This window comes from Tympanuchus pallidicinctus, unplaced genomic scaffold, assembly GCF_026119805.1.
Source record: "Tympanuchus pallidicinctus isolate F22 unplaced genomic scaffold, pur_lepc_1.0 scaffold3, whole genome shotgun sequence".
Lineage (NCBI taxonomy): Eukaryota > Metazoa > Chordata > Aves > Galliformes > Phasianidae > Tympanuchus > Tympanuchus pallidicinctus.
The window spans coordinates 8965092-9253449 of NW_026294747.1; the positions used below are offsets into that span (position 1 = coordinate 8965092).

Below are 288358 nucleotides of genomic sequence, written 5' to 3' on the forward strand. Positions count from 1 at the left end.
CTTTACTTCTTCAGATCAATTCCCCCTTTTTAATATCTAATGCAGAAACAACATTGCATTCCTACATTAGACAGCTGGGCGTGTGTACCCCTGTGACTTCCGCCATCTTAGAGGCAAAAAACCAACAACCCCAGCCATCTTCACCACCTTAAGTCACAAGGGGCATGATGTGGGAACCCCTGCTAGAACCAGCATAGGAGTACGGAGGGGAAAAGCATGGAAAGCTCCAGCACAGCTGCCAGAAGAGCTGTTCTGTTATCACTCCCCATGACAGCGCTGCCCTCCAGGTGCCTGATACTTTGCCAGACACGTCTGCCCATTGCACAGGCATGGGGGGCAGGTATGGGATAGACCAGGCTGGCTCACTTGCCCTGGGACACCATGTTGTTGTTGTTGTTTTTTAATGAAGACAAACTAAACCCCAAGTACTGTTGTGTATCCATCTGTGTTATCATGTGATGATGAAGTTCTGTGGTGCTTGTGAAAGCAGGGGCTGTGGGCAGACCTTGAGCACCCGCAGACACAGACGCCGTTACATTTACACTCCCATGGGACAGACGAGCACTGGGGGAGTGTTTATTCACGGTTTCAAACGAGATCCAGCTTCTCTTTCATACTTCTTTATTATCATTATTATTATTTTTTTTTACTAACGCGTTAAACTTTGTATGCTTCTTAACACTGGCTGTACTTCCTCTTAACAACAAGGCCGTTTATTTAACGCAACACCAATCCCTCTCCGCCCGGAACAAAGCGCCACTGCCGCAGCTTCCCGGGGGCCGCAATAATGGGAGGAAACGCCGGACGCGGACGGGCGGAAGGCGGAAGTGATGGCGGCGGCGCGGCGGCGCGGTTAGGCGGTGCGCAGCGGCGAGGAGCCCCGGGCCGACATGGCGGCCGGCCTCGGGGGCTGGCTGTGCCTCTGCGGGCTGCTGGCCGTGCTGGCGGGGCTGGGCGCTCAGGCTAAGGTGAGGAGCGGGTGTGGAGAGTTCTGTTTACTTATTCCGCTCATTGCGTTGAACTCTTGAAATAAATCTGAGAGGTGGTTTGCTGTCGGCTCTTCGTGTAGGTCGTACGCTCGGCGGTACGGGCTCAGCGTGTTGTTTGCTTTGCAGAATTCCGAGGACGTCCGATGTAAATGCATCTGCCCTCCTTACAAAGACCACTCGGGCCGTATCTACAATAAAAACGTTTCGCAGAAGGACTGGTGAGTTTATTATGGGGAAGTACAAAGAGCGGGGTTGTCTGTAAGTGTTCTGTAACGATGACAAAAGCATCTCTTGCACGACGTACTGGGCATTTCAGAATTCAGCTGTTGGAAGAGATGAGGCTCGAAACCCCTAACGTGTCTCCATCTTCTATTTTGGATTGCTTGTTCGTATGTTCTTCTGTTGCATAAGACTTAGAAGTAGTAGAAGGAAAAGGGGGGTTGTAATTTGAATTCAGGGACCAGAAATGGTATCGTGGTGAAGCAGCGTTGTCTGTTGAGCAGGACAGGGATCATTCTCTCCTCCTTCTCTGCTCTTGAAACCAGTCCTGATGTTTAGAGGTTGTTTTGGAGATCTGTTCCTCAAAAATCACAGTCAGAGAACGCAGTACATTCTCTCTCCTATATATATAAAAATCTTCTGTGTCTCAGCAGTGTGCTGTGTTTTGGGCTAGCCGTAGCATCTGTCAGGTTTCAGCTGAGTCGAGGACCTGTCTACATGAGCGGGGATGAGCAGCTGGGGAAGAAAGGGGAGATAGCAGTGATTTAAAACAGCATACTTTAGAGTTGCTCTGATATCCAAAGTGCTCAGGAATTCTTGGATCAACCTATAAAAATATGAAATACAATTTGATACATTGACTCTTATTCTTATATATCAAGAATTATTAGAAGACTTTTTAAGTCTGTTGAATAGCAGCCTGCTAGCTACTTGATTGTGAACATTCCATGCCCCTTAGCAGACCCACCAAAATAATTACAGGATTGAAGTTAGTGATACAGATATGTATTAAGAGCTACGCCTTGACTTACTTATTTGCAGAAGAACGGTGAGAAACAACAGTGTAAATTTCAACCTGTGTTAATGAACGTAGAACATACTGTCTAATCTAAATTACTGTTTTTGTCCCATGTGGTTAACTTAATGTTATTAGGCCTGCTATGACAAATCAGTCATAGTGCAGCAGTGAAACATACTGAGAGAGCTCCAGCTGCAGCTGGGATCTCAGAGCAACACTGTTAATAGCTGTGTTGCCCCTGCGAATGAAGTTGATTTTTTTCAGTGGATATTGCTTAGCATTTGCCTTACTGTCAGAAAAGACCTCGCTTTAAATCATATTGTCAGTGATTGAAGGAAAAGTTGACTTTGTGGACTTTGCGCTTTTCATGGTGACACATAAATGGTGCTTACAGAATCTCAAAAACCCGTTTTCCAATCTTAAATTTCATTGTGTTGAGATTGTTTCTTGTGAGACCACCTGGGAATGTTTCATGTCTTCTTGTTCCAGTTGCCTTCTTGCTACTTTATAAAGGCTTAATTCCTAGGTCATGTGCAACAAAGTAGACAATTCTAGTGTCACACCTGGGCTTCTGCATCTGTGTGGGTGGCTTGTTACTATATAGAACAAAGTGTCATGCTCTTTCCTTCAGGCATTTAGATCTTGTCTGAGGCAAGAGCTGGAACAATTTTTAGTGTCTTTATGACTTACATTCAGTATGGCCACTTACTGCCCCCTTATCTGGACGTAAAATGAAAATTTAATCTTTAATCTTGTAGCCTGCATTATGATACCCTTATTTAGGTGTATCACTTCTTTCACAGGATTGGTCCCTTTTTTTTCATCCTCACAGATTGTCAAACAATACCTTTAGTTAACATCAGTATGAGCTGACAGTACTCCAGCACCAATAAAAGTGTTCTCCATTTGAGAGTTTGGAGCTACTGCTGGCAATTCAGTCCTGACAAACAACACACAATGTTTGGATAGGCAAACATTGTGCTGTATAAGCCTAAGCACCTACATGGCATTCAGTTAAATAACCCACTGTGGAAGAAATGCATTGGTATTTCATGTCCAGAGGCTGACTGCTTTAATAGTCACAGACGTGGTGGGAAGGAAGATGCCCTGTCTGCTTTGGAAGCTGAGCAGAAACTGTACTTTTGACTTCCTAGATTCCCTAGGAAGGAAAGTTTCCTTGGTGAGTGCAAGGGAGAAAGGTGCTAATATGGGGGAAGTTGAGTGGCAGCACCCTTTAGGAAAGGATTAACCTTTTCCACGTATATCCTCTTAAATTGCCATGGAATCACAGTCCAAGGAAACATATAATCAAAACTGTAAGATTCTGAGAGCTTTTACCCTCTGTAGCAGCGTGAAACTAAACTAGAGAAAAAACTTGTTGATATTATTTGATATGTTTACAGTAACAGATGTCCTGCTGTAGCCAAGCAACATGCTGGCTTATTCTCTACTTGAGCAACATATTGACATAACCTTTACAGAAATTTCCTAGTTAATTACTTCTATGTATTTCTGATTTTGCATATTAAGTGTAGCACTCTTTTGCAGAGGAGTTTGTAATTCTCATGTCAAATAAATGGAAAAAATGATCCCTCCATGCCTCTCCAGAGATTGTGATGTGACACTCAACAGTTCTAGTTATAAAGGAGTAATACCAACAAAACAGAAGAGAGAAAAACTGATGCCTGGCCACGTGGCTTGGCGACATTTTCAGGTAGCCCAGTACAGAGTTGAATTGTTAGCTGCTGCTATCACGTCAGAGACTTTGTTTTGTTACCTGCTTCTGCCTCCATTAATGCTGAGTTGACAGGGATCAAAGTGAAATTTGTTCTATAAGTGCTCTGCAAGGAGCTTGGGATGTTAACTGAATAACCAAACTGAGTCAGCAAAAAACTCAAATTATTTAAGTTATTGGTGGAAGTAGTGGTGCAAGTTGTTATATCATGGCAGCTGGATTTTAGTACTGTGCTGTAGAGTGTTCATAGCATTGTCAACTACATTTGTTGGTATGGGAACCATCTAAGAGTTTGTGATCTTTCACAGAATCACCAGGGTTGGAAGGGACCTCAAGGATCATGTAGTTCCAACCCTCCTGCCTAGCAGGGCCACCAAACGTACACATTCAGATCAGGTTGCCCAGGACCCCGTCCAAAGACGGGGCATCCACAACCTCCCTGGGCAGCCCGTTCCAGGGCCTAACCACTCTCCTTGTAAAGAACTTCCCCCTAACATCCAACCTAAATCTTCCCTCCCTCAACTTGGATCCATTTCCCCTAGTCCTGCTGTTGTCAGCCCTTCTGAAGAGTTTACTCCCCTCCTGGGTGTAGGTTCCCTTCAGGTATTGATAGGCTGCAATGAGGTCACCCCGCAGCCTTCTCTTCTCCAGGCTGAACAAGCCCAACTCCCTCAGCCTGTCCTCATAGGGGAGGTGCTCCAACCCCCTGATCATCTTAGTCGCCCTCCTCTGGACCCTTTCCAAGATCTCTATGTCTTTCTTGTACTGAGCAAGAACTTTCAAGTACTTTCAAGTTGAAGTATGTTTTCCTTTCTTGTTCCAGTGCTTTGAAGTGAATGCTGTTTATTCATAATCTTGTTGCTTTAATAAACGACTCATCCAATGTCTGCTTTTTTTCCTTATGCCTATAAACATGTGATGGTAAGAAAAAACGAGCTATTGTTCACAAACACCAAAGAGAGGTTAATCTTCCTTCAGATACAGGAAAAAAAACAGAATAAAGCTCTTTAAGTATTAGGAGGAAAAGATATGTAATAGCTAGAATTGAGTTAGAGATGTCTAAAACCAGCTGCACCGTTTGAACTGGTCCTGTCTTTCTTCAGTGATTGTCTTCATGTGGTTGAGCCCATGCCTGTCCCTGGACCTGATGTAGAAGCATATTGTTTACGTTGTGAGTGCAAATATGAAGAGAGAAGCTCCGTCACAATTAAGGTAAACCATGGAATTCTGTTGTTATATATTAAATTCCTCAACTGAATAGTAAATGTAACTTTTTAGAGAAATACTCTTTTTAAAGGGAGAGCTCTTCTAAAGCAGTCTTAAGATTATTATTTTTTTTTTGTTAGTTGTTCATAACTTTTCTTGAATAGTAATAGTAGAATCATGTTATAACTGAAGGGGTGAGCTTAAGAAGTTTAAGTTCTCCTGTTTTGAGATTAAGCTTTATACTTGGCTGGGATTTTGAGTGTGCTGTGGTATTTTGTCAAGCTTTGAACTTCGTATTTTTCTCAGTGTTCTCCCATTATTCACTCTTGCTCTCTTGATGTAAATTTACTTTCTATCTTGCCAATCTAAGAAGAGCAAAATTGATCCTGTTTGCTTTATCTGATGATTCTTCATACTTATCCTGTAACCACCATTGAGCCCCTGGAGTGAATAGATTATATAGTGCATGTTTTCTTCTATTATACTGATTCCTTTTTTAGGAGGCTTTTCGGGATTTTGCGTTTTTCCCCTTCTCCTGTTTCATTGTGAGCTCTGTGACTGAATGTGGATCTATGCTAGAGAATGGAGACCATACAGGAACCCCAAAATTTGTGACCAGTTTAATTGCTGTGGATTAGTAGTCTTGATTAAGGTGAGAGAACACCAGGTTGTTTCAAGAAGGATAGCATAGGACTTCAGCAAGGCCTCACTAAGAGAGACTTTGTTTCAAGCTAATTTATCTGTCTGCCCTTAAACCTTGTAATACCAATTTAATAGGTGATGGCTTTTTGCTGTTCATGAATTTCAAGTCATAGTGACGCTACTGTGTCAGGCTCATCAAAAACTTTGACTGTACAGTTCTTTTGTTCATCACTGCCTGGTGAGAGGTGGCTGAGGTAATGTCATAACTCTGGGATAAATAATGTTTGTGTTGTGCAGGTTACAATCATCATATACCTGTCTATTTTGGGGCTACTTCTTCTGTACATGGTGTACCTTACACTAGTGGAACCCATTCTGAAGAGACGTCTCTTTGGACATTCACAGCTCATACAGAGTGATGAAGACATAGGGGTGAGTTCATCCAACCACTTGTATGCGTGGGTTAATTCTTAAGTGATTATTTGGGAAGATTTTTTTGCAAGGTAATTTAAATTCTTTTCCTGAAGGGAGAGGATGATCTTCGCTGTAGTCAGAAAACCACGTGATGATTCTGTGAAGCCATGCTTTCATTTTTCACTTGTCTAGAAAGTATTAAGATGAGGATTGCTTCTGTTAGTTGCTACAGTGTGCTTGCTTTTTCCTCTGCCTTTCCTCCGCCTTTCCTTTCCCACTGAAATTGAGGGTAGCTAGCTTGCCAGTACCATCCAACTTATCTTTGATGCTATCCCTTTCTCCATTTATTTTATGGAGGAAACATACTGCTATTGTGATTTTGCTTCTGTACAAATGAAGTGATTTGTGATCTTTGAACTTACTGTTCTAGATAAGTCCAACTGCATAATCTTTTATATAAGTTCATAGCCGTTTAGTCTGGGACTGTCTTGATTTTAGCATATTTCTTAGCTCAGTGATGCCCATATGTGCCATTGTAGACATCCCCTGAGATCTTTAATGTGAATCATTCTCCTGTTAAGAATCATCACTGAGCTATTCTGTACAGAATTATGTCACAGATACATATCAATGTCTTTTAAAAGCATTCAGGAACAACAGCAACAACACAAGTACTGTGAGGTGTATACATATAAAAGGGCAAATAACTATTTAATATGGGATGTAGTTATGTTATTTTTTTATTATGAAGTTTACACACGGTGCTTTCTGATGTAACTTTAGGAACGTGACTTTGTCCAAAACAATTTGACAGCCAAAGAAGAAGTTCAATTCCAACCCTTACTGTTTATAACCTGCTTTTATTTATTAGAAGAAAACAAAGCTTTGCGGGTATTGATGGAAAACAGGCAGAGTAAATATTAAATAAGCTCTCAGTTATTGTTGAGCTCTGTCACCTAAACAGCTGTATTTACACTTTACTTTCAGACAGCTTGGTACAATAGGTTTGGTTTGGTAAACAGTGGAGTGTGTTGGTTTTACATACAATCTTTATATGAACATCCTGAACTGCCATACAGTAACAGGCTGAGAGCTGGCAAAAAACTGACTAATTCACTCTTTAAGTGACATTAAACAAAGTACATTCATGACAATAACAGGAGGGTCCTGGCATCGTAGTCTGTCTTAGATTTGATTCCAGCAGCTACTAATGGATGCAAGTCTCGTTTGGGTAGTGAGGCACTGGAACAAGTTGTCCATGGAGGCTTGGATGTCCCGTCTCTGGAGACTTTCAAGGCTGGGTTGGACGGGGCCCTGGGCAACCTGATCCAGTGATTGGCGACCCTGGCTGTGTTAGAGAGTTGGAGCTCAGTGATCTCTAAGGTCCCTTCCAACCTAAGCTGTTCTATGAAATTGCAGTGATACAATTGGGTCTATTTGGGAAATATTTGGCAGTTACTTGGGATGAAAAGTATCGTTTTAACTATCTGAAAACTTGCTTTGTCGTTATGACTGACTAATTGGCTAAAATAGCTCATTTCACCTTAAAATCACCAACAAAATAAAACAGTTAATTCAATTGCTCGATGGAATTATTGAGTGTGTTCTTTGGATCTTTGCTGTTCCAGGATCACCAGCCATTTGCAAATGCTCATGACGTGCTAGCTCGATCTCGGAGCCGTGCCAACGTGCTGAACAAAGTGGAGTATGCCCAGCAGCGCTGGAAGTTGCAGGTCCAAGAGCAACGCAAGTCTGTTTTCGACCGTCACGTTGTGCTGAGTTAATTCTCTCAGCAGCAACTCCAAGAAGTAAAGCAGGCAAACCGAAAAAACTGACTTCTGTCTCCCTGAACCTATCGCTTCAAAAGGGTTTTCTGCAATTGTTCTTTTCTGATTTGAAAAAAAAAAAAAACAAACCACCAAACATATATATATGAAGTATTTAAAATTTGAAAGAATGTACTGAGCAGGAAGCAGATAAAAGAAATTAGTTAACCAAAAGCTAGAAATCTTTACATTTTCAGTTGTCTCTTACTAATAAAACTGAAAAGAAAACAAACCCTGAGATAGCTTGCTTTGTTTGCTACTGTGATACTTTATTTATAGTTGTGACTTAACGGTGATTTTTAACTATATATTTCTCTTTATTATTTATGTGGTTAAAAGTACCTGGGAACATAGTAACTACTTACAACTCACCACTCTCTTTATGTAAAGACCTTTTGTAAATATATTTGGATTTTTCTTCAGGCTGATGTCACATTGGAAATTGAAATCTTGCAGTGCAGATGTCATGTCAGAGAGCAGAATTTTGATTGGCTGTATTCATCATTTGGTTGCTTGCACTTGTATTTTCAAAGTGCTTGTATGTCAGGTGGTCTCAGAAATAAGGCTGAACTTAAATGGACACTGACTCTTTGAGCTGCACACTTGAACTACTGTGATGTAGATAAACTCAAATGCACTTCAAGGCAGTGTTGACATTTCGTTCTATTTTGCTTTAAAGCTTAATATATTGTATGTGTATGATATCTTTTAAAAGAGATCTTCCTTTCTTCTCATGGGTAAAGTCTCAGGAGTTAGTATATGATGAAATATTTATTATAAGAAATCTTTCTGCATTTGTTTGGATTGATGGTAGAAGGCACATAATTTCTTGAGCACCTGTCATCCTGGGAGTTAGGTGTATTTTTCTATCTGTGATTCTGTGTTCATCTCTCTTAAGAGGTATACAGTTGCTAGATGACTAACTTTCATATATTCTCTTTGGAATGTAACAATTAAAACTGATTTTTGAAAAACAGATGCACATTATCTAGATGTCATCATTTTCTCCCTCATTACACTTGCGTGCAAATTGCATTTATAAAAAGTTAACTGAAAATGCTTCTGAATGGAAATATGCAGTTGTTTAGTGCTTAGATAAGGGAAAGAATGGCACAACAAATTGCTGATTGAAGGAAGGTTTTAATCCCTGAAATTTGGCTAGGCATGTTTAGTTATATTACCATGTTGGAATGATTTTCATTTCCAGTGCTGAAGGAAATGGTACCATGGAACAGTATTGTATATTGGCAGGTACAGGTTTGGCTTTCATAATTGCCAGAGTGGGAGCAAAATAGTGTGGAAAATAACTGTTCCTGTATACTTATCTCTTCAGTACCTTGAGTGGAAACATAAGTTGTCCCATAACATTTGCAGTGACTACATGTTTTTGGCAGATGCAGGTCTTCATTGTCTTGTCAGTCCTGTAGGCTTCCGAAACCACAATTAATCTGAGTGTAATTATAACAGGCACCTAATTAGTGGAGATGTAGGGTTCTCCCTCTAAGTACAAAACAGCACAGGGTGTATTGACAGGATAAAAGCAAACAAACAAAAACACAGTTGTGTTTGGCATCTAACCCTGATGAGTCAATGATCGGTTATGACAGCGATGTACATAGGATGCCCTAAGGAAAAATAACTTGTTTGTTGCATTTGTGCCTACCTATCAGTTCTAATAGTGCCCTACATCTTGGCTGCATTTCTGATCGGGTCTGAAGCTGGAGTAGAAGGAAGATGCAGAACTTTGCTCCAGATGGGAGGAGGTTAGGTGGAAGGGAATTAGGGCTGATATTTGAGTGTAGTGTTGAGGCTTTGAGACAGCAAAGTGGAATAGAACTTAAAAGAACTTGAAACAAAGCAGATCTTGTGAGAGGACCATAAAATGTAATATTAATTTCATCCGTGCTCTTATTCAAATGTGTGTTCATTTTAACTAAGTTCTAGCTGATAATTAAATAGATGTTAGTGTATGAAGCTCCAGTAAAGGAAAATACTGCTTGAGTAAACTGTAACAGGGCATAAGCAAAGTATGTTCCTGATTTACTTTTTCAGGTGATCCAGTTGTGTTCAATACAGTTTTAAAATTTCTAGTCCTTAATGCCAAGTCTTGTTGCCATCATAGCTGTGGTGTGGGTGGAAAAGGCAAACCAGAAATGAGCAGATCTAACTGTAAGCTACTTTGCATGTTGTCAATTGGCTATAAATTGCAGGAGTCATTGACTCAGTCGAACAAAGTGCATTCAGGTAAGAGAACGGTGTATTGCTGTATCTAGCTACAGGTCTGCACTGAATATCCATGTTTCTCTAAACCACTTCTATCAGCCAGTCAGTAACAATGCTTCTGTAGCTTTTTAATTCGTTGTGTTTAATGTGATCAATTACTACATTACATAAGATGCAAGGAAACTGGAACATTAACTTTTTCTTCAATATCGTTTAGATATTTTCAGGTATTATTCAGCAGTCTTAAAATTAGCGCGTCTTGTTTCCTTGGATTTCACTTTGCTCTGAAGATTGGTGAGTCTCTGCTCTGATGGGAAGAGGATTCTAACATGTGCTCAGTGCAGACAGTAAGGCAGCAGACAAATGTTGTATGGAATGCTGTTATCCAGCAGAAGTGTCGGTGCAAAACAAACACTGCAAGTATCACAGGGGGCTGTGTTTTTTGGTTTCTTGCTGTATGTAGATACTTTACTATTCACTTTTTGCTATTCAGTGACTTTATTTCGTTCTGACAATTTTCTACTGTGACATCTTGAAAATATTTTTAGAATAACACAACTTGTGTTAAAAAAGAGAAAGATGATTATCTACTGCTTTTGTTTTATGAACGTATATATTCACTTCTAATCTTTCAGTATCTCTATTAATTCAAAATGAACGTGTCTGTGTGCCATCAGTGTGCCTATACAAAGATCCATTTAAGATGCATGTGACTGTCTCTCTTATCTAACAACATGCTATAAAGGAACTCTGAACTCCCAAGATTTCTGTACTGAGATCCATTTTGATAAGAAAATAACAAACAGCACTGAATACAGATGTATGTTGATGGAATATGTTAGATTGGGTTATTGAGTGAAAATTCTCTTACTGTTGAAAGTGGCAGGTGTGAAATGATTAGAAAACATTAAAATATCTCTATCCTTGTGAGGGATTAAGATAATCCAGTTTGCTATGGAACTGTGCTCTGTATATTTGAAACTTTTCAAGATTGTTGTGAGTAGTGCAGTCTAGATGTTTCTGGTAACCTAGTTTGTGTTGTGTGCTTTTTCTTTTGTAGAGGGTATAATCTAAGTATTTTAGAAAGCCAAGTATAGATGAGGAAGACGTTAAAGGAGCATTTTTGGATAGATTTTGTTGGGAAGTACTGCTTGCAATTGGTAAGGATGGATCTTAATTCTTTAAAAAATAACAATATGCTTTAGATACATTTTTAAGTAGCTATTATGTAAAATAATTTAAAATTGAAATTTAGTATTTCATCTCTGTGTTTCTCCACTCATCTGTGTATTAAACAACAGGACCCAAGATGATGTCGGGTTCAGCCCTAATTCATCCTATAGGCCTTTCCTAAAACTTAGATGAAGAATAAATTGAATACTTTGCAGACATAAATTTGACATCCCTTCTGGGATCCCTGCACAAGTTTTGCATTGAGTCAAAACAGTACAGTGAATGAGATATCAAATGAATAGAGAAATAATTTGTCCTTGAAGATTTTTTGGTACAAGTAGAGACTGTCACTGGAATTGTCAGTGGGCTGGAGAGAGTGCTTTCAGTGTTGGCCTGCTTTATGTTTTCTGTAAAGATGAAAGTTTAGAGCAAGCTAGATTTCTGTGGGGCTCATAAAGGTAGATCTTTCTCATTTCTAAAGCGGAAATGAAAGGAGAATGTTTGCTCTTTCCTTTAGAAAGTGTTAATAGTTTTCTTCAGATCTGTTGTGCATTTTTTAAAATCACTGTAGCCAATTTACATCCTCTTTTTTTTTTTTTTTTTTTTTTTTTTTTTCCAAAGAGGATGTTTTCTGCCATCTGTTGTTCTGAAATGTTGCAAATACATTAGAAGTCTCACCTGGCAAATGCGCAGGTGAATATTTTGTCCTGTCCAGTATGAGTTGTTTAAAGTGTTTTGTAATTATGCGTTTCCAGGTTAAATGCAGAACCTGATGGATGGGAAAAGCTACTGTAATCTCATGGACAAGTTGTCCATCACTGCTGACACTCAGTGCATACAGCTGCCCCGGCCTTTCTGTGCAGACCCACTGGTCATGTTTCACATGTACCCAGAAACACCAAACCAGGTCGCTTGCTCTGAAGATCTGTCATTCCTTCCTTTCATGTCTGAGCATTTCATCACAGAGAACTTCTACACTGAGCCCTGTGGCTTTTCCTACCAAATACCCCACTGCAATTACAACAGGAGTGAGTACTCCTATGGGCCGGCTTTCATCAGGAAGAGGAATGAGAGGGAAAGGCAGAGAGTTAAATGTGTCAATGAAGGCTATGCTAAATTGAGACATCACCTACCTAAGGAATACTTAGAGAAACGGCTCAGCAAAGTAGAGACTCTCCGTGCAGCAATAAAATACATCAGGTACCTACAGTCTGTTCTGTACAGTGATTCCATGGCAGCAGACAAAAATGTCATGGAGCCAAGCCAAGCACCTAAAGCAATTAACAAACAAAGCCAATTTTTGAAGGCTATCTAAACTGTTCCAAATCAAGGGAAAGATGTCCTGGATGGGAGCCTGGTAGCCACTGCTATGTTGTTTATGATGTGCACCTTCCTGAAACATCTAGGAGATCATAGTACGCATCGATACCAGCCCACAGAAAAGTATTTTAGTTTTGCAGGTAGTAACTGTGCTTACAGAAGCGTGACTGGAAAATCACATCTGAGTGGCCTCAGATAATTCATGGAAATTGGAAAGCACATCTAAAATAGTAACCGAACAAAAAATACAATACCTATAAGTGTGAATTAATTCTATGTGCCATCACATTCTTTGTGCTTTGAAATAAAATAAAGTCTTTCCAGTGGTGAGGCTAAAATTCCTTTATTGTTCTGTACTGTGACTGGTTTGCTCTCATGTGCCCTTTCACGGAAGTTTTTTTGTTCTTATTGCCAGTTTTTCTCTTGGAAAGCGAGGAGATCTTTATAAAGGTTCCCAGGAATGTTATTCAAAGACAACAAAATGGATAAGTTAGTTTAAAAGTGGAAGGAAAAGGGGAGCAGTTCTCTGAAACACTGTCACTGGGCGTAGGAAGAGCATGACATCTTGCAAATGCAGTTTTATTCCTATGAGTAAAAATGTTGATTCTTTTAAAACTGTTGATTCTGCCTAATTTCTATCCAAATTCTATGGAAATTTGTTTCCATCTCTCTGTGCACTTAAAAATTAGGACTGGTTGCACAATACAAAGAGGGTTGGCAAGATTCTGGCCTGGAAAGGATTGTGTCCTGTGAAAGAAATTCTTCTGGGACCCTCTTCCCCTTAGTCTGTTTCTCTGTGTTATCTGATGATTTCAGCTAATCAGTGTAGAACAGATTTATGCCAAGATGGTGAAGAGAGTTTTATCTTGTGATTAGCAAAATGTTCTTAACGTTTGCTGTGTGTCAGGATTGGCATTTAACAGCAATTCGGCTGGCAACATGAGAGCAGTTTGTCTCTGGTTACAGCAAAATGTAGAGAAAACAATTCCAGACTTTGTAAGAGCTGGCAGTCCTTAATTACAGTCATCCATCCCTCTGTTCTCATGTTTTAATAGTAGTGAATTGAAAAATGCCTACTAAACGCAATTAAGTATTTCCCTGCCTGCACTGCACAGACATATCACATATCGAGGTGTGTACATTTGTGAAGGAGGAAATGAAGAATAGGGAGCGCAGTAGAGATTAGCAGGAAGATTTCTATGTGATTCTCTGACATTTTGGAGCAGGTTGCCCGAGAAGGCTGTGGGTGCCCCATCCCTGGAGGCATTCTAGGCCAGGCTGGATGTGGCTCTGGGCAGCCTGGTCTGCTGGTTTGTGACCCTGCACATAGCAGGGGGGTTGAAACTCAATGGTCGTTGTGGTCCTTTTCAACCCAGGCCATTCTATGATTTTGGTTTTGTACATGCTTTGGAGGAAAGGGGGAGAATTCAGAAATTCTTCCCCTTTATTATGGAAAAGAGAAGTTTGCAAAGGGATTCGATCTCAGTTCCTCCCAGCATTGGCTCTCCTTGTTTGAACCAATATATTTGTGGTGGTGCTTTATGATCATAAATCTGAACTGCAGCTTTGAAGGATGATACATTTCTTTTACCTTATGTTACTATGCGAAGGGCTGGAGGATGCTTTGCCCTTTTGTAATCCTTTCTTTGCCCCCATGGTCTCCCAGTGCGATAGCTGGATGACCAGAGCTGCATTCAGCAGCAATTGGGCTGGTACATGGCAGGCAAAGGGTCGTCTCTGCAGCGGGGTCAGGTCAGCACGTCAATTCCTAGTGGTAGCCATGTTGCTGACCTCCTTAGCAACTAGAAAGTGCTGGCAACAAATGCTTCCTGCATCCAGCAGGGCAAAAGGACAAGGTTTCTATCTCAAGACTAAATACAAACGGTCAAGATTTAGTGTTATCAGTAGCTGGTAAGTTTGAAATACTTCTGGGTCCAAATGTGTGGAACTGTTCAGGAAATCTCATAGTGCTCCATAGTTGCCTTTGTCAGAGCCCTGCTTTGTACATCTATGCAATACTTGGCTCTTGGCAGGACAGCTCTGAGCAGCTTTACAGCGGGCTTTAACACGTACTGGAATTTGCATTCCTTTAGAAAACATAATGGATTACAGCTTTTTGTAATAGGGGAGCTTGTGTAGTATGAGTTTGATGTGTTGGTTTGCTCTTTATAAGACACGTTTTTCAGCAGTTATTTACTTGCCTTTGTTGTGTTTGAAATTACATACCGTTTGTAGATGATAGAATCACTAATTGTATCTTTTATGAGATGAAATAAAGGTAAATTAGGCACTTGATTGATATATTGCTCACTCTATCACAAATTTTACCCTCAGCATGCTGAATATTTCTAAACAAAATATATTTATGTAAGATTATCAGAGAGCATCACCTCATGAATCCTAATGTGACAACCTCTGAGTAGTTACTGCTCATCAAATCTTAGCATCTCATTCTTCTGGTGGCAAGCCATAGTCCTACTGTTGCAAAACATGACAGGGCAGTGGGAGACCAAAATATTTCCTCTTAATATATCATAGGCAATTCTGTTCTAGCACTACAGTCAGAAGCTGTCTGCTCAACTATGAACTTCAGCTGCAGTTTCTCTTTTAGCTTGTAGAGCGGGGAGGGTTGAGCTGTCTCTGTGTATAAGGAAGTTCTAAAGGAGAGTGTAGGTGTAAGAGAAGAGCTGCGTGTTACAGAGAGGAACAAAAGCTGCAGCTAATTAAGAACGTTGCTTTCCTTAGGATTTCCACAGCAAGAGTGTTTCCCTGGATGTTTATGTCCCTTTACTAGATATAGATTTATAGACTCACAGACTTGTTTGTATTGGAAGGGACCTCAAAGATCATCCATTTCCAACTCATTTGCTGTGGCTAGGGTTGCCAACCACAAATTTGAATCACTGGAAGTCACTGAAGTCAGTGATATGGGTTCACATGACAAAACACCAGTCTGGATACTTTGAATTCAGTCTTTATTTCATGAGAGCAATTAGTAAAAGTTACTGAGATCTTGAGGGTAATCTGGAAAACATTTGCTTGACTTGAAAAATGCCAGCATGTTGTCTCTTTCCAACTACTGATAGCTCGTGTTTTAGTCTTGCAGGAAGCTGCCTTTGCAAGAATGGCTCATTTGGAAAGATTCCTGCCCATGGACCACAGGTGCTGCAGCATGATGCCAGCTCTGGACAAGTTCCTGTGCTCCAGTGCCATCCCTGCTATCCACCCCTGCTGTAGGAGCTCCTTTGCCATGCATTCTGCCTGGAACACCAAGACCCTTGCTCCCCTGCGGTAAAATTAAATTCTTGTTGGATCTGTGATTTGTTCCTTTGCATGATATCTAATAGGATAAAAAAGTCTGGGATGTGTCAGGTTAATACATTAGCAGCTTGAATATCATTTGTGCTTTCCTCACCCTTGTGCTGGCAGTTCTTGGACTGCATTAACTAAAATGATTTGCTACCCTGGAGATTATGGAAAGCAAAGCCTGGGGTAAACTTGCTATCAAAAAAAGAAGTCCTTAATGTTACTTGGATAAATAAAAGCATTTTGCATGAGCAGTGATCTGTGAAATGGTTCTAATTCTATGTGACAGGGAATTATTTCCCTGTTTTGAGCTTATACTGTCAGCTACAGTGCTTGAGTACCTCTAAGCTGTGCTTTATGCTGGAGCATCTTTTTCTCTTGCCTGATCTTAAGGATTGTATTAACTTGCCATGTAGTCAGAAAAGGTGTTAATGCAAGTGATCCTGGCCAAGGTCTCCAGCATATTCTTAGCTTTCTTCCTCTTAATCCCAAACCAAAGAGAACTGGGTAAAAAGTGGGAGTTCTACAAAATGAGGTGCAGTAACCTTGTTCTTACATCTTAGAGGATACATATATACTTTTGCTTGACCTACAAAATCTGATTTCTCTCACCACTGACCAATTTTCTGTTATTCAAGGTGCCAGTGGATTGGACGCTGCTTCCCCTCTCTTGGCCCAGCATGGCAGAGGCTGAGCATGTCACAGAGATCAGCCATCTTAGCCAAAAATGTCCCTGTTCTGGTGAGAGGGGAGCATGATGGATTTTATTACCGTGGTACAGTAAAAGAGGAGGTGAAGGTGAGCAACAGTCTCTGTGCTGTAGTTATGTGGGTGTACGCTGTCAGTCAGATCTGTTCACCTGCGGGTGGGCCATCCACTGAACTCAGGTGAGGTGGGTGAAGTCAGCATGGCTGGAGGACACCCCTCTGCCTTTGGCAAAGACTGAATGTGGTGGATGCAGGCTGCAGCAGTCCTTGTGCACTGCCTGAGTTCTGTGTGCACAGCAGGGCCTCATCTCTGCTGGTGCTCGGCATCGTGCCAGGCCTGGATGGCATCAGAGCTGTTGTGAACAGTGTGCTGGCCACTGTTGTGTATAGACACATAGCCACCAGCGCAGGAAAAGTGTTTGGTGGTGTGTTATGTACACACTGCCAGCATGAGTCAGCTGCAGACCAATGGCACAGTGTCTTCAGAAATGTTAGTGAAAGCTGTAATTCGTCAGTTTGTTAGCACTTCAAACTTCAGGGGGAAAAAGAGTCTATTCTTTCTCAAGAACAGGGAAGTGTCTTGTTTCAGTGTTGATTGAAAGCCTCTCGACAAGCCTTAGCTTACAAGAAAATAAAAAATTGCAGCAGCTCCCCAGCAGTGAGTTCATGTTGTATAATGAGGAAGGACTTGGGCATGCCTAAAGAACAGCTTTAATGTGTCTGGTGCATGCAGTGTGCCTTGTGCCAGTGGGACTGTACCTAGTGATTATGTGACTTGATGCATAACTATGTGTTTTTCAGAGGTACTGTTTTTCTCTTGGTAACAGAATGAAAGGGGAATGTTCCTGGTAGAGTTTACCAGACCACTTCAGTTGCATGGAAGGCATTCGGTACATGTGCAAAAAACAGCAAAGGATGACATCCTGGAGTATGCCAATGGCATGAAGCATTCCTTGCTGCCAGGAGACAAAGTATTGGCACCTTGGGAACCAGATTTGGTGAGGTATGGCCCTGGAACAGTCCTCACGGGCATTGAGACAAGGGACCCTTTACGAGGTAAGAAGGATGCTGCCCTTGTCTTTCTTGCCTTGCTTGGGAACACAAGTGAGACTTTTGGGATGAACTCTGTTGTGCTATTGCCAGAGAGCTGTCGGTGAACTCACTGTAGCATTACTTAAAGCTTCCAGGAGCTGATGTGAATGATATGACCTTAGATGCATATCAGGTTGTAACCTTGCCTGTCTGACCCTAAGGAAGCTGTGACCCACAAAAACGTCACCTTCCATATCCACGGATCTGCAATTTCCTGTATGCTCAGGTGGGGCTGTGTCTGTTGCGTGAAGGACAATGGCCTTTTCCTGGTAGATCCAAATGTGGCAGCTCTCAGGAAGCATCCGTCTGTGCTAGAGTGCTCATGCTTTTACTGAAGGATGCATCCTGGGGGTGACCTTATCACCCAAGCGTGGTATTTCAGTGGCTCATTCATTTTCCTGTGTCTGACAGGCTCTGCTGACTGCTCAAATATGGGTAGCGTGCTCCCTGAGTGTTACTGCTAGCTTTGGCAGGAACAACAAAACTCAGCGAACATTGACTTGTTCACCTGATGAAAAACTGGGAAGAAAGATGCTGCCAGGTGTCACAGTGAGAGGTGATCACTGATGCTGCATCTGGCAGGACTAGAAAGCGTGTCCCAAGCTGCAGAGCCTGAGCTGTATGTGCTCCCTAAGCAGAATGGCTACTCACAGCTGCATGCCTTTTCTCCCAACAGCCTCAGAAGATGAAGAAATTATGGTTCAGTTCTGGAATGACAAGAAAGTGAACCTGCCACGAGGTGTAGCACTGTGGATCCCTCCTAGCCTTTGTGGGAGGATTGTGGAGATGATCCACATGCCTTTCTCCAGCAGGTTAAAGAGCAGAGAAAGTCCTGACACTAACTTGTGCATTTTTTCCTGCAGTCCTAAAACCACCTGGGTTCCTGTTTGTATTGCATGTAGAAACGCTAAGCACAGCTTGCTCTGCTCACCCTGCTGGCCACTTCTCCACTGTTGTTGTGGTGGTATGTGCTGTTCATCAGCCTGTGTCCACTCCTTCTGCTGCTGCCATGGCCGCTTTGATGTTTGGCGGCCTCTTCCACCCAAGTCTCAGGTCTTTCAGAGAGAAGCTGAAGAGGCAGAGCCCAGCAGCAAATCCTCTGCACACCTTCTAGAAGTGGAAGGTCCAAAACAAGAGGAGCTAGCAGCTTTGGCAGCACATTCCCCTTCTGACTCAGTAGGTGATCTAGAGGTGTTCCCCACTCAGAGTGCTGTAGTGGACGGTACTGTTAAAACAGACCCCAGTCATCCTGAGAAGCCCAGGCTGGAGGAATCTGCAGGACCCAAGTGGAAATACTGGAAAGGGAACCACTACAAGTCTCATGCCAGTAATTCAGGTACCTTGAAACACCCTAAAAAGGAAGGAGCAGCCAGAGGGAAATAGCCAGCATGTTCTGTGCCCCCCTTCATATGGGCTCTCACTTTACCTGTAGTTGATATAAATACCATACATTTGCCTGTCAGCTGCCAATGCTTTATTTCCTCCTCCCCAGCATTTCTGCCCCCTCGTCTTGCATGCTAACTCTTCTTCTGGCAACTCATCCAGTGGAAAACTATTAGAATCTCATGTGGAGGCAAGTGCCCCTTGCTGAGTTTCTTACTCATAATTTTCTGTGCATTTAATGATGCCAGCATCTTTATTAACCTTCATAGCTAGTCTAAGCAGAATCAATCACCCAAAAGAATTCCTTAGAGTGTTTAAAGTACATTTTTCTCTCTTAAGTGAACGCATCTGTTTCAATTCTGATTTCCCTATGCTTAAGGCTAAGATACAATTTTTTCCCCCAAGGAACTGGCAGACACAGCAGCATATGTGCAAAGGGCAAGTTAGAATCCAAAGCCAACTCTGTTGTAGGCATGTCCCATGTTGCACCACCTGAGCAGAGTGCAGTGTTGGAAACTACTGAGCAGCCTCCCAGAAGGCAATTCACAATGAGTGAAATAGTGAAATACCAGGATTTCAAGCTGTCATCAGGGGTAATTTGTATTAATATTGTAATTTGTATTTACTGACATGATCCGGTCTGTTTGAATGGAACAAGTATTCATGTTATTAGTTCAGAAATTGGCATTTCTATAGTAATTGCCTGCTATGGCCTTCCACCAATTTTATGATATGGAGGGGACTTTTCCACTAATCTAAAAAAAAATTATTAACTAAAATAAAAGTGAGGAGGGCCTGAAGCTCCTTGTTGGAATGGAAAAGGTTATGCCAGCAAACAGTGTGAGCAATCAGTAGAGACTCTACACTCAGAAACTAGCCACTTGTCCACTGACATTGACCCAATTAAGTCCTGCAGAAATAGAGACCAGTCATCTCTGGCCTTCAGTGTAAATAAAACCCAAGAAAAGACAGCTTATACAAAATTTTTATGCCAATATGCAACTCTAGACAGGTGTGCTCTGTGTTAGCCAAGTGTCATATCCATACACTGCTGACGTGCTTTGCCTTTTGGTAAAACTAGAAAGAAACCAGAGGAGCCTCATTCTAGCTCAAAACCAGCAGCATGAATCGTAGCAGTGGATACATGTGGTAACACAGAGCATTCATGGACTGCCAATGGATTTTTATCCTGTCTTCCAGGAGGAAGGTTCTGTAGCATCATGAAAGCAAAGATATAGACATACAAGAAAGAAAACAGAGTTGGACAATAAACATAAAACAATTTGCTTAGGAGAGGACAAACTTGGCAGTACAGACCGTAACAGCAGAGAACAGAGAGGGAAAGAACAGCAGAGCTCATGCTAAAGCAGGGAGAGATGTGATCCATCAGAATTCAGTAACTCTACAGCTGATGAAGTTCAAGAGCTGAAATTTCAGGTAAACTGCTTGTACTATTAGCAATATTACATTTATTAAGCAAATGAAGTTCTGATGTAGGCACTTCATAGGAGAGCTTTATGGATAACTGTACCGTTTTAATGACTGAGACGTGATTTCCAACCTGGTAACATTTCAGCATCCTCATTCTTTACTCTATGGTTAGTCTGCTGTTAAATTGAATTATTTGGGTGTGAGCTCTTTACATTTCTGAAGAGATCAGATAAACTAGTATTAGTGCTGAAAGCCTGAGCAGATGCAAAGCAAGGATCTAATAAACCTCCAATTTATCTGCTGTCCTCTGGTGCTAGCCAGAGGAATTCAGCTCACCAATTTCTCTGTGGGAAACCAGAAGAAACAGAGAAATTATACAACCTGACAACCCCAATTTTTATTATTATTATTTTTTTCAGTATTAAAGCAAACCAGAGAATAAGGAATATATAGCTTAACACAGTTCTGTGTGCAGTGTTCAAGCCATTGAATTTTATATTCCCCTCAACATTAACTGAAACCTTAATGCCATCAGCTACAACAGTATTGCAGACTATATAGAGCATGTCACTAATATTAACTGTGTTCTATTGAAAAAGGTAGCTAGGTGATTCTAAGCCTAGTTAAGAGCCTGCAGAGACAGGATTTGAAGTTTGTCTGTAGTTTAGAGTATCTCCATAGAAGGAGATTTCACAACCTCTGGGCAGCCTGTTCCAGTGCTCTGTCACCCTCACGGTAAAGCAGTTTTTCCTCATGTTCAGATGGAACTTCTGTGTGCCAGTTTGTGCCCATTGCTGGGCACCACTGAAGGGAGCCAGGTCCCACCCTCTTTATTCCTGTGCTGCAGATGCTTGTAAGCATTGGTAAGATCCTCTTTCAGTCTTCTCCCCTCCAGGCTGAACAGCCCCGGGTCTCTCAGCCTTTCCTCACACAGGAGATGCTCCAGGCCCCCCATCATCTTTGTGGCCCTGCGCTGGACTCTCTCTAGGAGATCCCTGCCTTTCTTGAACTGGGGAGCCCAGCTGTGGCCTCACCAGGGCAGAGTAGAGTGGGAAAGATCATCCATGCTGACCATTAAAAAATGCACCCCAAATGGCATTTTGTTTCTTTATCAGAATTATAAAAATGTGGACAAGGGAAATGTACTTGAAACGGATGGTCAGCTGCTCTAGAACTAGTGCCAGAGATGGTGTATGTGTCTGCATTCACACCACTGGGATCTCGTTCTCTATGGGTAAGAACATGACATGGACTTTCTGCCTGAGGGTAATACAAAAGAAGCAGGCATCACAAAGACCAAACTATGTATTTATTCCACTGATTGTATCTTTAATTGTTTCAAGCTTAAGAACCTGGAATTACATAGTCGCATGATTTGAATTAAGAGACACAATGTACAAACATTTATAAAATCAGTGTACAAAGTGGGTTGCACACAATTGCACTAAGTTAGCAAATAAATATACAGGCCATAAAAATGGACTCCCAAAGAAGAGGATTGTATTAAAATGCTAATAAGAAATAGTTACACACGATTCATTATATGCTTTAAAAAATCCTAGTATTTTATTCCCATGATTGCCAGCAAACGATAAATGTCATAGCACAAAAGTCAAATCAATGCTTTGTCCAGCACTGACATCCACCACGTGGGTTTGTTTCACCATGTCCTCAGAGGTTGCTGTGATAGAATAAATGCCAGGAGAGACTTCGATGTAGATGTCTTTGGAAGCTTTCTTGGTCTTTAGGGGACAGAGAAGGGGGAATAAATAGATTTCTTTACTATTTAGTCGTGTTAAATTTCCCACAAAAAGATAATGTTGGAATCTGAATTTAAAAAAAAGTCATTTAAACTGCTATCTAAATGTTCTATCTTTTGTTCAGAATATATGGGCAATATAGAGACAGAACTGTAAAGTGTTTATATTCACAAGTGTCACGTTCAAAGTATTTAATGATTTAATCCATGGAAATAATTAACAGGCTGTAATCTCTACTTGCAAAACTGAAAGCTGCCACCTTAAACTGTTTTGAACATAACAAAGGAAGTCATCCATACATCCAGTTAATCTCATCAATTCATACTATGGCACAGTTTCCATGGTTCTCATCTTTTGTGGCTTAGAAATTCCTGAAATTGATTTGGTGAGGTGTTTGGCTTTAAAAAACAATTAAGTTTTCTTTTCCTGGAGGAACAGCAGTCTTCAGAGAGGACTGTGTCAGGGCCAAGCATAACTGGCCGAGCAGCTGCTGCGTGCTTTGTTCAGCACAGGGAATGTGGCAGGAGCACAAATGAGGCAAGAGCAGAGGACTGATGGATTATTGCTGCTGGTGCAAATCACAGCAGTCCACGGATCATTCACAATGTTTTGACAGTCTGTATCAGCCCGAAATATGGGAGACTCTTGACTAGTTCTGCACTGGATGACCGGGGTCTGGTTTACAATTTCTTCTCAGAAAGAGTGGTCAGGCACTGGAATGTGCTGCCCAGGGAGGTGGTGGAGTCACCATCCCTGGAGATGCTCAAGAGATGTTCAGATGTTGTACTGAGGGACATGGTTCAGTGGGGAAATATTGGTAGTAGGTGGATGGTTGGACTGGACGATCTTGGAGGTCTTTTCCAATCTTGGTGATTCTATGATTCTATAATTAATTGTGTCAGTCTCTGCCTGTTCTACTCACCATCTATACTGTGGGATGGTGAACACACCATTCATTGATCTGTGCTGTCACAAGATCTCCACGTACATTTGAAAACAAATTATGCTGTAGACTTACACGTTGCTGGCAAGTTCTAGCTTGACTGGACGCTGCAGAAGCTGCACTTTTCTGGAAAGAAAAGGATAGTTTTCTGATTATAACCACACAAAGGTAAATTCAGGCCATCAGAGAGGGGATGCTCTGAGTCCATTTCAATTTCCCCTCTGCGACAGGACTGAAACCATGCTGTGGCTGTTGCCGCCAGCAATGGCCCTGCCCAACCAAAGGCTCAGACCAGTCCAAGTCTTCACCTGCCTCTGCTGTCAAACACACAAACGCGTGGCAAACCGGTGCCACAGACACCGCAGCTGTCCCACGCTGATGGAAGGAACAACCTTCCCAAGGACACCAAACCCTCCTCACCTTGTCTTCGGCGGACTGCAGCTCTTCCTCTCCCGCTTGCCGGCCGTGATACCTGCAGATGTGTCTCACTTCGTGCTCTCCGCACCTGCAGGCCGGCACAAGGCTGTAGTACTTCTGGACAACGGTGGGAACACAAAGCGTTACATAAGAGGCATCACAATCAGGTTCCCGCTGCCGCCCTGCCGCGCGGTGCTGCCACCTGCCGGCACACGGAGCGCCCCGCACCGCTCTGATCGGAAGGCGCAACGGCTCCCCAATACCAACGCCGTCTCGCTCGCCTTCGGTGTTACCGCGGTGCCGCCGGCTGAGCCGCAGGGCTTTTACCTCGCATTCCCGCGTGGCTTGGGCCATGAAACTCATGACGGAAGCGAACGCAGCGCTGAGCCGCTCCGAGTCTTCCTCCTGCCATTAAGCGCACGCTTAACGAAGCGCGGTGCGGCCGCGCGACAGAACGCGGTGACTGAGGTGGCTGCGCTCCCCGCCCCGCCCCACCCGCAGCACTGACCGGGGCCGAGGCCGCGCGCTCCCGCTCCCGCCGCCGCCGCGCCCGCTCCAGCACGGCGCGCGCCAACCCCGCCGTACGCCCCGCGCGCGCCCCGTCCATCCCGCCGCCGCCGCCGCGCGCCGTCACAGTGTGCGCATGCGCCGCAGTCCATCGTTCCGCCCTAACGCCGCGAGGGGGCGCACCGCCCCGCTCGGCGGAGAGGCCGGAGCGGGAGGTTCAAACGCAGCTCCCGGCTGAGATAAACGCGTCCGCAGCCGGCGGCGTGGGCAGATCGTGCTTATCGTGCTTGGAACCGCACCTTCGCACGAGGAGCCGGATGAGCTCCCCTCGTGCTCAGTCTCTTGAAATAGAATGGCGGCTTGCGAAACGCGGGGCGCTCGCACCAGGTTTCCTCGTTGTGGTGGGGGCGGCGGGTCAGCAGAGTTATCTTCGTTGCGTGCGGCGGCTCGGGGTGCGGGAAGGCTGATCGGCCCAAGGGGACAGTGAGCACGTGCTTAGCGCTGAAGCGCTGCTCCCGAACACTGTGCACACTCATCTCTGCGTGCGTGCAGCCCGCCGTGCAGGGCGCGCGTTGGAAGCACGTGGGCTGCCGGGCCCGGCAGGAGCTTTCCTTCCCCCGTCCTTCTAGGAGAGAGCCCGAGCGCTGTCAGTGTCTGAAAGACAAAACCGGCGCTCTCCTCAGGCAAGGCCGTCCCGCGGGCTCCCGGCTCTCCCCTCCTCCCGCTGCCCGCCGTGCCTCCCCTCAGCGCCGCTTCGCTCCGCTGCCTCCCGCCCGCTTTGGACGCGGCTCCCTGCCGCAGCCCCGCAGCCCCGCGCCGGGGCTCTTTGTTGGCGGCCGGCCGGCTGCTTCCCATTAATCTCCCGCACTGGCCGTGGCCGTCCCCACTTCCTGCCTTCGCATACTTCTCTCTCCCTCGATCTCAATCCCTTCCCTCCTCCTTCCCTTCCTCCCTGCCCCCTCCCCTTCTTTCCCTCTTCTCGGCTCCTCCAAAAAAGCTACAACAGCCCGTGCTGCGGAGCGAGGATTGCGGGCGTCGGGAGCTTTCCCCTGCGCGCCTCGGTAAGAGCCGGGAGCCGCGCCGCCGGCTCGGACGGGTCCCACGGAGCCGCGGGCAGGGGAGCGGGGCGGGGGGAGAAGCCGCCGCCCGGCGCCGAGCTCGGCGCGCCGACGGCCGCCCGCCTCCCGTTGCGGGGCGGGCCGGGATACGCGGCGGACCGGCTTGGGCTCCGGGAGCAGCCTGAGCTCTGCACCGTCGTGCCCCGGGGCCGGGTCCTCTCACGGCGGTGGGATCGAGCTGACAGAGAGGGCCGGCGAAGCAGCTCTCCGGGTCTGGGGCTCGGGAGTGAGTAGAGAAGGGGAGCCCGATGCTTCTCCCCTAGTGCCTGCTCGCGTCGGCCGTCCGGCTGGCTGTAATGTTTGCACGCTCGTTGAAAAGAGTCAGAGCCACCTGGACTCCATCGGAAGACTTTAGGATCCCAAGGCAGATGCAGCTGAAGAGCCAAGGGAGCTGCTTCAGCAGTTCACTTGGTGGGAAAATGAGATGTAGTGCTCTTGGCTTGCTACCAAACATTTGCTTTACCGAAGAGCAAGGGGTCACTGCAATCAAAGAGTAGTGGCTGCATATGAGAGAGCCTCTTATGTTTACTTCATTTTTATCGCTCCAGTGTATTTTCAGTCATAACAGTGAGCCAAATGAAGCCGGATGCATTCTGTAATAGCATGGAATAGGTCCATAGCAATGTTTGTTATCCCCCTTGTTTTAGCATTGTGCTGACTTTGGATAATAGATTTTCTTTCAGTTCATTGCGTGTAACCAGTCTTTAAGTTCAGCCAGATAAAGAGTGTTCCAGTAAGGGCCACCTAGAATGATCAAAACTTGTGGCAAACAAAGAACAAAAGTGTTAGCTGTAGTCTCATTGCTGGTAATGCAGAGTCAGAGCAGGGTGAACTGAAGTGAGACTGACTTGCCTTCAAGAATCAGCAATGTTTTGTTTATTCATGGTTTATACTCAGTAGATGAAAAAATCCATATAGTGAAAGCATAATGGAGTAGAAGCGTCTTATGTTTAAGACCAGATTTGAGAAAATCATGGATGGTTCAGAAATGTCAAAATACAACATTCATGTTCACGATCAGTTTGTACAGGTGGCATAATGCAAATCTCTTGCCAGTCTGAAGGATGAAGATAAGATTCATATCTTTGGCCATTAATTTCCTTCTTGCTTTAACACCAGTTATTTAAAGGAAAAGCAACACATTGAAGCAATCACGATTACTTTTAGCAAATTACCCAAGAGTATAATATCAAAAGCTTCTTTTGAAACTGCTTGCAGCCTGTGTACTCTTAAGAGTGAGTGGAGCTGCAGTTCTCCTCTTGAGATGGGACTGGTTCCTCTTGGAGAACAGAGGAGTGTGAGCAGAGCTCCCTGGATGTGTGTGGTGGGGTGAGTGGTGCTGGGCTTCGCTAGGGACCAGACGCTGTCAACCTTCCACATTTGTTTCTTGTATGCAGAAATGTGGGAATCCTGCCTGCTTTGGTTTAGAATGTTAAACTTCCAAAGCCAGCTTGCTCAGCATAGTCACTGTGTTTCCTAGTGCTGTGAAGAAGTACCTCCTGACCTTTCTTAGCCTGCATTTTTGTGCTGTTGCTTCCAGGACTTGCTCCAAGGAGCTCAGAACTGACTCTCATGATTTCCCTGTAATCAACTGACTTTTAACATATACTGTAGCACTTTAGAGGAGCATGTGACCCTTCATTATTTGTGACCCTGCAAGCCATTGTGTAATCTGTTGACTGTAATGTACCATGCCAGTTTATTCTCTGTTGGGAAGTCTTGCCAAGGACTTGATGGAATAGCATGATTTTATCCAGTTTATTGTTTTCATTGTGTTTCATAAACATCTAAGACCCTCTGGGAAGAATCACTGGGGCGGCTGGGCCTCCTTTTTTTAATTGCTGGTTAAATAAATGTTGCCAGTTTAAAAGAAAAAAAAAAAAAAGAAAAAAAAGAAGTGGTATGCAGGATTTCAGAATGCCTGGAACTGTTAAACATTCATGTTTAGGAAGCACAACTATTTTTAGTGTAGGGGCATTTAAAGGAATGGTACTTGCCCCTTGTGAAGAGGTCACTGCTAAGTGTGCTGAAGAGCCTGCTTTCAGCTGGTGAGCAAAACCGAGTTTCCCACAGCTCAGTAGAGCTGAAGAACCAGATTTGTGCTTTTCCCACTTAGATAAACAGGGAGGATGGACTTCTTGTTAGTTTACAGTAGTGGGAGTGAGGAGGCTTGGATTCTTACTTTGTACACATATAAAAAGATTCCTTGGTCTTGGGGAAATGCTTAGCTTTCTGCTTTTTTCAACCGATGTCTGTGGTGGAGGTGTGGGACTGAAAGGCTTTCTGAGGAGGTCTGGGAACTGGCAGCTGAGGGTACTGTGTATTAACCCTCAGGATGTGTCACAACTCTCTTGAATGCATTCCTGGCTACCATCTTCACCTACAGCTAAATGAGCTGGGGTTACAAAAAGTACGGATGCTTGAGAACTCGAGTCAATTTGGGATCCTCAGTCAATTCTGAGTATAGGACTGTGGTTGCCACACAGATTATTTTGGATGAGCTCCTCTGCCCGGAAAACAGAAGCATTTGCTTTTTATGGTTTAAGAGAGTGTGGTTTATGTCAAAGTTTCTATGTGTTCTAGACCCTTTGTGTCATGTATAGTGTGTTTTGAGCAACCTAGACAGGGTTAAGTGGTCTCTTCCAGGGTAGGGTAGTGGACCAAAATCTGCACTGTTCAACTTTCAAAATGTGCCAAATGATAGCTGAGTCAAATCAGATTTCAGTGCAGACTTCACCGATTTCTTGTTTAACATGGGTTCAATTCAGATTGCAAGTTGTTTGCTTGTTTGTTTCCCCTCCTTTAATGTTGAATGCCATGTGTGTCATTTTGCTGTCTATGAACAACTGCTGCTTTTCAGATTTTTTGGTCTGCAGTTGAGATTTAGTTGGCAGTGCAGATGGAGGCAAGTTTGGGGAACTGAATCCAAATATTTACATTCTTGATTTGGCCTAGTCTTTATACATGTAAACACTTATGGTCATACTGAACTTTGGTGAGGTTATAAGTGGCTTTGTCAGGCCTTAGGGAGTCATACCCTGCAAGACCTGAAATTTCCCCTTTTAGGAAGAGTTTTGGGTGAGTTTTTCAGGTGTATACTTCAGCTGAGAATTAGTGTTTGTCACTCTCGATCTGACTGCAGAATCTTTCCCTGCACCTTGCTTTCTTTTTTCTTCTTTGTTTCCCCTTCTCCCCCCCCCCCCCTTTTTTTTTTTTTTCCCCTAGTGAGATTCATCAAGTTCAAAATGTCACAGAAGAGCTGTTGTGCCAGCATAGAAGGTATGGCACAATCTTTGGAAATCCTGTCTGTTGCACTGCTCCGGAGCTCTGACCCAATGGAGTAGAGCCATAGTGAAGACCCTCTTCCCTCCATGGCTACCATTTTCCTGGTCCTTACTTCTTAGGTGGGCACAAAAAGAGATAGAGGCCTGATTTGAACAATGAGGATGTTTGCTTGTGGAAAACCAGACCTAAGCCCTCTTTTCATTCACGTAGGTTTTGGTGGCCCTGCCTATGATGGGAGGGGGTTGGAGATTCATGATCCTTGAGGTCCCTTCCAACCTAGGCCATTCTGTGATTCTGTGATAGGCTATAAATATGAACAGCTGTCACTTCAGTAGAAATTTCATAATCACCAACCCTTTAAGTTTTGTTCTGCATTAGCAATTGAACTTTTTGATCCACCTTACCACACACCCGAGAGATAAGGATCAAATGGGCAATGCTTCATGGCCAGCTCATCTTATTGCTTGGGAATGCCTTTCAACTTGGGTTTGAAATTTGAAATGATAGCTTTGTAGTGGAAAGCCTGAGACTATAGATGTGACTGAGTTGCACTGGGTTACTGTAAGAGTTCCTATTCATCAGTTGAGGTTCATAACTTCATATCCTTAGCCAACCTGGTTTTGAAGGAGGTTGCATTAGTTTAATCCACAGTGAATATGTTTAGAGCAATCTTATACCTGGAGCATGTGCACAGATCATTAGAACTGTTTAGGAAAATGGATGCTAAATCATATGATCAGTGGTTTTTATACACTCTGCAGTGAGCTTCTAACCTTGAAGATGCATTTGTTAGGGTTGAGGAAAATAGGGTAAGAGGAGATGTTCATTTTTAACACTACCTTTCTCCATTTTTTTGAAGCCATATCCTTCTGTTGAAAGTATGTCATCCGCAGCAGTGCAGTTGAGATTTCAGGGAGTTTGTGCAAATGGAAAAGTCCCTAAAGACACTGAAAGCACAGTGGTTTTTTTGTCAGAAATGCACCCTGTGTTCACACACATAGGAACAGGATGTAGCTTTGACTTAAGTGTATCAGTCTCCCAATTTCTCTTTAAAATGAAGCTGTGGAAATGCTTGATGTATGAACATTTAGAGTTAGTGCTGGTGCCAACACAGGAAACCAGGTCTTTGAGCTGAAACATTTAACGTTATTTCCTAACTCCCATGTCATTAAAAACACTCACTGTATAAAGTACTAATACTGTTATTCATTTAATTGTTTTGACAGGGTCATCACACTAAGTTAATGCTTTACATTCCACTCCTCCCCCTGAAAAAAAAAGGGGATTATTTGTCTTTATGCAACATCCAGTCTGAGTTGCAGGGGACAGATGCTAACTGACCAGCGTGATGCCAAGGGCCCTGCTTGGCCTGCTCTAAGGACTGGTGCAGAGACTAAAGTGCTTTAGGAGAGCTCCCCTGGCAGATCTCACAGCCTTTCTTCAGCAAGGAGCAGATGGTTCAGACATGGACTCTTATTGCTGTTCTGAGATGTCCTTCAAGTTGGGAGATAGATCTGCCCCCTGACATTCTTGCTTTCAGCACTGTTACTATTTGGAGGGAGTACAGACAGTTTTTGCATTCAAAAGGTTTGAATGATGCTGATGCTTTGTCCTGGTGGAAACTGTTATCGCTCAAGGTCACTGGAAGGGGAAACATATCCTGCCCGATGTCATGTTGCACTCTGAGTGGGCACAGTGTGCTGATGAGAATCTCAATGAGATTATTGACTCAGCGAGTAGGAAAGGGCTTCTCTCATTTGTGCTACAAGATCTCAATGGTCAGAGTTTTCAGTATGCCTCACCTCTTAATCCTCTCAAGGCTCACGAGCTCCCCTTAGCCAGTGTTGTTTAAATGAGCATTAACTGGGAATGCTGTTTTGAAGGTATGGCAGATCAGCGGAGTGTAAAAGCTTGCCAAAATCACCTGTGTGGTGGCAGGCTGTGAGCAGTTCCACATCGCTGCTTGTGTTTTGCTGCCTGCTGTATCCCTGCCAAATGGTTAACCTTAGTCTTTGAGCAGAAAATCCCCCATTTCACCAAGACTGTGTAAGAAATGGCTGGCTTGGGAAAGAAGTGAGGTCAGAGCAGGAAAGAAAAGAAGGGGATCAGAAAGAAAAGAGGCCTAAAACAGTCTGAAATACTCCACAGGCTGACTGCAAGTATTACATAACAATTTACAAAATTGTTAAATGGTGTTCAGTACTTGTGGATACAATTCATGCACCATTAGGTTTGAACGTGTGTTCCTCTGTTACTGGATGGATGTATCTTTTGCCAATCTAAAAATCCTGAACTATTTAATTGTGATGTTTTAAAAAAATAGTTCGTGCAAGCAGTAATTCCATGAATACTTCCATAGTATGTTGTGCTCTGATCTCTGGTTTCATGTTTAATTCCCAGTTACACCAGATTGAAAGGCACTAGCAAGATGGCTGCTCTGGCTTAGTGTGGGTGGCTGAAGAGAGCCATTACCCTGTTGCTTAGGAAATAAGGGACACCGAGTGATGGTTGAGTGCACACAAACTGTGCAGGTGCCTGTTCCCTGTTGCATGAAACCAGAGAGTTCTTTTGTTTGTTGCTGTGCATATAAGGAACCACTCATTTAATACTCATTTAATACTTGGGACAAGTACAAAGCATGCTGCTGTTTCAGCCTTTTGCTTCTGTTGAGACAGAACATTTCTCTGCTGTGAGTTTTTTTGCCTGCTTAGTAGCTCCTTGCTGTTTGTTTGTTGTAAATAATAGTCTGGCCTGCTTCTTTGGAAACTATCTTTCTGCTTAATTTGCAAGGTCTGGATAGCTTCTCTTGTTGCTCTGCTCTGAGAGAGCTGCTCCAAGTTCTGTTCCTCTATCCCCAGGACAAGTAGAAGTTAAGACCTCGCATGGACTGTTTGAATAGGAAGTCTGTGACTGCACCTGGGCTGCCATAGCTGCCCTTAGCTGGTATTGTTTGACAACGACTTGGAAGAAGGACCCTTTGAGGCTTTTGCTGCCATAGTAGCAAAGCAGCCCATAGAATAATTGCTCTTTCTCCCTGGAGACATCCCCAGGTCTGGGAAGCAAAGGGAGATATCATTGCCAGGTGACAGGGCTATCTTATCCAGTGCCACAGTGAGCTGGGGGCTCTGCATCGTTGGACTGTCCTGCTTCTCCTGTGGCCACAAGTTATGTCTTTGCATGCAACTTCAGCTTCATTTAAAGTCTTGTGCTTCAGGGAAGCTTGCCTGCCAACTCCCAGGAAAGCATTTGTTATTTCTTTCTCTTTTACTTTCTTAATGTGTTTCTTATTTTTCCTTCACGTTCTTATCCTCCCTCTCTAGTTGTGCTGCCACTGCATCTAGGCTGCGTGTGGTTGTGTGATCTAGATTTTGTGGATCACATTTTGACTTTTTGTTTGAGGTTCATTGGGACCTACAAAGAGGAGATATGGTAACAGGAGGTTACCATTCTTCAGTCTGCTATGAACATTGGGCTATCTCGTTCATCCTCAGTATTCCCTGGAATCAGATGTTTGTGCTGCAAGCCCTCAGTTGGTGACATAGTCCTCTGCTTGATTGGTTCTGATGTTCAGATTTGTATTTAGAAGAACACTAAGGGAGATGTCACTGTACTGTACTCTTTAACGCCAGCATCACATAAGATGTAATCAAGATTCAGCTTTAGTTCTGTCTTTGTTTGCTATTGAGTTCTCTCCCACTGAGGCAATTATCTTTGAGTTGAAGGAACTAAAAGAGAAGCTGATGGATGTGGAGTTAAGATGATATTTCCCAAATGAAACAGTGCCAATAACTTTTCAGAGAGAGAGTAACAGTGAAGGGTAAATATTATGAAAAAAAAAAAAAAATCAAAAGAAAAAAAAAATTGTTTTTCATCCATCCATTTCCATGAGAGTAGATTGTTCCCTGGCACAGAGACAGGAAGACAGAATATATGGGTGAGGGAAAATGACTGTCTCATCTTTTCAGTTAGGTGTATCACTATATATTGTGGTATATCTGCTAACAGAAATAGTGAAGAGGACGGTACCTAGCATCAAAGCATAGCATATAAGATAGAGGGGACTCTTTCTCTTTTTTTTTTTTTTTTTTTTAATCAATATTTCAATCCCTTGTCTTTTTTTTTTTTTACTGCAATTTTTGGCATACAAGTGTCTACTCAGAACTACTGTGGGTAGGCTGAGATGTGATGGAAAAAAGAATCTGGCCTGTTCTTAAATTTTGAGAGGTGATAGGGGTTTTAGCCCCCTAAAAGTGAATCTGAGCTTTCAAGTATGATGCATAAACACAATAATTAAATTCAGTGACATATTCATGTGAGAATTTAAAATACGTGATGAATTTCAAGGAGCCTACACATTAATGAGCCTATAGATAATGAATAAAACAGCAGGAATCCAGTCCTGGATAGTTTAATGCTTTGTCTTGGACCAAAATTTCCTTTTCCCTTTCCCTTATGCTATGCAGCAGAACAGGTTGGCAAACACATCTTTTTGTCCAGCCCAGATAAACATGTAGTCACAGGGTTAGCTGGGGTGGAGACCACACAAAGCAGTGTGATGTGGACTAGGTGAATTATCCCAGCATCTAGGCACTATCTACTCAACCCTTAATTGCCTGGCACATTATTTTTTTGCTATAACTTTTCAAATTGTTTCTGAGACCAGGTCTTTCCTCCCAGTCCCCTTCCTCTTTGTTAGCTGAAAAGTAAAAGGCAAGAATGTGTCAGTTGTTTTGAAGGAAATTTTTTATAGAAGCTTAGCATGACACTAAATGCCAGTATGACGCTTTTCTTTTTTATCCAAGACTCGTTGACATACATAGGATGGACATATTTTTAATACACAAGAAAGGGACTTACCTCCACAACTTCTAAAATCTGGATGCACACACCCAACACTCAGCACTAATGAGGATGTGTTATTTTAATCTCTAGGATTTAGCATGTGGATTTTAATTGGAGTTATAGGACTTCTGAAGCAAATGAAGATTAGTGGTTTCTGGTGTAGGACAAATGACTTACAAACAACAGCAAAACAACAATCGGAAGCTGAGTTCAGACACATTTGAAGTGGCAAAAAGATGATGAGATGGCACGTTTCATTCACGCAATGCATGCATCTTTTAAAGATGTAACGTAGCATCTTTACTTGTAAATCTTAAAGCACCTAACAGCGTTAATGAATAGAAGATTCCATCTAACTCTGGTGGGAAAGGGCAAATGCAGATGAGAAAGTTCAGGAAAGTAATCCTGGAAACTGATAAAACCTTTTAATTTTAATTGCAATTTAAGGAAATATACTGTGAGGTGAATTATTTTCTTTCATCATGAACTGTAAGTACCTACCCAGAACAGTTTAGCCTGCGATAGATCCTGCCCTTCAGTGCTTGAAAATACATGGATGCTTGTTTTCAGCCAGAAAGTATTGTGACAATTTCAAGATTTGTATGGTTAGGTGGTAAGATTAACATAATAGTTTACACTCTTAATATTTCTAAGTATTTTTTAACTACTAAATCTCAAATATATAGTAACGGGCTAAATTATATATAGAAATATATTAATAGTCCATTTTTTTCTTCAATGTGTGAGTTCTTCTGTATCTTTTTATGTTTGATATTTTGAGACTTAATTGTAGCCATTCTCTCTGGTAAAAAAATCAGCAGTTGTTTTGTATCTACTACTCTCACCTCCATTTATAAAATTATGCCAAGAAGTAAAGATGCACTTGTGGATGTCAGCATGCAGCCCAGGTTTACCTTCTATGTATCTTTATTATTATTCAAAAGATAATGTGTCCAAGCAGCATTTTCTGTACTAAATTAGGTGTAAGCTCCTTTTTATTGGTGTAAATACAGGTTAACTTTAATGCACAAGTTAACATGCAGGTGTTTCGGTTATCCCTATAATTCATTCTGACCAGGGAGTTGGGAGATAAAGATTCCATCTTCACACTCTCCTATCTTTAATTATGAATTCTCATCTCTCTGCGAAGCCTTAACTGGGCTGGATTCAAACAGATGAAAAAATGCTTGGGCTTTTTGTACAACCCTGCTGAGATTATCTAAGTCACTTATGAGAGTTATATGTTCATTTTCCATTAAAGTCAGCTTGAACCGGATACAGAAGTCCTCAGAGTGGCTTGGGCTTGATTAACAATAAAATATCCATGCGATTTTCTTAAAGAGAACTCAGGATCTTCACTTTAGGAATATGATCAAGCATTGCAAGCAAAACTCAGCAATATCGATGTTTTCCTTTCAGTGTTAGTTATCCATTTATACATACCTATGTATTCCTACTAAAAGAGAAAAATACCTCTTTCTTAGAAGAATTTTGATATACTTTGATATAATTTGATAACAAATGATGGAACAATTTTACTCCTAAACATCTGCTTTCCTTTTGTTCTCATACTCATTCAGAAAAGAACATCTTTATTCTGTATTGTCAGTGTTATACTCTTATCTCTTTGATTTTTATCCACTCTGGGAATAACCACCCATCCTTCCTCAGAAGAGAATCTGGATTCTGTCTTCTTTTCCAGATGCACCTACTATCAAGTACAATGTCTATAGAAAGATATAAACCCTGGTAAAGAGAACTAACTTGTGACTCTTGTGTTCTGTGACCCACTTTGTTACTGGCTCACTGGAGAGACATAGCGAGTCGATTACCTGTAACCTGAGGATGTCTGTGATTTTGAAGAGATAATTGATGTCTCTCCACACATTCCTGGGATCTGCACATGAAAGGAGCAAAAGTTCCCAAATGCTCATAGTAAGCTACCTTCTCTGAGATGTACCTTTTCAGTCTATTGCATTTCTTTCCTGACCTGAAAAAGGTGTGGTGGCCTGAAATAGCACTCCAAAGGCTGATGGCAGTTCTACTGTGAAGGTGCAGTCAGCAGAAGATTGAGCCTGAGGACTGCATGTGACTCAGGGAGCTCTGAACTTAGGAAGGCAGTACCTCATGTTTGGTCAGCGCTGACACCTCTAGCCAAGCAAAGAAAAGGTGTTGACATTGGAAAGAGCTGCAACCACGTGGCTCTGCCAAACATGAGGTGAAACCTTAAAGGAAAGGAATGGCAACAACATATGACCCAGCAAAGAGTACTGACAACTACTCCCTCAGAGTTTCTGGACCCTGCAATTCGCCTTCAATTCACTGACTGCCAGCTTGGCACTGTTGTTAGAGGCTCAAAGCCCATGGGCTTTATAGGCCTGTTAAAGCAACACTACACAAGGGCACTGTTATATTATTTTTGTGATGCAGCACAAGTTCTGACTTTTTCTCACCATGTTTCTTATTGCCTAGTAATTGTAGCTTCTATCAGGTTACGCTTTAATTTAAAGAAAAGAGTACAAATATGTTTATAGTTAATCACGCTGTGTGAGTACCTTATTTCACTTCTATATTAAATGTGAAACAAATCTGTTTGGCAGCTACCTAATAGGAAACGGTGCATTGGTCTCACATGCCCGTTTACTGTGCTCTCAAGGTTTCAGGTTAAATTAGGTTTTAGATAACAGTTTCTCTGGAAGAACCTTTCAAATTATGTTATTTCTTTGTCACTCCCTTGGATTCTGTTAGCTTTTTACGTATGCCTCCTGTTTGACTTTCTGGAGTGATGTTAGTGCCCTTGAGGAAATCTAGCCACAACATTTGCAAAATCCACTTTTTTATAGTGTAAATGGGTTTCACTTGGGTCAAATATTTTTACCCATGTGGATGAAATACAGACAGAAGAAGAAAAATGAGTAGGTAGCGGGAGCCTTATTTACATCCTCAGCCATGCTTTCATTTCTGCAATGGCTCTTCTATTTAGGGTCAGTAGCACAGCGTGTGAGCTGCCTCTCTGTTGTGAAGGGGATGTGGGTTGGCAAAGTAAGCTGCTGGTTTTCTCCCCCAGTAATTTTTCTGGGCCTTTTCTGCCTTCTTGTAGGCACTTCTACACAGCCTATCATGCAAGCGTTTTATTGTGCTTCTTTCAGCATCATACTAGATTTGTTGCTACTCTGGAAGTTCTCCTTTCTGTGTTAGCTGATGGTAGGCGATGGTTTAACCAAGAGGCCAGGCCTGGTGGCATTTCTTAATTCAAATGGAGGAAGAAGGTATACTAGAGGGAGAGAGAACTTTGAAAGAGGTCTCAACTTGTGAGTTGTGAGACTGAATGTGAATGGTTTTAGTGCACCACTTGTTTTCCTCAGAGCTGTTCTCTGACCTGGGGCAATTGCTCCTGAAAAGTCTCCTTAGTTTGGACGGTTTGTGACCTGCCCCTACCCCACAGCTGCTCCACCCTCAGGTGGTTTGTGCATGCCTTTACACCAAGCCAAATGCCAACTGCATATTTGGGACCAAAATCCCATCTATAATCCTGAAAATGTGACTTTCACTTATTTTTTATAGGGTTTGTTGTTCAAAATAGGAGAAATAGAAGTTTGAACCTTGAGCTCTATGAGTATTTGCATTATTTCAGCAAAATGCAAGTGCCTGCAAAGAGCATGATATTGTGTTTTTTAGACAAGAGTAATGAAGAAGTGGGGACAGAAAAAACCACCACAGCAAGACAGTGAAAGTGAAGTTAAATCTTCCGAGGGTCTCTGTCAACTATTTGGAAATCTGATCCACTGATAATTTTCTGCGCTTTGTTCAACAGTAACACCAAGTGAATTGAAAAACAGAGACGAATGTGCATTCTTGCACGGTTGCTACTTCGAAGGTTAGGGTTGATACATTCCTCTTTAAGGCTGAGTGATGCCCCCTTGCTGTTCAGCTGAGAGTGCAGTCCTAAGTACCCGTACTGATTTGGTTTCTGCTCCATTTGTGCTGCAGGCTGTTCCTGGGGAAATACGGGGAGTGTGGTCTTGGATGGAATTTGTGAATGACCACCTACAGTGCTCTTCCTTACCATCAGGTTGAACCTCTGTCTTTTTTGCTGTATTGTTTGTAAGACTGATAAAGGAAAGCACCCTTCTCACAAATTTTCTTACTTTGCAGTATATAAAAGAGCTAGAAAATTCCAGCATCGGAATGTTTTAACTTAAAAATGAAACGGTGTGAAATCTGGCTTTGAGTTAGGACTAGTGGGTTTGGCAAAGCAAAAGGTGTGATGTGAAACTAGTTTTTGTAAGGTCCTCTAAGACTTTCTGGCTAAACAGTTTTTCATGTGCTAAAAAGCACTGCGATAGGCTCCCTATGTGGTTAGGAGACCTCACAAGGGCATGTTCAGTTCTGTGTTTCATTGCATGGCACATGTACCCTAAATTAAGAAGATATCTATCAGCTGTCCAACAAGCAGCTAAAGGTGTAGCCCTGTTGGAGACCATGGTTTGCAGACAACGTAGATCAGGTCTGGACTTAGTGACTGAATACATGTGCCTTTCTGCATGTGGAGTTAGTGCACTTCCTAGATTTAAGCAATAATTCTTGCAACTCTGAGCTTAAGAAAATGTAATAGTGATTGCCCTGCTACGTTAAACGTCATCTAAAGACAATGTGATCTCAGGCCACCAATGCTACTAAGCAATTGTGAACAGTACAGATTAAGTTAGCTCATAAATTAAACCAAAAAAAACTTCCTTTCCATCCTTATCAGCCTGTATAGGGACTTGTTGGACACAACGCTTTTGGCTTATACTGGAAGATTACCAAATTTGGAAACATGGGATATTTCTGTCCAATTTGGCATTGAGCACAGGGTACTATTTAAATTCTGGTTTGGTTAACTACACTTTTGCCTCCACAAATTTCCCCTCTTGCTCTAAATGGCTACAATAATATTTTTTTCCCCTGCTCCCTCTGTACTTGTGTGGCTTTTTAATGTTAAATGGATATTTTTCTTTGCTCTGGAGACAGCTGTATTTCAAGCAGCAGATGAAGCAATTTGTGTCACAGCCCACTTTTCACTATTTGTTTTTCAAAGGTGTTGCAAGGCCCTTAGTTATTAATTGTAAAGACTTTGAAATATGAAGAATATCACATGACAGCAGTGGTCAAGTCAATGAAAGCTTTAGATGTTTCGTGTGTGTTCTGAAGTCTTCAGCTTGTTACGGTACAAGCAGTAACTCATAGTTTCACTACAGTGCTTTTTATCGCTCCGAAGTGCTTTACAAAGCTGATCAGAGCCATCGAAACTTTGTGGAATTAAGTTTATGCCAGAAAAGTTTCTGAAGTGATTGAAGCAGTAGAGAGGCCTAAATGAAGGAGAAACAAACTCAGCAACTGCTTTTTCTATGGATATATTGTTACCCTTATTGTGTAGTGGAAACGCTAAGTAATGGCTTGAAGCAGTGATTGAGCACCTGGTGGGAAGGCAGGGCCAACCTAAGGGAGCTCAGATGTTTGCAATGCAGTTGAGTGACTGGAAGGGGTGGAGCCAGGATGCAACCTTTCCAGATGTCATTTAAGGGTTGGCAATGGAGGGAAGGGTGTCTCTCTGGAGATTCCTGTGTACTTGGGGCCTTCTGCAGGTAAGCAGCTCTCTGTTTCTGCCCATGGCTGTTGCGTTTGAGCAAATCCTCACTTGCTGCAGCCAAGGACCTTGCTGCTCTGCTGTCATTGTTGCACTTTCCATTGCATTACATTGTGTAATGTGAAGATTTTTGTTTCATCCAAGCATCGGTTAAAAGCAAAGAATGAAGCTCTGAGTATTGTCTTGTCCTTGGATAACTTTAGTTACTATCTTCGTTTTGTAGATTAAGAAGTCAAAGCAGAAGGAAATCAAATAACTTGTATGAGTGAAGTTAGTTGCCTACGCCAAAGATGAAGCTGGATTTCTGAGTCTCTACCAGAGCTAACTCTGTGATACTTTTACTGTACTTTAATAAGGTCTTTGCTTTTCTACTTTTGCATAAGCACTATTATTTTCTTTCAGAAATTAAACTTGCAATTCTAAGCAAAGTCTGTGGGTAAATAGTAGTGAAATTCTCTAGCTTGAAGAAAAGGGAGAATAAGATAAAGGGTAGACCTACCTGTTACTGCGTAAATGAGAACAAAGCTTTAACCATTTCACTGCTGATGTACTGCAAAAGTTGGGCTTTCTAGGATTATAATAGGAGTTGAGGAGCAGAGGTCTAACTATGATAAGTTTCTTCAGATTATTAAAAAAAAACAAAAACAACAGAACAAACAACAGATTCCTGCTATTTCTAAACTAAAGTAAGAGTAGTATTTGCTGTGACACTACAGAATCATAGTCATGAAAATATTAAGATATACCTGTAGCTGGATGTATTTCCTTTTGAAGTTTTTGAAAGGAACTGATCCAACCAAGAAATGTTGTGCTGCTCCATTTTCTTCTTTTAGGTCATTCCAAAAGATGATACTTTGCATCGCTTTGCTGTTTGTTAAAGGGAAAGAAGTTGCTGCCTTCAAGTTAAAAAAAAAAAAAAAAAAAAAACCAACCAAAAAAACAAAAACAAAAAAACCCTTCCTCTAACAAATAGCAGAGCTCCTATGCTCCATTTATTGTCTTGACATTTTGTTTTATTGTTCCAGTTTGCAGAGCAGTCTCCAGAGGTTTGTGAAGTATGCATGAGTAAGAGAGAGAAATGCGCTCCTATTTTATTTCAGGAACTTTGGGGATTTTAGCTTGGAAACAGGCCTGGCTATATCTAGACCTATCGCCCTGCCCATTAGTGGCACTGGAAGGAGTCTAGATGACATGGCAAACCACATCATCGTCTGCTTTTCCTTGCATTTTGCTGCTGTGCCATGCTGTTTGTTAGCCAAGTCCACGGTCTCTATTGAAGTATTTTCCAATGGCTGACTTTTATTACCTTTATACATACTCCAGCATTGCCTACATGTACCAATTAGTATTTAGTGCCTGATTTCTTGGTCATTTTACACACATTAATAGTGCATGGGGGGAAGAAATAACAAAAGTACCTTTTCCTTTGGAAAAAGCCAGCTGTAAAAACTGAACAAGTGGGGGAGAAATACATGTTAACCCTCATTCATGCACAGTATGCTAGAAGGTGGTCAAAAATACAACCCCCTAGAAATTCTCAAAGGTCATGGAGTGATGGGACTTGAACATCATGGCACTGATCTTGGAAAAATTATATATGGGAATTCTCAACACGCATGGGAGACAACATTTTTTGTATCCCAGAATATAAACAAAATGCTAACTTCAATAGTTTTGTAGCATGGAATGTCTCTCTTTTTTTTTTTTTTTTTTTTTTTTTTTTTTTCCATAGCTTTACATAATTCAGTGCTTTCCCTTCATTTCCTCATGCCTGAAGAATGCAGACAAATAGCTGAAAAAGGTTTGTCTTTAGTGCTTTTAGGTCATTAAGGTTCTTGGCCGAAAAAGATCCCTGACCTTCTTGGTCAGAGGAAACCACATTAACAGCAATAGTTTTAAGGAGTTTATAGCTAGCGTGTCTCAGCTGCTGTGTGTGAGGTCTATGGGCACAGAACAAAACCTGCTTCAGCTTTCTTTTTTTTTTTTTTTTTTTTTTTTAAATAATTCTCATCGTTGTGCCCAGTGCAAACATTTATGTTTCGTTTTGTGGAAGGATGATATGTGCAGAAGATGCAAAAATGCGTTCTTCCTGCATCTGTGTTTTCATCTCCCGGCCTGCCATTCTAAATGCTGATGAAAATGTAGAATGAAAATTGTTCCCTGCTATGATTACTCTACAAAACTGGCCAAACTGAGGAGAGAATCGTGAAAGGAAAATACTGGGCGACATGAAGATTCATGGTAATCCAGTAATCCAGCTGCAAATGTTATCACCATGACAAATGAATATCTTTAAAGGAGTAATTCAAAGAAAGATAATGAACTATTTTTGCAAAAAAAAATTATCAAGGGCAAGAGGCAAATCCATACATGCTTGCAGGGGAAATGTATAAAGCAGACGAGGAATTTTACTAACTTTGGTATATGGCAAAGACAGTATTGTGTAGAATGGGTCCCCAAAACTTGACATCAGCAAAATGACCAGAAGAAAGATGAGAAGAATTTGAAGTGATTCTATTATTCAGAGCTGTAGTGATAGGTAGAATACTGCTGGTATCGTTATCTGAAGTGTGACTGTGAAAGGCTGTTGGGGTGTGTTATATAGAGCGGGAAGAAGAGAATTGTCATTAGTGAAATTGAATCTGATAGCTGATACTACAAGCAACGGCCAGAGGAGCTGGTAGCAAATCTATGGCATATAAAGGACATACTTCATTGTTCAGAACTAAGGAGAAAGGGAAAAAATAACAAAAAAAAGAGAGAAAAGGCTTAGGGCTTGTGCACTCCCAGCACCCAAGTGATTTTTCCAAGTGCAGCTGTGTTATTCTGACTGAAGCTGGAAATAACTGTACAGTGAGCTATATTTATTTTGTTCAAATTTTATCTTGGTGGGTATTTTGTAGTTGCTCTCCAGCAGCTGAAATACCTGTTCTGTAGTTGTCTCTGAGAAAATGTAGTGACGTTGAACAGGTTTGTGAGAGTTTTTTGGGAGCTTGCCTATCAGAATCCTGGCAATGGGAGATCTGTTGGCCTTTCCAACTGGAGAAATTCCACTCCCGGAAGGAGCTGGCCATTATTCCTTGAGTGGAGTTGGCTCTGAACTGATTGCATCGGAAGTTTTTACCTTTCAAATTTCAGTGCAAACTACTTTAAGCAACTTCATACAATGGTTTGGGTTAGAAGGGACCTTAAAATTCATCCAGTTTCAGTTCCCCTGCCATGGGCTTGCCAACCACTAGACGAGGCACGCATCCAGTCTGGCCTCCAAGAAAGGGTCATCCACAGCTTCTTTGGGAGTCTAATGGCATCCCTGTGTTCTTCCCAGGCTACACATGGTGCAATGACTTGGATGAATGGCATTTCACCCTTGTGGACTTGAAATACTTTCATTTTTTCTATTGGGAAGCAATCAGCACAGCTTTTGGCTATGCAGGTAATGCCTCCAGCAAAACTGCTCCGAATTGGAGCTGTCCTGTGGCTTTGCAGCACAAACTAACCTGTTAGAGATGTAACTTGAGAGAGAATGTGTTTAACAGACGCTGGGAATTCTGTCAGGGATGTATCAGAGAGCACCTGAAAAGCTAATACTTCAGTAAGAATTAGCATCAAGAGCAAAATCCCAAGATCCTGAGTTACAGCCAGCAAATCAGAATATCTGCAGGAAGCAATAGAGAATACTGTGGAATACTCTGAAGTGCAGCAGGCTGCTTTCAGCGTTGCTGAGTATTATTACATGCTCCCAAATCACAAGTTGTTTGAGAAGAAATTGGCATGTAAGAGTATGCCTTATCTCACAGTCTTATAGATACGGTTGTCTCTGCTCCTGTGTTTGTATTTTTTGTCATCTTTCTTTTTGCTTTTGACTTCACTCTCTTCTGAAGAACACTTTTGTCTTCACATCCTCCCATTTCAGTTGTTTCAAGTGCTTGCTCAAGGCGTGGTGTTTTTTAATACAGTGACTTAATGATTATTTTATGTAATTATTATTATTTTTAAATTAAGAGAGTACCTGAATCTTGCTGCTCCAATGGAGAAGCTCATAGCAAAGCACTTGATTTTGTTTCAGAATGGAAGGTGGACCATGCATGAACTGAATGTATGAAGAAAACGAGCCGAATACTCAAAGATGTCTTAAATCTTAATCGATGTGCCGCTCGCATCTGTTATTTGAGAGTACAGTGCTTTACCCTCTCTGGTAAAGAACCCATGTGTAGGAAGTTGATCTTTCTCAGATGGTTAGTACCTGATTAGTTTCAGATATACACTATCTCCTTGCATTTGTTTTTGTTGTTCCTAGTCCCAACATTTCCTGTGTTGTAAACCTTGTGAGAAAGTTTACTTGTGTGTGACAGGCCCTGGCTAATTTCTCTATGCCCAGAAATCTGAAGATTTAAACTTCTGGATTCCAATCCAAATCACCTACATTCCCATATGGCGTGTGTTCTTTGCTGAGCATTGCTTTTCTTTATTATGCTTTAGACTTTTTGAATGTGTTAAGTATTATGTACAAGTATTTGAAGGTCAGAATACCTTTTGGGAAACTGAGTTTAGGTTTTTGAAGGAAACAGGTAGTGTCAAACCTGATCAGTGTAGACAGAATTTGGAACCTGAAGGCTTCTTCATTAAGAAAACATACACGGTCTCTCTTCTTCCTTAATATTTCCTTACTCGAAACCAGGTCTATCTGTAGGACTCCCAGGGCACCTGTCTGTGATGTGTAGTTTTTCTTTTAATGAAATAGATTTCTTTGGCCTTTCATTTTGAAAAGCAAGGTTTGCTGTGCAGGCTATGAATCTCTGCAGAGGGACCAGTTCCTTTGTTTTTAAACGTGCTGCTGCTTCAATTGACTGAGCAAGTAAAAGATTACTGGCATAAGGTACTTAATGAGATAGAGTGCCCTCTGAAAAATTTATATTAAAAAAAAAAAACCTAAGTAAAAGGTAGAATTTGGACTCTATATGTACATGTTCTTGCCAAGCACAGGAAAAGTGGTGAGGCTGCACTTGTATACTTTAAGAGACATGAATTTCTCTGATACTTTGGGAGTTTCCCTATCTGAATTGGAAAACAGAAGATTCGCTTTGGGATGACATGCAATATATATTTCTTCTTGAAATATAAAATGGACTAATGTTTTTTTTTTTTAATCTTGAAATTAAACTGCAACTAAATTTCAAAGTACGGTTTCAGTTTTGAGATGAAATCTCAATACGTTTTATTTCATAAAATGTTGTAGAAAAATGTTCTTTATTATTTACAAGCAAAGTATTTCAGCAATGAACGAAATGTTGGAAGCAATACAACTTGCTCCACTATTCTTCTCCATTTTAACATCCATGGAAATATCTAGATCATCTATTCTCCATCTCCACTAGACATTGGTGGCACTGTTATTTTCTAGAAAATCTCTGATTTCTGAAAATTGAAACAAACAATGCTGTGAGTTATTTAGAAAACAAAGGGCTGTGTATAAGCTATCATCTCTCCCGAAACAGACTGATTTTTCTCTAGAAACAGTATCTTGGTTTTCTGATGTCTCATATAGTATATGCCAACTATATCATAGACTCATAGTTGGCCTTCTGGGCTTCAAGCACACACTGCCGGCTCATGTCCAGCTTCTCATCCACCAGGACCCCCAAGTCCTTCTCTGCAGAGCTGCTCTCAAGATCTTCCCCCAGTGTTTGTATAAATACCTGGGATTGCCCCAAACCATGTGCAGCACCCTGTACTTGGTCTTATTGAACCTCATTAAGTTTTCATGTGCTCACTTCTCCAGCCTGTCCAGGTCCCATCCTTCCAAGGTATCAACTGTACCACTCAGCTTGATGTCATCCACAAACTTGCTGAGGGTTCACTCGATGCCATCATCTATGTCATTGATGAAGATGTTCAAAAGCACCGGTCCCAAGACCGACCCCTGAGGGACACCAACCTCCATCCTGACACAAAGCCATTGATCACAACCCTTTGGCTGCGTCCATCCAGCCAATTCCTAATCAATCAAACAGTCCATCCTTCAAATCCACACCTCTCCAATTTAAAGGAAGGATGTGGTGAAGGACCATGTCAAAGACTTTGCAGAAGTCCAGGTAGATGACATTCACCACCCTTACCCCATCCACCCAAGCTGTCACTCCATCATAGAAGGCCATCAGATTCCTCAGGCACGATCTGCCATTGGTGAAACCATGTTGGCTGTCTCAAATCACCTCCTTGTCTCGTCTGTGCCTTAACATGGCTTCTAGGAGGATCTGCTCCATGTTCTTCCCAGGCACAGAGGTGAGGCTCACTGGCCGGTAGTTCCCTGGATCTTTCTTTCTCCCTTTCTTAAAAATGGGAGTAACGTTTCCCTTTTTCCAGTCACCAGAGACTTCACCAGACAGCCATGATTTTTCAGATATGATGGAAAGCAACTCAGCAACCACATCAGCCATCTCTTTCAGAACCCTAGGATGGATATCATCTGGCCCCATGGATTTATGTGTGTTCAGTTTCATGAGGAGGACTCGGACTTGTTCCACCGTGACAGTGGGACAGAAACCACTCTCCACACCGTTGCCTAGAGGCTCATGGTCCCGGCAGGCGCAGGAAGCCTGACCACCTGTGAAGACTGAGGCAAAACACTCACTGATTACCTTAGCTTTTTCTATGTCTGAGGAAGCCAGTTCCCCATTACCTTTATACAGCTGACTGTGAGTTTTATACCATTTTGAGAAACTGTATTTGGAAGTTGAACGCTTGATTTCAGTTTACTGTATGTCTCGCTTCTGGCTTGCAGTCTGGCTATATATATGTCTGGCTTCTGGCTTGTGCATCCATGTGTTAATCTGCAGAGTCTGCAATAACTTCTGAAACTTCATACAATGCGCCTGATTATTGGTGTCTCTCTTTAGCTGAAAGCAACTCCCAGAATTTCAATCTCTAGCTAAGAAGAGAAAAGAAAGAAAAAATGTATTTTTCTCCTGTTTGAAAAGATAGTTTATAAGAATGAAGAGTGAATTTCCAAAAAACAAAATAGAACATTTTCAAAACCGGACTCCAGTTTTGGCTGATATTTCTGGCTTTTGCCTCAGCAGGCAGAGTAACGTGAGGCTGAAGTGCTGCCAAGGATTGCTGTGCATGCATGTCCCTGCTGTGGGGAGGCTACATGCTTGCCCTTCACCACTGGTGCCCCAGATGCCAGCAACCCCAGGAGAGTCCTTTTGGGCCATTAGTGCCAAAGCTTGGGAGGTGAACGTATCCCTTACAAACTACACAGCACATAGCATTTTAAACCTGTGGTTCTGCCTGTTGGAAAGCTGTTCCAATTCTTTGCTGGTATGTTGGTTAGAAATATTCTAATTTCCAATCTAGGATTTACTCACAACTAGTTTCTGTCTAAATTGCTCTTGAGTCAATCAGGAGGAAATGAACACCGAGTGCAGTGAGTGAGATCTGCCTTGCCAGCGTGTGGAAAAAGCTGGCTGAGCAGTTTATTCTCCCAGTCATGCCATATTAGCCTGGTGGACTCTACATTTGAATAGAAATATTCAGTGTGGTTCTGGTGCTCTTTAAATGGAAGAATATGAGTCTGGCGAAGCCAATAGAAAAGCCCATGCTTGTTTTCAGTGGTCTTGAGAACTAAGCCTTATAACGTTTTCAGAGAGCTGGAGCCAGATGCGTCTCCCACCCACAGTTTGGGCAATGAACATGTGTGCACAAGGCTGTTGTAATTATGAGAGAATTCAAAGGGAGCTGTACATCCAACGAGAAATAATCACAGGCTGAGCTGTGCCTCAACAGTGTACTTTCACACAGCCACCATCTGTAGCTTGGGGCCTCTCCAGAGAAGGGAACATCAGATACACCCTTCTCTCTCAGGATTATGAGATGTACACAGATGTTCCCTGGGGACTGGGATGAAGCCGCTGCATTTGGGGGTTTTGTGTATTTATTTTGTAAGTGTCCTGATCAGACTGTTTAGGTCAAGAGCATACAGCAGCTTGTTTGCTTGCAGTTTGATCTGGAAGAAAGGCTTTTGGTAGCGTGTGCTTTTTGCAATTGAGGGATATTGTTAGGGAATGAAATATAGATAGCACGTGAAGATTTAGTTGGAAACTTATTGCAGGAATGGCTATGAAGTGGGTTGTAAGTAGAACTACTGAAAAGAAAGACTGTTCCCCAACACAGTAGCCTAGCGAGGGAAGACTGATGTGTAGACGAATGTGCTGATATTTGCTCTGAAATGGTAACAGTAAATTTTGGTAGTGTGAAACCTCATGTACTAAGTTGGTGGATCCCATCTAAATTATTGATATTCATCTCCAGGAATGATGGGAAGAGGAGAGGGAGTTGGGGTAAGTAGGTTGTGGTATCTGCAGAATGTGTCATATCCTGAATGCCCATTTCCCCTGGGAGACTACAGCTGCGTCATGCTCTCAGGATGGTGTCAGTAGCCTGCAAGAAGTCATTGCCAGCTTTCAGTCAGGAAGAGAAAGCTGTCATTGAAACCACAGTTAATAGAAGTCTCTCATTTGTGTCGTGAAGTATAGAAGTACAGACACTGGCATTGGAGTGTGCTGGTCTGGCCCTCTAGCATTCAAATTCCAAATAAATCAGGCTAGCTGATTTATTTTTTCACTCTTCATCCTTTAAGGACTGCCATGTTGTAGTCCCCTTGCTGCTGTGTTTTGCTGGCAAGTGAAGCAGTTCTTGTTTGCTCTGTATATAATTATCATGATTAAGAACATTTAAAGATAGAGCTAGGATTGTTTCGTCACAGTGTGCCCTTATAGTATGGTTTTGGGGGAGATGGTGAGTGATAAATGCAAAAAAAAATCTTTTTTACTCTTGCCAACTACACTGGTTTTATGGTGATTTTTTTTGTTCTGTAAGGCTTGTTTTCCTGAAGTTCAATCATTATTAGTGAACCTTGGCCTTGTCTGTCTTTCATACCAATACAGGAAAGCTTGGAAACATGAATCCCAAAGATTTGAAATGTAGAGAGCTAATAGGAGGAGGAGTTTTTCTTTACTCGTTTTTAAACTTCTGAGATTTGTTTAGGATATCTTGCAGTATGCCAAGGAACTGTCTCAAGGCATGGAAATGCTTAAACCCAGTAGTACAAGTTTCTTTTTCTTCTCTCTGTCCACTTCCTATTTTGTTGTTGGAGAGAAAATAGGAGATAAGACTCAGCCTCTCTCCCAGCTGTCTGATGGGCACTAGAGAAGAATAACTGCATCCATACAGTGTGGAGAAGCAGTGACATCCGCTGAATGACAAGCAACCTGCACCTTGTCTTCTGAGAGAGTGAGGTGTTCTCTTTCATTATTCTTAATATAGATGAGTATCTATAAGGGACAGTCAAACACACATTTATAACGTTAATAACATTATTTATTGCATAGTTCTTTTCCTACTGATGTCACTGGAAATATTTTAATATTGCTTGCCTCAATAAGACCAAAGATTCTACCAGAGGAGAGGATGGTTCAGAACTATAGTTCCATGTGAACAAATAAATACTTGAGAAAATCCCTGAGAATGGGAGCTGTGGGCCTTAGCATGACAAGTAAACCTTTCAAAAAAATTGATATTGTTTGTTTGTTTTGAGTTTGATTTTAGTAATAGGCAAAGTTTTCCAAGCGTATACTGTACACTCTTTGACTAAAAAATACTTTCACTAGAAGGAATACAAAAGAAGAGGAAGAAATAGGGATTCTCATACTGATTTCGTATTCCACTTGAAATGATCTGCTAACTCAAAAGCTGAAAGTTTTTTCCTGCATCAGAGTAATAAAACTTTATGACCGTGCTCTTTACTTTGCTCCTGTTCCAGTAAGAGCTCTGAGGTTTGTGATGAAGGTGAGCTGGATTGTGCATAGAGAGCTTCTTTTTTTAATGCCAGCCACTCATATGAGATTAGACCAATTTGCTTTCAGAGTTTTATAACTGGGGAGAGATTTTATGTTCTGACACATTAAGCTTTGATTATTCCTTGATACCTTTCAATGCCTACCCAGTTTTGTTTTATGGAATGTGAGCAGCTGGAGTTGAAATCACTGAACTTACCAAAGAAGTTCCACCCGAAAAGAAACAAAAACATCACCCAAAAAATTATTGCCCTGCAAAAAGCCAAGGCTTCTAGGATTTGGAGTTGAGGGAAAACTGCATGTTTAAATAATTAGACATAGAAGATCTTTTGCATCAGTGATAACCAAATAAGTTGAGTGTAGTTGGTCACTGCTGGTGGTTTTTGAATGTTCTGTTACTTATTTGACTGCTTCATTCCAGCTTTAAAACTGGGCAGGTTACCAGTGTGCTGTCTGTATTTACACTACTGAATGCTCTGTGGGTCAGCTTTGGAACCCAGCTGCTGGTATGTTGGTTGCATTTTTGTGGAACACACTAATAACAGGAACAATCTTTTGCCCTCAAGTGTCTAGGGCTTGGAAGGTCGTATCCTGGCCACCTGCTCATCAGTGGGCTGTAGGCTGTGCCTGTATGGATGTGATAAGTACAGGTGAGGGGTGTGAGTGGGGTGGAAATGCCCGGTCCTCAGCTCTGTGCTGGCCTGTAAGTCATCTTTCTTTCTAAGGATTTTTGCTAATTTTTTCTTCTGGTGTCTGCCTCTCAATCATTTAGAGGAACAGGTGCTGATGAGGCAGCAGATGAGTACAGTTAAAATAAGCTAAATGTTAGATTGTTGGGAATCAGAACAGCTTTGCTTTGCCACCTAAGAGTCATACTTCCTGTGTGAATGACCTTACTTTGACCAAGACTTAAACCACAAGGCTCAGGGAACAACCACTTATAGAACTGGTTGGTCTGTAATTCCCTTTGTGAATAACAGGAAGGGCCGAGAGAGAAAACAAAGATCTTTACTTCTCAGCAAAGGCACAGAATAAAGACAATCAAATTCTCTTGGGTTTTCTTGTTACTGGTATATCTTTTTTTTTCTTCTTGTGGAATAGAATTGGTGGGGTTTCAGAAATATGCTCAGTCAGTGTCAACCACTTCCTATTGTGGCTGGCAGCTGTTCTCAGTGTTTGCAGATGCAAGGCACAGAAACACTCCTTGTGAAACAATTGCTTGAGAAGAACAGAAGGGTTCTGGCGAAGAGAGCATTTGCCCCCATAAATTACTTCTGTAGCCTCTTATTGGAGCAACCATTGAGTGGGATTCTGCACCTCACACTTGAAAATGGTCCCAGGTCTCATCACTTCTCATTTAATGTTCCCCAGTGAAAGTGGACAGCAGTTTTTGTGTGTTTTCTGTGAAATAAAATGACCCATCCTCTTCCTCAGCAGTATGAATCTCTCTTTTGCAGTGCTATGAAATCATGCATTACGTAGCTGGATCACTGAGGATGTGTGTCTGTGGGGTGACACCCACTGATACCATAGAGAAGGAGTTGGCCTGGGTTCATGTTTGCTCCAAGTTCACTGGCTGTGTGTTACGGTGAGACTGTGTGCGTGGCACAGAGGACAAAGTTACCTTAATTAGCGTAACTGCCTCCCTCTTAAGGAAAAAGAACCAAATCAAAAGATATGAGGAAGATTATTCAGGATCAAATGACGCTCTTGATTTTCCAACAGCACCAAGTGAGACTTGTCACATGTGACCAGTCCAAAGCTTACTGGGCAGTCAGATGCAGTGATGGTCTGCCTTAGTCATGATGTCTCACCTGGAATGGGCTCAAGCGTGGTGTTGTTATCCTGATTATGGATCAAGTCTGTAAATCAGTTTGTTAACAAATCACTTGATAATTCTTTTAATTAACAACTGATTGACACCCTAGAAAGTCAGTTACTGTGACAAGCAGGAATGAAGTGATGGTTGGGGTCTGTAGAGTTGTAGACTGACTGTACCCTACTGAACATAAAAGCGTTGACTCCCGCTTTCACACAGAGTGCTGGGATTTCAGATTTGTGTTTGTTCCTTTTTCATTGAACAAGAGTGCTAGAGTGAAGACAGTCCAAAAGAGACAGAAGAGAGAAAATGAGGACAGAGAGTTTTTGTCTTTTTGACAAAAAAGTAAACAGTATAAAACAGTTTGTAGAGCTCTGCCTTTGTGCTCTGAGAGTACACCTGATTTACTGCATAATGTGTGCTTGGCATGGCGTAGATCCTGCTGAATCTACAAGCTACCTTCATCTGGGTCATGTAAAAGGCAGCTTGCTAGAAAACAAGCCAGCATTTCAAAAACATGAAAGAGAAACGTGCTGAAAACCCATCCCTTGTCCCCTGCATCCAGTGCGTGCTGGCACATCTGCCACAGTGGCACCCATGGGCATGGTGGTTCTTGGCTACCTTGCTTTGTAGGCTTTGGGCATTTTGTGTGTGTGAACTGGTGTGGGTCTTGGCCTTATTATTACGCTCCAAAACTCCCAAGTTGCTGACTTTTATGCTAAGTATAGCAGTTCAGACATGGCTCTCTGTTGTGTTTCACTTTGAAGGCTTAGGAGCATTTTGTTTATTCAGGGAGAGCAACAAATGCACTGTAGAAAAATGTTGCAAATTTTGCTGCTATTCAGCCCTGCTTATCCATGGTCTACAGTCTCAAACAAAGAAAAGTAGATAGAAAGCAGCTATGGTCAGGGGCTTGCCCTGACCAGCATTGCCTTTTACCACCTTCGGAGGTGGAGTTTGAGGTAGATGTGCTGCTGGCTTGACCCAGAAAGGCTTTTTCTGTGTTTTTAAAGTACATCCCTGCTCCAATGTCAGCACAAAAGTAGCCATGGATACAATATTTCTACATTCTTGGGTGTTCAGCAAATGTGCCTAGACTTTTGTTTATTTTTAAGGGGTTAATATAGAATGAGCACATTTTTCCTACCTTCTGGGAATTCAGAACATTAACGTACATTAGCTTCTACTTAATAACATTAAATAATGCTGAGAGATGGCTATCTCAGGGAGCTAAGCTGTAGATGCACCCAAGGGCAAAAAAAAACCCAAAAAAGTGAGAACAGAGGAGGGAAGATGGGATAAGGAAAGTGCTTGTTTGTGCAGGTTTCTTCAGTGGATAATGTGTGTGAAAGGTAGGGGGTGGAGATGCTCTACATAGCATTTTGAAATAACAAAATAGCCTGCTTTAGTTGAACAGAATGGATTGAGATGGCTGTCTACATATCCCTCCCTACACAGAAGGAAATGCTCTTTCCTTCTCTGTCACTTGTACAAAAGCCAGCAAGAGCTCAGGTCGCCGTGTCCATGCGTAGAGCAGGGCTGAAGGCAGCTCCTTGACTGTTTCATTGGGTTTTAAGATGAGACCATTTCCTCTGTAGAAATTACTTGATTCCTATCTTCAGTAGAAACTGCTTCTCACTCAAAAGAGCCACCTGACTTTGAGAGTTAACGTAGCAGAGCAGAGAAGCAAGCAGGGAGACCCATCTGCTGATGCAGCAGGTTCCAGTCTCCTCTCCAGCCCATCCCTTGGCAGGTTTTATTTCCTGTCACAAATAAGATCTTTAAAACCTTTTGTGTGGCTCACCCAATAGAAAAACCTCTATTCTATATTAATGGTTAAGAGGTCTTTCTACCAGATGTAAAATTCAGTGAAACATATACAATTTCTTTAGTTTCAACAGGAACAGATGATTTAATAAGCAGCTATAAATCTCCTGGGAATGTGCAGACATAGTCAAACAATACATTTCTGCCAGATTTTTCACTGACTAGACTTAAAGCATGAGTCATAGTGGTCTGCTCCGTTCTCCACCTCACATGCCTGCTGTTGATGTTGTCCTTGAGGTGCAGTGCTGCATATGGGGTGGCTGGGTGATCACCCTCTTTTGTTAATGGGCTTGCTCCTTCTTTCAGGAGATGGTGTTCAAGCAGTTGACTTTCATTCACTGTGTGTGCATGACATGTCTTTTCTGTTCCCTGACCCAAATTGAGGTTGTTAGAACTGTATAGTGAAAACATTAGGGAATTATGGCAATACATTCTCCTAAATGGGGTTAGTAGTAAGCATGTGGTTAAACAAAGAGATAAAATCAGCCTCTTTCTCAGAACAGCAATGCTTTCCTTCCAGCATTCTCTGGCCACTCTATGAAGTTTCATACATTTATATTAACAGTATTTCTAATAAACTTCATTTATTACCACATCTTTAGAGATGACAAAACCAAGGCGGATTCAGTTACCTGTGGCTTGTGGCAGCTTGCAGGGGAGGGCTACGTTTCCTAATATATTTTAGATGCCATTCCAAATGAATGTAAAATGGCATGGTGTTTTAAAAATAGTGTATATCTTGTTGGCCTTCTGGCTTTCCACGAGTTTCCTAGATGTCTGGGAATGGAGAAGGCAAACTCCTGATTTGAACAACTTACTGGTGGTTTGCAAGTTATGAGCGTTACACATGGAAGATGCTAAGATTTGCTCCAGGTCACAGTGCAGTAAATCAGAGATGACACTAGTGATAAAACACCAGTCTGTGTAGGAACTTTTTAACCACTGTGTAAGACAGGTGCAGTAGAGCTTATTCTGAATGCAGCTGGATGGAAGGGATTTTAAAAATCTGTACTGTGGATTTATTTTTTTTAATCTTGCAGTGTAACTATCTAATATTTTAGAGTGTGATCAGATACTTCTGTCTAAGAAAAATGGTGCAAATCTGTGATTTCATTTCATAAGCAAGCAGGAGAAAGCATGGTCTGAATCTTTCCCTCCGGATTACCTTTGCTTTTGTTTTGTGGGAATTGGGAGCAAAGTTTTGGATTTCGGTGGTAGGGATGATGAAGAAAACTATGTGCTTGACCCTTGGAGGGAATATAAAAAATAGATAGATGCAGAGTGGGTTAAGAAACTGGAAATAGCCTTGGAGGTTGGTTTATGTCCAGAATTGTATAACATGAGGAACTGTACGTATGGTTTGACATCCACGGTGAGATTGCAGCTTACTGTGTTGCTTCAGTAATGCTAGCTTGTCATTTGTCAGAGCTTCAGAAAAGCAAACATGTATTCTGTTACTAGGTAAAGAAAGTTGTCCAAGGTCATGTAACAGAATGGGGTTAAAATCAAGAACAGCGTTGGAGTCAGAGGAATCCAATTGGATTCTTCTGACTCCTTGTTGTGTCCCTGCTCTGCTTCCTTCAGTGTAGATTTCACCCATATGTAAACATGAAAATGGCCCTTTCAGATCTTTCTGGCAAACTGAGAGCACTGCTTTGTGCTTTCGGTAAGCATGCGGATCTCATATTTACTGATGGGACTTTCATACATCAGGAAATGAGAAAACTGGTGTCATAATCAGCATGTCTGTTCTTGAATGGGGAATTTTCCCCAAAGCAAGTGTTGATGCGTGCTATTAACATTTTCTGGTTCAGATTTTCCATAGGCTGCTTCCAGCATGGTAGGCGCTAGCCTGTGTTTGCAATGAGCTTACACATGCCCAGCTGTGAGTGTCACAGCTCATACTTACGTGTTTAAATCTTGGCACGACTGTGTGATGAATTGGGAGCAGTCATGTGCTCCATGTGCTCTTTGCCCACTGAATTACCACCTCTCAGCTGGCATTGCAAGATGTCACCATTTTCATAGTATCAGTTGCCAGGAGCAGTGGTTCCAGGGAGTTGTCTGTCCCCTTAAAGCAATGTATACAGCAATGGGGAACATCGTGTGACTACATTGACCCAATCCAGTGTTTTTAAAGAAGAATATCCATAACAGTGTCCTGGCTTATATAGGCTGTATAGTTTTCCCAGACTTGGAAGAAAAATACTGGTACTTTCCCAAGTTCCACCCTTTTCAGTCAGATGTTTAAAAAAAAAACAGCAGTTGATTCTTGCTTTTCTTTTGTCTTAAAATGGGAAGGGAAAGAATATAATTAAAATAAGAAATTATTCTGCTTAATGGCAGAAAGCAAAATCTTACTTCTGAACCTTCTGTGTTGATGAGAGTAAAGCAAAATGACTACTTCTAACTTTTTATTTTTTTCTTAAGCATTAACTTCTACTCTTAATGGTGAAAGAGGAGACTGGTGGGTGTGTAACTACTAGCAGGCTAACCCAGGGATTCAAGTGAGTCCTTCCTCGGATGTGAAGCTGTCTTCAGAGGCATCCCCCACCTCCTTTTGGAAGAGTTCACTGAGCTGGAGGAGGAAGAATGACCTTGCTTTTAAGGCATTCATCTGGAGCTCGAGCACTTGGAGCTGAATTCCCAATGATGGGACATATTTACTTCCTCTGTGGTCCGCAGCATTTTGCTCAGGGGATGTGTGTGCTGCACAATGGAACTTGTCACAGAGAGCCATGGAGCTGACTCTAGGAGGTCTGCACAGCCCCACAGTGTGAAGGGGCACTGTGTGGAGACACGGCCTCCTTTCTGAAAACAATTCAGCTGTGCTAGCTCAAGCCCCAGGCTGCTCTCGTGGTTGTGGCTCATTGGGATGTCTCTTCATTGCTTAACCCAAGAAGCACTGAGGTGCTTGGAAGATTCACCAAATGTTTTTGAACTGTGTATTCTGGTTTTGAAATTTTTTTTTTGATCTCAAGCTGGTCCTAGTCGCTCAGCTTTCGCTGACTTTCTTTTCTCGCATGGCACTGAAAATGAGGTAGAAGAAAGGCTTAAACTCAGCAGTTTCCCATGCCCAAGTAAAATGTTTTCCAGGAAGGAAAATGTTTCAGTGCCCCTTGGAATTGGGCTGATCCTGATTGCCTTGCAGGGCCTAAATACAATCTCATAGGAGGCAGTAGACCCTTGTGGGCATAGCTCAGTCATGCAGTCTTTCTTAGGGGATCAGTGTGCAGTCTCACACAGATCCTTAACTGGACAGCAGTGACATTTACCCAGCTCTGTAGAGCACACTGAGGGCCAAGAATGAAAGGAAGTGTATATATTCAAAGCAATATTTTGTTTATCTGTTCTATACAAAATAGAGAAGAAAATCGCTTTATCGTTTTTAGCTTGTAAAATCTGCATGCTGTTATGCTTATGGCAGTAAGCAAGACAAACTCATTATATGCCTATGAGAACATGTGCCATTGCTGGCTTTGGTTTCTGTGAAATGTAGGTGATTGGAGGAGTGAGTGCAGGGTAGTGCTCACAACTCCCTTCCTTCCCAACACTACGCAGCAGGGCTCACAGGCACCCCCCCAGCAAGTTGTCAGCATTTCATAGAGTCTCCAAGCCAACTTGACTGTTCAAGTCATGATTGAACTACAGAAGTTATCCCACAGCTAAGCCATTGCTTTTTGTCCAAAAGAATGTCAGGCTGACATTTTCTTCTTAGAGCCTCTTGGCTAATAGGCCTTAGAAGATAAGTCAGAGGGGGTTGCATAAACTTCCTGTGAACTGTGAATAGCTTATGATCAAAAGGAATCAGAAAACATGTTGCTGTTATTTGTCAGTTTGTTTATTTATTTTGAAGTTCTCTGACAGCACAGCAGTATTGATTGTGATTTTTCTAATATAAACAAGGTGAATTGCACTGGATGCTCAGTCAGTTGGCCCTCTTATTTCCTATTTTGAATTTAAATTAAAAGCTTTTTCACAGGGATTGGAAAAACACACACAAAAGCCACCCAGCACACGTTTGCTTCAGAAGCCAGCACTGCGCTGTTGAATGTATATGTTCTTATGTCCTTTGCTTACTTGGCTAAAGCTGAAAGATGCTCTGCACTTTACAAGCTTTGTAGAGCCAATGTAACAGAGATTGTTCCTAACAAGCTTCTTTGATCTTTGTGGCACTACTTGAGTGAAAGTCATTGGTACAGGAACACACAGCGGTTTGAAGAATGCCTCTTTGACTGGGGGGTAAGTTTAAAGGATCTATATTTTCCCATTGTTTGTGTGTTCTGAGAAGGATTTTGCCCCATTGGTTGCATTAAGTCAGAGTTGGTCATCTGTGCACACGGTTTAGCTCTTCCAATTTGTATTCTTGTGAGTCCTGCTTGCGTTGCAATTCCAAATGTGTGGGGATCTGTTTTTTCAGTTACCTTCTAGTCCCTTGCACAGCATGTTTTATTGCACCATGAACAAGGGCAGTAGAAACTTGGCCTTTGGCTTTTACTTAAAAGAGGCAATAGTGAAGACAAATTAAGGTATCTTGCATTCATGTAGGGTCAAGTCAGAATTTCATTGGAATTTCAAGCAACCCATTGACATCTCCTGATGTGACTTATTCCCAGGGGAATGTCTGCTTGTCTCATTTGTCCTTCTTGGGATATAAATCCGTGTTTGATGGGTATATATATGTAGTAAAAAGTGGTGCAGGAGGAAACTAACACCTACAAAGCGTAAATTTTTCTTGTGTCCAGATAGAACAAGTAGTCTCTCCTTGGGAGCTTCCTCCACCCATCAGTTTGTGTCCTACTGCTTCCTGCTTTCCCTTTTCAGGCATTCCTGGGATACGGCACAGCCTCACACAGGAAGGATGTTGGCTGGAGTGCATGAGTTGGAGACAGAGTTGGCTCAGGAGAATTAAGGAGAAGGGCTTACTTACATGAGCTTCCCACCTTTTGGCTATCCCTATGGCTTGGCCTGATGCCATCTGAAACAGTTTACAGTACTGTGATGTTGCGGGCTGGCTGAACTGGCTGGCTGGGCCTGGAGCCAGGTTGTATGGCTGGTTTGGCTTAGCACCACTTTCCTAGCAGGGTGAGCTGTAATATGTGTCTCCTGTCAAGAATCAGGTTGTAGGTATGGATAATTCTCAAACCAGGCTTTTACGTGAGTTAACTCTACACTGTTAATGTTGTTTTATTAAGGACTTATTCAGCTTGTTGCTCAGCAGTTTTTCAACCTCATCAGTACATATAGCATGGAGATCGTGTCCTGATTATGTAATCAATCAGCATCTTAAAGCTTTAATGGCAAAATAAAAACTATTTCCATCTGTCCTCTCTAGAATATACAAATAAAGCACTACTTTGGTAAAATATTGTAGCACGTGTTTGGCGTATTTTTAAGTCCTTTTGAAGTCAGTGTTTGAGTACTTTGCTGAATCAGGTCCTAAAGCAATAATAGCCATAATGTAAATATGCTGTAGTTCTGGATGAGTGTTCACACAGGAGTTAAGTGTGTGTCAGGTTCTTGTCATGACCTCCCAGGTACAGACATCATCTTAATTTCACTGAATCACTTAGAAACTTTGGCAAATTATCTGGCACCCAGATGAGAGGCCATAGTCAGACCAAAGTATGGCAGGCTTTCATATGCAGAAAGAGATCAAACTGAATTGGGATATGGAGCCATAAAGGGTTTGGCAACATCTCAAAGTGTGCTCAACTATGATTAGTCATTTCCTAGTTACATATGGTGTGTGTGTATGTCTATATATATATATACATATGTATGTTTTTTTCTCCTGGATCAGTGAAATCAGTACAGTGCTTCAAACAAGATCCTTGTTGGGCTGTTAAAGAAGTCATGGAAATTTTTAATTCTGCTTGGAGAGAGAGTTGTGGAAACACGATGAGTAATGGTTCTGACACTGAAATGGGGAAGAAAACCAAGTCCATAGCTCACTGATCTTAGACATATGCAGTCCCACAAAACCAAAGGGCCTTGTGTGTTGGGTCAAATCTGTTGTGTTATTGCTTGCAGGGGCATTGAATTCTCTTGTATTATTACTATGGTTGTAAGTACTATAGAGTACTAATAGGACTAGTTGCATCAATGCATGATTTAGTGAGGCCAAATTGATGGTAATGTGTCAGTGAAGTCAGGGGAAGCTGTATTCACTATGGAGACCCCCAGTAGGGACTCTAAGGTGTTACAGCTTTGCTGCCTACAAAAAGTGTTTCAACTTGCTTTGTTGCTGTGCTGTTATGTTGTTTTGTTGAAAGGCAAAGGCTAGTTGCAGACCTAATTTCTAGAACCTACTCTTTGGACAAGTCCCACTAAGTATGACTTGCTGCGCTGGGTGCTGTACTCTTGTCCTACCTGAGAATGCCTGAATGTCTTAAGAGAACGTATTGAGTGCTGTGCTCTAAATTGAGAGTAAAGGGCACAGTTTATCTTGTGCATTCATATTTGTATTATTAGACAGTTGGGGCCTTTTCCCTTATTTCCTTACCTTTGTAAGTCACTGCCAAATGATGAGGAAGTGCCACCTGGTTCCCTGCCTCTCCCTGTGAGGTCAGCAGGAGCTGCAAGCACTTGCCTTTCCATGGCATTGAGTAAAAACATACTGGGTCAGTGTACTTGTTCTTTGCTTTTTGCTGTTGTGTCTTGTGATTATTTAAGTTCAGTTTGATCCATTTTTTGTTATTAGTGGAGGTCACTGGAAAGATGGTGTAGAGCTGAGATATTCATCCTTCTGGAAGGTAGGAAGTTATGGTGAGAAGGGGGATAATTGTAAATCATTGTACACAAGCAATTTTATATGGAGTTTAGTTCTATTTAAAAAAATGAAAAGAAAAATATTCAGCGATGGATCTCTGGTTACACTTGTCAGAGATCTGAGCAGTTTTTGTAGGCAGCTTAATTTTTTTTGTCTTTTTAAACCTTGAATTTGTGACTTTATCTACTGACAGTGATAAAACTTCACGAGTCGTTTAGGAACAAAGCTGATGTTTATTTCCTCTCCTGTTGCTAATGATGACTGCTTGGTTTGAAAAGCATTTGATAAACTCAGGCCATGCAGCTTGCAGCTAGCCGCTCATATTTCCATTCCCAATCCTAAGGGCACAGACCTCAGTTGTGCCCTACTGAGGACTCTGGCTGTACACTCATCCTCTGTAGTGCATGTCTGCTCCTGCTGATGTCATGTGGCTCCCGCATCTTGTGCTTGCGACCATGGAGCGTACAAGGAGCATGTTCAACCAGTGAGAAATGGGAAGTGTATTGGAAATGAGAAACTAAACATCAGTCATATGTGAGTAATGGATTGTTTGTCTGCTGCAAGGGAGGGGGATGCATATTCTAACACTTTCCAATTATAGTGTAGCCATGACGTTGATTTCTTTATTTTGTAACTAACCTAGTACAAGCTGTTCATTATGTCCTCCATGACCCCAGATTTTGTTTTGGGATATTGATGCGTTCGTGGAAAGTCCAGCCAAAAAGAGGAAAAGGTTAAAAATGGTTGTTGTTTCACCTAGACCAACCTGAACAAAAACCTCTTCTTGGCAAGTGTATTCATGAGACGCAGAACAGAAAGTTGCTTGTCTGGGGTCTTTGGAGGAAGTTATCTTCCTAAGACCAAAGCTTAGACCATAGTTTTATTGCTGTGCTTTGTACTTGCATAGTTGTACATGCATAATATATTTTATATTTTAACTACTTTATTTAGTATGAAACTGTTGACTGTAACTGAGTGGATATGTAATGCTACAAGCATTTTAATTGTTTATAAGTGCTACTGCACATACTTCCCTTAGATACTTGCCATATATGCAGAGTGGTCTCACAATGAAGTGCTACAGAGCCTTGTGATAAATTCTGGAATAGGACATGATGTACATCATTGGTGGACACTCATGGGGTTACCATCAGTGGGCTTTATAGAAATTCTGAGATTGATGGACAAGACTCAATCATTTCACCTGCTCATTGGTCAATACATAGGTTGTTTTTGTTTTTTAAATTGCTTTCATGTCTTTGAGCAACGCCTTTGTATTAATGTGAAGTAAAACATTCATGTCTTGGGAGGAGTTACCTGCCTCCCCTTTTTCCCAGTTACACTGCTGAATCTTTGCCCGCTTGCAGTGTGCGGTGAGTTTAACTCAATCAAAAACCAAAGAAAACTTTCTAAGCCAAAAGTGTGTCATAATATTTCATATTTGATTCCTATGGTTCTGCTGAGCTTCACTGGTGTATTCATGAGGGAACTTAGCATGAACTTGCAAGCTTAGCCTATGCCGCTTTCATGACTAGAAAAACTACTTAATGTGATGTAATTTCAGCATCTTCTGGATTCTTGACTGTTTAAGCAGCTTTTTTTTTGTATTCATCTACCTGTGAATATGTCTGCATGCAGTTCTTAGGGTAAAATATGCCTCATGTAGCTTTTGTGTAGTGTTTCTGGTAGAAAGAGAGGTAGATTAAGTCTGCAATCCATTCATTCTGTCATTCATAAAATGTAGGGTTTTCAGAAGTGTAGTCAATGCTATGTTCCAGTCTACTTTATACTTTACAGTATGATATGTAGAGACAGGTGATCCTTTAAGACATCTTGACTATCTCAGGCTGTATGGAGTTTTTCTTATCCCACCTTGGGATAAAAGCACAAGCAGAACAGAAATACGTTGGAACTTTTTAGATCTCTGTGCATAAACCTAGGTGTGCTGGTATGTAATGTATGGATGAGTCTCCTTTTGTTGAGCCCCATCAATAACATTTAAATGGCTGCAAATGCTAGTTTTATTCTAAATATGTACTTTAGATGAAAAATAACAAAGCAGCAAAGAGAAGTAGTTGAGAGAGAATAAATATATTGAGTTCCTATTTTGTGCTGCAGTCAGCTTTACGTTTTTACGCCCACTAGAGGGACTGTTGTTTATACTACTCATTGCAGAAAGCAGTCCTGCAGTCCCTTGAGTACTTTTTAAGCAACTTTAAAGCTTTGAATGACTGATTCCAGTTAAATCCTCTAAAGAGTAAGTCTCCCCACTATTTGTCAGAGTGGAAAAACTTCGGGCACAGTGCTTTTCTTCTGAGCCCAAATAACTCTCCTGAATTTTCTTAATGTTCTTCTTCTTCCTTTTCTTTCTAAAGCTTTCTTTTTCTCTTTCAGCTAATCAGACCAGGCTTTTCTATATGACGTTGCTGGGGATTATTTTAGGATTCCTTTGTCAAAGTAAGAATGTTGCCTCTCTCTGTTTATGTGTGGAATTAGCTTTGTTTTTGCAACCACGGTGGCAATGAATTTGGTAAATTAATTAATTCTCAAATGTCATTGAAGTGGGTTTCTCCTTAAACTTGAAGTTAGTGAGTTTTAGTTAAGAGGCATGTGAACTTACAGTCAGTATGAGAAAATTTCCAGTGTGTCTGTTTTATCTTGTTTGGATGAGGGATTGTTTTCTGTTTGCTTTGTTAAAAAATAGTTGCGTGTTCCTGACCAGCAGAATTTTGTTCTTAATTACAGAAACATGAAAGGATGCAGGAAGTCCTGAGTGACCGCAATGAATACCTGTGCTAATTAAATCACTGGCTGGGTACTGGGTGAGAGCAAGGTAAGCAGTCAGGCAATGCCAGCAGCATTTCATGTAATTGCATGATTGTGCTTCAGCGAAGTCTTAGTGCTTTCAGATATCAAATTCATAGCAAGTTGGGTAAAGGCAAATAGCCTGCAGGTTCGAATGCAAGATTTGCTTTTAGTTCAAAGCTTTGAAAAGCAGAAATTCTCTCTTTTCCTTCCCAGGATAAAAACAAGTTCTGTGTTGTGATTTCTTTCTTTCTTTCTTTTCTTTCCCCCTAAATTATTATTTTCTTCCTAAAGGCGACATCTCTGATTTTCAGCAATCGATTCATGACCAAATCTCAGCTTCCTGGGCTGACTCAAGGGAGGGCTTGGAGGAGGGGTGGAATGCTTCACAAACTTAGCTGATGAAAAGGCATGCTGTTTTGTGGATGTCTCCCAGAATTGTTTAAATCTGTGTGCGCACGCGTGTGTATGAAAAAGGAGAGAGAGAGATCTCCATGACAACTGGCCTGGCCAGTCTGTGTTCTTTGCAATCATTTTAGCTGGAATCAGTGCTGCGAAAGGTCATATGAAGGAGTTCTGGGAAGCACAGCAGGTATTAGGCGTTCAGCGACCGGTTTTGCTGATTGCTTCACATAATAAGGCAGAGTTTTGTCTGGGAAATACAAATCTGAGAATGGAGTGGAAAGGGAAATGCTCCAAATTTCAGGTAACAAAAACTGCTTTTTTAATGTTACTTCCTTCAGTTTTAAAGTGCTTTTGTTTCCCCCTCTGTGGTGTTTACTCCCAGCCGAGTGTCTGTGCTAGCTTGGATTCCCTAACTCTGGGGAATGATGTCATGCAGCAACAGTTGGATTCTATTAGCCAGGAAAAGAGGAAACATCCTGCATTTTTTTGGGAGGGAAAAAAAAGAGAAGCTTTGGCTCTTTGTTGAATCTTATGCAAAGGCTGCAAGAAGCGTTCAAGAAAAAGTTTCTAACAAATTAATTCCCAGAAAATATTATCAGGACCTACAAAACACCAAAAAACCATTGCAACAAATTACAGATATATGCAAGAGAGTAATTATGGAAGTGTTACAGAATTCGGCATACTTTTTTTTTCTTGGATGATGCTATGTTCTTCTCTAATGAAAAAATTAATTGTATCTTAACTGAAAAGAGAATTTAGGATCTCTGCGCTCTTGGGATCCCCTAGCATTTGTTTTGAGAATGTGCTGCTTCTGGTTTGGGCTCTGTCTCAATCTGCTGCTTCTGAATAGATGATGCTGGCAGCATTGTTCTTAATAAGGTTTTCGGTCCTGGATTGTGTTTTTTGTGGTTTTCAACTAGTCCTTTTGGGAGTGGCTGGGGGTAAAGTAAAGTAGAAAACATTAATTAAAGTGCAACACTTGAAAGAAGCTTTTTCCTCCCTTTCCTCAGAGATGTTTGTTAAATGCTGTAGTCCTTGGCAAATATTAGAGCAGCATGCATAGTGTTTTAAGTGAAAAATAATGATTAATATATATGTGCCACTGCTATGTCCTAATGAAAAGACTTAGAAAATCAATAAAGTTCTACTTTCTTGAACATCACAAAAAATACACCATACCAATAACAGTGAAGAGGTTAGGTCACTCCTACATTATTTAAAACCCTCTCCTCTAGCAGATGTTTGGTTCTCCTTTTCTGTCGCTTTGCACCCTTCTGTGCACTTCAGATGTGATTCAAAGTGTGCTGGAGTCCATGGGAGTTTTCCCATCAACTTCAAAGGGCTTCAGATCAGCCTCTGCTTGAGAACTTCTCTGCCTCTGTTTCAGCCTTTTGACTGTAGGACCAAGCCACAGACTCTCCGTTTTCTTTCCTGAACTTTCCAAACAGAGAGTCTTTTGTATTCCACCAAACAATGCCGGACACTGCTGACTGGCTTCCGTGTGGCTGCTAACGCGCGCTGGAGATAACAATGATGCTTATTTCTGCCTTCTGCTGCCATCCTTCTAGAGGGGGGGAAAGTGCAATGAATGGACACCTATTCCACCTCTCCTCTCCTCTTCACCATTATTTCTGAGCGTGTGAGTGCAAAGAGCTCCTTTATTTAGGAGCCATCCTTTTTTAGGTATCAGCTGTGCTTCAAAGGAGGATTTCTGGGAAGGCATTAATGGGAAAACACTGCTATTACTGTGATCTCTCAGTAGAGTACACGTGAGGGAGAAGAAGGCAATCTTTCTACAGTGCAGATATAGAACTGGCAGCTGTCTTCTGTGAAATCATGGCTTGTTGGTATAGCTTAGCATTTTGGATCCTCTTTTCCCACCAGATTTGACCGTCATGATGCTGTAAATAAATACTGCTCTTAGTAAATATCAATTAATAGCCTGGTTAAACTATTGAAAAATTACTGATTTTTTTCATCTGTTTGAATGTTGAGAGTGCTTTAACAAAAAATTCTTGTGCCATTCTTGAATATAAATGTAATAGCTGATATATGAGAATTACTTAAATTTAAGGCTTGTTTGTGGAAAAAATATTATTAGTACCTGAAATTTCTGAGGCTGAACACTATTTTCAAAATCTAAACCACAGCTTTCAAGTGCTTGTGTTTTACAAATGAACAGTTTTGAAACACCTGAGAGATCTCTGCCTGGTGTTGCAAGTTGGGCATCCCATAGGCAGCAGCTGCTTTTTTGGAGTCTGCCTTTTCTGTTGAGTGATGCAGTGGGAAGCACAGTGAGTTTTGTCCCAATATTTCTGGCAGAGTGGTCTTTCTCATAATGGCCTGTGTTGCAGTATTTAGCTGTTACTTGGTATTTCTTACAAGGCATCATTTTCACGGCACTTTAATATAATTTTCATATGTCCTCATGTTCTGAGTGTTTCCAGATGAAATTTGCATGTATTAGAGTTGTATCCTGAAGAGAGATGTTTTATTCTGTGCTCTTGACATAGAACTCCTTGCTGGTGCCAAGCATCCACTGCTTTGCTGACAGTGGCTCCATGCCCACTGTGTCATTGGATAGTCAGTGGCCCAGGGTTGGTGTGTAATTTTTGATAAGATCAGCTGTATCTTGTCACTTTTGCATTTGGCTGGACAGTAGAAGGATGTGGTAGAAATGTTTTTTCCCCCCTCTCCTTGATTATCAATCTATCTAGTAATTTTTGTATTGTGATATATTTATATTGTAATGTTTGAACTGAATTTTCTTATCTTGCATAAGATCATCCTTTGTGCAACTGCTCATGCTCCCCCTATCCATAGGCTGACAGCAGACATTTGCCTGTTATCAGTCATAGTGGGCTCCAGGTGAATTGCTGTGTTGTCTTTATCAGCTGGAAACAAACTGATTCTGAATGAGGTAAAGCTAGCTGGAAGCCTAGGACTGACTCTCTGTATTTTCACTTTCTCGTCCTAGAGGAAGTCTAAGACACTAAGAAAACCAAAGTAATTGTCTTTGTTTCTGCTGTTTTCTTTGAAGGTTGGGCGAACTTCAGAAAGCCTGGTGTTACATTTGTGCACAAATGTACCTGTACATTCTTGAACACAAGATCAGTATTCTCTGTAACCTCATGATTGTAGTAGATAGAATTCACTGATTGAGAGCAATAGGGCTGCATATTTAGAAGGGCTGCTCCTAGGATGTTCTAATCTTTCCTTCATTTTCTGCAAGCTACTTTCAGTTCTCCCAGTGAGAACAACAGTTCTCGCTGTTTCCTCTCATTTGCTGTCTTCAGGTCATGGTGACATGAAGAGACTTTCTACGGCATAAAATGTGAAATGCAAAATGATGTATTCTGAGCAGCACACACTGGATGCAAGTATGATACCTTTAGTTGCAACAAGAACCTTGAAATGAATGCATTGTCATTCTGCAGCCCAGGGGCTCATTAGGGCTAATCACTGATCTCTGTTCTGCCTTTGCATCTTTGACCTAGTTGCTCTGCTGAACTTAACACAGTTGCTAGTGAGACACAAAGCAGACCCTTGGCGCAGCCCTGATCACAGAGCAGGGAGAGATCTGGCAACTTTCACACAAATCCTTCATAATTAAGGCTTCCGGTCTGGGATTTAAACTTCTTTCTCTTAAAAGCCTGAGAGGCGCTTTTTTTTATTTTTCAGGCTGAAAGTTAACCTTCTGCTGGTGGAGGCAGAGTCCCCTGATGGAAGGAGCTGCCAGCAGACCTGGGAGAGGCAGGTGCTCTTTTTGTTCCTGCTGTAGGATTTGCAAATGCGCTTCCCAGTTTTTCCTCAGTTTCACGTGACAACAACAGCAGCTAGTGGAGTGTTGCACAGATGGCTGTACTCCAGTGGCAGCTCTCATTCTGAGTTCAGTGTTCATAGCATTAATCCTCTCTGCCTGCTGGGAGATGAACTGCCGTACAAAAGGGCTGTTCAAAGGAGTCCCATTTCTCCATTCAGTCAGAGATAGAGTTCCCCTCCTGAAGAGCTTTTTTCATTTTGTTTTTGTCTTTCCCCCCATCCTGTTGCAGTTTGACAAGATGATGAATCAGAGGCGAAAACTTGTGCCAATGGCAAGAGCTCAATTTGGCATCCCTTGTTCAGCTGGCATCCAAAGGGTACAAGCCATCAAATTATCCCGAGCTCCTGGTCCAGCTGAGCCTGTTAGCATATGGCCAGAACACCCTTCCCTGCCTTGAAACATGCTTGAAAGCTGAAAGACATCACTAAACATTTACCACAGTAGGGACGTGCTGGGGACAGTTGGACATTTCTGACAGTAAAAAACGTGTTCCCTACAGTGCTCTTTCATACCTCCTTAGTAGAGGGCAAAAAGCAATTTGAAAGCTGCAGCAGTATGGAAACATTGTGCAGTTGCACAATTGATGTTCACATGTTTCGGTCTCACACAGGCTCATGTAGACCATCTATTATTAATTTTAGAAGGAGAATAGCTAACTGCTGATAAATTTGAATAGAGTATTCCAGAGAGAGCTGTTTTATGGATGAGTTATCAAGAGTGGCAAGCCAAGAAAACTGACTGAAGTTACACAGAAAATCTGATGTAGAACACAATCATGTTTATCCAAAAGATTTGTAGGCACAAAAACATCTTCAAATGGCCCTGCTGTCAACATATCCAAACTTGTGCTGGGTTAGGTGACAAGCTGCATAGCTCAGTCTCCTGTACTCTTCACCTAGCATTTCCTAAGGAGCTCCCTGGGGTGTCCTGGGATGTTGTCATTGCAAAGGGGATGTATCATCGCAATTTGGCCCTCAGAAGCTTGCCTCGAGGTATTTCCAGGTGACTTGTTATAGTGCTTGCTTTTGAAAAAAGTCTCGTTGGCTTCAGAGGGAAGAGTGGAAAAGCATTTTTGGATGCTGAATATGCTTTGTTTAATCAGCTGATTATCTGGATTAGAAATTCTGTTGTGCATCAGATTGGATTTCATCATTGCACTGACCCTCCTATGCTCTTGCTTGGGGCAGCAGATTGGCTTTTGGGAACATATGAAATCCAAAGGGCAAACACTGTTTTTTCAGTGCAACTCTTTTATTAGTAACAGCACATTACAGTAGGTTGCAAGAGGAGCGGTTTCACCCCCTGGACATGCACAAGCAGCTGTCTGGCCAACCCTTTAATTTCCTGTGGAAAGCACTGTCCTTGTAATGCTGCCTGTAAGCAAGACACTGCTCCCCAGCATGGGAAGCACAGCTCCTGCTAGAGGCTCTTTCCCTGACCTGAGGCTTAGGCAGGGAAAGAGAGTCACTCCTGTCCCTGGATCTGCTAGAGGTGATCTGTGCAGATCTTCCCTCTCCAACAGCAATGTGCCTCTGATCTGACACTGTCCTGGAACTGTTCTGTCTGCCTCTGCTCGTGATGCTCTGTGAGACGGGAATTGCAAAAGGTGAAAAGGTTGAACTGTTCTCCAAGTTGCTGTGGGCTGGGAGGAGACTGCGTGTTTTTCAGGGTAGAGAACTTGTGTCTGTGGGAGTGATCTGGTGATGCCCTGGGCAGAAACTCTTCTCCTGTGAGCTAGGCCAGAGCTGTCAGGGCATGGAGGTGCTCCTGAAATGGCTTTGCAGCTGATGTCCTTGCAGACCCTATCACTGTGTACTGACTCTGCCTTTCTCCTGATCACTTTGTTCCTTGGGATCATGGAAGTGTTTGAAAGGGTGACACTGACAGTGGGGCCTTTTAACTTTCTAGCCAGCAGTTGTGTCCAGGTTCCTCTTATAACTGAACTCCCCCTGAAAAAGAGATTTGTTGCATGCAGTGACTGTTTGGAGACAGATGCTGAAACCTAATGTGATTTGAATTGCTTTAAGTCTACACACTGGGAGCTGCGTGTTGTGAGGGGATTGCTCTACCAGCTGGTTGTGTACAGGACCCCATCAGCAAGTATAATCTCTTCTGTGCCAGGTGCAGTGAATAGTGTAATACACTGTCAAATTTGGCATTTGTATTAAAATTTGCTTTCCTCTGCTATGGAGGTATTATCCAGTTTTCTGCTCAGATGCATCAAGAGCCAGGGTTCCTGCTGTGTTTTATTTAGTATTGGCTGACATGCGTGGACAGTAGAAAACAAATGTAAACACAAATCAGTGCTATGCGGTACAAAAGCAGAGCACATTTTTCTGGGGATTTATGAGCATCTGGGAAGAACAGAGCGTCTGGGGGCATCCTGAGATTGCAATCTGCAGCACCTTGTTGGCAGAGCCCAGCACAGTTCTTGCGCAGCTGATAGCTCTGTTAGTGTGTGTGTGTGTATCTATTGGACAAGTAAGGCCAGATCTTCAGGGAGAGGAAGATGAAGTCAGTAGAGTTATGCTGAAGGCTTCCATAATTTTTCTGGCAAATCCATGCATCTTGTGTATGGCAGATGGATTATGAAGTGGTCAATTATCTGGAGAATTCAGGTGTTGTTGCTCTGGCCAGGCTGTGTGATGTCCTGAAATCCAGAACAAAAGGATAGATTCGTTGTTCTTCACCTGATGAAAATTTTTATGATCCCTCACTGCAAGAAAGACATTGAAGCCCTGGAGCATGCTCAGAGAAGGACAATGAAGCTGTGAGGGGTCTTGAGCATAAGTCTTATGAGGAGCACCTGAAAGAACTGGGATTGCTTAGTCTGGAGAAGAAGAGGCTCAGGGGAGAACTTATCTTTCTCTACAACAGCCTGAAAGGAGGTTGTGGTGAAGTGGTGGTCAGCCACTTCTCCCGTGTAGCTAGAAGTAGGATGAGAGGGAATGGCCTCAAATTGTGCCAGGGAAGATTCAGATTGGATGTTAGGAAATACTTGTCCTGGAGAGTGGCCAGGCATAGGAATGGGCTGCCCAGGGAGGTGGTGGAGTCACTGTCCTTGGAGGCATTCAAAAAACATTTAGATGTTGTACTGAGGGATGTGGTTTAGTGGGAAATATTGGTGATAGTACTAGATGATCTTGGAGGTCTTATTTGACTGTAGTCATTCTATAATTCTATGATTTCCACACTTGCTTACAATCTGATTTAAAAGCAAGAAAAACAATCACATCCTTGCAAACAGGGAATTCTGTAAAATATATATGTATATTTTTGGAAACACAGACACATGGTGTTCCCAAAATGAAGTGGTTCAGGACTGTTGCAGTGGCTGGGTGAAACTAAGAGCCTGCTTGACTGTTTAGCTGCTGCCACCAGAAAACAGGAGTGGCAAATTCATCAGCTTGGACAGATTGCCCTAATGACAGTGGCTTATTAATGTCTACCATATCAGTTATGTTTCTGTGGCAGCCTCAGGTCTGACAAATATGATAGAGCTGTCTTTTATCAGCAAATCCTCTAGCAAATCCCTTGCTGGCCCTACTCAGGAAACCATATGGATAAGAAAATTATTGTTCCTGATCTTTGTTATTGACTGGTTCTGTTCTTTGTGTATGAACCAGCCAGTTGGGACTGGTTGCATTCCTCTGTAATTTGCTGTGTGTGTGACTGAGCCAGTGATGAACAAATACCTTTCATCATTTGTTAAGAAGTTTTATTCATTGTTTTAGCAACCAAGGAAATGTTGAAGGTCAGACTGAGCCCTTGGGGAAAATGAGTGGAAGCCTTGGTTTCTGACGACAACAGGACACCTTTGAATTTAACTGACTTTTTGCAGAGGAGATGTGGAGTTTGCATAGGTATATTGGTCAGGGTTGAAACTTTTTCTGTTGCCGGTTGGTTTTTGTTTGTTTTGTAAGAGTGACTGCAGGAGAGTTTTATTTACATTTATCCTATGATCTTATCTCCCCCTTCCAAATTCCTCTCTGAATGCTACAAGATGAAGCGGTATGCAACTCTGTTGTCTGTAGGTCATCTATTAGTACGTGATATGACAAATCATATAAAAAGAATAGTAGACTTTAATAAATCTTTTTATAACCAATTTTGAAATCTAGAATGATTTCCAATATAAATGTTGGATATCCTTCAGCAGGGAAGAGAAAAGGAAGATATTAACTGAATAAATTAGATAATCTGATAAAAATAACAATAAAAAATAAAATAATAAGAAGGGCCTCAGAGAATGATTTGGATTGGAAGGGACATTAAACACCAATCAATTCCAACTTTCCTGCCGTGGACAGGGACATCTCCCACTAGATCAGGTTGTCTGAAGCCCCATCCAACCTGACCTTGAACATTTCTGGGAATGGAACATCCACAGCTTCTGTCAGCCTGATCCAGTACCTCACCACTCTCACGTTGAATAATTTCTTCCTTATGTCTACCTTAAACCTATCCTTTTGTAAATTCAAAGCTGTTCCCCCTTGTCCTGTCACTACACTCTCCAATAAAGAATCCCTTACCTGTAGGACTCCTTTAATTACTGTAAGGTTGCTGTGAGGTCTCTGTGGAGATTGCTCTTCCCTAGGTTTGACAGCCCCAACATTCTCAGCTTTTCTTCATAGAGGATATTCTCCAGACAATAGATCTATGATGTATGCAAAACAGCAGGTCAGGTGTAAGAAAACCGAGTCTCCATTTAAGTGGCTATACATACTTCTTTTTCTTTCTCTCTTGGTAAAAAAGAAGGTGGATATATCCAAGTGGATGTTCAGTATAGTGCATTCAGTTCTGTTCTGTATCGGAAAGCTGTTAGTACATGGGAAATAAATTGCCCTTATTTCCAGCTTTGGGAAATATGTGAAAACAAATGATCTGGAGGGAAATTGATGTGTGTGGCTATGACAAGATGAGAAAAGGAAAGGCTTGCCTTTAAAAATAATTGAGTAGTTTGATCTCGCTCAACTGATGATTCATAGAAATGAATTTTGGCTGTCTTGACAGAAGCTTTTGAAGAAGCAATAGGAAATAGGTGGCTGAAAATGCACAAAAGTTCTTTTGGCACATTGCTTTCTGAAATAGAGGGTAAAGCTCTTTCTGATGGCATTATAGTTGCCATGATCTTTAGTTAAGTTAAAAGCATTAAATTTATTTATTTATTTATGTATTTATGTAGACATTTATTTATTTACCTTAGAGACAAATAAAGCAGGGCAGAATTGTCAACCATCCTTTAAAACGGTTGTCCAGTGTCAACTAGGTAGAGTTGTGCAACTTGAAGGGATCTAGATTGATTTGCCCAACCTGGACAGATTGCCCAAGGAGGCTGTGGATGCCCCATCCCTGGAGGCATTCAAGGCCAGGCTGGATGTGGCTCTGGGCAGCCTGGTCTGCTGGTTGGCGACCTGCACAAAGCAGATGATCATTGTGGTCCTTTTCAACCCAGGCCATTCTATGATTTACTGTATGTATAATTGGATGACCAAGTCAGTAGAACATAACAACGCTATGTTAAGGAGATGTAGCCGTGGTGGTTTTACACTGGACAAAATGCATGCTTTTAAGTCATTAATGGAACAGGTTGAACTTCATGGGCTGAAACTATTACCAAGTTGGTTGATTTTAGAGGTTTTGGCCTCTTTCCTCCCTTCCTCCTCCCCCCCATCCTGGCATCATATACTTCTTCCAATCTTACTGAATGCAGAGACATATTGGTTAAAATATTGTCAGATCTCTTGCAATTTTTGGTGTTTTGTTTTTACTAGAGAAATATTTGAAGTCACCGTGTAGAAAAATGGAGACAAATACTGCAAAAAGCAGTGAATCTATAGGTTGAAACTATTATACCGACCAATGCAGTTGGATGCTGATTTCTCTTGAAGTTGGACATCAGAGTGGTCCTCCCAGAGGGTCTAAAAATTTCTCTTGTGTAAGTGATCTGGTATCTTTGTGGCATATCTCAGCTGCAAAACTTGATGGGGAGAGAGCACTGGTTATTTATTCTGGGTTTTGGAGTTGTCAGGGAGCATTACTGTCATACTACACAGGAGTAAGAGAGCTTGTGTGCTGCATAGACAGTCATGGTGAGCTACAAGCAGAGCTGAAGTACAGTTGAGATCCGATGCCCACTTATACTGTTGCTAGCAGAAGAACTTCTCTGATGCCTTTCCAGCTTAAATGGTTGGAACTGTGTACACACAGTAGGTTTCCTTTCATTTTAGTCCTGCGGTACATAACTGGACTTGCTTCTTTGTGTCTGTGCAGTTGGATTCTGCTGTGTATTTTCACTGTGGATGATCATGGCTGAGAAGCCTGCTAGTCTCCATTGGTCTTGACAGGGAAAAATTACTAGGGATATAACTTTGAAACTGAAAAGTGCTGCACTATAATAAATTGCGGCTCTCTGGTTGAACATGAGGATAAAATTTATTCCAGACCTGTGTTTGAGTGGAAGAGTTTATGAATGGAACTGCAGCCCCTGGGCTGTATTTCAGCATTAGTCTCTAGCTTGGATTTGTGCTATTTCCAACATCGACAAGGATACGTGTTTTAAAAGCTTTCATTCTTCCACTTTTAAGATTATTCAAATGTAAAGTCTGTTATGCTGCAGATGGCTGTAGAGTATATTCCATGAGAAAAGCATTTTGGTTTTGTAAAGAAGCAGGTTAATAACTGTTTCCTGAAACGTATGTATTAAAAATGGCTCGATATTTAGTTGAAGGAGAACTCGCTCATGCTCAGAGGAGTCACAGTAGTGTTTCTGCTTTACCTCCATTTCTCACTGTTCATGTCTTGTTCTGAGGTGATCAGCTGTGCCTCAGCTCTTTCACCTGTCAGACAGGTAGAACTCCACTAGGCAGCCTCATAGCCCTGTATGTTGCTTGTTATCATCGCATCAGAAGCTTAAATGGAAGACACAATCTGTAGTAAATACCAATTTTTATTGCTTCTATTCAGATGGCAAAGCTGGAATACAGTAATGTCTTAGTTATTCAAGAAACAAACAAAATAGAAGATGCTTAGGTAGCATGTGTTAGGAAACTGGGAGCCTTGGACTGATATGTGAACTTTCTAGCCCCTGAGCAGATAAATAGCAGCTGGGAAAAATAAATGCTTTAAGAAGAAGTAGCCAAAACCTGCTGTCAGTTACCATACCGTGGTTTCTCCTTCTGCCTACAACTGTTTATTCTCAGACAGATTGTGTTATAATATTGACAGAGACAAAAACAGCGTGCAAAACACCAAACAGAAGAGAAAAGCTTAGACAAAAATTTTGAGGTGTGATTTTTACGTCTGTTAACTGGGAAGTTTTTTGGTTTTTTTTCTTTCTCACAAACATTTAAAGATGAGGAACTACTGTAGCTGACTGGGAAAACATAAATTGTGTTTTTAAGGGTATTTTTGTCTGTCTTCATTCTTTCTGGTGGGTCGCAATCTTAAATCTAAAATTTATTCTTTGAATTAATGAACTTATTCTCTAAATAACAGCATACAGAGTTTGGACTAAAAGCTGAGGCAAGGTCTGGAGTTTCCAGAAGTTAGGGACTCTACAACCATCAGGAACTGATTCTTCAGAACCAACTCAGAATGATATCTCACTATAAAAAACCCTGAAGAAAATGAGAGTGACAAGAATCAGAAAACAAACAAACAACAATTTAGACTGAAAACAACGTTGCTGCAAGAACTAGGGATTCTCTGAAATGATGGAACAAGCTACATTTACTGCACTGGCAGATCCTTTGAGTCCCTTGTTTCCTATGAAGAAGGATCACTTACACCCTTCCCTTTCAACTTTTGACTGTGACAAATTTTGTGGGTTTTTTTCAACTTCAGTTCAAGTTCGCTTAATAGCCTTCACTGGTAAAGATATGTGCAGATAGCAATGAGGAAAAAGATGTTGCAAGTGTTTGTTTTTTTCACTCTGAATATTGCTACGCAATTTGGATAAATCATGAAAATCAACATGATTGGAAACTCTTCTCAAGAATGTTCTTTTAAAACAGAGATTAGGAATCTTGGTCAAATAAATTAGTTGTGGTATTTTAAAATTCTTTTACTTCCAAATCATTAGATGAAACAATTATCTGTCCATACATTTTGTTTTCTAGTTTCCTAAAGTATCAATGTAAATATTTCTATTTTATCCTGTTCTGTTCATAAACTCTGACTTTTGACTTAGACTCCTATTTTCCAAACAAAATGTTTAACCATACGTTGTCTTCTTCTGACACTTGTGCTTAGGAGTCTGTTTGCTTTCTGAGAAATGAGTGCCATAGGTTTTTTTTTTTTTTTTCTCCTGTTTTTAGTGCTCAAAGAGAACTTCAGTTTTTATCTCCTCAGCCCTAAAAATTCCCCATTTTGCACATGCTCTAATGGATTACTCGGGACTTTGATGAGAGGTACAACGTGAAGCAACTGAGACTCAAAGTGCTGATGAACTTTTGAAGATATCTGTGCAGGAAATTGGAGCTTGGTTTAGACTATCAGTGTAAAATTCTCTGTTATGTCCTTCAGACTGTAAACATGATGAGCTACCAGTCTATCTTTTACATCTACATGATGCAGACATGCTGATGTTTCTACAGCCAACTCTCTAATCCATTCACAATGTATCCTTAGCTAGACCCTAGCTCACCTTCCTTGCTTTCTTCATCTTTGCATGGAACTATTCATCTCTATGTGGCCCTGAATGAGGGTGTGCATTAAAATACCACTTATGGGCTAAGATAAAGTCGCAAATTGCTCGGTCAATTTGAAGAGAACCTTGGATCTCTTCATTCAGTGTTCAAGTTCTTCTCCAGCTCCTGTGATTTGTTGTTGTTGTTTGCAGTATATAGTAGCAGATAAAATAAATAAAAGTTTATAAACTTCTTTGTTTTATGTGAAATAAAGCTTCCTACTAAACTAGAACTGCATAAAGCTCTTTACCTTGGTTTGCCACTGACCTTACCACTGAAGTTTTCAGACAGATTGCTGTGTTAAATCTGCTGTTTGACCCACTGACACTAAAGAGATCTTGTCTAACAGCTGAATGAGTAATAGGGCTTGGCTGCAGCAGAGTAGCTTTGAAAGAAAAGATTTAGCTGGCAAATAGCTTTTATTTCTTCCATGAGAAGAAGAAAAGTTTTGATTGAAATAAATGTGCTGTCCTTAGCATGGGTAAAGTACCTTGTTGACAGTGCTTTGGAAGACTTTTCTATTACATTTTAAGAAGTTGCTTAGGTGTTTCCTCATGTGGACTTTTGCCTCCTCGTTTCCCATCTCTTCTCTTTGGACATTCAGTTGTGTGATTTTTCAGAAAAGATGCATGTATTAAATTACATGCATTAGAAGTAACCCTGTTGTTCCTTGTAAGAAGTGCATTTCCTTCTTGATGCCTGAAAACTTTCTGTGAGGTAGGAGTGAATGACAAATATTGAGAAGTGGGAAGCTGAGTGGATACTCCATCAAAGGTGCATGTACATCCTAGGCTTACTGCCTATTTTAATACTTCTACATTGAATGTATTGTCTGGTTAAAGCAGATAATTCACTAATTAAGCAGATTAAGCACTTTATATCAGCTGTACTGAGGGTGATTCATCTTTTGAAAAGCACCTAAATGATTCATGCGGTTGTGAACTATTGACTTTCAGTGATACTTAAGCTCTGAAGTACACAGACTCTTGGAGGGCATAGAGGATAAGACTTCTGTCATGTTTCTGAGAAATGTACAAAGATAGTGTTTGGGAGTTGCCTGGATGAGCCAAGTTTGGAAGTCAGTTTTGTTTTGACAGGAGATGTGCTATACACCAAAGCACAGGAGTGAGGAGGAGATCAAAGCAGGAGTGAAAGGCTGGAACAAGTAGGAACATGGCTCTGCTTCACCTGAAGGCAGTTATGTGCCTCTATGCATTCCCTTGATGCAGAGCTGCTTTACTTCTGGGTTGTTAATCTGCCCTTAGTGAGGTTCCTGACAACAAAGTCCATTTGGTGCTTTGCGAAACTGACTTTGAACAGTGAACACACAGATTCTGTGCTGTGTATATCAGCCAGTCAATGTCTTCAAAGGGCCATTTTTCTCTCTTTTCTATTGGGGAGCATCTTTGCACCTCTTACATAGCATTGAAAATGAGTGCTTGTTCTAGCACCTGCACAGCACTTAAGTACACGAAATGCAGAAAAAGCTCTCTTCTCTAAAAATTATATGTAGAGAAAGGGTGAGATGACTAATTTTAGCAAACCGAAATAGAAAACACTGAATACATTATTGTGCATAATTCTTCTCACTTGTAGGCTGAAGTACTGTCATGCAGAATTGTAGCCATAGTTAGTATCCAAAAGAACTCTTTGTCAACGGAGTCTGTTTTCAGCTACGTTATTCATAAGTTTCATTCCTCCTTCCAGCTGTTTCCACAAATTGAAAGACTTCATTTCAGTTTATGGATGCTATTTCTCCGTTGTTCATGCCCACAGCTATTTTCCATGCCCAAATATCTTTCCTGCATGTGCCCCTCCCCAAAGAAAAGAAATGCAGACCCTATGAAAGAAGCCAAGTAGAGTGATTCTTTGAGAAGAAAGTCCAAAATGACACAGTGTTGTAGCTGACATCTGGAGAAGTTCAACAGATTTTCTTTTTCTGCTGTGCCTCTGTGGCTGGGTGAGGATATTGGGCACAGAGCACAATGTGGGGTGGTTACATTACCAAAGGGTTCTCATTTTTGTATTGTGGCTTGAGTTTTCTCATTAAAACTGTAAGGACCAAAGCTTGCTTCTGAAAGAGCTGAAGGGAGCAGTTGCTTGATGTTCTGGTAGTACAGCTACAATTGGAGGAGAATTTGTTGCTCAGAGCAACTCCAACTGTACTGGCTTTTTAATAGGAAGACTGGTCAAATGGTTAAGAAAATACAGATGTCTGGATAATGCCTTGAAATTGTGCCATAAAATTAAGCTACAGTTTGAAAAAATACAAAGCCTTCCAACTTGAAACTGTCTTCACACGTGTATTTTCTTTAGAGCCCCAACTGAATGTGGAGATGTGAAGATTCAGCTAAACTGGATTCAGTGTTTTTCATACCTCTAAATTTTCCAAGATCAGAAAAAGTATCCACAGCAAAGCAGTTGCCTCCTAAAATGCAGGATAGAGAAAACCTCTTGAATATGGATGTCCAACTGTGAATTCTTCCTTCAGGTTAAACAGGAGAAGATTTGTCTGGATAGGAGTTCAGATTGTTGCAGATAGAAAAACCAGAAAATAGATGTAATTATTCTATGGAGAAACCATTAAAAAGTTCACAGGTTTTTATCTACCTTTTGGTGGATGAGGATTGAGTTTTGAGTAAATCCTGGCCAAGTCTGTGGTATCAACTGGAAGCCACATGGAATTTGGTAATACAGACATCATGCCAGATAAAACTCCTTCATTTCTGTTCTGAATGTTTAGATGTTTTTATTAATCAAACCCAGGGAAAAATGTGCTCACGTGAAGTTTTAACTAAAGAGTTTTTGCATAATGGACTTTATGAGGCCTTGTTTTTTTATTTTTATTTTTTATTTTTTATTTTTTTTTTAATAGCAGGCATTATTGATGCTTGCTTATGCTTTATTCTAGCTAATTCACTTACTGGAAGGCAGGTTTTGTTTGTGAAGGTTATTAAATTATGTCCTGCAGCATTGTGCATTGTGCATTAGTTGTACAAAACCAAACAAACCTTTGTATCTGTAAAAACTTGACCACGTGTAGGTGCACAGTTTGAGTTCTCTACTTACTGGTCTTAGACGTATATATGAGTGAAATGAAGGAGGAGCAGTGAAAGAATAGGAGACAGGAGGGAAGTATGAGATATGATTTCATTTCTGATATCATTCTCCATGAACACTAGCAGATGAGTCTGAAACTACAGTTTAGGTGATAACTACATGAACATAAATACTATGAAAAAAGATAATTTAGGTTCTCTAAGTTGTCTATAACAAAAATCTAGACATTTCTGTTTGTTGATGTGTTGGGAGTAGACTGTAATTCTGAAAGTTGGGTTGATGTACTTTTCTAGAACAACAACGCTTTCAAAGATGCAAGAAAATTATTCCTGTTTAGCGAGCAGATTCAAATTCGATATCTACACTTCTCAACTTAAATCCATAAGAAAGAAGAAATGGAACACAAACGACAGCCTCAGTGTCAGGCATGTATGAAGCTACCAGCTGAACGTTTATTCCAGTGTGTACTCCCATGAGATGGGGAAAGTTTGAGTCAATTTTTTCTATGGGTTTATTCCCTTATTGAATGAGAGTTTTCTTGTGTTCAGATAATTGTTTTTACACTATGAAGACCATAGAAAGATATATTTCCATATGGATGCTATGCCAAATTTACCCTGTGGCATGTGGAATGCTCTCTGTTTGGTGAGAAGCCAAAACATTCTCTGTAAAGGAAAAGAGGATGAAATTGTATCTGATCTGAGTGCTGATCTGGGTCCCTCAGGCTTATCCTGCGGCTGTTTCTATGTCAAAAAGGCAACACTGGATATGCCTTTTCAATGAGATCATTGCAAAATGAAATTGCTACTAAATTATATTTTACTCACAGTTTTGAGTTGAGTAAGTAGTATGAAAATTAGTGCTAAAACTTTAAATAGAAATACTGGTGCTGGACTGATGCTCCAGGTGCTGACTGGATAGAATTAATCATTTCATGCAAATATTTCAAGTTCACATTAAATGTTTTAATATTGTTAAGCAGAAGTGATTGCACATTACAGCACTGCAGCTGATTTGAAAACAAGAAAGGGGACCCTGCTCCTTAATGCACTGGCTATTTGTTCTTTCCAAACACGCTCAGCTGAGCGGAATGGAGAAGGGTTGTGCTTTCTTCTTTATATGTTTCTGAAGCTGTGTGCTACCTTGTGCTGATTGGCAGTAGAACTGTCTTCCTTTCCTATTGCAAGCAAAGAAGTGAGATTTGAGAAGTCGCAATCACCAGAGGAAGATGCAGTGTGGGAACAGTCTGTAAGAGGCTGTGTGAAGGGGTTTAGGTTGCAGGGATCATGGGCAGCAGTGCCTCTTGAACCACAGATGTGGGCTTTGATCTTCTCCAGCAACAGAATGAAATGGTTAAGTTTTGTAGCAGTTCTTTGCATTGAGTCGGTTCCTGCTCCGCAGTCTGTGAAGACAGACTTTTTCCTTAGCAGGATTCACCAATACAGTGGTCTATTCAAGCCTGCATCTGGGAAGATAGTTAGTGCCTTCATTTATGGAATTCCTGTCATAGAATTTAAGTACTTTAGAACAGCAACTGGTCTCTTGGGAGGTCTCTAACATTATGTACGCAGCAGTAGGTAAATAATTTTAATAAAGGGAATGAGAAATTCTTACAAATCACCAATTACTGTCTTGCAGCCTGGAAAGGCTTAAAAGATGTTGGAGATGGTTTATGGTTGGGTTGTGCATTTCTTTTTACTTTAAAATGCCTAAAATCTATAATAATCCCTTCCCTCTTCTCTGCCATTCTGCATGCAGTGTACATGAGGGCAGAGCTGGTGTGTCTGCATCTGCTGTTCAGTGTCCTTGCTCTGCTGGGAGCTCTTGTTACTGCAGGATGCTGTGATGAACTCTATGTTGGCAGGAGCCACTGGCCATAGCAGTGTTAGGTGCTGCAACCAACTCAGTATGTTAGATGGGTGATTTGTTGCCTCCTACTACAAGGAATATCAAAACAGGTTCAAATGCTTCCAGTTGTTTCACTGTCTAGCAGTTGGAGGCCTAGTGAATGGAGATTTATAACGCTTAGGGTATCTTGTTCAAGATTCCTTTTTGTGCAGGTGATAAAGGTCTGTACTGTGGGAGCTGGCTTTTGTCTAGAGAAAAGTGCCTCTTCTTCTGATGGCTGTTTACACCTGTGATAGATGGGAAGATGCTTTCTGCAGCTTGTAGGTTCTAAAGGAAGAAAACTCATTTACACAGTAGCTGTGACACCACTAAATATAACTGAAGACCGTGGCAAAATTTCATTTGCAATGGATTAAGTTCTTCATCCCTTTAGCTTATAAAAATGTCCCTCCCTAGCAAGAAAGAGCTCTTTCTCTATTGGATTTTACCTGGTATTTTTCACATTTGTGCAGGGCAACCCTTGAAATTCCTTGTATTTCTTCTAATGGCTTTTCAGTGTTGATTCACACTTTCCTTTTCTGTTTTAGTGTGGAAGAGTGAAATTCCAACAAGACTGACTTAGTGAAAACTGAATTAGTGCTGATGGCTGGAGAGGAACGTAACTTGATCTTCTTTCTACAGCGCTCGAATCAGGAACTGAAATAATTGTTCTAAGACCCTGGTCGAGATGCCAGAAAATGAAGCGATGCTTCTGCCAGATAGTCACCGCAGAAGTGCCAGACATTCCTTCCCTCTTTGGAGCTTAGGACTGTGTGTTTTGGAGAAGGAAAGTACACACAGGCAGCAGGGGATCACAGTGCTTTTCTCTCTGTGTGCTGAGCATGCAGTGCAGTACCACTGGCAGGCCCCTTAGAGATGTGTGTGAGTGCTGGCAGGGGGTACAGACACAAGGCTCAACTACAGGAGTGTTTTTTTTCTTTATTTTTCTTTTTTCGCTGTTGAACAGTGGCATTAGTCACTCTATCACAGGATTTAGCAGAGGATATGAGGTAAAGTCCCCAGAAAAAGGGCTGAAGGGCCCATCACACAGCATGAGAAGCTAGCTCGGTCCCTGAAGGGTTCGTGGCTCACTGGAGGAGATGGTGCTGGCTGCCAACCACTAAGCCCAGCTGCACTGGTTAGTGATTTGTGCTTTTAATTGAAACCATAGCACACTACTATAGCCCTGCCTTGTGGGAGCTGCTGGTGCAGTAAATCTTGATTTTTTTCATATTAGAAGGATGTGTACTTTGGGGATTTTAAAGTCTCGTGATTGTTTTATTTTTTTTTCTTTCCCCTTTTCTGTTGCTATAGCTACTATGATTTTTGTTAACAAAAGGGATGAGAAGTAGTTTGCTGCACATAGTTTACATTATTGTGATTCTGATATGACTGCCAGTATTCTCTCTGTCCCTTCCTATTTCCTGTCCCCCCCCCCCCCGCCTGAGTCAGTTCTCTAAACAAACTGCAGGACTCTGGAAACTGCTGGCCTCCTTCAGTCACCAGAGGGTTATATGTGCTTGGGGATTCAGCTTCTGCCCATGAATTAGAGGCTCAAAAAACTGAGCTTGAGCTTGTGTTTGCATATTTCACGAGCTGTTACCAGCATTTGGTAACTTCCCACATGAGTGGGATCGCGCCCTCTTTGAGGGACATTGGGAGTTCCTGGCTCTTTCAGTGAGGTCTCACATCAGGTTACCACAGTGCTCAGCAGAATATGGCAGATCCATTTTTCTTGAGGTATTTTTGGGAAAATAGAAAGTTTATTCTGTGAGGAAAATACTAGTGATGGAATGAAAGAACATCTCAGTGGGGAAAGATGAGTTTCTTTCTCTGATGAACATGGGTGCAGGCTCAAAGTAGAGGGGAAGAAGGGGCACATATTTCTCTTTCCTTCTTATTGCCTTTTTTTTCCTTCAAAATATCGCTTGATTTCCTTATTTTCCTTTGTTTTTTTTTCTTCTGATATCATGTTAGCTATCTTTCATCTCACCTTTATTCTACCAGTATTCGACTCTCTGACATTTGTTTGATCCTCGTCTCTCTTCCCATTTCTTTACAGTCATCTTCCTTGATTTCAGTGGCACAGCTAGGAGGAAAGTGGAGGTTCACTCTTTTTGCTGGCATCATACTCCTCTCCCATTTTTTCCTTTCTGTCTTCTCAGTCTTCTGAGATGAGAGCTGGAGCTCAGTCTGCCTGCTTACACCCTGCTGTGGTTCATCATCATGGGAGCACAGGGTTTTTGGGTTTGTTTGGTTTGGCTTAAAAATCTGTAGAGGTTGAAAGAGGTAGTCATTAGCCAGTGGGCTCATAAACACGAAGGGGATCTGAGTCAGAAAACCACTGTGAACAAAACAGGTGCTCATTGCCCCAAGACATGTCAGCTTGCTGGAACGCAGATGCAGCAGACAGAAAGGGATGGCTGTCAGTGACCACAGAACCTGGGGAGTCTTTGCTACTCATGTGTTTATGGTGAGACCTACATGTCTGGGCCCCACCATCTTTCTGAGCAGTTTGAATTTAAAATCTTTGCACCTATCCAGATTCCCTGGGTAACTGCCAAGTGCAAAAGAGGCAGACCCAAGGTTGTTCTCATTTCTTTGTACAAGCTAGAACAATTTTGTCAAATATTTTCTACTTACATCCATGCAATCTCCAGCCAGTTCCTCATCCTCCTGGGGTGCTCTTATATCAACACATTGAGACAGTCCATCCCACTGAATAGTTACTTCACTTGAAGTGTTAGCACTGACAGCTTAAGTGTCATGGACAGGACCTTCTTGTGGATACTGACTCAGAACAGTAACACAATTAGTAGGACATACTAATCTGAACAGAAGAGGCGCATAGTAATGCCACATATCAGTTCATGACCTTACTGAGGCACTATTAGCCAAGACCCTCCACTTCAAACTTAAAACAGTACCTTAAGATAATGTCAAATTGCTTTCTGCTTATGTCAGTGAGTTTGGTACTTTTTCACCGCATAGTATTAGAGATAAATCAAAGGACCTTGAGCTGGTTGGCATCAGTTGTTGTCATCACTTCTACTTAAGACCAGTGTTTTTCAATCCTCCTGACACTTGTGAAGCATCCATGCCACATTCTTCTCCAGATGCTCCTTGCCACCTTCCTCTGAACTAGTTCTCCTGGTGATATCTACACTGGCCAGGAGAGTTAATTATCTTCAGATTGACCTTTGCTGGAGGCTGTAAGCAGGGTCTGGGAGCAGACTCCTGTTCAGATCTCTGTAAAAACGTGGTCTGAGGTTTCCTTCTGTGCCTGTTAGCAACATTGCATATTCTCTTCTGTTTAGCAATGGGAGAGCATAGTTAACACATGCTGGATGTTGATCCAGGCCTCTTGCTTTACTGCTCTGGCTTAACAATGAAGTTGCTTTGTTCCTCTATTTATTTACAGTGTGGGCCGACATACCGAAGGTCACTACATCTCTTTGCAAAGCTTGCCTGAACCTGAATATTCAGTGTGATGAGCAGCCTAACCTGTCTCTCTGAATTTCAGGGTAATATCTTCATCAGTCCTTGTTTTATTTCTTTTTATCTTCTTTGTTTACTTTTCCACTTCTTTCCCTCCCCACATTAGCATTTTTGTCTTTCATTTTTCCTTTCTTTTTCAGACTGTTACCTTTTTCTTCTGCATACTTTGTCAGGAGAGGAGAGACAAGATGAGGTACAAATCTGTCTGTCCCTTTTCCCACCCTGTCATCACTGACAGGTGAAGGAAGTGTTGCTGTTGGCATGGTAGAGATAATGCTTGTCTGTGTAGGCACTGTAAGAAAAGCATTTCTGTATCCATCCTGGCCTTTGGTAGGTGTCTTTCTACCTCTTTGCTCTCAGGAAGGGCTCAGCAAAAGGAGTTTGAAGCAAGCAGACTAAAAGAAGTCCAATGGCCTTCTGAAAATGGATGAGCTTTTGAAAGAGTCATCTGGTGAGTGCCACCATTCGCAGTACTCAAGTTAAACTCTTTTGATCTCAGTGCTTTTCTTGTGGCAGTTTCCCAATTTGTCACAAGAAGTCTGTTGCAAAATGAAAGATCATTTCAGGGGGTTTCAAACTTTGTTTTCAAACTCTCTAAGTGTAAACTTTGCTGCTGCCTCACAGGGTATGGGAGAGGAAGCTCAAGGGTCCCTTTGCACAGACCCGTTATTCATTTGTAGCTCCTCCTGCTCAGATATAATTCACTGCTTATGTACTTACTCCTAAGTATGCCCTTGTACAAGGTGTTTTGGGAAGGTGTTACCTACTCTAAACATACTGAGAGCGTCTGCATGAAGAGTTACTGCTGAGTAATTAGTATACTATAAATTATCCACTGCGTACAGACAAGTTCTGATTTGTTTCTGCTTTACAGAGTAGGAATTGGGAAATGAAAATGAAGGGTATTTTTCTACACTGAAAAGTTAATTGTGGTTTAAAGTACTTAATAGTTCAGTATACTAGATCTTGCTGGAGCCACTCTTTGTGCATACTTCAGGCATTCCCAGGTAGCACAGCTCACTTTTAGAGAAGATGTCCATACACAGAGGCTGCCAGGAAACAGCCCAACTGACATAACTCAGGCAATTTACCCAGTGTCTCTGGGAAATCCATGGCAAAGTGAAGACTGAGTCCTTTCAAGTTTCTGTGTGACTGCATTAAGATACTCTTCCTCCCATCATATACATTATTCAAACCTTATGCAAGTAATACAACTGCTATTACTTTTGCAGTTTGCACTTCAGTTGTGCTCAGAGTGGGAGCCACATGAGTCTGGCAGGAAGGAAGGGAGGTGAGCTAATAGCACTGGAGACAGCAGCTTGCTCTGTTTTATAGCTGTGACCCATGTTTACCTGGCATAATGGTCTAATGAATCAAAATCTTGGAGCAGTTGCAAAGTTGGGATGCTTCTCAGTTGTCCAGCAGACTTCATTGGTCAGTCTTGGGTAAGGAAAGCTCAAAAGTGAAATGATATTCAAGTCTCTTGGTTCCTTCACTGGCAGTTTGTGCTGACCAGCTTTGAATTGTACTATGATGTTTTTAGGAAGTGGATACGCTTTGTGGAAATGCTGAAGAACGGCCTATTTTGAAAGAATATTTTTTGCAAACTGCTTTTCTCCATTTCTTTCATGTGGTCTTTATCATGCAAATGAAAAAGAACCTTTATGCCTTAAAGCTAATTTACTCTTGCTCCTTAGTACAATTATAATGTTTTTTGTGTCACGAGAACAATTTGCTATTGTGCAAATAATTTTTATTTTTCAATTAGAGGATTATGATTTCATTGAGGAATAAGCAACAGGAGCAGGTGAGCTTGTGAGACTTGAATGAGTATTTTCATGTAAATAACTCAAAGATGAAGAGGAAGGACAAAGGAAGAATAATAACGAGGAATGTTTGTCAGACACTATTTATAAGTAGGTTATTTTCATTCAGACAGACATTGCTGCTGCCATTGCTGAAGTGTTGGCGTTGCAGAAACCGAAGTATATATGCCTAGGATTATTTTGTACTAAACCTTTTCTTTCTACAAAATGTGATGACTGGGGGCTTTCAACAAAGAGGTGTTCATAAAGTCTACAATGGGACTTGTTGAAAGGAGTTAACCGATTATGATCGATGCTCAAGTAGAGCAGAAGAAAAAAGTCACTTTTCCCTACAAAAGCCTGATTCAGAACTGAGGCATGAATATATTTTACTTGCTGACGGTACGTGAGAGTAATGCAGATGCTTTGTGTCTAAAACCAGATTTAGTGTTTAAAATCCACATAGAGTTTTTGTTACATTATCTGCACAAATTTCTGCTGCATCCGTGTCTGAGAACAAAATACTTGGATGAATGGTTTTTATCTTTTTCGTCTCTCCTCCTTTTCAAAAAATTCAAAGCAAAAAAATGTAGCACATTTGCAAGGCCTAAATTTTATTTTCCTCCTATGCACACTGGGAATGTGTTTATAATGATTATAGTGCTGTTTATGAAGAGATTTCTGCCTTAAAGAGAAACTTGAAAATGTTGTATACAATACCACTATCTGTAAGTGCACGGGGACATACTAAATACCTTTGGCATTAGCATAAGAGCAGTTTGTTTGGGCTTCATCTTCTCAACTCAATATATTCTTTTTGTTAGATAACAATACAAACTGCCCTTGTGTCTTTCTATTGGTATTTAGTTTTAAGTAGCACATATTTGAAGACATTTTAAGGAACTTGAATGAATGACTGAAAATCAGCTTTAACAGAAGACAAAAAGCATGACTGGTTTGCAGATGAGTCAATTCTTTGCACCAGACGGCTGTATGACTGTGAGGGACTAAGAAAGTATGGCTAGCATGAGCTCTGAGGGACTAAGAAAGTATGGCTAGCAAGAGCATCAGAGAATAGGGCTGCAGCATTTCAGATTGAAACCAGTTTAAAGGTTAGTGAGAAGGTGTTTTATGGCTGACTAAGGCTGTGCAAGTTCACAGTGCTGCCTCAATTGCTCTGTCTTCTTACTGGAGCCACAAGGCCATGGCACATGCCTGCCATCAGCCCTGCTGCCCATGTTGCTGTGGAGTTATGTTTCCTCCGAGCTTATAATATTACCAGCTAACTGTGCTTTAAGTGTTTTAATTTTTTTCTACCTGATATTTCAAATTAAGATAAGCTTGAACCAGTCAATGTGCTTTTTAAAATACAGGACTTCTCTACTGTATTCAGTGAGAGCTCTTTGACGTACTCCTTTAGCACAAACAGATTGGTAGAGATCATGATGAATTTACTTCCCTGCTGGTATGGCAATAGTTATAATTTATCTAAATTGGAAGGAAGTCTTTACAGGCTATAGACTGGGCTAGATTGTAGCCCAATCTAGGTAGAAAGCAGCTATAGGGGGCTGCAATAGATGTGGCACATATCAATACATCTTTCACTTGTGTAGAAGGGAAGATTCAGTCCAAAAACTGGATTCAGTCCAGTTTCTTCGACTAAAATCTAATAATAAAACATTATTGGTTCTTTTTAATACTGAAGCAAGTAATATGAAACAAGAGCTCTAAGTTCCAGAGAGTTCTTGTAAATCAGTTCAGAAGTTCTTCAAATAGAATGTGTCCTTCACAGCCTGAGAAAGATGATCACCCTAGTATTAGAGAAAATTCCACCCTAAAAGGCTGGTGAACTTGCATTATGCATTGGACTCCTCTATTTTCTTGTCTTCATTCCATTTGGAAGCTGTGGTTGCCCAAGCAGTGTTGGTGGTATGAGGAGAGCTTAGCACTTAACTCTTAATTTGGACATAAGTTTTGGACCTCAATGTATGCATCTACAACTAGGTTGCATTAAGACCCATTGTTGGTTGTATCAGTAAATTTCTGTCAGAAGTGCAGTTGTCACCTAGCTGTGAAAGCCTAGCAGAGGGCTGTCAACTTGATTGGAAACAGGCTTTCATTGGGTTATCAGCAGGTAAACTTTGATGAGATTATGGGGTTAATGCTAGCTCAAATATGTGCCTTTTGCAGTGTCAAAATGGTGGGATATTTGAGAAACTCTTTTTCTTTGTGTTTGTTATTTGCAAGCATTATTCTCAGCTGGGACTGGGATACTGGCAGCTGTATGAATGGCCTGATATTGTTTATTTCCCATAGAAATTATGCTAGAACACAGTACAGCTCAGGCTTGTATGCTTTGCTGGGATGTTTCTGAAATCTTTAGGACCAGCCGTGAGGACAGTTTATTTTTTTGTCTTGCAAGAAACCAGTTGGTGTGATTACAGTTAGGTTGTCTTTGTGCTGTAAAAAGAAAACTTGGGATGAGATTGTTCCCCTGTATTCAGCACTCGTGAGGCCGCACCTCGAGTGCTGTGTCCAGTTTTGGGCCCCTCACTGCAAGAAAGATATTGAGGCTCTGGAACGTGTTCAAAGGAGGGCAACAAAGCTGGTGAGGGGTCTGGAACACAGGGCTGATGAGGAGAGGCTGAAGGAGCTGGGAATGTTCAGCCTGGAGAAGAGGAGGCTCAGGGGAGACCTCATTGCTCTCTATAACTTCCTGAAGGGAGGCTGTAGTGAGCTGGGGGTCGGCCTCTTCTCTCGTGTCATCAGTGATAGGACCAGGGGGAATGGCTTCAAGCTACGGAAGGGGAGATTCAGGCTGGACATGAGGAAGTATTACTTTTCAGAAAGGGTGGTCAGGCACTGGAATGGATGCCCAGGGAGGTGGTGGAGTCACCGAGCCTGGGGGTGTTCAAGGAAAGGCTGGATGTTGTGTTGAGGGACATGGTTTAGTGGGAGCTATTGGGAATAGGTGAACAATTGGACTGGGTGATCTTTTAGGTCTTTTCCAACCTTGGTGATTCTATGATTCTATGATTCTGTGAGATAGATGAATTAATTCTGAATCTCTTCACACCAGCTCTTGTTGAGCTGCTAATTTAGCTCTCTGTTAGGCTGTCCGGTACTGCACTGCTAAACTTACCGGCTCAGAGAACAGGTATGCCTGATGCAAGCACATAATCCTTGCAACAGCATTCTTTGGAGTCTCTGTAGAAGCCTATAAAGGCAGAAATCCTTTAACATTTAATTGGACTTTCCACTTCATCAAAGCTGACACGTTGTTCTGGGAGGACATAGTTGTTTTACTGGAAGAAAGTAGGCAAACTGTCACAAAGCTAAGTTGCATCTCTTAAATAGAAGTTCAGCTGTAGAACACCTCTTGAAATGGGGGCAAGATTTCCTAAAACGCTCAGAAAAGCAAGTTATCTATTTTAGCTGACTTCTTATGCCTACAGACATTCTGTTGTAGCTACAGCTAAAAAAAAATTAAGTAGACCAAATCAGTCATTATTAAAATGTATTTCTGAGATTTTGTCTTTATCACAAGGTGAGTTTTTGAAAAAATGTCTTGGTCTTCACAGCCTGCATCTCTCCTGTGGTGTTCTCTTGTCAGGTCTCTGCCTTGTGGGGCAGACCAAAACCCATATAACCCCTGATGACCCCACTCCTGATGAGTGGAATTTTGAGAAGAAAAGCAGTCTGTTTTAAAAAGCTGCAGAACATATGCAGATCTCAAGAACCCACGCTGTACTGATAGCATTATCTTGTTTGCAGTACAGATTGGTTTGGTCTGGGACAGTTAAATATAAGATAATCTTTGTAACATGTAAGACAACAAATATTTTGCATCCAGAGAACCATCACCCACAGACCTTGCTCAGAAGTAACAGCAGAAGGTCAAAGCACACTTGATGCCATTGCTGGACACACACATTTTATTTGTAGAATTTGCAACTGTGTTAATTACAGTGCAAAGAGAGAGAGCTTGGGAGCCTTCTCTCAAAGACTCCCTTCTCAAGTCATTAAGAGCTCTGCATACTCTGCTACTTCTTTGCCACTTTTCAAACCTCATCTGCTCTATGCTGCAGTTTGGATCACAGCAAATGCCTGGTGGGGAGATCTGTGTCTGCATGAGTGTTGTCTTCTCCTTGCACGAGTTCAGTGCTGGTCAGTAAGCAGCCAAATCTGGATTCTTCTTCATTAAGCTGCCACATAAACAATGCTGGTGTTCTCACCACTCCAAAACCTGACTTTGAAGGATTTCGTTGTACTCTAAGGACTACTTTATTGGAACTCTATATATTTAATGGAAAATATACCCTAGAAATGAGTGCAATAATTGGAGTGCAATGAATCTGTTCTAAGTAGGGAAAAGAACCATATGGATAGGAAGAACTACTGAGTAGAATATTAAAAAAAAACAAAGACACCAAGGAAACACAAAAAAAAGCATGCATGTTTGTTGAGCTGCAAAATTTCACACAGAAATTGCTTTTCTGCTCCCATTTTACTAACGGAATGGAAGATAGAGAATATGCATTCCTACTGAATTATTCCAAGACATCTATTTATCTAAGATGTGTGAGACATCTGAACCGAAATGTAAATAAGCAGGTTCAATGGGATCCACCTTACACAGGAGAGAACTGTTCTTACAGTGCAGGAACAGATGGCTGGATTGCGTGTAGGAAAATGGAAGAGTTTCTTGAGCCCTCATGGGTTCTCAGATGGTAAAAACAAATACATAAATTCTAGCACTTAAGCTCATAAGATCAGAATCACAGAATTATTTGTGTTGGAAAGGACCTTTAAGATCATCTAGTTCCAGCCCCTCTGCCACAGGCAGGGACACCTCTCAGTAGACCAGGTTGCTCAAAGCCCCATCCAGCCTGGCCTTGAGTGCTTCCAGGGAGGCTGCATCCACAGCCTCACCGGGCAACCTGTGCCAGTGTCTCACCATCCTCACAGTAAAGAATTTCTTCCTGATTTCTAGTCTAAATCCACCCTTTTCCTCTTACCACTAGAGGCTGAAATACAAGTTATGGCTAATTAAGGGTTTAACAGTCATTCTTTGGTTTCACAAATAAATCAAAATACTTGACTTTTTAGGCCAGTGTAGTTAGCTGGTACACTAGGCAGCGCAGAAGCCGTGTGACATGACTATTTTTGGATTTGTTTTTTAACAGTATGTCATAATTCTTGGGAGTGTTTTTTCATTGCTTCATGAAGAATAAAATATAAATATTATGATGGTGAATGCTCTCACATAAACCCAAGGGATGTGATTCTTACCAAAAAAGTGATTCATATAAACTTACAGGACTGTCAGACTCATTAAAAAGCCCTGAAAGAACATGATTGTTAAATGGTTTGGTTCCATTTTTTTTTCCCCTGCCTTTTGGCTTTGAGATTTTGTTGTTTATGTAAGTCTTTAAATTATTGAGTGCTTTTAGCTACACTTCTAAGTACTTCAGTAAATTATTGAAAAGTTTTCTGCCATGTTATTTGGATATTTGGATTTTCTCTGCTTATGCTGGAATAATACCAACATCACCTGCAGCAAAATGCTCATGAGAAATGAACATCAAAGGAAAATTACATAGAAAAATCTTTACTGTGTACAACAAACTCTCCACTGCATGGAGAGAAACATACATATCTCTAAATGGATGTATCTTGTGAAATGTTACTTTAGGATTCCCATTTTGCTGAAAACAAACCCGTTTGTCGTATTTAATATTCAAGTTATCTTTGAAATGTGGAGTTAACTTGATATTTTTGAATATATAGAATATTTATATATAAATATGTAGACCACAGTGATTTTATCAAGCTGCTGGAAAGCTGAAATTTGAGAAGTGCAAAGCTTCCATAAAAATCATACAATTTGATGTAAATATATGCTTGCTTTTTTTCCTTTTGATCTTGGGTGTGGGAAAAATGCAAGATGGATGACTTTTAGTGTGCTTTTATGCTGTTTCCTATCTTTTATGGGTGCCAGATCAGTATCCTAATTTTAGGGTCCTGTAAGCTTGTTTGGTCTTCGACAGAAAAGCAAGTCTTGCAAAATGACTGTAACATATGCCTGCTAACAGTCATTTACCTTATGCCACACTTGTATGTCTTATTTTTCTCACCTTGACTGCCAATAATTTCTTTAGATTTAATACAGTCAAAGCAATGAACATGGGAGTGGAAACATTAGAAAATCTCCCAGCTCCCTATAGAGTGTACAGTCCTAGAAAGTTTGACCAACATCAGAGGCTTTTCTTTCTTTTCCCAGGCAAGTCCTTTTCCAGCCAGAACAGGCAGTCCTTTACAGCCTTGCAAATCTTGATAATAAATCAGTAAAACTGCGACACTGGAGGAATTTGGGGAGTTTCAGTATAAAAAAAAAATTTAAAAAAATTGTTACCAACAGGAAAGAAAGTCTCCATGCACTCTGGGAACACCGAAACACACAAGAACACCAGAGATGGATAAGTAGATCTGGAATCTGTAGTCGGTGTACTTAACTCTGCATTTAGAACTGTAATCACCAGGAGATTTTCTGACCCAATCTGTGGCAGAACTGTTTGTAACGGAGTGGTTAAGAGAATGTCCTTCTAAGTGCAACGGCTGTGTTTGTACAAGGATTTTGTGTGTTGTCAATACCCAGCTTGCTTTTCAGCATCACATTGCAGTTGGCTTCTCAAGCTGTCTGGACTTACTGTGGGTTTGAGTAAACAAGATGTTTTGTAACACTCCTTATTTTTACATTAACTATATCATTAATGGTTGTAAAAATTGGTAGTTCTGGTCAGCCCCAGGAAGGCAGAACTTCAAATCGCAGTACGTATTTTAGCCTACAAGTGAAGGAGTATCTCAAGTCACTAGGAAAGTATGCCGGAGCCTAGAATCCTTGTAACATCAGGTGGAATAAGTTCTCTCTCATTTATTTCATGATAGACTCAAGACAAGTAAAGATGCTTTCATTTCTCTTTTTTTTGCAAAGTATTTAAGTGATTACAATGACAGAGGAGATTACTAAAAAGAGCAGCACTCTACAGAAGAGAAATGTGAGATACAGTTAGCAGTGAGGTATAGTGGCAAATGTTACTACTTTCACATCCTTGGGGCTATGTTCTAGCCCACATCCATAGCGTAACATTCTCCCTACCTTCCCTACCTGCTCAGCACAATATCTCTATTGAGGTAGTGGGGTTTGAGCGAAATGTATTTTGATCTTGAGCTGTTCCATAGCAAATTTGCAGCAGTGTTACAGCAGTAAGGCTTGTCATTTGGGAGCATAGTTCTTCACTCACTGCTCCTCCTTTCTTATGTATGTGAGGGACCTTGAGAAGGTAATGCCTTCTCTCTGCATTTATCTCGGAGATTTTTGTTCTAGATTTTTTTTCCCCTCAAGTTCTCCTTCCAAACCTCTTTACTAATAAGAATGAATCCTAACGTTCTGTTTACTGTTTTTATACCTTTTGTGTGAATTCACTCGCAAAGGCTTCTCTATATTGTCTGCCATCTGCGTCTTGGCTTTCTTCCATGCATCTGGTATTCCTTTTGCCTCTTAGTTGTACAGAAGAGCAAACAATATTTATGTGCTTCTGACAGCTTTTTAGTTTCTCTTTTTGAGATGACCATTAGTCAGGAGTTGGTGAAGTCAGGAAGACACTAATGCTCCCTTGTAATGGGAATTCTAGAATGCGTGACTGGTAATGTAGGGTCTTCGACATGACCAAAATTTAATTTAGAGCTTTTGATTTGTTACCAATTCTCGTGCCTTACTAGGGAAAAGTAGAATTTAGTAATGATTCTTTATATTATCTGAGGCCTTTAGCCAGTAGAAGGCAATTTTACTTAAACAGTCTTGTGGCTAATAGAAGGAATAAGCTAGAAACCTTCTGTAGACATTTTCATGTCACAAGCAGATCTGAAAACTATATTCAACCTTATTGCTATTGAATATATTTCAGTGTTTGAAATTATTTTTGTAATATTCATGCACCTATACTTTAGAATTATGAAAAAAAATTCCTCCTTCAATTTAGAAGCTTTTGTGTGACTGGAAGCCAGACATAACTATATTACTAGTAACTTGGATGAGGATGTGAAGCAACAGCAGTAGAGAGATAGGATGTTGTTTCTCAGGACCATAACAAGAATAATTGCATTTTATAGAATAAAAAGCATTCTGGAGTTGTGCTTTTACAGAGCGTAGTGCTTATAGCAATCTTGAAAAGTTAATTGTCACTGGGTCTTTACTGATGCTTAATTGACTTTTCTTCTCACAGATATCCAGATTTCTAGAAAGCAGAAATGACCATGACTGCCAACAAGAATGCCAATATCAACAGCAGAGCTGGAGGGAGTAAAGTGCCCCAGGACAGTCTGGATAGGTAAGTGAACTGAAGGCTCTGAAGTCTGTGAATTGTGGACTCTGAGGAATATTTGTCTTTTTGGAAGGAAGTCTTTGTTCAAAGGCAAGAAAACTCTACTCTGACAGAGAGCTTTGCTGGGTTGAGGGAAGTGTTTTGTAAATCAGAGGAACTTTGGTATGAGAAGTCCTGTTTTTGGCATGTTTCTGTTGCATTATTGTGGCTCACTGGCAGGTTATGATGATTGCAAGAAAGAACTTGTATGCAAGAAAGAACGGAGGCATTGTGTAGGCCTCAGCCAGCTAGGGCTAAATTTCTGGACCACGTATCTGTGTCTGCTTTTCTGGATTGCTAATCCACAGTTTGTATTTTGCATCAGGTTCTGTCACATTTTGTATGGCTTATCTGCTTTGGCAGATAGAGTGAAGTGGCTGCCTCGTGTTGCAGGTCTAGCAGCGAGTGTGAATGGGTTGAATGTAAAATACAGGGAGCATCTTCGTTGTTTTAGATAAGAATAAGAAATGCTTATTTCTGATCCTTTCTGTAGCATTAGGTCATTTGTGGAGCAAGTAGATCAACTATTTACCATTCACAGGTAGGGGGAACAAGTAGCCTGTCTCATTACTATGTAATGTGTTCCCCAGACTCAGAACTGTAGCCAAAGACACTTTAACTCCCCAGGCCTGGCAATCCTGAAGGAATCAGTCTGTTTAGACTAGGCCATGGAAGACAGTGGGCTTGCAAAATTGGCATGTTTATGTGTGGCTTGGGAATGCTATAGTGACAAAGTTGCAGTCCATCAGGAGGCTGTGATGTGATTGTGCACAGTGATGTAAAAGCCTGTAAATAACAGGTATCTTTCAATCACGATACAGCAGAAAGTATAGTGTCAGTAATTGCTTCCTTGTGCATTATTTTACAATGAAAAAAGACTGTTTAGAAGATGTTTCCCTTGGGCAACTCTTCTTTGGAATATTGCTTTGGAATGCAAATAAACAACTCATCTGCAGTCAACAAGCTCATACATCCCAGTCAGAAGGAGTCTTGTTCTTGGCCACAGTCTTCACAAAACTTCACAAAATGCTGATTAATTCAGCTTGTGGTCTTCACAGAGGACAGATCCACTGGCTCCTCCTCTTCTGTTGTTGACAATTGCAAAACCATTGCAGACATTTGCTGCTCTTGTAGAACAGTCTGTTTTGAATCTCTCTTCTACACTGCCTTGCTTAATAACATGTCAGTATCTTCACTTTTCTTTCCTTTGGATCAAAACATAACTCTGATATTAATGACATAGAAAAAGAATGCATAAATAACTTGCACAGACTTTGTGGAGTCTCTGTACTGTGGTAATACTGTTATGCTAGATATTAGACATAGTGTCTTCCTCATTTATCTACCATAGGAAGTTCAGAACCCTGAAAGACATTAAGCAGGGTGCAGTAGAATAGTTTTGCACCCAGAAATGAATGTGCTAGAGGGGAAAAATGATGGAATTCTCATTTATTCCTTGAACACTTTGGGAGCATGGTTGTACTAATGTAATTGACATGCTCCAGTCACTTTGAACAGGGAGGGCTGGATCAGTTTCAGCCATGCTTTCCTGAGGGTAGCACACCTGATAAGCTGTACCAAGGCAATTCCTAGCAGCCAGAAGTACAGTGTATGTATCAGAGGGTTATACTGGGAGATCTTTGTTGTTTCAAATGAATTTGTAAAGATTGTGATTCAAGTGAGTAGAACACAATTTAAAAAAGGGAAACAGGAGTTAATTTTTGAGATTTTTTAGAATGGAGGCAATGAAACCAATTTTTTTTCTTTTAGCTGTTTACTTTTTAATTTTTTTTTTTCTTTTATTTAAAGCAGAATCTCAGTTTGGTGTTTGAACTTTCTGGCTTTTTTTTTTTTTTTTTTTTTTTCCCAGTTTTGGTCATCCTTCCATATCTGATGCACATATGTTTGCCACTTCCTTGCCTTTTGTGTCTAATCATCCTTTTCTCTCGCTATACCTTCTCTCTTGTCCACATATCGTACTGAATCACAGTAGTTTCAGGAGATGTTCCTGAGTTGGATGGATGGTCATGTCCTGATTACCATGGGATAGGTTGACTACAAAGTAGAGGTGAATTAATAATCACCTTAATAATCTGCACTAGGCAGAACCCTGACCCTGGTCTGGCTTCTGCTAGTGACTTCCTCTGTGGTGTTGTCACACCTTTCCCTTGTCTAAATCTTTCATTATGTTGATTTGCCTTTCTTCCTCCAGGTAATGTTCTAGTTTCACTTTTTAAATCGGGCATCCGGCTGCATCCATCCCAGTGCCTTTTGTTGGTCATATTATGCAACAGTAGCTTTGTTAAGGCTCAGAAATTGACCTACTATCCTTATACAATTCCTGCTTCGTTAGTTTGTGCATTTGGGATCTCTTCAAATCTGTAGAAAACAGAATAGTGAGGGTGTAAGGAGAAGGAATGGATAAAGGAATCCCTCGAGACATACACACATGTGGTTATTAAAACTAAATCCTTAATAATATCTGGCATTCTCGTGTCATTAATCATCCTTTCATCAGTGCAGACAGATTGTTAAGTGCTGGGAACTTTGGTCTGGACTTGAGCAAACCTTGCACCTACTCTTCCATTTTAGAATCTTTTCCATTCTTAATATCTTTGAAAATTCTGTAAGATACTAATTTATTGGATAATAGCTGTCAAATAAACTGTCTTTCCTTGTCATTGCTATCTGTTTTGATTAGAATTTTTTAGAAAATGTTTTTATAAGTATAAGCATGAACCTGAAGCTGACGAAAACCTTTGAGTTGCACTTGCATGACAGGTGAGGAGATGAACAGGTTGTCATGCACCAGTTCTCCATCCATTATTTTGACTCAAGTAATCTTCTTCACCTGTATTTGTGAAACCTTGTAAGAGGATATCTGAGTCAGCAACGGGGATTCTTCATCTTAGTCAGACTGTAAATCAATGGAGTAAATGCTGGCATTATAAAACTCGAAGGCTTGCAGAGTTTATTGCAAACACGTTCAAAGATCCACTTAAACTAAACAGCTGTTGTCTCATTGTAGTACCTAATTTGAATGGAGATTTGGAAAGCTGCATGTATAATTTGTAGAGTATAGTTTCAGTAAGGGCTGATACTGGTGTAATACAGACGCATTTGTCTCTTGGTGTCTAAGAACTCTTTTTGGTGTTATTTCCTTGTCCTAGTTTTGTCACTGTTTATGCAGATGCAAGATATGATACAGTGATGTAGTGTTCCTGTCTCTTTCAGGTACAAATCACAGTGAAATCTATAATAGTCTTTCTGACAACTTTGTTTCCCAAGCAAATCATTGTAGACCATAGATTTGAATTTTAATCACAACTATCTTCAATGGAGAGAAAGTGCCTACATTGTCTATAGCATACCTATACAATGTCTTTCAGGCATCAAGATTCTTACAGTAACTCCTTGGTCCCATTGACATGAGTTACCCCTCATGCCACTTCTTCTCCACAGTTGTGCTAGTGGAAATTTAGGAAATAAGGAGGAGACAGAAGAAAATGATGACTTTTTAAGAGGAGGATAATCAGTTTCTCACCTGAGAAACTGAGATTCATTGATTTCTTCTATGAACACAGGAGAAAACCTTTTGATCTGAAGACAGTGAGGTGTTTTAAATAAACATACATACTGATTACTTTTGAAAATATCTGGAGTTCACTGATCATTTGTTAAAAGTGGACATTTATATGTGCCTTAGGTGGTATGAGTTTGACTGTGCTCTGAATAGAAAAAATATTGTAAAAAGATGACAAGGATGGTTAAAGTTATAGAACACTGTCTCTATGAGGCAAGAATAGATTGACCTACAGTCTTCAGCCTGGAGAGGAAAGGAGTGGAGAGTGGCATTAAGAGAAGTCTCTGGATTTATAGGTGGAAGAGTGACTGTGAATAAGGAAGAAAGCATTTATTTTCATTTTAAAACAAATAGGCTTCAATGTAAACTAGAAGGAGACAGTTTGAAAGGAAGATACTTCTATGCAACATGTCTTTAAGCAGTGGAACTTCGGCAGGAGGTTGCAGTTGACAAATTCATGGAAGAAAAATCTATAAAAGGCTTTTAACTACAGCAGCAAAATCTGTGAGGCAGCAAGTCTTAGGCCTTAGGCTCAGTAGCACTGCATGCACATCTTGTTCTTGCTTCCTTCTTTAGGCATCTGCCTAGGTCTTGGTCGATATCAGAGACAGGACTAGGGGTGCTTTTTGGCCCAGTGGGAACATACTGTTGTTGTTTCCTGGTATGTAGCTGATACATCTGCAAAATGATAGTTAAAGTTACGAAATGACACTGTAATTCTGGTTTACAGTGAACTTCAAGGACACAAATTTAATCCTATCTTGTGAGTCAATAATATGTAAGCCAAGGAGCAGAAGCTCAGGAAAGCACCTCATGTGTAGCTGATTGTTCTTAACAATTCTGTCAGGAAGAAGCTCTGCAATCTTGTTTACTCTCCAGTGGGAGAGCACAGCGATCAACTGGTGTGTGACTGTTCAGCAGCACATGTCTTCTTGGTTTGCATGCCCAAATCAATTGCAGCTCTCCCTACAATGGCTTGCTTTTCCTTAAAAAATAATATTGATTTGAAGTCATTTCATGTTTGTTGTCTTCATAATTTATGCAGAAATTTAGCTTGAATTAATGCATTAATTTATAGTGTTTGCGATTAATATTGTGATTTTTCCAGTGCAATTTTAAATGTAGAAATGACTCTACCCACTGACTTAAAAATTGCACCAAAACTGTATAGTACTAAAATAAGCCCGTAGTTATGTTTTTGAGGTTATGTTCTACCTAGCAAAATACAGTTTTCAAATTTATTGAATTTATTTGACCTAGCAAAAAAGGAGAAGAAATTAAAAAATAACTGGAAATAGAAGAACTGTGCTCCTGCTAGGTGATGTTGCCTTGAAACAAGCAGCAGTTTGGATGAGAAACGGAATAAATTTTGGAAGACGAATTTTTAATATAGAAAATATTAAAAAAAAATTATGCTGATTTTAGCAGCATGTACATAGAGAGACTGCCACAATAAACTGGAACAAACATCCTTTTAGTTTCATGTCACAGGGCTTGATTTGGGAGGTGGCCAAAGCAGAAGCCAGTCTTTGTTCCAGTTGTGCGAAAGGACTGTGGCTTTTAGTCTGGAAAAGTACGTCACTGTAATCTTGTTAGTTTCGGCACGGGTTGGGTTTGTGGTGTAGGCTGTTGTCTTTCCATCCAATCTACACAGAAGTGGTATCATTCTCACTGAATTGGAGAGTGCTCCCCAGCTGGGCAATCATGATTTAATAACCTGATAAACTGTGGCTGCTGATGTCAGTGGGTTATGGAGCAGAGCGTCTGAAATTTGCACCAGCAAAGAATTGCTTCTTCAAATTACTTTAGCACAGGGTTGCAAGTTGTTAAGATCTTGGTCTAATAACATCCGTAGATGTTTCTCTTTCTAAATACTTCTAGTTGGATCTTTGAATCAGATACAATCATGCATGATTTAAACTAAAATCTGGACTGATCTTATCCACGCAGCTTTGCGCTTTTGTTTTCAGTTCATTCCGTCTGCTTTAATTGACTGGTACCTTTGAAGCAGCGACTTCTGTGCACATTAGCAATCAGATTTCCACTAGGATATTTCTGATCTCTGAGATGCATCTCTCTTCTAGCCTGGAAACCTGCAAACCTCTAAGTATAGGTTTTGGTTTTCACCTCCCTGCAGTGAGTAAGGCCATTCCAGCTGTCACCAACCATTTGTCAGCTCCATTAGCCTGACACGCACCGAGATTTGTTTGTGCTGACTTTGTGGCTCAGGCCCTCAGAACTTATGTTAATGGGAGAGAATTTTAATTGGTAGGAACTGGCTTACTTCCAGCGTAGGTGAAGATGATGCACAATATAAATCAAATGACTCGTATCTCTTCAAAGATACCTACAGTATTCTTGCTTAATTATTTGTAATTCTTTACATGTAACATAAAATAATGACATATTTCCCAGCTAACTGAGCCCATGGAGTAAGTCTATGTCCAAGCTGATAATGAATCCTGGATTATTTGCTGTTATTATAGATAACATTGCTTGAAATTCAGAGGGAAGGGTCCTCAGGCTGATGCACCCTCTTGCTTCTAAACCAGAGATCAGGTCTGGGCTGGCTTTCCAGGGTCTTTGCTTAGCCCCTATCAATCCTGTGAAGGGGAGGCCTGATGCTCTGTCTCTCACGCAGCAGATCTTTGCACACGGTTGGTGCTTACTTCTTGTTTTGGGGTGTTACCGATAACTCAGTCCTAGTCAAGCCAAATTCATTGAATTTACAGCAAATACCTTTTTTGAGTAAAATTAATTCTTAATACTCATTAATAAACCTAGCTGCAATATTTTATTTCCTTTGAAGAAAGAATTTTGTGGCTGTGGCTTGGGCAGAGGATTTAGAAATATTTTGCCTTCGGAACTGAAACCTTGAGAATTGTTGAATAAAGGAATTTGCAGATGTATCTGGCATTAGGTTTAACTGATACTCTGAAAATGTCCACACTGTAATGTGAGCAACAGTGACAATTGTTCACTCTAAGACCAAACACATGATGAGTTTCATCTCCATGTTAAACAGTAGACACTGTCCAAATTTCTTGTCAAGATGCAATCCAGTCTGCCTGTACTCACAAATGATCTTCTGACTAGTGCAGAGGAGTTGTGTTCAGAGACAGACTCAGTGCTGTGGATGAACAGGTAAGGCAGGTCACTGCGAAGCAGCTCCCTTTTTGTTGCTGTGAGTATTGAAGGAGATACCTGGCTGTGTTCACCATGGTAGAGCTCTGGTCTCACCATGAGAAAAGTATTAATGAAACGGAAAGGTAAACACGGTGTAATTTTTAGCATATATTCATTTCATGTGAATATGAATTTAAGGATTTATGGTATTTATTACTTGCATAAGGTTTTCTGGATGGAGCTGCTATGAAGAAAGCAATAACTTGAAAATCAGAGGACTCATCTTCAGCTTCTGTGCGTGCCTCAAGATCTTGTGTGCATGCAGGAAGCCCGTGTCCTTCAACTATCCTAAAAATGTGCTGGTAGTGCATTTTCACTTCTATTTTTTCCTCTTTTAACATATTTCTGCTGCATGTTCTTCAAAGCATGAGGCTCTCCGTGCTCTAAAACAATGAGTCTTTGTTCTTCTTTGAAACTCATAAGTGTGCAGTTTTCCCAGTAATCACTGTGTGGTTCCCATCATTTTAGCATAATTATGATGTTCTCTTATCTCCTCTTTTTTTTTTTTTTTAATAAGTATGTGAATAGTGATAGAAAATCTGCTTCCTTCCCTTTTATGGATGGCTGCATTTCAGTTGTGGTTTTCACCCAAGTTCAAAACACCATGGGACAAAATCTCTCTACCTGGGCTCAAAATTTCATTGAATGGTTTAAAGGAGTCTCCATAAAATATCAGTTGCAGATATGCAGGGGGTCACCAAACCACTCTTCCTGTGTAAAAATGTCTTGAATGATGTGGCCATTTAAGCTTAAGAAAATTTAGTGGGATGGTTGGATGCCAACTGACACTGTGTTGTAATGATATACTGTGGGAAAATATGCTGGTGTGTTTGCTGCTGCCCCAACTCAGCATCAAAACAAGCAAACAAATGAAGAAGGAAACTTTTCTGTGCAGTGGACATGCAGGTGTAGATGCTAAAGTCAAGAGCAGAGAAGGCAACAGAGCTGGTAGTAGTTGGTGGTTTTGCACACCTTTAAGGAGATCTGATTCAGTGGCTTGGCAGTTGCTGTTTCATGCATAATTGCGTGTCCAGGCTCTTGTTTTCAAGGATTCTGGTGGGAGTGGAGTGAGACTTTGGCTTGGAAATGAGTGATCTGCGATTGCCTAAAGCCAGTCCTTGATTTTGTACCTTTCAAAAATCAAGCTTGTTTTTTCCATCAGTTGAGGGGTGGTGGAGGCTAAAATTGCTCCCAGTCTGAGCACCCTTTGCTGTCGGTGTTTAGAAAATGATACAAATAAGCTTCAGCCAGACCACTGTCTAAATGGAATAACTGGTGCGAAATCCATTGTACTCCTTTGAAGAGGAAACAGCTTGAACTGTGCCACTGACAGCATTTCAGAAGGCTGGTTCCCAGCAGCTCTATGGTATGCTTGGTTCAGAAAGAAATACAAAACTGCTATTTACGTGGCGAGGTTGGTGGAGCGTTTGGGACAGCTCAGCCCTGAACTCAGCCTGTGGGAGATAGGATGGTGCTTGCTGTTACCAGAAGCAAGTCAAAGCATTGGTTGAAATGACCCTGAAATTGAGAAAATCATGAATAGAGGCTTTGATTTAATAGCTGCCCTATATCTGTCAGAAGCATTGGTGGAATGCTGACTTTATGATGGCCTGAGGCACCATGTTCCTGTCCCTCGCCTTGGTCAGATGTGACCTTTGGGGAGGTGGATCAGGAGGTCCATGTTTGAAATCTCTTCAGAAGGGCTGCAGAAATGTTCTTTCAACCACAGTCTAAAGGTCTAAAAATGTGAGAGAAGAGCAGTTTGTGAGGAAGAAGTGAGAGCTGCTAATTAGATGAAGAGATGAAACTGGGAAAATGGACCTCGTTTTTGGCACTTCGTTAGACTGACACTGAAATCTATATTTATTTAGTCACGGATGGTTTCTATTTTTGCACAAGTGTAATCAGTAGTAGAAGGCCTTGAACTAAGCAGTTATATATTTTTGCAGCAAATTATTACAACAGCAGGGTTTTGGAAGTGTTTCTGATGTCTTTCTAGTGCTTTTACTGCACTGAAATGTAGTGAGTAAAAGCAATAAGCAAGATATTTGCTAAAGCATTCAGCGCTGCATTAGAAAATCAGAGCAGGAGTTCTGTGACTTTTTTTTTAATTTATTTTTTGGAATGGGGATAAGAGTTGGACAGAAGTCCACAGGGGTTACAGCACAGGAGTGGTGTGCAAAGCATTTTTACAGCGGACTGCCAAAATGTCATAGTTTCTGGGGGAAGTTGTTCTTAGGAATGAAAATCAGTTTCTGGATACACCGACAAAGATACAAGTCATGAGCTTTACTAATGATATTTCATATTCCATGAATATCTGTTAGGAGCTGCTCTATGAACCTCATCTCTTTACACTTAAGCTGTTGGAAAGCCAATGGTGTAGGGGAACAATTTCTGTTCTCTGCCATAATCAGTCCAGGTTTGAGCCAGAAGTTTACTGATAAAGACTGTGTTCTTTTAGCTGCTTAGTGTGCTATTTAGTTATCCTAAAATGTAATTTCCCACTTGAGCAGAACAGCAAATTCAAAGACACAAGGAGTAGAAAAGCTGTGTGTTTCTTCCCTAGTGGAAAAAAGCAGTTTGTCCAAAAAGGCAGAGCGAGAAGTGAACTGATGTAGCATTCTCATGTCCTTTTCACTGACTTTGTCCTCTAAGTAACTGTAATGACTATTCCACTATTCCCCAGGTAATATGGTGTATAGAAACTGTGAATTAGCCAAGTGCTTGATACAGTATCCACGCTGAGTATCATCCTTCTATTCACTCTAGGGGAACATTAACAGCAAACGGCCTTTAAAAGGAAATGAAACTTTAACTGTTTCCCTGCAAGGAGGAAAACAGGTGCTAATGGAAATACAGTTAGGTGCAACCCGTATTATTACAGTGCATACGTACAAAAGATGCTTATACTGCCTAGAATGCTTTGAGCAAGAGAATGTTTGAGCAGAGTGTCTCACAGTAATGCTCAGCCATCTGTAGAGGAGAATCCCATCTCATTTATTCCGCATAAAGCCAAGGAGTTGCAAATTTGTGCCTGCAGTCTTTAGTGACGTATAGGACTTTTGGGTCATCCATCTTTATGTTTTTCATTAGATGTGATTTTTTCTAAACTTCAGATGTTTCATAACGTTCACAGTGAGGTTAGTTGCATTTGGGCCAGCTCCAGTATATAGAACTATGCATTATAATTTCTCAGAAGTCGTCTTTTTTCCAGGTAACAGCACAACTATTTGAAAGAAACTACTGAAGTAGGATAGAAATGCTTTGTAATACAAATCTTGCTAGCAAAAAAAGACTTTTTTTTTTTTTTTGGGTGGATTCTGGCTGGCAGCAGGACTGCTCCTATGGGCACATCAGTGGAGTGGGACAAACTGGTATCGGTAATGCTCAGGTATGGGTAGTTTGGTTAACCTTCTTGTTGTCAGCAGGAGGTGCTTGCAGCTGACTCAGCCCTGTGTGTGTGCAAGGGAACACTTGCCAGGGACGCAGCTGTGCCTCGGGGCTGCAGTGGAGGCTTGGAGGAAGACTTGCCAGTGCCAACAGTTGAATAACTGCTCAACCATCAGATGGCTCTCGACTGAAACCTCTATCCCCTTGATTTGCTGCTGATTTAGAAAACCACTTTATGTCAACATAGGCAAATAGAGGAGATGGCAGATAGCCTGTGTCCTTTCCAAACTGAGTTGGCAGAGACTTGAAAGCATTTGCATGTAGATTTTTAACCTCTTCCTTTCCTTTCTGGACAGCAGTGTCATCCACGTGGTCTTCAGGTTGGGCAGGCTTGTTAGCCCTGTCTATCTGCATGTGATTTGGTGTGCCTGGTACAGCTCCACTTATTCTGTTGGCAGCAGGCAGCCGGGTCACCTCAGCTTAGAGGTTCAGAAACAAACTAAATGACTGGCCCCTGCAACTTCCAAACCAAAGAATAATAAAAACAAAACAACATAACTTTTTTCCCAAGCTGCAGGCAACCAGAAGGAAATGTTTGGCTTGCCAGATATCTCACACACCTGCCCTTTCAAAATCGGCACGTCAGAGAGCAGAGAAAGGCTTTGCTGGTGTTAGTCTTGTTAAACATTAATGCCAGTTTCCTCCCTTTAAGCACACAAAGGGACAGAGGTTTGACAAACGTCCTCAGACTGTGTGTCATTCGCTGCCTGGGAAGCGGAGCAGCAAGCTCTCAGGAAGCACAGAGGACAGAGCAGGCGCAGGGCTGGACGTGGAATTCCTCCCTTGCATTCTGCACCTTTCCCGGAGGGAAGAACTTGTGAGTAAGTCTGGCTGGGAGTGCTGAGTGACCACAGTGAGAGACAGCTGTATGCTTGCCAGAGGTGTGGGGGGAAGTGAGCAAAAACTGAAGTGAAAGAGCGCAAAGTGCTGTAGCAGTGAATTCCTTAGCTCTCTCCTGGTTTTGTAGTTACACGGCTGCTCACAGGCAGGAACTCAGCATCAGCTTTCTGCTTGCTAAAGATAGTGCTAGGAAGGTCTTTAATATCAACGTTTGCAGCTCTGCTGTAGGATAAAGGACACTGTGGAGCTAAAACCTGATTGTACACTACATCTCTTCCCTTTCTCCCCTATCTCTCGTGCTTTCAGACAAAACCTAATTTCTCTGCCTAGCTAAGTGCACATTTCTTGTCTAGTCTGATGAAAATCCACATTTCCCTTTAGCTGCTAAAAGTGTTTTTTAAGTCACAAACATGTACTTTTAACTATGCCTTCTGCCAGTGTTAATTGTAGTGCTGCTGGAGCACTTGTATGTGTTGGCTTTTATGCCTGATTTTTTTATTACTTAAGTTATTACTCATTGCACTGTAAGAAACTCACTTTCTAGGCTAAAGACATCTTGGATAATGTTTTCCACTGAATAAATAACAGGGATTTGTGCTTTTCAAGAAACAATAACAGTATCACAGGCTTAAGTCTATAGGGCTCTGAGGGAAGTAACTTAAGGTCAGAATGTAGACTTCAGTTTGTTGCTCCAAATATTCACGAGCTGAGAGCCCCTGGGTAATAGGGAGTTTGTTGTTCGTGTTCATAGTCTTTAAGAGAGCAAATACTTTTGGTGATGGACTTGTAATATTTATAAGTTGCTTTTTCTTTCTCCTTTTGTGCACACATGTTGGTTTTGCTGCATTTGCTCTGTATAATTTTCATTTCTTGCTGCTTTGCCTGATGCTATCTCTGTATCTTCCTGTAGGAACATGAGACTTTTTTTGGCTCTGTCCCAGATGGAAAGGATGAGAGAAAGAAAGATTGTGTGCTTGCTCTAAGTCACCCTAATGCGTCTTGTATTAAGTAACCTTGCAGTTCTTTATTGTTGTGTAATGTTCCTGTTGAATGTCAGTGGTAGCAAATGATTTTCATCCTCAGGACTATATGCAAATTCCCTTGTAAGTTATGAAAAATAATAGAGTATTGTCCAGCTTCTTGTAAAAGCAAATAGGCCAACAAAAGAGCAAAATCCACAGTTTTATATGAAGCCAAGGTCTTCTGAGAACAAAATCTTTATAAGGGGAATACAAATCGCCCAGATATTATTCTGACTCCAAATTAAAGCTTGAGATCCCACTGCTCTTGTAGGTGTGGTGATGAAATGTGGTCTGGGAGGCTCATTGCAGTGTGGTGAGTAATGTACATGCTTGTATTACCCTTGATTACAGCGAAGAGTGATTATGAGTGTCTCTGTCTGAGGGAAGTTTGTTCCTGTTGAGATTTGCACTGAAATCCCAGTAAACAAAGCAAAGAGAAGCTAATGTCTGAATCTCTAGGAAACTTTCCTCTAGATCATAGTTTTGACTATTGCTGTGCAGCAGTGATTGAGCACTGGCTGATCGTCATCTGTTGATATTCAGTGAAATTGTTCTGAATTAGGGCCAGGATGAAGTTATATTTAGCCTCGAATGGACTGTTATGTAGATAAGTACAATAGCAACAGGCCTTGCAAATTATAGGTTGGCTCTTTTTCTTAATCTTTCCTATTGTGTGTATATCTACCAACAGATTGAGGAAGAAATAGATCAAAGTATTTTTCAAAATTGTGCTCAGCTAAAAAAACAATGAAGCCCAACCACTCTTTTCTGGCAAAGTCTTTCATATGTCACTCAGTGATGGGTATACCAACATATTTCCTTATTTTCCTGGCTTATTTAACAACAGAAAATAGAACAAAGGATACAGCAACAAGTCAGATATAGAAACCTAACTTAATTTTCAGTGCAAATGTTATTTAGAGTTGAAACTTTTTTCAGATGTATGCGTTTGGTTTGGGTCAATGCATTAAGTCTTCCCATAATAATGAGTTTTGCATCAGTTTGCATCTGTAGCAATTTCTCTTTGTAGCTCTTGATCTGCGCTGACATAAGAAAATCAAGCTCCAGTTCAGAAATATTTGAAGAAATTGAATGAAGGAATACCATCACTGAAATGGATAGAAAATTCCCTCTCACAGTCAAGAGAAGCATTCCATTTTGCTTAATGTGCACAAATCTGTACACACTGTAGCACGTACCAAGGGTCATGTTTGTCTGTCATAGCTGGAATTTATTTTGCATTCCATGAGGTCAGAGCCACTGAGGAAAATTAAGATGATAAGAAAGGCCAGGGTTCTGAAGCCTCACATCACTCCTCCAGAGGCTGAATGCAGCCTCTGAACAGGAGACAAGCTAGTTCCCCTCATGACATGTACAGGGTCAATTCTTCATATGTATTTTGTTATTTTACCTGTAGCTGTGCTCCTTTGTTCCTTTTGTTGTATCCTCACTCCGCTGGGGGAAAGAAGATTTTGAGTGGATTTCTTCTGAACACATGAAGTGCTGCATTGCACTTGAGCACTTCTTTCTGGTATTTGAGGAAGGGCCAAGTGATCTTCCTTCCTTCTCCCACACTTTGGACCACCACTAGCAATATCTCAACTTACCAACTGCATCTGCTCTTTACTGCTTTTCCAAGTGCTGAATATATCTTTTAATTTTGTTCTTGCAGTTCATATAGTGATATAATCATCAAGGTTGGAAAAGACCTCCAAGATCATATAGTCCAACCATCTACTTACCGTCAGTATTTCTCCACTAAACCACATCCTTCAGTACAACATCTAAACGTTCACTGAACACCTCCAGGGATGGTGACTCCACCACCTCCCTGGGCGGCCCCATTTCAGTGCCTCACACTCGTTTGGAAAAGAGTAGAAAAGAAATTTTTCCTAGTACCTAGCCTGAACACCTCTCCTGGCACAACTTGAGGTCATTCCCTCTAGTCCTATTGCTAGTTACGTGGGAGAAGATGCCAATCTCTACCTCACCACAACTTCCTTTCAGGTAGTTACAGAGAGTTATAAGGTCTTATATAAAAGTTGTGATTTCTGAGGGATACTGTTGCTGTTCCCCACTACAGAGTCTGTTATGAATGTTGGCTCTTTAAAAAAATAAAGACAAAACAAAAAAAATGCAGGACTATTTAGATCGTCTTCAGGGCTTGAAGTGAATATGAATGCATTGGTAGGAGAGAGGACTCTCTGCATTTGATCCCAAAACTGACTGGACAGTTAATGGAAGAAAGTTAATGGAAAGAAATTCCCTTTATTGCATTGGAAAGAAACAGTCAGTTATAGGCATACAGACATATGGAACTCTGGGCAGATTGCAGTGCACTCTTCCAATAGAGGAAGGAGAAACTTAGAAAAAATTAACCTCAAGATGGAGAAACTGTATTTCTCTGGTCTTACCATTGTAAGAGTAATATATTATCAAAGAAAAAGCTGTTATGCTGCTTTATCTTTACAACAGAAACATAAAATGTGCTCTTGTGAGGAAAAATATCCTGTCTCAGTCATGTAAGCTGGAACTTGCTGATTATGTGCCTTTGTTTCAGCTTTGTGCCTGTGCAGAAATTTGCACAAAGTTGAACCGAGTTGCTGCAGTTGTTATGATGAAAGGATGGCCCCCAGCTATTGCCAGTATGAGGCTACTCAGAGGCCTGAGCACTCTTTAGTTAAAGTCAGTTACTACTTCTTTTCCTTTATGTTGCATTTGAAATGCCTTCACAACCCAGGTCTCACAAGGTTGTTAAGCCAGACTGCACCCAGGGCTGAAACCGAGGTTCTTCTGTGTTCATAGGGATAATTCAGGAGGTTCCAATGTGCTGGATTAGGTTCTAATAGTTTGTACTTTATTTCACATGAAGAGCAATAACTCCAGAAGCAGCACAGACGTTTTCAGACCTTTTAAAACAATTTGGTGTTATCCTGTTGTGGCACATAGTACTTTCTCACTGGGTCCAGATGTCTCAGGCCTCAGACTTGCTGCGTTGTGATATTAATAGTTGAAATGATGGCAGAAATGAGGAATGTCTGTTTCATAACAGACATATGGATAATGGCTTTCAGTTTTATAACCTGTTTTTCAAGGATGCTTTCTCGCAGTGTTAGACTTGTTTATGAGAACAGAAAACTGAGAAAAGCAAATCTGTACAGAAAGGTCTCCCTGGACACCAATGAGCTTCCAAACTCAGATCTCTGTCCCTTGGAATGATGAAATACCTTAACAAAGAGGTAACACAGCCAGCAAAGGGAAGTTTGGCACGTGTTAACTGACATATTGCATGATACAGCAGTAGAAATTGGGGATCAGAACTAAACCAGTAGGTCTGGAAGGACAGTATGTCATTGTGGAGAAGCAAATAAGACATTTTTGTGTTTATTCTGAAAGCAATTTGTCCGAGTGGGCAAGATAGAAAAGTTATTAAAGACCAGATACAGTCCTCATCTCCCTTCTTTTTCTCTGTCTCTACCATGTATTTATTCATAGGTCTATTTGGTGATGTTCTGTGTGACCTAAAATTTAATTAATAAGCAAAGCAGGGAAAGCAGGCTTATCTGTATTCTGGATTTGTGTGCAGCCAGGGCTCACAGCTTTCTGGCTTATAATTCTGTTCTTTTGCCTTTGGGTACCGAGTACTTCAGTGAAGTATAGAATGACCTTGTGTGGTTTACTGGCTTGTGAGAGCAAAAAAGAACAAGACCTATCTTACAACAGCTTTTCTAAACCAGAATTCTAGATTTAGAAGTTGCCAAACCCAGAACCGCCTCAGTTATGTCAAAAATTAAACACCACAATTCATAAAAGCAATTTTTATTTCTTCCCAAGGTGTGTGCATGTAAGCATGGAAGACTTGCAAAGATCTGACAGAATGAGTTCCAAAACATTTCATGTTTTGAGATTCCCAGCCAGATAAAGAAGCACGCTGAAAAATTACCTGTGCTTTGAAAAAGCAGAGCTGAGAGCTTCCACATGCTCTGGTTGTTGGAATGGTCATGTTCAGACACGCTGTTAAAGAACAAGTTTCAAGGACTGGTGGTTCTTAAATAGACACACAGGAGCTTGTGTGTTCTGCCTGATTTAGGAAAATCTTATCATTTGCTGTCCTGACACTCTTTAACAAAAAAGCTGAGATCACAAGAAAGCAGGTGTGACTAAATTGCTCTGAACAGCCTCCAGAACATCATGAAAAATCAGGAAAAGTGAAGACATAACAGTGGAAATATCTGTTGCAAGTATTATTCAGAACATGATAAAGGAGAAGAGTAACAGTGAGGGAGGCTTTCATTCTCAACTTTGATCCATTTTCATTACTTTCAGGAGAAAATGAGGGCCAGTGTTAGGAAATCTTCACTGTACCTCATTAGGAAAGAAGGAATGGATGCCCTTGACATTTAAGTTCTTGCTTTTGAGGTTGTTTTTTTTTTTCCACCTGCAGCCACCTTCTGATCATTGGGATGGAAGGTACAGTGCACGTGTGTGAATCTTCTGCGCCTGATTGCCTCTGTTTGGGGCAGTATCTGAACAAAGGGGGTGAAAAAAACTTAAACATGGCAGAGTCTAAAAACCACCCTGTGCCTGCGCATTAGCAGTGCAGGAGGCTGCCATAAATTTAGATCAGTGGGGAATCTAGCCCTCTTACTCCAGATATTTTCACATTTTCCTGTTATCTTCTTCACCCTTAGAAATTTCTTGGCTAAGGCACGTACCTACTGCTGCCTGTTGATTGATCACATTTTGTCTTGCAGTCATTTGTCACAGTCAGATTTTCTTGCTGTCTTTGCTTTACAAATCCAATGTAATTTGAGTATTTAGGACCTAACTCATCAACTTTGATTTATTTGAAGATTCTGTGTTATACTTTTTTTTTTTTTGTACAATTGTAGAGCATATTTGCCACTTCACGTAATCTACTTTGGCAGAACGACTCCTGAAATTCACTGGTGTAAATCAGACGCTGCTTGTAAGCCATAAAAAAATAGTTCAGCTACAGCCAGCTGAGTTTCTGCACACTTCTCTCTAGTAACCAGCCATAAGGATTCAGAGCTTTGAAGGGGTTTGTTTGTAGGACAGTGCTGTCTCGCTAGCATGGCCCACCATCACTCCTGTGAACTGAGTATTTGAGAACACAGGAACTATGCTATTTAAAAATAGCACATAACACTTAATATTTTTGTTTGTTTGTTTGATTCACAGAGTCCTAGCAGCCATCATTCAGTAAACTGTCCCTATTTTTCATTCTTTCTTTAAGCACTTCAGGATCTTCATACACTTTGGCAGATCTTATTGCTTTGTTCTGTCGAAGTGCTGTGACTCCTTTAACAAGAGCACACATTCATGAGACTGACCCTCTTGCAAACAATCTTATTATGCAAATTCACTGTTAAGTTTGGAAAGTAATTTCTGTTTTGTTTTTTCCAAACTCCCTAAGTCAGCAGTAAAGGAGGAAATGAGCTGTTACGCAGGGTTTTGGGGATTTTGAGCTGCACTCCTGGTGAGAGCTCAAAAATAATAGGGGATCTGGTAGAAGAGTGGCTATTAAGTTGCCACTTACATCACTTTCCTTTCCAAGCCAGAGGCAAGAAAAGACAAGTTCTACTTCTTACTTCATTACCATGTTGAATCAGTTCAAAAACCACCTAACTGCCATGGCCTGGCATGGAGTGTGAAAAGTTCATCTCCCTTTCTTATCATAAGCCTTATTTAGATTTAAGAAAATTTAGTATCTCCTGTAGTTGCCTATTTGACAAATATAGAGAATTACGATAGTGTATGCTATGCCAACGTACAGAACATGCTGTAACAGACAGGCTTACTGCCTAACATTTATGGGATCTATTTAGACTCAGTAGTCCAGGAGGTCCCTTTTGGCTGGTCTTAATGTTCCCATGGCCCTTGGTTACAAGGAGTATCAGCATTACTCATCCTGGCATCCCTTTCTGCTCCTGGTAGAATTAATCTAAAGAAAGATTTGATTTGTCTTTAGTGCAGCATATAGAGAAATTGCCCAAACCTGGACAGTCATTTATCTTTGGAAAGAGAATGTCAGAATTCAAAGTATCATCATTACACGTGTTCCTCTTGGTTGTTTTGGCTGATCAGCAAAGCTTTTTCTTGCCACACGTTTGTGATGTGTTGCCCCCTGTGCTAAGCACCCAGTTAGACCAGTCTGACTTCCCAGTTATTCTCAGTCCTTGTATGCAGAGAAAGAAATATTTTTTTTTGCCAAGTATCCCTCAACATTTCTTCAAAGTCATGATGTTTTTTTAGCCTTTGAGTTATTCTACTGCTTTACACCTACAGAGACATGCCTGGCATCTTTTTATACTACAGTAGTTCTTCCATATCTTATTTGTGTAAAAGTATGGATTGTTGTCATGAGCTTTCACAAATATGTCTCTAAAAGAGGAGGGCTTTTCTGTTTGTTTGCTGAATGATGTCCTGGCAACAGTGCCCTTGGAGCAGCGTGAGACTGTACAGAGAGCAGTCAGAATTCAGCTGACTAAAAATTGCTTTCTTTTTTGGTGTCTGTGTGATGGTCATGTTATAGTGAATAAAAATAGTTTTATTCACATTTTTCTTGAGAAATACTCTCTGAAACTCAATTACTGGGTAAATTAAGTGTTTTTTGTTGTTGTTTTTGAGTTTTGCTGTTCACACAAGGAGGAAACGTCTGTTGCTTTAGTTTCAGATTTCTTTAAATGCTTGTTATGGAAATGAGAAGTTTCTTTTCTTATATGGCAACCAAATCTGCTAAATACACAAACTAACACGTGTACAGTTACAGCTAATTCAGATTTTATTTACATTGCTCTGATATGCGTTAGGCTATCTTGTTAAAAGGATGCCAAGCTCTGAGAAAAATCAGGGATAAGCAGAAAAGCTAAATAATATACTAATAAAGCAACATCTTCCCAGCAAAAGGAGCACAAAGTCCTGAGGAATATAAACAGTGCTGGGTGACTTTCAGCTTGCCAAACTTCCAAGTTTCTATGAAATGATGGGATTTCATCAACAGGAGCCTGGAAAGACCCACCATCTTTCTGTCAACACATTCCTTGATCATCCTTCAGTAAATGGGCTCCCACAGGATTGACCTTTTTGGAACAGGGAATTACCTGGAATAGAGAGAGTGAAAAACTGTTAGTATTTTGTAAGTTTAAACACAGTCAGTGGGATTTGCAGAACTAAAGGAGTGCTGAGCAGCTTCTCCTGATTTGTCTGCCTACAGAAAAGAATGATCAGTGCAGTCATTCCTGACATTTCAAGAGAGCTAGAATGGTGTGAATTACTTCCTCGAGGAAGTCAATTAACCACCCTCCAGTCACTTTTAATCCTACATCAGAAATGCATCTCAAGATTTTTATTAGTGTTTACAAGATCTTGTGGATAATGGAAACAAAATGCTTAACAAATGTAACTTCTTTTTACTCACCTTGCTCTTGCATCCAGAAGAAGTATAAAGGCAGCTTTATAGCCACAGCTCTTGCAGCCTCCTCTTTTTAAAAGCTAGCTAATGAAGTTATGGGATTTGTAAAGCCTGTGCTGTTTGCCACTCATTTCTTCCCTTTTCTAGAGTTAATGTTTGGCAATGGAAGGGAGTAGGAGCTGTACACCAATTTAACTGGATCAAAAGATCAGGCTCGCTGCTTTTGCTACTGCTTTTGTGCTGCCTGCTTTCAGAATATTCTCCAATAATTAAATTCTCTCTCTTTTCCTCACAGCCAATGGTTAACACCCACAAGGTGCAGGCAGGAAAAGAGTCCTGTTTAAAACTGGCAACTTCCCAACTTTGGAGTGAGATATGGTGTGAAGGCTCAGATATTTATGGTCCCAAGAATCAGCCCTTCTCCACCACCTGTATTTTGAGTTCCAGCCAGCCTTGCTTAGGGACCTCACAAAGAGAGTATAATTTCAGCATTTTCATTTTCTGTTTTGTGATGGTTAGGGTGCAAATTACCTCAAAGTAGCACAGCAAATGATTCTCTTGATGTGAATAAGATAGAGTTCCACTGTAGTCCATCCTACTAGGAAAAGTAGACAGCACATGATACTAGCCCTTATTAGAGGAAATGATCTTCCAGACACACACTGGAAGATATATCTCTATTTGAGAACCACAGTTCCTGTAGAGCAACTTTTTTTCCATGTTTGAGTGAGGAAAAAAGAAACTGAAGAGATTGAGTTGGAACTTTAAGTTCATATATATTTAGAGCTCCAAGTGCTATGCTACGGAACTCTTATCAACTCTTTGAAAGGGTAGATAACAGCAGGACAAGGGGAAATGGTTTTAAGTTGAGGGAGGGAAGATTTAGGTTGGATGTCAGGGGGAAATTCTTTACAGAGAGAGTGGTGAGGTGCTGGAACAGCTGCCCACAGAGGTTGTGGATGCCCCGTCCCTGGAGGTGTTCAAGGCCAGGTTGGATGGGGCCCTGGGCAGCCTGGTCTGGTATGAAATGGGGAGGTTGGTGGCCCTGCCTGTGGCAGGGGGGTTGGAGATCCTTGAGGTCCCTTCCAACCCTGGCCATTCCATGATCGTGTGATTCTGTGGAACAATTCACAGCAGCAAAGCATGCTTGGAAGGGATGGAAGGGATTCCATCTGCTCCCTTTGCTGTGCAGAGGTGAGTCCCACTGTGAAGGTAGCTCAGGGCTTGTGCATGACCAGTTTACGTGTCACAGTGGGCTGTGTTGACCGGTGTTTGCTGTTGAGATGGCAATTCACTGTGCCTACTGACCCACCAGCAGTTGGAGAGCTGCTCATCTCAGGATGCATGCTGGAGGATTACATGCATCGCTTGGGGAATTGGAGCAATGCATTCCTGTGCATTCTGTGAAATGAGGTTAGACTCAAATAGCACTGCTTGGAGGAAGATTCTGCTCAAGCAAACTTGTTAAGAAATCTGCATTTATTTGTTTTGCTGTTTATCCACAATATTTTGACAGTGTATGTAATGACATGTTTGTAAGATGCCATATAACATCATTCTGTATGCAGAAAACTTCAATAAAAGCATTTTGCTTAACAGACTGTCTACAAATGATTAAAAGTTATTTGTTTCTGTTCAGTAATACCCATTTAAAAGACTGTGGAATTATTTTGCCCTTGAGAGAATACTGTTCTAAGAGAAGTAGGTTACTTGAAGGAAGGAACATTTTATTATCTGTTGTTTGGCTTTTGGAATTATTTTCTTGATTCTGTTATTTGCCACTGTCCTTCAGCGAAAGCGTGCCTGAGGCCAAAGAGACGAGGTTTTGCTTTTCTTTCTTGTTGGTTTATTTCTTTTTCTTCTACCTGAATGACTGAAGTTTACAGAATAACACGATGTGAAACAATCTGTTAACTATCGTACCCAAAGTACTTGACAACACACATATCTTAAATGGGCTTTTTGCTCTGCGGTCCCAAACTTGTGCAGAGGAAGTGAGTGGGAGTTTAACTGCCTTCAGGGGTTCAAGATCAAGCATGAAGTGCTGCCGCTTCATTAGAAGCCTAGAATTTAGAAGAGTGACTTGTATTTTATAAGTAGAAACGTTGTGCAACTGCAACTTTTGCAAGTCATGCAAACCTTACTTTTCCCCCTTGCACATCTCCTGATGAATCAACAAACCTCTTCCCAGCAGTGAAAACAACTGGGAAGATGAGAGAGAGATGGTTTTCCTATTTCTATCAGAAACATAAATATTCTGAATGAAAACAGCAGTGGTATTTGATTAAAAGCTGTTGGATGAGCAACATCAAACAGAGACCAGGAGTCTGGTCCACACATGAATGGCGGGATGCTTTCAGGGACCTTGTGTTCACTGCTTGCTATTTTGGGGGGTCCAGATATTCTGCATAAGGCATTTGTAAACATTATTCCTGATTTTTCTTCATTGCCTTTTAAATACAGTTGCATAGCAGAGAAACGAAGCCATAACAATCAAAACAACAAATTGTAACACCTCATCACAAACAAGACAACTTAGAATTTATGAACAATTAGATAAACATAAGACGTCGATGGTCTGTTCATCACGCAAAGAAATTTGCTTGGTGAGTCACATATAAGACAGGAGCCTAGAATGGGAAGCATGGATCCAATAAATAGAAGCTATGCTCCATACCCCTTATGATAAAATGGAGCTGAAGTAAGGTACCTCCTTCACAAGGCTGTTTTCATACACAGGGATAAGTGTGTTGCATTTATGTGGAGTTAGCCTGGAATGGTTAATAAACTGCATCTTAGAATAGCCTTTGTAGATTTCCTTGGTGAATTTGTATGTTCTTAGGTACAGGATTTTTTTCTGCCAGATTTTATGCTGTTTGCAGCAGAGCTATTGCAGAAATGATTTCTGTGGTACCCACAGATTGAGCTCCTGGTCTGATTGGCATCTATCAACCGCAGCGTAAGTAAAAAATAATATTAATAATGATAGGAAAATGTCTGTCTGCATCATAAAGGTGACTGGAGATGGTCACAGCTTCCCAGATAAGGAAAAGTGACAGAAATACATATAGTATGTTTCTTATAGTGACCAAGAGTCAGAGAGAAAATTGTCTGTATGTTCTTTGCTTCTGCTATCTTCTTACTAATTTGCCCCCTATGGCTTCTATTTTATTCCTGTTGTCAAAACACATTATCATTTGAGTTTTTTAAATCTCGAGGAGCCTAATTAATTTGGATGTCAATTTTCCCATGCCACAAAGGGAAGAAGTGTTAATATGTGCTGAAGAATTCTGCATAGCCTCTTTGCAGGGTCTGTCCAGTCCCTTAGCAGAATCTAAAAGTAGATTTAGTTAATGTGACTTCAAAGGATGCAATGGAAGCCATGCTTTTAATGTGTGAAATACATTTCCACTTCAAAATCTTTGTATTGTTGAAGCAGATGTCAATGCAGCTCTAGGGCAGGTGTATGTGACATACAGATGTAAGGAGAATGTGAACTTGAGTCTAAGCTAGAGGAGTGCTAAGAGTAATACACGTTTGATAATCGTGGTGTTAAACTGAAGAGATCTAAACAAGACAGCAGGGAAAAATGAAGAGTCATGGCAGCCGTCCAGGTCTGACGAGGCTGATTTAAGTTGCAGTAGGCCAAGGTAATTCTAGGTAATTCTCTGCAAACTCTGCTGTGACAACCAGCCAAAACCGCATCCACTGTCACCTGCTTTTGATCGTTTGAGATATCTTAAGACACCTGTCTGAAGCTGCATAGAATGACAGGAAATTGAACTTCTGGAACCCAAAATGAAAAGAATGTGTTCTGATATGCATCCTTTCTGACCTAACATGAAGAAAAGTTTTCACTGAGCTTTAAGTAATTGTTAGTGAAGCATTTGTCGTCGTCTTTGGCGTGAGATCTGTCTTTTCCGTAAGAATGTATGTTTATTTTTTTGAAATGAGGGAGGAAGAGAAGGCACCAAAAAGTGTAACTTCTGTGCAAAAAAGGCTTGATTTCCCAGGACTCTGAAAAAGAGAAAAGTGCTTTTTGTGACAATTTCATAGTTGTCTTTTTCTGATTAGAACTTCCCTTTTTCTCTGATACTTCTGAACTTTGGTTGCAAAGTATTACCATCTATAAGAAACTGGGATGAAGCCTCATGATTTGGTTTGGGGCTATGTTGTTCAAGGAGAAGAAAATATCTCAAAGTATGTTTCTCAGGAATTCCATCGGTGCTCCGGACCATTAGATTCATGCATAGTGGTTGGCACCCATGTCTGTGGGTTTCTACTGGCTACTGGAAGAAAAGCACCTAGCAGCAGGGATCTTCTGTGCCTTTTTCTCCTTTGCTGCAGCTGATATTTGCTCCTGTGACTTCTTTTGGTCAAAAAAAAAAAAAATAAAAAAATAAAAAATCTTCCGCTTGAATTTTATGTGTGCAAGATATTTTATATAAAGCAAATGCACAAAAAACCCCCAAACAACAAAAACTTAACTTGATGTTCGTGATCTTTGTAGAATGCAAATTTGGCTGTGTATGCAAGTCAGTGCACAGAGGTCCTTCCTTTTTTTCTTTGTTTTTTGAAACAGAGAGGTTCCTAGGGCAAAATGTCAAAGGAGCCATGATTATTTCTGCTGTGGTTGTAAGCAGGCACTGTGGCAGAGCAGTAAAAATCCCCCTTTTTTGACATGGTTTTGGCTTTTTATTGCTTTTTGTTGCTGGCTCATCACTGGTGATTAATGGGTTGTTTAATTTCCTTTTGTCTTTTTTGTTTTTAAAGTCTTTGTAGCAATGTACAACATCCAAGTAACAATGGCTAATTTTGCAAATCATTGCAAATACTTTTTCTGAGGGTTTTTTCCAAGGTAACACTGAGACCTTTCTGTACAGTTAATATTCTTCAGTGTGGAATGTGGGAGGATTAGTCTGTGTTTTTCAGTCTGTAATACTCTTTTGATAGAGTTACTTCTGTTCTCTTTGATAAGGAGGACTTAATCCATTTGCAACAACATCAGACCAAAGACAAAACATATCTTCTTTTTTCCAGTCTTATTTAATTTACTGTATACATTGGGGATTTGAAATGCTGTGGCAAAAATGCTGTTGCTGACCACAAGGATCCTTTGCTTCAGATATTATGAATTAGAAACTGACAGCTTTTGAAACTGGTTTACCCAAGCAGCCAGTGAGTAAACTCGTCTGCTTGTTGGTCAGCCTTAACAGTTATTGCAGTGGGAATCTTCTCCCTGATGATCTCCTTTTCTTGCTGAGGGAATCCTTTATCTGGGAGGCCAGGAATCTGTCCTGCTGGAGTTGGTAGATGCTTTCAAGGCAATGGTTTGCTATGAGAATATTTTTGTTGTATTTAAACTCAGGAAACTTGAAGAAGTTGGGGTCAAATAGAGGTGATAAAACTGGCTTTGAACGTGCTGAATGCTCAGCTTGTCACTGACTTCAGCTAAGTGCTGTTTCTCTCTTTCCAGACTCTGTGGCTGATCGGTATCTCGTGCCTTTGGGGTAGTTTTGTGGTGCGTGAACAGCCCCTGCTTTGCCTGCAGCCAGAAGAAGCTTGGCACATAGCTGTAGTTTCCCTAAGGACTTGATGTTTTATTTCTTTCTGCTTCTAGGTGTCAGTCAGTCTCTCCACCGCCTCTTTTGTCCCCGCCAAGAAGCCCAGCCTACCCGCTCAGTGACAGCGAGGACTCTTGCCAGGCCACGCGTCTCACCAAGGCCTCGGGCTCCCGGCTGCGCCTCAAGGACTGGAGCAGCCGCGCATCCGTGCTGCACAGCACCTCCACCAGCCCATCAGACACTGACTCTCCCAGCCGCCCTCTCAAAGCCATCAGCGTGGGAGCTTTGGATAAAAGGCTGTCTGTGTTCAAGGCGGAGGACCAAAAGGAGAGCCCGAAGGAGGCTCAGGATGGGGATGCAATAGGGAGCCACCCTCTGGCCCGGAGCACTCTGTCCCTAGGCACTGCTGTGAACCTGAGGAGCCTATCCCTCAGCAGGACGAGCGTCCGCTCCCAGGTGCTGGACATCAGGCAGAAGATCACAGAATGGGAGTGCCGTCGGGAGCCGTCTCCCAGGATGAACGTGTGCGTGGACAAGAGGGACGCTGCGGAGAGGTCGGGCAGTGAGAGCTGCCCTAGCGTGCTGACCTCTCCTTGCAGCGACAAGACGTTTGATTTTAAAGGGTTCAGAAGAATGAGCCGAACGTTTTCTGAGTGCTCTTACCCAGAAACAGAGGAGGAGGAACTGCTGGACAGGGATTCCTGCCATCGGGTGGAAAAGAGACCAGGCAGGAGTGACCTTCCTTCTGCCGCTTTTCTCAAGGGCCACATGAGGAAAGAGTCCTCTGCTGTGCTCAACAGAATACAGAAGATCGAGCAAGCGCTAAAAGAGCAGCCTGGCAGGGGCCTCCCCCAGTTACCAAGCAGTTGTTACAGTGTTGATAAAGGGAGGAAAAAGTCTCTGAGTGCAGTGGAGGGACTGAGTGAAAACCTAAGTAACAGCAAAGGAGGGAGTGTTATTTTGGGGAGTGAACCAGAAACACCTACTGAGGCTGAGATAAGCAGTAAGGCAAAGCAGGGAGTTATAGCAAACTCCGCCGACCCTAAACTGCTCCTTGAAAGCTCAGCAAACGCCGTGGTGAATCCTGTCCCCAAGCCCAAACGCACCTTTGAGTACGAAGCAGACAAAACCCACAAGAGCAAACCAAGCAATGGCCTACCTCCATCTCCTACGCCTGCTGCTCCTCCTCCCCTCCCGTCCACCCCTGCACCCCCTGTGACCAGACGGCAGAAGAAAGAGTCACGCTTTCACAGAAAATCCCAGAATAGGTAAAACTCGAGGAAATGTCTCCTGCTTGATCTTCAAATTAGTAGCTGTGGTTTATTTATTTGTTTATTTACTTTTAGTAACGATAGGTCAGATTCTCCCCCCCATAGAGTGCTTTTGACCTGAGAAATGCTAGGAATTGTGTGTTTTGTTTTTTTTTCTTTCTGCTGGACTGCATGGATGGGATGCATGGGTGAAATACTCCTGCATAGCCACAGTTTTGGAGTTCTCCAACCTGCGTTCCTCAAATCCCTGGAAAAGACTTTAGGTCATTTTGGCACAAATGCCCTTACACGAGATTTTTAATGGAGCATAATTTCATTATCCCCTTGTAGCAGGACCATAACTCATCTGTTATAGTTCTGTCTGTCTGTTTACTGCAAAACATGTCTGCAGCAGATTTGTGTTTCCAAAGCTTGCTACCACAACAGTTGTGTCAGTTTTATACGATAGTGGTGAGGTTGTTTAATTCAGTGTTTAGAAATATTCTCCTAAGTTACTATCAGCAGCTGCAGAGGATTAATGTTGAGAAAACTATATTTTAGCACAGATTATTCTTGAGTTAATAATGAGCAGAGTATGTGGCAATGTTTCCACAGTAGCCTGTGGAGTTTGACTTGTTTTAATTACATGATTCCCATTGGCTTTTTGGAAATGGTGAAACTCATTCTGCTCTCTGTTTAGAAAACTATAGGAATCATTGGTAAACATTTAAACTACTGCATTTTGAACGTGTTCAGCTGTCTGTGAATGTGTACAATGTACAGCTGAAATCTAGTGATGAACTTTGTAAGTAGCTACTAGACAACATTTCAGAGGAACACTAAGAATTCTGTATTTGGAGCTTGATGGTGTCTTAATTAATTACAAGTTGATGTCAGCACAACCTGACCTGAAGTGTTCCAGGGCAGGAAAAGAAGATCAGATTCTTTTCTTTAAAGAAACACCTGTTTCTGAAGTGGATCAGACAATTCTGCTGGTGGTTTTGGGTTTTTTTTTTTTGTGTGTGAGTGTGTGTGTGTGTCTCCGAGAAAGAGAAGGGGTAAAATGTGGGAAGCCAAGCTTTGATTAGCAGTGCTTATCTTGGAGTCCTGGCAATAATCTCAGTTAGAGCAAACTGAGGTTTTAATGAGAATATGAAATAAAGCTTACCTCATTTTGCAGCATAGCGTATGTAAAGTACAGAAGACAAACAATGCTTTTTCAATGTTCAGGTATAAATAATGGTCTTTATTGGAAAGCTATGGGACAAGTCATAAAACAGCATGTATAAAGTCTGCGTGGTGAGTGGAGGAAGGAATGGATCATGAGAGGTTATTCTTGCCACAGGATCACCTTGTGACTAAGTAGACAAAGTCAATCTTTGATTACTTGCTCACACTGAATTTGGGGCCATACAGGTCATCTAAGAACCACAGTATTTTGTTGCAGTTCATTTTTGAGCTGAAATTTTGAAAGCTTTATTCAGGGAGAAGTGCAGTTTGTGCTTGTGCCTGCTGCTCTGCAGGCTGAGATTCCTCTAATTTTATTAGAAAATGGGGCAACATGGTTCAGCAATGGACTCTTGGTCCTGAATATTGCTGATAGGCAGGAACTCAAAGCAGAAGCAAAGTTTATCAATTTAAGTTGTGATTAGAGAAGTGTAGGCTTTAGAATTCGTGGTGCTATCATGTGTATCTGTTGATTCTTGTAAATCGGTTTGACATTTTACAGAGTAGGTATTCATTTACTTGGAACATATGCGTGGTTTTCTCAAGCTGGAATGTCATGAGAGGGGACTATGAATATATATTCTTTCAATAATTTGGTTGAGAGCAGCTTTTCTGGTTATTGATTGAACTTCACAATGAAATGGAGGAAGTCTGTCTCATTAGCCTGATAGCAAAGAACCACTTCGTGTTCTGAGGACCTGGTGCCCAGGTAGCTTCCACATTTAATATCCACGTGAAATAAATGTTCCCTGGAGGCTGGAGGTCTGATACTGATGAGTGGGAGAGGAGTGGTGGGATGATTTAATATTAATCTGTGTTGATTAACAGTAAAGTATGGGAATCAGCACAGCCTACGCAAGCCTTACAGCAACACTCTTTAGTGAGCCCATTTTTCAGTCCATTTCATCTTTAGCACTAAATCAATCAATCAGATAAACACTAGCTCTGGTAGAGCTGGTAGTGCAAACCATGTACCTCCCAACTTCAGTGTGGATATTGTCTTAGAGAACATGAATTGTGCAAACCAGGGAATAGGGAGGTCTTAACACCAGCTTCCTGCAGTGTGCATTATTATCCTAAGTCCAGGCCAGACTTCTCACCCATGGTGTAGGAAGTAAACCTGAGCAAGAGGGGCCAGGACTCTCTTCCTCCAGGAACCCATCTGGGCCAGCTGCTCCTTGCTTTTTTTTTTTCTTTTCTTTTGTTTTTTTTTTTTTTTTGCCAGAAAGCCCAAATCTTCAGAACCCAAGCATCAGCAAGGGTTACTCATCCACCCCAGATAGCATTTATTTCCTCCATACTTTGTGCTTTGCTGCCAGTGCTTCACATGGGCTGTGCAAGAGAATTAGGTGACTTTTTTTAACATTTGACTGTGACTTTGGCATTTTCACACTGTCCTTTACATGGAGAGATATCTGAAGTTTCAAGACCTGCAAGTGTTTTCAAACTAAGGTTTACATCTCCTAGGGCAACCAGTAGAGAATAGCTTCCCAGAGAAATGTCTTTTTCTTGAGGAGAGAGAGCTGCATTTTTCTTGGACTTCTGGCAATGGCAAAAAAACGTATAATCTGAGAGCTGTGTAGCTGACTTACTCTGTAACCTTTCAAAATGTTCACATACTTTCTCCATATTTTCTCCTTCTCTGTATAATGGGGATAACAATATTTCCAATCTCATAAAAGTGTCATAGTTTGTTATACTGAAGACTGCTGTCAGTACAGGACTTGAGGGTCCTCTACAAGTCCTCTTGAAGCATGACGTGCAATTTATTTTTTAGTCAGTTTATATGCATTTCTTAACCTCTCAGATAACAGTTTGAGTCATTTTGCATTCTAGTTACTAATTACTTCTTGTTTTGAACTTTAGAAAATCGTTTGAGTTTGAGGATGCATCAAGTCTACAGTCATTGTACCCTTCCTCCCCCACTGAAAATGGGACCGAGAGCCAGCATAAGTTTGGATCTAAGAGCACTTTAGAAGAAAATGCCTATGAAGACATTGTAGGTAAGAAGCTGTTGCAGTACATGGATTCACACGCGTTGTTGAGTTCAGAGCATGCATTGTTGAACATGTGCCTTGTGCAAGAACATTCAGTGCAGTGAGTAAAGAGAGATTAAATGAAGGGTAAATAACTCCAATGTATCAGAGCAAGCATAATTCTCTCTCAGCATGCAGGAGGTCTTGGTCCTCTCAAACTTCGTTGAGCGGTACTGGAAGTAGGCTTGTTAGTTTTGTTCCATGCTTTTCAAGATGCAAGCATTCACATTCTCTTTACTACAGCCTTGTCATGAAGCATTGAGAGGTATAAAAATGTAAATAGATACAGTTTACAGAGCTACCTAATAGCAAGATTAACCTCAGAGGCCTTGTGTAGTCAGCCTAAGCCTTTCAGGACTTATGGGAGGACTACCCCAAAATTGTTGTATACAGCACAATTCCTGGTCTCCCTTCAGTCCCAGTTGCTGGTTAAAGAAAAATTAATTTCCTTCAGCTACAGAGCCATCAGGAATGCACAATGAAAACACTGTTTTGATTAAGCTTCACCAGAAAAACATGTTTCTTTTGGTCTTAGAAGGAAATGTATGGTCTGTGCATACATTCTTTTAACATCAAAAAAGTTGTTATAATTACTGAAAATTGGGCAGCCCTTCAGAGCACAGATTTTCCACACAAATGATGAATATCTGCACTATTTTTAACTCTTTCAGTGTTGTGCTACTGCAGTGGATACAAAGGATACTTAATTTTCCTTTGAACAGTGGATCTTATTTACTGAAAACTGGAGGGGTACCAAGATAGCTGGGGCCCTAGAACACATGTCCCCTGAAGACAGGCTGAGGAAGCTGGGCTTGTTTAGTCTAGTGAAAAGGAGGCCCAGAGACAATCTAATACTGCATAAAATGTTTGAAAGGCAATCAGATATGATAGAACGAAACTCTTTTTGGTCATGACAGTTGATACAGCAAGGGACAGTGACCACAGATTTTTGCTTGGGGCTTTGACCTACTGAATAAATTCTGTCTTTGCTTTGTCAGCCTAAGTGAAAACAGGACTTTGTTCTGGTAAGCATCTTTCTTCAAATGAGAAGAAATCTTGAGTTCAGTAAAATAAAATCACAGTGGTCTCTTCCAGCTCATGGGAACTATAAGCTTGCTCTTGCAGATTATAATTTGGGTACTTTGGCAGTGGGAAAAGAATGCAAAATTTCTCATCTGTGGATATACACAGAACTTCACTATTTTATACTGATCTTTAACAGTCTTATTCCAAATCACTTCATTAAGTACAGGCAGTGCGGGGGGAGTACCAGGTCAATATAATTCTTATAAGCTGTCAAGCTTGATTAAAGACAAGCCAAAGTAGTTTGATCTCCAGCCTTATAGAAACTATCACAGTTTTCTGTATCACATCTGCATAATTTATACCAGTAGTGCTAGACCTCGATCTCAAGGTACCATTTTTATATCATGCAAACCAGGTGCCTGTACGAGTGAGCTTATTGTATAAATTTACATCTGCTTCAAAGCTAGAAATAATTCTGTCACTGCTGTGTTAGATTTTCTTTGCAAAGTGTTGCCCAAGAAGTTTTGGAGTTTGGTTGGCTTTTTTTTTTTGTTTTTTTTTTTGGTCTATAACTGGTTGAATGAGGTTGATGCCTCATCCCTGAAGGCATTCAAGGCCAAGACTGGATGTGGCTCTGGGCAACCTCTGCTTGGTGATCCTGCACATGGCGGGGGGGTTGAAACTAGATGATCATTGCAGTCCTTTTCAATCCAGGCCATCCTGGGATTCTATAATTCTATGGGTATCTTACCTTCCCTAAATGCTTATAGGTAGCTCAAACAGCATCATTGTTTCCTTCTTTACTGAATGAGAACACTGATGAACTGTTGTGGCTAATTTACATTATTTAGAGAACTGCCTTTTTTGTGAAAAAAAAAATAAATCTTTAGGTACTTTAAAGCTGAAGTGATTATTCTTTGATGTCCAGTGACATCATGAAAAAGTCTTCGTTCAACTTTGTAATATTAATGTACATTGTAATAATGAAATATCTGCACATTCATTTCAGGACAGATACTGGACTGAAACATAATGATCCATTCTGTTATAACCAAAAATCACCTCTATAAAGGGGCACGTATTCCTAATATTAAACAGAGCTGTATTCCTTGTGCAAAGAGCCATGTGGACTTCATTCATCTTCTGTACTAGCGTTCACAGGAATGTGGCAGTCATAGTAAACTTAACATTGTTTTGCTTCTTGTGGTTTCGAGTGAGTCTTTAATCAGACCAAAATTGATGTGGCTTTACGAATCCAGTCAGGGAAACCATACTTGGTTCTGTGCAAATTTAAGAAACTATCATAGTATTAAGAGATGTCTGAGACGGTTGCTTCTGCTATGTTTGTGGACAACAGTATTTCCTGTCATATGTGCCATATGGTTTCAGTATTCTAGTCTGTTCCCCTAAATACAGTTGAGATATTTAAATACTGTTACTTCATCTGCGCTGCCTCCATGGTATTTTTCACCTGACATAGAGAAGAAAACACCTGTTATTGTCACCAGGAAAGGTGAGAGTAAAGTGAAAGCAATGTTAAGGGAACAGCAGCATCTTTGTCCTAAGAATATCTAATAAAACCATGTAAATTATCATTTGTTTTCGTAAGAGAAGTTGCTTTCACAATTTTGAAATTAAATAAAGAAATCTGCTGTGGCAGGGCAAGAACTGTTACAGTGTTTGTAATTCCTTAGAGTGAGGGACAGAGTGGAACAGGTGGAAAATTCCTCTAAATCAGTCTTTCAGTTCATTTTTCTTCGTCAGTGTCTTAAGACGAGGAGCATAAATGTCTGCTCCTGCCCTGAAGAAGTGTTGGTGTTACCCTGGCAGCAGAGTCCCTGGGAATCCAAAGTCTATAGAGATTTGGCTGTAGTATTCAGATTCTGAAAGATCTCATGCCTTTGTGTCTGGGGTTCGATGGGGTTCATTATGACAGAGGCCAGCTTGAAAACTTGTCTTGAAATCTCCTCCACCTCTTCTCACCTCCCTGTCTCCACACCACAGTTTATCAGTGCTCTGTGGAGGAGAGTAAGACAGTCATCACATGTTCTTGATGAGAATGAAGTCTTCTTCCCAGCACATAAATGCTCAGAGACAGCTTGGATTCAGACCCACCTGTGTTTGTATTTGTTTGTTGAGAAGCCAGTCAGAAAGTTTTTCTGGAACCTGTGAAGTTGTCAGTTATCTGAGTTACATTATTTCAGATTGGCTTTAAATAAAAGGTGATAGTTAAATTGTGTGGGAAATCTGGCCTTCTGCAAAGAGAGGAAAATGAGAAAAGGAGAAAAACAGAAGAAATGAAGCAGTTGAAGGAGCTGCGGGCAGCTGCTGTGTCTATTTTGAAAGCTCAAAGCAGAGTAGAAAGTAAAACCTATTGCAATGGAATCTCTGCAACCAGGATGAGTTTCCAAGTGGGATCTTGCTGGTGGGCTCCTGGTGGGAGCTTCCTACAGTCCATGGCCCGAGGGGCAGCTGGATCTGCTCGGAGAGTTTGTTGTGCACCCTTCTGCTCTCTGGACCTGTTCAATATCACCTTTTGGTAATTTTGAGCTTTTCCAACAACTGGACGTTTCTCTTGAAAGGTGTTTTTTTTGCATCTTAAGATGAGTTAGAGATGGGATAGCAACTTAATCACTGTGACTCTGGAGATGTATTATGAAACCTTGTTACAACTGATGCCAAAGGTGACTGAAAAGTAAAACCATGTGGTCATACAAAACTGTTTATCTGTTTTTCTCTGTTGTCCATCTCAGCATCGCATCTCAGTTTGGGGAGAATGAGTTTCTTATTTACTTCTGCACTACCACAGGACAGCTAGCTCTAGTTGGCATGGCCCTTCCTTCCTCGTAGTCAGAGAGTTGTGTGATGAATAAATTGTTATAAAGCCCTCCTTTTTTTTGAGGGAGAGTTAATTATATTCCCAGTAGTCTTGTATTCAAGTTTCATTTTATCACTCAGGAAGCAAAATGTTATTTTGATGTTTCCAGCACTCCTTGAAATGAGTGGGGCACAGGTGACTGTTGTACGTGAGTAAGCAGAGTCTTCCAGAGAAATGAGAGTGTACAGAGCTGGATTTGTCACTACTTTACAGTGTGTCAGACCACATAAGAGAGGAAATGCAGCAGTATGCATCAAATCAGTATTATTACATACAGCATCAGGGCAGCCTAACCCAGGTGAGTGCCTGAGCAGTTAAAAAAAAGCAGGTGTGGCTCTTCAAGTAGGATCCTGAGTGTGGAGGGGAAGGAAAGCTGGTGGCTTAATCTTCCTTCCCTATGGAGTCCAGTTCTCAAAACATTGTGATAGAGCACCTCATCTCTCCTGAACAGATTAGCTGTTTTGAATTCTGATGTAAATTGGACATGGTACATGTCATGTAACAAATGGGATGATTTAGCTGTTTTACTGAATACTCCATTAAGCGTGCCAAAAGCTGCAGAGATGATGACTGCGGTCCAGCTGGAAGATGTTTCAGCTTCACATTGCTTTCAAATTAGAATATTTTGCAAAATTCTTCCCGTAAACGTGGAAGAGGGTTAGTGAGCCGGGGCTCTTCATTTTTCCAGTAAAATCCCATCATCACATGCCACATTATTGTCTGTCATACTATAATACCACATTGTTTTCTATCATATAATCATCTCAAATCAGAGTAGTTGTATGAATCTGGGAGAAACTGGATTTGCTGGGCTGCTGTGAAGCTGAAGTGAACTTGGAGAGACTGCACCTCTGCCAACTGTGCTGTGCTAGTCATCTCTAAGGCACTCTGGGCTTTTCGTCAGACCCTTAGCAATAGTTCTTGAGATAATCTGTTAGTAAAAGAGCTATGACTGATGGTGCAGGCTGTCACCAGAGAAACGTGTGTTTCTGTTTTCTTCCACGACCCTCACTTGCCTTTAAAAGTCTAAAAATCATGTGAGATTTTTCAACAGTGCAATTGTGGTAATTTTAATGTAGGGTAATGGCAGCCAGAGTGCATTAAATGAAACAGTTTCCATATAGGCCTGTCAGAGAAGGGCCAAATACTCTAGCTGTCTCATTCTGTTGATGATTAGGCTGTTTGTTGTATGCCACACTGAGATACATGTTATTTTTAATCATCATGTTATGATTTGTTTAGATTCCTGTATTTCTCTGCGGAATTTGTTTCACTGCTATATCACCCTTACAGCTTCTTTTGGATTCTCTGTGAGCTTTATATCCTGGTTTTCTAAGACAGTTACTGTGCAGCAGTGAAATGGAGAGTAAAATGATTGTGATGATGCTCTCCCATACCCTAATTTAAATTCATAGAGAGACTGCACTGAAGTCAACTGAGTTCAACCACTTTGAAGTGCAAGCCCTTTTTTGCATGGTGTTGCTGTCCTGTGGTGACAGTTGCTCATTGGTTGCTTTCGTTCATGTAATTTTGGACTGAGTGCTAGATGGGTGAAGTTTTTGGAGAATATTTTTATTCATTTATCAGATAAACTTTTTCTGCACCTAATTCTTGCTTATGGTTACAAATGGAAGATCTTATAGATCTTACAGATCTTACAGATCTTACAGTAGAGAGAGCAGAGAGCTGAAAGTCTCTGCAATTTTTCTTCTATTTATTGCCTGGCAAGCCACAATTGGACAGCTTAGAAAACAGTGATACAGTCTCCATTGCCCAGGGCTCAAAAGGCTGATCACATTTTAGACTCATCATCCTACGTGTTGCAGATGCTCTACTACTTTTCTGAGAACACAGTGCTAATCGGATGCACCAGATGACAGGACTTTAAGCAGGTAGTTGTAACCTAGTGCTGTTTAGAAGGAGCTTTTCGAAGCTACTATTATGCATCTCAGCTGTAATTTGACATTGAAATAGTTCCCCTTTCAACAGATTCCTGGGGTAAATTCCTTAGCTGAGATGCACAGTTGCAGCTTCTCTGATGTTGAAAGAGCTCGTCTATGTCTTAAAGATCTAAGCTCAGCTATTTTATGAAAGCATGGGGATTTTGTGGTTTTCATCCATTTCATCTGAACGTGATCATAAACATCCTGATGGGTGAGTGCTCCTCCAGCACTGGTTGTGTGAATTGGTGTGCAAGTAATTTTATGAATAAAATGAATGAGTAGTGCATACGTAGAAGAGTGAGAAGCCATGTGCAGTTCTTTGAACTTAGGTGCCCCAGAAATGCTGGGGACCTGTAAGACTGCACAGTGTATGGCTCCCTTGCTATTCCCTATGACAGATGGCTTGCTTGGGTACAAGCACTCGGGTGTTACTTAGTCTGAGTTCCATCTATCTGGCTCCCTTTTCCTGCCCGTGTATTGCCATTGCTTCTTCTTGCCTCTTGAGGGGTGTGGTGTTTGTTCCCAAATATTCCCCGCAAAGGCAGTTGAAACTTTGATCTCCCTGTTCTTTATACTGTAAGATAAATCAGTTGCACTGTATTTTGTGCGCAAGCTCTAGAATACAGGAAATGGGCACTTTGTCATTTGTGAGGTGCTGACACCACCTACTTCGGCCACGTGGAGCCTGGGCTTTCAGCATCATTCTCTGGAGATGGCATCTTCTCTATGTGAGCACTGGCTCCTAATTAAGGCACGACATTTAAGGCCATTTAATGAGCCCTTTCCATGCCATATAACCGTTACTTGTTTCTCCCTCCACTCTAGAAAGAAAAGATCCATTTCCCTCTTTTCTGCCATTTATAGAGAAGAGTCTGCCTGTTTTTTTTTCCCCCCTCGATCTTGCTTTTCTCTCCTTTCTCAGCATGAGGCAGGCTTTCTGAATCTGCCTCTGCTTCCCATTTGCCACAGTGAGAGGGGCTGAACAGAGGAACGCTGTGTGCTGCCTCCGGACTTGGTGGGGCTGACTTGCAGAGCGTCACGGATGGAGGAACTGCAACCACTAGAGGAAACTCTTTGATGCTTAAGCTCAAGGCACTGCATTCCTCATGGCTTCTCTAAAAGTCCCTGGCTATTTCATCCGTTTTTTTTTTCCTTTTCCCCTACGGACAAATTGTTAAATTGCCTGTGAGACCTTCTGAAGATAAATGTCTCGTAGATGAATGTCCTGTGTTTACTCAGCAGTTTGGTACATAGAATTTGAGAGAATGGGAAACTTTAGAAGGCTGTAGAGGGAACTGATCAGACTCATCTGGGAACAGGGCTGGTGATCAGAGACATTAATTACCAAAAGTTTGCTATTCCATGTGACCATATTTGTTCTGGGAGTCTGATTCAGCTTTCTTTGAAGTCAGAGTTTGTCTGCTCTTTTCTTGTGCAGCACTTAGATCAGCCTCATCAGGACAAGTGTGGCTCTAGTGTGCAGTCTCTGTCCTTCTGGCATTCAATAGAGACATCCATATGGAAGAAACAAGAACATTACTTTACTCTTTCATTGTAAATGTGTTTCCCTTTTACAGCAAATCCAAATGAATGCAAAGCCACTACAACATGCAGACTGTAAACATTCCTTGCCTTGGTCTCTGGGATTAGAGCAGTGATTGTGTTGAGGAGAAACGCAGTGATCAAAGCTGCAAACTTCTGGAACCAACTCAGCTATATGGAAGCCTTCCTCATTTTCATGTTGCAGCAGCAGCTGCCACCACTACCATTCCTCTGGTGTGGGACCCAAACCTGCTGGTAGCCACCTGTCCCCAGGCCTTCGTGCCTATGGAAGGGTGTAATTATGTACTTAGATGGGGTTGACTACTGTCCTAAGTCAGTTTAGGAAATCCACGCACATCTCTTTTGCTTGCTTTCTAATCTTGGGTTTTTTGGGGTTCTTTACACTCAGAAGCCAGTTGGTTTCTGCTTCCTAGTGCTCTTTTTGCGTGTATGATCTTTGTGTCTTATCCACCAAGAACAGTTTATAAACTAAATAATGATTAAAAAAAATAGTGACTATCTCAGGCTTGAAAACAGCTGAAGACCCACACAAATAAATAATCTCTTTTAGTTCATTGACTGAACAAAATGTTTGGTTCAAATGCCAAATCAGCAAAACCAGATTGATCAAGCTGTTTCAATGCCAGAAACTTCATGGAGAAAGAGGCTATTCTTTTTTTTTTTTTTTTTGAATTAAAAAAATAAAAATTAAAAAAAAAATAGATGAGGCAAATTTAATCTGAACACATCATTTAAAAAAAGAAAAAGAAAAAAAAAACAAAAAAAACCAAAAAAACAACAGAGATAATTTTATTTTTAAGTAAATGAGAACAATAAAATAAAAGTGTTATTGAATAGCAAGCCAAACTTCTGAAGAAAATCAGAAGGGTCTTTCCCTAATAGGGAAAGGGTTAAAATCCCTGTCATGTCTCCACTGACCTCCACGTTACACTGAAGAGGAATTTGGCCTGAGCTTTTTTCTGGTAGAGGATCTGAGTCAGAAAAGCAGCCTCTGCTCTTGGTTTCTTACTCCTCCCTCTCCTCTCATCCAAGACTTCTCTTGGCCTGTTTCTAAGCTTAATATTTTATATCAATATTAGTATTGCTGAGTTTAGCTGGGTTCAAACAATTCTACTTTCCATGATGTCTTGGAAGGAGAATCACCACAAACTTATAAACTGCTTTATGTTTTAGAAAATACTTCTTTTCAGCTAATGAACTTGTTTCTCCTTGGGAGTTTGGATAGTAAGCAGACTAACGCAATAAGATTTGTTTTCTCAAGGAAGCATATGTTTAATCACTGCCTAATGTAGCTGAGTATTTTGAAATCTGCTAATCCATTCTAAAATTCTTGCTTGACCTATACTTGACTTGGGCTTACAAGAAATTTTATCATGCGAGCGCAATCCATTTAGCTGTGAGTAAGTAAAAGCACTTTGACTCTTGCTGTGATTATTGTATCTTGAGCTGCAGCATTTACAAGTAATGATTACTGTGCAATATCTATTTGTTTTTCTTTCTGCAGGAGTTAATCTGTTCCATAGTTCTGTAAGGATATACATGGCTTTAAATTGTTTTTAAGAATATTTGTTGCTTCACATTTGTTCTGTTCATTTTGTTCATCAAAAGGTCTTTCTTTTGCATACCTCATGCACCTGAAGACATTCTTTCCACGCAGCATGTGGACAGACTATTGATAGTGCAGCCTCTAAAATCAGATTCCCTCTGGATGAAATAATAGCTTGTGACTGCCAACTCAAACATTCTTCAAGAGCAGCAGTCATTCAGGCCTCTAATTAAAACAATGCTAAAGCATTCAGTCTTTCCTTATGTTTGACTAGAAATCTTAGTATGATGCATTGCTGAAGCAAAACTGTATTTTACTTGTAACACGTGAATGTGTGAACTTGCTAAGTGAAAGCTCTTATCACTGTTATTGATGAATCAAGCAGTCCTGTAGTTCAGTAAAGTAGAAGGCACAAACTGGTTTTGTTTTCTTGTGTGCAAGCAGGAAATACAATATTCTGTCTAGAAAAAAGAAACCGATAGTCAAAACGATATTAATATGAGCCTTGCTCTCACTGAAAATAACTGTACCTCAACTGTCACCTCTGTAGAAGTGGTGAATATTTTCTGGAACAGATTGAAATGTAAACCATACCGTAGTTTTCTGTCCTCAATTTTTGATTAATACAGTATGCAATAAAGCCTGGATTTCTTCTAAAGCTTATACGTAATTGTTTGAATTGTGATATAAATTCTACTAAATGCATGAGTTCTATAGTCATCTTCAGATAAAACTACAAAAACCAGCTTGTCCGGAATCTTTGAACTTCCTGCATGTTTCACATTTCTGCAAATTAAAGATTTGAATTTGAGCAGATGATTTTATTGGGATCATTTTCTAGGTAAGGTGGAAGAAAAACAGAAAACTGGAAGGGCTCTGTGTTTGAAAAGCCTGAAGTTCTATGCCAGTTGCTGATTATGTACTGTCTAAAGAAGGGGATGCAAAACTTTCATTTTATTGATGGTGTTCATTCAACTTTGTGCTTCTTAGTTTGGTGAGAGGTTTACTGAGTTCAGAATTCCTGCAAAGATGATGAGTTGCTCTACCAATCCTTAGATGGAAATGGGTGCTGAAGAGTCTTGGATCTCCCTTCAATCCATACTGTAAATGTTGTTTCTGGTTTTCAAAGCCTGAAAAGACAAAGATGGCAGAATGCTTTTCAATTTATTTCTCATTTGTCTCATAGTTAGCGGTCAACTGATCAAACCTCTCTATATTACTGGTGGGATGAATGCCCCTCCAGGAGATACTAATTTCACATTAGTTGGAATGAATGGCTGCTTTGCTAGAAGGCATGATGTATTTTAAACAACACTTTGAGGATGCAGCATGGTTGGTGCAGAAATTCTTCCCTCATCTTCTACATTTTCCAATCTTCTGCATCTTCTACATCTTCCAATCTTCTCTCTTGACACTGCTGAGCTAAAGTGCTTATTCTTTCTCTGCCTGCTCTCTGAGCAGAGAGAAAAGTGAAAGTAGCATTAAATAAAAGTTGTCTTATCACGTGTAAGGGTGGTATGGTGAGAACAGTTATTTATTGCTGTTCTTTTCACCCTGTGAGTGGCTGCTATAGATTTGTAAAATCTACCGATATACTTTAACATAGTTATGTGCCTTAGTTTTTATATATCAATAAATTCTGCACAGCTGCAGATGCTCAGAAGCACATCTTGTGAAATCTTTGCATTTTATTAAAAGAAAAAAAAAGTAAAAAAAAAAAAAAAGTTGTCTTCATAGCCAAGTTTTCCTCCAAATACTTCCAGCTGCAGTGAGAGGGATGAGTCATGCTGAAAGCTGAGCAGCTTTTCTAAAAGTTTTTCACTTGGTTCACATGACTATTTTTTATTTTTTTTTTAATTTTGCATTCCTTTCTGTTTTTCTTTTCTTAAAAAAAACAAAAAAACAAAAAACAAAAAACGTGAAGGAGAATCATCCAAGGAAAACCCGTATGAGGATGTGGAGCTGAAAGGCCGTCACGCGGGCCGAAAATCCCATCAGCTCTCCGAGAACTCCCTAGATTCTTTGCACAGGATGTGGACTCCGCAGGACAGGAAATACACATCACCTCCCCAGGTAATGCACGGCGTCACAGGGCGCGAGGGCACAATTCTTTCTGCACTTGAAAGCTTGTTTAAAGCTGTTGCAAGAGAATCAATCGTGGCAGAGGAGGAAGAGCAGCTGTACTGAATGAAAAAGAGTATCTGGAAAACGAGTGCAATCAAATCCATAAATTGCTGCTGCGAGTGCTCTTGGCAGCTGCAATCAGGAGTCTCAGTGCTGCACTGAAGAAGCTGGTTGCTGTTTGGAGCAGTCCTGACGAGCTACGGCCAGATGAGTTTAAGCAGAACCCTCTGCCAGCTGTTTGAGGAGCTGAATCTGGCCCTAAATCTTTTGTGTAGGTTGCGCCTCTTTGAGAACGACCTCGATGTTTGCTGTGGGGTTTTTAGCAGGATGGGAGGGAGAGGTCAGCTTCTTAATCTTTCCCATGTATTGTTACACGAGGCCTATTGTGACATGTTAATATGAAGTATGTAATGTGGCATGGCTTCTTGTAAGATGCAGAAGGCCAAGTATACCTTTTTACTCCCCCTCCCAGTGAAGAAATGGATAATAACATAATCAGAAAAACCAGAGTGCCTGCATTCAACAAAGCTGTATAAGCTGTGTTGGCAGCATAAAATAAAACACCTGCAGACTTTCTGTTTTGTGGTGAATTTTCCAAAGCAGCGTGTTTTCTGTGAAAGCTATGAAATGCCAGGTTGCTTTGTTGTTTATGGGATCTTTGTGTTCATAAGAAGAAATATAAATTTATCGCATGCTTAATTTTGAGATTTGAAACCTCTTTTAAAGGAATTTTTGTTTTGCACTGAATCAACAGAAAATTTGCATTTTAATGACAAGACACAAGAGTCTACTTTTTTATTATGTAAACTGACCTAGAACACAACAAAATATATTTTCTTTTGCTATATTTGGGTGCACATGGGCACCACAGTCCTAGAGATAAAAGTATTACCAAGATTCTTAGCATACTCCTGGCTCATCATCTGTAAAACAGAAGAGTTTTCTGCTAAGCTACTGAAAAGAGAGCAAATGGGAAGTGACCTCTGGAGGTTCCTTTCAACCCCAATGATTCTGATTTTGTGAATAGAGAGTATAAAGTGAGTGATCAGGCAGAGTGAGGAGAAAGATAATTCTGTAGTGAGAGACATAGTACAAAGAACAATTATTTTGGGCTGTACCCTGTGTATTAACAGTAGTTGTGGTAGCATTTAAGCCATCCAAATGGATGAACCATATAGGTCCATGGTAGTAATATGCTGTTTACTCTTCTGTGTTTTACAAAGGGAGACCAAAGAATTTATGGATTACAGTGACTTCTGTAAGATTTATCAATAAATAAGTATCCTTTAGTATCTATGCAACAGGGCTCTTTATTCTGGTAGCTTCTTTTTGCAGTGCTGACAGGAGTTTTCATTAGTGCCATAATTGTGGTGTCATTCTGTTGATTCGTAGAGCAAAGGGACGCTAAGGGCAGGTCAGCTATGGACCTGGGTAATTCTTCAATGACCAAAAATAGAACAGTCCCAATTTCCTGAAAAATGGCAGCTTTGGCAACAATTTATCAACCAGTTTTTCCAGCATAGCAACATAGCTGGGTTAGCAACATGACTTCAGATGATAAACAAGGCAGAAGGGACAAGAAAGTCAGCAGGCTTTCACCAATCACCTCCCAAAGTGTTTCTTTCATTGAAGTATAGTCTGCTGTAGATTTTCCTGGCATGCAGACCTGTGGTAAGCAGAGACCTCAAACACTGGCTTGTGGTAATTTTGAATCCCGTAGTGACTTCTCCTTTCCTGTTTGTTATTTCCAATTCTGTAAGTCATGAGCTACAAAAAGGATGTCTTATTGATGACATTCTCTTTGTGATGCAAAACCCACACACGCAGAGACACCCTACACTTAATTCCAGATCATATGGCCCTGTGATGGGTACGCCCTCCAATTATTACAAATGGGATATTTACTACTGCAGGTGTACTGTTGTTATCTCTGCTGATAGGACATCAATGAATGCCAGCTGCCAGCTGTTCAAGAAAATGGTTCCTTTTTAAGGCATGTTGCTGTGAGGAGATATGTAAAGGACTGTGTGGTGGACAGTCAGGATGAGGTGCAGTTATGGAGGGAAACCCTTTCTGTCTTTCATTTGCATCACAGGGAAGCTGGGAAGAGAACCCTACGGCTTGACCCTGTCAGCCTGCAATTAACCTTCCCAAGAAGTAGGCAGAGCTGCTCTGAGATCTGTTCCAAGAGACCCCCAGTTTTTTGAAGATAGATGCTTCTTGGTATTTAATCCTGTCAGTGAGATTTTGCTTTCCTGCTGCAGTAATAACCAATTTGTCTTTTAAAGTAAATTCCTTGGGAAGGCAGGACAGACTTGTAATAAGATCTTTGCATATTAACAGATCTCAAAACAACTTTGACACCATGGAAATACAGCAAGCTTGATTTCCTACTTTCTCAGGAATAAAATAGCAGCTTCAGTGTAGCCACTCTTGATTTTCACCACTGGGAGAGAGATCAGGCTATCAGTGTTTTGATGTCAGCCAAACTTTAGGTTAGGTTTGAGCACTTATAGCGTTGATGTGATATGGGTACATGGAAATTCAAAGCCAGATGCAGTTTATTGTTTTCTTTGAAATTTAGATAAGGGTATTGACCCCTATCTCTTCAGTTGGACCTTTACCCCTCTTTTTGCACGTACTTTGCAGAGATGTGGCTCACCTGGCATGATGCATTTATACAGCCACCACTCATGCGCAGAGCTTCTTCTGCACTAAATGTCGCTGAGAAGGGGAAGAGCTCAAGCTGTTCTTGTTCCCACAGCTACCTTCAAAGCCCAGCAGCCAGTCTCTGCGCGTTGGGAACTGGTCAGAAAGGAAGAGCCACCGCTTACCACGGCTACCCAAGCGGCACAGCCATGATGATATGCTGCTGCTGGCTCAGCTTGGCATTCCCTCCTCCCCTACCAGCCTTAATGAGGACAGTCTGAGTACTGCAAGTGAGCTGCTGTCTACACGCCGGGCCAGGAGGATCCCAAAGGTACTGGCAGGGTGATCTTGTCCCAACAAATGGTGCTCTGGTTGCAAGGCTTCAAATACAAGCCTTATGCTTGGGGATAGGTCACCTGCCTGCAAAAACCTGCAATTTTCTATCCAACATGTAGCCCTTACTGAAAGCTCTTTTTCTTGGTAGACAAAATATATTCCTTTTTATACAGACCCCAACTGTGAAAGTCCCTTCCCTAGGAGTGAGTAACTCTGCACTTTGTTTGCAGGTGCAAACATTGGACTGCCATCCTTGCAAAGAGTTTCTGCATTTATTTAGAACTTGCCCCATCCTCATAACCCTGTTGTCTTGATTTGAAGTGAGAAATAATTTTCTACTTGTCAAGGAGTTCAAACTTTCCAACTCAAAATGAGATGTGTAAGAGAAAAAGCAGAAAACTAACTAGAAAAAAAACCCCATCCCAATAAACCAAACAACAAATCAACCAGAAAGACCAGCCAGACCTTCTCTAGTACAATAGCAATAGAGAGAACAGGCAATGTGTTCACTGTTGGTCTGCGAAGAGTCAGCTTTTATTGTATATTCAACTTTTTTCTACTCTTTTTAGAGAGAGTATTTTAAAGGATGTGGCTGTAAATATTGTGAGTGGATGGAGATTCTTATGTTCCTGTCGATTAAACAAAATTCTGACTCAGCCAGAAGCAATCAAAAGGAAGGAAGTTAATTTAATGTCCTTACTATTTACTATAATTTTATTTTCATGAGATACACTATTCTACTACGCATATGAGCATACATCTGTGGAGGAAGTTACAGGGTAACTTACAGAATAGCATACTTCTTGGTTTTCAGTAAAACTTGGGAAGTTTGGATGTTACTTCTGTACCCAACTTTAAAATTTGTTGCATTCAGGGAATAGATATTCTCCCCATATGAAATTATATTTTAAGTATATGAATGTTCAGAATTTTATCAGAAATCTCACAATTATTTCTACTTTTGACAACTCTAGCTCCTAGAGTCTCGTATTACTGGATAATCTCACATTTTTATTGAATAAATATTAGTTATTAGATAAAAAACTCTTATCTGAGAAATAACTGCATCACTACCCTGTGCCTCCACAGATGCAAAACGTAAAGGGAAGATAACAGGAATGCTTTATGAAACCTTATCCAAATGCTTAAAAAAAACCTGGACTTCACTCACTGCTGTGCAGGTTTCACTATTGGTGAAACAACCCAAGCAAACAAAGCACTGGGCAGCCCTGTGAAGGGAGCACAATATTTCAGCAAGACCTTTCATAGGCTGGCATCTGTTCTGTCCTAGGACTGATTTTGATTTAGTTATGGTTAGCTCCTCTGATTTGCTGTCCCAGCTCCTTTGGGATTCTCCCACTGCTATCTGTGCATCATGTACCCAGCCACTCTTGGAACTCTTGGAAATGGAGGGGAGGGGACTTGTTTAGTTCTTCCTGTGCTTGGTAGAAGTATAAAAAGAATTTATGCAGTAAATGTAAAATTTACCATGAAAATTAGGTACGTATTTCAATTAACACTCCTGATAAAGCATAGCCAGCATGATTCAGCTGTTGGAAGAACTGAGTGAAAATTTGTTCCAAATCTGTGCTCTGTTACTGACTTTCTCCTCTGTCTACATCAGATTAGTTTCTCACTCTGTTTTCCTCTTAAAGCTGAGGTAAAACAGCCTTTGCAAATTGAACTATACTTCTATGAGTAAAGCTCCTATGGAATGAAATAAACTGTTGCTGACTCATTAGGTCATTATGAAGATTAATTGCTTCGTATTCATGACTCTTCAGAAATTATAGTATATTGTTTAATTACTAATTTTTGGTAATCCCAATCTCTTGTTAAAGTCATTAAGCATGAATATTTTCCATTATCTCAAATTATTTTGGATAGAAGATTGTTATCCATGTTAGCCCTGTGAAAGGAAGTCATAAAGATGATTACCAGGAATTAAAATTCTGGCTGCTGCTGGCTTTAGCCAGCACCACAGCCAATTTCAAAATAATGTTGTAGATAAGATAGGAGAAAGTAAATGCAGCACCCCTGAAGGTCAGTAAGGACAGCACAAGTTGGAAGGGGGTGGGAGGAATCCGTATGGGCCAAATCCTCAGCTGATATAATAGGGCTTCAAAGCAGCACAGTACTCTGTTAAGTGTAAAGGCTTTAAAAACATAAGGCCAGCTCTTTCTCCAAGAGAGAGAAATGCAGAGGATAATAGATGTCTTTGAACACTCAGTCTCATGGTGATTTTATTGCAAATGTCTCACTCATTTTTGAAAATAGGATCTTGATTCTGGAGTTCTCTGTTTCTGAAAATATAACTATAGGCAAGGTAGTGAGATTCAAAAAGTGATTCAAGCATACAGGATGCAAAAACAGAGAAAAGCCCTTTGAGCTGATAAAGGTTTTAGGGCACCTAGTTAGTCTGTCACCCACTGTCAAACTGTTTGTTTGGATCGGTTAATTAATTAAGTTTCCTAGCAGAAAAAGTGATTTGCCTTACTGGTTGTTCTCTTTCTTATTTTCCAGCTTGTCCAGAGAATCAATTCCATCTACAGTGCAAAAAGAGGAAAAAAACGATTGAAGAAACTTTCTATGTCCAACATTGAGACTGCATCCCTGAGAGGTGCGACACACACACCATAGTTCACTGAATCCTTTTGACTGTTGCAGAAGTAACAGATTTCCTTCTGTTCACATCTGCTCCAGGTTCAACTTTGTTTAGAGCTTTCTGCTGTAAAAGACGATAATTTTTTCTTGTGAGAAGAAAAAAAATGGGAATGAGCTAAAAATAAATCAGATTTTCACTGTTGTCTATTTTATTAATCTCCTGACCATCTAGACTCACCCAGCCTGTTCTTTAGCTCAGATTTTTAGTGGTTTATGTCAAGAAGTTTTTTCCAAAATTTGCAATTTTAACTCTATAATTCTTAATTCTATATTTTTTCCTGGCATGAATGTGTGAATATAAGCTCTGCCTGCAATTCAGATTCTTACTGGAAAAGCGTGGTTCCAGAAGGAAATTCAGGCTGTGTTTGTAGTATGATGAAATTTTAATGTGACAGAAACACATCTTATTATAAAGTTACTTTTGCATGGTACTCTCACTCAGTCTGATCAATTCTGCCAATTGAAAATATTACTCAGACAAGGTTTAAAAGGCTTCCCTTGACTTCTCAAGTACATAACTGTATTAAAAAAAAATTGCAAGTTAGAAAAAGAATCGGAATGGTTTACAGAAATTGGGGTTCAGTGCAATGATTTTCTACAGTGGAGAATTAATTCTATGTTTTCATGAAGCTTTTATTCTCAAGCAGAATTGTAATTTATTCCAATGGAAAAATAATCACTCAAACTGTTTATTTCAAGATCTTTGAAAATTCCAGAGAGAGCGTCTGGAAGGTTCTGTGTGTGATGTGTTTTTCCCCAGTTTCTCCACAGTAAATTGAGTTCATGTTTGCTTTGGTTTTGCATTAACTGATGCTTTATCTCCTTTCCAGATGAGAACAGTGAGAGTGAGAGTGACTCAGATGACAGGTTTAAAGGTAAGAGGTCAGACTTCAGTACCTTCTAATCAGGCACTGTCACAGACTGTCAACACATAATCTCCTACTACTGAGCACTGTTCCTGTCCATAACGTGTGTATTTTCCTTCGTGAATTATGTTAACTTTATTATTGCAGAGCTAACAAAATTTACAACATGGGAGTATGAATATAGAAAGCATAGACAGAAAGAACTGTGAGGATCTAACAAGGATGTGGCCACTGTGTCCTATAATAAGAACAGGACCTTCGATAGGTTTGCTGTGTTGGTCACTTCATGGATGCTTCTGTTTTCCAGAATAGTTACCAGGTGCAAACTTAGAGGAATGAGATTGGATATATAAGCTCTCTTCTTATTCATACACTGCTTTAAGTGACAACTGCTAACTGCAGTTGGAGTCAAGGTATTGGGTATGATCCAGCTTAGCAGTTCTTATATTCTTTCATAGGTATACAGTCTGCAAATTATAGAAATTCATAGAATTTATAGATGTTATAGAACTTACAGGACGTCTAGGGTATATATTATAGAATTTAGAGAGTTTATAGAAATTTATTCCCGAGTTCTAAAGGAGCAGGCTGAAGTGGTTGCCAAACTACTCTCCATCATATTTGAAAAATTGTGGCTGTCAGGCCAAGTCTGACAAGTCCCCAGCGACTGGAAAAAGAGAAACTTCACCCCTGTATTCAGGAAAGGGAGAAAAGAAGACCCAGGGAACTACAGACCGGTGTGCCTCATGTCTGTGCCTGGGAGGATCACGTGGTGCAGATTCTCCTGAATGAGATGTTAAGACACATGCGAGATAAGGAGGTGATTTGAGACAGCCAACGTGACTTCAGTAAGGGCAGATCATGCCCAACCAATCTGGTGGACTTCTGTGATGGAGTGACTGCACTGATGGACAAAGGAAGGACTTGATGTTGTCAACTTGAATTTGTGCAAGGCCTTTGACATGGTCTTGTACCACATCCTTATCTCTAAAAATCGGAGAGAGGTGGATTCAAGGCTGATCTATTAGCTGAATAAGGAATTGATTGGATGGTCATAGCCAGAGAGCTCAATGTTCAAGTGGAGACTGGACACAGGTGATATCCCCCAAGGGACTGTCTTGGGACCAGTGCTCTTCAACATCTTTATCTATGAAATAGACAGTGGGATTGAATGTAACCTCAGCAAGTTTGCTGATGACACCAAGATGAGTGGTGCAGTTGACAAAATAGGAGGGAATGCCATATGGAAGGACCTGGATATGCTTGGAAAGTGGAAATCTAATGAGTTTTAAGAAGGCCAAGTGCAAGCTGCTACACTTGGGTCAAGGCAATCCCAGAGATGATTGCAGACTGAGAGAAGAACTCCTTGAGATCAGCCCTGAGGAGAAGGACTTGCAGGTCCTGATGGATGAAATGCTGGTCATGATCCAACACTGTGCTCCTGCAGCCCAAAAGGCCAACAGCATCCGGGGCTGCATCAACAGGGGGGTGGCAGCAGGGAGAGGAACGTGATTGTTGCCCTTTACTCTGACCTTGTGAGGCCCTAACTGGATTACTATTCAAGCCTGGGGCCCTCAGTATAGAAAGGATGTTCAGCCTGGAGAAGAGAAAGCTCCATGAAGACTTCATTGCAGCCTTCTAGTACTTGAAGAGAGCTTACAAGCAGGAAGGGGACTGACTTTTTACATGGTCTGATGGTGATAGGACAAGGGGGAATGGCTTAAACTAAAAGAGGGGAGATTTAGGATAGATATTAGGAAGAAATATTTTTACTTAGATGGTGATGAGGTGCTGGAACGTGTTGCCCAGAGAGAGTGTGGATGCCCCATCTCTGGGGTCATTCAAAGTCAGGTTGGACGGGATCCTGTCAGTTGGCAACCCTGACTATGGCAGGGAAGTTGGAACTAGATGATCCTTAAGGTTCCCCCCAATGGAAGCCATTCTATGATTCTGTGAAATTCTTCTATCAGTGTGCAGTACCTGTACAAACTCCACTGAGATCAAGCCAGTGAGTTAGTGTCTCACATTCAAGAGACCTGATAAATGGAGAGAATTACAAAAAAAAATCAGATCTTATTACTAAAAATCTATCGTGTTACTAGTAAGAGAGCTGAAAAAAAAAAAAACCCACAGGAATGCAAAGCTATTGTAATAAGATGAGGACAAAGCCTTCTTATCTATCTACTGCAGGTTTTTTTCTTGGGATTTGGCTTCCCTACTTGTGCAGCCAGATAATGATCCAAACTCTCTATCAAAATAATTTATAATTCTTGTGTTGTTGGACCAGTTGTATGCCAGCTGGTCATCAGAGCGGATTCTTTTATTTTTGCTGGTTAATTACTGTTGCTATGACATCTTATTTCCCTACTGCAAGGAGAAACATGCCTTTTGTGAACTGTGTCTACAAATATAACCTTATGGGATGGACGTGTGCTGCTAATAGTTTGACTGCCATTGCAGAGAGATCCTGCTGTGAAGAGGTGGGAAGAACATGCAAGCAGCTGTTTTTACTTAGTTTTTTTCACTTAATGCTGATCAGAACTGAGAGATTTGAAGACACATCACTGCATCAGGGCTGTTCCCACAGAGTTGTGCTGCACAGTGACCAGTCACAGAACCATTTTTCGCCACATGCAAGTCAGGCCTGAGGTGAAGTGTCATCCTGGAGGTTCTAGTGCATTTGCATGCTGATGGAAGAGATTATAATATAGTCTTAGACGTGAAGAAAAAGCAGACCTTTGGCAGTGTAACAGTTATGAACTGCAACTGATTTCAGTGACTTAGTGTTGCATCACTTCACTACTTGGAGAGAGGTTTGATTTATGGGTGGAATTAGTGAGGCAGTACGAGGGCCTGATTTTGTAAGGAGAACATGCTTAGAATAACATGCTGGCAAACTGGAAGTCCTTTGTGAATGGCTGTGGCTCACACGTACACATTATACTCCCAGGTAATGATCTGTATCTTTTTTTTTCTTTTTAATGCTAGCTCATACCCAGCGCCTCGTGCATATCCAGTCAATGCTGAAGAGAGCTCCGAGTTATCGAACCCTGGAACTGGAGCTCATTGAATGGCAGGAACGGGAGTTATTTGAATATTTTGTGGTAGTATCACTGAAAAAGAAGCCCTCTAAAAATACTTACCTCCCAGAAGTGACATATCAGTTTCCCAAGGTAAAAGAAAAATTCTTACATACAACTTACTCTAAATGCTTTCTAAGATCCTTATTTTGCTAAAATCAATGATGCGAATAAGTGGGAAAATTAATTGAAATCTATTTCTTAATTGGAGTCAATCATTCAATTTTCAGAATTTGTATAAAGAAAAGAGCATTGAGAAGGTGGCAGAAAGCTTTCCCTATTTACAAAATTGTCATTTCCAGCTCTGCAGAGTTTGACCTGCTTTTAGGTGCTTTAAATATTGTGTTTAAATTCAGTTTCTAAATATTTCCCTTTCAACTCCATTTAGCTCTGTCAGGGTTTGTTCCAAAACTCACTGAAGTCAATGGAAAGACTTTTGCTGAACTAGGGCTACTCTGGCAACAGAAAGAAATTTCAGATAGGAGTGCATTTTAATTGGATGTTGTGCAACAGGGAGTTTGGGTTAACTTAGGCAAACCAACAGTGATTATTTGTATTGTACTAGCTTATAAAAGCCTCTCTTGGGGTCATGCCTCACTCTGCCAAGCACCAGTAAGAAACCAGCTGATGGGCCCTTGCTCTTCAGAGCTCAACAGCAAGCCCCCACCTCCCCTCAACTCCTGAGAGGTGCTGTGAAGCTGGCCCTAACAGTAACTGATTTAATTTCAATTCTTCCCCCCCACAGCTAGAAAGGCCAACCAAGCAAATGCGTGAAGCGGAGGAGCGTCTCAAGGCCATCCCTCAGTTCTGCTTTCCTGATGCTAAAGACTGGCTCCCTGTCTCTGAATACAACAGGTATATCCTCTGATGCTCCTCTGCCTCATAGTGCTGATGCAGTGCATCTGGAGCAACTGCAGGCTTGCCGATGCCCAATTATGGAAGTAGCAGTTTAAGTCTTGGCCACTTTAGGCTCAAGCAGCTGTATTTAATTTTTTTAGGTTCTCTATTATTTTTCTTCCCCATTCTGCCCAGCTCATCATCCTGTGTGGCTGAAGGGAAAAGATCCGAAGGTTCCTCTCAGTGCTGAATCCAAAAATGCAAATGGGAGTATTTAAAATGAACCTTAAAAAGAACCCTGCCCACTACCTGTTCTCTCATGTACCCCAGAATGCTTACCTGATGTTGCATGGCACCTCTACTGTCTTCTTATGCTTATATATGAATGAATATATATGAGGAGAGGGTAAAGGAAGGGAGAGCCAGCCTTCCATTTTCTTCTTCATTTAAAAGAAACCTCAAAAATCTTTTTTTATTTTTCCCTGAATCAGTGAATCTGAACTTGCTGGTCTGATGATATAGTAGTAACAGAAGGGGAAGAGAGAAGAAATATCCCAAAATATGAAATGTCTTTTAAAGATGCGTGGCATGAGGTGTATGTAAATGAAATGTTCAGTGTGTGTCTTAAGGGACTTTCAACAATGGCAAGAAACTAGCATTCACCTAGGAATCACTGCAGCCAAAAATAAAATACACACGGAATGTTTTACTGGCTTAGGTATGATGTGTGTCACATAACCAGGTTATATTCAGTGTTGCTTGGCTGTATTACTCAATATTTTTAATCACCTGAGCAATGAAGTGTAGAACACACTGAAGTGTAGAACTCTGTGGACAACACTGCTGGAAGCAGCATGCAGATCTGCTTGCACAGCATTCCACCTCTTCTGCTGCTGCTCTGCTAGACAGATTTTCCAGGAGCCCATGTTTGTGAAATAAGATATCCCTATCATATTCTGCTATAATTGCATAAAGCCTGGCATCAAGAAGTGTTTTATATAATGCCATTTCAAACTTGCAAAGTAGCCAGGAGCGGTTATCAGCCAGTATGCAAATTCACAAACACATGGTGAATCTATTATTTTTAGATTAGCAAATGATTTCTCTACTCTAAGAGAATACCTAGGGTTCTCCCTTTAAAAACAAGGCACAGTCTAAAAGAGGATGTAACTAAAACATAAGGGATACACAGCATTTGAACACTGCTCTCAAAATCTGATTCTTAAATTCCTTCTGCAGTATGAAGACACTGCAGTATGAATGCCACTTAAATTCAGCACCTATCTCTTCTTATAAGAAAATAGCTAGGTTGTCCAGGACTGCGCAGACGTCTTTACTTTACTCTTGATGGAATTTTGCCTCAGAGTATGTCCAGATGATTGACAGAGGGAGACAAGACCTTTCAGTGGGAACAGTCTATTATAGCATAAAGCGCTATCCTTTTTGACATGACCTACTTTCTACTTAGGCTGCAGTTCTGGTAATAAGATCAGGACAATTTTCTTCCTTCTAGTGAGACTTTCTCTTTCATGCTGACTGGGGAAGATGGGAGCCGGAGGTTTGGTTATTGCAGGAGGCTGTTGGTAAGTACATCACCTTTATTTCAAACCGTGGAATTCTGTTAAACAATATCTCTAAACTGTAGTCTGAACTTTGAGGGTGTCTCCTGCTATTTAACTAGAAAACTGGGTTGCTCGCTCTGAGATTTGGAAGTGAAAGGACTATTAAAATAAGGCTTTGAAATGTCTGTCTGAATCAAATCCCATTCGTAGGAATGGGATCCCATTTCATAGGAATGTGGAAAATTTCTTCTGTGAGCATTTACCTTTCAAGTTCTTTATATCATGTGCTTTTGAACAGCAGCAGAAATACCACAACACTGCAAGCAAAGGCAAACGTGGTATTTCTAAACATTTCTGAATAAAGTTTATTTCTTGTGCGACTGCTTACATCTCTAAAGCTCTCTGCCAGTGTTGCCTAAATAACTGCAGCATATCTGTGGTGCAGGCAAATCTGCCACCCTGCTCAGCAGGGTGACAGTGGAGGGCAGCCCAGAGTCAGCGTTTTCTCAGGGCCACACAATAAGGTGATGCCTGTGACAGGAAGTCTAGGCTCTGAGGCTCCTTTTCTGTCCTTGTGACCAGGGGTGATTAGCTGTTGGTAAGGGTACCCAGTCTGACGTGCTGCACGATTCTGTCTCATCGTGGAACTCATCACTAGGGAAATAAAAGGGAAATAAACTGGTCACCAGATAAATTCAGAGCACAGAGCAGGCTTATGTGTTGTGAGAGAAAGAAAACTGCACAAAAGACTTGCAAATTTCATTAAGCCAGGTGAAACACAGTGTGAGCAGGCTTCTGCTGCACATCTATGCATAACTGCTGGGATGGCAGCAATGCATACAGCCGTTGGCCATCCCTGCACTTGGATAGGGTTGCAATGGTGAGACAACTCATGTACAATCCACATGTCAGTGGACTACACTTCGTTAGAGAGCTTGTATGGATAGTAAATACCATAGGAACTTTTTACATACTTGTGCAAAATGAATTGATAACTCTCCCCTTTCCCCTTTCTTCCCTCGCTGTCATTACTTCCCATCTTTCCAAGCTGGGAGCACCTCCCTTCCATAGTTTTCGGAGGCTTCCAGTAGACAGAGCAACTTGCTGTGTTAGAACAGTATGCTCCATTCTGTGTGCTGCTGGCACCTGACCCTGTCCTCACTCAAGTCTCTGGCAATGCTCCTTGTCATGCAGATTACAGATGCTCTGTCTGGGAGGAATTGCTGTATATGGGTGCTCTATTTGTAAGAGATTTCACTTAAAGTAACAAAGCAGAAAGCTTGTTTATCAGTACTGTGGGCGGTATTTGCTATAGGTAGCATCGCGGAGGCTTGCTTACTGTGTGTGTCTAAGTGTGGAAGAGTGGGCCAAAACAACAGGGTTAGGAGATGATTCAGAGATAATGAAGTAGAGCAGCTAGAAAGTATCCTTGCTGATGTAAATAAGCAGAACAAGATGTAGTGCAGCAGTACAATTTTTAGTGTGTCTGTTGTTATTTAAAAGGATAATAAGGTATATTCAGAAAATGTTGACTATAATCAAATTTTGAAATGTACTCCCTCTACCATAGAAGGGCAGTTTAAGGCTTTCATAGTTCTGAAAATATCAGTGAGTTTGGAATCATGCACAGAACTTACATTTGTGACATGCAAAGCAGTTGATCCTGGATCAAAATGAGACTGAAATAAAAGCCACAATGAAAAGATGTATCAGACTCCGAGCAGGTTAAACTGTTTATATGCCAGAGGCTTGGGCTCTAAAACAGATCTTTGTGTTTAAGTGTGTAACTTCCTGAGCAATTTCTGACAAGGTCCAGAATATCTACTCTGAGGAGTCCCATTCCCAACATGTCAAACACAACCACCCTAATTTGGGAACTACAAAAAGTTTTCAGCAAACACAGTGTATAAGAAAGATGGGGTCGCATTGCTCAGTATAGAACTGTAACAAAATCCTGACTTCAATGTAAGCCAACAGCTGCAGGGAGAATTCCTTAGAAAATATTCCCCAGCCTGAGGGGTGCTCATAATATTCAGCTGGAGTTTCTCACATCTTCTGGAGAACTTGGCAGTTGTTGGCAGTAGGCTCCGTGGAACCGTAGAATGATTTGGGTTGGAAGGAACCTTTAAGATCATCTAGCTCCAACCCCATGCTATAGGCAGGGACGCCTCCCACTGGACCAGGCTGCTCAAAGTCCCATCCAGCCTGGCCTTGAATGCTTCTAGGGAGGATGGTCAGAAGCTTCCATGGTCAAATGGACCAACCCATCCAACCCTGTGTGGTAGCGCCCAGCTTGCTGCTTGTGCCTTTTTGCAGAGTTAGGTGTTCTGGTGCCTCTGCTTAGAAAATAATTACTTTTTAGCTACTGAACTTTCTGCTATCCTAGTTCTTCTTTGGTATGTTGACATATGAACAAACTCTCCCACTTTTCTGCCTTTGGATTTCACATTTTTCCAGACCCTTTTTTCTGCCTGTGTGTGTATCCGAAGTCCTGCCAAAAGTACCTCAAGGGATACAGTGACAATTATGTTCTGTTTGTACAGCAAATCCCGTACAGTATCCCTTTAAAATGTATTTATATTATTTTGTTTCATTTTTGAAACAGGATTAGAATGGAATGTAACCTATTGTACTACTGCAAACAATCTGCACTTTCATAGATAGCATGAAGTTTTTCCAGTTACATTTTGCTACCTCCAAGGCAGTATTGTAGCTGCTTTCCTGGTGACTTGATACCAGAAGTATGCAACTTCATATAAAGGCAGATAGGTCGATATACTTGAGATATTACATATCGCTACTATTCCACTTTACTTCAAATAAGACAGTCTTCCTTATTAAACCAGCTTAATTTTACTTTCATTTCCATGCTTCTTTCCACCTATTTGCCAGGCTCATTTCTGCGGCTGTGTCTGGGCTGTGGCTCTGTGATAATTTCCTGTCAGCAGCAAAGGTGATTTGAGCAGTTCCTGCTGAAGGCTCAGTTTCACCTCACAGCTCGCTCCCTTCCTTGGTGGGCATTGCAATACCTCAGTTGCTATGGGGCTGGGGAGAAAGGGAGAGCAAGAGCACCCTGTGGAGAAGGAACGAAAGAGAGGATGCTGTAATGGGAACTGGAACTTGGGCTTTACTGCAATGGGAGTTGCTGAGAAGTGCTAGTTCCAGTCAGACAATACCGGAATCTGAGTTACTGCATCCTTAAAACAACGTCCTGCTATCAGCTGCCATAGAAGGCAGCTGGTTCATGGGAACAGTAGGAAGCACACCTATCTAGCACGTTGGGCAGTTGTCTGAGAAGACTTCTTTCTCAGAATAGAAAGTTTGATATCAGGATTTTCTGGCTGTTAACTTTTTGCATGCAGAAATATACATGTCTTTCACCCTATCTTACCTCTCTCTTCCCTCTCACATAAAAATGCTGCCTGAGGCAGTTTTCTAGGCTAAGACAAGTGAGTCCCTGGAGTCAGGGGAGAAGCAGATGCCTGAGCAGAAAGTGTGTACATTAAAACATGAAAAGCAGTCTTTAGGTGAAACATCCCGCATTTGCTGGAGCAGGAGAGAGGCATTTGTTACACTGTGGAAGCAACTCTTGGGATGCAGATTAACATCTATGGAGCTGAGAAGAGCTCACTGGAAAAGCATTTCTTCCTGTTGCCATGTTCCCTCCATCCTGCCTTCCCTCGAGCATGTTTGACAGCGTACACTGAGTGCTCTGGCGTTAGAGTTTGTGTTTCACATACAACGATAAGACTTTAACATGAGTTTCTGGATTTAAAACACCGACAGCTTTTTCATGGTCTGTGTTTGGATTGGCCCTAGCTGGAAACCAAAGCTGCTGCAGAAGCTGGCTTGTGACTCTGATGGAATAACTTCAGGCTCCCAGCACTTGAATTTGTTTTTGAGGAACATCTCTGGTTGTGAATTTCTGGCTCCTATTAGCTGGACATCACCAGACTGCCTCATGGGATTTCCCTTCTTCATCTTCATGTTTCCCTATTTAAGGTTTTTGGATTGAGTCTGCATCTCACATTCTTCAAGACAGTCCTAGAGCCAAGCAGAATGTGTCTTTTTTCACAGTCCTGCAGAAAGGAATAGAGATTGTGCACTGTGTGCATTTCCTTTGCCATTTAGAGTATATATCATCTCTGTTATATGATCACTGCCTTAATTACTGTGAATTGCAATTGAAGCATCCACAATTCTGATCTCAAAGACAGCACAGGATGCTAGAGGCTTACCCAGAGCTAACGCATGTGCTTTAAAAAGGCAAAGAAGCTGTTGTGTGTTTGTCATGTTCCTTTTTCGCCCAGCCTGGCCTGGGACAGCCCTTACTTTTTCCTCAGCTTTTCCTACTAATGCTCTCTGGGGAATTATTCAGAAGGTCTCAGTAAAGATACCTTGGCTCACCCTGGGAGGAAGGGGTATAGCCCCTCTGGAGTCTTCAGGTTGATGTTAGTCTTTTTTTTTCCTTCTCTTCTACTGCTTTGAGATGGAATGTAGGACCGTGTTGCATGTTTCTCTTCCGTGATGTTTGGTAGGTCTGTTTTAGCTGCATTCCCCCTCCACACAGGGTGTCTTCAGATAGATGGAAAGGCTGGGAGAAGTGCAGGAGGAGAAATATTACCATCGATCCCTACTTCTTTGGTTCCTCTGATGTCACCACACTGGTACCAGTGTTCCTCAGTTACTTCTGGAGCCAGGGAAGCAGGAGCTTTTTTGTCTCTCTTTAAAGCCCTAAACCACTGAGTTAGGTGTCTGAGTGGCCGGTGGGTGTGCACACAGCCTGATTTGAAAGCAGGAGTGTGTGGTGTGTGAGAGCATCTCAGCAACGCCAGACTGGGAGATCATCTCTGAAGACATCTTCTGGATTTCAAGCACCTGGGTAGGGAGGTGAGCTTTGAAAGAGAAAAGTGGTAGGCTTATTTTCAGAAGCAAAAGTCATCTGTTCCACCTGCTGAAGGCAGATGATGAAGCAGGTTTTGGAGACGTCACTCAGCAAACATCACATTAAACTCATTGTAACAAGATTGTCCTGAACGACTTATGGATCAGCCCTGAAGCAAATCTCAGCTCTTGCATCCCATAGCCAAGTTCTTGTCAGTTTATGTTCATGCTCTTGGGAATCTGTCTCTTGTTATCAACAAAACTCATCAGTGTTTTAGTTTGTGGTGGACTAAGGCTGAAAATATCCTGAGCTTTCTGAAAACAACTCAAAAACCAAAACATCATTCTCTCCACCCTCCCTCCTTCAGGAGGATGGCAGTATGTCAAGGCAGAGTCAGCTGGTGCTCCTTTAGGACATAGCTTCCTTGAACTGGGCGTATCGATTGCATGGAAAAGAGAATGAGGCAGGATGGGGCTCCAAGGCTGCAGCTATCTTGTTGAGCACAGCCTTCAAACTGGAAATGCTCTCTGGGAAGAGGGGAGGTTAAACCAGCACTGTATGCTGTGTGCAGTCCATAAGTCTCTGCTAGTTAAGAGAGATAAGTCCAAGCAGAGAAGGAAGACACTGAGGATGGCAAGGTTGAGTTATCCCATACATTTTTCTGGGAAAAAGACAAACCTATAACACAATGAGCAGGTGGTTTAGGTCTGTCTTTGAACTGTAAACTAATGGCTGAGAGGAGAGTTATGCGAAGAGTTACCAGTGCTAGAAATTTGAGAAATAATGCCTCTCACAATGGCTCTGCCTGAGGGTTTTATGTGCTGCCTCTTGCAGATGATTTGCATTCACTTGGGAGTCTGTGCTGTCTGCAAGGAAACATCTTTGAAATAATAGAGAAGTCTGTTCTATATGAGGAGGAAAGAGCTCCTAGACATGTAGCCTTTACAACGTTTGAAAGCAATGATATTTCATAAAGCAGAATCTTTTAGTAAGTGCTGAGCTGTTATTGTTTCTGATCTTATAGATGACCCAGGAATGTGATGTTTTTACTGGCAGTCACTGAGACAGCTCTTGGCTGGGAGCTATCCAAGTCTCCTGGCATGGCTTCGGCATTCCTGTAGATTTGACACAATGATTTTAACCAAAATCCCACATGCTTGATATAATCACTCAGTGCCTTTAGAAAGGGTTTTATACCTAATATGGACAAAAAAGGATTCTGCTTTTTCAGAGACGTGACGTGTAGTGAGCAGGTTTGGATCCAGAAATAGACACATCTGTATTCACTTAGTCCGAGTATTTTTTGTGGTCTCTGTTGTAATAGGCCAGGCACCTGCTGACTGTCCGAGCCCAGTTTGTGATATTCCATTTTGAAAAACACAGCTACCCCTCAGTTTCTCTTGATGGATGTGACACGTAAATGCTAAACATACTGAGGGCTGTTAATTACTGTACCTGCAGAGTCAAACAATGAAACAAAGATTAAAAAAATACGCCAGCCTTCTATGTGGATGCACAGGAGATGATCAGCCACTTTGGCTCAATGCACAAGTGGGAGAGAGCAGATGGAAACAGTGATTCTGAACTCCTTTATCACAGCATTTCTGGGGATGATTCTATCACTCCTGCACAGCAATAATGTACAGCTGTGCGAGGAGGCTAAGTGGTGCCAGGTGATTCTTTTACAGACACTTTTTATTCAGTGTTTCACAAGTACAGCTGACTCCACTAGATAAAAGGAATTAGGAGGACTATCCGTCGTTTCAGACCCTGCTTTTAGTTTTTTGCTGGTGCAAAACTGTTCTACAGCTGCTCTGTGCCATATTGGATATAGCTCCTGCCAAAAGCAGCACCAGGACTTCCTTGCATTGTATCTTGCAAGTGTGTATCACGGTACCTGAAGTCAGTAAACTGCCTTGTTGAAATGACTCCCCTTAGGAAGTGTGTGCCTGTGTAACTGATGAAAATCAGTTACAACTATACGAAACTGCAGTGCTGTATCACAGCTTGTTAAAAACACAGTGGTGATCTCCTGTGCAGGAGTGTTTCAATCTGTGCTCACTGTATGCATGCAGGACACAGGCAGACTGCCTCTCTGCTCTACGAACCTTGCCAGTGAGGATGCTTTTCTAAAATGTTTGGTATTGGCCTGATTTGAACTCTTTTAGTACATAAGCAAAATCCTGCAAGTGGTTGTACCCTTTTTTCACCTTTTTTCACATAGTGCCACCAGACCTTTCCCTGCACAAGCACAGGCAGTGTTGCAGATTACAGTAGGCTGAGAGATTACACTTCAGTCATGTAGGTTTAAACCATTTGCTTCTCTAGGAAAAATCTTTGATAGGATGGTTTCAGAGAACCATTTTGACAGGTTTTCTGGGGAGGAAGAGTTATGCACCACTGACTCATTCTCAACACAGTTTAAGTTATTTAAGAGTTTCATGTTTATCATGCATGAATCTAAGAAAGTTAATGATTCAGCTCATGCGGCTTGCCTTTATTTAGGTCTGTGAGTTTGCTTTCTGGAAGTTAAACTGTCTTTGAACATCATGAGAGAATCAGGAACTACAGCCATATTTCCTTCCCTGGGACTGTAATTGTCACCTCCCAGCATATGGTCCTGGGGTAGCCTCACCACAGCAGGAGCAGAGGACAGTGGTGGTATAAGGCATGAGTTACAGCCATAGTTAAATGCGCTTTTATGGCTTCAAGTCAGAGCAATGTTTGAATACAGTTCCAATGCGCTGAGATTTTCAAAGTGGGTAAGAACTACTTATGCTTTTTAGCCTACTGTCCTAAGGGAGAAATATGATGCTTTTCCAAGAGTAGCTATTTTGATGGAGAAATGAATGGTGAAAGACTTTGCACGACGGCCAACTATGTGATTAGAGAGAGAAGTATATTTCTGCATGGCTCCAAATCAGTGTGTAATTTCAGTCTCTTTTTTACTGTTATCAGCCTAGTGGAAAAGGGCCACGCCTACCTGAGGTCTATTGTGTCATCAGCCGCCTGGGGTGCTTTGACTTATTTTCTAAGGTAAGAGGATTTTTTTATAATGTTGTTTTTGCACTTGAGTGTTTACTGAGAAATATCCACATCAATGAACCAGACGAGAAGAATTTCTTCCTTTGATGGGAGATAACTGTATTTTGTAGTTGCTGTTTTGGATATTCCATCTCTATGACTGGATTCATCAAAGAATGCCTTATTACTTCTGTGACTGAGGCAGAACTTGATTCAAAAAACATCTGAGTGTCTGTATCATCTGGCTGACTAGAGGTTTTTCCATTGTTTTCCAAAGCCATTCTGTGCTGAGCTGTAACTCTTGGCACCTACAGTTCAAACAGTAGGCCAGTTCCACTTTTACTCCAGCACCCTGTGAAATAATGAGCTTAAGAAAAGGGAGTATTTGGTAAGTGAAGTCTGCATGCTTAACAGCATTGACATGATGTTTTTATTCTAAAGGACTAGGGAAGGATGTATAGTCTTCTAATAAGCCTTTACATTAACAAATAAAGTTATATCATATGCTGATGTAATTTACCTAGGTAATAAATTTCTTGATGTAAGAGTATTAAGACAATATGCAGAACATTGCAGCTAAACAGAGATTGCACTGCCATTGAAGCAGTTAACTGCTAGTCAGCTCCAGGGCTGCAAGCATTATTCTTTTGTAAGACAAGAGGCTATTAAAATAAGCTATTTAAAACATTACTGATTGGTTAACATTTGAAACATCTCTCTGACTGCCAGTTTAGGACCTCCAGTCTCTGGAAGAGTCCTGCAAAATCCAGTGAGCTCCTCAAGAGTTACCCTATAGGATTTGCTGGCGATTTGTGGAGAAAGATAATATGTCTGATGTCAGATAGTTGTCTTCCTCCATTCAAATTTTGATACGGTATTCATAGGAATGTTTTAATTTGCCAGAGATTTTCACTGCAGATACAAAGAGTCTGACAGGACCTAAACATGAATTTTGTTTCTTCATTTGTATAGAATAAAGTTGAAACAAGCACATTAACTATTGAAGTTAATAAAAATATTGTCCATAGGATCTAGTAATCACATGGAATGTTAGCTTTCATCAAAACAGTCTTCACAGATAAAACTTAGTTTAACACAATTCTTGTGTGAAGAAAAACAATGGTGTTGAAATAGTTAATTGCAGTTCTGCTTCTGAGGTCTTCCATAAAGCTCTGCATCTGAGGGTTTATAACAGTGACCCTTAGACATAACACATATGTAAACACAGATATCCTAAGCAAAATGAAACACATTATTCTGGGGGGATAACACAGCTCAAAAAAGCTCTCTCTGTGGAGAGAGGTCCCGAGGCTCTTTGTTTGCTTTTATCTTTTTATCTAATTTTGATAATGACTAATTTTCAATGGAAACCTTGGGAAAGGGGAAAAATTTAGAAAGTCTGAAAAACGGAAATGTGAGTGTCCTACTTACACCAAATATCTCTGCAGCTGGAATGTAAAGTCTGCAGCAGACAGGAATGATCAAACCGAAATTGCACATTGACTGCTTTCCCAGTTAAATCTCTAGTCTCAAAATGTCTGTTCATCCAGTCAAAGTCAACTGGGGGCTGACTGGTAAGCACAATTTCACTGGTTTTAACAGAAGCAGATCAGGCAGCTGGCAGGCAGACCCTCAAATTCTTGACCTTTGAGCAGAAGGGAAGGCTCCCATTGAATTACATATTAGTCCCTGGGTGGAGCTGTAGTACACCCATGCTTTTTTTTAAGTTATGGGCTGAGGGAGGGGTTGGGACACAAAAGGGCCTAATCCCCACTGGATCCGTACTGTACTGCAAAGAGCTGATCATCTCCTGAAAATACAGGTGCCACAATGAGAGCAGGGTGCTTGGAAAGACCTGGTGCAAACTCCAGCTCTGAGCTGGATTTAGCACAGGTTTTAAGCACAAACTCCAAGCAACACATCTGGAAAGGTTTTGGATGAAACAGCTTCTAAAGGAAGGAGGAAGAGTTTAAGTCTCAGCTTCTTCATTGTTTTTGGAGACAGATGTGGATGAAGGCAGTTATTGAAAACTGAATCAGTCTCTGTCTTTGGAGGGAAACCTGGGCTGTCCTAATTGCACAGTTCGGTAATGGTGCCCTCTGCAGTGTTAGTCAAAACAAGGAACAGCCATCTTACAGAAAAAATGTGACTGATGAAAGACCACAAGATACTGAACCTTGGGTACTATTTATCAGGAAAGCAAAAGTAGTTCTTTGTTTTAAAATATGTATCATGCTGGTTTGGATAACTTACATTATTTTCATCTTCCTTGAAGCCTTTTAAGTTCACTGCTGCAATACCTACTACTAAGAGAGACTTGAGAACCAAGTATGTCCTTACTTCTGGACCTAGTCAGTTACAAGATAGGGGTTATCTGCCTCTTCTACAGACAAGGATTGCAGCTTTGCTTTAGAGTTCAGCTTTCAGTGTGCAGTGAAGAGGAAGGAGAAACTATACACCAGTGAATGCTTCTGTTGGCATTTGGTGTCATTAGCTATCGTTGTAAGTCACCAGCTTATGATTAAGTATATTTTAATGTTCTGTTTCAGTGAAAAAAGCATTTCCAAAAGAAACAAGGGAAAATGCCTGGCTCAGATCCACTAACACATGCATAGCCTTTTGGTCTCAAGTGTTGGTTAGGAGATCAGTCTTTCAGGTCAAACCACTAACTGCTTTGAAGCCTGCTTTCTTGTCTACTTTAGGTTTATCATCTATATGGTCTGTCTAATGTGGGAAAGCTTAGCTGTGATCTAATTTATGCTGCTCCATGTGACCAAAAGGAGAAGAAAATGATAGTCCTTTCTATCTGTAAGAAGTTCCATCTGCTCATTTCAGAACCGGCTTGCCAGCCCTGCGTCACGTTAAACAGAAAATGACCTTAGTGCAGACACCCTCTGTAAACAGCTGGGCATGCTTCATAAGGCTTCTCACAGCTGGCTCCAGCTTGGCGCAGACTGCAAAGTGACTGCTGTCATCATGGCTGAGCCTGGACCTAGAGCTCTCTCCTGGTGGTGTCATTGTATGTCGGGGGTGCTTTTCTTGTCAGTCTGGCTTTTTCCTGCCCAGTCAGGAGCAGTGGAAAAAAAAATGAGCTCCTTATTAATGCTCCTTAATGCAAACCTTGGGTTCACAACTGAGACTTGACACTCACTTGGCCTGTAACCATGGGGCTTGTGTTGATCTTTCTCTAGCTCACGCTGTTGTTCGGGTCAAGTCCCAACAATATAGGTCCCATTTTGCCATGCTTGAACTTCCTTCAGTTTTGCAGATTTGTTGTTTCTTCTTTGTCTCTTTGTTCAACTGCATGCATGGAAGGAATTCATACTGTAAGTGGAAGATGAGTCACTCTTACTGTAGGGTCAAATACTGTGGTTTTAATGGCATTGCAGAAATGTATGGAAAAAGAAAATTAAACTTAGATCTGCCATGTGTTTAGGCACATGTGGATCAGAAGATGTTTCAAAAGTGTATGGGGTGCTGACCTGTTCTCTCTCTTTTCTCTCTTATGTCTTACTAATGGATTAGATCCTGGATGAGGTTGAAAGGAGAAGGGGCATATCTGCTGCTTTGGTTTATCCATTTATGAGGAGTTTGATGGAATCTCCTTTTCCTGCACCTGGAAAGACGATCAAAGTCAAAACTTTTCTGCCTGGAGCTGGCAATGAGGTAAAAAAAATAACAGGAAACATTAAGCACCAAAGCCTTCACCATCATCGTGCCTATAACAAACAGCAAAAGAAAAGCAGGAGGTGCAGGTAGTGCAAGTCATACGGGATGGTACTTAAAATGAGAAGCGCAGGAGCTGCTACAGTGTTGATACGTTAATAAGTTCATGCTGATTATTATAAACTGATTTATGGTTATGTATTTGTTATTTCATAATTTTTAATAAGTTGCCTTGGTTTTGCAAACATCTTTTTTTTTTTAATTTTTTTTAATTTTTTTTTTATTGTCTCAGTCAGGCAGAAACCTAGCATTGTAAAACATAGACCTTATGGAAAATGACAGTGGTGGTATTTTGGTTAAAGTTTCTCTTAACTTGAGAGTTACTAGATATCTGGCATGTCCTTTTATACTCTATGTGTCCTGATGTTAATATGCAGTAGCTGCATTCAGAAGAGCAATAGTATGGAGAAATTATTCACTGCAGGTAAGAATAGAATTTGTCCCACTTAGCAAAAGCAAGAAAATTCTCTTCTGGTTATTTTACAACTCCTAGGGTTAGTTCTGCAGTGCTATTAGTGTTTTTCACATTGAACCATATCTTCTCCAAGTGTAATGGAGTGGACCTATAATGTCACTTGGGATGAAATGAGAGGTGCCTTGTAAAAGTGATTTGCAGGATGTTTTTAAGCCACATGCATTTTCTTCTGGAGAAGTGAAGGAAAATTGAGGGGCTGCTTGGCATAGCAGCAGTAAGATCTGATAATGCCTTTGTGATGTGAACGTATCCGGGAGCCGTGGATCTCCAGCTTCTCTATCCTCCGCTCAAGCATCTGAACTCTCCCAGAGAATAATATTGCAATGATTCCAAACAAACAAACAACTCTTCAGGCTGAGCTTTACTCTGTGTTATGCTAGTACAAACTCGTTATCTAAATGGAATGCACCGTCTTAATTAGGAACAGAATCTTGTCCTTCCATTGTGGCTCTTCTGGCCTAAACAAAGATGATGATTAATTGGGAAGTAGACAGTATATTTCTTTGTGAAGAGCAGACTGAAGCAGAAGGCTTTGCCAAATAACAGAAAACATCTATGGCATCTAAAGCTGCTGTAACTTGCATTGCATCCTACACCCCAGCGAGATATTAGTGTTGGAAGTTTTGCAGCAAAATTAGCTCCTCGTGGTTGGGCACTTAAATATGGTTTGAGATTCCAGCCCCAGTACTAAGGAATGAAAGTGGGCATCTCAAACATGAATAGTATTACAGCTTAACCAGTAGGAACTGGTTTTGTGTTTCGTATCCTGTGATCTTGCTGCTGCTCATATCCCTAAAACAGTGTGTCTGTGAGGAATTTTGTAAGGGCTTCTCACCTTTAAACCTAATACAGTTTGCTAGTGAAATGTGGTCTCATGTGCATGAAAGCATAAAGGAGGTTTAAAGCAGTAAGATGATGGTGATTTTTGGACATATGGGAAGAAGGAGATGTATATGTGCTCCTGCTGCTACATCTACAAAGATTTTGACACAGCTTTAAGTTGGTCTGCTTTTCCCCTTCCCCTTCTATTTCCTCAGTTTCCTCAGTAATTCATCATTTTCTGTCTTGCACTTCATATTTTTATTCCTCTCTTACTCTCTTCTTCATTATATTTTTCTATCTCTTTTCTGTCCTCTGCCTACAAGTTCCACATCTGAGCATGTCAATTGCAGAATAAAAGGAAGATGTAATAAAGGAATCAAGCAAAGTGCATTTGAGGAAAGGAAGGAGAGGGTCCGAGGTCATGGATGAAGTATGACAATTAGACTTTAAAGGGATGTCACAAGTCACCATCTAAGACCTTGTCCTGACTCCCAGTTAAGTATGTACATATATATATATATATATATATATATACACACGTATGTACATGTGTTTATGACAGCAAAACGATTAAACACCAGCTAGTGACTTGTGCATTATAAAGGAGGAAAGATGAAGTAAATTGGGATTAAACTTGGCACGATGCTTAAGATCAGTCCCTGGCTCCCATCTAGATGTGAATTTGAATTGCAAGCCAAGTTGATACCAAATATACTTTGGCTTTATGACTGTTTTAACCTTGGAAACTTCCAGTTCTTTTTTGTTATGTACTTAATTCTGTTGACTCAGCCAAGCTTTACGTTTGTGAGAGAGTGTTTAGAAGGCAGAATTACACTTCCCTAGGAAATGATAGTAGATTTAATGCATGTCTGTATTCTGGGAAGAACATGAAATGACAGTGGACTGTGTAGTGCACTGTTTCTCTGGAGCTTTATGCCTCCAGCCTCAGTTTCCAAAAGAGGATGGAGGTTGCTGTGTTTGTCCCCTCAGCAGGCATGCCTGGGCCAGGGTGCTGCGTGCCCCTGGGTCTGTCAGACCTGACCAGTGACACTGACTGATACCTGTTGAACGTGTTCAGGTCATTGAGCTGCGGCGGCCGATGGACTCGCGCCTGGAACATGTGGACTTTGAATGCCTTTTCAAGTGCCTCAGTGTGCGTCAGATCATCAGGATCTTTGCTTCTCTCCTCTTGGAGCGGCGTGTGATTTTTGTAGCAGACAAACTCAGGTAAGTGACAAAGGCACCTGAATCACAGGCTGGGGCAGCGCTGTCTCCCGATACAAAAAGCTTTAATGTATGTCTAGAATGACTGCTGGATGTGAGTATTCTCTCCCTGCAAGGTTTAAATAATTTTACTTCTGCATAAATTATTTGCATCAGATGGGGAACACATTTTCTAGATGTTGCTTTCTAGCTCTGCCTGTACAATAGGGATATCAACACATATCTGCTTCACAGTCTACAAGCCTTTTGCAGAACGTTTCAAAGCAATATAGTCCTAGCGATACTTCATTTCTGTTTTGAAACACAGTACCCATAAACAGTGTCAGAGATCCTCACTGGACAGCGTTGGCCATACAGTGCACCCAGTGGGATGCTGAGAGTTGCTTGGTTTGCTCTGTGCAGTGCAGAGAGTTTGTGATGGGGCTAGGTTTGAAATTCTGCACTACCAAACCATGCAGTGTGAGCATTAAGAATGTTAATACACTCCTTCCCAACTACTTAGGCTACTTCATTTAGGTGCTCACACAACCTGAAAATGTTTTCTTTCTGAAATTCCATCTTGGGTTCCTTGCTACAGCCTTTTAACATCTTGTTTCCTTGCCCTATGGTTGCAACCTTCCCTCCTTGTTCCCTCTGAGGCATGTGCTCACCCCATGGTGTAAGGAGGGAGAGGGACCAGGTCATGGCTCCATGGAGCCCTTACCAAGAAAATGGGAGCTCCATGTAGGTTGCACCTCTACCCCTCAGCAAAGAATCAGTCCTTTTTTGAGTGCTTGTGTATAACCTCTATAGGAAAATGTGGGCATTGTAAAGAAGACTTTCTTTGCTGTATCGTGACAAATAATAAAACATAGCAAATAAAAGGAAAGACTGTAATTCATTAGATCCAGAAAAAAATCGAGCATCTTTTGAAAAGCCACAGTAGACAGTATGGGTTGTTAAAAACCCAGATGGATCTACCCAAACAACCTCTGTTAAACACTTTATCTGTCCTGACCTTCTCTGAATGACCGCCAGAAATAATAGCTGCACTTAGTGGCCGCCAGTGTATATAATAGCAAAAATACTTTGCATAGTAAAAGCTTTACAACCTTTAGGGGAGAATTCCTTAAAGCTGCAGACTTTTCTCAGGTTATAAAGTTATTTCCTTAGTAGTCCTTTTTGTTGTCTAGAACAACAAGAACATTTTATTTCATCCCTTTCCTTGTCAGTAACTCTTACTTTGAATGACCATTGGGAATGACTTAATTTCCTATAAACTCCTGTTGAGAACTGTGGAGTTAGTTCAGGGTTTCTGCAGTACCCTAGAAGATATGTGAGTTACACCAGGAACACTGGGGCAGGTGGCTTTTGAAAATACTCTGATGTACTTCTTCTGAATACTTTCCTACTAAATGCTTAATTATTACAGAGGAAGTGAGAATTGTATGATGCTGATGCCAACTATTGCACTGCTTTGGAGCTCCTACTTGCTCCTTGGCAATGTTGTCCTGGTTGGCCGAGTACCCTGAGCCTTGATCTTGGCTGTGGGCACAGTAGAGTGGGGAAGGCTTGCTGCCCAGGGGACAGAGAGCAGCCATTTCCTGGAGTTTCTCTGGGACAGCTGATCTCACTGATGTCCTCTAATACTTCTCAGCACTATTCAGAGAAAAAAAACAACCATTAAACCTACTTTGACACACTTGTGGCATCTTGGCTTGGAAAACAGTCATATTGCTGAGCTGAGGCTTACAAAGTCTTATGGTTGTTCCTGCAAGGGACAGAAGCCACGCAGCCCTTATTATACACTTTGTTTTGTTTCCTCTAACAAAAGTATGACATAATCTGCCCTGGTAGGTAAGGTAGGTAAGATTAAGTCTTGGGAATACTGAGCTCTCCTGAACCCTTTCACCTGCTGTGTGGCACATGCCAGAAATACAGGTCCTCCCTTTCTTTCCTTTCCTCATTTTTGTTTGGTCTGTCTGGGATCCTAAATGCTCCAGGACAGAGACTGTTGCTCGTTCTGTGCACGTGCACAGTTATACTTGATATAGAACAAGGGCTCTAAGAGTAAAACAAACTAATAACGAGTCCTTTGACAAAGGTCCAGAGAAAGCGACAGTAAGAAGTGGATTTAAATTCAATACTTACTGAGGTTTTCATGGTTTAAATGGGGATGAAGTCTAAAATGAAACACTCTGGCTCTGAGCTAATAACTGTCTATCTTGGAACCCCCGCCTTGTCTGACATGAATTTTGTTTATAGGCATCATGGCTGAAACTGAAGGAGTTTACCAGTAATGTGGAGAAAAAAAAAGAAAAAAAGAAAAAAAAAAAAAGAAGTGAAATATCTTACAGGTCTGTGGACCAAAGTACCAGAGCAGGAAATTAAAAAGATTTTACAAGGGTTTGATTTCCGCATGTACCCAAAAAGCAGCTTAGAAAGAAATGATGGAGTTCAGGCTTCAAACAATGAGATGCAATGGGTTTTTATGGCTGCCTAGTTAACAGGTCTCCAAGCAATAAATGACTTCACACATTATACAGGTTTCAGAAAGTCATGCCTAGTGAAGTGAGACTCATTCAGTAACTTGTTATTTATGGTTCTTGTGCTGCCCAGAGTGTGAAAACTTGGAGTCCTTACTCTTTACTGAGAAGAGGTTGCCATCTTTCAATACAGAAAGTGATGCTACCAGAAATAAGGAAACAGTAAGGTTTGAATGACAAGCCTGTGAGTTAGCCTTGGTTAGTTGTGCATGTGTGCAGATAGTTGGGTTTGTTGATTTGTTTTCCTCAATAGGTTGCTTGTGCATTTTTTTTTCTACTTGAAACTGAGTGAATAAACCCCTGCAACTATTTGCTCACCCTCAAAAATTTGTCTGAATCTGCCAGTGGCCTTTCAGTATGTTGCTTTCTGTGAACTGTCAGGAAGACAACAGAGAAATAAAGGCAGTAAGAGAGAAATCTGGAAGAATAAGTCAGGAAAAGGAAGCAACACTCCAGTTTCTCAAACATTGCTGAGAGCACAGCTGAGATGTATGTCCCACCATATTTCCAATCCCTGTCCCAGCTGGAAGCCTCTTTTTATGTTCCTACCTGTTGTATTCTGCCTGTTCACCCCAATCTTGAATAATCCCACGATGCTGCCAGCTGCAAAGGGAGAGTTTATCTACTGCAGTCCTTTGGGGTTTACAAAGTGAGGCAGCAGATGCAAAATCAGGGGCTTCCTGGGCGCAGCGGACATTGGTGTTACTGCAGGCACAAAGGTAGCAACAGAAAATAAATAGAACACAAACACTGGAGGAAAAACATTACTCTGCTTGTTTTAGTTTTGTTCCAGGGAAAAAACTGCAGGCATGTTTGCTGCTGGGTAGGGTATCCATGCCTGTGAGAACAGGTCTGTTGGCTTTTCCCCTGACTTCCTGAACAGAGGGAAAGGAAGGGCTTGGACATCTCAGCGTCCCTTTGTTATAATCTCATTTTTTATACATAAATTAGTGTGAGTGTCTGGATGAGGTTTTTGCTGTGGATTGAAATCCAGAAGTATTTCTTTCAGTGGAAAGCTGTAGAGGCTATGAAAAGTATCTGTAGAGTCCATGCTCTTGCAGGAGAAAAAGCAAGTTCTTACTGTTGTCATTATTTGTTTTCCCAAGATATTTCAGCTACTTTGCAGTGATGAATGAGTATGAGCCTCAAGGAAAGTTGCTGTAGAAAGACAGAGGTTTTATACTCCCACATCATATAGATGAGCTCAAAAATGTACCCTAAGGAAAATGCATTATGTAAGCACTGCCAGTCTGCTAAGGCAGTCTCCTCTCTGGCTTCCCTTGTTAATTCCTGCCCCAGGCCATGCCCTCCTTCACCCAGAAGGCTGTGCCAGCTCAGGCACAGTGGGGATTATTCATTTTGCAGTTTCTCCAAGCCAGTTGGGCCTCTCAGCCCGGTTGCAGTGAGAATTCTCATGCTGGGTCAGGAGAAGAGCAGGAAGCTAGAATGGGCAACAGGGCTGGGCTGGGTACATTTCAGGCTGGTGTGAGTCAGGTCAGTTTACAGTGTCTCAGGCATTCCATTAATTAACCCACAAGTTTTACACATGTGCAAGAGAAGCTTGAGTGAACAAAGATAAGGCAATAATGGCAGCTGTGACAGTGAACTTCAGTGCAGCTTCCGCCTCTGCACATCAGTGTCTTTCTCCCTTAGGGATGACTGCAGATGACTCCATCTTTCCCAGAAGAGATTTGCTGTTTCTCTGTCCCTCAGCCTGCTCTCATCCCTTCGGCTGTATGGGGCAACCTAGTGTGACACAGACCAGCAGGCTGTCACCTGGTGGGCCACAGCCCCAGACAACCCTCCTCTGCAGCATTCACCCCACAAAGCCAAGAGGCACTGCTGTGGGAAGAAGCTAGGCACTTATGAGGTGGGAGGACTTAACAGATATTAAGGGTAAAAACCTCTGTGTCTGCTCCTGAAATATTTGGGACTTCCAGGAGGAATCTATTCCAGCATAAGTGCAAAGTTCAGGCAGGTCTCAGACCTGACCAAAGGTCAGGCTTCAGACAGAAAAACTGACTAATTCAGATCAGAAGCATAAATATGTAAATACTTGCAGGAAGTCACCCCACAGGCATGTCTCTGTTAACTTTGAGGAGCAAAAATGGAGCAGAGTGTACTTGTACACAAGTGCAAAGGCTTTCAGAACAAACAGTGGTATTTTCCTAATCTCACGGACGGAGATGGTTTAGGACTGTCCTTGTTATGTTCAGAGAGTACTGAGGCTTATCCTCCTGTTTGAATCTGTTGTCTTGGAAGCCAAGAGCTCATGCTAGGAAGAGAACTTTCAGCAGTTACAGGGCAGCCTGATCGCAGTCTCCCAGTGCCCACCTAGAAAAACTGTATTAGAGATGCTTTTGATCTTGTAGCTCAAGTTGTGCCAATTCAAATAGAAGATGTGGCAACGTTTACTTAGTAGTAAGAGTGAACTTATTATTCAGCTCGGTACTGAGGTCAAATGGAAAAGAGCAGCTAAAATTTTGGACAGATTAGTAACGTGGAGGCTCATTCCCTATTCTTATTGTTATGTAATAAAAGTAGGATGCAGTTCTCACAAGCTAATCATGGTAGCGAGGCCTTACTAGGCTCATGTGCTTGCTGCTCCTTTCCAGTAGCTGCTGTATCATAAAACTTGTAAAATCTGCCAGCCTGCAGGTTAAAAGGTAAAAACGTGTGTTGAGACAAAGAGGCAAAGTGTGCTCAGCAAACAGATCGTGAACTTCGCCCAGTAATAAAGATTTCCTTTTACTTCCCATATCATAACAAAACTCCGCAAAAAAACAGTGCAGGGAACTTGACAGCAAATGCTTGCCAAAAACCTTTTTTTTTTTGAGGAAGAGTTTACTGTGTCCAATCTCTATGTGATCTGTACCTTTTCTTAGGACAGGATGGAGAAGATCCAGCAGTGTATTCTTTTGATCACATTTGGCACAGCCCTTTATTGAGCTAGAAGTTCAACTCTTTGTCTCAAGCAAAAGTTTTTCCCCCGTTATCCACTGTTCATCAAAGAAATATTTAGAGATACGATGTGCAGAACCTGCTGGAGTGTGCAGTAGATTGTCTATCTTCTATCTCAAGTCAGGTGGAGTGCGAATGTCATTTCTTCTAGGATGTTTTATCCAAAAATCATCAAGTGCTTTCTGAAGATGGTCGGGATTATTGTGCTGTCTGACATGCTTGAACACAAGCTGGGAAATTTCTTTCACTAATTCCTGCAGCAAAAGGAGTCATCACTTGTATGATTACCCCAGATGTAATCATGCCCAATATGAAGAGTTTATTTTACAGCAAGAATGTCAATTTCTGATATAAGTAACTAGAGAGATTTTCCATTTCCTTCAGCAAGAGCTGGATTGTGATTTAGAACTTGCAGACCACTCCTGTTTCACTTAGGGGACAGTAACCTGCAGCTGCCTTCATCTTTTACATCAAGAACCATCCTCCACAGCCTGATTCTCCACTGCCTTCTCTGTAATCACTTTCCTTTTGTGAGACTGATTTTTCTATCTGCTTGTACTATGAAGTACCACTAAATAGAAGCATGCATACTTAAAAAGTCTCAAAACTCTTAAGCCCTTCATAAAGCATGTGATTATTTGTCTTGATGTAGCTCCAATTGCTTAGTATTCTGCTTTCTTTCTTTGTTATCATCTTCTTTGTGTAGGATGTTTGTATGCACCCCAATCCTGCAAGATGCAGAGTGCCTTGTCTTACCATCTGAGTGCTAGAATGGAAAGTGTTTAACGTGATGTGAAATTGGTGGTTCAAGGTAACTAGCAATTGCTGTCTCTAAAGACTTTTGAGAGAGAATTTTTGCACTGTGTTCTTCCTTCTCAAGAGATACTTATATTTTGTACTACTTGGAGAGGTACCAATCTGGCATTCAGATTCTGCGATGACTGATGGCAGTGGAAGAGCTGTGCATTGAGAGTATTTCTAATGTAACTTCTCAGGAAATGTGTCAGATGGAAGAGACAGCCTGAGAAACCAAATGAACTTTCTAAGTCTGTCTTAATCATAGAATCATAGGATTTCTCAGGTTGGAAAAGACCTTAAAGATCATCAAGTCCAACCGCAACCTAACCATACTACCCGAACTCCAACAACCCTCTGCTCAATCATGTCCCTGAGCACTGCATCCAAATGGTTTTTAAACACATCCAGGGATGGTGACTCCACCAGCTCCTTGGGGAGGGACTCTTGTTTAAGATTCCAAGGTCCCATAGAAAGGAAATATAATAATGGTATTTTTAATACATGGTGAACTTTGATGGCATTTATTAATGTGCCATATTGCGAGAAGGGTACAATAAGCTTGTAAATTTTTGCTTTTCCTCCTGCTCTCCTTTCCAGTGATGTTTAGTCAGGCTTTGACTAAAGCTCATTTTCCCACTTCTGATTTGTGCAACAAATGGGCTGTGGGCTCTCACTCTTCCTGCTCCATTCTGTCTCGCGGGCTCTCACTGTGCTGTCAGGAGACGTTCAGGTCTTTATAGTGGGGCGCCCGGTGCAACCACACAGGTAGGATGAGGTAACACAAAATAGAGGAGAGTGTTGAAAGCTTATGCTAAAGGGGTTGTGGTCAGAAAAGAATTTGTGGATGAAGATGTTGCCTGCTCAATTTTCTATAAAACATATTGCGGAGGGACCAGAAATGGGCCATGGAAGGTGATGCAAACTTTTGAGCAAGCCTCTTCCATGAATTGTACTCACTGAATTGTACTCCAGCTCCATGAATTCTGGCTTGCAGAATACATCAGCACTCAAATAAGGGGAAACACTAACTCCTGACTTTCTTTCACACTTGGTGAATGCACAGTTAGGATGCATAGAGTGCACAGAGTGCCTTCTGCATCAAGTTGCTGCTACCTGTAAAATATTTGGTTTGGAAGACAAGAAAGCATCTGTCCATATTTCCTGAAAAGAAGGAATAATAGAATTACAGAGTCATTAAGTTTGGAAAAGACCTCCAAGATCACCTCTAAGATGCAGGACCTGGCACTTGGACTTGTTGAACTTCACAGCATTGGCCTCAGCCCATTAGTCAGCCTATCCAGATTGATCTGTAGGGCCTACCTATCCTCAGGCATATCAGTACTTCCTGCCACCTTGGTGTCATCTGCAAACTTACTGAGGGTGTACTCTATTCCTTCACCCAAAGGAGGGAAGTTGGATATTGATCAGAGGCGCAGTATAACTGTGTGTTTTAAGCCTCATGTCATGACTCTTAGTTTACTTCTTTCTTACATGTTTGCTTTAAAAAAACAAATCGCAATGCACAATATTACTCTGGCTTTTACAAGCAATACACACTCAGCTTTCCTTGTAATAGGTGCAAACAGATCTCATTTTAAATGTCTCATTGATTATTCTAGAGAAAGGTCAGACGTAGCAACAGACACCTGTTGCTTGACAAGAGCTGCTCTTAATTCCCTCTGAACAGTGCTTCCCACAGGCACAGGGCCATGTCAGACAGCAAGAGAACTGCCACGGCTGCAGCAGGAACGTCCTCGTCCTCATGTACCACTATGGGGGCTGAGCCTTTTGTAAGGGGGTTCCACCATGTGGAATTCTCTGTCTGGAGGAGAATCTAATTATTTAACTAAAGTTAAATTAAACCATCAAGAGTTAATAAATACATTAATAATATATTAAGATGTATTGACTCATTCAGAAATTACAGTGCTTCCTTCTAAAGCACCGTATAAACGCTTGAAGGATTCTCTGTAGCATCCTTTATCCCTGAAGGGCTTCTAGAGAAACACTAAATATTCAAATCTCAGATGCTGAAACATTCCTTGCTGACAGAGGCAACTGTACAGCCATTCACACAGCTCTCTTTCCATAGCATCAGGTACTCTTGGTACGAAGTAACTGTCACATCTTGTGTACTTGTGAGCAGATCTAATGAGAACAGAAGTGGAAAAACAAAAGGTATTTTAGGCTTCATTTCAGTACAGCGAAGGTAAATTAAGGCTGAACCTTGTCCCCAAGTACTTCGTTGAATTAAAATCCAAAGTAGTATTTTGCCTGTTTGGTTTTCAGTTGGGAAAGCCAATGAACTAGCTGTAATTCCTGCTGCTCTGCAATCATTAGAAATAATTTTTCCATCAGTGCTCAGGTAGGTTACTGTGTTAGAATTAATTTGCATTTGTTTCAAGCAGCAATAACACAAACACAAATTCTGATGTTTGTTTTGATTGTAATTTTTTGTCTCTTGCATACAGCTGCCTATAATCACAGTGGCAGAAACTCATCTTTTCAAATGGCAAATTTTTCCTGATAGATACTGTGCTTGCTTATCAGCGAGCTGTGCGTAGTGTAGGGGCATGGTGCAAGGTCGTTGCAGTGTAAGCACGTGGATTATAGCTGATTTTTGTCTACATCTTGAGACAGCTTCTGTTGTGCAAGCTCAGAAAAGCCTCTGTTGTGCAAGCTCAGTCCTACTGGAGACCAGCCTCCCTCTATGCTGTTTGAGCCCCTCTCACAGCATCTGCAATATCAAAAGAAGAAGGGCAGATGTCATTAAGCAGCATCACTGTTCCTACATCTCAAAGAAGCAATGGGGAGGGACAAGTTTTGCAGTGCCCTGATAATTTGTCCCCATGTGCACGACATATTCAGGTTCACATTAAATTGTTCTCCTTGCATCGTTCAGCCCAGCAACTCACTGTCCCATCCCTCAGTTTTGAATCCTGGTCTCTTTGCCCTCAGTCCATTTCCCTTTTCACCTCCCCATCAGGCTCATTTTCCTTTCCTTTCCCTTCCTTTTTCCTCTATCAGCTGAGCCTCCCATTTCTTTGTGTAGCCCAGGGCTACAGTGGAAAGGAATCTTCTGCTTAGTCTGAGCAACTTCTGAAGAAATTAGCAGCTAGAAAAGTCTCTTTTAAGTATGCACAAAAATTTATTCTAGGATGGCTTCTAATATGGCAGAATGTCCTTGTGTTTACAGTTCAGTAGCACAGTCCTTGGCACACATATTATCCCCTCCTGTCAGCCTCCAAGCTCTTGCCACCAAAGCATGCAACCTTTTCACATAAAAGTTCATCACAACTTGGATTGGATAAATGAGAATCATTTCACAAAAGCACATTTTACATAGTGAAATAATGGCCTTTTTGATCTGGCTTTGTTCCTGGACCACCTGACCTAACATCAGGCCTGTGGGTTGGATCCAGTTGTCCTCCTGAGGTCCCTTCCCACCTCAGTTATTTCATGGTTCTGTATCACTTTGCATGAAGTGGGAAAACAAGGTGTTATCCAGAGGCAGATGGTTAAAAATGTCAGTGACAGCAAGTTAAATTTTGAATCCTGATCACATGCACACAGCGGCAATCAGAAGAAAGCAGTGCTACAAACAGACAGATCTCCTGGGCCCTCAGTAATTGAAGGCATTATGCATGTACACGTAGAGGCATCCTTTAATCTCTAATAAGCAGTGGGTTACCTGTGACAGCTTCATTTCTCAAACATTTCTATTTCAGCTTGGCTTTAGTATTGAGTTACAAGCACAAAGGTATTTCTTGCTTTCCTGTCCAGAAGGTTGTCCCATACACTTCCTGCAATCATCTTCTGTCATGCCCCCCCAGCTCCCCCTGCATCTGACGCTGTGCCTCTGAATGAAGCTTTTGTTCACTGTGCCTGTTTACACATATCCATTCCTGACTCGGGGCATTTTTTCACGGCCACAGCCGCACAGCCAGATTGCTCCATCACCACATTCTCTTCTGTACCTACAGCACACGATTTTGTTTTGAAATGTTAATGGGGCAGATCTAGCTAAAAAGCTGCAAAAAACACTTCATTTGGCTTGTGTCAGAAAAGGGGAAATCCAGCTCTTTTCCCATCTTTTAAACAGCTAGGATAAATGATAAATGGGTAAATGAGAGTCAAGCAGTAATAATTTTGCATATGTAGCATGCCTATTTCACACAGGTTAGAAAACTAAATGTTCTGCACTGCTGTATCAGTGACTTGTTCTTGAATTCTCCTGAAATGTGTCCTTGCCTGGCCTATTTGGTGGGCAGGCGGTGGGTTGCTGAAGCACAGGACCTCAAACACAACTCTGGGACTGAAGCACAAGCCACAGACTGGGGGCTCTGAGTACGTGCAGCTGCAGAAAAAGGGTTCTGGGGGCCAAGGGTTGTACTGGAGCAGAGCAGCCACGCTGGAGATCAGAAAGAAAGCAGCAACATCTCCCTATCATCACCCAGCTCTTCAGGCAGCCCAGAGATCTTCAAGGGCTTCCTTTAAAAGCAGGAATGCTGCAAGGGGAGATGTCAGCAAAAATGCTGCAATATGGACTCTATCCCTCATGATACTGATATATTTTGATTTATGCCTTGCCTCTGATGCTATTTCTTAGGCTTATCCCCCTGAGTGAAACTGCTGCTGTTGTTTAGTCCTATCCACTGAGAGAAATTGTTCCTTTTCCAGCGTTTAGCTGTGCATTGCATCTGGTGCAGTGCAGTTCTGCTCCCAAGGCTGCCTGCCCAGCGAAGGAATTCCACAGCTCATATCTCATCCAAACTGCAGCAATCTGCTACAATTGTCACTGCTGTATTCTCTTTATGTGATGCCTTTCTAGCTTTTTGCTTTGTCCTTCCCCTCTGCCTCTGCAGACTGTGTGGCGAAGGAGGCTGGCCAAATTCTTGGCCTTGTGGTCTTTTCCCAGAACTCTTTACAGAGTTCTTCACAAACCTCTCAGACCATTGCAGAGTTGTTGCAGATGTTGCCCTCTCTCAGAGACTGAAGTTAAGGCAAAGTCTGGGGAGGTGTTGAGGGGTCCAGGAGGGAAGTGTCAGATGGATAGTTTTGCCATGGAGTTCACCAATGGCACAAGGACAGGAACTACCACAGAAAAGCATTGCCATGACCTGCCACAAGACACATGGGTGTGCAACACCCACTGAGGTGTTACACCTGAGGAGGAGAAGGCCTCCAGGCTCCAGTCATAGAAGGGAGGAAGCTCTCCCAGGTAGATGGGGGATGTGGGTCAGAAGGGAACTCGGCCAGCTGTGGGTTGGATTATGAACATGCTGCAATAGCAGATGAAAGAGTTCAGCAACTAAGGACAAAGTAACATAATTAAGGCAGCAGGAAGAAATGAGAATCACGAAAAGCTTGTAGACAAGTAAACACAGGCAGTAGAAAGACTTATTTGTGAATTTACATTTTTATATTCATTTCTCCATTTGAAGAAATGGAGGGGCCAAACTGGTGCATGGTTCAGAGTATCTGCTTAGAGCTGGTCCAGCGCTGTGAAATGGAGCTGCTGCGTGACTTGGCCTCACGTGGAAAGGATGGTCTCCCCTCTGCTTCTGGCACAGTAGCTTGCTTGTCCCAGGGGGGAGGAAGAGGAGGACACAGGGGTCTTCTCTTATGCCTTTCGTAAGTGCAAGTGCCAAAGCTTGTGGAGATGCACAAGGGTAGCAGAGTCTGGTCCAGCAAATGGAGGCACTGCAGTCATGGACTTAGGAGGTGCTTAGGGTGTAAGGCTCCCTCAGGTCTCTGAGGAACTGTAGGAGGTGGATGGAGGAGTAGGAGGGAATACAGTCTTCGGCTGTTAGAATAGAGGAAAAGGAGTTGTCAAGTGTACGTGTGGAATATTTCCAGTGTGAGTAGTATGTGTAACTGAATGTGACTTCAATATTTAGTGAGAGTTGATGAGCTCTGGTCTTTTGAAGCAGGCACATGCAGAACTGGCAGTGGCACTGGCAGTGCTCTCTGCAGCATCAGCACAGCATCCGTTGGCTGTTCAACAGCAGCTGTGTTTCTGAGAATATGATGATTATTCTATAGTAATATACTGATGATTACTTTTTAAAATAGCCTGGATTTGGGGATATTTGTTGAACTGAACTCGAAGTTAATTGCCTTTATTCTATTAGTGGTCAAAGTTGAGTCAAGTTGCTTTTGACATGGGTGCTAACCATGTCCAGCAGCAGTCCCCACAATTCAGCTGACTCATGGCCATGTCTGAAAACACTTGTACCTCAGCTCTTGGTCTGAGTGGGTCTCCACATCCAAATATGCAACAGGGAAAACTTCTGTGTGCTACCACGGGAAAATGATTTGTAGAGCAATGTACCACAGAAAAGGAGAAGTCAACTTTGAGTGGGGAAGATGCAGTGTTATCACTTCAGTTCCTCAGTAGCTGCTTTGATGATGACATAGCCGTTCCATGTCTGAAAAGATTCATCAGGTTCCAAAGTTGTAATGGAAAAATGTCACTAGTTTCCTATCATTACTGATAGACTCATGCATTAATAACACTGTATGACATCATGTCAGTACTTTCATCTTCATCAAAACTGCCTTGGTCTATTAAAAATGAGAATATTATGAAAATATTCTGTGACCATTCTGTTGCTTTACTTTGTGTGCTTCACACACCTTGGAGAAAATAAAGCATCTTATTTACTTCATGTTTCTCGTCAACAAGAACAGTTGGAGCAGTGTATGTGTTGCACAGCTTGAAAGGAAAAAGTGGAGTGGACTTGTTTCCAGGTTAGGGCTTTATTTTTATTTTCATTTACAGAATATGCTTTTGAGAGAATTGGAACTGTATGGCAGAGTTTTAAAGTTCCCTTATGGCTGTCATTTCCGAAAGTGACCTTACAGAATGTTAAAACCTCACACTGAAGTGGGAGGTGTGTACCCCTTTCTATTGGGGACTCCTTCGAGCTGTGGAAGGATGCTTTGTACACGTAGGAATGTACACAGATGTACAGAGATGGTTTGTACACGTAAAAATTTGGTTCCATGCGTCTTCCAGGCCTCCCAGCCTCAGCACAAGGGACAGGAGTATGCTCTTCTGGGGGTTTGGGGCTCACAGTGAGTGTTTCCTGCCTGAGATGTCTCACAGGAAACCATTTTCTGGGACTGAATTTTGCCAAACGGATGTGCAGAGCCCTACCAGGCACAGGAGGAGCTGACAAGGGCAGCAGGATGCCATGGAGCAGGGTGCTGCCACGTGCTGTGCTCAGCTGCTCCTGGCCCCATCCGCCCCCTGGGAGAGCTCTGAAGGAGAACCCAGTGTCCTCCCCTGGCGTGGGAATGGCGCTCAGAGAGGATGCAGGGGCTGATTTACGTCACGGCACTGCGTGTAAAGCAGCAAGTTACAAAAGGGCATTCTATAGAACGGAGAAAAATATTAACCGAATGTTAGAAGAATGTTTGTCTTCCTGCTTTTAGCTCGACGTGGCTCTTTTTTTAGTCAGTCGTGTAAGAAGACCAATTGGATGCAGTTAAAAGTGCGACAGCGTCATTAAAACCAGTTTGAGAATCATGCTGGGGGCCTGCACTGCGCCCCACAGCTCTTCTGAAGAGCAGCATTATGTTTGCTATCACCCACACTTGTAGGACCAAAAGAATGAGTCAATGGCAGAACCCTGCATGCTCTAAAATGATGTATTTCTCTAACTTTCTGATTTTTCATAGAATCATAGAATGGCCTGGATTGAAAAGGCCCCTAATGATCATCTAGTTTCAACCTCCCTCATATGTGCAGGACCTGTTTCAGACTACATAAGTTATGAAAACACGCTGTAATTGACAGATCTTTAATTAAGTATCAAATAAATTAAACAAACCAGCAAACAACAGGCTAAAAAGGCATGCATTTACTGCTCCCCAGACTTCTCTCTTCCTCTTCTTATTCTCACTTTTCCCCTTCAGCAATCTTCAAAAGTTAATCACTGACAGGAACTAACAGGCAAAACCTTTCTTCTGGCCCTGGCACAATCCATAACCAGAAGTGCTTCTGACAGCTATTTCAGTGGAAGTCTGATGCCCCCTAAAGTTTCCAGTAAGACTTGCAGTGAAGAAATTGACGTTTCCCCTCAGCATTCTCAAGCAATAGCAGCTCTGAAGTTATTAGTTATTTATAGTTCTTTGTGGCTACATTAAGCACAGCAGAAGTTTGCACTGTGAGAAAATTAGCTCGGTCATGCTGGGCTGGGTAACAGTCCAAATTTCTGTCATCCACTGCCTGCAAGAAGGAGATGCTGTAATGCAGCCCAAAATCAAAGCTGTGTAACAGAAAGCATGCCTCTATTCCCCTGCTGCTCAAACTGGCGCAGTAATGAGGCTCCTTTATTTTTAATGTTTGGAAACCATGTGACTGTAAAAGGGAATCGGGTTCAGTAGTGGAGGGATGGTGTATGATGTAAATTTTCCACGAATGATACGAAGCCTCAACTTCATGGGTATTTCAGAGCACTTTTCTGAACAGGGTTAATACCAATATCATGACAGTTGGTCTGAAGTCCATCAAAATATATTATTATTGTGTGGTTAGTTGGTTTGGTTTTGCTTTGTTTGTTTATCTTGTTTTTATCTGATGTAGTCATTTTTCTTTAGCATTTTCAATTTTTATGTTTTCCTTTCGCTGTCTCTTGTTTGTTTGTCAGTGCTTGACATGAAAACATCCTCTCTCCTCAGCACCCTCTCAAGCTGCTCACACGCCGTGGTGGCCCTGCTGTACCCATTCTCCTGGCAGCACACCTTCATCCCCGTTCTGCCCTCGTCCATGATTGACATCGTGTGTTGCCCTACGCCCTTCCTGGTGGGCCTGCTTTCCAGCTCTCTTCCCAAGCTGAAGGAGCTGCCTGTGGAGGAGGTAAGAGCTGGCACCAGAATTATTTGCCAGGGCTAAAGCTGGCCTGGCCAGGAGAGAGCCTGCTGCTTGCTCCTTGGTCCTGAGGACAGAAAGAAGTGAATGTTGACTGGGGCCAATATTCTGATTTCTTATGTTTGTGTTGTACCTGTCACGACAAGATCACAAAATGCAAGCTGCTATGACACTGGCTAATGCTAATGGCAGTTGTGCATGCAGCCATAGACAGAAGAGAAAACAAAATCTTTAAGGTTTTGGGTTTTTTTATTGGTGGGAAGGTAACTTCTAAGACTTTGCTAACACTGTATTGGAAATCAAATGAGAGTTGTACTTCATCAGCTGTTCTAATAAAACACCACCAAAATCTTCAAGGCCACACGCTTCTTTCTTTTCTTACTCCTACTGCTTTCCTGTCATTTTCCTTTTTTTTGTGTGTGTGTGTGTCCATTTACAAGGCTCTCTGTGCTTCAGGCTTTTGTAAATCTGCTGTTTTCCTCCCACGTCCTAACATTGCTCTCCCACATCCCAGCTCCTTCTCACAGCTTCACTGCTCCATTAGCATTGGCATGTCACACCCTTGCCCTCCAGAAGCCCCCTGTCTCAGATAGCACCATTTTCTTTAACCCACTCCCTGAGATACTTTTCAATCACTCATTAGCAAAAATTAATAACATGCTAAGGTGTAAAACAAAAAAAATCTGCCCAACTATGTTAATTTTTGCACATATTTACAGATCTATTTTAAATCTGACTTTAGTTCTACAGAAAGAACTTCATCTTCCTCTTTTGTAACCTCCTTTATGACTGTTTTCACAGTAGGAATTTGATCTGTGATGAGGCTTGGGATCGTTCAGACAATCCTTCTCCATTAGAAAGCAGACTAAATGAATGTTTTCTATCTCTTAAGATACATTTCGCCATCATGTTTTCTTTCTTCAGGCTCTGATGGTTAACCTGGGATCAGATCGATTCATCAGACAGGTAAATTACACCTTGAAATGTTGCCACATACTTTAGCAACCTGCTTAATTTTATCATACTAGGTTGCTTGCTTTTGAATCATAGATGCCCATATGCAGTGGGCAAGACACTAGCAAAAAGGAGCTCATTTTCTGTTTCATCTGAAATTAGCACCAGTGTCTTCAGGTGTGCGAAAGGGATTGCAGCTGCTAAAGATACCAATAACTGTATTGGCAGTGCAAAGAAAACCATCAAAAATAGCATCATGTAAGCAAGAAAACTCATTGTTCAAGGTGAAAAGGACACAAATTACAAAGAAGAGAAGTCTCTGAGTGAGAGAGGGAGCATGGGGAATGGCTGAGTGTGGTGGGAGAAGGGTTGTGAACAGACAGGTAGAAATGTGCCACTTGGTAATTTCAGAAGTATCCACCAGTAGGCAAGGTGAGTAAATTTTCTTGTAAGGTTCCCTGGAAAATATGACTGTGAATATTCCTATAAATATTCCAATGTGAGCTCACCTTTGCTGAACAAGCATTAAATAAACAAAGGGAGCAATGGGACAAAAGCCCAGAAAATAAGATGTGCTAGAACATAAGTAAAAGCAATTACTGAGAACTGAAGTTAAATAAAAGCAACTAGAGCAGCTGTGTGTCCATGTGGCTGCTCTTCGCATGATGTGTATTCAGTGAAACAGCTATTTGGACTCTTTGGCTTGTGAAGAGCTGATTCCAAGCACACAGATCTTTACCTTGCTCTTCGGATTATCTTTTCTGGCTTCAATCTCATTAAGAGTGACAAGAAATGTTTAGAAATACATGATAGCTGCACACAGGTTTTTATTATTATTTCATTTAAGTAGGCATGATAGCAGCTGATGCAAAATGCTTTTCTTCTGAACCTTAAACTGTGCAAAATTAATTGCTGCAGTTGATGCACAGGATGAATGTGATTTAAGGATGTTTTTTTCTCCTGTCAGATGGATGATGAAGACACACTATTACCTAGAAAGCTGCAAGCTGCTCTGGAGCAGGCTCTAGAGAGAAAGAATGAACTGATAAATCAGGACTCAGATAGTGATTCAGATGATGGTAAGCTCATTTGGAAACTCATAAACAGCCATGTAGGTACTATTCTTAGTTTCAACCCAGGAGAAAGAAAGAGGGGACTCCAGTACTCAGATACAATTTGCAGTATCAAGGAGTGTCTCTGAATGCACAAGGAATGGGACTGACAGCATCAGCACATAGCAATACATTGTCAGCATTCTACTTTGATAGCTTTGTAAGTGAAACATACTTCCACGAGTAGTTTTAAGCCTTTAATCAAACAAAGGTTGTACTTAACTTGGCTCTGATTCAATCCAGAATAACTATCTGTGCTGAGAGGTGGGTCTCCTGTTGGCTCTTGCTATCTTCAGGGAGAGCAGCAGGTACCTCAGAAAGTGGTTTCAGTGCTGGAGGGGCTGAATTGCCTTGGAAGATTCACATTTCTTTCCAGCAATTATAAAAAGAGCCCAGGGTGAATGTAACCACCTGTGGTTAACAGGTATGAGGGAGGACTCTATTCAGCTTCTAAAATTTGTTTCTACTCATCTTTGCTTTACATATGTAAAGCCATATGTACACCAGTAGTGGTGAAAGCGTAAATTCTACTACATATACTTTTAGATCTGTTTTCAGTGTACAAGCTTATTATCCTCCAAGCATCCATTTTAATTCTCAGAGCTGCACAGAGGCTCGTCAAGTAAAGAGCTATTCATATTTAAACTTAGAAGTATCACTTCGATGCTGCACCCACAAAGTTTTTAATTTTCTGAGCTGTCTCCTGAGGATTTGTATTTCTTGTTGATTCTTGGTTGCAAAACACCAGTTGCAGGGCTGCAAAGGAGCTGCAAAAGTCCTTTCTCTTATCACCATTGCATCAGTAAACCGCTAGATGACGGTGCCCAGCCCGGGGTGGGGACAGTGCTGAGAGCCGCAGCAGCTGATTGTGGTGTCTTATTGCTGCCTTATTTTGCAGAATGTAACACCCTGAATGGATTAGTGTCTGAGGTTTTTATCCGATTCTTTGTGGAGACAGTTGGCCATTATTCCCTGTTCCTAACCCAGAATGAAAAAGGAGAGCGTGTCTTCCAAAGGGAGGCATTCCGTAAATCCGTGGCCTCCAAGAGCATCCGCCGCTTCTTGGAAGTGTTCATGGAATCCCAAATGTTCGCTGGTTTCATTCAGGACAGAGAACTGAGAAAATGCAGGGCGAAAGGTAAGGCTGCGGATGGCTTTGTGCTGCGGAGGGGGCAGAGCCGAGGGGCGGGGAGAGGAAGCAGCATCAGAGGAAGGGGACGGCGGGATCTCTGTCGGCAGAGCGCTTTCCGGCTCAGTGTTCTCCCCTCTTCCGTAGGTCTCTTTGAGCAGAGGGTTGAACAGTATTTGGAGGAGCTTCCAGACACTGAACAAAGTGGAGTGAACAAGTTTCTGCGAGGCCTTGGTGAGCAAACTGTATAGAAGTATTTCTAGAATTAATTTTCACGTGACTTCTGTGCTATTTTATTTTAAAAAATATATAAAATCTTTGAGATGAAATCAGATAATGAAGCAGAGGTTTAGGTACGGGATGGGAAACATCAAAAGAATACAATGAAAACATACTTAAAATCAGAGTTCATTATGGTTTTTGTGAAACGGTTTCATTTCATTTCCAATTCCAAATGTTTCATTTCCAAACATAATTGAAGAAAAAAAAAAAAGCTGACTACTAAGCATTTTGTTAATTGGCTTTTCCTCCTGGTGTTAAACAATTGCACTGCAAATTAACCCATTCGTTCAGTAACTTTTGATTGCAGTTGTCTTTTCCAGTATGTGAAAAAGTGACTGGTGGTGCATTTTCTTTAGGAAACAAAATGAAGTTCCTTCACAAGAAAAACTGATCCCTTTCTGCTGAACCACCAACCCAAAGACTACGTATGACACTGTGCTTGGGACACCTGCAGCTGCAGACCTTGATGTGGGAGAATGAAAAAAGCTGACTGCAGCTTTGAGTGACTGCCCGTGCTGTTACAGAGCATCCGTGTATTTGGATGGGATTTGTAAATACTGTGCTGTAAGCTTTTGTAACTGATTTTGTAATGAGCAAAGAAAACTGTGGTAAATATTTGTATATTCCTGAGAATAACAGGTGCTTTCCTAGTATGAGTTGAGTTACGCTTGGTGCAAAGATGAGTAGCTGACTGCATGCAGCTCTCAGCAGAACCACTGATTTCAGGGGATGTTTGTGAGAACTGCACTGGTGCCTGAGTACTGCGATAACAAATGGACCCATGGGTCCATGGCAGAGGTTGTGTGTGCGAGGGCTGGCTTTGTGTGGCAGAGTTGGTATTGTTTTTTTCCTACTTTTCTTTCTCATAAATTTTAAAAACGAAGTAAGAAAGTAACTTGATAATAAGGTACTTGGTTCACAATACAAAGTTTCCACTTGGTTTGAACGCTGGTCAGTAAACTCCTTGTAATCCATTCTGCACTAAGACTGCTAACTGTGAGGAGAGCTCCGTTTTTTGACATGCAAGCTGCAACATGTAGGTACAGTATGTCCTTTCCTCGTGTATGTAAGTATGGTTCCCAATAAACCGTGTAAATATACCTGTTTTATAGTCTTTGTGTACTTCTGATGCTGAGTGGGTACAGAACCAGAGGAACTTGTGAATGTGAATTTGCAGTTAAAATACAAAATGGTTGTTACAAAGTTGTCTCTCAGTAAGTTTGCTATTTTGTGACATAACGTGTTTTTAATTCTACTTAATGTTTTGAGCCAGAGCAAAGGCATTTTATATTACTAAGGCGTTAATTTTATCCTAGCAGAAGCATCTCTTTAAACATTTTTTTCCAAGTAGCAAATCCCTTTCTGTCTTTGTATGTATCATACTGCTCCTAGACTTCCTAGAATCAGGGTTGCCATCCCTGGAGGTGCTCCAGAGCCATAGAGATGCGACACAGAGGGCTGTGGTGAGTGGGCATGGTGGGGGTGCGCTGCTGGCTGGGTTGATCTTAGTGTTCCTTCCAACTTCCGTGATTCTATGAATCCACGATTACACGGTAGTATTTTCAAATTGCTTTGGCACTGCCTCGGTTCAGTGACCTGAGCAGAATAAGAACAGTTGGTGTGTGGGGGGGAGAGTTGCTTGAATTTCTGATGAGCTATCAGCTGCCATCCATACAGCCTGCTGCTCTTTGGTGTCCACTGCAGTTAAGAGCATTGAAGGATGAAAAAAGCACTGTATTTTTCTTCATTTGCAGAGTCATTTCTCTCTTACGGCGTTGAGGCTCGCGCAATTCCAAACCTGACAGTGGTTCTGGTTTGCTATCAGCCTCATAGAGCAAAAGCGAGGGTTTATTCACTGAAAAGGTGAAGTCATTTCCTTTTTTTCCTTGCCTCCCTCACACTCAAACATGTATCAATGATAGCAATAGGACAAGAGGGAATGTTTAAATGGAAACGGGAGATTTAGGTTAGATATGAGGAGGAAGTTTTTCACTCAGATGGTGGTGACGCACTGGAACAGGCTGCCCAAGGAAGTAGTGGATGCCCCATCCCTGGAGGCATTCAAGGCCAGGCTGGACGTGGCTCTGGGCAGCCTGGTCTGCTGGTTGGCGACCCTGCACATAGCAGGGGATTGAAACCCAATGATCATTATTGTCCTTTTTAACCCAGGCTATTCTATGATTTTGTTACTCTATGAGTCAATACTTTGAAAGTGTACATCAAATAAAGGCTCAATGTAAAATATCAAGTTCAACGGAAATATAAGCGCTACCCATTCTCGTCCTCGCGGACAGGCCTCCCCAAGCACCCCCACACAGGGCGGAACGACCGCCCATTTCTGCGCGGGATCCAACAAGCGCCTCCGTCGCCGATCTCGCGAGACTCCACCCTGGCTGCGAGAGCCCCTGCACAGTCTCGCGAGAGCCTCTGCATAGTCTCGCGAGAGCTGGCCTCTCCCGGCGTTGCCTTCCCCAGGTCTCGCGAGCGCGGCGCTCTTTCTCTGCCGGCGCGCACGCTGACAAGATGGTGGGTGCAGCTGGGCTGCTTGTCCCCTGCCGTCGCTGAGAGATGTGGCCGGAAAGGGGGTGGGGTGAGCGGGGCTTCTCCTTGCCCGTGGCCTGCTCGGGATGGTATGGGACGGGATGGGATGAAATGGGGAGGGCGGCGAGGTGAGGCTATTCGGGCCTCCCGCCGGCGGGCCCGGGCCTCCATGGCGCCTGAGCGGGTGGGGCCGTCTCGTTCCGATCGCGGCCGTGCTGCTCACCGCCGCTGTCGCTCCCTCACAGCCTTCCAGACTGCGGAAGACCAGGAAGCTGAGGGGACACGTCAGCCACGGGCACGGCCGTATCGGTGAGTGGGGGTGCCGTAGGGGCGAGGGACCGAAGGAGCGGGGCTGTCCTGCGGGAGAGCGTCGCCGGGTACCGGGTTGTGCGTGTATGTGGGGACGTAGAGCCTGAGAACGGGGCTGGGCGGCTTGTTAAACATGCAGTGCCTGTTCTTGTGTGTGCAGAGGACAGAGTAAGACTGCAGACATCAGAGTAATTAGCTGAAGTTGGCATTTAATTGTGGTCCGAAGTTAAAGCATTATATATTCTTGGTGTAACAGGTTGAATTTTTCTTTTCAGGCAAACACAGGAAGCATCCTGGAGGCCGTGGTAATGCTGGTGGTATGCACCATCACAGGATCAACTTTGATAAATAGTAAGCTAGCATTTTAAGTTTGTACTAGCAAAAAATGCCCATTTCTGAAGTAGAAACAACTATATTTTATATGTGAACCGCTGAACAAACTTACAATCCTTCGTATTTTTTTTTTCTAACACAAAGCATGGCTTCATAGCTGCTATCAATTCATGACCTCATTTTATGTAAACTCAAAGGCCTTTCTTAAATTAGTCATCTTGCAGAACTCAGTGAATTTGACCAAACTTGCTGGTTAGGATGGTGTCCAGCTAACAGATGCATATGTGAATTGTTACATGAATTAGAATTAGAAATGTTACATAAATCAGAACTGCTCTTTAGCTGCCTACCGCAGGGAGTGGGGGTTGGTGACTGAATGCCGAGACTAGAGTCACGTCTGGACAGTGCCTGTTGTCCTGATGTGCTAGAGTACTCGAAAAGTAACCACTAATCTATATTCACTGGCTGTGAGCATTCCTGTCTCAGTCAGTCACCAGGTTAGTGACAGGAGCTTTGGAGCTCCTCATGCAGTGCAGTCTTGCCTGAATTCACTGACTTGATTTTGCAATGGAAATACAGATTTGGGCCAGACTCACCATGAGGAGGATTAAATTGTAAGTTCAAGGGAGAAGAGGCACTGAATTTTTTTATTTTTTTTTTTGTGGCTTGGATAGCAGTGATTATTACAATTGAATACTACGTGTATAATGCAAAAGTGAAATAATTTTTTAAATTTTTTTGATTACTCTGAGCAAGTTAAGATCCTTGTTTCAGTGTTACAATCCTACCGATTCAGGATGAATTAAAAATGTGATTTAACAAGAAACGTATTTTCTTTCACAGTCACCCTGGCTACTTTGGAAAAGTGGGTATGAGGCACTATCACTTGAAGAGAAACCAAAAGTTCTGTCCCACTGTCAATTTGGATAAACTATGGACCCTTGTAACTGAGCAGACAAGACTCAATTATGCAAAAAACCAGGCTGGACTGGCCCCAGTCATCGATGTCGTGCGCTCAGTAAGTTTCTGCTCAAATTCAGGACTGCAGTTCCTGCTCATTTAACATGTTACTTAGCTTTGTGTTTCAGGCTAAAATGGTAAACTGCAAATAAATTGCAGTGCCTGAATATTTGTAAACCTGGAACATAATTGTGTATCTTAGCATATCAGTAGGTAAACTAGTGGTTATGTTGTTAATGTAAGAATGACTTCCCTTTTTTTGAAAAGTGGTAGGTTGTTTAATTGCCAGAAGCACATGTGAAAACATCACAGTGCTGTTCTCACTTACAGAAAGCCATTTCTAATACTGAGAATAGAGTCACATCTTTACATGTTCTGTTGTTCTGGTGTGCTATCGTTCTCAGACATAAACTTCTGATCCTCATTCACTGGCTGCGATACCTCATATCTCAGTCAGCCACCAAATCAGTGACAGTAACTACCTTATCAAGTAGATATGCTCTGCATCTGAGAAGCCTCCTTGTTGGCTGGTTTTGCCACTTCTGAAAAACAGTGACTTTAAAGGCTGTATTACTAACCGGCCTTGTGCCATTGTCCTTTTAATGGAGAGGATGGGGGTGAAATGAGGGGATTCCAACAGAGCGGTGATGTAAAGAGCGTGGGCCAGATGTAACTGGCTAGTAGTTAGCTGCAGCAGTGCAGCCTGCTGCTCTGTCCTTTGGAAAAGTGGGAAGCAGTCAACAACTTCTTTTCAGGACTTGGCATTGTTTTCTGTATGTGGCTTTGGGAAGGTAACAGCTTCACATGTTCTAGATTACTGAAAAAGCATAACCACCTCATAGTTTCTACTTCTCTGAACAAACACAACTGCAGTAGCTCATGCAGGATATATTTTACCAACTTAAGAGATGGATGAGGAATTTAGGTCGCAGTGATGATCATAGTTCTGGTTTTTATTGATGTGTGCTAAAAGACAGAATGGAAGAGCCTGGAAGTTGGTTGCAAACACTAAATGTTGTCTTTTTTGTTGTTTTTCTTTAATCTTTCTAGGGTTACTACAAAGTCCTGGGCAAGGGCAAGCTGCCCAAGCAGCCTGTAATTGTGAAAGCAAAGTTCTTCAGTAGAAGAGCAGAGGAGAAAATCAAAGAAGTTGGTGGTGCCTGTGTGCTTGTGGCATAAAGGCCTTAGTTTTATTCAAACTTTCTGAATAAAGACCAATGTGTAAAATGTGTTGATTTATAGAATTTTCTGACTTTTTCTTTTTTTGTCTTGTCCTATGCTGTTCACATTAAGTCTTATCCATGTAGTTATTTCTGGCTGTATTGTGTAATGGTTTGGCAGGTGCTTAGGGTGATTTGAAACTGCCTGGTTACAGTGCCAGCATTTAGCACTTGAAGAAGTACCTCCTATGTTACCTTCACAAAGTAGCAGTGTACGCTGGCTTTTCTTATAGCCAGACTTCCTTTGCTTTAAGGAGGTATCACAAACCACTCTCCCTCAGGGTTGGGCAGCTGTTGGGCACAAGCTTGAGGCCATGGTGCCTCAGGGTGCATGGCTATCAGGCTTGGTCCTTGTTGAAGCTTAGGCTGGTTTTGCAGCCCAATTACCCTAGAGGCTATTCCTCAGATGTATCTCCCAAATAGTCCAGAATATCTGGGGAAAGTTTGGAACACAAGAGGCCTGAGTAAATTGCAACTTTACTGCTTTTACCACCTGATTTCATGAATGTGACTAAATTCTCACCTTGTATTTCTGTGGAAGGTCATTAGATGTTTGGAATTTGAGTCCTTATGTGCTGAGTGGCAAGGAAAAAACTTGATTTCCCTTATTTAGGCTGATGGCCCAAAAGCCAGGCCCTTTGCCTTGCAGGTGAGATTGCTGCCAGCTGCTTCCCCTAGCTCCCTCACACGCAGATACTTCATTTGCAGCCTCTGAAGCTGGACATGATGTCTCCCATGGGCCACTGGTAATGTAGCTGCCTGACTGTTGGTTTGCATTCCTGACTCAGCAGGAAATTTTTTCTCACCGTCATCCTCCATCCTTCCAAAATGCTTGTACTTAATTTCTCCTGTTAGGAAAAAAACTAAAACATAAACTAAAGGAGTATGGAACGTGCTTCTACTCATTCAGCTGCTTGTCTGGTCTTCCTAGTGGTGCAACATATCCCAGTATTTGGTTTTGTGTTTGCAGTGATTCCCTGCGTTTGTGCTTTGGCTCTGGGCTGTGGTTTCTTTGCCTAAACCGTGGTAGTCTAAGACCTCAAATTCCTATTGCAGACGTTGCATATTTCTGTAGGATCTGGTTTGTCATCTTAGCAATGGTATTTGCAAGCAACGAAGGTGGCACAAGCCAAAAAGCTGTGCTGCCCTAATGGCATTTGTCTCTGAAAGATGATGTGATGCATCACGTGCCAGATGTGATGGATGATGCCCCATATCTGGAGACATTCAAGGTCAGGCTGGAGGGGCTCTGGGCACCTAATTGAGCTGCAGATGTCCCTGCTCATTGCTGGGTAGTTGGACTGGATGGCCTTTAAGAGTCCCTCCCAACTCAAATCGTTCTGTGATTCTATCCTATAATAATTGCTTTTGTACCATCTATTACTTAAACTACAGGTACAGCCACCACAATTCATTTCTAAACAGACCAGTTGTTTTGATGCTACAACTATGTTTTAGTGATGGGTTTGAATTTGTTGAAGTGCATTCAGTAAAGTTGATGGATATCTACCTTTTCTTAGTAGTGGGTCTTGGGTATGAAACTACTTTTTTAAAGTAGTTTGAATAATTAGGATTTCAGGATGCAATACTTTTAAAAGGATTTAAAAAAAAAAAAACACAAAACTATTTGTGGACTTCTGAGACTATAATTTTGTTTCATTAAAGAAGAAGGTCTTTCTGCTAACCATTTCCATTGGAATCTTGCTTGAGCTGGACTCCCCCCAAGGGGATGTTTATCCCTAAGGTTAGAGCTGCTGCTCTTCTGTGAGGGGGAGATCTGGAGACAGCTGCAAGTTTGTACTGCTGGCAGCAAGGCCACCACGCCAAGGCAGTGAGCAGTCATGTAGGGCTCTGGCCCCACCAGAGGGTTCAGTCAGCCAGAGGGGTGCTTCCAAAGGAGATGAGACTGCTTGCTTTTCCTTCTTGGATGCAACTTGCCAAAGTTTCTCATTGCAGGCTCTATCTGACATCTCTGTACATTTGAGAATCAAGGATGGTACACGATCTGCAAAGTACTCAACTCATCTTGAGGAGCTTAGGTTGGCAAAGGAAATGTCCTGCTTGCAGAAAGTTCCAATTTGGTCTATAACCTGATGTGTTATTCGTTCGTCTTGACTGGTGAAATTTGATCACTGCAAAGTGCACTTTATTAGATTTATAAGAAGCTCAACAGAAGTTGCATTGCATTTATCAAGGCAGCTTTCTAATGGGCATTGCTGAAATGATGGAGGTACGAGCAGTTATGATTGTCTTTATTTGCTTTACCTGCAAGCTCTGAAATATTGAGGTGTAATTATAAAAGCAATCAGAGAATATCATTTTTATTGCATGGTTTCAGTGCTTCTAGCAGGAAATGTACAGCATGTTCAGCCCGATATCAGCTTTGTAAGTAGATCAATAGAACAGATTACTTCAGTTTTTTACAAAAGCTGCAAGTACTATAGAGAGACAGTGGGATCATGGTTTGTAAACCTTAAACCACACTTTCCTGCACAACAATCTGCAAAGGTTTGGTTTGGTTTTTGTTTTTTGTTTTTTTTTGGTAAAGCGGGTTATGTGATTATTTTTTTTTTAGCTGCAAGGAACTTCCTCTTTCTTCAAGGGACTGAGTAAGTGTTGTTTCTGAGAACGTGCACCCCACTGCTGCCTTCTATTTTGTGCTTGAGAGATCAAGTGTTGTGGGAAGCAGAGGGGCTGACATGAGCCGTTTTGTGACTCTTCGTGTTTTTGATGTCAAACCTCAGCCAACGGCAATGGAGCCCCTGGATGTGCTGAGGAAATGTTTGGTGTGCAAATGGGATCTGTGCAGGAGAGACCCCAGGATGCTGCCATGCCTTCACTCCTTCTGCAAGGACTGCCTTCCAGAGCTGATTCAAGGATACAGCTGCATTTCCACTGTGCATGAAGTTGTATATGAAGGTAATGTTTATGAGCCTCTGATTGACTTAGGTGCTTTGTAATACAGTATTATAAACATGTATGGCTTGAGGAACACTTCTATGTAGCTACTTTGAAAGAATAAGCTAGGAGACTCAAGGTGTGTATGAGCAAGGAATGGACTGAGGAAAACTTCCTTTAGCACATTCTCCATCCAGCAGCAGTGCTTTGAATAGAAATGATGCAGACAGACAACAATCATGTTTTCCAGAAGGGTCTTGGTTTCATTTACCAAGTGTGACTTTATGAATATTTGCTTTGCTTAAAACATACAGTGAAATGCAAGAAAGTAGTTGTTAGGCTAAGTTAATATTTATTCTTTTGGACATGTTGGACTTCTCTGTGGTTGTGGTTAGAGTTAATATACCTCCTCTTCTCCCTTTCCTGTCCCTGCAAACACCACAGTAAACAGTGACATCCGGCTCTTTGCTCTTCATGGAGGGCACAGCAATTGTTATTAGAATATAGGTATAGTGGTGCACTGAAACTCTGCGCTTTCCTTTTGTTCTCATTTTAAGTGTGGTTTCACTCTATCTAAGCACTTATGACTGAGGGATATGCTGTAACTTGTCCTAACAAATTGCCTGAAGCTGGCTAGGACATGAAGCATTTTCGGCTGTGTAGCTTTTCAAGTGCTGAAATCATTTGTACAGTTTCTAGTGATGCTGTTAATAGAAAATATGTAATTTTTTTTGGAATGAAAAGGGGCTTCCATCTCAGAATACAGTCATTTTAACTGAATGAGGCTTAATTACCATGGGGAAGCATTCCAAACTCATTACTAATTTATAAGGAGAGCAAAGGCACATAGATTGCTTGTATTTCCACAGGCTTTGAACTCTAGATGAATAAATCACATCGTTTATTATCTCTTCCAAAGCAGGTTTTAGAAACATGCAGGAATAGAAGATATTTTCCCTAAGGTGATGATAATCTGCATTGATGTGATAAAATAAACTAGATAAGTTCAGGTTCAAGCACAAGTGGAAATAGTGTTAGAAGATGACTGCTGAAAAGCTGGCAGAACACAGAAGATAAAGGAATAACTGAATGGCAAAGGAGAAAGGCTGTTTGTGGGAGGGTGCAGACAGGAAAAGACATAAAGGTAGGGAAAGCAGGCAGCAAAGCAGTCATTTCAAGGAAATGCCTCCTTGAAATGTTAAATGCGCAGTCACACCAGGTTTTAAGTATGAGGGGCCTCTTTTGTAATTGAGTGATGTTGAAAACCACCACTACGTTGTTTTTTTTTGTGTGTGTATGTGGTCATTTGACATCTATGTCATTCCTTTCTCCTCCTTGTTTTTGTTTGCAAAGTGGAAAAAGGAATTTATGCTTCTTGATCCTGGGTGAAGTGCAGGTGGGGGTTCTCATGAATCATTAAAATATCAGATGTTTATTTGGGCACCTGAGAGCGGGTTGGGAAATACTTGTCTACAGGAGATTGGAAGAAAGAATGGTCCACATCTATATTCTTGAAGTTTCTCTGTTTACTTCTTCATTCTCTTGTAGTTGGGAAATTTCTATGGGAAAGGAAAAGACTGGAAAAATGGTAGAGGAAAGAAATAACACACAACGATGACCCACTGTAAATGAAGTGAGAAACCAGGTGCAAAGACTCCATTCATATATAAGCAACAAGAGCAGCAAAACCAAAACATCTGTGTCTCTTCAGTCAGTGACTGAAACTGCAACCACTGTGAGTCAGCCAGGATGCGTTTGTGAAATCCTCTGCCACTCACGGTGCACTGTGAAAACATATGGTTGGTTCTTGTGTGCTGCCCTTCTGGGCCTGTCTCCTTCTCACTGAGTTCTGAAAGCACTCAAAGCCAAATCTGTCTGAATTGGGGGTTGGCATCAAAATAAATTCCTCTTTATCTGCAAATCTTTCTTTCCTTCAGATATTTGATGATGTAAATCATTTTCATACTTTCAATGTCACAACTCCAGAAGGAACAGGAAGAGGAGCTGTAGAGGTGTGTTGTGAAAGGTTCATGTTTTTTGGAGACATCTTGAAGGCTGCTTATTTGTCCTCAAAAAAAAAAGAAAAAAAAAAAAAATCGCATGCAGCCACTGTTTAAATCATAATTTAGGCCCCAGAGAGCAATGTTCTTGTACTAACCTTCTGTGTTATTTTTTTCTGAAATGCTATTTTAGAAACATGCTTTGGCCTTATGAGTTTCTCTGGCTCAGATAACAAAAATCACGGAAAATGGCTGCATAATTTCTTTCAACGTTCTGCAGAGAAGTCTAAAACTGTCTGCACTTGTTTGACACTAGCTTTCTATGAGCAACAAAGGGTCCAAGATCCTTGCTTAAATGCCAACTAATGTGGCAGGGTTGCATGTTAGAGAAATGCAAACTGAACAGATAAAATAAGCGACAACAGAATATGAAAGAGAAGAAATGTGACTTTGCTGTTGACACATGCCAGCTTGCTGTGCTCTATTACTGCTGGCTGAAAATACATGGTTTTCTTATCTAATAAGAGTGGTGTTCTGTATAACTGCAGATTCCCCATTGCAAAGGCCTTTCAGTGAAGGACATCCAACAGTTGGCCTAGCACTGGCCATGCTTGCATTTTTCCTTCAGTTATCATTAAGGGGTTGTTTTAAGGAGGTTGAGCTCTGACTCTTTTGCTCTAGACTTTCACAATGATATTTTGGCATAAGGTGTATGGTATGCTGGCATAAGAGCAGACTCGAGGCACAAATGCAGTGACTTGACTTATACTATATCTGTGTGTAAGACAAAATGCACTTCTGCTGAGTTCTGTAGCCCACTTTTAGGCTTGGAGTGGAGCACCTTGGCCTTCTTGGTGTAACAGTTTTTCTGACATGATGCCCCAAATAACATTGTTTTGGTGCAATCATACAAGGCAAGTGATGCAATGCATCGCTCCTATTAGTTCTGAAGGAGAACACCAATTTGCTTTAATAAGATCCACTTAACGCTAAGTATATCTTTCATTTCAAAAAAGGAAGTAAAAACGTTATTCCAAAAAGGGCACTCTTGAAAATATATTAATTTAGGCATCCTAGAACGTGTTTGAGGTTACTCATCCTTTCTCACGTGGTTGTTCAGATGCCTGATCCAAAGGGCAAGTGAAACAGTGGGGGACTAGTTACATAAATATGAAGCTGTAGAGCAGGAGGTTGTCCTCAGAACTGTTTCCTATAGCCTTTAATTGGGTCTCCAAGGAAGCGTAAATTACGCCTGCAGCTTGAGCTGTAGCTAATGCTCTGTGAGAATAATTATTCTGCTGATTGCTGGAGGAAAAAGAGTGGAGGGATAGGTGCAGCATGCAGACAGCCAGTATGTGTGATAGCTCCACTGTTTGTTACTTTATGCTAATCAATTCTTAGGGCAATAACAGGTGAATTATCTGTGCTGGATCATTTCCCAGACTACCAGCTTAAGGGCTCTTCCTGTTCAAACCTGACTACACTGGAGGACCTTGAAACAAGCCTGTGAGCCAAGGCTTTAGGTATTGAAAGGGTCTTTCTACTTCATTTGTGTACAGGCTGCAGACACTAGTTTGCACTTACAGGAATAATTGCTGCAAATTTTCTTCAGCTCTGTCACTTACCAATTAGATTATTGCATATAGGTGGATTAAAAACATGAGGGCTCCCCAAAATTTTAGGTCTTTGTGTTTTTACAGAGGAACTCCCAGTACAAGGGTCACTACCTTGCTGTCATAGACTCGTAGAATCAATCACCAAGGTTGGAAAAGATCTCCAAGATCATTCAGTCCAGCTGTCCGCCTACCACCAATATTTCCCACTAAGACATGTCCCTCAGTACAACATCTAAATGTTTCTTGAACGCCTCCAGGGACGGTGACTCCACCATCTCTCTGAGGAGTCTGTTCCAGCAGTTGATCCTCTTTTGGAAAAGAAATTTTTGCTAATGTCCTGTCCACATACTTTTCCCTTTTGCGGAGATGAAACTGTTTTAGGGTGTGAGCAATGTGGTCTGCAAGGAGTTAGGACTTGAATGGTATATGCCTGAGTGGGCTTTGGTGGCAGAATGCTGTTGTTTTCCTGAAAGCTGATTTTGGATATCCCAGATATGGGATTGAAATATTCAGGTTGGGTGTTTGTGTCTGCCTATTGGATCCACCGTTGTGGAATTTTCTCCAACCTACTGTCTAGCTACTATTGGAAAGATAGAGGTGTAGGACATCTTCACATCCCTCTGGTGATGGAGATTCCTGGGAGTCTGTTGAATGCGGTCTTCAGCGATTGCTCAGTACTACCTGATAGCTCAGACACATTGAGAATAGCTCATCTGTGTTTTTGCTGTGTATCGTTCTGAAGTGAGGTTTTGTCTTGCATGTCACAGTAACATGGCACACAAATCCAATGTAAGTATCCTTGCTAGCCTTCATAAATGCGTACCCACATCCATTAGCAACCAAATGTGATGTCGCAAATAGTGATTTCAGAAGATTAAGAGCTGTTAGCAATGAACTTCTGAAAACACAGCTTATGCAAATGTTGCTATCTCCTTTCTACCAGTATAGTTCAGATGCAAACTCTATGAAGTTTATGACAACAGCTCATAGTTTGTTTTTTTTTCTACCTCAAGAGATTTTGATAGCAATAATGTCCCTCATTTGGGCATCATGATTGCATCATAACAGAATTTGTCTCGTGATCTCTTAATGTATAAACTCTGTTGTTTGAATGCAGTAATTTCATGTTGGATTGCTATTTAGATCCAGAAGTTGCATCATTCTCGTACGTACAAACAGTGAATCTCTAGGGCTCCTGGCTGCTCTTCCCTTCACCCACAGTGTGTAACAGTAACATATGCAAGTGAGCTGCCTGCAAAGTACAGATTCTTCTAACAAGCTAACTGCTTTTTAGAAGCAGCGGTCAGGAGGTAAGGCAAGAGAATCATGTAGGGAATGGTCTGTGAATTGTACCACGGAGTGAGTGGTATTATGAGACCTACTGCTACCTGAATCTGGAAAAGCTCTACTCTTTCCTCCTGCACACTGGCTCCAGGTTTTTGTGAGGATTAGAAGACCCAGGCAAGAGAAGGAGAAGGATGATATTCATTCCATCTGTGGGGTTTTTATTTCACTTGTTCAGGAAAAATGCAGCCAAGGCAACTTAATGCAGAGCTGAATGAATCTCAGGAAGGCCAGAGAAAAATCCCATTTGCTTTGTAGTGGACCAGTACATCTCTCTGCCCTGCTGATTCATTAGCATTTCTTGCTGAGGAAGGGAGAGCACCTCCAGATACTCTGCCAAAGGTGCAGCTGCTTCCACCTGCAGTATAGCAAAGGCTGATTCCAGGGAGCACACTGTGTGTGCAGTTGTGCTTAATAACCCTCTGCTCCTGACACGAGTGACTTGGTGTGTAACGAAGTGACTGGCTATCCTGAGGACAGGTAAGGAGTTTCTGGGAAGTCATACTTTAATGATGATTTGTACTGCAAGCATAAGCACAGCAAGGTGCACTCATTTTGTACTGTTGAAGTAGCTGCTGCTTGGGGCTCTTGGTTAACATCTATGTAAGATTTGCTTAATTTCTGAACAATTGCTTCGGAAATCATTCTGTAGTGCATTTATGATGCCAAAATTTTATTAGACTCCTTGAGAATTTATATTGAAAAATATTGGGAATTTCCAGGGAGCACAAGTTTCTGTTAAATAAAAAAGGCATGAAATGAGAAGTAAAATCAGATAAACCATTGTGATCTTCAATGCTTCCACATTCAGGGAGTCCTTCCTCTATGCTTCTGGTGGAGCCTGAAGCATAAAATCCAGGTATTAGGAGATACGAAAAGGCTGGCTTGTTCTTGTATGAGTAGGAAACTACTTCTAGTACTGCCATGGTGTCCCCATTATTTCATCTGTTAACTTATAGTGTTCATTCTGTCTTAGGTTGGAGATCATTGTAATTCAGTTATTTGGCGATTTGAGGCATTCAAATCAAGGCAACCATTTGATGGTCTGCAGTGATGATTCTGACACAATGTTTGACCTGTTTGTGTGGGGCTTGATCTGTGCAAGTAGCGTAACTAAAATCTAAAATATGGGGATAAATTGTAACATGGTATGCTGGGCATTGCTTTTAGATATCCTCAGCTCTTAAACAGCAGTAGTGTCATGTACCCCTGAAATCTCTGTGGTTTTAAACTCCTTAATACAATTGTGTTTCTTAGTATGCATAAGAAGGCATTTGTGCAGAACTAAAAGGCACACGAAAAATATGTTTTGTTCAGGTGGGAAGTATTGAAGCTTTCTTTAAAGAACATTAAAAACACGATATTGCCTGTTCTTAAATTGATAATGTTCTTTACACACTGTATTTTATACTTTGCTGGTTTGAAACAGATTAGCACAATTTAAAGTTCATGTGAACTAGCCTGAGGCCACGAGCTTCACATTAAATATCTTTCAATTGGTATAATTTGGTTTAACATTCTGTATTAACTGGGTAGTATGTTGAAGTATAATAAAATATGTTATTTCAATATTAACTTTTTTTAACCTCATGGAGAATTGACAGAAGTTGTCCTTGCTGTAGCAAAGTCCTGAGTGCTACCTTTGTTTTCCTGTAAGCTGTTGCTCCCAGAAATGCTTTGTTTAAGATTGTGTGCTCACCTGTGTGGTGTGTCAGTGGAGGAAGCTCTGATGGCCATGCACTCTTTCCTTAAGAAAGTAACCTGCTGAGAATTTTCTCTTAGGTCAGTTTGTGGCATATTATGTAGCTCAGTATGGAGGCTTTATCTCTGTGTTAGCCAGATCAAGAGCTGGCACCGTTTGGGCAATTTCTGTTACTGATGTAAGAAACTGGTTTGCGATCTCAAAGGGCTAGAGGCAATTCCCTGTGAAGTCACTAGATGGTTTCCTATCAGCTGCACCAAGAACTAGAGCATGTCCCAAGAGACTTATTTGGGATGCTGCTTGCAAAGTAGTTATTTTGCTTCCCAGCTTATCAATCAAAATGTATTTGCCTCTTTATTTCTGTGACTATGTTGCTTTATAAGAGTTCATGTGGAAGCTTGCCCAGTTTCACCTTCTAGGAATTAGTGCTGCAATTCCCTGACGCTTGCAGTGCACACCATTTGCAAGGAGCTGGGGGCACTGTTTGGATGATGCATCTTATCTTAACTGCCGCAGTGCTCCTGCTGTTATATTTCTCCGGAGGACTGAGCTTTTAATGGAATGTCTAAAAGACACACAATCATAATTTGGGAAAGCGTGAGATGGTTATTCTGTGACAATACAAAAGCTGTTGTCTTAGGGTGTAACGTATGAAGGTGATTAGCTACAAAGATTGTGGATAAATAAGATAACCTTTTAACTGTGCTCATTATTATTAAGGATGCAAAGGAAAGGAAAAGGTTGAAAGACTTCTACAGCTTTGTGCAATTGTGAGCATCTTTATCAAATGGGTTTCTAGCCTCTTTGTAGCTCTGTCACTAGAGCACTCTTAGATGAGGTGCTGATTCTGTACCCAGGGGATGAGTACAGTGTTGGCAATTGCTTGTGTTACCCTTTCCCTTGGGGTGCCTGGTAGCTGGGTAGCATGGCCACCTGGGGGCTCATGTGCACCAGTGTACAAAATGCATGGTGAAACAAGGGTGAGGCAGGCAGTAGTCTGCTACCTGAGCCTCCAAATCATAGTTTGGTTGTAAATGCAACCTTGGAAAATAGCAGACAATATACTTTTGCTTTTCTTAGAATAATGAGGCTGAAAAGATCTAAAACTTGTGGCAGCAATTCTTTGTAAGAAGTCCTGCTTCATAGGACATGTAATGGAACTCAATGTTTTTTCAAAGGAATATGAAAGAAAATGAATGTAGTCAGGTATCTGACTACAGACTGATTCTGTCAGAAGTGGTAATGTAGAAAGGGCTTGTGGGCTGTGTGTCTCTGATAACGTGATGCCCTGTTGTTAAAACAGCAGTAGCCCAAGTCTAAAATGAGGGGCAGGCAGGGTTTGAACTGTGCTTGTGGTCAGGAATCAAGGAGCTGTACCACGAGGGCAGGTAGCAGTAGGTACCTGGAGAACATCAGTGTCTATGGTGACCATCTCATGTGGAGAGTAATAGACAACTTCAGATTGAATTAGTCTACATGCCACTCTCCTTATTTAAAAGTAATTTTAGTGAAGGAAAGAGAACATTGAACAACGCCAGTCTAGTAGAAAGTTGTGATTGATCTTTCTTTTAAAAACCTGCCTTAATGAGTTTGCATTGTTTAGCCATGGAAAATGTTGCTGTTTGTTATTGTCAGTGATCACTTGAACCAGGTAAGAGCAGCTTTGAAATTTTGGAAATTTCTCAATGGAATGGAAAGAGATTTGAAAAAAATGTCAAGGTAAAAATAGACTGACACCACAACTTCTAAAGGTAGTTTGCTGAAACGTGATCGAAACATGCACTTCCCTTTTCAAAAAGGCACTGGACCATCTAGCAAAATATGAATGCTAGTCCCAGAAGCCCAGGGTTGAAGTAACTGCATGACTGCATTTTTGCATCTCTCTAAGGACAACTTCTTAAGCTGCAGTGTTAGTTCCCAGCCAAACTAACACAAGGGTTTATACCAGCTGTGTATTAGCTTATGGAGGTGGAGCTAGGTTTTGCTGCTCATGTTGCTTGCATTGCTTTCACTGCTTCAGGAATGTCAGCAGAACATGGCCCACTGTCCTTTTGTCACTTGTGGATTTGTTGTAGTAGATGTCCTGTAATTTTGGTTTTTAAAGTTGAAACTTTTTAACCTTCATTCTGATTTTCTTTGCTTCTGCTAACAGCTTGTTACTTCTCTGTGGCTTCAGTTGAATAGCATGGCATACTGTAAAAGTGGTAGGAGGCAGTATGTGTTTTATGCTCTGGTAATGCAAAGTTGTTTTAGAAGAATGGTAGCTAGAAGAAAGCACAGGTATGTCTGTCACAATGGTGTGCAGCTTAGAATGTAGCTCAGTTTTTATCAAAGTTGTAAGCCATGATAAATTCATGGCAATTTGCACTCATGGATATCCTTAATAAATACTGAGATAAATCAAGAAATCACCTGAACTGTGATGTATACTTCTAGGGACTTATTTTTTTTTCCTTCCATATGTAATTAACTGCATCTAACCACAGGTATCTTAGGGCTTGAAGAATACCATAGTTTCCTGCAGATAAGTGTTAGTGTGATTTAAATTTAAAAAAAAAAAAAAAAAAAAAGCCAGCAATACCTAAGCGTGGTTTCTGTTATTTCCTGGTTCACATTGCTGGTGTGCACTGTTATATTTGTTCTTGTGTTTTCTTTTTTTCTTTTTCTATTTTTTTAATGTAGGTATTCTTTCCTGCCCGGCATGCAAACAGACCTGTTTTGCAAGAGATGTAGTTGAAAATTGCTTTCTCAAGGATTTTCCCACTGCAAATTCAGCTATGGCAAAGGTGAGTGAAAACCACTCTGTAGGGTGCCTTGGGAGTTGTTAAAGCACTGACACTGTTTGACAAACAGAGCAGATCATTTTGAACAACAGAATCTTATGTTTTGCTTCTGCAGACTGTAAGTACATCACTGCTAGGGATGAACTTCCTGCCTTCATAGTACTCTTGTAACCTTATCTGAAGATTGACCTTGATTGTAATAAAAAAAAATATACTGATGCTAGTGATGTAGACTGAATCTGTGACAATTTATTTTTATGGTGTATATTATTATTATAATTATTTCTTACACATATAATTACTGTGTATATATTATGTATTATCTGGATGATAATGGATTTCTTGGGTGTCTCGTTATCCCCTTTCAGCTCTCAATGCAAAGCAAACAGGAACAAAACTATTGGATGAATGGTCACACTAAGATTACCCATTAGAACCTGTGGAAGATTACAATTTTCTTATTATTTTAATGATAAAAGAAGTCACATTGTATTTCAATGTTTTTGGGGGGAATGGATGTAAAACATAATTGGAATACTTTTTCCATAACATATGGTGGAAGATCTATATTTCCACTCCTCTAAAATCCTGTGGGTGCAGCAACAATTTGTCCATTCTGCCCCATGCAGAAGGCTTCAGACCTCTTGAAGTTATGTGATTGATCCACTGATACAGTTGCAAGCAAGTACTGATGGGCTGTACATCTTCCCTATCAATCATTTCCATGTTTCATTTTCTCCATTTTTAAAATGGAGAGAATGTGTAATCTCATCCATGCAGTGCTCTAGGGGAATTCAGAAATCAAGGTGAGCAAAGTGAGTGGTCTACAGCTCTAAGTTGCTTGAAGAGTGCTATTTAACTTTAAAAGAGAATGATACATTCACATATTCTCTGAAAAGAGCTAAATTCAGAGGATGCTGTTGAATATGTAGAATGACCTTATTGTAATGGGATTTCTTAATTACTATGACTCACTTCATTTACCTTTCAATGAGAGTTGGTATAGAAAGGAAATCAAATGAGAAAATCTATTATCTAGATTGGTTTTTTAGACTTTTGTTAAAAGAATGTGCTTTTCTTTTTTTTTTTTTTTTTCTTTCTGTTCTGTAACTCCTTAGGAGTCCTACGAGCAGTTCAGTAAAGCAGAATTCTCACTGGAGCACAGGAATACCCCAGAAAGACTCAGGAACCTTCCTAATAGTTTTTCACTTTCTTCCTTTTTATTGACATTCAAATGACAGAAAGCCCTGCTTACTGTCCTTTAAACACCCTCCTCTTAAAACTAGAGCCACATTCTTACTACCTATGGTATCAGGGGGAGAAGCACCAGCTCATCCAACTGAAGCACAGACATCATTTTCTTAACTTACCTGATGTTCAAAAGGGAATCTGCCAAAGCCCATAACAGAGTGTTTGGGTGCAAGATGTTTTTCAGTGAGTTCTATCATTCAAAAATGATAGAATGTGCTACCTACCAGCTGCAGAAAGGTCAAAAGTATGCAGTTCAAAGTCTCTTGCTGAAAAGACCATTTCTACGTCATCAAATAACCTAACTCTGGGAGCTGCCTGCACAGCCCCACTGAAGAGAATGATGAAGTTCAAATGAATAATAACCGCTATGTTTTTGTTCCTCTGGTGAAATAAATCCTTTAAGCCAATCTTGAGTCTCAGAGTGAGTTGAATATGGTTGTTCCACTTAATGTTGATACTGTGGTTTAACACCCAGAAGACCAACACAGAAAGAGCTATAATTGTTCTTCCCTTAGGATTTCTAAGGTCATCCTCTGATACGCAGCAAAGAGAATATATGTATAATTTTACTTCATCAGGGCCTACGTGCTGAATGCATGCTGTTATATATGTCTGTGTTTCCCATCAGAGTAGCTGGAGTCCAATTGTAACAAACCGTATTGAAGGTAAACTGATGGGCAACAGAATGGACACCATAAGAATCCCTTTGGCATCTATTCGCTGCTTTAGAAGCTGTGACAGTAGCAGTAATATTGAGGAGCTATGTGTAACTGCAGGAGGTATTTTGTAACTGCATACATCGTGTTGCATCTGATGACAAACCAGTGGCAAAGCTTTTATGCTTTGATGGTAAAATTACATCACTGTCTTCACTCTGCCCATTAGTACATTAACGTTAAGACTTTTCAAATAAGGTATTTTATGCCTTGTGCAAATCCTTTTTAAGTGAAAAGTCATTACACTCTTGAAATAACTCCTGAGTTCGTTCAGGATGACAAAGGAATCGAATCACCCACTTCAATTACATGCTGCTTTATTCATTTCACCCTTAGGGAGAGTTCCAGACAATATGGCCTATATAACAAAAGGCGTTTCCTATACTGTTGCATCAGTAGAGATGATCGTTAGTTACAAGTTTGGGTTCAGCTGACATTCCCATGTCTGTCTTACGTTTTCATTTCATCACAGTTGATATCAATATGTAAATTGATCTTGGGTCTGGTCAACTCTGAAGAGAGTAGGAAATAAGTTTTATGCTAAGAATATGCAAGTATTTCTGTATTGTTTTCTAAATTGCATTATCGTTGGTCTGTTCTACAACTGCACTGTATCACGTCAGTGGTTCCTACAGTGTTACAACAGATAAACTAATTTTAAGTGAAGCAATGTAGATTTAGAGTAGCACTACTGAAATAGTTCCAATTTATATATGTAATTTCATATCAGTGAAAATAAGGAAACATCTTTCTGTCTCTATATACTTACACATATTCATATGTGTGTGTCAGGTTTGTGTGCTATTGATGTTTTACAGCCATCAGGCTAAAAACAGTAAGAGAAAGGGATTACAAATCCCATCAATCATTTTCAAAAGTAACTTCCCATAGCCCTCCTTAAACTGAAATCATACAAGTCTTATTTTATAGTCTTGTGGCTCTTCTGGTTCACAAGAAACAAGTCATTGTGGTGATTTATTCTGACCCTGTGTGTAATGCAGACCCTAGGGTTTTTGCTGAATCGTTCCTGCACTTTGTTATAATCACATCTTATTGTACTGGAGCACAGAAAGACAACCAATGTGATTTAAGAGTTTTGGATCTTAATTTTATTCCATTCCCTTTTACAACAATAACCGAATTCCTAAAATCACTCAAGTCACACTAATTTAAGAAAGCAAAATAGGAAGCTTGCCAATGTAGCTAAGTCTTTTTCTAAAGGCTGATTTGTTATCCTTGTATGTAATTGCACTTTTTGTTCTTAGAGCTGCTCCATGTGTAAAGAGAAGAGACCTGCTCATAGTCTCTGTACAAGCTGCAATAAGTGGCTGTGCAGCACATGTACAGAGGAACACAGGCATGGCAAGGAAACCGGGGACCACTTCCTGTCTGTATCCCTGAAGGGCTGCACAGGTACTGAAAATACACTTGAGTATTTGTATTTCATCTCATATCAGTTATTGACTAGAAAATGCACAGCTGCAGGCTGTGTGCCAGAGATATTGTGCTCTGCATGAGTGAGACTAATGCAGTCAATGAGAGATTATTTGGATTTTCTGTAGCTGTGTCTGAACTTGCCACAATCAGCGTTCCATGTTATTTATAAGATTTTGGTATTTGTGCTTCATGGAAACTCTGTTCCATGTATTTTTCAGTCTGTGGAGTGCTAGGCTAGGGTTTGGTGGGCTACCAGGCCATCTGGTCTCGACTCTGCAGTATTTTTGTCTCCACTTGGGTGATTTCTTTAGGGAAACTGCCATAAAGCAATTGTCATGTTGATGGACAAGGTGTGGGAAGCAGAGTGCCAGACAGCAAAAGGCTGTGATTGCTGTAGGGTGTTCCTTTCATAAGTGAAAAGCATGGTTTCTGAGTTTTACTATCAGCAATTACAAATGAAACCCACTGCAGATGTCTCATCCCTGTACAGTAGTGATCCACAGAGAATGGTCATCTCTTGTTGCTGATCATTGTTTTCTTTACTTCGAGTCAGTATTGAGGCATATACTAACCTAAACTTACAAAAGCTATTTGTAACCTAAAATAAGAGTGTTGTAATTCTATAGAATGATTCAAGTTTACACTTTGTTTTCATCTGAAGTTGTTTGTGTTGCCCTATCACCTTCTTTATAAGGAAGCAGAACAAGGAAAATACATAGTAGTAGCTCACTGCTTACACAAATTATAATGTGACTTTAGAATTTTGCTTAAAGAAGCCTGTACTTCATTATTGCCATAGGCTGAGTTCTTTTAATTCCTGGCTGTTCATGCAAAATACAGTTTGAGGCACTTCACTTGGCACATGATGTGCCATTGACAAATAGAAGGTGAACAGAAAGTGTAATAATCATAATTGTCATAGAACCACCAAGGTTGGAAAAGACCTCCAAGATCATCCAGTCCAACCATCTACCACCATTTCCCCACTAAAGCGTGTCCTTTAGTACGTGGTCTAAACTTCTCTTGAACACTTCCAGGGACAAGCACAGAGGACATTTAAATATTGTCTAGGTCTTTTCTAGAGAATAATGTAAAATGAAGAACTCTAGCACCCCCTCAAATACCCTGATTGGATGGACAATACATTTTTCTTCTTGAGTTGATGGCAAGATCAGAAAAGTAGTTTTGAGGCTCCGACTGTTTATAATTTCAATTCATGTTGAATAAGCTTACGAGCTCGTGTTGTTGATAAATGATAGTAAGAAAATCTACCTGTGGCTTAGTTGTGGTTTTGTGTGTGTTGTAAAATTACAAAAATGAAAACACAAACTAAAATGTTTTCTCATCTTTTTAATCTTCAATTCTATTCAATTCTAACTTGAGTTCTGATCAAGATGTTTGTTTCTAGGAAAAGCACAAGCAGGCTTGTGCCCTTGTTTCATGTCAGATTTCTTGGAGTTCAACTCATTTTAAAACTAGAGGGATGTAGGTCTGATCTTAGAATAGCATAGGTTGAGAATACCATGACTCAGTGGTAGTTCCCACTGGTGTATCATTTGAATCAGGGCCTTGCTAGTGGCAGAGGCTCTGGGTCTGTGCTGTAATTAGATTATATTGATTTTTATCCTCAGTTTGCATTTGAGATCTGCTCATCTCTTAAATCTGACACAGAACTGAAAAAAACACTAATTCCTCTAGGATGATTACAATTATCCAGAGAGTAAAAATCTTGCCAGAAAGAAAGAAAAGAAGAAAGAGAAATCATTACATGAAATGGTTATTAAGCTTCATTATACTTCGATCCTTAAGACAGCATCTTGTTATAAGCTGGAGTTTAATAGAAATAACTTGATATTGTGAGCTTGTATACTCTGCATGTGCTCAACACTTAGAAGGGTTTTATCCAACTTGTACTCAATTTTAGATTAATATTATGGACTTCTTATTTTTCCTTATATATATATAAATATAAAATATATAAACCCCGTATGGGTGGAAGAGCATCCACCTGCTTGCTTATCTGCTAAATAATAATTAAAATAAAATCAATGTGGCTGTGTTTGTGAATGTAATGCAAGGGATTTTTCTTTGCCATTTTTTAGAGTTTCTGAGCATTCTATTGTGGACTGTATTCCTTCCTTCCTTCTAAAATAATTCTACCATAACCAGAGTGGAGTGTGCCCACTTTACATGTTCACTGTCCATTTGTAGTCTTCATCACATTAATCTTTAGAAAATCATTATAAGAACAGATATTAGTGCTTAATACCAATATCTTTTAGTTGCTGAAGTTGTGTTCAAAATAAACTTAAGTTTATGAAAAACAATTCCACACAGCTTTTTAAAAACAGAAGATTTTCTTGCTTGCACTGTGACTTCAAGTTTCTTTAATGTATTTGCTTTTCCGTGTTTTACAGTGTGGTTTTGTTAATTGGTTTGCAAGATCAGCACATTCAAAATCATGAAACAGGTACCCAAAATTGTTAGAGGGATTTAAATATCATGAGCTTTTAGAGGTCTGATTATTAATTCCAGAGTCTCTTTGATGTGATCAATTTGTAGGATGTGCTAGGAGGAAAAAAAAACAACAACAAAACAAAGCACATGCACGCACCTCAAACCAAATTCCCATGCTTCACATAATCAAATTGTTCCAAGATCTGAGTCTTTAGAAGTAACATCAAAATTTATAAATTATTAGTTTGAAACACTTTTGCTGACCTACAATAGCACTTCTGGTCAATGACACTGTTGCTTTATGTTCCTCAGTGACTGAAGAAGAGGCAAATGAATTGCCCTTGCTTTGTCCAGTGCACACTCAAGAACCACTCAAGCTCTTCTGTGAGACCTGTGATATCCTTACGTGCAGCAGCTGCCTGCTGAAAGACCATAAAGAGCACAGGTACCAGACATTGGCCGCCTCATGTCTTTTGCATGATCCTACCTAAAAGCGTATCTGATTCAGATTTAGGACTGTTCCATCTGCATTTCCTATCAACTGAAATTTCAGCACAGTGTAGCTTCCTAGCCACAACAAACTCAGTTCCATTGTCTTTTGCTCAGGGAGCTTAATGTGTTGCTTACAGCCCCTGCAGAACTCTACACTGTTCTCAGCAGTTCCTTCCAAATTATTTTATCTTTCAGACACAGTATACAGGAGTATCTTTAAGCACCATCATAGAATCATTAAGGTTGGAAAAGACCTCTAAGATCAAGTCCAACTGCCAACCCATGACCAACAAACGTGAGACTCTAGATGAGAGTTCAGCTCCATCCTTAGCATGGTCCAAATCTGTTATTCAGTTCTGAGGTGTATGAATCATGTAAGGAATTATCTATACACAGTGGCAACGTGACTTTTTGTGAGATGCGCTGCCTTTATGTAGGGTGTTAAGTTTGGGATAGCTGTCACAGCATTTGTGGTAGGAAAGAAGCAGAGGGTTATGTCTGGACAGACATGAAGGCAGCTGCTCTCCCAAACTGTCCATCTGAGGGCAATTGACTTGAACATACCTAATTTTTTTCTGCTTCAGGCATACAACTTCTGCTTTCAAATACAAAAGGCTAAAATGGATCCCTAGGAATGTTTGGAAAAAGGCAGGAGAAATGTGAGAAGAACAGTGCCTGTGACAGTTAAAATGGATTGTCTGGGTTGCAGAATCAAATTCCCTCATACATGTACTATAGGCAAAGACACTGGGTAATGGCCAGAAAAATAAAGAATAACCATATCTGAGCATTCAGTGTACAGGTTTGGAAGTTCAAGTTGGTCCCCACTAATCAAATCACACATGATAAACTCCTTAATCAGCATGGACTGTCAACCTTCAGCAATGTAAATAATTAATTTTTGGGCTGGTAAGGAATGTTGTTAAGAACATATTTTAAGACATTGAAACCAAGACCTTCTGGCCATCCACCAGATATCTAGAATGAGCTCTTTCTTTTAAATACCTCTATGTCTTTGCAGTTATGATATTCTCCCAGGGAAAGAAGAGCAAAAACCAATGTTTAGGCCACGTGTGAGCTGTGTTCAGTAAAAAAATCCAGAACTAGATTGTATTTTATTTTATTTTATTTTTTAGGGAGCAGCTGGAACTGCTTCCTTTCCTTTCACTGTGGGATTCAGATTTTAAAGATAAAGCAAAACTGATCCTTGCGAGCTGTGCATCTGGCCCAGGTTCCTTAGAGAAGTCTGTGGCTGCAGGGAGAAGCAAGTTCTACCCGATGGAAATGCAGAGCAGCAGATGAAGACTAGCAATGGGCAGTTGTACTTAATGGCATAATGCTGCTGTGGTGACACCAAATCCCTCTAACCTATTATAATAGCAGGAAATGTAAACAAGGCTTTATTTAAGCTTATAAAAGAAAAAGCAAGACATTATCAATGGAAATGAACATACAGTAAAGATTTCCCCTTCCTTTGCAGGTTCAGACTTCTTGATGAAGCTTTGCAAAATCAGAGAGCTATCCTGGAAAATGTTGTAGCTAAAGTGGAAGAGAAAAGAAGTGGAATTCAGGTTTCAACTAAACAGATTGAAGACAGGTAATTGTTTTGCATTTATTTCAGAAGATGAGTTATGAGTTAAAATGCTGTTTTCACTGAACACAGGTTACCATAGTTAAACACAGATACTATTGCTTTTCTTTGAGAATAGGTAAAATGAAGATTAAAAGTATCAAATTTATGTTTAAATTATGTCACGTTCACATTGTAATACAGGATTCCATAGTCCTTATAAGGCACCTGACAGCTAGTTTCAAAGACTTCTTTGTATACTCTACTGTTTCTGACCTAGAATTTGAAATAATAGAAATAAGAATTATTTTAAAAATCATAGATTCATAGAATGGCCTGGGTTGAAAAGGACTATAATGATCCTTATGCTTCAAATCCCCTGCTGTGTGCAGAGTCATCAACCACTAGCACAGGCTGCCCAGAGTCACATCCAGCCTGGGCGTGAATGCCTCCAGGGATTCAAAAAGAACTGAGTTCTTCAGAAATCTCAGAACAAACTGTGTTTCCAGTCAAGGTTACTATAAAATGGGAAGAGGAGAATGGCAGAACTTAGAGGAAATGGTTCAGCTTTCATTGGATTTCTTAGTCAACGTTTAGATCAGTTCTTGTAACAAATACCTACCAAGCACTGAATAAATGATATACCAGTTGGCTCATCCAGGGATATGTATCTCTTCCCTGCAGGTTGCTTGAGGTAAAACATTTATACAAAAAAGTAGAAAATCAAATCAAAATGGCCAAGATGGTTTTGATAAATGAAATCAATAAACGAACAAACATCCTTCTCGAACAACTTGAAGTAAGTGAGTCTAGTTTCTTTCCTACCTTGGGAAATTAAACTAAATTAAAATTAAATCCCAGAGCCAATGAAAAGAATATAGACTGTGAATGTTATTGTCCCTTTGCTTATGTTTTCAAATACTTTTTTTATTGCTGAATTTTAAGTGGAATCAATGGTTGACAAGGATTTATGATTAAGTAGCAAAATGTTTGCTTATCATGTTAACCACCTTTTATAATGCTGTTATAGAGAAATATGTGCACAGCTGGAGTACTTAAAAAACATCTTTTGATGTTAATGCTCCATCTATCTAGCATTACACTTAGCATGTTTAGAAAAGGATACTCAGGTCTGCTTTCTGTAAAAGATCCTATGGTTTTGATTCTTCAGTTTTTACGTGTCCAGTTGAAGCATATGTGATAGAGGTACCCTGAGGGTGGTAACACAGCTGTTTCTTTGTGGTCCCTGAATCATGTGTTGCTGGAAACTGGAAGAACTTTCTGAGGAATCACTATGTGCTTCCCCTCTGTTGGCATTCTTTCTTAGGTCTTCCCTCTTACGTGTTGTAAGAGGTGAGGAAAAGCTCCATTGGCAAATTCAGTCTAACTTCTACTCTTCTCTTGTGCTATGTTTTTCTGCTAAGACAAGGCCAGAATGCTGTAATTTGTTCCTGAAGAAGCCATTTTTCTTCCTGAGTTTGGACACTTTTGCTAAATAGCATTTGCTTTATCTCTATGATTGATGATTGAGAGATTCTAAATAAGAGCATACGTGCATGCTGTAACTCCAGTGATTGTGTGCATTATGTTTGCTCGAGGGATGACAACTATCTCCTACTGTTCCACATTATTAACAGAAAATCACAAACGAAAGGAAGCAGAAATTGGAGCAACAGCTGCAAGGTGTTGCAGTTTTAAGTACACAGGTTGAACACGTGCAGAACTTTGTCAACTGGGCAGTGAGCAGTAAAAACAGCATCCCGTTTCTCTTCAGTAAAGAACTGGTAGGAGCAATGCTTATTTTCTCAATAAAGTGAAATTATGCAGCACGTGTGAGAAATGTTTTAAGGATTTAATGTTTCTCCAATAAAACACTTTTCATGATCTTTTAATTGTTAATAAAATCATAATCCTTTGATTTGTCACCAGATTGTGTTTCAGATCCAGCGCTTGTTAGAGACAAACTCTAACACAGACATAGCCTCTCCTCTGAAGATCAGATTCACTTGGGATCCCTCCTACTGGAGTAAGCAACTGTCCAATTTTGGTAAGAACAACATAGTGTTCTTTATTAGGCAAGTGCCCAAGGGCAGACAAGACATACATGTACTTTCCCAAAAGGAGTCTTCATTTTTTTTTTTTAATCATGTTTTAGGTTCTACCTGTCACAGTCCTGAAGAAATGCTGTCATGACTAAAAACTTTCACGCTTTTCCTCTATTAGAAGGCATCATTATTTATAAGTATTACTCTATAAACATTGCCTATGAATGTACTCTATAAATGTCATTTTTGTGTCTTAGAAAATCACAGTGTAAGAACACAACTACAAATTTAGTTAAACGGCTGTGAGAATGGATAATTTTTTAATTAGTATTACGTAACGTGTAGCATAATTGGCTACCAAACAGTCTTAACTTTTGCCTGGTGCATGTGAAATGTAATTTTGTCCCAGCAAGCAATAGCTATGTAACTACAACACTGTGACCCTGCCAGTCCCATATGGATCCTTGGTTGAAATGGAGTACTTATTGTGACACTGATGCTATTTTCTCTGCCTTACCCAGGGACAGCTAGTCTCACACTCTTCAGATCTGTTAGTATCTTAGTGGCCAGGGGATCTGAAAAGTGCTTAAGATGCTTACAATCAATGGGCGCAAAGACAGCTTTAAGACATTGACTATGTAATATTGACAGTATTATTTATGTAATGAATGTGCATACTTTCAACTTGTTTCCCACCAGTTATAAATTTTCCAGGTGCTATGGGTTTTTACAGTAAATTCAGTTTGGTGGGCAGATCAATGGCATAAAGGGTTCTTCTCGTCCTGTTTTGGGACAATTAAAACTAGAAGAGGTAAAACAGTTGCAAAAGAGTTGCAGAGAATAATTTTCTCTTGGCTAAAAACAAGGAACAGATCAGTTCGTAGGTCATTTCTATTTCTAGCTTTTATGATTCTTTCTTACATAACATCAATCTATTTTATTTTCTCACTTTAACCCTGAAAGCAGTCTTTTCTACCTGCACTTATGGATGGGAAAATGTGCTTGCAGTTTAGTGAAGAGTGGAAGTATAAGCCATATACATCAGTTAAAATAATGTGAGTGGGGGGTAGTTTTTCAAAGCATTTGCTGATATTTCAGCCATGAGTACCATGGACATCTGTAGGAGTTTAGTGTGATTTTAAATCACTGCAAAGTCCTGAAAAAATTTATCTTGAAGGTATATTGAAGGATTGTTTGGTAGGGTATGAGCCCATTTATGTACGAACCAAAGATAAAGGAATGACTGTCATTTAGAGCTTTTGTTCTGTAAATTTGTCAAGATCTTGGGAGAGTAAGTTTGCTGTTATTATTATTATTTTTGCAGGAGGTTTCACTACGGAAGGTGGATACACTTCACATTCAGATGTCCTGCTGTATGGCAATGTACAAGGATTACCGACACCCTCGTATCATGGGCACTGTTCCCCAGTGTCACAGCTGGAGCCTGTGAATAACCAGCCACATCAGTTTCCCCCTGCTGCTCAGTGTCCTATTCCTGTGTGTTGCTCTCACTGCCTCAGTGTACCTCACCCAAACAAAGCTCAGCCTTCTCACCAGAACATAAGCCCCCATCAACATTTTCGACAGCCTTCCGAACTGCATCAGCAGCACTTTCCCCTGCAGTGCAGCATGCAGCAACGTGACAAAGAGCACAGGGGTGTTTCCCAGCCTTTGAAGCCAACGCACTCTGAACGAGAGCAGCAGTCAAGGTCTGAGTCAGAGAGTGCATCTGGGAGAATGGGAAAGCACTTACCATCCCAGCAGCTGCAACAGACTGTGCCTCTGGGCTATGCTGTTGTATCACATGAGGCTCAGCAGGTTCACACAAGCCATCCACAGCCATTTCGCTCACAGACTGCTTTGCAGACATCAACTCTGCAAGTGCAGCTTGGCCATCTTCAGAAGATAAAGTCTAACCACGTGCAGCAGCCACCACCGCAGCAGCAGCTGTCACCAGCATCACCACCACCAAGTCAGTATGAGAACACTCACAAACAAGTCATGCAGCAGAGCCTGGACATAATGCACCACCAGTTTGAACTGGAGGAAATGAAAAAGGATCTGGAGCTTCTTCTCCAGGCCCAAGGGCAGTCCAGTTTGCAGCTGAACCAAGCTAAGCCACCTCAGCATGTTCAACAGACCATAGTTGGTCAGATAAATTACATAGTGAGACAACCAGCCCCAGTTCAGCAGCAAATTGAAGATGAAGCACAAGTAAGTTTTAAAAGTTCTTTCCTGTTGTTTCTGGTCAACGTAAGCTCGGAAATGGGGGACACCTTTAAGATTTCATGTAGGTTGAACTTTCTGCTGCCTTATCTATGCTAGTAATCAGCAGAAGCTTCATGCCTCACAGTGATCTGTCCAAAACTTTTGTAAAGTGCTGCATAAATAACCAAGATCCTGAAGATCTGGCTCTCTAAAGAGACAAAGCAAGCAGTGGGTGGTAGGATAAAAACATCATCATTCATCCTTTGTATGTAGGTAAACGAAGGACAGAACAATTGAATGACTGACATTATTTTTATAGCAAAAAAGGAATAAAACTCATCTTCTGAATCCCTGTCCCAGAGTTCCTGCCTTTGAAAAAGGGTCAGTGCTTGATAGTGGGCATCCAAACTGTGTAAGGAAGATAAGGTGACACTATAAGAAGGCTTTGAAACTTATTCAGAACAGTGAGAATTGCAGTGGAAGGGTGGTTGAGGTCTCCCATTCTGTAAACTCTTTGGAGTTCCCACCTTGAATGACTTACCTTAGTATCTTACCTGGCTTTTGGAATACCTATGCATTTCAGCAGGTTTATTGATCTTTTTCTATGAATATATGAGAGAAATATCTCTTTATTTTTTCATTTATCTCTCCAGTTAGAGTTTGAATGTCTTTGTTGTGTTAGTCTTTCCAGTTTTTTTGTATTGTGTGTGCTGTGTTGATGCAAGTTTGCTACTGTTTTTACTAAGATTTCGAAAACACTCACTCTTAATCTTGATTTATAGGTCTGTGAGAATTCCACTGAACTTGATGCCCAGAAGCCTGTAGTTCCTCTTGACAGAAGCAAAATATCTTCCATGTCTCAATCATTGGATGAAGAAATCAGTGTCAGCAGTCGCTCCCCTGAAACAACATTGGAACAATCAACTTTCCATCCAGTGAGAAAGGTATAAAGAATTTAAAAAAATAAACATGTGAATGGGAAAACATAATTTGATATTGAGTATAAGATGATATTGGAACTTGCAATCAAGGTGAAAAAAAATTAAAATACACTAAAAGTTGGCAAATTAACTTGTAGATCTTGAGAGAAAGTCATTGCCTAACCTTGTGTACATCCTCCAGAAATGTGTATACACTGTGCTGTAGCCCAGATAGCAACAAGCCAGTGTTGTTTAGGTATAACTGGCATGACTGTTCAGCATGGATAGTGAATAAATAGAATATCTGCTTCTTCACAGAGTAAATTCTGTCACTTCCTGTCTTTAGTGATTTAACTGTCAGGTCTTTCTCCTACCATACTAGCAGCAGTTGAATTTGAAAAAGGACTCAATTTCTGATGAAATCCTGAAAGGCATCCTTAAAAATAGTGGAAATAACAAGAATTGTTATTGGAGATGTGGTGTCTGAAAGAGTTCTAACAATTCTGTTACACTCTTTGTGTATAAGCGGAAAGCCCATAAACTTTTGTATCTGTAGAAAATTTTAGCATATGACATAGCCATCCTTTACACCCACTACTGGGCATCCCCTGCTATTGAAGAAGAGGCAAAAGCAAAACCAAAAGATAATTCATCTTTCTCAGTAGATTCTTGCTGGCTTTGAATACCGCCAGTGCACTTGAGGTGCCTGAACTCCCTTTTGCCTCTCCATGGTTTGTTTAAAATACTCCAAACTGCACTTCATGTTCTGTTTGGTACACTTCAAATCTGTCTGGTATTTCTATGCACAACTCGTGCCACGTAGAAGTGTTTCATGGATGTATTTTCTCGGAATTTGTGTGTATAATATTGTGGAAAAACTTGTCTTTCCATGCTAAACTAACAACTTTTCTTAGGCTATCTTGCTTTATTGACCCAATGTGTTTATGATCCTTTTGGGAATTGTAGAGAAACAGAAAGGTAATGATTACTGAGGGTATGGAAGCAGCATAGAAATCAGATTTGGAAGCCACAGTGAAATCTGCAACTGCTAACTTATCCTGTAAATGTGATGGCACTTCTGAATTGGGCGGGTGGCATCACAGTGTTCTGAGATGGTGATGTTTTTTGCCTCTGAACTTTCGTATATGGAAACAGAACTCACTCAGCCTCTGATGACAGAGCACAGGACTGAGGAAAGCTATGTACATTGTCTGCAAATGGGCTGCCTTTGCCATAGGAAATGACTAAAAAAAGATATACTTAAGGTGTAAATAAGACCACAACCTTCTCTTGTAATGCAGACACACCCACAAAGTTATTTGTGAAAATAAATGTTAATGTTAATGGATTAGCTTTCAGAGCTTTCTATACGTACATGTTGAAGAAGCCATCCTTTTCTTCTGGACCTACAATGGAAGACTTTTAACAGCTGAAATGAGAAGTGAGAAATAGGGAAGAAAACTGAAGTACAAGTGCAAGAGACTAACGTAGACTGATGTGAAAATGAAGGAGAAAAGAAGAAAGAAAGGCCATACAGGTTGAGAAGATGGCAAGAAGAGAGTAGACCTAGAAAAAAAATAAGGGAATTTTTTTAGTGGTACTGAGATGTATGTATTCTTTTGCAGACAACACAGATCTCTAAAGTTTTTACTGGTTTTCTGGTGTATCTGCAAGAGGTGCGGATGCTTAAGAGCTTCAGTACCCCCATCTTTGCTTGTATTCATGTTTTCTAATGAGCTGTTTGGGGTGAAGTCATAATATCCTGAAGCTCTGGTAGTGGCTGATTAGAAATGATGAAGGGTAGCAGCGCAGTAAGGAAATTCTTGAAATATATTTGTCATGAATGCTGCTTAAAGGCATCTGACTGTTTTTGCTGGCAACAAAAATAAAGCTAAGTTTAAATGGGAGATTGGTTCTTTAAAGAACGAGAGGATGTATCTATTCATTATCATCTGGTTCCATGCTTGTCTTCAGACAAAAAAAATTCTGTATGGGTGTCTGTACACTTTCTATATGGCCTATGTTCAGAACATTTCACCTCTTATGTTCTTGGATGGCACAGATAGCACTTGGAAAATATGGTAGAGAAAATGGCTACAGAAACCTTTTGCTAACAGGAGGAGAAAAATTGTATTCTGCCTTTTAAAGAATACTTGGTGTTGGACTTCTTGGCGTCATTTTGCAGTTCTGCTGAACTCTGACACCCTTCACTGTGTGAAGCACTGCTAGTGGACCTTGACTGCTGAGCTTCCTTCTTTAAGGAGAAAGCTGTGTGAACCAGGATGTAGCAAAACTCAAGAGTTAACTGTTTGGTGATGTATTTGCTCAGATCTGTCCAAAAAAAAAAAAAAAAAAAAAAAAAAAACAAAAAACCAGCTTCCATTACTCTAGTGATTTTCTTTATTTTAGAGAGGCACAAAGCTTGATTACTATTGTAATTAATCACTTGTGTCTTAACTGTGAAACATGCTTACTGTATGCATTTATAATTTCGGACTGATGACTAGTTGAATTGTCTGTATGTGGGATTGTATTCATGTGTGCCCTGAGTGCTCCTGAGTTCAAGGATGCTTATTTGAGTTGTTCTGATGAATACTGTTTTCTGCCCCTCGTATTTAAAGCTGATCATTTATAAACCAAAGTAGAAAAGCAATGATGAAACACTTCAGACACTTTTAGATAAGTCCTCATGTCTTGACACCTCAGCCTCTGTCAGGGCAAAAATTAAGCACTGCACTATTGAGTGGACTGAATTTTGGCTTTCCATAAGTATAAAGCAGGAATTTCTAGTCGGTGTCAGTTAGAAACACTGATATCAAAGCAACTGCTATCTTAGTGTTGGAGAGCGATCTATTCAGGAGCAGAGGCAAGAATAATAAGATTCTTATTTCTTATTCTTCTTGGCCTAATTGTGTTTGTAGGAATAATAAAGGGCATACAGTCCTTGTTTTCCATATCTATACCTAACTGCTATTTTAATGTGATGAGCAAGGGATCTAAAGGCTGTACCCAATATTTAAAGAAATGTCATTTCTTTTTTTTATTACTGCATATCTAAAATAAATTTATAGTTTAAGGCTCAGATACTGTTTCAATGTACTCTGTCATTATTGCAGAGCTAGCTGGAGCTTTTCCCCCCTTAGACTCTAGAAGTGCATCCCTTCCTTTATTTAAGAGCAGAGACATTACTTCTGGGAGGGAAGGATTCCTCACCTTGTCCAGCTGTTGGTTGGATCCTGGGTACATCCCGTCCTGTCCCTGCTCATCCTAAAAACATGATAGGCTTTGGCTCTCATGGTTCTGCCCATTGGAACACTGGGGTAAGGACAGCATTTGTAAAGCTAAGATTTGATTTTGTTCCTCAGCAGCTTTTGAAGATTTCTTCCCTTGTGCTTGTTTCTCCATTTGTTTAAAATAAATCTCTGAACATGTCAGACGCAGTAGTTGTAAGTTATTATGGAATGGTGTTATCTGCTCAGTTAGAATCATATACAATAGTAGATGCTTAGGAAAGGGCACATGAATCAGGCAAGTTTAAGTTGATCGTTTGTTGATACACCACACCTGCTTCTGAAAACCAGCTCTTTAGAGACTTTCTGAACTGCAGGTTGTACCCAGACAATTGTTTTGCAGCTGTTCACGGACCCCTTCTTTATGAATTTGTCGAATAATTTTTGAGCTCACTTTGTACTGCTGGTCTCAGCATTCTGTGACGTGAAATGGGGAAATAATAATAATTAAAAAAAATTCCATACCATCCAAGGAACATTCCTGAGAGCATTTTGAAAGATAATTCTGTTTTAGACCAACTGTATGCAACAGTGGCATATGATGGGCAGTGGGACACAGTGGTTCATTGTGGGCTCAATGCGTGGGGATTTCTTGAGCATCCCCATACCAACATCATCATTGCTGCAGGTTTATCAAAAAGAGTGGTTGATCTCCATCTGTTGGAGGTGGCATTATTGGGTATTTTGCCTTCAATGCATTTATCCTGAATTTATTTATTAAGAACAACTATTCCATCTTAGTGGCAAGGGCTTTACTATTGGTATTTTGTTTTTGTGTTTTATTTATTTTTTTTCTTCAAAAGCAATGTAAAATTTGTGGAAAGCCCTAGGGAGCAAGGGACAAGTTTTATTGTCATTGATATAGCACTAAACATGCTGTCATTGTTTGCTGATCAAAAGTAATAACTTAATACCTCACCCTGGAACTTTTTATCCAAGCTTATGTGTAGAGTGAGTTTATTGCTGGTTTTTTGTTGTTTTGTTTTTTTTTCCTAATTATTGGCAATTTTAAGGGGATTAGATATGAAATAAATGATTTTAGCAGTCTGGAATGTGCGGTCATGCAAATTTCTAAGGTACCAGAGTATTTTTTTACTTAAAGAATTGAGCTGCTTACAGAACAGATGTGTTCATGCTTAATGCAATTAGGTACATTTCCCAGAATGTTAATTTAACGAAACCTTTTGCTTTGACCTGGAAAAAAAGAATAAATAAAACATGATGCTGCTTGCTCCATGCAATCTCTTCCTCCTTCCACTTTAAGCCAGCTCCAATTTATTCAGACAAAATGTTAAGGAAGCTTTGGATTCTTTTTCTCATAAAAACAGAAAGGAAATCCTTTGGATTCTATTTTGAAGTGGGGAAATAGGAAAAAGGAAGCATGTGTACACTGTGTTATCAGTGCCGCTGTAAGTGGTGAGTTAAACAACTGGATTGGAGTAGTACATTTGTTTAACCTCCTAGCATAACGAGCTGCCAGGGGGATTGCTCCACTTAATAGCAGCCGTTCATTACTCTGCAAGCATTTGCAGCGTGTTATTTCTCTTATAGCAAAGAGAATTGGCGGTGCCTAGTTTTAGCTTTCTTTATCTGTGACACTTGAATGTCAACAGCCTTTGAGATTTTGCCAAAACAATCCTAACAAATCCTAGTCCCAGTGTTTCAAGGTAAGTATTTACTTCTCAGAATTCTTCTGTATTAGTGCTGCATGTTTACACTGGACATTTTTAAATGCAAGAGTGATCAAAGAAATATTTGAACTGAACAGTGTGTTTATTTTTTGTTCTCTGAAGGCACTTTGCATGTTCTTTATTCTTAACTTTCAGTACCATAGCTATGGAATTTGTGATAGGAAGCATTTTGGGGTGGTGATGCTACTGCCATTATACTGTAAGGATCATCAGACCAAAATTAATTATGAAACAATGAGAATTTTATTTATAATATCACAGATGTAGTTGGATGTGCCAGGCTGTACATTAAAATGTCAAAAGTTTCAAAATTAACCTAGCTGAAGCCACTATCTACCCAAGAGCATAATTAATGCTTGTTGTTCAAAGGGTGCGATATAAAAGCAATAGAGCTTTTATAAAACAGAGATCAATTCTTTCTTTAAAGGCATCCCGTCTGCAAAAACTATCTGAACTGTCAAGGGAGAAGAGAAATTTTTGCTAATGGCAAAAGAAATGATTATTTTAGGGAGTGAATTAATAGGTTATTAATGAGCCTTGTTCCCAGTGCATTGTTCACTTCACACTTGACAGCAGCTCCATGGATCAGGATGGAATGTGTCTGTTCTTAACTGTGAGTTTTAATATTTTGCACTGAAAGATCATAATGTTGCTTCATCATTAAGAAAACTACAAAATTAACTTTTGCCCCAAGGGAAAGACAGATGGCAGTTTGATGGCCTCATTATTCTTTTTTTCTTTTTAACAAGAGTAAGGTTTTATATTAGCTTATATAATCCAAAGAGATCTCTTAAGAAGCTGATGCCAGCTAGAAGAGTAAGAAATATATTGCCATACAATGCCATTAATTTTCAACTTTCTAACAATATTTGCTGTAATAAAATTTTAGGTGTATATCTATTTCTTTTTCCTTCAGTAGGAGTAGACCCAATGATTGCTCCCAGTAAGTAAACTTGGCTCTCTGAGGCCAGAAGTAATCCTGCTTATATAACAGAGCTAACATTTTACCCACAGCTTTTGCAGTTATGCATAGGCAGACCATCACAGGTTGAGGCTTTGATATGTAACACGTGATGGCACAATTTTATAGTACAATTAAAGGACAATGTGTGTAATGATTAGAAGAAGTGAACAGCCACAAGGTCTCTAGTGAATGCTCTGTACAGCTCTGGGTGATGTTCTTACCACACGTGCACCCAGCATGCCCATTCCTAATGGAGCACATCATTAGGGATTTCCTATGGATCCCCAGTACTTTGGAGAATCTAGCTAAATAGGAATTTAACTGCCTCCCAGGGAATTAAGTAGTACCCACAGTGGACTTTGAAATAAGGGGAAAAAGCAAGGCTGATTACAGTCCCTCTGTTCAGTTTAAGCAGGAATTCTGTTTCTTATTTGTTTATTTTCTGTATGTGATTTAAGCACAATTCACGTATTCATTTTACCATCTGAAAAAGCCATGTGATAAAGAGTGATGGAATGAAAAGGAGTACATGTTCTCTGGGGCATTCTTGATACCACATTTGCACGCCACGTGCAGGAGCCTGTCAAACAAATTATGTCATGAACTGAACACTTATAGTATTTGTGGTCATCCTTATGTGTCACCATTAAGACTGGGTTCTAAACCTCTGCAATGGAGGAATGGGAGACAAGGAAAACGGTGCCTCCATCAGAGCATTTCCTGTTATGCTGTGTTCTGTCTTTTTATTCGAATGTGAGGTAGGAAGAACACATTTCACTAAATCTTGCTGGTTCCAAGATTTTTTCTAGTCCAGAAGTCTTAGATTTGGAAAAGTGACCTCAAGAGGAAGGTGTCTAATACTCTGGCTGTGGAGACCCAGTAAGATCTCTGGTGGAAAAGGCCCCTCCAGAACTGCTAAAACTTACTACTACTTACTACTTACATTTGATGGTAGAATGGCACAGACCTTCACCAACACTGCAGAAGAACTGACTTTTTTGTCTCAAATGCAGGCCACTTTGTCTCACTGAGTGTGATCCCAAATCTGTGGCCAATGCTGTAGCACTTATTGCAAATTGAGAAAAAGGAAATAAAATTACCTCCTTAAATGAAAGTTGATGTCAGTGGGCAGAATGTTGTCTTAGCATAGGTGACATGCATTGCAGGCAGAGAGATTTGAGACTGATGTCTTTGGCACTATGCAGGATTTACATGGGCACATCTGACAGCTCAGTATGTCTATATATCTATACTGTATTTACCACTGCCAGATTGATGGACAAAGTGAAAATCCAAACTGGAGTAACAGTCGAGAAAAATGCTAATTAAATCTAGGAAATAGGTCTCGAATTCAATTCTAAGTCATAGGCCCCTAGCAGAAAAATCAGTATAAAAATGACAACTCCAATTCAGATGCAATCATCAAATTTCTTTTTGTCTTGATTTATTTTGTAATAAGTACTACTGACTGTATTGTAGTCAAAAAAGGATTTATTCAGTCGATTTTCAAGGGTAATGAAACACCAATGAACTATGGAAAACTGCATATTGAAATGACACAGATCTGCATAATTCTTAAGGCTGCTTGTATTTGCTTCATATGGATGCTAGCAGAGACCTGATATCGGTTCAGCCACGTGTTCCTACATGTAAGGCAGCTTAGGAAAGTCATGTACATGAGTGGATTTTCCTTTGTTTTGCATGGCAGTGTTTCTGACATTGACAAATCACAAGACATTAGCATGTACATTTGGCTAAAAATGCCTTTGTAGAGGCTTCAGTAAGTAGGCTATTCCGCTTCTTTTGCAGCCACACTTGTAGACCCTTTTCCTCCTTAGTACATGTAATGTGACTTTACATTATAATATTTAAAGGGCAAGTATCTTAAGTTTAAATGGGACAGATTTACTACCATAAAGTATTTAGCATCGTAAAGTAACAAGTTTCATCCACTTAATGTCAGATCTGAATCTTAGTTCTTCTAAATCTTCATTCTAAGTAAAATTATCTGACAATTTCTGAATAAAAAGATGAAATTTCTGGTCAGAATCGTATTTCTCCGGGTGTGACTTAATGAAAGTTAGGGTTGACATCAAAGATAGAAGTAAGTTCAATATTCTCCATATTCCCCTTCGTTGTAGGGAGTTAAAAATCTGAATCCCTTGGAGTGATCAAAGGATGGCAATTTTTGTAAATCACAGAGGAGTAACCTAGGCACCTCCTTTTATTGTTTTCAGTTTCAATAGGGGTACTGTGAAGCTTCTGGAAACAGTATTGGATTATAGTAGATACTCTCATGACGTTGTGACTCAACTGCTTCTTTAACAATAGCAGTGTCTAAACCATTACAGAAACAGCAGTGTTTTACTTCTAAAACCTAGTTGACAAACTGTTTTTATTTCCTTTCCCAGCCTTCAGCATCATTAGGCGTTGTGGGCTTTTCAAACGATTTAGAAATGGAACTGCCTTCAAGATTATCGAGGCCGGTCGACCCACAGGTGCAAGGCATAGCCACTGTGGCACTTGGCCCATCCCCAAGCACCCGCTGTGACTGTGATACTCCACCAGAGCCAGTGCCTAGCTACAGTTTGGCACTGGGAAGAGCTCCAGTTGAGCTGAACCCTGGGATTTCTACTGCCCTCACACCAGATGATGCACATCAGGGCAGCACGAAGTGCAAGGTAGGAGTCACTCAAACTCCTCTACTGAAATGGAATCCGTTTTCATTGATAGCACACGCTGTAGTTAGTCATGTAAAAAAAGCTGTTCAATAAGTATGATTTTCTTCTGATACTTAAAGACTGATTGCATTGTTATTTTTATTAAGAAAATTAATAATTGGGTTTAAAATTTTTCCTCTGAAGCTGGAAAATGAAGATTTCAATTCTGTGGATCGTCAGCCAGAAAACAGCTTGGCTACAGCTGGGCAAGATGTAGTGAATGAATTAAGTCTTTCTATGCAAAACGTTCTGGAAGAACCTATTAATCTTTCGGTCAAAAAATCTCAGCGTTGTACTTCTCCTTCTGAACTGCTCAGCAACAATTCTCTTCTTCCTGTGAATGCCAGGATAAGATCACTTAGAAATGAAGAAGGTAACAGGCTTTTCATTGTTTCATTTAAGTTTGGGGTTTTTCTTTCTTGTTACTGTACATTACAAGCATTGCAAAGCAGTTTGCATATTGATGTACTTTCATAAATGTGCTTCCCCAGCAAGCTTCAATTATCAAGTACTTAATCCAATGGAAAAGTATTTGATCTCATTTGTGGAGAAAAACTTGAAAATGATATGCCTTGAATCTGTAACATCCTTCAGCTCTGAGCCAGAAACGCATGCATCTGTGTGAAGTACCTGGAGTATTAGTTCTCTGAGAAACACTCCCATTAATGAGACCTGCAGTTATGGCTATTGAAGAGCTGGTTTGGAGAGTCCAAATTCAATTAAAAAAAAAAAAATTACTTCCAAAATGTGATGTGCCTTCTGCTAAGTCCTTCATGTCAGTAGCAGAGCAAATTTTTGTGAGGTTAATATGTTGCACAGTATGTGCTTTTGCTTGGCTCTGTCTACTGTGGAACATTCCCTTCAGCCAAGGCCTATTTCTTTAGTCTTAATAGGGAATTAGACTTTATTTAACTCTTTACGTGGGCAAATTGCCAGCAGCCTTGTGCTGCACTGTATAGCCTCATTCCTGCAAACTCTAAAAGTCAATGGAACTATTCATGCAAGCAAGGGATTTCGGGATCAAACTGCTATTCTGTGACTTATGCCAATATTTGGCTGCATTTCCCTGTAAAAGATGAATTAATATTTCTATCTCCATGCTGTGTTTTTATTCCGAGAATTCTAATTAGTACAAAGAAGACGTAGTTCAGTGAGCCAAGTAGATGAGTTTGTCTTCTCGTAGATATACTATGCCAAGATGTGACAATTATGCCACAATCAGCTGTGTGAGTAGCAAGGATCATCTGTGCCCCTAAAAAGCTGTGCCTCAGTTAGGCTTAAGTCTTTTGGAGATGAGCAGTTGTGTAATGTCTGGGCTCTGCAATTACTGTGCAGCCCAGGGCTGAACGCAGTGTTACAGCTAAGGCCTCTGGGGCACTGAGCAAAGCAGCTCCTGTGTTTTATATTCCTCACTACAGGCAGTGGGCAACATTTGCCATTTTTCTGCAGCTTCTTTACGTAATTAACTTGCATGTAGTGAATAGTATGACACTCACCCTTAGTTATTTCTACAAAACAGTTCTCATCTCAGTCAGTCATTTTCCTATGCTAATTCAATCACTTTCCTTCATACACGTGGTACTTGGTGTTGTCTCAGTCAATTCCTGCTGACTTTGGAGGTTTTTCCATGATGTATTAAGATAAGTTTTGAGTTTTTAACATTCTTGCAACTCCTCTGGGTTGATGTCTTTCTCAAATTTGTGTAAGTATGCTTCCTCATAAGCCAAGCAGCTAATGGAAAAGTTGATTAATATTGGGATTCCAGCACCACTGGAAAATCCTGTATTGACAAAGGGCAGCAAGAGCTTCAGATCAGTATGCAGTCATGCTTTAGTAATTCTTTGCAGATTCTCATCTATTAAATTTCAACTGAGCAACAGTTGTAGGTGAACAACATGAAATACACTTCTACTTGTTTTGTCTTGTTTTGTTCCCAGGGACTGAAAACAGTGATAAGAGTATCATGAAGGTACATTGCTCTTACACAACAGGATAGGGACCATTGACCCCAGCTAGATTTCCTTTAAAAAAGCATGTTTTGGTAGCACACACTTGTCTCCAGGTAGACATATTTGCTTTATTTTCTTGTTAATATTATCCATGTTGAAATAATTTGTAACAAAGTTGTTACGGGTGATGTCAGTGGACTGTTCTATACAAGAGCACCTGTTAGCGCATTCATCCCTGCCCCTATTCTATCCTTGCCCCTAGTCCATCTCTCCAAAGTTGTTTCATTGCCTGTGCCTAGTGTTGGTCAAGAGTTGTGGTTATTTACATGCTTATATAATGGATAGTTTTGAATTACTATGTTTTTACGTTACGTACGCTGGAGAGTATAAAGGATCATACAATGTAGCTTTTGTCCCTAAGAGAGTCATAATTTCTTTCCTGTTTTTGAGTAACTAGAATTATCCAGAGGCTTCTAAGCATGGAACAGGAGACTGCAAAAACTTCCTGAGACTTAGACTGTGGGTCTGCTTTTGCCAAGTGAAGGCTATATAGCACAAAGGATTACTCCTGATGTTCCCTGTGTATGGATGTGTGCAGTGTGTCCGTATATGTCTATAATTCCAAGGGAATATAACCAATTCAGCAAGATGTTTTGGAAAGGCTCCTCATATACAGTATAGAAGTTCTAGTTAAGACAAAGACAAAGAATGTTCCCCAGAATAGAAAATAGCACACACATTTAATATACATACTGATGAACTGATCACATAATTCACTTATGTTATCATATTAAACAGCAGTCAGAAGTACATGAATATTAAAGTATGTTCTACCCAAATCTGACTCTGATATTATAAATATTTTATTTTTTCTTCTTTTCTGTTCCAGTTTCCAATAACTGTGAAAAGGAACATTTTGAAATGGTTATGAAAGGCAATCAGAATGTCAGGTAACAGTCTTTTTTTATACAACAGCACTAGTCATGGAATTTTATTCATGTATTTAGAAAATGTCTCTTACTTAATGCAAATGGAAAAGTTTTTTTAAGAAGAATGCAAGGCTCCTTATAGATAATAATTCTGAAAGTTATGGAGTATTCTCTTAAACTTGAAAACTACAGCTTAAAAAAAGTGATGTGTTCACGCATGCCTATAATTCTCTTGTGATTTTCAGAATATGTAAATGAAAACATTTGTCATTTGGACAACTGTAAACTGTTTAGTCCCATTTAAAGCCAAAAAAAGTAAATTGGGAACAGGATTAGTATTACATTGAGAATTTTAATAAGTTTTGTTTTTGTCTATTGCTGTGCTAATATCTTAAGGTTGAATGTTATAATGAGTTCTTATTTGAAAAGCATTGAACATGACTTGGGTTGTATGCCAGTGTATATGGGGAAAGGGCAGAAGGTACTGATGCATTTGCACACATGATTAAATGAAAGTGTTTGCACTCTGATTTCATAAAGAACTGGCATTTAAAAATCCTTTTAACCAGTTAACCCTTTAGTCAACTTTTAGCCACCAGAGCCACAGCTAATGAAGGAAAAAGAGAAGAATAGTACATGAAAAATGTTGAAAATGAGTAGGGAGGAGAATTGTGTGGAATGTGATTGACTTTAACCATATGTTATTTTAATGGTGGTGCTTGCCCTAGAGAGCCAAGGATCCCCTATGTGAGACTGGAACGTCTGAAAATCTGTGCATCGGAATCTGGCGAGCTACCAGTTTTTAAGCTCCAGCCACAGGAGAGTGGGCAGGAGGGCAATTTTCTCCTGATAATTGAGCATGGGACTCAGTCTTCAAGTATGGCTATAAAAGTGAGTGGGATTTGCTTGAAGTTTTACCTGCCTTCTCCCTGTCTTGCTGACTTGTAGTATTCAGAGTTCCTAAAAGTCATTATACACTTAACACGGATTTCTTGATTAATTTCATTCTTAATACGTCTGTGATGGGCTGAAGTAAGAGCATGCAGCTTTTGTTTGCTGTGTAGCTTCCTGTTACTTCTACCTGTGAGAAGTCCCTCTCTGAGATCAGATAGCTGTAGCATTTTGTGTTCTAACAGCCTAGATTGTCTATCAAATTATAAACACAGCATAAATAGCTTGAAACTGACCTGAATCCTTGTTCAGGCATCGCAACATGAGTGATGGGAACCAATTCCAGAAATAACAGTGTTACAGATTTTTGAAAGCTTAATGTTCTATCACTTCCCCAGTGTCTTAAAAGTGAACTTCTTTCCACAGAAGGAAACTAGAACTTGTATTGGGAAGACAAAACTATTTTCTTGGGTTCTGTTTTATTTTTTTTCAGTTGCTTTCTGTAAAAATTGCACCTGCACCTATATAATGTGCAGTTTCCATGAAGAGCAAAAAAGATGTTGTATCTGGTATTCATGACATGAGATCTGTACATCTCTGTCTGTGCTATAACACAATGGTATGTAAAGGAAACGACTTGACCTGGCCAACCACTGGCTGGTGCTGAGCTGAGCACAGGCCTGCCAAAACCCAGTGTCCTCTGCAGAAGAGTTCACTGTAGAGAAACTTTTTTTTTTTTTTTTCTGCAGATAACTGCTGCTGTTCTATATGTTCTATATGAAAGTGATGATTGTGTTATCCCAGATTTTTCTTTCTTCAAGATAAATAAAGGTGGTTCACCTGAAGGACTGAAATCCAAAGAGGAGAACACAGATGACAGAAAATTTCTCATAACCCAGGATGCAGGACAAATAAAATCTCCTCCTGCAGATATTCCATCTGTCGATCAGAAGCTCACCAATGGTACCTCCATCATGAAAAAATCTCCAGTTACTCAGGAAGTCAATACAATTGAGAATGAAGACTTCTGTGCTGTGTGTCTTAATGGAGGAGAACTGCTGTGCTGTGATCATTGCCCCAAGGTCTTCCATCTCTCCTGCCATGTTCCAGCCCTACTCAGCTTTCCAGTGTGAGTACACGTGGCGTTTTGCTAATGTGCTCTCTTTCTGGTTATTTCCTTGGGGTAGAATGTCACCTTAGGGATGTATGTGTCAACCTAACAGGAGGGTAACTGCATCTCTTTCTTACTTTTTAAGTTATTTTCCTAGAATCAGAATTGTCTTACTAGATGAAATATTAACAACTATTCTAAGCCATGTGTGCCTTCTATAAAGTTAGCTGGCCACTACAATGAAGTAGATAGCAGACCTAGAGCTTTAAAAACATTGTTATACCTTACTGTAGAAAAATAAAGTTCTAAATTGCATGCAATGGAAGATGTTGAATGCAACATCTGTTGTGTGTCAGTTCTTCCCTGCATGAGGAAAGGCAATCATTGACCTCCTTCCCGTTCAGTTTTCCAGCCAGGCTTAGGGGAAATTTGGGATTAATGAAGTTTTTGTGGCAGTGTTCATTTACAATAGATTTCCAAAGACATACAGTCCTTAGTGACTTCACGTAGACAAATGGTATGTGACAATCATACAGACTGAGTTACACGTCCACATACCAAACTTCAGAAGTAATATGCATTCCTGGTGTTGTGTCATTCTGAAGTCAGCTACAAATCATTTCTAGGTGGGTCCAAAGACTACTTTGTTTGTGTTAAGGCCAAATAACGGTCTCTGCTGTGCAAATACCTTGTGGGATATTACTTTGGAGACTAGTTTGTTCTGTCTGTTCAAAAAGCAGTAAGTTCCATGTCTTGGGCTTTTCCCTCTTTTGTGTAAGAGCTGAGTCATCACTAACCTCTCATTTTAAAGCACTGAAAAAAAAATTTTCCTTGTAGAATAAGCTTCCTAGGCAAATTTTAATTTCTAATGAAATATAGCTACTCTTGCTAACTAAACTTCTGTATTCATAGTTCTGTAATAGACATATGTCTGGTCCTGATGTTGCAGAAGTCTGGCACTCTCCTCATGACATTCTTCAAGGGGTTTCTGAAAATAGATCTACTAGGAACAGAGTTTAGCCTCATGCAGAATTATGTCTATAATTATGTCTACTTGTTTTGGGATCCCACATGCTTGTGCACACTAACTTTTGTGATAATGCTATTTTCCTTGATATTCCTTGATTATTTCCTTGATATTTATTATCTAATGGATCAAGTTCTGTCTTACCATCTTATTGTTGGCTGTTTTTTCACTTTGCTTGCTGTTGATTTCTTTATTTGATTTCGTGAATTAGCAATTTTGTTTTTTGTTCACAAAAAAAAAATTGTGAATTCTGGTTATATGATTTCAAATGCTACCTATTTTTTTTTTTTTTTGTCTGCAACAAAAGCAATGCAATAGGTAAAATCTGAAATGACTGCATTTTGAGTTGTATTCCAATACCTTCAAAAGCATCTAATAGAGCGGGCTTGAGATTTAAGGTTATCTGCAGTTGCAATATGTGTTAAAAATGAGTTTTGAATATAGTGATTTCTGATGTTTGTTGTTTGACAAAGTGGCTGACCAGTTGTTACACAGATTCTTGGTTTCTTATTTTGCAGGGGAGAATGGGTGTGTACACTTTGCCGTAATCCAATGAAACCAGAGGTAGAATACGACTGTGAAAACACACGCTATGCTCATAGTTATAATGCACAATATGGCCTTGATGACTATGATCAGAAGGTGGGAATAACTACATCCTGTTACTGTATAGGAAAGGACATATGACCTCAGCTTGAGACTCTGTCTCTTACTGGAAAGTCAACTGTTTTGAGTTAGTTGCTCCTTGAGTGTTTCTGAGGATAGTAAATACAACAGAAGAATTGTTAGTATTCACTTATGTTGTTCTGTTCTTTCTAGAAAATTGTTTAATTCAAAATGAAAGTGATGCAATAGAAAAATGAACAAGGAAGTCACATTCAGCAGCAGAGCACCCCCTCTCTGTGTCGACTGTGCCTGGCACTGTGCCACCAAATCTTTTTCTTTCAAGACTTGGCACGCTCTCAGACATCTGCTCAGGCCAGTTGCAAGGACATTTTCTGACGCGGACACTTTTTGACTCTCAGCTGAATTGCAGTCAACTTATTTAGTTCATACTGAACATTAATTACCTTTAGGATGACATTTAGGCACTGCTAAACCAGCGTAGAGGAAATTTTATCCTTTTGTATCTTCATTACCAGTTTTCTCTTCCAAACCTCTTATTAAAATTACCATTTCTTATAGCCTGTTTGATGCTAGGAAGCTAAAGCTCCAAACAGATGTCCTGTGTATATTAGTGACAGCTGGACAGAGATACTGAGTTCACACTGCTGAGTACAGTTGCTGAGCTGGCACTGCACAAACGAAACCTAGGATTAGGCACTGTACTTAAGGGCCTCAGCAATGGTTCTCAGAGCACTGCAGCAAGGCTTATGAGCCACAGCACCACACAATTTCATCTGTGATGATTGCAGACCTGAGCTACATAAAGAACTGGATGTGACTTCTGAACTTTTATGTGATTCCTGTTTGCATTAGAATGGGTACAACTGACCAGAAATAGTCATGGTCTGAGCGTGGATTTGTGAAGTTCTTTTTAGAAAATGGAATTGGTTAGAAACTGTGTCAGTGAGGAATTCCCAAGAATTTCCAGGAAAAACATGTGCATACAAAATACTTTCCACAAAGCTTCCCCCCCCCCCCTTTTCTTTTACCATTCTCACTTTCTAAACTATAAAAGGCAGCAAGGCATAACATCCCACAGGTTGGAATGAAGCATGCTATTTTGCATCAAAAGTGTAAAGATTATGTAAAAACTCCCCTTGTGGTTAGTAGGATTAACTAAGAACAAGGATGAAACTCACTTGTTTCAGATTAAAATATATTTCAAATTTGGTTTCCACAGAAATGTGAAAAGCTGGTGCTTTCCCTGTTCTGCAGTAGTATGAGCCTCCCATTCCATGAACCAGTCAGCCCCCTGGTAAGTACTGAGCACCTCTGTGTCAGAGGGAAGCCAAAAGAATATTCTGGCACACGTCATGAATTAAAGAATTCAATGAATTGCAAGAATTAGATTCTTGCAGTTTTAACAGTGAAAGTGAAACAAGTTAGAGGAGCGAAACAAGAGAAAAAGAGTAGGTAGGCATGAAGGAACTGTGCAAATAACAAGATAAAAACCATTCCACCTAATAAAGCTTGCACTGATCTAATGGAATTACGTAATGTTATGTAACAAGTAAGTTGTGATCCAGAAAGATTTACGGAGGGAGAAATCCTGATAGTAGGTGGCATTGAAAAAGACTTTTGTTGACCTTTAAGAAGAGCACATATTAGTATATTTTCAGTCACTCTTGGCAGACTGCTTCCCACAGTATCAGCTTCCAGTACCTTGGCACATTATTTTTTATAAAGGCCTGGGGGAAATGGCAGCCAATTATCAGTGTTACATATATTATTGATTAAGGTTAAATGATGACATTTCTATCTGGGGATAAACTTTAGGAAGTGCAAATAGCACAGTAGTCATTGAAGTATGTTATTTTCAAGACTGATTTTGCAAGCAAGCATCATTTAATCAAACCTAAAGGCACACAGGAAGAGGGTGTGCAAGCATAGGTATCAAAAGACCAGAGTTCTCTTCTTTGCTGCAAGGAATCCTCTGCACAGTGACTTCAATCCAAGCTTGGATAGAAGTTGCTGGAGAGAAAATGTTTTAATTAAAAAGGTAACAAACCTGTATTCTATTCTTATTGCAGGCTCGGCATTATTATCAGATCATCAAAAGGCCAATGGATTTGTCAATCATAAGAAAAAAGCTGCAGAAAAAGGATAAGTTCCACTATTCTGCACCTGAGGAACTTGTGACTGACGTGCGTCTTATGTTTTGGAACTGTGCAAAGTTCAATTATGTAGGTTTCTAATATACATGGGTGAGGGAACACAACATGGAGGGTTGCACTTTAAAGCTGTCACAGTGGCATAGCACTACTGGTTCCATTGACACTGGGTATAGGGTTGGGATAAGCAAGAGTATTGATCAGTTTTGCTCTTTGGAAAGTACATGTGTTTTTATTGATGGCAGAAAAGAAGATAATGTGCAGCTGAGAGCTGGAGATGCATATGGGTCTAAAATTAAAGAGGATATTTTAGCTGACAACTTTCTAAAGTGATGTTGAGTTTACTGTGAGAAACCATCTGTATCCAGAAGAATAGCTAGGAAAATTCAGGTGCATAGAAATTCATGAGTGATGGCAAATGCTATTCTTTCTAGTCCACTGAACATCTCTTTTCTTAGAGGTGCAGAATCATCTTCCTTAATAGCAGCATCTGGTTTTTACTTACACTGTTAATACAGAGGGACTAATGGCCTGTAGAAAGAGTGCAGGAAACTAATGGAGACGAAGCAGGGAGAACCAAGACAAGACATTAAGAAAAGGTGGGCATTTATTTCATCCTTGATGGTTTCTGTGTGCAATAAGACTGAATGGTTGTTTATTCTCTTACAGCCAGATTCAGAGGTTGCTGAGGCTGGACGATGTCTAGATGTATTCTTTGAGGGCAAACTGAAAGAGATTTATCCGGATAGGCACTTCCCCTCAGCGCAGCAAGATGACAGTGACTGTGAAGAGTTGGAGAACCACAACAGCAAAATGCCCCACCAGGATTTTCAATGGCCATCACATGAACAGGAGTGGGTTCAACCTAAAAAGAGGCGACGCCACGCTGTAAGATTGCAAAAACAAAAGCATTTGGTTGCTAAGTGGCCACCCTGCTAATTCTGTTTGCAGCTACTGAAGGGAAGTTTTGACATTGCTGTGTGGGAAAACTGTCAAGCATCTATCACAGAGATGTGATCAGTTCTGCAGTTTTATGTCAAGATCCTCTTGGTGGGATAAAGTGTCAGTTGTGTATAAGAGCGTGAGAGTGAACAAGTGAAGTCTCTCAGACCACGCAGTTATCTTCCTAGCAGAAAACTCTGTCAAGTTTTTGATATTTTTTTTTTTAAAGACTGAGACCTCTAGCTATTCACTGTTTGTTTCCTTTGTGCACAGGAAAGCGACAAAACTAAAAGAATGACGTTTCAGACTGCTAACAGCCTTCCTCAGGTGTGACCTCCTGAAGATACCTGATTTGCTAAGAGGAATCCAGCAGAATAACTGACAGAGTTAAGGTGTGTGGGAGGAAAGCAAAGCACTCGGGCTGTTAATTTATATTCTCCTACTCTGCTGACCATATGCCTTATTTGTAGATCTTGTGGGTAGATAACAGATGAGGAGTGTTTGATTCTGTCTGTATTTCATCTATTAAGTCACGTGTATGTTTTGCAATGTTTACACTGAAGTACTGATGTTTTGGTGATACATAACGATTAATAATAAAAGTAACGTGCTAAGAATACTTAAAATTGCAGTACCACTTCATAATCGGTTCAACATGACATCTCTATTTTATAGAACACGGGTAACCATGTAATAATCTTATAATGACAGTGTGAATATCGGCCGTGCTTTGTGATAAATACAATGTGTGGTCATAAGACATAATCCTGTTGTCTTATTCACTGATGTTTCTGGGAGCTTGACTGCTCGAGGCCTATGGGATACAGTCTAATGTGATTATCTGATTAGCTGTTTCTTTTGAAGCAGAGCATTCTCATTAAATGACTAAAGAGCTACTGCATTATGTGACACAGCTCTGTGCGAGCTGCTGCTGCGTGCACGCTGGATGCTCGGTTTGCAAGGAATGATTCTCCTGGTATTTAATTCATGCTCTGTAAGGCAGAGCAGAATTTTTGGGATCCTCAAAGGCAGCATTTCAGTGCCACCCAGGCCAGTTGTTTTTCTTTAAAGCAGATCACTTTAATAAGTTCACAATGGAGCAATTTACGTGGTTATAGAAGTGCCTATAAAATAACATCATGTACCCCTGATTTTCTCTTATTTCTGTTAATTTCTTGTAGACGTGATGATTAGCAGTGCTAGATGATGATAAATGTATATGTGTAGAAGTTCATACAGGATGAAAGGATGCTTAAGTTTTGTTGTCCTAAATTCTGCACCATACTGGCAGAACAACTCCAAGGGCTGAAAGAGAACTTAAGTGTTCACTGGAGCAAAGGATAGAATGTAATTTGTAAAGCCTAAAGTGTGGAATAGGTAAAGAAACATGGTGCCTGATCAGAGTAATGGTTTGCAAGCTATTTTCCACTTCTTCCAGAAGCAGATGAGCCAGATATTCACTTGCCAATGCTTTCTCCCCATGTATGTGAGGGGCATCTCTCTCTATAGAGCTCTGCCTAGCAGCTTAAGGCTGGGCTGTGCTCTGGCTCTGAGAGAGAAATAGCTTGCTGCAGATCTCATACCCAATTAGAGTCCATTTTAATTAGTGTCCTGTAAATAAAGATGATATTTTCAGCATAGGTTATAATGGGCTATTTGGTCTGGTAACCATGTATGTTATTTTAGATAACACTTTAAAGTAAAGGTTTATATATGAAACAGTAAGATGTGAATGTTATATTCTGCTGTCTGTGACTTACTGTTTGCCATTAACCTGATGTTTTCTTTTCTTTGAAAAATAAAGTTCTGGATATTATAAGCTGACTGGAAAACTGTGAGATCAAAGTGTGAATTCTTGTGTGCTTGCTTTCTGTCAAATCTGTGTTCTCAAAGCAGTAACTATCTTGGCATAACTGAATTAATCACCCTTATCTGTGTCTCCTTTTCTCAGCTGGGAACTAATTCCTCTGCTAAAGACTGATCTTTTAGCATTAGTGGCACAAGAATGATATGCTGTATAGCTTTCAGCTGGTGGCAAAGGTGGGAATAGGAAAGACTCATCACATTTTATTTTTTTTTTTCCTGAAAGAGATGAATGAACAAAAACCTACTTCTGTTTCATAAAGACTATACATTTGTAAACTGTATCATTAGTTTTGGAAATTGCCTGTTCTAATCAAATGTATCCAAGATATATTTTCTCTTCATTTAAAATAGAAGTGCACTAGTTTGTCATCGTATGTAAGATATTGGTCAGGATAAGTTCTGCAGGGCACTATGGCCTGACTTGTTTTTCTTGGGGTTACTTCTTTAAGGCATAGCAACAGTTTCAGAAAGTATTTCTGGTCTACAAATCATGCTGGAAAGGAGAACAAAAACTGAATTTGTAAATATGACTTCACATAGTTTCATGCCCAAATCTATGGGTGAGCAGCTTCAGAAAGCGTTGCGTTGTAAACATAACATTATCCTTTCAGAAGTTGCCCTAGGATTTCTGGCTTGGTATGTTTCTTCTGCTAAGCATCATACAACCAGGGCCTATAAATTCACAGGGAGTTTACTGAAACCCAATTACGCGGTGGTGCTTGGTAAGGTGTGAAAGCAAGGATCTCCCTTCTAAAATCAAATAGCCCATGTGCCCCATACAGAAGTGGTATGTCAGGTAGTTACTTTTTCTTCTATCACACAACCTGTTTCACAGTTCTGAATAAGTAGGAACAAGGAGGAATCCCTGAAGTTTTCCATTGGAGTACAGCAGAAACAAGTTCCAAGAGCATTGTGGAAAAACCCCAGTGAATGCACGAAGCTCCTGCAAATGCAACCAAGGTCACATTTTTTCCTTTTACTTTTAGTTACATGTGCAACAGGAAAATCATCTTTATGTTTCAGCAGTTGTGGAAGAGAAGAATTGCACTTCAGTAACAGGTCTGTTGCAAGAAAAAATGATGAGCTTGGAGTTAAATGTATGTTGATGTTCCAGGGAACACAACACTTGCTAGTGAGATGAGAAAACTATTTGAGTGTACTTGATCAGAAGAAATCATAAAAATAATTATAAAAAAAATATTAATAAGAATATTCCATTGGCAAAAACATCAGTCGGACAATGCAAGTGTTTTTCTGATTGGTTCCTCCTTGTTTGGTTTATGGGAATATAAAACCACTGGCAAAAACTTTGTGTCCGGAAGGCCTAACGGCTTGAAGGGGGAGGAATCCCCCTTCCTTTGCATGGATTACATCTGTGCTACTCCAAAGACAATTAAAATGTAATTAAGGCATAAGAAACTTTTAATCTTTGTATAGATGGGAAAAAGTAGACAAATTCTGTGGTGCGCAGTTCTTTTAAACGTGAAATACAGGCAATATACTTCAAAACTAGATGCCAGTTGATTTTTTTTCTGATCTTAATTAGTTATCAGTGAGAGGAAAAATAAAAGTAGGCTGAGGAAATATGAGAAAAATTGGCTGTAGTGTGGGCTGAGGAGGATGCATATCTTTTGTAGTTGTGTTGTATTTTGGGAGAAAGAAATGAAAGATGGATTGGTTGCTTTTGAGAAACATTGCCCCACTGTCTGTTCCCATCTAATAAACATTTAGAAAGTCCACTTCAGTGCACAGTTGTTTGGGAACTGCTGAGTCACGGCCTGAACCTCTGATTGATCACCTGAGGTGAGCAATGAGTCAGCCAGAGGAGCACAAGTGAAGGCAATCCACCTGTCTAGGAGGGGTGCCAGGCTCCGTGCCTCCTACACCTATTTAAGAGCTGGCTACCAGTGGGGAAGGATCTCTTCTGGAGATCCGCTCTGCTGGAGTTTTGTAAGTGAGCCCAGGATAGGGGTAAGCTTTCTATCTATTCTCTTTTTGTTGTCACAATCTGCTTTGCCAAACTCTCTTGTTTATTTTGTAATTGGAGGTCAGGGAGTATGTCACTGTCCTTAGAGAGCATTCCAAATGGTTAATGGTTCCATGGAAGCAGGAGTGCTGGTTTTTGGTTGTGCTGCAGATTGGTGGTCTGCAAGATGCTAGCCTGGATCCTGGCTGTAATGTCTCAGACAATCATGTCTGCACTGAAGTGTTCCAGAGGCAGTCTGATGCTGAAGCAGCACTTGGTGCATTTGTTGTGATCATCAGTGACAGAGTTCAGGTTTCCATTGCAGATAATAGAGACATCACTTTAGTATTTAGGCATAACATAGATGCTAAGTTCTTAGATGCTCTGTGCTGAGAGATAATATGTCTATACTGTATTCTAATGCTCTCACCTGATGTAATGTGGTTAACTCACTGACAATGTTTCTCATTACAGATAGTTATATATTCACTTTAGATTTAAAAAGTACACATTTTTACGTACTAACATTGGACAGAAAATGAAGTATGCTTGAATATTTTACCTTGTTTACCTGTCAGCCTGCTCTTCCTTCTGATGAAGTTAATAAGAGCAGGAGTTGTTCCTGCACCTCTTATGAACCCAGTACTGCTCGTTATTTCTTTATTTTACAGCAAAATTCCACCTTCTTCATGTGGCGCAGATATGGGGTGAGCTGGGAATTTTTGAGACCCTTTTTGGGAAGATTACTGTGAAAACAGGATAAAATATTCAAACTAGGCCTGATGTTTGCACCATCCCCCTGAGACGAGGTGAGGTTTGCTCCTACAGATGGACCCATTGTGGTCACTGCCTGCACTGTGCTGAACTTCTCTCCTGGCAGAGAGGACAACTACAGCTTTCTAACAACATTTCAGGCACTGAATTACTTTTGTAGAAACTCACAGAGCCTAACGTGGCTTTGTATGGGGTCTAGAAAATGTCGCTGTTGAACAATTAGGAGAAAGCAACAGAACAGTGCTATCTTCAGACACTGAAAATAAAACTGTCATTATAAACTGTGTTATATTAGGAAAGATAAAGAGGTGGTGATGATAGCTATAATTGCAGAAGTGTTCAAAGAATTACAGAATTGCTTGAGTTGGAAGGGACCTCGAGGATTGTCAAGCTCCAACCTCTCAACACAGGCAGGGCTGCCTACTGCTAGATGAAGTATTAGCTCAGATTGCCCAACCTGGCCTTACACACCTCTAGGGACAGAGCATCTACAGCCTGTTCCAGCACCTCATCACTCTCTCAGTAAAGAACTTCCCCCTGACATCTAAATTGTTCTGTAAGTGACAGAATTTAAACAAAACCCTACAGGATATTTTATTCTTTTGTCTTAAAAACAAAAACAAAAAAACCCCAAAAAATAAAACAGCCCCAAACAATATAGAGCTTAGATGAAGTGAAATTCAATTCAGAATTCATCCTGACGTCCCACTCAAACTCTGCATTGCACATAATCACATATAACTGTAAGTACCTCAGGCACTTGCAGTGCAATATATTAGCACATATAGCTGGGCTTTGGCTTATGACATTTAATAACATTTTAAAAAATCTGTGCAATAAGTGGATGCTGGACACTCCTCTGTTTCATCTTCCCTGTGTTCTCTGAGGGTTTTGGAAACATTGATAAGACAGCTCCTATTCATGTCTGATGTGCTTATGAATATGTCAGCAGTGAAAAATAACATGTTCAGGAAGTTTTACCCTGTGAAGGGAATAGGGCAGCGCCCAATCCCCCAGTGCACACCTCCTGTTGTCTTACAGCATGCATGGCCTGGACAACATGGATGCTTAAATATCATCTCTGGCTAGGTGAGGTTATCTCTGAGTTATTACAGAAAGGATGGATTATCTCCAGGGAACGAAGTTCATAAAGGCTTCCCTGAAGTAATTTTCCCTACTATTCAGGAGAAATGAACGCCTTTATCTTTCTCTTCTAATCATATGTATATATATTTCAAAAACCTCTGCAGTTGCTGACTGGTAGTAGTCTGCAGGGCAAGGAAATCACAGCAGAGATCTCTTGATGTGGCAGTTTCACCAATTGTTTGTAGCTCTTGCATCGTATCTGTTATTCTTCCCGGCCTGGTAGTGCTGTGCTGTGTTGCATCACAGCAACAGAGCTCTAGCTCTCTGCTAGAGATGGGGAAGATATCTACGAATCATTCTGCATTTATGGCGTTTTTCTACTTCTAAATAACATGTCTGCTTTACAAATAATTTTATGTTGATTGCATTCATCTTTCTCGTTTTGAGTTAAGTTCTCCTGCATTATTAATTCAGTGGCTGGTAATTAAATGATTGGCTGATCAAATTGTTCCCCCAAGAGTACCTGGGTAAGTGCATTGAAGGCTGATTGATTTAACTGGGGTCATGCAGTTTAGCTTTCCAACTCAGCATTACGAAGGATGGGAAACAAAGGAACAGATGGATGGCAGCAGGAAATGACTGCTGAGCTGGGGCTCAGGTTTTCCCTTTGGATCCCCTGTGGTAGAGCAATGCGCAGCTTGGGTGGGCAAGCTGCTGGGCTGGCAAAGTTGGTACCCCTAAAGCAAGGCTGTTAGCTCCCTCTGCTGAGTTGCTGCATGATTTTAGCTGCTGTAAGTGACAGGCACTTTAGCTCCCAGAAGTTCCAGTGTCATTGTGCGTTCTGGTTCTGATGTGGTTTCTTTCCCAGTGATGCAGCTACCTAGCTGTACAGTCTCCTCTAGCTTAAAATCTGTACAGTCCTTTACAAAGATAAATATATGTATTTATAACAGGGAATCAAACTGTAATGTGGCAGATGAGTATAAGCACTCAAGGTAAGACCTCCATAAAGCCATAATAACAGCCATCTGTTTCGCCTTAAGTATCCTGTAGGAAACAGTTAGTGCTTATATTTCTTTTGATAGTTCGCTCTCAATCTGGTACTTTGGGGAAAGAGGGAAAATAATTTTTTCCCCTGGTTTTCTTTCCTGAAGAAGATAGTGCTTAAATTTCAATAGATGAGAGAGCAAACCTGAAAGTGTTTGTCAAATAACCTTTATTTGTATACAGTGTCAAAACATTATGGAGTTTTCCAAAATCTTTATGCGCCAAGACAAAAAGAGAAGATAGAATGCAACTATTAGTGAAGCTATGGCTTCGTAAATAGACATTAATGATAAATACACACGTAATATTTCTTAAAAGTGCATGGAGTTGCACCAAAACTGTTGGCTATAAAAGCAGCATTTCAAATATCTGTAAAAAGCATGGAGAAGTTACACAAATCATCCTTACCTTTGTGACCTGGCTGTTCTGTGGTTATTGAGCCAGGTTCTCATCTAGGGTAACTCTGAATACCTCAGAGAAGGACTTGGAAAAGCCATTCTCCCATGTGGCAGGAGGGAGGAACCAACTCTGATATGTCTATAGCCAAAAACAGAACAGATTTGAGACCCCATGTGAAAAAGAATTGGATAAGGGAGCTTGTTTACTGGTGTGTTAGTGTGTTCTTTGTTTTTAGCACTTGTTGATACCTGTTTTGAGTTTGCCTGTATTAGGATATATAGCACTGCACACTTCTAAAAGGGGCAGCTTGCAAGAATTTGACAATTTGGGAATGACCACAGTGCCTGAATTGAAGCTCTTCCTGCCTTCTGAAACGTCCTCACTGATGGTACCACGTGGAGGTTACTGTTGTGTCTGTTATGTGACTTTTTGAATGCTTTTGAAGGTAGTTCAGATTTCCAGCAGCCAAAAGAAGCTAACTTTCTCTGTCTGTTTGACCTGTACCTGTGCTTATTTTTCAAGTACGTATCACGTGTCTATGCACCCTTCTCATTGCACAGACGGATGGGACTTGCTGTGTTGGGACTTGGGATCTCTTGAATTTGCAGCAGCTCCCCAGGAAAGGTCACAGTCAGCTTGCAATTCCAGCTGCAGTTGCCCCTGGTTGTTCCGTGTACCGGGAGGATCCCGGCAAGCTGTTGTGGGCTGCATGTGCCAGCAGATGGAGCTCAAGGATCCCAATTACTACAGAGGCAGCAAAACTAGCGTTGAAGATGCAGGTCAAATTTTTTTCTTTTTCATGCACTGCTAATATATGCCCTCTGTCACATCACTTCCCTCCTCTGTGAAGGAATCTGTGAGCAGAAAGTAATAAATGTGGGGCATTTCACAAGATCCAATGGGGCCCTGGGCAGCCTGGTCTAGTATTAAACGGGGAGGTTGGTAGCCCTGCATGTGGCAGGGGGTTGGAGATTCACGATCCTTGAGGTCCCTTCCAACCTTGGCCATTCTGTGATTCTGTGATCCAAGAGGTCAGGTTGTATGAAATTTTAGGTTATCTCTTACTGCTGTGTTCTTCTGTCCAAATGATGCTTCCAGAATCTCGCCCAGGCAGTGATATTGCAGCTCTTCGTGTCATACTGTCACTGTTGTGACAATTAGTTAGAGGTACTGGCACTTTATAAGCTTATAGTTATGCTCTGTGATGTGAAGGGTGCAAAAATTCCTGTGCACCTTATATTTGGCTTCATATTAGTGACATGAGACTGTATGATGGACTGCAACAGTTCTCATCTTTTATAATTGTTTCCTCTGGTGCCGCTGAGGGCAGTAGTGGTGCCTTATTTACTGTGTATGTAACGCTGTATCTATTCAAGACAAAAAATAGCTTTCTGTAGGCCCTAAGATGAGAAGCAGGTACCACAAGATAAATATTTAGATAAATAGAAAGGATATCTAAAGCCATACTTAAAGCATTCCCGTGGACTTCCCTTTAATGCAGACTTGCACTGGATCTGTTCAAAGTGCAGCTGAGTAGCACAGAGTGAGAGCTTTCTAAATTCCCCTTTCAGATAAAGAAGTTTGGATGTCACATGTCAAATATAATCTGACCTCAGGGGTTTCAACCCAGTCCTTAATAAGCATTTCTCACCCTTGTAAAAACAGTTTGCTTTTGAAACAATGCCCCTTTTCAAGAACTTTAGCTTACTATTATGGCATGAAGGTCAAGACTGTGTTGTTCTGACTGAGATGAGCACAGCAGCTTTCACAGTGGGCAGTGAAACATGTCGCTCTTGTGCTTAACATTTTGAACTAAAAAGATGAAATGCAGCATGAGAAGGCCTCATTTTCTGTGTGAGGCTTTGATGTGTTTTGTCTTTTAGCTTCACTATTGTCAGGTTGGTCTAATATTGAATGCTTACTCTCGTATGATGCCCTTATTTGACAGGACTACTTGCTTCTGCTGGTCTTAAGTTCCCTGGCAAGGTACATAGGCAATTTCAACTTGCGCTTTTCAATAGAAGAAACACAGAGACAGGCTGTCAAATGGAACAAACAAATGATGGACCTGTACGTGAACAAGGCAGGTCAGCTCAACCCTTACACAATGAGGGTAAATTGTGGCACAGGCAGGTTGGGAGCAACCACCGGAACAGCTGGAAAAGGTTATACTAAAACCTCTCTGATCTGAATAGGGGGATTACTACAGGTTATACAAAGAGTCTGCACATTGTAAGTGTGCAATTACTTCAGAAGAGCAATCCACCTCTAATTGACCCAAAAAGGCAGTTGGCCAGTCAGGCAGCTGGTTGAGGACAATTGGGCAAACTGCCTTGAAAGCAGACCTGTGTAAGATTAGGTTTTGTATTTTTCTGACCCATCCTGTGCAGAGTGTCCTTCCCATACTCTGAGTGGCTGCAGGAGCTGCTGTTCACCTGCTTTCTTAGGAATGGTGAGCATGCCTGAAATAATGCACTTATTTGGCAGATGTGTTATCAGAACATAAATCTGCAATGTAGAGAAGTCAGAATTGCTCTTGATTCACAAACTACAGGGGTGAAACATGAAATCTTTCTTTTGTAGCTGACATATAATGTATGATCTCTTCTGCTGGAAGAAGACTGCCGTGACATATCGAAGTCGCTGTCACCTCAGGTCTTGCTTGCTGTGATTCGTTCTTTTCTCAAACTGAAACCTGAAGTCATCTGGATGGGCTGCCTGACAGAATGAGTGAGATGGGTTAGGTAACTGGGCTCTTCCCAAACTCTTAGGTGTGGAAAATGTTAAGGGATGTAAGCATACTTGTATACTCCATGCAAGGAGAAGTTCAGCACCCTAAAAGAAGGGTAGCACAAGCGATCCAATTTTAGTGAGAAGGTCCTGAAATTGTACCCAAATGGTTTTCCTGAGGTTATGATAGGAGCTAATCTCACTTGCTTTCAAGTTATTCCGTGGCTGTCTGACAAACGCCCATCTCTTGATGTCTAGGCACTGAAAAACCTTTCTGCAGGGAAAAATAATGATGACTATGCTGGCACACAAGGAATTCAAACTAGTTTAGGCAGTATAAATGATTCAGCTATTACTTTAATCCTTAAGAGCCCAGTTCCCAAATGGGAGGATATCTGGGGTGTGACATTAAACCTTTGCAATGTGGCCTATTTGAATCACACTGATTTCAGAGGCCTATTTGGTGTGGTGATAGCAACAGTTGTGTAGGACATTTTAAGCCTTTTGCCTTTGGGTTTTACTGGGAAATCAAATGCATTTCAGTCAGGTCCTCCAGATGTTTGTACCCATGCCAGTATTATTGGAAAACTTAGAGAAGAAAGAAACAACAACTGTATTTACTGCTTGAATGTAGCCTTTAATGCTCTAATCTCCAAAGGTGCTGTCTCCTGAGCTGAGAGCTACCTGCATGCATAGGTGTTGCTATGATGCTGTGCACCTGCTGGCTTTCCAATGGTGTGAAATTGGGAAAACAAGTCTAGCTGGTTGAAATACAATTAAAAGTGGTCTTCTTGGCAAATGTTAACATTTAAGAACAGTGCTTAGGGATACCAATATTTAAGAATGTTGTAGTTTTCAAAAGATAAACTTCTTTGGATCTGAGTTAACGTGATGCCAGAGATGAAGCTGCTTCAATGGGCAATTATCATTCAACTTCTTCCAGAATTTCGAGAACAGACCAGAATTTACAAATTTAAAACTGTGGGCCTGGGTTCACTCTCAGAGTTAGCTACCAAAGGACATCCTGAAATTACAATGACCATCATTTAAATGGAACCCCAGCTGACTTGCAGTAGGTAAGTGTGGCTGTTCATAGCACATGGGAGATGCGGAAGGGATCAATACAACAGTAGAGTAGAAAGGAGGATGCTTTCCCTGTGCTCAGCCACTTACATTTAGCCATCATGTTGGAGTTCTGCTCAATGCAGTGCTTATTTACGTGTCAAATGCTATTTGTAGGCGTAACACAGCTTATTTTAAATGAGTTGAATGTTACAAAGTTAATTTATCATAAAATGAGTAGATTTTTGCAATCTAGATTGTTCTGATTTAGCAGAGAGAGAGACTGGTATCCTTCCATATTTAACGGCGTGTCTTTTTTCATTATGGACTGAATTTGCCAGAAAGTACAGGGTTTAATTTTGATATTAAAAGTATTCTTAGGTAACAGGCAATGACATCCTTCTCTGTTTGCCCATAGAACTCCCGTTTATCCAGAGATTAGAGAAAAGGTCGTTTAAGAGTTACTTTACTGAAATGCAGTATATTGGTGATATTAAATGCCATTTGACTAAATCAAGCCATAAATATGTCCTTCAGCTTTACTGCTACTTTATTTCCCTCTCTTACAATAATATAATCATATCCTGATTATATCTCAGTACAAACGTTCAAATTCTTTGAGCATATCTACTTCATAATTGTTTAGATCCTAATCCTATACAGCATTCTTCACAGAGTTTTGTTTTATATTATTCGTATAAACACAGAAGTAATGCTTTGCAATACATTTGTTTTGATATTGTAAAAAGAGAAATATAAATGAAAAGAAAGGCAAGAAATAGACTTCTAGTCAAGACTGAGGTACAGGGGTTAGATGCAGTATTTTGCTTCTGTCCCTATAGCTGCTTTATGGTTAAGATATGGCTGTAATTTCTCAGAACGTTGACATTATCCTTACACAAACAACTCTGTTAAAAAATAATTTAATGAAAAACAAATTTATTTTTGTAATAATGGCATGCAAAAGGCAAACAGTGAGCAGGGTAGACTGCGCCTGGCTGTCTTCCAACATTGGAAACGTGGCAGAAATGTTGTTCTTCCAAAAGCAGATCCTTCTCTTAAAATTCATTATTTAACAGAAACAAGGAAGATTTGTAGATTTGCGTTGGTGCAGCAGTGATTGTAAACCTCCATCTGCCACCCTTAGCCCCTAGAAGACATTGGTGTATTGCATGTTCATTCAGGCCTAGGAGACACAAGGGGTGTTCAGCATATTTTGCAGTTTACAAAGAACAAGGTAAAAGAAAGTATAATTATTAGGCATAGATAGAATTAGAGTAAAAAGCTTTTAACTGCTTTCCAGGAGGACTCACAAACTCAGACTTTACCAGATCTATTTCCACCCAAGTCTCTTCACAGTCTTTTTCTGATTCATCTGGGAGGCTTCCTTATCTGTGCATTGCTCAGTAAGGGGTATGCCATCTGCATATTATTGCAAATTAGAAGATTCATCCATCGACTATCTTAGATGAGAATGGCTTTCCTGCAGGAATTTGTTAAATTGTATAAATTTAATTCTCATATCCCTTCTGGAATATTGAACAAAACTCATTTTATGACTGCAGGGTTTTAAAGCAGAAGGGGCAGTAAACTAATATAATTAATCATTGTGTCATTGCTACAGAATAATGGACTAATTCTCTTCCTAATTTCCAGTTACTTATCACTTAAATCTCACAGGGAAAGCAACGCTGTATAAAAGGTAACAAGGAACAGCCAATTTAAAAAGTGGGCTGTTTCATCCTCTTAAGCAGGTGCTACAGAACTGGGGAAGTTCTGCCTGTGATTTATTAATTCCATTTGCTCTTTGAGTTTTCGCATGCAGTTAGATATTTTTCAGTCTTTCATGTTTACAAAGGAAAAAATAATGTATTTCCTCATATTTGTGTATTAAGTTTTCTTTTTTAGAGATATTCAAGTGTACAGAGTAATTGGCCTGAGTTAAAATTAACCAAACAAGCCACCCAAAGCTCTTTTTAGCTAACAAATGTTTCTTCTTAAAGTCAGCTGTGAAAAAATAATTTTTTTTAAAAAAATCCTACAACTGCAGAACAGGAGTTGTAGTGTAACATATTGTCCTAAATCAGGGTCACTTGAACTAAATACTTTTTTTTTGCTTACAGGCCTGCTTTGCATATTTCTTTCACAACAGAATTCAACTAAACCATTAGAGGCATTCTTCCATACATTTTGCACACATCCAGTTACTGGCTGTGCTGTGAAACTGTGGGCTCTCCAAAGTCTGTGTGGCTGACTTTGCAAGTTCAGGTTTGGTTTGGAGCAGTGAAGATGATCAATAGAATCATAGAATGACTTGGGTAGAACGGGACAACCCAAGATTATCAAGTTGCAATCCCCTGCCACAGGCAGGGCTGCCAACCACTAGATTAAAGTACTAGAGCAAATTGCAAGGAGCCTCATCCAACCTGGCCTCAAACACATCCAGTACTTTTTGTATCCCCCACTGGGACTGAAATCTGGATGCTTGCAGAGAGATTCAAGCCTCTTCTGCTAAAATTAATGTAAGAATATCAAGAGGATAAAAGACAGTGAAAGGAATGAAGCACTAGGATGAATCTGTTCAGAGACAGCTGAGGAAGAAGCTGGAAAAAAAAAAAGAATCACTGAAAAGACTGGATCCTGTGAGGCAGTAGCTGAATACAGGATGAGCTGTTGTAAAGACAGAGTGGGAATCCAGAGGACAGCAGGAAGTGCTTGATTGGTACAGAGAAGCAGCTTTGTCACAGGTTAGATAGGACTCTGTGGGGTGGGGAGCATCGGGAGTATCGTAAGTGCAGCTAATTGAACTGAACCTAGAGGAACTACCAACATGAATCATTTTTTTTCTTGAACAGGTATTCAGCATCAACTTGTAAGCCAAATTACAACCTAAAAGGATAATTAGCGTATTTGACTCTACTGAAATGTCACAGTTTTAATATTGGCTTGCAGTGAGTCTAGTCTTCTTGAGCAGTGTTGGTTGGAGTTCTCTTTTTTTGGGTCGTTTCCCCTGGTAGTACTTAAACCTTGTGAAAAACTTTCTAAAAGGATCAGAGGAATGGCCTGTTGGGTACTATGGAGAATTTTCCTGCATGTCATGTTGCACTGCTAAGCAACCCCCACTCTGTGCTTCTGATCAGGGGAGCCCTGCTGTGACAAGCCATTCAGGAACAAAATAGCGTAATGAGTTGTGCAGGTTTTCATCTAGAACTGGCTTCAGGTATTTAAAAATATTTAAAGTGTTTTAAAGAAAATGCTGGGAAATTCATATCGAAATTGCCATGCGGCAATCAGCTCATGCCAGTTATTTTGTTAGTGAAATGAAATGCAGAACAAGCAAGCTTTCGAGTTTGATTTTGTTTCAGTCTGTCTGGAGAACATGGTGTCAAGTGCCCATTTTTCTTTTAAGAGTAGCCTTAAAGACTTGATTACTCCTTGATCCTAGTATTGTCTTGAAGGTAGTTCAAAGTTATAAGGAGTTATGTATGCTGTATCCTAATGAAATGCTTGTCTGAAATTGTACTGATAGCCTGCTGTGAAAAAATCAATTTGCCATCAGCAAACTGAATGTACTTGATGCTCAATTTAGTTCACCCGAGTATTTCATGTTCTTTCCCTATGGTAAAACAAAAGGGTCCTGAGAATTAATTACAGCACTAGCATCTGCTCGTGGCAGCTTTGCTGATAGACTTCGTAGAAGAAGATAGTTAAAGAGTGAGGGAGATGGAGTGTGAAGTTTTACCAGTGCCATTTCTTATGCAAATACATTTAAATAACAGACCTCTTTTCCTGTACATATTTTTCTTTTTGCAGTGGACTATTCACTTGCATACAAAACCAGAAGATATAAATTGCTTCAAAGTAATTTGTGTTATGCCAATTTTGGTTTATTTTTTTTTGTTTGTTTGTTTGTTTGTTTTTTTGTGGTGCATACTTCCTATACAATTTTTGGCTGTGCAATGAAGCACTTTTTATCTCTATGCTGGTAATAATAGTTTTTTCTTTAAAGTAAATTTCCAACCTTATTGGAGGTCAATAGATGAATGAGAATCTGCTGAAATTATAGGTTCTTGAGATTCCTGACTGAATCCTGTAGTAGAGTAATTCTGGCCTGCTGTGCCAAGTACACTGTGGAACAACCTTGAATGCTGGACAAGCATATTTTTATGTTGTGCAAAATCTCCATTGGCAGTTTTGTCTTTTTTAGCATTAAAACGATGGTTCACTGATGTGCCACCCTAAGCTGGAATTTTATTCCCTTGAGCGTAGGTGGAATGCAACATGAGCACAAGGTGCAGCACAAGCCCACAGGGTATTGGTAATTTTGGGATTTCAATATTCTGTAATTTTGCAACTTAACATGTATCCAGGTAAATAAATCTTCACTTATCTGATGTAGGAATCAGATCCTGGTTCAGCTGAAAGACCTCAAGGTATAAATTCCCTTTCTTGGAATGCCTGAGAAAGCACGATCTCTCAAACCCAAGAAGAGATATTCATTCTTAACTTCTCTATGGTTTCTGTCACGTTGGATTTGAAAGGTGTTCATTCATACCACTGTAGTTTGGAGGGAATCATCTTAGGTTTCTGTAGGAGAGTGCCTCAAATTTGATATTATCATAAAACATGATGTTGCCAGTAATGGTAACAGATTCATTCTCGTTTGCACTGGGGAAAAACTTCAGTTCGTATCATTGTAATAAAAAAGTTTAGTGAAGAAGAACAGGTCCATTGTGTTCAATAACTTGTTACTTGAAAAAGGAAAATAATGATCAGAACTACTGAGAATTCTAAATGCTTCTAATATTTGTTTCATAATTTCTGATAAGATGTAAGCAGAAATGACAAAATGGCATATAGTGCTTTCTTGTCTGCAGGTGTAATATGCGCCTCTTTGACTTCAGAAAATTTGCTTGTGGACTATTAATTGCTTGTACGTTTTGACTGATAAGTCATTACCAAAACAAAGACAACCCAAACTCATTAGATTGAACTTTTTCTTCTTGAAGACATTTAAATAACCTTTATCATGTCCTTTGCTAACTTTATTCTTTTCTATACATGCTTATAACGTTATCTTTAATGTTTCAGCTTTTATATTGGATACAATTCTTAATTTTATCTCCATTAAATTGCTGTATACCAATGCTTTTAACGTTTTAACTCATTTTAAAAAAATGTTGAAGCATTACCTGGCAGTGGCTAGACATAGGAATAATTAATGCTGAAGTGAAAAGGGAAATACTTCAATTATGTATTTCTTAAATTAATACTCTTATAAAACTGTGGTAACATAGTGTGACATTCAATGTCAACAGCTGCGGATCTTATTTCTTTTATCAACGCATATTTTAACTAAGGGTGAAAGAGTGGGTCTTAGCTACATATTGGTCTACTGAAAAGCATTTCTGTATTTTCTTTGTGTGCTTTATCAGAACATTCTGTGGCATAACATTTATAGTCCTATACATATATCACAGTTCTTGAAAGAACATATTCTTTGATAGCCATTTGGAGCAAGCATGTACACTAATTAATACCTGTTTGGTCAAATGCTTTGCATAATTCTTGATTATGTCTAGAGAAAACTCTTGAGAATAAAGGATGGTCTAAGTGAAACAAATATACAACTGAACTATTAGAAGCCCTGGTAATAAAAAAAAGCACGTATCTAAATGTCAGAACTGGGCTGCACAACTCCATTCTTTTCTGCTTGTCAAAAAATGAACTACAGTTGTGCAAAGGAGGAGATAATAAATACCATGAAAGCTAGGAAGTCACTTTTTTCTAAAGACTGGATTGATCAAATCCTTCGCACCTACGTTTGAGAGAGTAGAATTTGCTTTTTGTATGTAGAAACATTACTGAAATTAGCAATTACTGAAATCATTGTACTCTCACCACTGTATCCCAATTTGCAAGTATTTGTTTAGCATATGTCATAAGTGTGCAGTTTTTAACGGAATAAAGAGATTTTGATTATTTAAGCTTTTTAAGATTGTAATATATATGGACTGCTACACGTTATTATTAAAAATATTCTATTTCATATAGAAAATGCTGGTGTCCTTCAGAGAACAATTTTTTTATAAGTTATAATTTTATGAAAATATCTTAATATTATGAAATGTCTTATCTGCTCTGCCTTTCTTTGTCAGTGATTCCCTTAGATTCAAGAAGAGGTGGATTGGAAAAGCAGTGTTCTCTACAATTTCTGAGCGTAACTCTAAGCAGGATACATGTTTTATATGCTATTTAACAGCATTGAGAGGAGGGAAAAATACATGTTTTATGTTTTCATTACTATGAATTTTCATTGTGAGTGAGAAGTGGTGTCTTGAAAATAGTGAGGATATGCTTTTATGTATAAGGTGTAGACAATGACAACTTTTTTACGTGTGTTATATTTGGTCTGTAAGGTGTGTAAAATCTTGTGATCTTCATTATTCACCTAAATCACCTAAATACTTGTCAGCAAGAATTACTTTTTGGAATTCTTCAGAAGGAAAGAAATTGTATGTAATTGTAACTGCTTTTAATTTCATAAGGAAGGAAATCAATTTAGAAAGTCTTTGGTGTAGGAAAGGCATTTATGATCGTCAAATATTTAATACGCTTGAGAGAAAAAGTTTCAAGTTTTGAATCTTATTTATTTTGTTTCCCTGTAAGTTGAGCTGTTTTCATCTGTAGAAGTAGCATATGTTGAAGTAGCATATGTTGTGTACAGCATTTTTCATTGCAAATGCTAATTTGCAAAAGTTAAAAATGATGCTCTTCTGCTTTAGTACTCAGTAGAGCACCCAGGAGCTCCAGAAGCAATGGAATGTCCATTGCCAAGATCGGGGACTGCTGCTACTGGAAGCTTTCAACAAAATATCAAATGAATAAAAAGTAGTGAAGCAGCATATAGCTTTGATTAGTGTAATTTTTATATATATATATAGCTTTAAATATGAAAAATGAAAGGAGCAGGACCTTCACAAGAAAGGAGAATTCATTTAATAAATAATTTACTGTTCAGGAGTGTAGCAACAAACTGTAGTTGAAAGACTGAAGGATGTTAATTGCTTCCCTCTTGCTGTGGCCCGCTGTAGTTGACAATTTTGGTTAATTTCATTCATTTCTGTAACAGCAACTGTAATTGTTACAGGATTATAGAAATGTTACCTGACTTATGGGGTATAGCTTAGCATGTGGATCATATTGCCTTGTGGATATTTTTCAAACCATCCTTTTTATGGCTGCCTGAAACCGCATGAAGTCTATTTTGATGCTTGATCAGATAGTTCCAGAAATCACAGAATGACAGAATTGTAGGGGTTGGAAGGGACCTCTGGAAATCATCAAGTACATGTTGACTACTGCTGATAACCTTCTTCTCCTCCACTTGCTTAGAGAAGGCATCCAGAACATGTTGTTCCAACGCCTGGAATGGAGATGAAGCTGGCTGGCCTGCAATTTCTCATCTCATCCTTCTTGGACTTTTTGAAGGCTGGAATAATACTGGTTTTCCTTTGGTCCTCAGGCACATCTACTGTTTTCTGTAACCTTTCAAAGACAACAGGGAGCAGCTTCTCAGTTGTTTCTGCCAGCTGCCTCAGCACACATGGTGCATCCTCTCATGGCCCACACGTCTGTGTATGTTGAGTTTGCCTAGATTATTTCTGACCAGATCCACCTCGACTAAGGGGAAATCTTCCTTTCCTCAGACTCTCTCTCTTATCTCCAGAGCCTGGGATTTCTGAGGGGCAGTCTCAGCAGTAAAGACCAAGAAAAGAAGGTGTTCAGTATCTCTGCCTTTTCAGTGTCCTTTGTCACCAGGGCACCCACCTCATTCAGCGCCACATTTTCCTAGTATTCCTTTTGCTACTGACTCAAAGAAACCTTTCTTGTCATGTAAGCTCCTTGTTGTATAAACTTCTTTCTTTTATAGGCTCCACTGAACAGGAGAAGAGACTATTATCTTTCTTCATGTTAAATGTCAGTGAGAATGGAATATTTTGCTAGAAATAGATCCTATTTAATGTTTCAGAAATATTCTTGAGGTTTATTTTTCAAACCACATCACTGTCCCACCTGGCTCTTCATCACGGTTCTTTATTTATTCCAGTGGCAAAAAGGGTTTTCTTCCATCTTTGAATGGCCTTTATTACTTGTCTTTCTGAAATCTACAAAAGCTAGATACATCACATTGCAAGTTTCAGCTTATTTCGTAGTAGTAAAAGCAACAACAAAAAAACCCTTCCTTTCTTCTCTGTTTTCATGCTAGTTTAGCTCGTAAGTTTTTTGGATAAATTTTTATCAAACTCAGACTGAGGTCCCAGCTGCTGCTGCTTGCTTGCTGTTCTACCTGCCTACAGAAAGACCAACAAAATGGATTTCAGGTTGTTTGCTGCTTTTCTGCTGCTGCAGGTAGGAAATTATTTCAGAACAAATCTTTAATAAGCCATAACAACAGGTGCTTATGGTTTATTGGAGGCTATTTGCCATCGATCAATGGCTCAGATAATGTTTATGTAAGAGGGTACTCTTTTCCTCACCTTCTTTCATTTATACTAGTTTTTTTGTTTGTTTGTTTTTAGTAAGAAGACAATTTCATATTTGTTATATAGCACACATTTCTGAAATGCTTTGTATCATTACTGGAAAACTTTTAGAGGTCTTTGGATTGCAGGAGTTTGAAACTACTGCATTAAATTTGAGGATTAGTAGACTGTCTTCAAAAGCGAATATAGGAAGGTGTGTTGGATGGGCAAAGTAAAGTAACTGCAAGAATTAACTTTTACTCTTGACATTTCTATTCAGTAAATACAGTTTTACAACAGTGCGTATAATTCATATTTCTCTGTTTGTATTCTTAAATCCTGATAGGTTTCTACCTTTTACTACTGTTCAAATTGCATGTCGATGGCAGTATAAAAATGAATGACATTTAATTTAGTACCACTGAGTTTTCATTTTCAAGAAAGATCTAAGTAAAACTCATGAATGTGATATATTATACTCTGGAAGATGCTAGGAGTGGTTTTCTGCAGCCTTTTCCTCTCTCCAGAGAGCCAATCTTGGGAATTATAGTTGGTATTTTGAACTTTTTTTTTTTTTTTGCATCAAGCAGTCAGCACATGGTTGTGTGCATGCAACAATGTTCAAAATTTCTCTGTCTTTAATTTAAAAGAAAAAATGATATGCTCTCAGACCAAGGTAAGAAGGTACAGAATATGCCTGCTTGTTTCTAGAAGGAAACTGAAACAAGACAGCAGAGATTCTATCAGTTCATTAGAGAAAAGCACGTTTAGTTGCTCGTCTTATTTCTATGTTAGTATACTTGCTGTGTGACTTTGCTTTAGAATGTGACTTATAGTTGTTGAAGCAATCTTTGTGTAATGTAAGATTAATTTTTAATTAGTGCTGCCTTCAGTGCATTCCTTACAGATGAAGTAAAATCTGCAATTACTTGTAGTGATATAGTTTGTTTTAAAAACATAATGATGCAGACGTTTAGTGATAAAATATCTACTACATTCTGCAGAGCAGAATCTTTTTTTTTTTCTTGGCAGGCACTTATTTTAGCTGATATTTGTTTTGCTTTGGTTTCTGTTTGTATCATTTTAATTCCCCAAATGTACATATCTTTTGAAATTCAGATCTTTTGGCAGAAGTATTGAATGACTGAAATGTTTTGGTCAGTACAAGGCTAACTTTACAGGTTAAGATGGCCATACACGTTATTTATGATGTCTGCATTTTTAAGACTTTTATGCTGAAAATACTGAGTATTAGCACACAGAATACCAAGAGATTTCCTCCAATCATATCTAAGGCAATTTGTCTTTTATATTTGTTAGATAAGTGGAGTTGGAAAAATGTTGAACTAGATGCCATGACTTTGCAAATTGATTTGTATCTAAACAGTAAAATCAGTAAATGTTTGATTTTACAGGGGGTGTATTGGTGATCAAGGAATATAAATTTTGGCGTGCCTTTGTACAGTGTCTTCCAGTTTTCATTTGAGTATTTTTTTTTTTTAATAAATGATAGGCCATCCAGGCTACTAATGAAAATGTAGAATAAAAATGCCACCTTGTGGGTGAAATAAATGATGCAGTAAACATGACTGAAAATAACTTGTTTACCAAATAGATTATGTGCATTTGTAACTCATTGCTACAATTGTTGCTTATATATTTTTTTAGACATTTACAATTATTTGCTGGGTTTACACTCAGGATTTCTGCACAAAGTATCCAAGCAACTGCAATTTGACCCCTTGGCTTTAAGAGTGAAATGACTGCTAAAAATTTTTGAATGTAATTTCATCCATGCTCCTAATTACCATATAATTTTTGCATGGAATTCAATGATGTGTTCCTGATGTGTTAAAGCACAATTTTGATGCAGTTGTTCTAACCTGAGTGAGCAACCAAAATTCATGGTTTTGTAGATATTCCACATGTAAAAATAGAATGATGATGCATTTGGCTTTCTGTGCTGGAATTCTTCTTGTTACATACTCAGATCACTGTGTTACATGTATTAGCTTATCTGTTTCAGCTTCACATACTGGATTTCTCATAGCAGCTAATTGAATACCAGGGTTCTACAGACATTGGTGCCATGGTTTTTAATCCCTTTCTTGGGCAGGTTTTTATATTACATTCTAGTTTTTTAAGATTTGTTGTTGTTTTATTCAGTTATAATGATCTCTCATCAGCGCTGGGGAACGCAACAGAGGGAAATGATATTAATACTTTAAAAATATGGACCTGCATGCTGTGGGTAAATCAGCTCATGAGAGCTCTTGACCAAAGGCAATGATGATGCAGAGCTCGGTGTTCATGCTGAGTGCTACTACTTAGATTGGGTTTGTGGGTCCCCCTCTACTCATGGAATTGAAACGAACCAGCCTGTAAACTGTTGACAGAAAGGTATCCAGAGATATGTGGTGCTATCCTTCTCGACTTAGTCAATGGAGAGTGAAATGAATAAAGTACTCTACATTTCCACTGGATTATAGAGCAATAGACTAGTGCCAAATAGATAACAGGGTCCTAGCTTGAAGCATTTATAAACAAAAGATAGAAACAAGTTCCACGTGAACACAGCACATGATTAAGAGGTGCCTTTTGGCTGCAATTCTATTGTTTTATGCAGTAGGCTATCCAGACATTTCCTGGAAAGAAGCTGTAATGTTTTGATTTTGTTTTTCATCTAACGGTCATCAAATTAGGTCTTACTTGTAGCATTCTTTCAAAGTTTTGTTTAAATAGTTGTTTGGGTTTTTTCCTTTTTTTTTCTGAGAAATTTCGTGTCTAACACTATATTGCATTTAAATGTTTCATGCGTGCATCAGAGTCTACTGGAGGTTGCTAAGTTCAAAGAGTCTCTAAAGGATGGGTTAAAGTTTGCCTGTAGGTTTCAGGAGAATTGTTAAGGTAACCTTTATAAATACCTAGGCAGATTTCTTCTTTTCAATGACTTAGATACTAATGAGGACTATACAGCTGGAATTAGGCAGGTGGGAGTTCTGTGCAGTTGAACAAGTCCTGGCTGACAATTACTTTCCCCATGTCTGGCATCTCCAAGTGGACTGTCCAATAGTGGACTGCATTTAGACAAGTGGTGGAAGAACACAGGTGTAAATATGCTTGCGATAACTGCCAGATGCAGCTTTTTGGGATAATGACTGCACATCTTTTGAGCATTGCCACACCCTTTGGTTTACAACCTTCACTTATTATTAGTCTGGTGTTTATGTGTATTTGAACATGAATGTAGTGCAAGAAAATCGTATCTTATTTATTGGTTCAAAATATTTTAGTGCAGATATCTATTTCTAATACTCTATGAGAGTGCCTTTGTTGTGAAAGATTGATCTTTCCTGTGGCAGCTTATTATTCTGAATGCAGTACTTTTCTCCCTGTTCAGAATTAGGGGGCGCACAAAATATACTCCGAAATTCATTCAAACCTTTAAAACTTATTATGCCTCGAAGAGACAGATTTAAGATTACTGAGATTTCTGGTTGAAGTATTTCAAGCAGAAATCCATACTCCATTAGGTTTTGTAACATTATGTGACCTTAATTTTCCAGGTATTTTGCCCTTTAAATTGAAGATAGTATTTTAATACTATTTAAGTCTCCTGAAGAGCCTTGTAATAAGATAGGCTTAAGTTGTGAAATATTTGAACGAAAAGAAAGATAAAAATTCATTTAGTATTATTTATTTATTTGTGCGTTCATTTAATGAATAGCAACAGGAGGACATGCCTCAAATAATGCACTCAAGTAGGTGATAAAATCTTTGTGTTTTTTTTTTGTTTGTTTGTTTGTTTTCAGTGAAGTTGTGCATGAATGCAGTCAGGCATGTTTGTCAAAGGGATGTCTGTCTTGTTTCTGATTATTTTAGGCAAAGCAGTTCTGTGTTCTTTGGATTTAGGGTTTTGGCTCTGACGTTGCAGCGCACTTCATGTGGAATTCTGCCTGGACAAGAGCTGTGGGATTGTGATCCTGGATGAGGGGATGAAGTAGTGTATGAAAGAGCTGTATTGATGCGCTGAGGAAAAGCTGAAGAAGCCTTTTACAAACAATTCCAGGAAAAGATAGGTGAAAATCTATCATTTCTTATTAATTAAAGTATGGTCAGTAATGTTACATACAAGGCATCTAAGGACACCAAAGCTAGCTTTATGCCCAGCTCCATGGCATGTTAGAACTTTACCTAAGGAGCTACAGCCAAGGTTTGTGGAAACTCCTGATTTTTCTCTCCTGTAATGTGGTCCTTGGGCAGTCAGATAGCTACTAGATACAACAGATGCCAAACATGTTGCATCTGAAAATACCAAAGAAATTGAGAATAGCACGTAATTGAGATGTATGTGCACTTACACTGCATGTGCAATCGTGCACATTTACGTGCATGTTTGCACATCTCAAATGCGTGTATCGTGATGGTTACCCTCCGAGGGTTTTTCTAATCTAAAAACCATGTTTTATTCATATTCATCTAAAGTATCAATTGCTGGGTTTTCTGTAACTGTCTACAATGATTGTTACTACACACTGTAACAACTTAACGTAGATTGCCTTATTTAAAGACTTAGATTATTTTGCCAGTAGAAACAAAATACTGTGTCATTTCTGCATACTTGTGTGCAGGTAACTGCCTGGCAGTATATATGAGTGCTATGATGTCAAATGGAATGGCTTGCGATGCGTGTATTTAGTGCTGAGACATTTTTCAGTTACAGCTTCAGGTTGGGTGTTCTAGCTGCTGAGTGCAGGAAGGAATTTTTAGCACATCTCAGCAGGCAACAATTAATTAAATTTTGCTTGCCTGAGCTGCTGTCTTGTTCTTGGCTGCCAGACGTTGAGATTTTCCCATGCATTTCATTCACTGTTTCCCAGTCCCTCAGGCTTATCTGTGTATGTGATATATTTCCCTGATTTTCTCAAATATATCAGTAGCGGCTACTTAATTTGATCTTGTTGGCTGACGTTTTTGGTGGAGTCTGAATACATTTTGCTGACAGGACTTTCAGTTCTGACTTGGAAGCCTCACAGGTTGCCTGTGATGGTTTCAGATTAGTGGTTTTGTTGTGGCTATCCGAGTGGATCATATAACAGATTCCAATGTTTAGTTTGTACAGTGAGTACATGGATTAATATCCTTTGACGTGAGTGAAAGAGACCTGAAAGGTATTTGTTGGACACCTGGAAGTGCCATGTTGATAACATAACACATCAGTTTACGTTCAGAAGTATTCAGAACTGGGATTAATATAATGCCATTCATGATAATATAGACTTTTCCTTGAACTGAGAAGAACAAATATGCTTTCAAAGCGTACCACCAGTATCATTGCAGTCACTTGTACAATCTGCAGAGTCACAGTGAAGTGTTACCTCTACTGTAATGAGGATATTAACAGTGCTATGATCTCTGGTGGTGTTGCATGAAGGCACTGACAATTTTGATCAAAAATAAACTTCTACATTCTTCGCATTCCCTAAAAAAGTAATTGTTTTGGTAAAATACAAGGTGAGAATGCTTCTGTCTATCACTTTACAAGCACAGAACAAACTTAGTTTTTAACTTTGAAGAAATGATATTCTTGTTCTTTTAATTGAAAGGAAGGAACCTTTACCTGTGAAAATTAAATCCTCCACAATTTGCAGTTGCTCTTCAAACTTGTCAACCTGACAGTGAAATTGTGTAATCTGCTAATAGTGTACCTGAAGCTTGTTGCATTTTGGGGGGGGGGGGGAGGAGGGCAGTGACATCTGCAGATGATGTGCTCTGTTGATTTTAATCACATTGCATTTGATTCTGATCCCACTGACCTGGGTGTAAATGCAGAATAATTTCATTGACTTCACTGGATTTTCCATCAACATCTCAGTGCAAATGATCTCAGAATTCATTTCATTGCATCTACTGCTCATCTGGGACCTGCACAAGTCACCAAAGAAAGAAAGGTGCAGTAACTTTTTGCACCTCTTCACAACAGCTTGCTATTCAGATAGTGCTCATCTCTGACCAGTTGCTAAATTTGCCATGTATCAGTCTGTGTGCTCAGCAGGAATGCTCAAGGTTGTTGTGCCAAGTGCTCATGGTGGTTGGCTTTTGATTGTCTTACAGTCAGTCTGAGCTGCTTTAAGGTTCCAACAGCTTGTCACTAGATTTTCTTTGTTCGCAAAATTTTGTGCTGACTTTAGTCAGTATAAAACTGATAATATTCTAATTGGTGGGCGGACTCATTGGACATACTCTAGAGTACTTTTTGTAAATGGCCATGAATAAAATAAGCTACTGAAACGTAAGATCAAATCCTGCAGTTGATTTTTCCATCTCTGATATTGTCTCTGGGAGTTCTGTCCCCACAGCAGGGATGGAGACATTAGACTCATGAGGAACAGACATGTAGCTTGTTCTACAAGCTATGTTCCACAGATGTCTGTGTTCACTATGAAGGCTTTTTCTTGACATTGGAAGCTTACCCTTCAGGCTTGTAAGCTCAGCCCTCCCCAGCAGACCATTCGGTGTGGTAGGATTTTTTGTTTGTTTGTTTTTCCACATGATGAGACCATTTAATTTGGTGCTGAAGTTGATGGTTTTTTTCATCCCAACGAAAAATAATGGGAATCCCATTCGACTGTTACTTGTGCTACTCCAAATCTCCCATTTCAGTGTTTTAAAGCCTCAAATAGAAGCTAACTTTTGATGAAAGTCAGAGATATTTATGCTAATAGCTATTAACTGTTACTTGTAACAAGTAATTAAGTAGTAACTGCAGTAGTTTGTGTTACTTCCTTTAGTACATTGGTCCTCTATAACTTTTACATATCTTCAATATAATTAAGGTATAATACAGTACTGTTAACTAAAACCAAAAGGAAAGGAGGAATATAGATGAAAGTTTGCACAGGCTGTGCTGTACCAAAAATATACCTGCTTACTGCAGCACATTAATATAGTTTAATGAAACTCTGTCCTTGGTTTTTCAATTTCATGGAGAAATAATTGTCAATAAACATTTCCAAAGCCCTAAAGGAAAGGAATTTTTAGGCTAGATGGAAAAAAAATATATTTGAAGTATTTCATAGTCAGTGTTACATCATGATTTTAGGTAATTAAATTAAGGAAGCGAGTTTCAGATTGCAGTCTGATATGGGGAGACATCTCTGCCTTGTGTGGCATTTGTTCAGGAAGGGATGTGTCTTTCATCATTTTTGTTCCCAGGTGTTCAGCTGCAGGACAGTCCTTGAGCTGTTCCCCTCAAGGAATTAAGGAGGTCTTCAACACTGCATAGTATGCAGCTAAATGAATGAAGGTCTTCCCTACCCTCTGCCTTATTTTCTTTGTGTAGCTGGTCCCTAGTGTCATTGGGGTAAGGAGTGATAATGTATCCCAGCACTTCTGGTCTATTTACCAACAAAAATGCATGCAATCTTTAAAGTAATGTCGTAATGCTATATGGAAAAGAGCCTGCTCTGTGACTCTCAAAGTAATTCTCCATTAGCTCTTAACAAAATTCCTGCCCTTCTTACAAGGAATTCACCCCTTGGCTTGGTAGGCATTTACTTGTAATTTCTAGGAAACCCAAGTCCTTCCTTCCACATAATTTCCCCATTTCTTTTTAGGAGTGTTTCCTGTCTGCTTTCTAGTAATTGTCCCGGTGCTTCACAGTAATTTTCTCCTATGAGTTTCAGCAAATGTCAGTGTCTTTTCTAGAAATTCCTACTTCTATTTCCAGGAATATCCGTGTGCTATCCAATAATTCTTCTTTTCCCCTTCCCAGGAACATTCCTCCTGGGTTTTTAGGTTCTTCCTTGTATTTTCTGAAAAATCTCCCATCTGGACATTAATTTTCCAGGGACTTTGCAGGCTTTTAGCTCTGCCCTTTGTATTTGGTATTTAATTTTATGCATTTTAGAAAAATCTCCTTGTGCTTTCTAGAAGTTTCCTCTGCCTTCTAGGAGTTTTCTTTGCACTTTCCAGATATTTTCTCTTTTAGGAATGCCTGCTCTGCTTTCTAAAATGCTTTCTGTTTGTTTTGTAGGAGTTTTCCACACATCTGGGAGAACTACCCCTCTACATTTAGGCTGGATGTGGCTCTGGGCAGCCTGGTCTGGTGGTTGGTGACCCTGCCCACAGCAAGGGGGTTGAAACTACATGATCATTATGGTCCTTTTCAATCCAGGCCTTTCTATGATTCCAGGGTTTTATCATACGATTCCCTGAAATTAACTTTTTGCATTGGGAAATAAATTCATTTACACTGATGGCAAACGCATATTCCTTATGAATAGTTATGTTCTAATTTATTAGCAAGTAGGACCAATTTTTTTGTGTTTGGATATGAAGATCTTTTATACTAAGCATTAAATTTTTTTGCAAGAGGCAAGGTTTGCTTCTGGCCTTTTTAAGGAGTGGTGCACTGACAGATGTTGGGAAACTTACAAAGTGTGAAAATGCTTTTAGTGCTTTGTTGTTGTAAGCTGTGTGTAGGCAGACACTGTCATCTTGCTTCTGCATGCACACTTTGCCAGCTGCATTGAAGCCCTGGCCCTGCCAGCATGTTCTTGGTACCACTCTTTTACATGTAAAGTTGCAGGAAGAGACCACAGTATTAATTTGAAGCTCTTGAAGTGCTCATCTTCCCATACAAAATATTTCTCATGTATTAATGTTTTACAGTATGAAGTGTACTATAAGTGGCATTATCTCAATTTAGCTTATGAGGAAAATTATAGCAGGAGGGTGGTGTAACTTCTCAGATCCCAAAGGCGGTATTATGCCTGAGAGAATAATTAATTTCTGATTCAGTTTAGAAGCAGGTATTGCAAAACTAGAAATGAGCAAATCAGTAAGGCTTAAAACCTAGCCTTCTGCTAGTTATTTATTTTTATTCAAGTTTGAGTATTGCAGATGTTAAAAATCATAGCATTGTAATAAAAGCAGTTTCAGGATGTTAGATTAAGGGCCAAGTAACTCCTGCCTTTCAGCACCAGAAAATTGGGAATTCCTGGTGTGTGACCATTCTTTATTCCTGACAATGTGCCCATTAGTGTCTCTGCCTTGACCAGTAACAACTACATATATCAATGTGAGCTCACATTCCTTTTGTATCCCTTACCATTTGAACTTTGCTCAAAAGCGCTTAAAAATACTTCAGGACTGGAAAGGAAAAATAACTTCACGTTGCTTTTTGATCACACAGTTAATTCACAGTGGAAAAAGAAAGCAAGTGTGATAGGGAAATGCTTCGAGGTGCCTGAAGCCGTTGTGTTAAGCTGCAAATTCTGTGTAACGTTTCTTCCTTTGCTGTTTCCCTCTTTGTATCATATGTATATGTTACTGTCCCTGTTTATTAAAAAGAAGGGGAGGATTTGTCTGCTCGATCTGTACAGCTTCTAATTGTATAAAATGCACATTTGTCATACTTATGTAGCTAAATATTTAGGGCAGAGAATTTTCTGGAAAAATGACGTCCTTTTTTCTTGATAAAGTTATATACACTTACATCCTTCCATTTATTTATTGGTCAACAGAAGCAAAACAAACAAATCACTATTTTAACTATTTTGTGTAGAAAATCTTCAAAAGAACAAAAATATTTTTTACGTGCCATTAAGCTTATCTCTTACTTATATTACTTATCAGATCTTTTTTTTCCACTGAATTTCAGAGAATTAAAGATTGTAAAAGCTGTATCAAATGACATGTAAAAATATATTAGGTGTTTAGAAAAAGAGTGCTAATATCGTCAGGCTGGCATAGAAGGACTCACTTCCTAGGTGGACATCTTTTACTTCATGGCATTCCTAGAATTAAAAGCAGTGAACAGTTCTCTAATTAATCCCAGATTTTTTCGGTCCTCCATTATGGAGGAATTGAGCTGTGGCCTTCTTGCCTGAAAATGTTTTGATAAGTTTGCCTTCTTGAGTGCTTTTTAGCTTCCATTGAGGACTTATGCAGTAAAGTAGACTCTACTTTAAAGTAGATTTTGAGGAATCATATGGAAATTTGAAGCTCTCCAGTAGAATTACAAGAGTACTCAGAAACACTTGCTCTTGTTATCAGCATAGTGGCAGCATTGCTGAAGTGTATCTTCACATGGTGCTAGTTAGAAGAAAAATTACTCTTTTATTTTAAACAGATTCAACGGCTTCTCAGGTTTAATGAAGTATTTTGATATCCACTAAAAATATATTGTATACCATTTGTTTTGAAGGAAAAAAAGATCTAATACAGTTCTGTGCTGTAGATAGACAAGTTGAAGTATAATTTTTGACTGTGAATTTGTTTTTGCAGGACTGACATCCAAACTGGTATGCCATGTCATCCATATCCTTGTCAGTGTGGTTAGAACACAAAGCATTGGTGTTCTTCCGGCCCACTCCTCTCTTGGGTTTATTCCAGTTCTTCAAGTAGTGGACATGTTCTTCCTGGTCTCCATGCTTTTATTTAAGCCTGTATAAGCCTGAACAGATGGCTGAAAACAGTGAGGGGAAGACTACAAAATGTACCTTGCGCTTGGACACAATTAAACCCATCAGTTTTGCATTCTTTTTTTGCCCCTGTTGCAACAAAGATCCCATGTGTTGTGGAGGTGTGTTAGCAGAGGCATCCAGCCAAGTCACCAGAGATGCCACAGACCTGTGGACAACTTCAGCGGGATTCAGCATGCACAGGGGCGATAAGTCTGGGACTGGACCTTTTTCAGTCTGTATTTGTGAGGTTTGTATTCAGCAGTAGGTATTTCTTCATATTCTACAGTTATTAGCAGTTGTTTCACTGAAGTAAAGCAAGGACTGTATTTCCCCAGTGAATCCTTTAAGTGTTGTATAACAGTAAAATCTCTTGTACAGAGAATGTTCATACTCTTGCATGCAGTGACAACTTGCCATCACTTTCAATGGTTATAGAAAGTTCTGGTTTCCAATAAATCCTGGAGGTGTGAAAAAATCAGAAGCTTTTCACCATTTTTGAGATTTTTGGGCACTGGAAGATATGTCAAACCAATTACCTTAAAATATCGAACATTCAAAAACTTTGCTTTTAGGGAGATGGAGCACTGCTGTTTTATCTTAAAGGGATACTGCAAATGGGGTGAGTTATAAAACTGGAAAGCTAAGAGTGAGGACTCATGGACTGACATAAGGACCATTCAACAGGTAAAACTAAATACATAAATAGTCCTTGTTTTGAAGTTGTAGTATTACTGTACATTTTTAAAAGTGCATGCTTGAGAGCTGTAGTACTCTAAATATCGGCAATATTTGGAGCAGGTCAATTGTCTTTTGCTTTGAGTTCATAAAATACTAACTGCATCAGGCTTCTGAGTCATCACTGCAGATGGAGAAATGCCACTTTATATATTTTCATTATATTAAAATAAACTCTAAACTGAGAAATAACAAAGCCATTACTTCGCCTTTTTATGAACATTAGCAGATGTATCTTGTAATAGAGCTGTGTGAGCATGGAGAAATCTTAGTACTAACAGGCATTTTAAAGAAATTCAGACAAAGTGCCTCACTTAGAACGTTACTTCAGCAACAGCACACCAATGGTAATTAAATTCCTCTGTCTCACCTGTATGTTCACTGATCTCCATGTGTTCATATATCTGACAATAGTTACTCATTGCTGTTCTTATCTATTTATTTCATACTATAAAGATAGTCTGGTAAAGAAAAAGTAGCATGCTCTACATTTATGCTATTTTAGAGCTGTACTTTTCTTACAACTCCATTAACTGCTTCCATATTCTTCGGTTTCTATTTCTTCACCAGCTGTGGATAATGATGTGTATTATTATTTCTTGACTTGTGATGGCTTTGCAGGGTAGCATTAATTTCGATTACTAGTTAAAAACACAATCTGTTACAGAAGTGGAGTTCTCATAGTTATTGCATTTAGGAGTCAGCTCGGCAGAGAAGGACCTCGGGGTCCTGATGGACGAGAGACTGAACATGAGCCAGCAGTGCGCTCTGGCAGCTTGGAAGGCAAATGGGATCCTGGGCTCCATCAGGAGAGGGGTGGTCAGCAGGGACAGGGAGGTGATTGTCCCTCTCTACTCGGCTCTTGTGAGGCCCCACCTGGAGTACTGTGTCCAGGTGTGGAGCCCTCAGTACAAGAAAGACATAGAGATCTTGGAAAGGGTCCAGAGGAGGGCGACTAAGATGATCAGGGGGCTGGAGCACCTCCCCTATGAGGACAGGGTGAGGGAGTTGGGCTTGTTCAGCCTGGAGAAGAGAAGGCTGCGGGGTGACCTCATTGCAGCCTATCAATACCTGAAGGGAACCTACACCCAGGAGGGGAGTAAACTCTTCAGAAGGGCTGACAACAGCAGGACTAGGGGAAATGGATCCAAGTTGAAGGAGGAAAGATTTAGGTTGGATGTTAGGGGGAAGTTCTTCACGAGGAGAGTAGTTAGGCCCTGGAACGAGCTGCCCAGGGAGGTTGTGGATGCCCCGTCCTTGGACGTGTTCAAGGCCAGGTTGGACGGGGTCCTGGGCAACCTGATCTGAATGTGTACGTTTGGTGGCCCTGCTAGGCAGGGGGGTTGGAACTACATGATCCTTGAGGTCCCTTCCAACCCGGGTGATTCTGTGATTCTGTGATTCTGTGATCATCTGCCCTTCCAACCACCACGTGGAAGTGTTACAGTTCTGTATAGCACACTGCAGAGTTAAACCATCCAGCTAAAATTTTAGAATTGGCAGGTAGGATGGATAGGCTCAAAAACACTTGTGGATTTCTTGATATAGAAATTATACATCTCCAGCACAGCATTCTACTTGTAAGAATCCTTATGTTGCCTTTTATTTTTCCCCCGTAGACATATTTAACATTCTCTAACAAGGATCTGTTGGGAGCTTTGTTTATTCTCTGTAGTCATTTGAAAAGGAAGAAACGCTATTTTTGAATATGAGCATGAACTGAAGTTATGAAAATATGTGTAAATTTGATAATTATACAACCAATTTTTCTGTTATGTGGTGTTAGGTAATTGACTGATTTAAGAACTGGGACAATATGAACTTTTCTTTCTCTCTCTCTCTCTCTCTCTTTTTTTTTTTTTTTTTTTTTTTTTTTTTAGCATATCCTTTTTACAGGATGTTGGTTAGGCTTTCCAGATTAAAATCATAGAATCACCAAGGTTGAAAAAAGCTCCAAATCCAGTCCCAACATCCACTTGCCACCAATATTTCTCCACTACAGCACGTTCCTCAGTACAATATCTAAACCTCTGAATTATCTTTTCTTAGTTCTGGGATTTTGATGTTGTTCTGCTTCTGGCATGACAATTATTTGACAGATACTGACTTGTATTTTTTTCTCCTCACTGTTAGCTTATAGAGGCAACTGTAATATGGCTCCATTCCATTTCACTTTCATCTCAAATGCACAGTGCTTAAAGAGATGAGGATGCAGAATGCAATAATCTTACTCCTCTATAAGGTGAACTCCGGAAAGTTTGTCTCATAGACATTGATAACATGAAAAGGAGCAAATCCACCAAGAGCATCATGTAACTCTAAGTCACGTGGTTTTCCTTGTTGACGTGACAGTCTAGGTTTTCATTTAGGTTCTTAAAAAGCTGCAATCTGATTTTACAGCAGCTTGGCTTTATATCTACCTTCCACCTGTCCTTTCTTGACCACAGCAATATAGTGTTCTCCGCCATAAGCCTGCTGTTGTTTGATTGGGCTTTCTGATCCACTTTATTGACAGAATGTGAAGTGATCAGCCAGGACTTACCTTGTTTCTTTGTAGGATGCTTGGTTTAAACTTGAATGTCAAGGAGAAAACTGTTACATTAAAATAAACAACACCTTTCAAGGTCCATTCCAACCTGGGTTGTTCTGTGATATATCACTGGTAAGTAAGCAGAACAGTCGCATAGATCCATTATTTTCTCGTGAGCATTACCACATCCTCTATGCAGGTAATCCTTACTGTGTATTTTCATTCTATATGTAGTTATTTTCCAGGTGAGTTTTTTCACCTATTTAAGCATTAAGTGCCTTGCGTTTCATGACATGAAGCTTTTTATCCCTTTCCTATTTCTATTGTATGCTATAATATATTTCACTTCACTATCTGATATTTCACTCGATTCTGAATTCTCTGAAGTTCTTTTCCTCAATGGTATCTACCAGCAATGCGTTTCACCGCTTGCTTGTAATGGGCTAAGTGAAAGAGAAATCCTCTTTGGAGGAACATAATTAGTCCTTTTGACATTTTGATTGATGACATACTAGCAACATTAAATACGTCTTTAAGCGAGGGGGTTGCTTGGGATGAAATTATTTTCCAGTTGCTAATCACAACAGAAACATAGAGCTCTCAACACTGGAAGGGACTTTGACTCTTTGATTTATTTCTCTGTCCAAAGAAAGCAACAGCTATACTTAAGACATTTCTGATGAATATTTGTGTAAAGTGTACTTTGAGACCTCCAGTAATGGATACTCCCTAATCTTCCCAGGCAGTCAATTCTGATGCTTCATTATCCTCCAAGAAATTTTTCCTCCTGTCTGCCCTGAACCTTCAATTTGACAGTCAGCTTAAACTTACACCTACAGGCCATGATCTAATCACTTTTTTCATTATAAGTTTTCAGTTAACTCACCTCTAGCCACGTAATTGCCAGAGCTGACCTAGAGGAGGTGGTGGGAACCTATGTGTGAGGCTGCGGGAAGGGTGGAACTGCACTTTGTATTTTCAGGCTATTATTTCTCAGTCTATCTATCGTTGATATGAAGAACAGGTAGCTACGTTCTTTCTCTCAGCAATCTGATACCACACTTCTCCCTTCCTCTCCTGCTCTTTAAACTGAGTGACTTGAATTTTCTCAGTCCTGTCTTGCATTTCTGATCTTCGAGATTTAGCATGCTCCGTTCGGTATCTCTTATATTAAAAAAAGCATATCCAAAACAGAACGTAGTATCTGGTTGAAGCCCAGGTTCTGGGCTGAGTGGAAGGATGGTTTTGTGAATGATATAGACCTTTCCTATAAAATGCCTGTAAAACACAGGTGATAACTGTCTTTTTTCCATTTATTTAAGGACCCTGCAGTCCACATGAAAGAACAAGGGGTAGGTGCTGGGAATTGGGCTGGCAGCCTGTTTTTCACCCAGTGTGTTCAAATAAGCTTCTAACTCAGAAAAGATGGAGAAGTGTTGGCCTTGACCTCCTCAGTAAGGACAGATGTACACAAAGAGAATTCCTACCAGAGTGGCTGCATTACACTTATCCTGCTTCACAGGTTACACTAAAACAGTTAACTCCTTTCAGCTTGTGATTCACAACAGTCCTTGAACTGAGGTCTAACCAACTCTTCTCCATGTGTTTGCATTCTGAGCCTGTCCTTCAATATGCCTACAGTCATTTGTGGCTTGATGTTTTCAGATTTAATAAACTTGTTCTCTCTGGGATCTTCCAGGTCATCAATTATAATGGGACCACATTTAGGACAGACACCTACAAAGTATCCCTTGATGCAGCCTTCTGCTTTGATAATGAACAATTAATAGCTGCTTTCTGAGGAACATTTTTGCTAGCATGTGTGCATTGTTGCTGTGGTATTTTCTTGTAGACAATATTATGAAAAAAATCATGTGAAACACTCTCCAAAGCCTTACAAAAACAGATTTGTGATCCTGTGAGTTCCTTCTCCAACCCTGATGCCTGCCAACCTGTGCTACAAGGACATTTGCTGCTGACAAGCACATAATAGCTGTTACTCCTTTCTTTTAGATGCTTATTATTCCCAATATATTCCTGGGAATTAATGCTGATAGTATGCATGTGTAATTTGATGATGCCAGCTTTTTCACTCTGTTGTGAGTAGATACCATGGTTACCTTTTTCAGTTTTCAAGTGCTTTACCTGCCTTCTGTAAAGTTCTTGATCCGCTAATGGCTCTAAAAAGTCTTGTCCATGCTTATAGTACTCTAGAATGAATGTTCCTGGTTATAGCAGGTTTTAAAATTTCCAACCCAACTACTTACTAACCTTTTGCTTCTCTGTAAAAAGCTGAGGTCTTGCTCCTTTGTCATGGTTATTGATAGCGCTATCCCCTGCTCGCAGTTAACATTTTGGTCAAGATTGATGTAAGAAGACATTACATACACTCAGCTTCTGAGCATCATCTATCAGGAGTGTTCTTTGCTGAGTGCAATACCAGCCCCTTTATTCATTGTCTTCCTATTACTCATGCTTGTAGAGTTTATTCCATTTTCAGTTACATCCTTTACTAGTTGCTCCTCATTTCTTTCCCTTCTGACTTTGCCCTGCTATCCATTTGTTTCCCTGTTTGTTCTTACTTGCACTTCCTGGATTGGGTTCTGTAATGAGGATATAAACTTATATCATAGAATCATAAGGGTTGGAAAGAACCTCTGGAGATGGTCAAGTCCGATACAAGAGTAAGCTTTGCTGTGATATTAATAACGTGTCCTGTTACTTGTTTAGGTTGTTCTAAAAAGAGTCAATTAAGAACAAGATATCTGGTTTGTGGCTTTTGGCCACTTTGGCAGTACCTCACTTAAGATCTTTTTTTAACGAGCCATGGTATTATCAAATCATTCCATTAACCATTTCTAAATATTTGACACAATAAACACATATCTAAAGCTCAGTACCTACCTAAATCAGTAAAAACTGAAATGTTAATCAACTGATATTTTTGGTTTGGTGCAACAGCACTGAATAAAATTGTCTTTGCCAATCTGCTCTTCCGTTGCATTAAATTTTTAAATTTTCTCTTCCTTCCTAGGGCTAAATACGTCATCTCCATTGATTCTGGAAGTGAAGATGGTAGTTTTTTGCTTTCAACTTATGACCACATTTGCCATGATGTAATAGAGAAAGTATGGCCCAAACCATATCTATTTGACACCATTGAAACAATGTAAGATGATAAATGAATTAAATATAATTATTGAATTTTTAATCTAGGATATAAATAAATCTATTTTTATGGTTTAATTTTTAGAGTATTTCAGCATTGATTTTGTTCTTTATGTGACATATTCGTGCAAACAGAGATTCCTGTGTCTTGCAAAATCCCTGTGCCCTTTTGTACTTCTATTTCAGGGAGAAGAAAGAAGTTTGTGGGTTGTCTTGTATGCTACTTCAATATCTTCTTATGGGGAAAAACAATGCGAAGTTGATTCATACAGCTAAAGTCACAATGTCACCGCCCCCCTTAAGAGCTAAAAGATAAAAGTGAGGACACATGAGCATGAATTGTTAAGGTCTGTACATTATTCATTTAAACATCTGCTGTTGGTTCCTCTTTACATATGGGAATAAATTATACCACATCAGCACATTCTCCATGCTTTTTGTTTAAGCATTTAATTTTTTTTTTTTTGTATTATTAATATTATTTTTTCTGCTTGGGTGGCAGCCCCCAAAGTTATCATTGCCCACAACTACAGTCAACAGCATGATGTTTGGAGCATAGGTGTCTTCACATACATGCTGTAAGAGTACTTGTTAGAGTAATTCAAAATGTACAGAGCCATTTATGATACAATACTTACAATTTTGCTTTGAAATTAAAAGGTAAATCTTTGTGCCAAACCTTAGCAAAAGATCAAACGTTCATAATCCCTTGTATGCAAGCAAATTGCTATGTGAAAGAAAGTAAAACCAATAGTTTAGTGTTACAGATTGAGCATCAGCATCTTATTTATGAGCTGCTCTATAATCCTGAAATAACACCATATTGCAGAATATTAGAGCATGGTGCTGTGAAGACAAACTGAGGGCCTAGGCCTGTCTTTTTCATATGTTGGCAGGAGCTATGTATGAGAAATAAGTTATTGATTTACAGATTATTGGTCAAATCTTCAAGTGGATTGCACAAACCATGCAATCAGGGTAAGGGCTTTTCTCCATGTCCGCCTGAGGTAACTCTGTAATGGGATGTTCAAGGGCTCCTTGTGTGGGTTATCTGTGTCCTCTGAATGTTTATCAGTCTGGTGTTAAGAGAGGAAGAAATGAATCTTTACATATGTAAAGCACATGCATATGTTAAGTATTGAAGTCTTTCATATACTCTTTGCTGAGTTTTCTTTGACTTTTCCCCACTCTTGGCAGTGGTTGCTTAGTTTCTTTTCGACGCAATTAGCTCAATTTTCTTCTTATGTCGGCGTGATGAAGTGCTCACAGCTTTATTGCCTTTGTTTTTTATTTCTCAAATCTGCGGGCACTTTTTATGCTGATAGAGAATGAGTTTTATTGTTGTACTTCTCAGTATTAATGTTTACATCACAGCATAACATAATCTATTATAAATTGGGCAGTAGAAATTGGATGTTTTGGGTGGCTAATAAGAGCCCCTAGCAATGCCTGCAATCAGCACAACTCACGTCTGGGAACTTGTAACATTCAGAGCAGGGGGCTGTGCTGATTGTGGATTGAGCTCAGAACTTTGGCCCTTCTTCCTTAATTAGCAATATAAATATTATTTAAAATTAGCATTTTGTAATCACGGCCGTGTCAGAACAGAGTAACATTAATTCACCCCTTGTTGTGTTGTCTAAACAAGAATGAAAATACCGTGTATGAATTAATGGAATAGTTCACACTCCTTTTTATGGCTTAATTTGGAAATTGTAATACAAAAGCCATAAGATCGTCTTCTGATTTTAATTCTGTTTTCAAATGACTTTTCTGCATGGTGCTTGTGCTGCTGGTGCTCCTCTAACCGGCTGAAAGATGCTGTTGCAGCCATTATTGCCACCGTCACAACTTTGACCCTTCTGGGCTGCAGCTAATGCCTCCCTGGCAATTTGCTAGCTGCTGCCAGAGCTCCCTTTGCAGTGCAGATGGCATGCTCCATCCTACCACCAAGGGTATTATTACCACGACAGCCTCAGTCTCTACCTATATGGGGAGCTTAAGCCCTGAGGTGACTCATGAACTCTGCTTTCATGAATGTTAATGCGCAGGGTTGCCTCTGCATAATGGGGCAATGCCAGCATGATGGATTTTTATATGTAATTTAAATTGAGGTGTACTTTATACTTTCCATTTCATTTCTGTTTTAACATATACTAATAGAAACATATACAACAGTAACCAACAAAAAGAAAATCCATTAAAGTACAAAAGTGTATTAGCACATTGATGGAGTGGATGAGCGAGAGCCCCACTGCCTGTCATACTTGGGGACTGTGGACCACATGCTGCTCTCTAATGGGAAAGGGGCAGGGGCTGCTTTCCCTGTGCAGAATGTGCTATTGGATTTGTCATGTATTCTTCTGAGTGTGCTCAGAGACTCCGGCCCCTGCAATGGTTCTTTGTGCACTAAAGAATCTGGAATGCTTAATAAATTACTTCCTATGCTGCAGCAGTAAGAAACCTATTGCGAAAGTGCAGGACTTTTTGCTTCTTTCTAAAGGCATGGAAAACTTCTTTGCTGTTTTTCAAGATTCCATGTGATGTGTTTCTCCTTCTTAACTTGATTTCTTTAATCAAAGATCTCTGTCACTGCTTTAGTTTGGGGAGAATTTATCCTGTCTGTGAGTAACAGAATGATGGGCATTGTCACCAGCCAATACTTATGGTACTGTGTCCCAAAATGAAAATGTTTCTCCAGTATTCTGTTCCTTAAATTGAGTTCCAAGTGGTTTTAAGTCCCAAGGGAGAAGACTGGAAAGGAGAATGGGAAGATAAAAGTAGACAGCAATTATTAGAAGGTATTGCAATATTAGAAGTATTGAGGAAAATGCTATGATATTGATGTTATGATTTAACTTAAAATTTAAAATTAAACCTTGTAACAGTAACTCAGGGATATTTTTCTTTGATATAAAGTGACAGGTGTCCTTCAGCACTATGTGACAGCTACATTTTCAGCTGCTACTTCTGTGTTTTGAGAGTAGAACTAAAAACCTAATTTGATGCAAATAATGTGGCCAACTTAGCTTTTGTTTTGTTTTAAATGGCAGCAAATGGATGTATTGATTTCTTGAAAGTATTTGCAGTGTAATTTTTGCATATTGGTTGTGCATGAATGTGATATAAAATTTTTCAGAAATTTAATCTATCAGTTTTAATTGAAAATACAGGCCACATGATACAGTTCTCCATTTGTGGTGTGATTAGCAGAGCATAAATCAATATTTTCTTTCATAGAACCGTAGAAACATAAGGTCTGAAAAGACCTCCAACACCATCCACTCCAACTGTCCACCTACCACCAATGTTTCCCACTAAACCAAGTCCCTCAGTACAACATCCAAACGTTTCTTGAATTTCTTTTTAAAGTATATTTGCTAATAAACATTCATAGTTGGTATTTCTGGTCAATGTTTCAGTTGGTAAACAGTAACAGGAACCAAATAATGAAGTAACTTTTGAACACTATTTGTACTACTAAAAGACTTTTACATATCTGTGTGCTTTTGTCTGCATCACACTTGCTTTGATTTACTTCTGCTTAGTCCTGAAAAGCCTCTCCCTGCCTTCTCCCTCTCTAACCAGCTCTGATATTAGATGTGAACTGAGCACATTTCTTAGGTTGTAAGATTTTGGAACTGAGCGTATCACTTTCTGAACAGCAGTAAATTTGACTTTAGGGATGCTAGCAACAAACTGCACGGCCAAAATGAATTATTATATAAAATAAGAATAAAGCAGAATAAAGGAATAAAGTAAGGATATAAGAGTAGAGAATTTATTTACCGATTCATATACTGAGTCAGTGACCTTTGTTCATTCCAAAATCCGATTTATTCTGAGAGAAGACTTGTAGCTGTTTTTTTCCAGTACTTGTGGTGGTTATAAACTCAGTTGATACTCACCAGTCTAAAAGCAGGGGGATGCGAATTAACAATAGTTCTTATTACTGAAATGCAGTGGTTGCTGGAGCAGAATTACTGAATTGTTGATGGGGGGGGGGAAATATTTCTACAGAACAGCAAATGCGATGGTAAATATACAGGACATGAAACTAACAAATTTCTGTTGTGGAAATACTGCATAAGGTGGCAACAGGTTAGCTTTCAGTTAGCCATGTGGTTTGAGGTCATAGAGTAGCAGCATAGTGTATTTTCAGTTTAATTTTCTTCTAGCTTGTATGTTTGGTTGCTGTGTATTGTTAAATGTTTGGCTGCCACTTGAAAAATTGCTATAATATCAATTATCTTTTCCTTATGCGGAAACCTGGTGAACAAGAGCAAATCACCTTTTAACCTCATAACCTTTTCCCTTTAAATCTCTTTGAAAGAGGTATTTTTTCAGAAGGTGAATTACTTTTCTTGAGGTCTTCTAAAGTTTTTCCAGGCCTGTGAACTTTTTTTTATTTTACAGTGATCACATAATAGGTAGTTTTTGCCTCACGAGGAAAAAATAGTAGGTATTCATTCACTCACCCTAATTTTCTTATAGGCTGTGAGATGGACCACCTTTTGTAGCAAGCTTAGAAGAGAAGCTTTCTGACCTAATAAGACAAGGTGAAGTGCTTTGAAAATCTTATCTGGGAAACATTCAAACTGGCAAGTATACAACCGCCTGGTCTAGTATTAAATAGGGAGTTGGTGGCCCTGCTGGTAGGATTGGGGTTGGAGATCCATGATCCTTGAGGTCTCTTCCAATCTGTATCATTTTGTGATTCTGTGATGCTCACAAAAAAACAAACACGGACAGAATTGCCATGAATTCCACAAATCAGTAGTTTTGATCTTTCTTTTTCTTTTTTTTTTTTTTTTTTTTTTTTTTTTGCTTTTAAGCAGTATGCATTTTCTGAAAAGTAAAACTGATGTTAAAAATAAATTGACGTAAGTGATATTATGAAGTAGCACTGCAAGTAAAATATTCTCTTCTGAATTAAAGCACTCAGATGAAAACATGTTGAGTTAATGCATCTCATTTCAGCTAACAATGAGATGGCTTTTTAGCAAAACAAAAAGTGAGACTACTTCTGAAAGTAGATCCTTCTCACTGAACCACAACAAATAATTTTATAATTATTATATAAATATTTATATAAATATAATATGCATTTTATATAAATATATAAACACAATAATTATATATTATAATTTTATAATTATTTTATAACCTATGACTCATGGTGAGTTTTGAAGAGATACCATTACTTCGTAGAATGACAGAATGGTTTGAGTTGGAAGGAATATGAAACCCATCTGGTCCGAACTGTCTGCCACAGGTAGGGCTGCCTCCCACCAGACTGAGCTGCCCAGGGCCCCATCCACTGTGGCCTTGAGCACCTCCAGGGATGGGGCAACGTATCTTCTCTGGGCAGCTGTACCAATACCTCACCGTCCTCTGAGTGAAGAATTTCCTCCTTACATCTAACCTAAATCTCTTCTCTTTCAGTTCAAAACCATTCCCCCTTGTCCTATAACCATCTGTCTACGTTAAAAGTCACTCTCCACCTTTTTTTTGTTAAGTCCCCTTCTTCTTGTGCTACACCTCTTAAGTATCTGGCATATAGGGATGCTGTATTGCCTATTTTCAGTAGGAGGAAAAAGAGAAAGGAAAAAAACAGTAAGAAATAGAACACTTGTTGAGGACATATCAAAATCTCCCAAATCCATCAGCATTTTTTAGATTGTAACTGATGTGCTTTGGATAAGCTCAATAGCTAGACAATTCTTTGCACTGTGTTCCATAGCCAAACCAATATTTATTGGAATCATAGAATCATTTAGGTTGGAATTCTAGTAGATTTGAATTTGTGGTGCTTTTATTCAGTAAAGTAGTAGGCAGCAGACCAATTGTCTCAACTATAAAATTTGTAAATGCAACCCCATGTTGGTTGCTATGGTGGCACACGGTCCTGGTGTGGCTCTGTTTTTGACCAACATGCCTGTTTTTTTGAATATTGGTGGACCTGTAAATACATTCCCACCTCCATTCAGTACAGGTTTTCAATTCACTTATTGCTTTTTTTTGTTGTTGTTTTCTTCAATTGCAAAAATTATTAGTTTAGTATAAGGAGCTAGGAACGTCAGAATGGCTGCACAAGGTAATGTCAAAGGTCTTTCTAGCATGCCATGACCATTGGAGGCAGTGGTCAGTGATGTGTAGATTTCTTTAACGGGTGCTGCTTAAGATATCTTGCTATGGCCTGGTTTTCAGAGCTACTGAGCACCTGTGGCTTCCAACTTACTTCAGTGGGAGTTACTGATTCTTATCACCACTGAAAATCAGGACAGCGTTTCTACTTCATGCTCGTGCCTTCATAGCCTTTGTGATTTTACAATAGCCAGATGGGGAACCTGGAAGTGCATTATCATGTAGAGAATTCTGCGTGTAAAAAAATTAACCCCTTGGTGCCGAGTGGCACGTGAGCTTCTGCGCAGGAGTAAATGCACTTGGCACCACAGTCTCCCACCAGCAAATCCCTACCCTCTGTACCAAAAATTTATGAAGTCACAAGTCACTCCATATGATTAAAACTGGCATCTTAAATATAGGTGCAGTGATTTTATATTCTGGAACAATATTTCAACACTAAAAATTTTCATTTAAAAATTGCCGTGTACTTACAGCTGTACAAATGACCTCGAGTTCAATTCAAGTAAGTTGTTACCTCTGGAGGTTTACATGTTGTCAGATTAAGACCATATATAGTTTTGGCCGGGGGCTATGCAAAGGGTTGATGATTAATTATTTACCAGTAATACTAATTAATGCAGTTCTGTTACTAGTTTTGATTATTTTGAGCTTTGTACCAATTAAAACTTTTCCAGATATACTTTCATTCATTAAAGTCTACCAAAAAGTAAAAGCAAAAAAAGGCATCAGAGTAGCAGAGCTCTATTAAGTTTTCAAGAAAGGCAAATAAATATCAAATTACCTCTAGGCAGTGTTTCTGCAGAGCCTGCAGCTGCACGTTACTTATATACTAAGTATAATGATTATGAAATACAGAGCAAATTTTGTTTTTCAATAAATATTATTGTGGATGCATGTATTTCAGTTTGAAACTCCAATTTCCAAATGCTTTGTTAAGCTAGATTTTTACTCTCTATTCCTTTTTTTTTCCTACTCTCTATTCCTTTTTTTTTTCCTACTTAATACTGTCTATCATTAAGATCATGGTATACTTTAGCTGTGAGAATACTCTACCTCCTTTTCTGCACTTCCCACAAGAACTTAGTATTAGGGCTGATTTAACAAAAGATAGTGCCTCTGTTCATGTTGTGACGTTTTTGCCTCTTTCCCTCTACTGATTTTTGCTTTTCTTGGAAGAGGTTTTCAGCATGTTGGAGTTTGGCTCTTGGTTAGAATTCTGTGTTCTGGATTTTGGGTGGAATTTGAAGGTACAGGAGTCACTTGAATGCAGGGTAATAAGCAACAAGCATCTGTGTGTGTCTCTGTTTTGGAAAATATTTAAATGCACTTCCAAAGTTGTGTCAGGACCTGAGAAATGCAATCCAATGAAGGACTGAAGTGCCTGAACATGTATAATGGTTCTGAAAAAAATCATCTGAGAGCCCACACTTCAGCAAGGAGGCCTCTCCCCTTCCCATTTCCCATCTCCCAGCTGTGTGGGGTTCATAGAATCATAGAATCACAAAGTTGGAAAGGACCTATAAGATCATCTAGTCCAACTGTCCTCCTGTTACCATTGCTACCACAAGCTACTAAACCATATCTTGTAGCTCCTCATCCAGATGCCTCTTTAACACTATCAGGGTTGGATATTTCTCTGTGCCTGCATCTGTCCCCGAGCAGTGCTGGGCTGCTTGGAGCTGAGCTGAGGCAATCAGGATGAGGAGAGTCACAGAGCACTCAGATTCTTCTGTCTTCAGACAGAACTAATGAGTTTCCTGACAGAAGGCAGTGCAAAGAATGGCTTTCTCTCAGAGACTGGCAGAGGTGTGACTCCTGTGTGGCAGCCCAGTGGTGAGACAGCTCAGGGAAGGTGCAGGGGCCCCAGGCTCAACCTGCTGCATAAATTTGCCTGGAGGCAAAGGCTGGAGCAGGGTGAGATCACAGTATTTCTTTCTCTTCTCTTGACTGGAGGGATGGCATGCAGGTTGGGTGACATATGAGAGGATGACTTTAATGCGGTGATTTCTGTGCTTCAGTAGAGGAGGTGTTTGAAAAGAACAACAAGGGCTAAAATATTCAGAACACAAGTGGATTTAATCTCACATGCATGCCTTAACTCTGCACAAAATAGGGAATTTGAGACAGCTTCAATATTTTTTCTACCAGCAAAATAACAGGTTCTGTTATCATCTCTCAATTACATAAACAGCAGTTGCCTGATGCGCTCTGATATTTTTCTAGTACACAAGTTCCCTTTTGTTTATCTGATCCGTAGTTACTTGCTGGTTTGTGGCTGTCCTTCTCAGTTTATTCCATCTCAGTTACCTGATGTTTAGATTTTCCATTTCTGACGATCAGAATCTTGTTTTACAATTGTCAGTTGTGCTCAGGATTTCTTTGAAGTAAATCAGAACTATTGTCTCTAGCTCCTTGTCCTGTGTAGAAACATTGGGAAACAGGCAAGATAGCGACATTGTTTTTCCTTGTCTGTAGTTACTTTGACTTTTGTTTTGACTCTTAGACCTCTCTGCATGCATCAAGGTGTTTCTTTGCCTCTGTCAACTTACCCCTGATAGCAGAGCTTTTCTAGAGTTTTTAGATACCTTCTTTTTCCATTTGCTGTGTATTGTGCCTCATTTGGAGGCTCTTCTGTTGGTCTCTCTGATGTTTTAATTCTCTCAGTGGTATGCTGATGGGATTCTGAACATTTGATAAGGAATCAAGAATTTGCCAATTCTGTTGCCTGCTCTCAGCTTACTGGTGCTATCTAAAAGATTTTTCCCAATGCTGTAAGTGAATGTTTTTCCCTAATGTATCACCTAAAATACTTCAGACCAACGCTCCAAACAGTTCCACAGAATGATCACTTCAGCCTGTCCTTCTCCTTAGTGCTTTCTAATTGGTAGATGTGCTACTGAGACTGACAGAATGAAGGTCAATGGGCTGAAACTTGGTGTATTTCTGGGTATGTTCGATGTGCTTGTTCTTGGAAAGAAAATACTTTATTTTCCATAAATAGTTGTATATCTATCTCTGCTATGGTTTGCTTCTTAAAAACTGAGCAGAAAAAAAGCTGAAATGGAAACAAAAGAAGCAGAAACAATATGGTCTGTCAGTTGGTGAGCTGACTGCTGGCACCAGGTGCCTGTGAATTACAACCAACAGGTGTTCAAATGAGGCAGCATAGATAATTAACTTAAATAGGCCCATTTTCTTAAAAAACTCCCTCTTTTATGCAGCATGCAATTATCTTGTGCACTGTAGGGCCTAGATCGTTTAAAAAGGCCTAAACTCAGCCTCTGATTTTTGTGGGTGCAATTCACTGCGCACAACATACTTAGCTACGTAATTAGTTTTGCAAAAGAGTCCTTCAGCTATGCCCAGTGTAATTATAATTGCAGATGTAAATTTGCATCTGCCAAAGATGAGGAGCTTTTTAAAACTGAAAACTTCCTGTCTACTGGTTGTGAGCTTTTCTTCCTTCATCGTTTGGTATGTGTATATTCATAGCCAATTTTTCCAAGCAAAGGAAATATTTTATAAATACCAATTGACGGAGAGTAAGAATAGAAATAAATATTAGAATGTAAGATGAACTCTCCACTGCACAACTGTTGTGTAAGTACTGTGAAACCGTTTTGACTCAGGTATCAGTTCTGTACCATGTCATGTCTCCTGTTCTCTCCAAGTGTGTATGTATGCATGGACGTAGAAATGTGGCAGATAAAAGGGTCATAAGATGGCAATATTCAATGTAAACAGCCATCCTGGGATGCTAACTACAGGAAAAAAAAGAAGTGATTGATTGTTCATAAGGAAGAAACATCTAATCCCCCAATTAATATTGAAGTCCAGTTTAACATTTAGGATAGCCATTTTATTTCTTCCCACAATTGCCTGCGATACTGAGTCTTCTTTCATAGTTCCTTTCTTTATCTTTCAGTTGCAGTAAGGAAAAAACATAATGCAAATACTAGGGATTCTGTGTTAGCTGTGACCTCTGAGGCTCTCAGATTTATCAGTCACAAGGTAGCTTGCTGTGCTGCAGTCTAAAGGCATGATTGTTACATTGGGTGGATTCTGCTTTCAAAGAGTCTGCTTGGTGAAGAATGAGCTTTTGATATGGAGTATTAATGCATATTTATTACAGCTGAATATTCTTGTGTGAATTGAAAGTGAGGGGTCTATATACAAGAAAGGATTTAAATACACTTGATATGCTGAAATCAAAGTTCTAGAAATTCTGTTTCATGTCACCCTAACTGGAGATACCGAAACAACCATCCTTTCTTTCAGGCTTCATGGGCATCAAGATTTTGCCTGCTGAATGTGCCCAGAAATGTCAAGTCTTGTAGGTTTGCCTTCTTTGGTCTCAGTCTTTCTGAAGAGCTTGGTGAGGCAATGTTTTCAGAGTGTAATAGGGATAGAATTTATATTAAATATTGAAAACTACTTTTTGTTAGAGATGAGCTTTGAGAAGGCAGAGGTGATGATGCTAGTGCTACAGGTCATTTTTATGATAGCCTATAGCCTAGACATGGAATATGAGTTGCATTGAAGGGCCCTTATTTCTAGAAATGCAGAATGTGGTCTCACAGTCACTATTGAATAAAATTTGTCATCTCTCCTCAGCTGCCTTCTCACCAAATTGAAGTCCCAGATTATTCAATCTGTTCTCAGATATTAGTGCTCTACCACTATTTTAGTTGCCATTCTGAATCTTGTATGTCATCCTTGGGATGGGGAGAGCAGAACTGCATACAGTGCTAAAGATGCAGAGACATGAAAGTCTTATGTATTAGGAAAAGGTTATATATTGTCTGTTTCTCAGTACCAATCTCAACAACTACAAATGCATGATGTAAATTCCAGAGAGCATTTCTGTGATGCCTCCAAGATTTCTTTCCTGATTTTTGACCACAGATGCCAATTCTGAGTTGAGCATCATGTAGACCTTCAGATTGTTTTTCCCATATTGCATTAACTGAATTTATCTCCCTTTTTCTTTTTTGAAGTCTGTTTCTCTGTGTTTTGCAGGGGTGGAGAAATATGATTTCACCGAGGATTGAAAGTGTGCTTAGCACATTTCCAGGAGCTTGGAGGTGTAAGAATGTTACTGCTGATAGATGTGCAGATGTTTTCACTCAGCTGAACTGTTCCTTTCCCCCAAATACAGCAATGCTCAGATTTAATTCACTGATGCAAATTCTCTAGGGCCTTTGTAAGCCTTCAAGGTGTATCAGCTTATTACTTCAGCCTCTTCAGTATTTTACAGATCAGCAAGAAAGAAGTGGCACGCTTGCTTTTCCAAATGTAACGCTTGGTAAAAAGAATCTCACCCCACATCCAGCGTTGTTAGTATCTTCTCAAGAAGTGCCTTTGCTAACATTTTATTGGGAGATTGTTTAACTTAAGGGATAAAGTAATGTATAATTGCAGTCTGCTTCCTTTATATATGTCCTGATATAATACTGGTCTGCCTTTAGGTAGGAAACATAATGCTGAGGGCCCGATATGCTTCGAGATGGCCACGGTTTAGTAGATACTTGGTCTCCTACATATGAATTTAAGGGCATGATTTTAAGCATTAAAAACTTGGGACAATTTCATCTGCTGGTACCAAATATTATTTCCTTTTTCAATATCATTTACAGAATGATGTTTGAAAGCCAAGAAATGGTTGTCACTATACTGAAGCAAAAAGCTTAACTATTCAGTAGATGTAAACTTTTATAATGATAATTACATCATTATTAAAACTACTGATTCTTACCAATTAAAGAACAGTACCTTGGAACATCCTGCTGTTTTATTAGCCTTGCCTTGTTTTCTGAAGAAAGGAATATTATACCAAAAATCAGACTTTGGACCCTGAAAACCATTGATCGGCTGGCTGAATTTTGACCTTGAAGGAGACTGAAGAAAGAGATATCAGAGGGCACCATTTTTATGAGAGCTGAAAGCATGATTTAGAGTTGTATTTGAGTATTGTGATGAGTTAATAACTGTGGAATTGACTCAGAAGCTTTGGTAGTGGAGGTTAGAATCAGGAAAATAGTCAAATATGGTTGTTAAAGCAAGGAAGTTCTGTCTCAGAACTGGATTTTAAATTTAAAGGCAAGCTTGTCTCTTTGTCTCATAGGAGAGATTAAAAATAATGCTATAACGCAGCTCTTGTGTTATCCTATGATATTTTGATGACATATTTTTACAATAATACAGTAGAGTTACACCAGAAAAATACTTGGTAGTTGTTGCATGTTTTTTTTCATATCCGTGTCGTTCCCATCTTTTGAGTATGTTTTTAAAGATGTAGCCTTTATTTTATTAACTAGGCTCTGGGAGAGTTGAACAAGTCCTCGCCACATCCAACCCTGGGACTGGGGAGTAAAAGTATACTAAAGTCTGCTGTCTCACTCAGAACCAAAAAGAAACCGTAGGACATCCATCAGCTCTGAATAACTTAAGAGTAAGCAACTCTTATATGTGCCAGATTGAGCAGACTGTATGAAGATGGACAAATATATCCTGAAGTGTTTGTCTATTTATCTATCTCCTAAACCCTTTAATCAGAGAGCTTTGTCTTTCCTTTAATACTGAGAAACCTAACAGCATTGTGAACTCTTAACCTATAATAGGACATCCACTGATAGTATTTTTGTTAGAGAAAAAATTATAGAATTGCCTAAAAAAGCATGTAATTTATTTGTTCTGTAGCAACAGGCACTATGCCAGGTAGGCAGTTTGCTTTCACAAATCCATTTTGCTGTGCTTTACTTGCCTTTACTTTCTTTACTTTTGTCACAAACATTTAGAGGGAAAAATGAGGCTGGAATCTGTAATAGGGATTCCTGATAACTGTGTGCTTTGCACTGTGAGAATATTCTAGGAAATTGCTTATAAATTTGCTTGAGGCATTATAGCACAAGTGCTTCAGTCTATGGAATTTGTAACTGCTGTTTTAGGTTGCTGTCAATTGTTTATTTTAAAGCAGAACTTATTTTAAGCTTGACAAATAGGAAATGTATTTTTAAGTACAATGGAACTGCTGTGGTTCTCTCAGCTGAATTTCCAGTGTGTTGATTAAATTCTTTAAATAAAGCAGGTGTTAGAATAATGGCCTTTACAAGTTTGTTAATCTCCATTTTCAAAGGGATGAGCTACCATTAAGTTTACGTTTACTATATGTGTGTGTAAATTGAAATGTGATTTACAGTTCCACAGGCAAAGTCATTCTCTATGGACAGGTCTCACCAGTAGGCTGCCGTTGTGGTATTTTATGTTCTCCTCACCAGTTATAAACATTTCCTTAAACTCTTTGTTGAGGCTCATTGGAGTAATTCTGTTGCAAACATCAGTCTGAGGAGAGACAGCAGCTTAAAATCCCCTTGTTCTTTATGATAATCATGAAGCTCCTCCTAAAGTTGTCAGCAACCTTGATTTTATTTCAGTGTGAAGTAATTCTACTGCGGGTGCAGCATCTGCCCCTCTGAAAACTTGGAGAGTTCTTGTTTACAGTAAGCTAATTAGGAACTTTTTGACAGATTAAAATATGAAAAATGTAATGGATCTCTCATGTTCTCAGTGAAAAACAGAGATCGGGCACATTTTAGGGACTATTCCTCTTCTAGTTTCCATTTTTCAGATGAGATCAAAGCTGTGAGGTCTGTCGAGCAGCTAGACACAAAAGCTGTGCTCTGCAAAATGCAACAAGTTGGAAGACAGCCACTGATTTCTACACTTTTCTGTCAGAATTCAGTAAGAGTTTTACTGTAAGTAGGAAGCTGTCCTTTCTTTCTCTTTTTGTTGTGCACTCAAACAGCAGTGAAGTCTACCTCACATATGAGCTCTAATAGTCACACTGGTTTTATTTGATGTGGTTCAAATCTTTTACAAAGTCCAGACTGCTTTCTGGTTCTCGTGACACCAAAATGTTAGGTCAGATTGTGGCCTAAATAACCATCTCCTCAGCTATTAACTGACACCGCTCATTCTTTTCATTTAGCGAGAGAGTCACTGGAAGGGCATGCCTGGGCTGCTTCAATTAAAACAGCAGCTGCATCGTTAGCCAACCTCGGGGCAGTCCTACCTGATCACTGTAGTTGCACAGTGGTGAACTCCTTTCCCTGATGGGGCACAGTGCTGAGGGTGCTGCTATTCTGTTTCCAGACGTGCTCCTTTCTAACACAGGTAAAATTTTCAGGAGCCCAGCAGATGTGCTGACATTTTCTACCACCAGTACTCTTTAGAACCAAGGAAGCTTGGAAACTTACTACTTCACATCAAAGGATTTTATCATTTCTACGGCACTAGTCGAACACAGTAAGTCTAATTTATCTTTAAAGTACAAGCTATTTACCTGTCATGGGTGCATTCTTCTTTCTGGATGTATTAAAACGTTCCCTAGCTCTGTCAATCTGAAGATATTTCAGTTAATGTGAATGCTTTGTGGTTGGCTCCTCAGCAGTTTTGACTTTGATCTCAGCTGTTCTGATTACATTCTGTACCCCTGGTCTTGTTTTGCTTGTTCTTCTTAGCCTAGGTATGTTGGCATTTCTGAAGCTCCTCTTATTTTTGGCCACAGACCTGATGTTCACACAATGCTGTTGTGTGCATGTCCCGTGCAGATCTGTTATCCTGAGGTGTGGGAGCTTACTGACTGCTGATGGGGATGTGAGGCTCATATGGAAGAGGGCAGCTCCTATGTCTGTCTGTCAGATCTGCAGCTGATCACCAGCCTCCTGATCAGCACTGAGTTCTTTCAGCAGAGGAGGCCACAGGATGCATGTATCCAGAAGGCAGCATGGTGCACTGTTGGTGGCACCCATCCTCAGCAGGGCTCCGGCAAGGGAATGGAAGGGATAGAGCAGTCGAGCTTGTGTTGGAATTGCAGAAGAGTGGAACCTCATCCTCCCAAAGACCAGAGAAGAAACTTTCATTATATCAGTGACACTCCTAGCGTTAAACCTCTTGTTAAACAAAACAGAGCTCTTACAATAAGCTCCATGCATTTTTCCTTTTTCTTCCTTATCCTCTTTTTTCTTTATGCCTTTTTTCACTCTTTTCAATACCTACGTTTTTTCTGTTGATTTTCTTTTTTTTTCATTTGTCAGAAGATTTCTTTTCTTCTTCCACAAATCTCTTTCTCGTTTCTGCTTTTGATGTGGCTTTTCTGTGTTTCTCTTTCAACCCTCAGAGCCTACTTTAGTCTCTTCACTGTATTTGCTACATGGAGGAACGCTATTGAAAAATTAAAAGTAGATTGCATGGGAATTTCGTATTTCTCCTTTACCTCTAGAAGCCCATTTCTCTTTCCTCCTATTTCTGTGAAGTGTACCATCCTCAGATGCTTTCGTCCTCCACTTCCAAATCATTTTACTCCTCTTTCCCTCTTGCTCTGTCCTTCCACTATGTCTTCCCCTTCACTTACTGCTGCTTGATATTTAACATCTCATGTGGTAGATAAATACTCCAACCCATCTCAGCTTTACTGACAAACACGGACTTTCTGACTGCGTTTATATTGGCTTTTTCTTCCATATTTTTTTTTTCCTATTGCAAGCTCAGTAACAGTACTGAGGTCGGCAGCAGTAACTGTAACAGCCACATTATAACCACAGTCCTGTGTAACACATTACCCACCAGATCTATATGACATTGTAATTTAAATGGCGGTAGTTGCTGGCAGCCTATCTCTGCTTGTCCTCCTATTACCAGAACCACTGGTAGAGCTGTTCTACTGGGAAATTTCAAGTGTAGACAAAGCTTTAATCAACAGTAATCCGATCCTTTAAAAATGCAACACCAATTCATTTATTTCTCATTTCACATATGAAATTTTAATAGGTACAATCACCCTTAAGGATGTTTCAAATATTAACATTATGCACAATTACAAAACAGAATCTTTTCTGTATGGAACTATCAGCATCTTTGAACCAAGTAAGTAGTTTTCTGTGCAGACATCAGGTTTACTATCAATCAGAAACTTATTAACAGCTGTGTTAGCCCTAATTAAGTGCAGAGCAATGGCAGACTTTTTAATTAAGTCTTATTTTCCTAAGAGAAGACTGACTGCTGTTTTTTCTGTTGGCTTTTTTTTTTTTTTTTTCTCTTCCCCACCTCCATCCTTATTTACACAGTAAATAAATCTTGCTTTAAAAATAACTAGCACACAAGATGGGGCCATTGAAACAGGTCCAAGACAGCAGGAAATGTTTCCTTTATAGAACGACTGAGTGATTACACTGACCATGATTCATTCTTTCGGCTTTGTAAAAATAATTCCAAAAAAACTTTAAATTTTCTACAGTGTTTTTCATTTTGAATTTATTTTTTATTTTCCTTCCTCTCTGGAGAGTTTTGTGACTGTTAGCAAAGATCTTACTGGAATTAAATTTAATGTATAAATTCATATGAGAGAAAGTGGGGATGCATAGCATCAGCTTCTCCAAATAAAGTCCTTGTAGCCTGAGTAGACCCCTGGGCATGCACCAGAAATTGTGCTACACACCCACAGTGTACTCCATTGCAATGAGGAAGTATGAGCCTCAGAGTTAAGTTAAATTTAAAGTCTCCATCAGTGTATGATTCTCTTTGTCCTGAGCAGCACTAAGTGGCACATGCACACCTCTGAAGGAAGAATTCCCTGGAAAGTCTCCTTTCTGCATCTTCTATGTGGCACTATTAAACTAGGAGATCTGTAGCCACCAGCCATTGCTGAATCATTAGTTTGCTCAGAGGGTGAGTAGTGGGCTCCACCTAAGTTGGCAGGCTAACCTATTACTCCTCTTGACAGCATATCATCAAGCATGGATATTTCAGTTCACCATTACAGATACAAAATGCCTTTACTGAAGCTGTATTCAGCTAATATTTTAATCTCAGAAGAAACATGGCTTGAGGCAGATTCTGACCTTGATGCACTGACAGTTTACACCAGGACTCCACAGAGAGGCTGACAGTTTACATGGAGTGAGAATCTATCCCTTGCTCCTTAAAGAGGGCAGTGTCAGCCTCTCATTTGGATCCCCTCTTGATGAACTTCAGCCTTCATTTCAAGCATAGAACTCCTAGGTTTTCTTTTGCCGAGTTTAGAAGCAGGTTGGATTTCTTTCAGCAGCACAATGGTAGAAAGAACTAAATACATTCCTGGAAAGAAGCACTCCGAAAGTCTTGATTCATCATGAAAAAGAAATAAAAATAGAAATCTGAGGGGACCAAACCACTGGCCAAAGTGCAAGTTTAAAAGGAGTAGTATGTCAATGGAGTCTAAAAACTGTCAATGTTCCCTAGCTACCCTGAGCACTGGGGAGCAGAAATGGCCATTTTCTCAGGGTTTACAGGGCACTTGTTGCAACGTGAGCTTGCCAGAGCTTAAGGCACTGGTTAGCATCATCACTGAAGACAATAAAATTGCAGTTGTAGTGGCCAGCAATGGCTTTAAATTGGTTACACTAGTAAAGCCAGGTCTAGATATAGCACCTTTCACTTGTGAGCATGAAGGCATATCCTAATAGTCTGTAATAGGAATTAAAAGAACACCATCATTTAACTCCTCCTTCATGGAGCAAACCAGTTAATATTTTGCAGCTACTCCTACTATGCTATTTCTGTGTTGTTTCTAGCATGGATTCTCAGCCTGTCTACTTAGAATTTCTGTTTAGTAATCATATGTGATAGATTTTGGTTTGTTACATTCAGAGGGGTTAATGAATGAACGGCTGTTGTTTATATGTTGTCTGGATATTAAAGCTTAATCCATATTTGATTCTAACACAGACTTTCTTTCCAGGAAGAAAGCAGCTGAGACAATGCCCTGGTCTATGTAGAAAGGGAATAGGTTTTTTGTAATAGCTATGCATCATTTTTGTACTTACAGTATTTTGAATACAGGATCTGTTTGATTCAGGAGTCTCCAATTCTGATTACTTGAGTAACTTTATTAAGAAAGCGGCATAAGCTTGTGAATTTTTTTTGACTCTTCTCTCCATCTCTCCTCTACTAGTATTAGGTTGAGATTCATAGTACAAGAAATGCTTATGTCCTCTGAAGACAAAATGAGAAAACACCATTTTATTTCTTGTGATGTCAGTGCAATGATAGGTGAAGGTGATTTTCTCAATGTTCAAGCAAGACAAGGTGAAGTGCTTGGGACCAGACAATTGCAAGCAGTTGTGAGAGTGCTGGAGGAGTTGGTGCAGCAGGAAGGCCCCTCCTGTGGTCAGGATTGGGGTTTGCATGAGAGTGTGGCTTTGGTGAAAGTGACTTCAAGGCAGCACGCTTTCATATGCTTGTCCTCTGCTTGGTCTGATTGTAGCCTTGGAAATAACTTCTTAAAAACAATGTATATCTTCTAATTCCCCAAGCTTCTGACTCTTCCCCTCTGAAATATCTCCTTTCCAAAGGTGGAAGTTTGCTGTGGTAACTCCTAGATTGCTAAGAGCTCTACAGCATGCAGCATGGCTTGCTTTTCTACGTCCAGATTGGAGTTTCCATTATTGAAATTTGTTATACTGTCCTTCATATGTTAAAACATAATAATGAACAACATAAGTGATGCAAGGTTTATCTGAATAATTACTGTATTCTGATAAAGCTTGAGTTTAGTGTAGAAGTGAAGTTTACATAAAGTACATTCTAAAAGTGAGTTTATATTTCTTGCTAATATTGTGAGAAAGTGTAGTGTAACATCATGTCTTATAATTTGTGGAAAATGATCAGCCACTGATAAATCTGACTCTGCTTGTGCAAATAAAAGATGGCAATTGAAACAACGATTACTGCCTACCCATAAGTAACCGTTTTGCTAATTGCCTATAAAGATACATATAAGGTGCAGTCATAATTGAAGTGTGACAGCTGAAGAATGCATTATGGAGTTGATGGAGGCTTCTCAGCATTAACTGAGGAAGCATTTTGAAAAAGGTGGTGCATTAATACATGCCATGAAAGGAAAAGAGATTGTGAGGATGAAGAGTTGGAGAGAGAAACAGCAGCCCAAGGGTAACTGCTGTTACAGGTATCCAGTAGGGAAACAAGACTGGAATGAGTCTGGAATGAGGAAAGTCAGCAGGAACGTCTCTAAAAGAGCTGAAAGGACTGCTTTCATCTCCCTTTTCTCCCTTTATTTATTTAGTGAATTTCAGTGCTTGCAGAAAGCACCTGGCTGACAGCTCTGTACCTTGTAGTCTGTGGTTTGTTCCCAGCAGGGTGTACAGCACAGACGTCTCTCGCACTAGTTTCCCCCGCTTATCCCCTACCAGTTGACAAAAGGGTAGGCTTTTACTCCCAGGATGTGCTCAGGGCCTCTCTGCCTGCTGCTGCAGCAGTGTGGGTGCGGGCTGGTGCCCAGCAGCCTCATCAGCTGGACTACGTGAGGCAGATAACACTGATAACGCTGTTACTGCCCCGACCATCATCCCACCCCTTGGTGGATGCTGCCACCCCTGAGGCAGCAATGTCTAATCCACTCATGAATCAATTATTGAATTGTCGCATTTTTCAGCCTGGCCTATTAAATTAAACTGACATCAGTCTCATCTCACAAAGACATTAGATAGTGATGAATTTCAGGTACTGTTAACCTGGTTTTGAGTTGGCCAGCTAGAGACAGGCAGATTCATTTTTCATTTCAGCTGCCAGAACCATTGTTGTATCCTGCCTTGTTGTTCTGTTGTGGCTGCTGATCGATAGGTGGCTTTCCTTGCCAGGTCCTGTGAGCAGCAGTTTCATAAGGAGTAGCCAGAAAGGCCAAAACCTTGGAGGGAGAAGGGGTTACATGTTAGTTTGCTTCCCATCTTTGTTAGAATCACATGCATATATAAATGGTGAGATTGGCTGTCTGTCTGGATGGTTAAAAAGGCTTCACTGTATTGACACATGTTCGTGTATTAATTAACGCTATATTGCCTATATGGACTTAAAGAAGGAACAGCATGCAGTTAAAGCACTACGTGCTGGGGGAGTGTACACCTATGGAAAGATGGAAAAGAAATGTTCCATACTGCCAACGCATTGCTTCATAGCCACAGGTACCCAGGAGAGTATATAATCTCTGCTTGTTCTTTCCTGTACTTTCCATTCACTGAGTGTCCCCATTAAGAGAGAGCATGGGAAACCTATTTGTTGTTGCTTGTTAAAAGGGGGAAGATTCTCTGACCACTCTGAGCCAAAGCTGTGCGCATTTGGCTTGATGAAATAAAACCATGTTCAAATAGTTTGGCTGCTCCTACGGTTGGTCCTGTTTCCTCCATTCGGAAGTTAGGGGGAAGTGGCTGTGTGCTTTGTTTTGACTCCTGCCAGCAAGAAGGAGCTGTGGAGACCTGTGTTCTACCTACCCACAGCTGGCCAGAGTGAACCACCCTGGGCTGCAAAGCAGACCTATGCCAGTGCCCCTAAGGCTGGTGCTCGGGAGCTCGCTTCCCTGCTCTTCTCTTTCTCACAGTAAAAAAATACTCAACAAGGAAATCCTGGCAGATATTTCCTGCCTGCTGGAGCTGTGGATTCATTACTATTATTAGAACTCTTAATTGACTACTGTAGAGCAGCTATAAAAATTGATTAGATGCATGTGAGGAAATAAACATGGGTCAGATTGCAGTGGGCAATGATATCAATTTGATGACCTATTAGGACTTTTTCATGTCTAACAAAAGATGTTTTAATAAACATTAAGCAGCCTAAGTTCTGCCCTCCAGCTCTTCTCCTAGTCTAATGAATGTATAATGAAAGCAAATATTTGGTATAGTGAAAGAATTCCATTTTTTTTCAATCTCATTCCTGTGTATTTTCAAGAGGTTAGGTTACTTGACATGTAAAACATCTATGAATGTTAAGTGAGGCCAGATTAGTAAAGCTCTATAGTTGGTTTTTCATCTTAATGTGACCAAGAATGTCCTCTAGCTCATTCTCTTTACTAAGAAATGAAAAAATAGTAAACTGCACATCATCACATACCATATGTCCATTCCTCTCCTGGGCTCTACAGCAGTGTTAATTGACTTGCATAAACCCTCTTCTCCTGAGTTGTGACCATTGCTGATGAAAAAATCAACGCTGCTGGAGCAGAACAGGGAGTGGAAAAAAAAACAACAAAGCAAAACAATGGACAACATTAAGAACAAATGAATTTCTGCAAAACGAAGATAAAAATGAAGTGGTGTCATATAACCTACACTTTCCAAAGTACTAGAAGCTGAAGAGTGTTGTCAGTTTGGGCTGCTCCCTTACAAAGGGGGAGGGTTTCAGACTCAGCATTGTCTTAGAGACTTGTAAAAGGCACTGTGCTGTCAGAAGTATCTGCATGTTTCTCTTACATGTTGAAAAAGAAAAGCAACTAGTTCTTGTGGTTGCAGTGAAAACTCTGAAACTAAGAAAGCTGAATTGACTCGGAAATGAAAAAGCAAAATAAGGCGCACCACTTATTGTCATACAGTCTGACCATTATCTCTAACAGTTTGGTAATTTTTGACCCCTCAAAGCTGTCAATAAAGAGAAATAATACAGAAAAATTGAGTGTAGTTAGAACAAACTTATTCCAGGCTTCCTTCAGAACATTATTTACTCAGGTATACTACAAAATAACTCTGAAGTTAAAATGTTAATTTCAACGACAGTTTTTTTCTTGGTACATTCAATCAACCTTTTTGTTATAAGTTATTTTAAACCACTTAGTATTCAGGGTAATTGCAGTTGCGATGAACAAGTTCATTTGAACACCAAATCAATCAGTATTTTCACTAGAGAGAAAATTTTAAGTACCAATTAAGAATGAAAAAGCGATCTACATCCTCTGATACAATATTAATGCGCTGAGATGGGCGATCCCAACTGCACAAGAAAGCAAGCAGCTGTGCATATGCTTTTTTAAGATAGTTTTTTTTTTTCCTGTCATTTAGAATAATTTGATGAAGAAAAAGTCGTTCTTTTATTACTGCTAATGAATGGAAATCCCATCAAATTGCAAGGCATCAACATATGACATTACTCTTAAACTAAAAACGCAGTACATTTTTCAGTGATAATGGAGGGGACGAGCACTTTACACAATGAATGGACTCTACTTGTCGTACTGTAGTATACAGTTACTTTTCAGCAGTGCATAGATCACAGCTAAGAGTTATACTAGGTGCTTAATTCTGTTATTCTCTGTTGAAATATCAACCTATCCGCTTATAATGAGATAGATTTAAAAAAAAGAATTAGAGGCACGTGGGAAATTATGCCCTTTATGTCTATCAGTATGTGAATGATCTGCCAAGGGAGAGTGGTGGCAGTCTTGCTAATGAAGTAATTTAAGCCCATGCTGATATAGCAATCAAATACATAAAGGTGGTGATGATGCTCTGGCAATGTGATCAATCTACCACACTATCTTTTGGTATCTCCAGTTCTGGATTCCTTGTCTTTAAAGGAAAGGGATCAAAGTTCTTTAAAGGAATGGGAGTACTCTGTTTGGGTGGGGATAAGGCTGCAGAGAAGAAACATATTGCACATGTGTCCTACAGCTGAAGAGTTATGTCAGAAGCATTTACTGAAAAGTACAATGCTTTAACCAAAAGAGGCTTCATCACCTTGACTTAGGCAGCAGTGTCCTTGGTTCTTTAGCAGTTCATGTGCCAGAGATGTCTCTGAACAAGAAAGTGATAGCCTCACCCTATCAAAATGACATAACATGCATTTTTCTTCAAGTTGTTTGAACTTGTCTTTCTGTGAAGGTATTTTCTGAGCACAGGCACCTTAGGGAACATCAGAAAATATGTTGGGGGTGAAAGGGAAGTTGAATTGTTGAACTGAAGGTTGCCTATAGTCTCTCCAAGGGTTTCATTAGTGACTTTCCTGTGAAATAGTTTGAGAAACCTATTTACAACAATTTTGCTGTTCTTATTCTAGTGACTTTCTTGCATTAATTTCTATCAATGCATTCTTTCTGTGATGTTTCTGTAAGCATTATCTAGATATGCAATTTAAAGGACTGTTTTTCAAACTATTTTAAGGCAGTTTCTTTATGAAATAGATTTTTTAAGATTTATTTAAGATAGCAATATATATTTAATCTCATTCTGATTATCTGAAAAGGTATTTATTATTCATAAATACAGATGAATTTGGCCTTATAAAAGTAGATGCAGTGAAATCAGCTTGATTTTTACCACAAGTTGGAAATCAATCCAGCTCATTCTTAAAATACTTATTTTGCAATTTTTGCATAAGAAGTCTACAAGTACAACACAATAGATTCTGTCCCTCGTTAGGTTATTAATAGTTTATAAATCAGGCACTTAGAATGCATTTTTTAAAGTCATCACTTGTCCTGAAATTTAAGGTGCTTTGATCTGTACATGTTTTCACAAATACACAGCACCTTTGTTATGACCCAACTGCTAATAGAAAACTGCATGAAGGGTTTTTCATAAGAATGTTTAAAGTCTTTGCTGTTTGGTCAGCAGTAGCCTTGGTTTTGTGCCACATCACAATTCTCCTTGTGCACAACTCACTGAGTGTTGTTGGAGATCCAAACGCGCACGTACAGAAAAGGCTCAGAGTTACTGTATATGGGATAAAAATAACTTCATGTGATACTGACATGATAATTCCAGCCTTGCAAGGTAATACTGCGTACAAAAGATTTCTGCAAAAGAGAATAGGGATTGTAGGAATTGGGAAAATCATG

At 40.3% G+C, this 288358-nt stretch overlaps 7 protein-coding genes, 1 long non-coding RNA gene and 2 other non-coding genes across 14 annotated transcripts in view; 9 read left to right on the forward strand and 1 right to left on the reverse strand.

Moving 5' to 3' along the window:
• The first annotated feature begins 823 nt into the window (after nt 1-823).
• Nucleotides 824-8806, forward strand: TMEM9B (TMEM9 domain family member B). The gene is made up of 5 exons (XM_052696137.1): nt 824-968; nt 1116-1207; nt 4846-4954; nt 5888-6022; nt 7633-8806. The coding sequence occupies exons 1-5, from the start codon at nt 891-893 to the stop codon at nt 7786-7788; spliced, it is 570 nt and encodes a 189-aa protein (XP_052552097.1). The 5' UTR covers nt 824-890; the 3' UTR covers nt 7789-8806.
• A 120-nt stretch (nt 8807-8926) lies between these two features.
• On the forward strand, nt 8927-12869 carry ASCL3 (achaete-scute family bHLH transcription factor 3). The gene is made up of 2 exons (XM_052696138.1): nt 8927-11213; nt 11982-12869. Exon 2 carries the CDS (start codon nt 11987-11989, stop codon nt 12539-12541), a length of 555 nt encoding a protein of 184 aa, XP_052552098.1. The 5' UTR covers nt 8927-11213; nt 11982-11986; the 3' UTR covers nt 12542-12869.
• A 105-nt stretch (nt 12870-12974) lies between these two features.
• On the forward strand, nt 12975-20534 carry CUNH11orf16 (chromosome unknown C11orf16 homolog). The gene is made up of 4 exons (XM_052696133.1): nt 12975-15837; nt 16491-16650; nt 17387-17615; nt 18328-20534. The coding sequence occupies exons 1-4, from the start codon at nt 15671-15673 to the stop codon at nt 19032-19034; spliced, it is 1263 nt and encodes a 420-aa protein (XP_052552093.1). The 5' UTR covers nt 12975-15670; the 3' UTR covers nt 19035-20534.
• A 1239-nt stretch (nt 20535-21773) lies between these two features.
• AKIP1 (A-kinase interacting protein 1) lies at nt 21774-24218 on the reverse strand. The gene is made up of 5 exons (XM_052696139.1): nt 24094-24218; nt 23913-23990; nt 23589-23702; nt 23244-23294; nt 21774-22207 (listed from the first exon to the last, which is right to left on the reverse strand). Exons 1-5 carry the CDS (start codon nt 24190-24192, stop codon nt 22064-22066), a joined length of 486 nt encoding a protein of 161 aa, XP_052552099.1. The 5' UTR covers nt 24193-24218; the 3' UTR covers nt 21774-22063.
• Nucleotides 24219-61983: 37765 nt separating this feature from the next.
• Nucleotides 61984-180202, forward strand: DENND2B (DENN domain containing 2B). Of its 3 annotated transcripts, XM_052696128.1 has the most exons (20): nt 61984-62071; nt 93500-93604; nt 118777-119988; nt 123064-123200; nt 134114-134262; nt 137078-137293; nt 139822-139918; nt 140793-140837; nt 143817-144001; nt 144654-144763; nt 146259-146328; nt 154151-154228; nt 157742-157882; nt 160318-160466; nt 175436-175613; nt 176550-176591; nt 177547-177658; nt 178590-178829; nt 178968-179054; nt 179459-180202. In XM_052696128.1, the coding sequence occupies exons 2-20, from the start codon at nt 93525-93527 to the stop codon at nt 179491-179493; spliced, it is 3363 nt and encodes a 1120-aa protein (XP_052552088.1). In that variant the 5' UTR covers nt 61984-62071; nt 93500-93524; the 3' UTR covers nt 179494-180202. The 3 variants fall into 3 exon arrangements, with proteins under 3 accessions (XP_052552088.1, XP_052552090.1, XP_052552089.1); XM_052696129.1 differs by lacking the exons at nt 61984-62071; nt 93500-93604 and adding an exon at nt 104572-104680; XM_052696130.1 differs by lacking the exons at nt 61984-62071; nt 118777-119988 and having other exon boundaries at nt 93510-93604.
• RPL27A (ribosomal protein L27a) lies at nt 71191-184489 on the forward strand. Of its 2 annotated transcripts, none has more exons than XM_052696141.1 (5): nt 71191-71194; nt 181888-181952; nt 182228-182303; nt 183129-183303; nt 184296-184489. In XM_052696141.1, coding segments are annotated over exons 1-5 (447 nt in total). In that variant the 5' UTR covers nt 71191-71192; the 3' UTR covers nt 184425-184489. The 2 variants fall into 2 exon arrangements, with proteins under 2 accessions (XP_052552101.1, XP_052552100.1); XM_052696140.1 differs by lacking the exon at nt 71191-71194 and adding an exon at nt 181428-181628 and having other exon boundaries at nt 181889-181952.
• Nucleotides 182664-182795, forward strand: LOC128087434 (small nucleolar RNA SNORA3/SNORA45 family). Its single transcript, XR_008209849.1, has one exon. It is a non-coding gene; the product is annotated as a small nucleolar RNA SNORA3/SNORA45 family (small nucleolar RNA).
• Nucleotides 183591-183722, forward strand: LOC128087435 (small nucleolar RNA SNORA3/SNORA45 family). Its single transcript, XR_008209850.1, has one exon. It is a non-coding gene; the product is annotated as a small nucleolar RNA SNORA3/SNORA45 family (small nucleolar RNA).
• A 2567-nt stretch (nt 184490-187056) lies between the features above and the next one.
• TRIM66 (tripartite motif containing 66) lies at nt 187057-230027 on the forward strand. 2 transcript variants are annotated; one of them, XM_052696127.1, is made up of 20 exons: nt 187057-187384; nt 196708-196811; nt 200041-200188; nt 202982-203114; nt 204642-204758; nt 205416-205530; nt 206369-206515; nt 206673-206778; nt 208101-208990; nt 209767-209928; nt 218261-218530; nt 218714-218942; nt 221408-221468; nt 222176-222338; nt 223160-223467; nt 224995-225118; nt 226323-226397; nt 227173-227325; nt 227923-228141; nt 228469-230027. In XM_052696127.1, exons 1-20 carry the CDS (start codon nt 187165-187167, stop codon nt 228526-228528), a joined length of 3804 nt encoding a protein of 1267 aa, XP_052552087.1. In that variant the 5' UTR covers nt 187057-187164; the 3' UTR covers nt 228529-230027. The 2 variants fall into 2 exon arrangements, with proteins under 2 accessions (XP_052552087.1, XP_052552086.1); XM_052696126.1 differs by having other exon boundaries at nt 187058-187384; nt 206661-206778.
• Nucleotides 230028-258517: 28490 nt separating this feature from the next.
• LOC128087011 (uncharacterized) overlaps nt 258518-288358 on the forward strand; it is a 277851-nt gene continuing 248010 nt past the window's right edge. The window contains exons 1-2 of the long non-coding RNA XR_008209626.1: nt 258518-258803; nt 264419-264553. This is a non-coding gene — a long non-coding RNA (uncharacterized LOC128087011). The remainder of the gene's footprint in view (nt 258804-264418; nt 264554-288358) is intronic.

Coding starts and splice junctions, on each gene's coding strand:
- TMEM9B (XM_052696137.1), top strand. CDS start 891: ATGGCGGCCGGCCTCGGGGGCTGGCTGTGCCTCTGCGGGCTGCTGGCC. Junction 969..1,115: donor GGCTGGGCGCTCAGGCTAAG/GTGAGGAGCGGG, acceptor TTTGCTTTGCAG/AATTCCGAGGACGTCCGATG. Junction 4,955..5,887: donor GAAGCTCCGTCACAATTAAG/GTAAACCATGGA, acceptor TGTGTTGTGCAG/GTTACAATCATCATATACCT.
- ASCL3 (XM_052696138.1), top strand. CDS start 11,987: ATGCAGAACCTGATGGATGGGAAAAGCTACTGTAATCTCATGGACAAG.
- CUNH11orf16 (XM_052696133.1), top strand. CDS start 15,671: ATGGCTCATTTGGAAAGATTCCTGCCCATGGACCACAGGTGCTGCAGC. Junction 15,838..16,490: donor AAGACCCTTGCTCCCCTGCG/GTAAAATTAAAT, acceptor CTGTTATTCAAG/GTGCCAGTGGATTGGACGCT. Junction 16,651..17,386: donor CAGTAAAAGAGGAGGTGAAG/GTGAGCAACAGT, acceptor TCTTGGTAACAG/AATGAAAGGGGAATGTTCCT.
- AKIP1 (XM_052696139.1), bottom strand. CDS start 24,192: ATGGACGGGGCGCGCGCGGGGCGTACGGCGGGGTTGGCGCGCGCCGTG. Junction 23,295..23,588: donor TGCAGTCCGCCGAAGACAAG/GTGAGGAGGGTT, acceptor TTTTCTTTCCAG/AAAAGTGCAGCTTCTGCAGC. Junction 22,208..23,243: donor CTAGAACTTGCCAGCAACGT/GTAAGTCTACAG, acceptor TGTCCCCTAAAG/ACCAAGAAAGCTTCCAAAGA.
- RPL27A (XM_052696141.1), top strand. Junction 181,953..182,227: donor CCACGGGCACGGCCGTATCG/GTGAGTGGGGGT, acceptor TTTTCTTTTCAG/GCAAACACAGGAAGCATCCT. Junction 183,304..184,295: donor TCATCGATGTCGTGCGCTCA/GTAAGTTTCTGC, acceptor TAATCTTTCTAG/GGTTACTACAAAGTCCTGGG.
- DENND2B (XM_052696128.1), top strand. CDS start 93,525: ATGACCATGACTGCCAACAAGAATGCCAATATCAACAGCAGAGCTGGA. Junction 140,838..143,816: donor CTCAGATGACAGGTTTAAAG/GTAAGAGGTCAG, acceptor TTTTAATGCTAG/CTCATACCCAGCGCCTCGTG. Junction 157,883..160,317: donor TGCCTGGAGCTGGCAATGAG/GTAAAAAAAATA, acceptor GAACGTGTTCAG/GTCATTGAGCTGCGGCGGCC.
- TRIM66 (XM_052696126.1), top strand. CDS start 187,165: ATGAGCCGTTTTGTGACTCTTCGTGTTTTTGATGTCAAACCTCAGCCA. Junction 226,398..227,172: donor ATGAACCAGTCAGCCCCCTG/GTAAGTACTGAG, acceptor TTCTTATTGCAG/GCTCGGCATTATTATCAGAT. Junction 228,142..228,468: donor AAAAGAGGCGACGCCACGCT/GTAAGATTGCAA, acceptor CTTTGTGCACAG/GAAAGCGACAAAACTAAAAG.